At 38.3% G+C, this 282346-nt stretch overlaps 38 protein-coding genes and 1 long non-coding RNA gene across 51 annotated transcripts; 20 read left to right on the plus strand and 19 right to left on the minus strand.

Moving 5' to 3' along the window:
- Positions 1-7195: 7195 nt before the first annotated feature.
- LOC132791694 (uncharacterized) lies at positions 7196-8408 on the minus strand. The gene is made up of 3 exons (XM_060800726.1): positions 7501-8408; positions 7393-7443; positions 7196-7331 (listed from the first exon to the last, which is right to left on the minus strand). The coding sequence occupies exons 1-3, from the start codon at positions 8292-8294 to the stop codon at positions 7307-7309; spliced, it is 870 nt and encodes a 289-aa protein (XP_060656709.1). The 5' UTR covers positions 8295-8408; the 3' UTR covers positions 7196-7306.
- A 1761-nt stretch (positions 8409-10169) lies between these two features.
- LOC132791695 (uncharacterized) lies at positions 10170-11376 on the plus strand. The gene is made up of 3 exons (XR_009632928.1): positions 10170-10492; positions 10594-10760; positions 10826-11376. It is a non-coding gene; the product is annotated as an uncharacterized LOC132791695 (long non-coding RNA).
- Positions 11377-37142: 25766 nt separating this feature from the next.
- On the minus strand, positions 37143-38354 carry LOC132789823 (proteasome subunit beta type-5). The gene is made up of 2 exons (XM_060798106.1): positions 38135-38354; positions 37143-38069 (listed from the first exon to the last, which is right to left on the minus strand). Exons 1-2 carry the CDS (start codon positions 38282-38284, stop codon positions 37281-37283), a joined length of 939 nt encoding a protein of 312 aa, XP_060654089.1. The 5' UTR covers positions 38285-38354; the 3' UTR covers positions 37143-37280.
- Positions 38355-43582: 5228 nt separating this feature from the next.
- Positions 43583-44663, plus strand: LOC132793078 (uncharacterized). The gene has a single exon (XM_060802736.1). It carries the CDS (start codon positions 43685-43687, stop codon positions 44555-44557), a length of 873 nt encoding a protein of 290 aa, XP_060658719.1. The 5' UTR covers positions 43583-43684; the 3' UTR covers positions 44558-44663.
- Positions 44664-55315: 10652 nt separating this feature from the next.
- LOC132790964 (uncharacterized) lies at positions 55316-58025 on the plus strand. The gene is made up of 2 exons (XM_060799731.1): positions 55316-57620; positions 57684-58025. Exons 1-2 carry the CDS (start codon positions 55437-55439, stop codon positions 57921-57923), a joined length of 2424 nt encoding a protein of 807 aa, XP_060655714.1. The 5' UTR covers positions 55316-55436; the 3' UTR covers positions 57924-58025.
- On the minus strand, positions 57877-60095 carry LOC132790965 (probable serine/threonine-protein kinase clkA). The gene is made up of 2 exons (XM_060799732.1): positions 59671-60095; positions 57877-59601 (listed from the first exon to the last, which is right to left on the minus strand). Exons 1-2 carry the CDS (start codon positions 60000-60002, stop codon positions 57999-58001), a joined length of 1935 nt encoding a protein of 644 aa, XP_060655715.1. The 5' UTR covers positions 60003-60095; the 3' UTR covers positions 57877-57998.
- A 351-nt stretch (positions 60096-60446) lies between these two features.
- Positions 60447-61303, minus strand: LOC132791758 (uncharacterized). The gene is made up of 2 exons (XM_060800809.1): positions 60707-61303; positions 60447-60641 (listed from the first exon to the last, which is right to left on the minus strand). Exons 1-2 carry the CDS (start codon positions 61301-61303, stop codon positions 60621-60623), a joined length of 618 nt encoding a protein of 205 aa, XP_060656792.1. The 3' UTR covers positions 60447-60620.
- A 139-nt stretch (positions 61304-61442) lies between these two features.
- LOC132791756 (phosphopentomutase-like) lies at positions 61443-63817 on the minus strand. The gene is made up of 3 exons (XM_060800808.1): positions 63404-63817; positions 63248-63349; positions 61443-63198 (listed from the first exon to the last, which is right to left on the minus strand). The coding sequence occupies exons 1-3, from the start codon at positions 63730-63732 to the stop codon at positions 61593-61595; spliced, it is 2037 nt and encodes a 678-aa protein (XP_060656791.1). The 5' UTR covers positions 63733-63817; the 3' UTR covers positions 61443-61592.
- Positions 63818-64996: 1179 nt separating this feature from the next.
- Positions 64997-67278, minus strand: LOC132792050 (glucose 1,6-bisphosphate synthase-like). The gene is made up of 3 exons (XM_060801264.1): positions 66996-67278; positions 66835-66936; positions 64997-66764 (listed from the first exon to the last, which is right to left on the minus strand). The coding sequence occupies exons 1-3, from the start codon at positions 67154-67156 to the stop codon at positions 65153-65155; spliced, it is 1875 nt and encodes a 624-aa protein (XP_060657247.1). The 5' UTR covers positions 67157-67278; the 3' UTR covers positions 64997-65152.
- A 17766-nt stretch (positions 67279-85044) lies between these two features.
- On the minus strand, positions 85045-90246 carry LOC132792130 (glutamyl aminopeptidase). Its single transcript, XM_060801376.1, has 6 exons — positions 89983-90246; positions 88210-88661; positions 87998-88153; positions 86050-87454; positions 85503-85984; positions 85045-85438 (listed from the first exon to the last, which is right to left on the minus strand). Exons 2-6 carry the CDS (start codon positions 88653-88655, stop codon positions 85225-85227), a joined length of 2703 nt encoding a protein of 900 aa, XP_060657359.1. The 5' UTR covers positions 88656-88661; positions 89983-90246; the 3' UTR covers positions 85045-85224.
- On the plus strand, positions 89189-89965 carry LOC132793048 (uncharacterized). Its single transcript, XM_060802645.1, has one exon. It carries the CDS (start codon positions 89189-89191, stop codon positions 89963-89965), a length of 777 nt encoding a protein of 258 aa, XP_060658628.1.
- A 12303-nt stretch (positions 90247-102549) lies between the features above and the next one.
- Positions 102550-104540, minus strand: LOC132790051 (uncharacterized). Its single transcript, XM_060798473.1, has 2 exons — positions 104189-104540; positions 102550-104126 (listed from the first exon to the last, which is right to left on the minus strand). Exon 2 carries the CDS (start codon positions 104086-104088, stop codon positions 102682-102684), a length of 1407 nt encoding a protein of 468 aa, XP_060654456.1. The 5' UTR covers positions 104089-104126; positions 104189-104540; the 3' UTR covers positions 102550-102681.
- A 1136-nt stretch (positions 104541-105676) lies between these two features.
- Positions 105677-108988, plus strand: LOC132788962 (uncharacterized). The gene is made up of 2 exons (XM_060796663.1): positions 105677-105825; positions 106334-108988. The coding sequence occupies exon 2, from the start codon at positions 106361-106363 to the stop codon at positions 108371-108373; it is 2013 nt and encodes a 670-aa protein (XP_060652646.1). The 5' UTR covers positions 105677-105825; positions 106334-106360; the 3' UTR covers positions 108374-108988.
- A 317-nt stretch (positions 108989-109305) lies between these two features.
- On the plus strand, positions 109306-110363 carry LOC132788965 (ribose-5-phosphate isomerase). Its single transcript, XM_060796665.1, has one exon. It carries the CDS (start codon positions 109422-109424, stop codon positions 110265-110267), a length of 846 nt encoding a protein of 281 aa, XP_060652648.1. The 5' UTR covers positions 109306-109421; the 3' UTR covers positions 110268-110363.
- Positions 110290-111242, minus strand: LOC132788966 (protein TEX261). Its single transcript, XM_060796666.1, has 3 exons — positions 111063-111242; positions 110698-110999; positions 110290-110625 (listed from the first exon to the last, which is right to left on the minus strand). The coding sequence occupies exons 1-3, from the start codon at positions 111130-111132 to the stop codon at positions 110389-110391; spliced, it is 609 nt and encodes a 202-aa protein (XP_060652649.1). The 5' UTR covers positions 111133-111242; the 3' UTR covers positions 110290-110388.
- Positions 111243-111739: 497 nt separating this feature from the next.
- Positions 111740-117941, plus strand: LOC132788959 (protein mahjong). 2 transcript variants are annotated; one of them, XM_060796654.1, is made up of 11 exons: positions 111741-112372; positions 112439-112589; positions 112646-113446; positions 113510-113782; positions 113854-116007; positions 116072-116192; positions 116255-116352; positions 116421-116783; positions 117268-117340; positions 117402-117593; positions 117660-117941. In XM_060796654.1, the coding sequence occupies exons 1-11, from the start codon at positions 111936-111938 to the stop codon at positions 117662-117664; spliced, it is 4668 nt and encodes a 1555-aa protein (XP_060652637.1). In that variant the 5' UTR covers positions 111741-111935; the 3' UTR covers positions 117665-117941. The 2 variants fall into 2 exon arrangements, 1 of the variants encoding a protein (XP_060652637.1); XR_009632668.1 differs by lacking the exon at positions 117660-117941 and having other exon boundaries at positions 111740-112372; positions 116421-117340; positions 117402-117478.
- Positions 117942-118033: 92 nt separating this feature from the next.
- LOC132788963 (enolase-binding protein) lies at positions 118034-120924 on the plus strand. The gene is made up of 3 exons (XM_060796664.1): positions 118034-118730; positions 119628-119972; positions 120030-120924. Exons 1-3 carry the CDS (start codon positions 118539-118541, stop codon positions 120831-120833), a joined length of 1341 nt encoding a protein of 446 aa, XP_060652647.1. The 5' UTR covers positions 118034-118538; the 3' UTR covers positions 120834-120924.
- Positions 120925-121204: 280 nt separating this feature from the next.
- Positions 121205-147792, plus strand: LOC132788960 (nucleolar and coiled-body phosphoprotein 1). Of its 5 annotated transcripts, none has more exons than XM_060796658.1 (7): positions 121205-121416; positions 139419-140158; positions 142083-142209; positions 144546-144678; positions 145395-145471; positions 145605-145986; positions 146050-147792. In XM_060796658.1, exons 2-7 carry the CDS (start codon positions 139535-139537, stop codon positions 147578-147580), a joined length of 2874 nt encoding a protein of 957 aa, XP_060652641.1. In that variant the 5' UTR covers positions 121205-121416; positions 139419-139534; the 3' UTR covers positions 147581-147792. The 5 variants fall into 5 exon arrangements, with proteins under 5 accessions (XP_060652641.1, XP_060652640.1, XP_060652644.1 ...); XM_060796657.1 differs by lacking the exon at positions 121205-121416 and adding an exon at positions 134651-135091; XM_060796659.1 differs by lacking the exons at positions 121205-121416; positions 139419-140158; positions 142083-142209 and adding an exon at positions 143390-143818.
- Positions 121714-125276, plus strand: LOC132788961 (zinc finger protein 853). The gene is made up of 3 exons (XM_060796662.1): positions 121714-122027; positions 122434-122982; positions 123047-125276. The coding sequence occupies exons 2-3, from the start codon at positions 122473-122475 to the stop codon at positions 125120-125122; spliced, it is 2586 nt and encodes an 861-aa protein (XP_060652645.1). The 5' UTR covers positions 121714-122027; positions 122434-122472; the 3' UTR covers positions 125123-125276.
- Positions 147793-148981: 1189 nt separating the features above from the next.
- On the plus strand, positions 148982-149785 carry LOC132788968 (NADH dehydrogenase [ubiquinone] 1 beta subcomplex subunit 3). 2 transcript variants are annotated; one of them, XM_060796669.1, is made up of 3 exons: positions 148982-149074; positions 149306-149446; positions 149506-149785. In XM_060796669.1, exons 2-3 carry the CDS (start codon positions 149319-149321, stop codon positions 149699-149701), a joined length of 324 nt encoding a protein of 107 aa, XP_060652652.1. In that variant the 5' UTR covers positions 148982-149074; positions 149306-149318; the 3' UTR covers positions 149702-149785. The 2 variants fall into 2 exon arrangements, with proteins under 2 accessions (XP_060652652.1, XP_060652653.1); XM_060796670.1 differs by lacking the exon at positions 148982-149074 and adding an exon at positions 149115-149229.
- On the minus strand, positions 149759-151060 carry LOC132788967 (protein Rae1). Its single transcript, XM_060796667.1, has 2 exons — positions 150546-151060; positions 149759-150480 (listed from the first exon to the last, which is right to left on the minus strand). Exons 1-2 carry the CDS (start codon positions 150960-150962, stop codon positions 149848-149850), a joined length of 1050 nt encoding a protein of 349 aa, XP_060652650.1. The 5' UTR covers positions 150963-151060; the 3' UTR covers positions 149759-149847.
- Positions 151061-153036: 1976 nt separating this feature from the next.
- LOC132792630 (uncharacterized) lies at positions 153037-154373 on the minus strand. The gene has a single exon (XM_060802065.1). The coding sequence runs from the start codon at positions 153969-153971 to the stop codon at positions 153381-153383; it is 591 nt and encodes a 196-aa protein (XP_060658048.1). The 5' UTR covers positions 153972-154373; the 3' UTR covers positions 153037-153380.
- Positions 154374-157718: 3345 nt separating this feature from the next.
- Positions 157719-159733, minus strand: LOC132790018 (phosphatidylinositol 4,5-bisphosphate 5-phosphatase A). 3 transcript variants are annotated; one of them, XM_060798428.1, is made up of 3 exons: positions 159527-159732; positions 158426-159441; positions 157719-158353 (listed from the first exon to the last, which is right to left on the minus strand). In XM_060798428.1, the coding sequence occupies exons 2-3, from the start codon at positions 159428-159430 to the stop codon at positions 158321-158323; spliced, it is 1038 nt and encodes a 345-aa protein (XP_060654411.1). In that variant the 5' UTR covers positions 159431-159441; positions 159527-159732; the 3' UTR covers positions 157719-158320. The 3 variants fall into 3 exon arrangements, with proteins under 3 accessions (XP_060654411.1, XP_060654409.1, XP_060654408.1); XM_060798426.1 differs by having other exon boundaries at positions 157719-159461; positions 159527-159733; XM_060798425.1 differs by having other exon boundaries at positions 157719-159441.
- Positions 159734-159839: 106 nt separating this feature from the next.
- LOC132790017 (zinc finger MYND domain-containing protein 11) lies at positions 159840-162512 on the plus strand. The gene is made up of 3 exons (XM_060798424.1): positions 159840-160291; positions 160362-161449; positions 161579-162512. The coding sequence occupies exons 1-3, from the start codon at positions 160177-160179 to the stop codon at positions 162428-162430; spliced, it is 2055 nt and encodes a 684-aa protein (XP_060654407.1). The 5' UTR covers positions 159840-160176; the 3' UTR covers positions 162431-162512.
- A 1106-nt stretch (positions 162513-163618) lies between these two features.
- LOC132793441 (putative sodium-dependent multivitamin transporter) lies at positions 163619-166474 on the plus strand. The gene is made up of 2 exons (XM_060803369.1): positions 163619-164879; positions 164949-166474. Exons 1-2 carry the CDS (start codon positions 163895-163897, stop codon positions 165749-165751), a joined length of 1788 nt encoding a protein of 595 aa, XP_060659352.1. The 5' UTR covers positions 163619-163894; the 3' UTR covers positions 165752-166474.
- A 734-nt stretch (positions 166475-167208) lies between these two features.
- On the minus strand, positions 167209-174539 carry LOC132793438 (phospholipid-transporting ATPase ABCA1). The gene is made up of 12 exons (XM_060803366.1): positions 174298-174539; positions 173735-174242; positions 172492-173679; positions 172210-172437; positions 171868-172147; positions 170821-171813; positions 169908-170087; positions 169736-169850; positions 169503-169685; positions 168714-169441; positions 168301-168652; positions 167209-168035 (listed from the first exon to the last, which is right to left on the minus strand). The coding sequence occupies exons 1-12, from the start codon at positions 174534-174536 to the stop codon at positions 167855-167857; spliced, it is 5175 nt and encodes a 1724-aa protein (XP_060659349.1). The 5' UTR covers positions 174537-174539; the 3' UTR covers positions 167209-167854.
- A 143-nt stretch (positions 174540-174682) lies between these two features.
- On the minus strand, positions 174683-175731 carry LOC132793444 (small ribosomal subunit protein uS13). The gene is made up of 3 exons (XM_060803373.1): positions 175630-175731; positions 175199-175384; positions 174683-175126 (listed from the first exon to the last, which is right to left on the minus strand). The coding sequence occupies exons 1-3, from the start codon at positions 175630-175632 to the stop codon at positions 174857-174859; spliced, it is 459 nt and encodes a 152-aa protein (XP_060659356.1). The 5' UTR covers positions 175633-175731; the 3' UTR covers positions 174683-174856.
- Positions 175732-175916: 185 nt separating this feature from the next.
- Positions 175917-176741, plus strand: LOC132793443 (DNA replication inhibitor plutonium). Its single transcript, XM_060803371.1, has 3 exons — positions 175917-176052; positions 176107-176508; positions 176571-176741. Exons 1-3 carry the CDS (start codon positions 176025-176027, stop codon positions 176648-176650), a joined length of 510 nt encoding a protein of 169 aa, XP_060659354.1. The 5' UTR covers positions 175917-176024; the 3' UTR covers positions 176651-176741.
- A 93-nt stretch (positions 176742-176834) lies between these two features.
- LOC132793442 (proliferating cell nuclear antigen) lies at positions 176835-177923 on the plus strand. The gene is made up of 2 exons (XM_060803370.1): positions 176835-177050; positions 177119-177923. Exons 1-2 carry the CDS (start codon positions 176943-176945, stop codon positions 177791-177793), a joined length of 783 nt encoding a protein of 260 aa, XP_060659353.1. The 5' UTR covers positions 176835-176942; the 3' UTR covers positions 177794-177923.
- Positions 177924-177941: 18 nt separating this feature from the next.
- On the minus strand, positions 177942-181768 carry LOC132793439 (hormone-sensitive lipase). 2 transcript variants are annotated; one of them, XM_060803367.1, is made up of 4 exons: positions 181656-181768; positions 178864-181270; positions 178679-178804; positions 177943-178619 (listed from the first exon to the last, which is right to left on the minus strand). In XM_060803367.1, the coding sequence occupies exons 2-4, from the start codon at positions 181261-181263 to the stop codon at positions 178470-178472; spliced, it is 2676 nt and encodes an 891-aa protein (XP_060659350.1). In that variant the 5' UTR covers positions 181264-181270; positions 181656-181768; the 3' UTR covers positions 177943-178469. The 2 variants fall into 2 exon arrangements, with proteins under 2 accessions (XP_060659351.1, XP_060659350.1); XM_060803368.1 differs by lacking the exon at positions 181656-181768 and having other exon boundaries at positions 177942-178619; positions 178864-181361.
- A 530-nt stretch (positions 181769-182298) lies between these two features.
- LOC132791729 (arginyl-tRNA--protein transferase 1) lies at positions 182299-185077 on the plus strand. 2 transcript variants are annotated; one of them, XM_060800772.1, is made up of 8 exons: positions 182304-182514; positions 182626-183084; positions 183145-183305; positions 183845-183994; positions 184090-184271; positions 184338-184501; positions 184577-184728; positions 184792-185077. In XM_060800772.1, the coding sequence occupies exons 1-8, from the start codon at positions 182430-182432 to the stop codon at positions 184888-184890; spliced, it is 1452 nt and encodes a 483-aa protein (XP_060656755.1). In that variant the 5' UTR covers positions 182304-182429; the 3' UTR covers positions 184891-185077. The 2 variants fall into 2 exon arrangements, with proteins under 2 accessions (XP_060656756.1, XP_060656755.1); XM_060800773.1 differs by lacking the exons at positions 183845-183994; positions 184338-184501; positions 184577-184728; positions 184792-185077 and adding an exon at positions 183645-183798 and having other exon boundaries at positions 182299-182514; positions 184090-184203.
- Positions 185078-186510: 1433 nt separating this feature from the next.
- LOC132791399 (sialin) lies at positions 186511-194245 on the plus strand. The gene is made up of 7 exons (XM_060800292.1): positions 186511-186670; positions 191835-191896; positions 192464-192609; positions 192683-193225; positions 193293-193572; positions 193635-193876; positions 193947-194245. Exons 2-7 carry the CDS (start codon positions 191878-191880, stop codon positions 194103-194105), a joined length of 1389 nt encoding a protein of 462 aa, XP_060656275.1. The 5' UTR covers positions 186511-186670; positions 191835-191877; the 3' UTR covers positions 194106-194245.
- An 895-nt stretch (positions 194246-195140) lies between these two features.
- On the plus strand, positions 195141-197960 carry LOC132788973 (2-hydroxyacyl-CoA lyase 1). Its single transcript, XM_060796678.1, has 4 exons — positions 195141-195315; positions 195931-196126; positions 196186-197425; positions 197489-197960. The coding sequence occupies exons 1-4, from the start codon at positions 195265-195267 to the stop codon at positions 197706-197708; spliced, it is 1707 nt and encodes a 568-aa protein (XP_060652661.1). The 5' UTR covers positions 195141-195264; the 3' UTR covers positions 197709-197960.
- Positions 197724-201539, minus strand: LOC132788971 (EF-hand domain-containing family member C2). Of its 2 annotated transcripts, XM_060796677.1 has the most exons (6): positions 200571-201539; positions 200297-200503; positions 199950-200233; positions 199371-199890; positions 198802-199317; positions 197724-198741 (listed from the first exon to the last, which is right to left on the minus strand). In XM_060796677.1, the coding sequence occupies exons 1-6, from the start codon at positions 200619-200621 to the stop codon at positions 198091-198093; spliced, it is 2229 nt and encodes a 742-aa protein (XP_060652660.1). In that variant the 5' UTR covers positions 200622-201539; the 3' UTR covers positions 197724-198090. The 2 variants fall into 2 exon arrangements, with proteins under 2 accessions (XP_060652660.1, XP_060652659.1); XM_060796676.1 differs by having other exon boundaries at positions 199950-200503.
- A 1135-nt stretch (positions 201540-202674) lies between these two features.
- On the plus strand, positions 202675-203595 carry LOC132788976 (uncharacterized). The gene is made up of 4 exons (XM_060796682.1): positions 202675-202773; positions 202833-202959; positions 203016-203383; positions 203442-203595. Exons 1-4 carry the CDS (start codon positions 202763-202765, stop codon positions 203593-203595), a joined length of 660 nt encoding a protein of 219 aa, XP_060652665.1. The 5' UTR covers positions 202675-202762.
- Positions 203596-203797: 202 nt separating this feature from the next.
- LOC132788975 (leucine-rich repeat and death domain-containing protein 1) lies at positions 203798-206608 on the minus strand. Its single transcript, XM_060796680.1, has 5 exons — positions 205624-206608; positions 205376-205558; positions 205168-205315; positions 204766-205077; positions 203798-203954 (listed from the first exon to the last, which is right to left on the minus strand). Exons 1-5 carry the CDS (start codon positions 205952-205954, stop codon positions 203798-203800), a joined length of 1131 nt encoding a protein of 376 aa, XP_060652663.1. The 5' UTR covers positions 205955-206608.
- Positions 206609-207319: 711 nt separating this feature from the next.
- Positions 207320-210160, minus strand: LOC132788974 (F-box only protein 39). Its single transcript, XM_060796679.1, has 6 exons — positions 210031-210160; positions 209817-209971; positions 209509-209757; positions 209107-209451; positions 207791-208225; positions 207320-207720 (listed from the first exon to the last, which is right to left on the minus strand). The coding sequence occupies exons 1-6, from the start codon at positions 210116-210118 to the stop codon at positions 207442-207444; spliced, it is 1551 nt and encodes a 516-aa protein (XP_060652662.1). The 5' UTR covers positions 210119-210160; the 3' UTR covers positions 207320-207441.
- A 27567-nt stretch (positions 210161-237727) lies between these two features.
- LOC132792879 (protein crossbronx-like) lies at positions 237728-238817 on the plus strand. 2 transcript variants are annotated; one of them, XM_060802400.1, is made up of 2 exons: positions 237728-237837; positions 237893-238817. In XM_060802400.1, the coding sequence occupies exon 2, from the start codon at positions 237901-237903 to the stop codon at positions 238672-238674; it is 774 nt and encodes a 257-aa protein (XP_060658383.1). In that variant the 5' UTR covers positions 237728-237837; positions 237893-237900; the 3' UTR covers positions 238675-238817. The 2 variants fall into 2 exon arrangements, with proteins under 2 accessions (XP_060658383.1, XP_060658385.1); XM_060802402.1 differs by having other exon boundaries at positions 237736-237837; positions 237880-238817.
- Positions 238818-254356: 15539 nt separating this feature from the next.
- Positions 254357-259601, minus strand: LOC132793065 (uncharacterized). The gene is made up of 3 exons (XM_060802720.1): positions 259475-259601; positions 256099-256250; positions 254357-254416 (listed from the first exon to the last, which is right to left on the minus strand). Exons 1-3 carry the CDS (start codon positions 259599-259601, stop codon positions 254357-254359), a joined length of 339 nt encoding a protein of 112 aa, XP_060658703.1.
- Between the last annotated feature and the right edge of the window lie 22745 nt (positions 259602-282346).

The following is a 282346-nucleotide window of genomic DNA, read 5'->3' on the forward strand; positions in this document are numbered from 1 at the left end:
CTTATATAAAATAAATGTGGCGGAGTAGTTCTGAATGATTTGCCTTGCACTGCATACTGTCATATTTTATTGTGAATATCAATGGTACAAAATAATAGTGAACATATACAAATAAATCAATAGTTAGCGCAATATACTAAAATATACATTCCAAAGCAATCATTATACCCGCTACCCATAGGGTAGAAGGGTATTATAACTTTGTGCCGACAGGAAATGAATGTAGCAGGTAGAAGGAGGCATCTCCGACCATATAAAGTATATATATTCTTGATCAGCGGCAACAGCCGAGACCATCTAGCCATGCCCGTCTGTTAGTCTGTCCGTATGAACACCTAGATCTCAGAGACTATAAGAGATAGAGCTATAATTTTTTGACAGCATTTGTTATGTTTGCACGCACGTTTGTTTCAAATTTTTGCCACGCCCACTTTCGCCCCCGCAAATAAAAAAAAAATCAAAATCGAATAACAAGTGTAATAAAGCTAGAGTTGTGAATTTTGGTATACGCGATAAAAACTAGTAGTTATGATTCCTGAAAATTTGGTTGCGATCAGATAAAAATTGTCGAAGCTATTAAAGAAATACTTTTGTATGTGCAAAAACGCCTAGTTACTAGGGGTCTTAGTTGCTTTGGCTGACAATCTGGTATATTGTGCCGTCTATGGTATATTTTGAATGCGGCACTATATCGATATACCGCATATACCATTTGGTATATTTTTAGTTTTTCGCAGTGTATTCGGTATATTTTGAGAATAATACCGCAAAATATATTGCTTTTATTCAAAATGGGTAGCGGGTATCTCACAGTCGAGTACACTGTAGCTTTCTTACTTGTTCTCTTCTTGCTATAGACCTTGTTAACCAAAAATGTATCTGGAATATATTTTTCATATAGCTTTATTGTTTGTAATTGTTTTTTTCGATTTACAATCGCCAAACATTTAGAAGGAAGAATGATAAAATAAATATTGGTTTCTTAACAACTAATACAGCATAAATAAATATTTGTCAAAAGTTGAAACTTCCTTGTTATATAACATCCAAGAGTACTCAGTATTCGACTAGTTTGCAGCTTCAATTTGCGCCGTGCTTTTCTATGCATTTGTTCGGCTTTGTGTATGAGTTCCGTGGGGAGCTTTTGTACTCGAGCGTCATACCGAGAAAGTTGCATTTCACGTATTGTTGGCTTTGGCTGTATTCGCATCACTTCTTCATATTTTCTTGCTGTTGTAATACTGCTTCAGACCGACGACCAAAGCCAAAGTGGTGCGTTCCGGTCTGCCGCATAAAACACTGGCACACGGTCTACAGTCTACAGTCCGAAGTCTAAAGCCCACAATCCTCACTCCATGAGGAGGCATAAGGCATGGCCCACTGCAGGCGCCCTCGTATGCACACAAGCACAAATACAATTAGAGACTTGGTTTGTTGGTTCAACTTGTTTGCTTACATTCAACTTACTTCACTTTTGCTGCGATAGTTTCTTCCATTCCATGTGCCACATTCCTTCTCCCGTTCCATCAAAAGTTTTTGGCCAACTTTGTTCTCGTCATTGTTGTGAGCGCCTTAACTTAATTTTGTGGATTTCTATGCATTTCTCTCCGTGTTTATCTGCGTCTCTGTCTGTGTGTATGTGTGTACGAGTGTGTGCGAGAGTTTTTGGACTTTTGTGTTTGTTTAAATGTTGTATAATTCACTGATTTCGTGTGGCTTTTGTTGTATTTTTGTTGGTCGGCAAAAGAGTACAACTGTGTGTGTTTATGTTTGGTTTCCAAATCTGGGCACACGATGCGTATGAGCAATGTTCATTGGCGTGCTGACACAAAATGGTTGCTGAGAATTGTGTTATAGTGCTTTTGTCGAAATATGACGTAATGGAATAATTAAGTAGATTGCCATTTCCGGATGTTTAGTACGCTTTAGTACTTTTTATACCCGCTACCCATAGGGTAGAAGGGTATTATAACTTTGTGCCGGCAGGAAATGTATGTAACAGGTAGAAGGAGGCATCTCCGACCCTATAAAGTATATATATTCTTGATCAGCGTCAACAGCATAGACGATCTAGCCATACACTCGACTGTAGCTTTCTTACTTGTTTAATTTCTTATGAAATTTAACTAGCCATTGGATTGTCTGCTTATCTGCAAAATACTTTTGATGCATTGCTTTCTGCAAAAAACTAAAATGCAAGAATTATTAATCCACATAAAAATCTTTGAATTTGGGCTCTCAACTACAAAATAAAAAGAGTAGCAGAAAAAGGCAGACAATCGACATGCCATGCAAATTGTGGTATCCAAAATTTACTGGCGGCACTTATCAGATTCACTCATAAATCTGTTGAAAAAAAGCCGTTAAAAACCAATTTCTCTCTGCCTCTCTCTATCTGTCTCTCTGAGACACGCGTGGGTGGACGACATGTAGGCAGCGAGACATTTATTTGCATGCCCTACTGTCCGGCACAATCCACAAATTAACATGACATTTTTACAAGCCCAAACATGTGTACACATGAGCCCCCGGCCCGTGCTTGGTCCGGTCCGAGTCCGAGTCCGGCGGGTTCATGTCCGAAGTCTCAACCATTCGAAATTAATAGCCAACCTATAACAACAAGAACAACAAACTAGGCATTGCCCTGGACATGGACATGAACAGGGACATGGACAGTCATGGACATTGGCCAAAAAGTCAAACATTTGAACAGCATCTGCGGCTGGTGAATATTGAGATCGAAGCGAACAGGTTGCCGGTTTATGCATGTGCCGCCAGACCATAAATTTAATTACTCAAAGCACACACAAAATGAGCAAAACAAAAAAGCCATTAGCCCAGGTGAGGGCAACTCAATTCCAGCCGAACTCAATTCAACTCAACTCAACCCAACCAAAGACCAAAACCAAACCGATTCACATTTCTCTTGCCACCCGCAATAACCCCTTCGACATTGTTTTCCATGCCAGACATTCGATAATCTGGGCCAAGTGATGAGCACATACACACACTCAAATTTACATATAAAAAAAACTGTTCTGCTGTAAAATTTCCACTAGTCTATAGAAGGCAAAATACATACACAGGCGCATTTCCCACACGCAAATCATGACAAAACATTTGCCCAACGAGTTTTAACTTTTGTTTTTCGCTGCAAAAATTCATAGCCGGCATGATGATGCTAACGACGATGATGAAGTTATCAGCAAAAACGAGCAAACATGTTGGCACTGTTTCAAAAAGCGAAAAGATCCAAAAAACGAAAAAAGCGGTCAAAAAGAAAGACAACAAAAAAAAAAAACACACAGTGCAAATTCTAAAAATGGCTCAAAGCCTAGTAACCCATAGAGGGAGCAGTAAGAAGAAGTAAAAAGATGGAACAGTCGCAGAAGCATCCTGCTGGTGTCCTCGGAATCTGTTTGCTTCCACTTTCTTTCTCTCTCTTCGTCTGAAAGCCGTACATGTTTTGTGCAACAATTGCAACAAACGACAAGTTAAATTCATGTTGACTTTCATGTTTGCCACAGAACTCCAAAATCATCATTTTTGCTGCTTAGGCACTTATTTCATTTCTGTTGCCTGCCGTCGTCGTTTCCACTTCTGTTCCCGTTATTAAAGTTAACTCGAGTCTTACCACAATCAGAGCAGAGACAATCTCTGAAATGTGACAGGTCTCGAATGAAGAAGCTGTCAACTTAATTTGTCTGCAAATTGAGCCTCGTTGCTGTTTTATTTTCACCAGATAAGCTGCCTCTAAAGCCACATTTTGGTGATCATCTTTTGTTCGTAAACATTTTGTTAGTACATAATTTAATACTTAATGCAAATTAGTACTCCGTTTTAATGATTTTGAAATTTAATTCGAGCTCCAAAAATGTAGAATTATTTACATAACTTTAAGTTGTAGTGTGAATTTATATAATTCGTATGCATAACGGCTAAGTATACATTTTACCATACTGCGGTATATTTCAACAAATATTTATCGAATTAAATTGTTTCTAAAATTTGGGTAGAATAAGAAAAATTTTACTCGAATAAATCTAGTGGTTATTATCCGACTGCTTATATCATCACCTATGTGACAAATACAGAATAGCTATATGTTTAATAGTGTGCAAAACAACTTAACCACTAAAATATACGAAAATGTATACCATACTGAGGTATACATATATAGTATACTAATGTATAATTGCATAAAATATCACACAGGAGCACCTGATTTTCAATCAATTGTTTCTTGAATAACTTCCGATAGTAACTGAAATTTAGCTTCCGATGGTAACCAAAATTTGGGTAGACTAAGAAAAACTTTAGTCGAAAACTTACTATTAACTGAATTGATGTACTTTTAGGACTTTAAATTAACTTTAATAAATGTACTATAAGTTATTATTTGGAAAATAAAGAAAAAAACAATTTAAAAATGGTAGAAATAAGTCCGACAGTTTCTCCATTTGTTGTATCTTCCTTTTTGTTTCCATTTAATTGAACAGTCACACTTTTCAGAGGGCACTTATGCACTTTCCTTCAGGTGGCTGCGCTAGTCAACCTGTTCCCTGTAGATGACTTCTGATGCTGCTGCTGCTGCTGGTGTGTCTGGAACTACTATTGTTACAGAAATATGACATATGTTGATGCTAACATGAGGTCGCCCGCAAAAATAATAAAACGATTCTAATAAATTTTGTGCTACGAAATATTCCAATGCACTTATTCTATGGATATGCTGCTCTCATGCGGAAATTGCACATTTTGCAGAAAGCGAACTATGTAAGTGTATGCGCTTGGTGTAGGTGTAGCTGTAGCTAAGGGTGTGGGTGTGGGTGTAAGCCAGTGGACTTCAGGCGGAGTATAAAAGGAATTAGGAATGCAATTTGAGGTTATGCTGGCAGTGTTCGCCCAAGCAGATCGGTAGTTGGTCCCGGTAGTCGCCTCAGTATCTAAGCAACCGCATTTGTAATATAGTATATGTGTTTGTGTCAGTTAGAAAAGCAGACAGTTGCTCTGGCAGTTGGACAGATGCAGACGCAGCAACCTACCCAAAGCACTGGCGCACCAATATGGACTAGGACCAGGCCAGTTCCATAACTTGACCAAGCGTACTTGAACCCCCCACATGCACACACCCCAAACAATTGCCTAGATATTAACGGACAAAATTTTGAGTATTGCTTCCGTCATGAATAAAATTCTCCTAGCAAAGCACTCACACACACACACAGACAACGTAGCACAACGAAGGCGACGCAAATGATCTACATAGGGTTTTCAACTTTTGACATGGCATCCATGCAGACACTTCTGCACTACATAAGAGAAGCTCCCCTTGGGCGCCACCTCTGGATACAGTCGTAGTGCACTCACATTGTCGTGTGCGTCAGTTTCCTTGCTTGGGAAAGTTTTCAAATGTCCATTCGTGGAGCATTCAACGTCCATTCAGCTGTCTGTTTTTGTGGGTTTTTTAATTTTAATGATGCCTCAGCTGCCACCCTATCATTCTGCCGTCATCCCGCTGTCCTTCCTTCCATCCTGCCGCCCGTTGGGCCCGCCCGCCCCACAACAAAAAATGTAAAATACTTGCGGGAGCTGCTTCTGCAAATTTCTCAACCAAAACAATTTTGGGCATGTGCATTTTATGTGCGCATCGGGACTTGGTTCAAATGGAACTCTACGCAAAGTATTTTTGTGTATATGAGTATGTGTGTGTGTGTGTTAGTCCTCTATTTGTGGCACTGTCCGAGTTGCAGCTGGATGACAGTTTAAATGAGATGATTTTAGTTTTGCCATAGTTGAAATTTTTAGCAAGTTTACGAGAAACACAAGCAAGTTGTTTCGTAATTCAACAACCAGCAACTTTCTTCAACCGGATGGTAGATTTTGTTGATTTCCGAGTCGGTTCCGGAATAGAATAAATGTGAAATTTGTAGAGTCATTGATTCTGTACATTTTCCTTGTTAAACTATTCTATTTAACCAACATCATGTTAATACAGCTCAGTTGTACCATAGACGAAAATACATTTTCAAAAATCATTTAACAAATAAATTAAAACAGACTTATTTGGTGCTGCTGGTTTGCTTTAAATAAGTTGATGCAACTAACTTTTAATCAACTCCATTTTTAAGTTGTATTTATTCAATCTCCTGGAAATGTGACACTACAATTGGCGCCACTTTCATTCTAATGTGTGAAACAACTGCAATTTGTTGCACAGACATCAAAGCACTTCGCCCACGAAATGCGGCTAGAGCAAACGAGGTTGAATAAACAACTTAAAGATTTATAGATTTCAAAAAAAGAGTGTCACATAAAATATTCACACCTTCGTTGCCAGAATCTAACGACAAGCAAAGCAAAGTGACTTACTTATTGGTCTCAGTGCCAGCTCCAGTTCCTGGTCGTAGTCACAAGGAAAGGGTATGGAAAGAGTAAGCATGAATCACTTTATTAGGATCCCTATTTTTAGAGTGTGGTCACTTGGGCAGCAAGCTGATACCATTGGCTCGATAAAGTCATTGTTTATATTCCATCCAAAGAGTTGGATTGCATTTTGGCTATAAGTTGGCAGCATTTTTTATGCGTTCATCATGCGGTCAGCATAAATTTTTCATCATGACTTCGCCGTTCGCTATTTGCCTCTTGGTTGGGGGGAAGAGAGAAACTGCTTTTGCTTGCTTGGCTCATTTTTTAGCCAAATGTCTTGATATCGGTCTCGGGCTAGTTGCAACATGTTGCCAATTTTGATGTCTGAATGCCATAAATCAAAGCGTTTAAAGCCAAATCCGCATCCAAGAGAAAACCCCACGCCAAATGCATTTGTGCCTGACAGCGAAAACTGAAAACTTTTACTTCCCCCTCCCCTTTCCATCCCCTTCCTTTCTCGAAAGTTTTCAACGACATGGAGTTGTTGCTGTCGCTGTGGTATTTGCGGCTGTGGTCGACAATAGAATTATACAAAGCTTTTAGAGATACAGTATAGCACACAAAGACCCATCAGGCAAGAGAAATGTTGGTGATTGCTAAAAGAAAAAGCGCTTCAGATTAAGGATATAATTAAGTGCAACTAGTTTTAACTTGTGGGAAATTAAATATTGAAGAATAAAATAAGTACTTTCAATATTCCATATTAACATATTTTAAATGGACGAAAATATGAATCACAATAGTAAAAATAATATTTAATCATAAATTTGAATTTAGTTTTGGAAGTTTTATTCATTTTTTTTTTTGTTTACAAGTAATTCTGACGATTCAATGAAAAAAGAGCGAAACAACAAATCCTAGATTTCTGGAACTCAATTTAACGCCAATGAGGGACTTTTTTTTCCTGCAAAGAAATTATCAGAATAGGTTGTAATCAATCAATTTATATCATATTCATTCATACCATCATTGCCATTCCTTGAGAGCCTCATAGAGTCGTGCATCGATGGGGAGCTATGAACATATATAACCATAACTACTATTTCATCTGTGACTATAAGAATCACTTACTTTAAACCGTTGCGAGCCTCCCTGTAGCTGCTGGAGTTAGTGGCGTAATCGTACTGTGATTTCATGCGCTGTTGTTGCGGTTGTTGCTGCTGTTGCTGGGGTACACTACTCTGCATGTTCGGATAGTTTTGAGTATAGTTCCACATATTGCCGGGCATCATTTGGGATCCATTGGCAGCATTGCCGTAACTCATCCAATTAGCGGTGCCCGCACTTGAACCGCCTGTTAATCTACTGCCATGTTGCTGTTGCTGCTGCATTTGTGGAATTTGTGGCATTGGGGACATGGGCGACATTTGGTTATTTGTACCCATTTGAGCCATGGACGATAGTGGCTGCAGATCGGGCACAACAACATTCATACCGGCCCCATCGATGCCGCCCATCACAGGCATCATTGTGGTGCTGGTCAATGGAGTTACCGCTCCAGGTGGTATCTGCGACATGGTTGGCATTGAGAGTGGCGACATTGTCATATGGCTGCCCTGGTGACCACCACCCTGTGCCATCGATGGCATCAGGCCCATCTGTTGTGGCTGCATAATGGGTTGCCCCGGCATCGGATAAGACATAGCAGTCATTGAAGACATTGGCATCTGACTCATCTGCGGCATGCTCCCAATCGGCATCTGCATCTGGTTCAAATTCATACCAGGAGCAGTTGGCATGCTCATCATTGGCATGGAAGACGGACGTTGGGTTTGGCCAAATGTCTGAGCCATGCCACCCATTTTATTAGTGCCATCATCGGAATAATCGGATTCATAAGGCATCTGATAATAATTCATATTCATATTTTAGATCGAAAATTTAGTAAAACACTTGATTTTGGAATTTTCGAAAATTTTTGGGTTTTTTTTACGATTTTTTTTTATTATTTCGATCTGAACATGAGCACAAACTAACTAACTGAGAAGTTTCCCTTGCTCAATACATTCCTAGTACGAGTGTAAGGCCAGAGCCTGCCCTGGTAAAGAATAATGTTAGTTCTGGCAGTTAACACAATTATCGTAGATAGCCAACACTCAAATTAACTGTGGAAGCGCCTTGTGTCGTTATTTGTGTGTTCTCTCATGGGTATAACGTGATCCTAGCCAGAGTCAGAGTCATACAGGTTCCAGTTAGGAAGGTCCTTTCGCAGCCAACACAATTAATTTTACCTTCGCTTGTCATTTTATTGTTTATCTACATAAATACGAACACGAGACGGAGCGTACACTCTCTCTTTCTCTCTCTCTCTCTCTCTCTTCTCCTGCCTCAGAGCTTGGCGTGTCATTTATTCAACAGCACCGCAAAGTCAAGCCAAGTCAAGTCGAAGTGAGCTGAGCTGCGAGCTGTGCAGCTTACGGGGGAAGGGCATGTCCTGCTGTCCTGTCGGATGTCCTTGCTTGTACACTAGTGGTCCGTTGCCACACCATTTATGCCATTAAGTCATTAGCTTTGTTTAACAAATAACAAACTGTCAATGAGTTGATTAACGATGTTTTTCGCATGAACTGCAATTAGCTGTCGCTGTTGCTGCTGCTGCTTCAGTTGCTGTTCTCTTCCCCTGTTTCTGCCTCACCGTTTGCCACTGATAAATGGGTGTGATTTTCTACCAGCATTGCCAGTTGACTTGCTGCCAAAGGCTGGCTGACTGGCTAGAGTAACAGCCATCCACTTTGCCAAGTTAGCGACGCTACGCGTTATTGATGCGCAACAGACTCCATAGCCAATTGCCATTGCCATCGTCATAGCCATTGCCATCGTCATCACCATTGCTATCGCCATAGCCATCGCCATTGCCATCGTCATTCCATCGTCGTCACGCGGCAATTATTGTGTGTTGTGTGATGAGTTGTTGTGTGGCTGCCACAAGCCGCAGTCAAAGTCAGCAGCACTCATCACACAGCTCGCATGGCAGCGTCAACGCAATTACTACCCGTTGACAAGTGTAATGTCAGCCTAACGCCAACTCCTGTTGCTCTTGCTTTTGCTCCGTCTCCTGCTCCGGCCCCTGGTCCTGCTACTCCTACGACTGCTTGAGCTGCTGTCGACGTGACGCGCTTCATCACTCACTACTCTCATACACAGCCATTTCTCATGGAACTAAACGACACTCGGCTCATTTCGATATTTGCAATTTATTTTCCATAGACATGGATACAGACAGGAGTGCACAGGAGTGCACTGAGGTTGAGATCAGGCCAAACTTAGCTCGCTTTTCAGATATGAATTCTATATACATTTATATTTACCTACTTTTAATGCCTCACTTTATATATTTGTCAATTGTATTTTTGGCAGTGAATTTTGATTTGCCGCTCCTGATTGTAAAATATTTACACTGTAATTATTATGCAGAATATGCACTTGTTGGGCACAACTTTTATTTACAATGTTGACATAATAGGAAAGGGGTTCGAGTCGAGTCTGTCCGGGACAGTGGCTTGGGTTCGTTTCGGAAGCCAAAAACATACAATGCGCACATAAAATAAATTAGTTTCTGTGCGCGCTGCTAATTGCCTTAGCCCAAAGTTAATTATGGCTAAAATTTCAAATTTTGTGAAATTGGACTTGTCAAAAACATTTTGACATTTCCCACTAGGAAATTAGTTTTACAAACTTTTTCATTTTTGCGCGTACTTCGGTTTTTGTGTGTACTTTGTATTTTGAATTTGTAATTGTGCTCTTTTGTATATTTGACAATTTCGCTGTTACTTTATGCACAGTCAGTTGACGTTTTTTTTTTTACCATCCATTTTATGATTAGCTATTGTAAACAGAACATTAACCAGGAAATTGTATTCCTGTTAAGCCTCCTGTTGTGTGTGTGTATGGCGAGTGTCGAATTTCAGGCAAAAACAACATCAAATCCCATTCAAACTGATTAAAATAAATGGAACCGCACATAGTATTCGTAATTAAGAGGGATGTGAATACCTGTCGCGTGTAGAGTCAAATAATTGCATTAAAATTGCATGTGAATATAATTAAATGAGTGTAATACTTGGTAATATTGTAACTTCAATTGAATTTGTCATATTGTTAAGCATATATTGTAACACTGAATTTAATTCAAAATATGCTATTATAAAAAGTTTCCCCTCACAGTTTTACAATGCAATGGAAATATCCCATTCCATGAAAGCTTTGACTTCATCATCCCACTCGATGCACTTTTGCATTGCGCTCTTTCATTTTATAATCGACTTACACAAAGGGAAAAACTAATGAGCCCGGCAAGAGAAGTGACCCTGAACAGAACAAGGAAAATACTCGTAAGTAGAAAATGCAAATTATATCTCTGTGTATGTGTATGCATTTAGGTCGCACACCATCTTAGTTATCACATGGAACGCCGAACTCATCTCTGCAACTCATTAGTCATTACGCATGCATGCCGGAGTACAGCAAGTCTTTGATTTAACACCTAAACTGAGCCCGAACAAAGGCGTCATTAATTAGGAATGCTAAGATGATGAAAACTAATCTGCTAAAAGCTTGCGCCTTCCCCTCTTCTCTCTCCTTTCTCCAGGAGGCTCATTTGTCTGCAAGGATCAACATAGTGCTGAGCTCCTCCTCTCTGTAGAGGAAAAGGAATAACAGCAGGAGAGGGTGTGACATTGTTTGGCACCGGCTCACATGCGCTTAATGAACTCTGAAGCTGCTACCAGTTACAACAATGTGGCACAGGATAAAATGCGCCAGATTTGAAAACACAGTACAGCACAGCACAACATAGCAGAAAAAGAACAGTAGAACAGAACAGAACTGTACTGAAAGAGGGCAACAAAATAAGGCGAACTTGAGCTCGACAAGCAAAAATCTGTGCAAATCACAAAATTTTTGTTGGCCGAAAAATAAAGGCACTGCAAAGTGGGGCTCCAAATTGCTAGCGAGTGTGTGTACGTGCTTTTATATGAGGGTGTGTGTTAGTGAGTTGGTTTGTGTGTAGTGAAGAGGAAGTGGATGCTGAAATCGAATCCGGTATCCGCATATAGATTCAGAAAGAGAGTGAGAGAGTGGAAGTCATTGCAATAGTGTTGCCATAAACTAAGTTGTATCGGTATCGCTGCTCTCTTTCTTTCCTTCATTCTTTTTCTCTCTTTTTTACTTGCCTCTCTCTCGCTGACGGCCTTCCTCTGCATTCAGCTCATGATGCCGATGCATGACGCTTGGCTGAGTGCAAATTCAATTAACTTGTTACAACACAATCTCAGGATCAGCTTTAGCATCTCTGTAGATGAGAACGTCGACGACGATGGCGGCAGCGACTTTGACTGCAGCTCTGGCTGGTATTGTGATTGCTATTGGGATTGGGATTGGCATTGGGATTTGCTGCACTAAAAGCACAAGTAAAACTAAACTAAAGTGCTGCGCCATTTCCTTGGCCATAAGCAGTAGCCGGAGGCGATTTTATGCCCCATCCACGTCCATGTCCATACTCATATCCATGTCCATGTTCATGTCCGTATCCGTATCGGTGTCCTTCGTTGTTTCGTTCGCCAACTTTGTTTATTTTATTTAGAATTTTAATTCCAATGAAATAGGTTTGCGGTGCGCGGCACAACGAACACTAAACTGAACACATACACACAATCCACAGTGAATAGACTCAGATACACATACATGTATATGGTATTTATTCACATCGTATCCATTGCCATATTTGACTATTTGATTTAAGTTCTTGTAAATGCATTTTTCTTATTCAATTAATAAAAGATTTTATCGTCATGGCTTGCTGTTATTCGATTGACAACACTCAGTCAGCAAATATTTTCACTATCCATAGCAGCGACAACAAAACCGGTTGAAATTGACATTGGATTAGAGCCGGAGTCAATTGCAGATGGAGTGGGATATTGCACTGTACACTGCAAATTAAATGAATATCTTAGCAATCGCAAAATGGAATTATTAATTAAGTGTCAATTAGTTTATGGTGAACAGTTCAATGCGGATTATAAGCAAAATCCGTTTCCATCTTCAAACATTGTCTAATACGAAATTAATAAGTAAAGAGATGCCAGCTTATTGTTCACCTCGCATCATTTTAGAACATCGCACCTCAAAAATTATTAAAATAAATCCAGCTTATGCGAACTCCAAAATAAAATAAAGCACCGTCTTCACTTCACCGCGATTTTCAACCGAAAAAATTGTTAACCTTTTACCTTTACCTTTTTATGCGTTTTTTCACATAATAATCACTGGAACCCATTCATAATTCATGGCCTGTTCCAATTCCAAGAATACACGCCGCCATTACGAATTTATTAGCACCTGCGGGCTCTCAAAAAAACTCAGCAAAAAAGAATTATAAAAATGTAATAACAAGCCAACCAGCAATTGTTAGAAGCTCTCGACGAAGAGATACTACGTAACTTATTAGCCAATTAAGCATACAAGCAGACGAGGTGTATAAATATAATAGTACTCTCATCTAAAATTCATTACTTCCTAAGCATGAAATGAAAAAAATCGAAAAAATAAAAATAAAAAGGCTAGCATTTAAAAAAAGAATGACAAAAACAGAGGCACTGGGGAAGACCAATGTCAATAGGATTCAAATTAATCTTTAAAAGGGGGAACTTCTCCACATAACATTCGCCTACATTTCCTTTAGCTCTCACATTCGCAAAGAAACGGTTGGTTTGTGATTTAATTTGTCGCACTTGTATGTGGATGTGAACATTTCAATCATCTTATTAGTGATGTACTTCGCAGCCATTGCTTTACCAATAGTGTTAGTAGTAATTTTAATTATAGCTAGCCGTTTGAAATAAATAAATAGTGATGCCTATCTATTTATTAAATCCATTACATTTTTTAGAAAGTTTGTTCATTTTTTTTTCAAATTTAAATAAAATGAATTTACATATCCGTGCTTGAAGTGGGGTCAAACTAATACTTATGGCACCCATATTACTAATAGCAACCAAGAGATCCATGCTACGTGCCATCAATTCAACTGCTTAACTCGTTGCCTAAATGCGTGGCACGTTCGGCTGCAGTCTCCAACAGACTGCATTTGCAATTAGATCGACTATTGGGATTGGCAAACCAGAAACCAGAAACCGAGAACTGGAAACTAGAAACTGCGAGTTGGCATCGACTGCAGTTGGTGTGTCTCTGCATCCGAAGGATTTGCAGTGATTTTGCGACGCTAAACAGTTAACCGTCGATGACAGCTGGTGACCCAGGCGGGTCGTCACAGTAGGATGCCCACATTGAATAAAAACGAAAGAAAGGAAAGAGCGCACACCGACAGCGGGCCAACGAAGCAAGTGTCATTTCGAATACTTTGGGGCCAGACGTTTTGTAGCCAAATGCGCGTTGGCAGCAAATCCTGCGACATTTTATGATGTCTGCCCAGTCTGATACGCTGGCCTCCTGCTTGCGACATCCTTGGCAATGTCACCTTTAAGGCGTTGTCCAAATCAACGTCACGTAGCAAATACAACAAACCATAAACGATTCGCACGACTTGACGAATAGTTTCTGCTGACTGCAGTGAAGTTGCTTCCTTCCCTCCGTTTCCCCTCTCTCTCCAACTCCTCCTTCGATCCTTGGCGATCCAAACAGCGTCTGTATTTGTTATACATCTTCTTGTGTCCTCTGCTGAGCTTATGAGCAGCTACGTGCTAGCTCTGGTTACAAGTTCAAAGCAATCGATAGATACGCAAGGTCATGGGGGTTAGATTGAGTGGGTTTGTTAGCTGCTTGGATGACCACTTAACCTGGCCTCAGATTCAAAACCAAGGCTTTTTGCATATGAAATCCAAGATACATATACAATACATAAAGAGAAAGTAATACTAGGTTTGCAGAGAATATGTCAAAAATAAATATGTATTACATTACGCCTTGCAGTTCTTTAGGAACAAAAGGTCTTTTTGTTTATTGACTTCGTCGTTATTTTGTTAATCGTCCATATTTAAAGAAAAATTAAATTTGCACAAAAATTTATAATTTTTCTGTGAGTTTTATATTCACACATTAAATCAAACAAAAAAGCTTAAATATGGAATTGAATCGTCAAGATATGTAATATTAATTATTAGCACCAAATTTTTGTACATGTTATATGTATATTGTCCAATCGTAGAACGTGTTGTTGCCTTGTTTTTAGGTCCCTGCTAACAAATGTATATGTATGTATGTACATACATATGTACATATGTATGTGTTTCTGTGGAATGTGAGTCTAGGCCAGTCGATGCAATTTTAAAGCTGAATGTTATTAACTAAACTGTTAACAATCAACTAGTGGTTAACATTTTAGCCCATTTTTGCTACCAAGAGATGTTGTAATCTCTTGATATTGAGCTTCCAACAACAGGGGGATGTGTAGACAATAATGATAATCAGTTAGAAGAAGGCGGATATAATGAATTCGAAATTTTCGGGCCGGATTGGAGTTGGAGTTGGAGGAAGAGCTTTGTGAAGAATAAATTATTAACTGGGCATCAAGGTATGGAGTCACAAAACGTAATATTGGGTTCAAACTCATTTTTGATTTAATTTTGCAGGGATCTAAATTAAATTAAAAAAGCGAATTTTCTGAAAATATATAAATTAAATAAATGGTGTGCACATTTATTTAATATATTACATTAAAATATTAAAAACAATTTTTTTAGAGGTGGGCGGGAAGGAAGACGTGATCCAATTGAAAGAAAAAAATCCGAAATACTATCTTTGTTTTTTAGGTATAGGTATAAAGTTTTATTTTTCTATCTTCAAAAATAGTAAAAATGCCAACAATAATGTGTAGTGAATTTATTTCTTTTATAGTTTGAGTTGAATTGATAATAGCGATACAAAACACTTACTATCACACTCTATGCGGGTTTTTTCTCCGATGCTAAGTTGGTCACACTCAACCACCACATGTAAGCTAAATGTAATTACTATGTAAACGGTGACTGTTACAGTTAAACAAAGCTGCGAGCAACGGTCTTGTTGACGAGCTTAAGAAACAGTCGCTACACTATTTTAAAAAAATTGAATAGTAGTATATGCTGACTAATTAGTTGTTCATGTTATTTTGGCTTACTGACTTTTTTGCATCGAAAATCTGATTGTGATGCGTAGAAATGCAAAGTTTCTTCTAAGTTTGGATTCTTGTATAGTTGGATTTCTGAGCGATTGTACATCTGCAATGATTTTTTGCTACCAGCAAAGTTGTGGCAAAAGGCAAAGTTCGACATTTGTCTTTTGATTGCTGCTAATGTCATTGCAGTATTAAGACTACGTGTCCAAGTGTATGGACATTCAGCTATCGGTTCGGTGCGACTGCTCAGTTTGAACAGCTGTCTGTCTGTCTAACTGAGCATGCTTCTTATTGTTGCACTTGCAGCTTTTGCACAATCCTTGCCATTTCCTCTCACGCTCCCCCTTACAACGAAAGGCTGCAGTGTGTAGTTGTGTGCTCTGAGTGTCTGTTCGTCGGTTTGTTTCACTTCAATCAGTTGTCGGTCGACTGCTTTCGTTAAGTGCCATCTTTGCATTTCGCTCTTCTGACCACCTCTCGCTCCCCTCCCTCCCACTCTCTGACAGACTGTCAATCTGTCTATCTCGGCAGTCGGCACTCAACTCGACTTGACTCAACGTTCGATGCTCGATGTTCGGTACTCGATGCTCGGCTTAGAGCACGCATTGCACACCACTCTGCTCCTCCTGTTTGCTGCCTGCCTGCAAGCGAGGTTCAATGGACGACAACGTTCGGATTTCGTTTGGGTCTGTCAGTGGCATGATTTGGACTTTTGATTACTTGATTACGTTTGCGATGCGTTTCCTCTGCAGACTCTGCTGGGCCTCTATCTTCCAACCGTTCCCTCCTCCGACTTGTTTCTCTCTCCTCTTTCTTCTTCCGTTGGCAAATCAGTCGTCTTGTCACTCGGCGGCTTCGTCAATGATTTAAATGGAGGTCAAGCCAACTACTCTGATTGACGCAGTACATCAAAGCGCCCTTTCGATTGCTATGACCATTCCCCTTTCCCATTGAGCCACATCTGTTCATCAATCTGTTGGCCAGAATGTAATTTGCACATTGATTACATGTACGAAATGAGTTGCGCTGCAATTTAGTGCGTAAATGAAGTGTAACCGATCGGCAATTTGTTGATAGTTTTGCCGGCATTTACAGCTGTGTATAACCCATATTCAGATGGCTTAAGATAGGTCAATATACGATTTTATTTTATTGCTCATTTAAAAGATCCAGGCTTGGATGTATATTTATTTTGTAACAGTAAATAGTTAACGCGCTAACTCGTATGACAAATTGTTCATATACATATATATTTTATGTAAAATTTGAATAAAGCGCTGTAATTTGTTGAAAGACAATTACACACGAGAGAATTACACCTTTACATATACATACATACACATATAGTAACTACTTAAGAAGGTATTCCGTTGCCTTGATAGCCTCGTCTGTAAATATTCAATATAGCTTCAGGGTGTTGGTGAGCAAATAAATCAATTGCGTAATTTTCAACACTTGCCCATTACAAACTTTGAGTGTATGGCGACTCTTTGTTGATTTTGTTGTTTGGCTTCGGGGCATCACCTTTCACTATCTCCCCTTCCCTAGACACCTTTTTAGACAGAAAGGGAGAGAGAGAGTGAGAGAGAGAGAGAGACGCTTAATTGCCCGTTTCGTGTTGTTTATTCTTAGTATTTTAAAGAAAATAATTCATAAATTAATTTTAGCATGTTGGCACATACGAAAAGTGCGCAAATATATACAAGAAATATGTAAAAATTGTCGAGTTATAACGCTGAATCGTTTATGAAAAATCACCTCATAAATTTATAACAACGCGAACAGCAACAATTATTTTTATGCTCTGCTCCTGTGAACTGGGGCAAAGTAATTGCATATTGGGAGGCGCGGTAGGAGGCGACAGAAGAGGCAAAATCAGGAACTTGTTCACGTTCACATCGTTGAAGCTTTTGCTTACGTGACGGCCACTGAAAATAAACATTTATTTACTCAACAGTTTGGCAGCCTTTTTGTTAACAACTTATCAAAATTATGACAAAATTGCTTGCCAATGCAGCACAACATTCAGAGCCCTACTAAATGAAATGCGCAACTTTGACGGGTTAAGGTTAACCCTATAAGTGCGAGGCTTAACCCAACAAAATCGCGATTGTGTCAATAATGTAAAGTGGACTTATTGGGGAATATTTAATAGTTTTAGCTTAAATAATTTTAAGACAATATGATTATTATCACCAATATCTGCAGCATTATGATAGAAGATTCGATTTTTATTAGCAACCCAACTTAACTTCTCGAGTTAACCTCGCAAATGCAAAGCGTCTTTCGGCGCCGTCGCTGTTGATTGGCATTCAAGCACTTCATTACTGCAATTGCCCCATCGGAACTCGCTGCCTGTACCTTCTGCCTTCTGCCAGCAGATTGAAAGCCGCGAATTGAAATTTCACGCAAGTTAAACGCAGTGGGGGGAGCAGCAAACAGCAACAGGAGGTACGAACGACGTGTGGGGATTGTATGTAGTGCAATTTAAATGTCGACCATCGCCATCGCCATCGCCATCGCCGTTGCGCCAGGGTCCGCTTTGCGTCTGGGCGCGGACATGCTCCCGTTTGCATTGTTGACCACTGAGTGATGCAGCTCCGCTCCGACCTGTTCCCTTGGTCAATTGAGAGTCCTGTCCAGCCCCCTTGTTTGGGGCCTCGACTGCTTTGCGTTTTCGCGCCGCGCAAGCCGATAATTTATTAAAGGCGATTATTATGGCCTGGTTCGAAGCCGCCGCCTGTCTGGTTGGACTTGCGTGTTGCAGTAATTTACTGGCCTTTGTGGCGAAACAAGTTTACTCGCGAGCTCTGCAGACTGAGGGACCTGGAGACTAAGGGACCTGCTACCTTCGACTAGGGACTTGAGTGCTGGCCTCAATGCTGGCTGGCTATCCTCTAAGGGTCTGTTCGGGTGCCATGCGTGATGTTGTACTTGCGGTATTTACATATGAAATGTGTTAAATTGAGCTCTTTTTTAGTGCAAGTTTGTTTTAGCGAACAAATTGCTGACCTCCCCCACTTCTCCACTCTCGTCTCGCGCTTGCTCTTTGTACTCGTATGTATTATGCTCGAATTATAGTTTCAACATTCCAGTAAACTCAGCTTGCCCCATAATCGAGCGCCGATTTGATTGAAAAATCGCACAATCATCGCGACGAACGTTGGCCACACAATGGGAAGGGGAAGGGTGATGGGAAAAGGTGTAAGCCAAGGAAGAGCTGTGGGTTCACAAAGGCTTCTCAAGTCTGGAGGAGGCCCCTTCACTCACATCTGGCAAAATCAACTAACTAATGAAAAATTTGCATTTCCACATACTCAAGTGCTGAGGGCAAAGTTGAGTTGGGCTTTTGATTTTTATTTTTTCACTTTTTTTGTGGGCGTGGCAGCGTCGTTCAAAGTGCATTCAACTGCGAGTTTTCGCAGCACATTTGTTGCTTTGTTGTGTGGCCTTTAGCTTTGTGAGTGAGTTGGCTTTTCGTTGAAAAGCGGTATGTGGAAATTTAATCGCCATTTATTTCACTTGTTAAAATGTTTTTGTTCAAGATCTGGGACAGAGTCAGCAGACTGTAATTTCAATTGCAAATACTTAATAGTCAATTGCACATAAGTACAATTGTATATGTACAGAAAATATACATATATTTATAAATTGCAATAAATGATTGTCAGTGAGTACTTTGCGATTGATTGATAAAGAGCATAAATAATTGCAATTGTACGACTGGAAGCACAATGAAGATTGTTTCCATCAAAAATGCAAAGTGCTCGATATTTAACGATACTTTGATTCAGAATGCTTCAAAAATATTTCAGCTATGAGGGAAACATAATTATAAAATTATCTTTAACCGGTTTTGTGCTTTCTGGTTTCTTTTTGTATCCTTTTGTATCCCCTAAGACAGTGGCTGGAGTGTGTCAACTTCGCTTGTCAAATTCTGTTGATTTGGCCAATCCACCAATTTTTGAGATGCCTCCGTTCATCTTGAGCACTTGGTTTTACGGCCCACAAAATTTCACGCAGCTTGGCAGCTCGCAGTTCCCAGCGGAACTGGCCAATTTGACAGGCGGCTGTGGGACGCACAAATTGAAGACATGTGCTGAATTTTATGGCTTTTAAATAACAAGCCATAAAAGCCCATCCTTTGCAGAGAGAGTGAGAGAAATGCAGACGCATCGCAACGATGGCGCAATGGAGAAAAAGGAGTCAACAAACCGGAAATTGTCAAAGGAATCAAACTAAAAGGAAAACCGAAAGTCAAAATGAAAGCGAAAATGAAAACGAAAACGAAAACATTTCGTTGTGCGTTTTTTATTTAAAAATAGAGACAGTATCTCATACTCGTTCAGTTTTTATGCGCAGTTCTCTCTTGGACACCACTCCGTTTTTTTTTTACGCATGTTATATGGATGGATTGGCCCACATCGGCGGAGCTCAGAGTCGCAGCAGGAATAAAGTCAAGTGTCTCACTGACTGACTGACTGCATGACTGAATGGGTGGGCCATAATGAAGCTGCCTGTTCATGGCTTGTTGGCGACTTTTGCGTCACGTCGCGTCGCCTTGTTCTTTATTCGTTAAAATCACAAGTGGCCAGGGAATTTTTGGTTGCGATCCTTCGTTAACTTGGTCACAGGGTCAGTGAGACAATGTGCCAAGCAACCACCCAGCATCAACATGATGAGGAATATGTAATGTAACGAAACGGAACGCAGAATGAGTTTTTATCTTTTCAAGTTAAAGGCAAAGCACCACTTGCCAAGAGAAAGGAAGTGACAATGGAGAGCACAAATAAATGATATTTAAACTTCACAAAAAGCAGCCTCCTTTCATTAGACTTCTTAGTTCTCTCTCTTTCTGTCTATGCAATAAAACGTTGTGAGTAAAAAAAGTGACAACGAAACGAATTCCGATAGCCAAGTTAAATGCTTGCACTGATAATGAACAAGACCAGGTGGATGTGGCAAGACCTCAACCAGAAGGAGGAAGAGAACGAGGGAATGTTAAACAAGCGAAAAGCCAGTGGCAGTAAAAGCATTTAGATTTCACTTAAAAGGAAACTAAAAATGCAAACGAACCCGCTCGAATAAAATAGCAAAACCAGTCGAGAAATACGAAGGTGCAAACACAACAGAAGCAGCATCAATTTGGCGTATTTTTCATTCCCTTTTTTGTTGCCATGTTCTTGCTACTGGATGATGGTTTTGGCTTGGCTGTAACCAATGAGCCTGCAAGTGGTTGTGGTTCTGCTCAGTGCAAAAAGCGTGCCCCACAATTAGTCCAGCTGAGAAGAGAACTAAACGCAAACTCGTTCAATTGTTGATGTGCCGTGGCAAGGCGAGCTACTGAGGCAAGTACTACAATAAAAGTCTGCATTGTTGGTCAAAAAGTTGTGCTTCAATTAACACAAAAGTTGCGAAGAACTGGTCAAGTGATAGCTGGATAAAAAGTAAGCCAGACAGCCGAGTTGAACCCCATATCATTTGCATTACTAGACTTAAAGTAGTGTATACTGTAATCTCAGTGTACAGTGCGTATACTTAATACATTTTCTATGATAGAGTTGTTGTTTAAAGCTTTGCCTAAATGGTATTAACTTAACTTTTGCTCTGTTCAAGCCTTTGGTGCTGCCATTTATCATACTCCCCGTATTGTTTATCCGACGATATGACCGATAATCTTCGGCTATAAGCCCTACATAAATCAGTGATGTGGCTCTATCGGTGGATCGGAGAATAGTATTTACGTAGTTTTTCTGTTGCTTGCTTTTTCTGCCAGAGGAGATGGTATTAGAGGGCGAAACGAGGGTAGGTAAAGCATTGGCATAGTGTGACAAAATCACTTGAGCCGGCTTAACGAGGCTTGTAATTGAATTATGCGATTTTATTGTGATTATTTCGGAGCTCTTGCTCTCTCCTTCTTCTCTCTCTCTCTCTCTCACACACAGTTGATAGGGTGCCCGGATGGAGTTCTTGAAGTTGTCGTACTGAGTAATGAGATACGTAAAAGTTATTTAAACTTTTAAATCCGCGTCGCTGCCTTTTACTTTCGCATTCGCTCATTTTGACTCGGTCGCTGCGTTGAACGGCTCTCTCGCTCTCTCTCTGTCTCTGGTTTGGCCACCTCTTCGTATACTTAGGAGCAGCCACATCCTAAACGTTCCGGAATGTCGGCTAGTTAAACGTTTGAAAAGTTTGCCGGCTGAATCGCTGAAATGATTTGGAAAATTACAACAAAAAACAAGACCAACAACCAGACAGACGACTACACCAGAGACAAGGAAATACAAATGAGTCGACGTTGATGCCAACGTCCTCCCTCCACCGATTTCCTAATCCTTCATGACGAGAGCGTCGGAGAAGGAGAGGCGCCGGTATTCATTTGTGCATATTCCACATACCAGGGCAAAGAAAGGGTTGATTGGCATTTCTCGCAGAGTAAGCAAAAGACGTTTTTTGCTTTGCTGTGTTTTTTGGGCCAACACCTCCCAGAAAACGAACATCAGGCACCGGGCTTCGGGCATGGGGCACCGGGCGTTGGGGACCGGAGACAGGAGACTACCAGACATTGGCAAGTGTTTCAGTTTTTTGGACTGATAGCAGGGAGAACGAGAGGTGGTGTGAGGGCGAGTACGAGTGCTCGATGCTGTCTACCAGTCCAATGCCAGACTCTGAGCCTCGGTCTGATCTGTCTATGGCCTTGTGGGTGTTTATTTTAACATGTTTCCTCTGAGCTTCCAGTCTCTGGTCTCTAGTCCCAAGGCCTGCTTGCCGAAAATTCATTTGTATTTGGAAATCCCCTTTTGATGAACTCAACGTTTTCGTGTTTGTCTGCACTTTTTGTGTTGCTCCCTCTTTTCTCTATCAATCGGTTAACTCTTGCTTCCCGAGGTTCAATGCGATTGCTAAAAATATTGTACCTTGTTCTTCAATAGTGTCTGGAAAGCCGCCTCTGATTAGTTCAGTCTGCGTCAGAAACCTAACTTAAATCGAGAGAAATATTCTGGGACTTGGACTCATAACTTGCTTAAATGCCAAATTGTATTTAAATCTGAAATTCACTTAGCAGAGTTGAGTATACAAACATTGCCTTTTGGCATAAACCTATAATACCCTTCTATTCTTTGAGTATCGAATACAAAAATATGGCTGCACTATTAGGGATAAATTTGTTCAATTTTACCCTGAAAATTCTTGTTCAATGCGGAGAAATAAATTATCACTGTAATGTAGATTTGTTTGAGCTGCCAGCAATACCGTTTTGGCCGTGCACTGACTGTCTGTCAGATAGTCAGTCCATCCTCCCATATTTCCCTATCAATTATTGTCTTGCTTTGTGTCTCGACTGCTCTTGTAATGTCCATAATTGCAGCAAAGCTCTTGAAAAACTTTAATTGCTCTTCGGGTGGGTGAAGAGCAAAAGCGGGGGTTGGCTGGCTGGCTGGCTGCTGCCCAAAAACCGATTTGTTTGATTTATGGGCTGGCTGGCTTTTCAAGGTGTACTTTGTGCGTCCCCTCACTCCGTATAACACATAACCTTCAGAGCACTCACACCAAGAACGTAGAACCCTCACTTATAGTGGCGAAATTGAATCAATAAAGCATGCATAAAAAGTTGGCGAAAATAAATTGTTATATTTCGCCTTTCCCACCGCCCACGCCCTCCCTGCCGTTTTCAGTTGCAATTAATGTCAGACACACAGACGACAAGGACGACATCGCTGAGGAGGAATAAAAAACAATAAAAGCGAATTACATTAAAATTACACAATCAGCAAAAAGCAGCAGCAGGAGCTGAAACAGTCCAGGCAGAAATGGAAACCTTGTTACGTTGAATGGGGAAACAAAAAGCGAAATGATTACTCAGTAAATGGAGGGAAAGGATGGAGGAGCTGCGATTGCTACTACGACTGCTACTGCTACTGCCACTGCGACTGGGGCAACAGGTTCTTGAACCAATTGAAAACGTTGTTAAACGAGTTTTAATTAGACAGCGAAAGCTGCAGCTACAAATACATACAAAACTACAGCTACAGTCCAATCCCCACGGACAAATTCGATATAATGAATATAGACAACTGGGCTGGCGATTCAAGGTAATTTCAAATCATGAGCACAGCAGAAATGGCATACTAATTAGCTGTGGGTGGCGAGGACTTTAACGCGAGTGATACGCGAAAATGTGTGAATGATGTATTAGTGGTAAAGTACACTTAACCCTCCCCCCGCCCACCGCACAATTCCCAATTCTTTGCTTCCAGTTTGCAGTCAGCGAGAGAGCGCATCAAAATCAAATCGGAAATGCAGCAAAAGAAGTTCGCTTAATTACTTTCTTTGCGAATTAGCAGTGCGGAAATAACGAGGAAATTAAGATGGACATGGCAGAGGAGAACTCAAACTGGGAAAACTGGAGACAAAGAAATGAAGGCAGACAGGCAGGCATCCATAACGAAGGGACGTGCCAAAGCTTTTGGTTTGACGATTAAGTAACTATAAAGAAATTGGCACGTAATCAGCAAAAGCTGTAGATGGAATGAGTAAGCTAACGAATAGTAATAGTTGTTATCTAAAATATAAGGCAACCCCAAAACTTTTACTTAATGAAATGATTTGCTTATCTCATTTATTACATTTACCTCAGTATTTCAAATGTTTCTAAAATTATTTAAGGGTGAACATGTTCAGTATCTGCACTTGAATATAGTAGTATATAGTAAACGTTTTATCTGAATACATAATATTTAAAATATAAAGTGTATATATATATTCGATTTATTAAAAAACCTTCTTGGAAACATTTAATTTTTCTAATATGAATACAAACAGTATTTTCATGCTATGAATTTATGTCCATAACAAAGTTTAAGTTTAATTAATTTATTTATTATTAAATTTTCTTAAACTTGCTGAAACGGGCAGGCGCTTAAAATATGTATAATCATAATAATTAACAGTATTGTACAGTAAAATGTAAAATACTGTCTTAAATTGCGCAAGGAAAATATAAGTTTAACTTCTATACTCTTAATTTTAATTAATTAGCGACTGCACATAATAAAACCTATTCTTAAAACAAAGTATTCTTAATTAAATGGTTATTCAAATTTCTCGTTTTAAAATGTAAAGATTTTGCATTCTCTTATAGTATTCCTTGTCTGTTTTTAGCATTTTAAACTGAAATAGAATTTTTATTCACACTATCCCAGAATTTATTAAAAAATCAAATCAGTTGATTAACTTTAGATTTATTAAGCAACATTTTTATACTTCTACAGAAATTAAGACGCATCTGCACATAATAATGTAAAGTATTCTTAATTAGATATTGCAGTTCGCGTCGATTAATTAAAGCAAATGAAGTAATTTCTCTTCAACAAATCAGTCTGACGCTGATGAAGCCATAAGCCACGTGATACGCGGAGCAGACACCTGACTAGAGCCTATATTTCTTTTTTGCCTGGTTGTCTTGTGTGGTTGGGATCGCCTCGCCCACAGGCAAAGTCACAAGAGTTGTCCACTGTCCACTGTCCACCGAGATTGATTGAGCGTAACCTCGACGCATTTCTCATTCTCGAGTGAATTGCTGAAATTTCTTGGCCTTTTCGCTGTGTGTTAAATTGCTGGCATTGCTCCACATGGAGCGCCGCTTCTGTTACTTCTCGCTACCTTCGCGTCGAGTATGAGAATAACTCGACTCGATCCCCGTACACGCATTGTCATGTCGATGTCCCAGCAGGCAACGATTTCCTCTATGCCCCACCCGTTTTGTTAGGCCATCCATCTGAAAGCCTTTGAGTTCTGCGTGGTTTTGCCAGCTGCTGGCGGTGACTTTTGAGCATTTCAGTGGCTAGCGGCTAGTGGACAGTGAACACTGAACCTTGGACAGCGGACAGTTCGGTTCGCGTTGGCTGTCAGCTTGCTGACAGTGGAATTGATTTAATGCTTTTTTGTGCCCCATCCACAGGTGGAGTCAGAGGCTCTCTTAATTGGCCCCACTTTGGCGGTGTTTATTCATGCGTTTGTGGTTGTCCACTTTTTTGCTGCCCAGAAACATTTTAATTATTGCTCCAGGCTCAGCCACATTCACTGTCGTTGTCGTCGTCGTTTGCTATTTCAACCAAGTGCTATCAGCAATCGAATAGAAGGCAGAGCATTGAGCAAAAAAATGATAAGCGCATAATTGCCATCAATTAAGTTGCCACTGAGGGCGACTGCCACAAAAAGTGGACACAAGAAACTGGACACCTTGAGTGCTCAATCGAAGCTGTGGATGTCACTGAATCTCGACTTAATTGAGCTCAATTCAGTTGTGGAGATAGAGTTGTTTGTTGCTCTTAGCTAAAGCTGGATATTACTTATTAGTGAAAATTGTGGATAATTGGTAACTTAATTGCGGCTTTTAAATTCATCTAATGCTCAATCGCATAAATATTTATTTTTTTCTGATCCAGTGTATACTGAGTGTACACATAATGAAGCGAGTTTGAAAAATAATATCATTAATCATCGTTATTCACATTTTACTATATGTATGTGTTAAATATACTTTGAATTCATTATTTAATATTGGCAATGTGCACTGATGAGAATAACTCGAACATAAATTTAATACCAAGCAAGCAAGCTGCACTTGATTGTGCTCGACTTTGAGTTGACCGTGTTGAATAAAAATATACCAACAATATCAATATATTTATATACTATAAAGTACAAAATATACTAGATTTTAAACTGAAGCCACTAAGATCTGACCTGCTGTCGAAAAATTTACCGTGCTGTTTCGAAAATAGATAACTATGAAATAAGTTAAAGTTCACTTGAAGTTATCTCACTTTTCAACATTTAAAACCGTGAATATTATTGATTTATTTCCTATCTTGTTTACCATTTGTTTCAATTTAATAGAATAATAAATAAAATCAATATGAAATTCACTAGTGATTAGGTCTTCGTCATATACATACATATATACCATTATTTACTTTACTTGTCACTCAAATAATAATATTATTCAAATGTTGTTTGCACTTCGAATCTAATTGCATTCGGCGCTTCAAGTGCTATTAAAAAGTCAAAACTACAAACATAAAATCTGCAAGAATTGATCGAATCAAATTTGCTAAATGTGCATATTGAAACATCGAAGCACTAGATGCCAAAAATCAGAGACCAAACAGCCGTTGGGAAATTGGTTGAGAGTGCGTTGTACCATCATCGATGTGAGTGGGGTTTGTTAAATTTTGGAATGTGACGCTTTTGCTTTTGTCTGAACTTTTCATGTGCATGTGTGTTCGTTGCCAAAATGGCATTTACAACTCTGTCCTGGATTGCATTTTATTATTGTTTTTTTTTCACTTTTTTTTTTTGCCATTTTTGTTTATAAATTGGAACATTTATTTATAAACAAGACAAGGGTCTGCAGAGCAAGAGAGTGGCGCATGCATATCTGAAATACGAGGGCATTTCAATCAACACATCAAAAACTCTCTGCACTAAAGTATTTCATGTAAATTGCGCTCGCTTGTACAGATATTTTTTCCGAAGCATTTAGCGTTCGTTGTAGTTTTATTTTATATTTTGTTTGATTTTTTGAGACTCGGAAAAGCTACAACAATAGCCGCAGTACGTTACATGAAATGGGGTTTGTGGAAAAGATTTTTGTTTTAATTAAAATTGAACTTTAATCGGAAATTGACAAACGCAGTTGCACTTTAATGGCCCCGGAGATGGTGTTCTGGGTGTTTAAGTGATTTCAGGTCTTTTTTTTTTTGAAGGGATGAGTAAACTAGACTGCCATGGTCAGACCACAATTGGTTTTCCATCAAACAAATTGAAACACTCAGTGCTCGGGCACTGCTTGACTTTGGACTGGGCTCTACTATGGCTGCACTTAACTTAAAAACGTTTCATTTTACGAGTATATGGTTTTACCCGTTGCCTTGGGGAAAACTCACCTGCTCGACTCGACGTTGTGCCATAAAGTATGCAACTTCATTGATAACATTTATTTCAAATGCACTCAAAAACCACTCAATAGTATGAAATTTGTTGCAGTTTACCTGCACACAATTCACACACGCATACACGCACACACACACACACACGTATACCAATGCACAACACATACTTAGAGAAGCTCACACACACTTAAAGCCTCATCTCTGGGGTAAAACGACGCGTGCTCATATTGCATATCGCCCGACCCGGCAAATGAGCATAGAGCTGGATGCCTGATAGGATGTGTGTACGCGTGTGTATTGGGTTTATATTAAAAATAGTTCTTTATTATATTTCCCACATGCTTTGCATGTCTGCCCTCGTGTTTGTCCTTGTGTATATAACAATATATCCTGGTTTTCTGTTGCATAAATTTTATTGAAATGCGCACATTCATTTCCCGTTCAATACTCGGATGTGTGTGCATAAAAGTTTATACATAAATATTTCACTAGGGACTACAATGGACAGTCGATTTCATCGATTTCATTGCCTAATCATACGACAGCTCACACAAACACACACACACACACACACACACATACACTCCCATCCAAGGCTGTTCGAGTACAATAGACACTTTCCATTTCCGTTGCCTACTTTTAGGAGAGATCCATTTGTAACTTAACCCTCAAGCAATTAGAGCATATTTATAAGTAAGTGTATTTGCATGTACACATTTCCATTTAGAGTCACAAAGACATTTAGAATTTTAATTACATTAACCTTTTGTCATCACAACTCATTCAATTAAATGAAATCATTGTCGGCATTGTATTGTTGTATTGCCAAATAATTGTAATTTGCATCCCATTTAATATTCGTTGCGATTGCGTTGTAAATCAGAGCCACAACGTACAACACAAATTCAATTCGAATTCAATTCATTTTTATTCAATTCACACCTTTAATTTACCAGTGAACAGCAAAGGTGATAACTGAATATTGTTTTACGCATTTCAATAAATGAATTGTTACTGTTAGAGTATGTGACCTTAGAACGTTAAAAAATTGTATGCACATGCATTTCACACTATAAAATATGCTGAATTGAAGGTTAAAAAAAGATAAAAATATCCAAGGTTTGTCATGGAATTTATACATTTTTTTTTTGAAAAATATTATAGAGACTCTCCTTTTGACTATCAGTTGTGCTAATATTAGTCTGGTTTCTCAGCATATTCTTGGGGTGACCAACAAATATTAATCTGATTTTAGTAATTAAATGACCCGACGATATTGTCAAAATTATGTAAGTATATGCATGAGAATACTGGCGAAGGGAGTATGATATATCCCGAATGTGTATAAGCAAACCCATTAGGTCAACTCACACACATTCCTACACATAAGTGCATACATGCATGTAAGCATATTTGCATATGTGTAAGTGTGTAAGTACATATGAGCAATATGTCACTTATGTTTGGTCTGCCTGCTGATGTGAATTTGGTCATGTTCGACATGTAAACCTGTGTTCTAATATATAAAAAATTTACATACTCTTAGTTTGAGTGTGCGAATATCTGAGTGTGTATGTGTGTGTGTGTGTGTTGGATATGTGTTTGTGTGTTGAATAGTTAAAATATGGCCAGTTGGCTTGTTAGGGTCGATTTTTGAATAAATTAGTGACAGACAGAGGTGGACCTAGGACGGGTTGTAAACTTGTAACTAAGGCAAATGAGGAAAGGGGTATCTACAAATTAGGTTACGTCGTCAATGTTGTGGAAAATAAAATAAATAAACTAAACCAAACCAAAATGACTAAGACACTGTGTACCCAAACATCTCTCAACATATGCTTAGCATGCATGAATGACTGTGAGTAAATGTGTGTGCGTGTGTGGATATGTGTGTGTGTGCTTTAAACACAATTTGCTTGTTATAAAGGGAGCTGACCTAAATATTTTGGTACAAACATAAGCGATGACGACACATGCAAAAGTGCAATTTCATTTAGCAACAAACGAATTAATAGCATAAGGCCAAAACAATGAAAGGGACAGAAAGTGAGAGAAAGGGTGAGAGAGACAGAGAGCACAGATAACAAATTACTTGCCATGAATAATAATAAAGTGCACTAACTAGTGTCCATGGACACGCCCACCAATCCAACACAGAGTTCGTAATGAATTTCAGATGACAATGACGACAACGATGACAATGTTGACAAGCCGATGAGCATAAAAGATGCGCACAAAGCCAAACAACCAAACTACATATAAATGTACATATAGATATTTAAAAGAGAACTGAAATGTAAATACACCAAAAATCCGTTTCTCTTTGAAATCTCTGCTTTATGTGTCCCTATACTGCACTATAATCTGCGCAATTTCAATTGGGAAATGCTGAAGGGAACTGAAGGGAAGATTTAAAAAGTCGTACATTACTTTTAAAATAAATTCGAGGCAGTTGAAAATTTAGAAGTGTACAGTAAAATAATATCACCTGGAAGAAAATCAGACAAACTTCTTACAATACTTTCAGAATTTGCCTAAAAATGAGCTATTTCGATCAGAAAGTGAAATCGGGAACTTTGGCTGAGTTAAAAATTGCCTCGAACAAGCTGAAACAATGAGCAAAATTTCATTACCGGACTATGGACGATTCATTGCGCCTGTGGATGCTTTTCAAGATCGCGGAATGGGAAACTTCTCTTCAATCTTGACGACAATTGAAATGGAAAAGAAAATGAATGAAATGTGCTCACGATGATGGGACATGGGCCAGACAATTCTCTCCATTCCATTCTATACTTGCCTGGTTACTTGGCCCAACGCAGCCATTGCTGCAGTGCTGCCATGATGCCCGCCTCATCGTCATTCTCTGGTTGTCGCTGCTGTTGTCGCTGTCAACGTGACTGTCAAGTTGTCGTCCCGACATCTGACATCCCCCTCTCCCTCTCTATATTTCTCTCATTTTCTGCTGTCCCGGTTATTTGCATTAAAAATATTATTCATTGCAATCACAAGGATTTGCACAAAAGTATCCTGCAATGAGTCACCATGCGGGGGCATGTGGACTGGGCGCTTTTGTCTCAAAAGATATAAAAGGATAATGAAATAGTTGTGACACAATTTGGCATGGCCAAAAAAATGACCCGGATATGACAAACGACAAAGTGTTGAACGACGAGATGCTTAATAAACGACAGGACAAAGCAAGTCAAAAACTTGAGTTTATTAAAATTGAAAGCGACAGGAAAAAAATTGTAACAATAAAAAAATGTTAAGATGACAGTTTCTTACATACATCAATATGTTAAGCGTAAATTTACAAGAAATGTTTTTTAGAACATCGCTTTATTTTATTGAACAATTTTGTATTCTCTTATTTGAACCTAAATATTTAAACATTAGAGAAAAAAAAACTCACTCATTTTAGGATATGTTGAAACCCATAGTCTTTAATAAATAATTATAAATTAATTTCATTTTATCTCAACTCAAGAATTATAGGGCGATTAATTGAGAAATAAATAAATCTTCGTAAATACACTATATTAAAAATAGAACTGGTTTTAAATATCTTTGTTTAAAAACTAATTAATTCACGAGTAATTGTCAAATTATTAATAATCAAATAGAATCGTACACACTCGGAAGAGAAAGAATGAAAATCTGTTTTATTTAACAATGCGAAGAACAAGTAGTGGAACATTTGTATACCAAGTACATCATGTATTTTCCCATTACCTGGTATTTTTCCATTATTCGAAATAAACGAATAATGAACTGTAACTTTCTTACTTATGCTATTGTTATTGTAACATTATATTTATTGATTTGGTATAAGAAAATACAAGAACAAGACATTAACATAATTGAATGTCAGATGATATTGGTGTGCTTGTCATGCATGTTTGTCAAGCACTCAACAATTGGCAAAAGAGCCCTTACTTAAATGCATATCGTAGTATCTCATAATGGCTTTCGCAGCATTTACTGTTGCAGCAGCAAGAAACCCAGCAACAACAAAAACACGAAGCAACTAATTGCCGTGAATTTCAACAGATATGCGACTAATGTGCAGTTGCCGCCTCCAAAGTGGCAATAAATGGAGAACACACGACGACGTCAGCAACAGTAACAGCAACACCAACAACTATATGTATACGCTTTGAACTTGCCTCGCCCAACTAATGCAGGGACAACGTAAAGAGGGGCAAGTGAGGGGTGAGCGACGATGACGCTGAGAGGCCAAGAGCTGATAAATTGGAAGTGCATCTGACACTGAAGCAGTCGTGGCTACAGAAGATGTTGCTGTTGCTATTGCAGCTTGTAATGTTGCAGCAGTTGCTAATGTGGACGTTGCTGATGTTGCAGTTGTTGCTGATGCTGCTGCTGCTGCTGCTGCTGAGGCGCGTGTCTTGGCCTAGCTGCCCTGTCGCTGCATTTGCATTTGGCGTCCTCATCGTTGCTTTCTTCGTTGCGTCGCGACTCTGGCGGCTCTGTTAATGAAAATGCCAAACGAGGCATCGTCCGCAGTTTCCACACTTATTTCCCTCTCCGCACTCCCTGCTCCCTGCTGCCTCTAACCATTTTCCCTCGACAGCTGCTCCAAGTAGTCGCATTCGCAACTGAACGTGTTACTTGACAGCAGCAGCTACATGAGCAACAATAACCCAAAACATCAGCAAATCTGACCGAACTCGGCCATGCGATACCCTATTTTGAATTCTATAATTTCAAGACCATTAACATGATTGAAATGTGTAGCATCCCCTTGCCATTGCAATGGAGTACAGGGTATAACAGCAATTTGAACACACATGCAGCATCTCTGGTCCAAATGAAGATGCCGCCATCCTTCCAGCTGCACATCATCCAAGCTGCCAACTCCCAGCTCAACAGTCACGCTTGCTTGTCAAACACTCTCGACTCCAGCTGTCCCTCTCCCTCTGTCTCTCTTTCTCGCCCTCTGTCTCTATTTCTCTCTGACTCTCGTTGTGTGTGTGTGTGTGTGTGCAAAAGCGTGCTGTGTTCGCTTGGCAAAATCCATTTGCATATTTGCATCCTTATGCCTGCCAGTTAACTGCCTCTACAATGGCCCCCTCTCTACCACCCCAGCTAGCCGATGCCAACAGCCAGTTGCCACCTTCCACTTTCCCTGTTGCAAGCGGCGCGGCTTTTAACGACAAAGTGTGAAATTTCATTGAATTTGAGCTCGTTGACAAAAGTGGAATGCCAACACCAACAGCAACAACAAGAGGAACAACAACAGCAACCAAAGCAACTGCAACAACAACAACAGCAGCAATAATAGCAATGGTGCAGGTGTTGCAGTTTGGATGTTGTCGTCGGCGTCATCGTTGTTGTTGTTACCGTTGTAGTTGCTTTTGCAAATTAATTTAAATTATAGTTTTTGTTATCGTCGCATGCTTTTTAAGCGCATATTAGCCGACAGACAGCATAGAAAGAGCAAGAGAATGAGAGCGAGATAGATATAAATTGTTGGCTTGGGGAGCATTGTGGCAAGTTGAAAGTGGCATGTGGCATGGCGAACATTTTTCCGTGGAAGTAGCTAATTTTGCGCAAAATGATAGCCGCAATTAATATGCCGTCAACGTAGTTGTTCTTGTGCATTATTATTTTATGCAAATTTGTTGCACATTGAAAGTGGGGCAGAGATATGTGGCAGCGAGTATGTACATGCAACATGCTCGACAGTACTCATAAAAAGCGTCGGGGCACCTTGTGTAATTGTCGATGACGCCATTAATATAATGAACTCTTCTTTTATACTAACAGAAGAATTTAGCAAAAATTATAAAAGTTTTCTTTGTGACCTGTTTCCAGACATAAACAAAATATAAACAAGTATGAAAGTTACAGTCGAGTGTGGTCGACTGTGAGATACCCGCTACCCACTTTGAATAAAAGCAAAATATTGAGGTATTTTTTTCAAAATATACCAAAAATAAAAAAATATTAAAAATATTATATACCAATTTGTATATTTGGTATATCGATATAGTACCACATTCAAAATATACCATAGACGGCATAATGTACCAGATTGTCGGCCAAAGCAATTTAGACCCCTAGTAAGTAGGCGTTTTTATACCCGCTACCCATAGGGTAGAAGGGTATTATAACTTTGTGCCGGCAGGAAATGTATGTAACAAGTAGAACGAGGCATCTCCGACCCTATAAAGTATATATATTATTGATCAGCGTCAACAGCCGAGACGATCTAGCCATGTCCGTCTGTCCGTCTGTGTGTCTGTCCGTATGAACAACTATATCTCAGAGACTATAAGAGATAGAACTATAATTTGTTTGCACGCAGATCAAGTTTGTTTCAAATTTTTGCACACGCCCACTTCCGCCCCCGCAAATCAATAAAATCGAATAACAAGCGTAATTTTAAAGCTAGAGTTGCGAATTTTGGTATATGGGCAATTCCCAAAAAAAGGTAAACCACGACCGAAAAAAAAATCTTCACATTCATCGTATTTTTTTGTATAATGTCATAAAGAAATATCCAAATTTTCATAATACAATGGATCCGTAGCATATCTCCGTTGTTTTTATAAAAAAATTTGCCTGCAAACTGAAAAAATGTAATTTTTTTACTTTTAGCTCCTTTTGTATGCATTTTTATGTTTTATTATTTCACAAAGAAAACATATGATATGTTTGCTCTTTTTCTACCAAATCTCTTAATAGCAATCCAATAATAAGATAAAAAATGCAAAGTGAGCGAAAAATGTTCAATTAACTGTTTATTTTTATTTTGCTTCTTATCTATGTTCAAATCGTACGTTCGCGACCAAGAACATCATTTTATTGTAATTGCTCCGCAATAAGTGCAAGCAGGTGAATGAAACTTCGCGTGTTAAGTGATTTTGGTATATATATTTTAAATATAAAAAATCGTTGGGGTTACTCGAACCAATCTATTTTTATTGATTGTCAAAGTAGCGTACGTTCGCGACCTTACCTATAAGCATATGTCGATTTTAACTAGCGTCGCATGGATTTAAAAAAAAAAAATTTTTTTTTGTTTTTGTTTTTGAAAACTATGTCGTTTGCAGTTACTTATTACTTGTTAGTTATTACTTATTATTTATTACATATTTTTCTTGCTATTAATAAATTTCAGTACATATTTCATATTTAATAAAAATTTATTTATTTGCTTTTAAATGTTATTAGACACATTAAATTGAGTTAAATCCGTTTGTTTTTATGAAATATGAAGTTATTAATAAAAAAAAGTTGTGGTAAAAATAAAAATTTAATAAATAAAACAACATGGAAAAATCGTACGTTCGCGACCGGAACTTAATTAAATTAAAAATAAATAAATGGAGATATTTTCTTGGGAGTAGACTTAATAGAAAGCTACATGATTCTATTTTAAGAGTAAAGTTATTTCTTTAAAATATTCCGTCTCAATTCGCAGAGTTTTGCATTTTACTGTATTAAGCCAAAGTCGACTTCCATTTTGCGTACGTTCGCGACCGCATGTTTTTTTGACAATATAATGAAAATTAAAAATCGATAAGCCCCATAATTTACACTAACCAAAGAGCTAAACAAATGCTATCGAAGAGTAAAAAAAAAGTTTCAGGAAACGTTTGTTTTCGATTTTATTTTTTTTTAATTTATCTCGTACGAACGTACGTTCGCGACTTTGGGAAATGCCCATATACAATAATTACTATAGTAGCTATGATTGGTTGCGATCAGATAAAAATTGTCGAAGTTATTAAAGAAATAATTTAATTTTAATCTGATAAATAAATGTCATATGTTAATTTTATTAAAATTGTACTTAATTACACATAACAACAAAACAATTAGTAATATGGACTACTTCAATAATATATGTACATATATCTTGTTCTTGTGAGCAATAAAACTTATATAAAAATCAAATAAATCTAAAATGTTAACCCTTTTAGGTATATGAATCTTAGACGCTGCTAAAATGCTAAAATTCATGTTCTTCTACTCGTATTCACATTAACCAAATACTCCTCCAAAATAAACACAACGACTTGTTCGCCAACATGTTATGCTTTAATTACAAGAGATGTATGGTAAAAGCCACATGGTGAGCATGCTGGTGCCACATCAATGGTTCAAACAATAACAACAACTTTTGCAAAATCGCTGCGGAATCAACACAGAGAGACTTGAATGGGTTGGAGTCAAAGGAAGCAACAGCAGCAGGAGGAACATCCTGCTGACAATATATACGAGCAACTTTCGCTCGCTAACGAACTTTTTCTATAAATCAAAATAATAACTTCTAAACTGGAAGCGACTTTCACCAAATGTCGTCCATTTCGAATGTATGTACGTATACGTTATACGCTCATACGTTATTATACGCAATGTAACGTACGTTACATTTTGGAATTTCGGTGCATTTTGTGTCTTTTTTGGGGGTTGTCATCAGCAAATGCTGCACAGTATCCAAACAAGAGACGAGCACCAGAGACAAGAGACTATTGCCTAGCGGGAAAGACGCAACCACAGAAGATGGCTCATGGGGAGGGGGATGAGGAGGTGCAAGGATGTTACCCCGAGCAGGCGATAAATTTAATAAATTACAAACCAAATCCGCAAATTTGTTGAATTCCGAAAAATAAAAAGCAGGAAACGGCAAATGACTATGGGCCCTGCCGAGGCACCAAATAGCAGTGACGACACTTGCACGGCATTTTGGGCACATGTGAGACGCCAGATGCTGCACATGTGCTTGGGCGGATTTTTGGGGGGCCTTGGATGGCCCGAAGAGCCTGCAGTCAGAAGGCGACGTTTGCATTTTGTGGACAAAAGTTTTGCTGTAAATTGCTTTTAATCTAATGAACATCGGTGAAGCGGAGAAGCGAGTTGAGAACTGGAGGGACGACGAACGACCCCTGACGCCAAGCTCATTTTTCCTCTGTGGTTTCATTAGGAAAATTACTAAAGGCACGCTAACTGTGAGAAATTTTTCAAGCTTTACTGAGAGGTTATCTGAATATCCAAAAACAGCGGACGATTCGCTGAAACTAACTTCGGCAATGCGTAAAGCCAGAACTGAAAAAGTGAGTGTTTAGTTTATTTTATGATTTTTATTAACTTATGATTTCGAATTTGTCTTTTTGATTTATTTAAAAACCCCCGAACCTAGATCGGCTCGGCTGTCGACGCTGATCAAGACTACATATAGTGGGCTCGACTGTGAGATACCCGCTACCCATTTTGAGTAAAAACAAAATATTTTGGTAATATTCTCAAAATATACCAAAACAATATATCACAAAATACTACTATTTATCTGGTCGCACCCAAATTAGGAATCAGGAATTACAATTACTGTTGTTGGGAGTGAGCGTTGCAAACATTTTAATCAAACTTGATCTGCTTGCAAATATAACAAATACTGACGAAAAAAATTATAGCTCAATCTCTGACATCTAGGTGTTCATTCGGCAGACGAACAGACGAACATGGCTAGTTCGTCTCGGCTGTTGACGCTGATCAAAAACATATATACTTTATAGGGTCGGAGATGCATCCTTATACCTGTTACATACATTTCCTGCCGACACAGTTATAATACCCTTCTACGCTATTGATAGCGGGTATTAAAAATACGAACATTTACATACCTAAACTTTTTACTATGATAGTCGCAATTAAGAGTTTGACAATGTTAATTTGTTAATCAAATTTTAAATGACCTTAAACAATCTTTGATTATTTACTGAAATTTAAAACTATTACTTCTGATATTCTTTCTACACTTTCTCCATAGTCACCGCTGCGACTCGTGCTTGGACATTATCATGTCGTAGTTTTTGTTCAATCCATGCTTTGCTAGTGCAGGGCAAATGCGCTTGGTCATCATTACTAGTTGTCTCCTCGCAAAAGATGTCATGCAGATCGTTGCAGTCCGTGTTGCAAATGTTTTTCCAGCCCTTGTCGTTAATGTGATATAGGCGAACAATGCCTCCCGAGTACGCATCTTTACTGGTGGCATGGTAAATAGCACGCCGGGCCAGATCATAGGCTTCCTCATCTGTTAGATTCCAGCGATACCCTGTATCGAGTACACCTAGAGCATATGGAGAACCACTTCCCACTGAGAAAACACTACCATGTGAGCGCATACCCTCGGAGTCCACATATATGAGCTTACAGCCCTCGTCATCACATCCCGCCAGCATCATGCCCATGGCCAGACCCATGCCCTTGTACTCGGTGGATATATTGCACATTATTCTGGCTGCAGCATCCACAGGCATGCGGCTCTTGTAGCGCAGCTCGTGCAACCGGCACTCGCGTGCCAGCACTCGATCCCAGTAGACGCAGTCCGCAGCGCCGCCGGCCAAGGTGCCAAGCATATAATTAGTGAGCTCCACAACCTTCCTCATGCTCTGCGAGCCAATGTACTGGCCGGAAGTGGCTCGTGAATCAGCGCAAAGGATCACACCTCCTTGATACTTGAAGCCCAAAGTTGTGGTGCCATGATCGAACTCCATTCGCACGTTGCATTGCTGCAGAATCTTTGGCAGATTAACGGCAGGCTGCAGGCGATGCAGAGAATGATAAATAAAAAATATTGCTTTAAAGCCGAGTGGTAAACTAATACATTTTCAAACGGAGGAGCCATTAGACTATAAGGATTTCTAAGGTTAATGGTGGCAATTTGCAGCTGCTGTTGATCCCAGTCCTTGACTTGAGCATCGAACCCCTTCATGAAGCCAAATTTATTTAAGCCGCATATTTCCTCCAAAGCCATACTCGAATATTATGAATTTAAAGATTTAATCTTACTAAATTGAAAATATTTTATTGAAGTTAAAATCTAAGGAGACTCGTTGACTGCGTTGTCATAAATCAGACCCTTCTGTGCATCCCATTAACATTGCAAGATATGCTCCACATAATGTAGCTATGTTAGCTAGACTCTGAGCCGAAATCTTGCACTTGCACTGGCGTCATCTTAGCCTTGCTCTTATTAAAACAGGTTGAACTAAGCTCCAATTAATTGCCAGTCCACTGCAGCGAGAATAAAGGAGAAGCAGAGTTTGTTGCCCTTTAATAAACTCGCTGCGAAAATTTTTAACAAGTTGCCGTTTGCCAGCTCTTCAGCCCTGCTGCTCCGCAGTTCTCCAGTCTAAGCTGAGCTGTAATTAACGCACAAAACGAGGAGGAAGATGAGGAGAACTAAAGACAGATGAACTAGGAGAAGAAGTAACCAAACTAAACTGAGTCCCTGACTCAGAATTTCCCTGTTGTTTCGCTACTTTAATGCAACTCGCAGCTAAACTAGTTGAGATTTTGCATATCAGATTGCCGCTCCCGGCTCGGGGTCGCCTTGTGATTTAATAATCAGCCAAACTGCCAACTAACAACTGGCAACTGCCAACTAACAAGAACCAACTGTAGCAGCAATCCTCCTCATTCTCCCCCTCCTCTCCAACTCCACATCCAAATGAATGACGTTGCTGTGTTGCATGCCCATTAAGAGGGCAACAGCAAACAGCCAACTGGAGGCGCGTGCAAAATGAAATGTGGCCAATGCTGAACACGCATGCCTCTGCACTCTGGAGTTCTGGTCCAATGTTGCAGCTGCCAATTTACATAAATTTAGATCAGTGACAACTGATGTCCGAGTGCACAGCGACAATATTTTATATTCCTCGATCCCAATGGAGCTCCACCTGCAACAAACGTAAACGCTGCAATCATTTCCAATTGGCGTTTAATTAGCAACTAATCCATTTTCTTTAACATTTTTGTGAGAGTGTGTGTTTTTTCTTTTTTTTTTTTTAATTCTGTTTTTTTGTGTCTGCTGCTAGCATTGCATTCATTAGACGGGTGTTGATGCCACTGGCAGTTCAATTAAAATGTCATGTTTTCTCATGAAAACTCCTCAGAAAATCGTCAGGCTGCAACTGCAACTCCAGTGGGCGTTGAAGCTGACTCGGCACTGAGTTAAGAGTTAATTGGGCACTCATTAGAGCCTCGTTGAATTGGAGCTTAATCTGTGCGTTGTAATTTACACAGCTAACTAAAACAGACTTGCGAAATTAACTTCCATTTTCAAAATTAACAAATTTGTTGACGACAAACTTATTTATTCACTTTACTGACACACTGTACTAACTCTCCAAAATACTAAAAAAAGGAACATAAAAAAATTAAAGATGCAAATAAATCTTATATAGCTTTCTCCCCCAAAATGCCTCCACAACCTTCTAAATCGCAACAACAGCAACAGTTGAGTAACAAGAAATTTATAATCCATAAGTAAAAAGTGCGGATCAAAATGGTTTTATTTTATTTAGTTGTATTTCATTTTATTTTGTTTTACTTGTACTTTGCTTTCAGTTTATTTTATTTACACTTCTGCTTAACATTATTGTTTCAAAATCTGGCAAAATCCTTTGTTTTACTGCTTATTGCCAGCAAAAGTTTCCTTGAGCAACTTTTAAGCTTGCTTAAGGCACAGGACGAACAGGAGCAGAATGAGCTAAAGAGCCGGAGAGTAAAAGACGGAGAGCTGAGGCAGTCAGATTCAGATCTAGCGCATGTTTTGAGCAGTTTCGTCACGGCAGCTCTCTCTTTTACTTCTATACTTTCTCTCTCTCTCTCTGTCTCTATCTCTCTCTCTCTCTCTCTCTCTCTCTTTTCGCATATCCCCATTGACAGTCAGCCGCATCCAATTTGCAGTTCATCATCTGTCCCGTTCCTGTCAGAGGCAACTCACAGCAGGCAACAGACGTCGACTGTTGTACGCAAATTTTGACAGTGCGCCTAATTGAGCCGCAAACAGTTTTGACATTTGCGACCGCGCGCCGCATTTAATTTATTTTAATTGAAACGGCCACGCGAGTTAGCCGGCCTAATCCTCTAGCTGGGCAGCTCCACTGGTAGTTGAGAGTCCAAGAGCAGAGAGCAGAACAGAGCTCAAAGTTGAGGCTGCAACTGAAACTGAAACAGAAACTTTTGCAAAGTTGCTTATTGGGTCAACTTTTGGCTGACAGCTTGTGATGCTCGACCCATCAAGAAGTGGGGAGATGGGAGATGGAAAACGAAGGCGCAGTTGAATGACAGGGTGGGAGACCAGAGGCAACCAAAAGGGAATCAGAGAAGCAAAGCGAAACTATTTTTACAGCCGACTCGCTAACAAAGTATCAAATTTTTACGACGATGCATTAAATTAAAAAGTTTTCGCCTGCTTTCCTTTGCTCCAATCTCCAATCCCCCATCCATTGATACCCTAACAGATGGGTCGTAATCATTTGATATAGAACTTAGCTCATCCCAGAACTGAATCATCTTGTAATTTATCAGATAGTCGTAGAGCTAAGTCAAGACGCATTGAATCGTATTTAATAATTATCTTGATCAAAAATGCTCTTGATAGGAAGAGCATTCAGTCTCAGTCTTTAGTTGCCACACTGTTGATTCACATTTGAGTTGCTTTTCCGGCAACATCGTCGCTGGTTCGCTTTTAACGACTTTGCATTGGTTTTCATTGCCAAAAGGCCGCCCCAGCTTTTGCATGAAGGCGGAACACACAACGGTTTCAAGTCTGAGGCTGAGCGTTGGTCTGAAGTCTCGTTTTGCTTTTATGGCTGACAACATATTCGCATTCCATTCCATTCATTGCATTCGAATCTCACATCCTTGGACTTTGGCTAATTGTTGCGCTGTGGATTTTACGGCACTTTGAAAGCCGTTAATTCCCATTTTATGTACTTAATTAGTTTCCTGGCCCAATTTTATGACGCACTTTGAGCAACGTCTCGTAAATTTTGATGATCGATTTGCATCGATGCCCAAAGTTTGAAGTGCTCAGCGAGAAGATCCAAAGATGAACCCGTAGACGCTCGACCAACTTACAATTTATTGCTCACACATCGTACAATAGATCTGCTCAAGTCCAACTCCATTTTGATGACATTTTAATGTTGGTCCTAAGTCATGTTAACTCTAAGGACTTGAGCAGTAAAAATCCTATGAAGCTATTTCAGCATAAATCCTTTTCTTCAAATGTATTAGATTAGCTGTTGGGCTGTGATATCTTTACTATTCGATTTTTTTCGATTTGCGAGGACCGAAGTGGGCGCGGCAAAAATTTAAAACAAATCTCATCTGCGTGCAAGTATAAAAAGTGTTGCCAAAAAAATACAAATCTTACAGTCACTGGGATCCAATGTTTCATATGGACGTACAGACAGACAGACATACAGGCGGCTAGACGGGCATGGCTTTATCGTCTCGGTAATAATCAATAAGTGAAAGGGTCTTGGATCAACTTGCTTGTTTTAATCATTTCATAGTATATTTTGAATATGGTAATCTTGACAAATGGACAAATCCTCCAGGAAGTAATTTGACTTTGATTTGAAGTACTTGATATAGCCTTGTTTGGATATCTCAAACTACTGTAAACAGTAAATGGCTTATTCCTGTTTACACAAAAAGGAGACCTCATAAATATGCAGTAAATATCTTTAGCAGTTCCATGTTCGAGAATTGTACAATAATTGAAATCGACATTAGACAAAATTACTTAGCTCGAATGCAAATTTGGGGCCAATTGCGATGCAATTAACCCAGATGAAATAAGTTTGTAAACAAGTCTAAAGGCGTGGGTTAGTGGGCGTGTCTGGTCTATGTTTGTGTTTACGTCTGTCCCTCGTGGCTTGTATTCAGTTATCAGAATCAGAGCTTAAGTGCACACAGAGACTAGATACAAGCATACTCCTAGTGGATTTGAGGCAAGTTAATGGTCCATGAAATGCAACTACAAGCGCACGCAAAACTTAAAGGGGAGAAGGACCACGATGGCATTGGAAGCAGCAAATGTTTTGCATTTAGTAATGCCTTCGATAATTGCACAATGCCATACAGCATACGAATCATTGATCCACTGCTTGCAATACGCTTACAATGCCAACTCACAAGGATACATCTATCAATGTGTCAACAGAGTTGGTGAATCGATTAACTTCATGTTGCCACAATTAGAAGTCATTGTTGTCTACTCATATACATACTACACATAACATATATACATTTGCCTTCATTTGTGTATGTAAATGAGTACATTCATTTATAGAAAGGCACACATAATCGTGACCTGACGGAGGTTAGTTTTAAAGTAATTTAAGTATCAAAAAGAAAAAGTTGTATGTACGTACATTCGACGACTTTCATACATTTATTCCAAAACTAAAACAGTTACCACTTTTCATATATTTACACATAGATTTTTATATAGAGGGGTATTATAACTTTGTGCCGGCAGGAACTTTTTGTAACAGGTAGAAGGAGGCAACTTCGACCCTTTAAAGTATATATATACTTGATCAGCGACAACAGCGGAGACGATCTCGCCATGTCCGTCTGTCCGTCTGTGTGTCTGTTCGTCTGTCCGTCTGTCCGTATGAACACCTAGATCTCAGAGACTATAAGAGATAGAGCTATAATTTTTTACGACAGCATCTGTTATGTTTGCACGCAGATCAAGTTTATTTCAAATCTTTGCCACGCCTACTTCCACCCCCGCATATCAATAATAACAAGAGTAATATTAAAGCTAGACGAATTTTGGTATGTACAATAACAATGGTATTTGTGATTCCTGAAAATTTGGTTATTATATATAATAATAACTATAGTAGTTATGATTCCTGAAAATTTGGTTGCGAACAGATAAAAATTGTCGAACTTATTAAATAAATACTTTTGTATGGGCAAAAACGCCTACTTACTAGGGGTCTTAGTTGCTTTGGCTGACAATCTGGTATATTGAGCCGTCTATGGTATATTTTGAATGCGGTACTATATCAATATATCATATACCAGTTGGTATATTTTTAGTTTTTTGCAGTATATTTGGTATATTTTGAGAATAATACCGCAAAATATATTGCTTTTATTCAAAATGGGTAGCGGGTATCTCACAGTCGAGTACACTCGCCTGTAGCTTTCTTACTTGTTTTTTAATTGAAGTTACAGATGGCTCTAATAAATGATTTATCCATAGACTCAAGTTGCACTACCTTAATACGCTAGACTTTGATTTTAATGTCCAACATGAACAAAATTTCTCAATTGAGTTAAACTTTTCGGCAAAAAATTATTACAAATTTGAAATAAATCCTAATGAAAATATGGGACAATGTCGGCAAAACATCCGTTGAAGTTGGTTGCCTTACGAAGTCGGAATGACTTACTAAGCAAGCGCAAGAGGTATTCACTCTGCCGCCTGGGCATGCTCGGTATGAATCCCGCGCGAGGCGGCCAAAACAATGCCGTATCTGTGGCAGCATCACAAAAGCCAGCAAGATGGCATCTTCAAGTTGATGTTGAACGAGCGAAAGAAGATCCTCAGATATCGTTACCCTTACTTTTGTACGTGTACAGTCCTTGGCATTTAGTTATTAACAAATTCAGCCTATGGAAACTGAAAATATTTTGGGACTGGGAATTTTCCGAACTTCAGTTCATCGAAAACGCTAAGCACGCAGTGGTGCTCATCACCAAGCTGATAAATGAGCAGCGTGAACAGTACATTAAGCAATGCACCACTCCCATGGGATACAAACAGATCCTGCACGATATTGGAAAGTTGCATAGACCGCAGACACAAGATTGGCCAAAGAAACTTTTACGCTTCGAGAAACGACACATTCGTCGGTCTATTATATTGAAGCTGCAACAATTGCCCCATTACGATCATAAGTTCGCCTTTGTTGATGTTGTCTTTTTGGCGTGCAGACGCGCCAATGACTTTGACTTGACTTCAGATATTGAAGAGATGGGTGATTTAATTAATCGGTTCGCCAAGAAGAAGAAGCATTTTTTGGTACCTTTTCCAGTTGTGTTTGCCGAGTTCTTTGTGCGTTTTCGAAGGGATTATTCGATGCCAGCATCGAAAAGAACAGGTCAATGGCTGGTCTCTACCTATAAAATCCTTAAATTGGACATGCTTAATTATCATCCCGAGTTCAGTGCCGGAAGTCAGTCAATCTATCAGTCTCAACCTGCATGAATTCAATACAGTTCAATATATAAATAGAATCTATCTGCTTAACTCCATGTTAAGTTAAATGAAAACCACCCAGCACTGAAGTGAAAAGTCTTGAAGTGCTTCACAATCCGCTTTATAATGAGCTTTGTTTTATACAAACTACGTAGTTGAGGGCAAAGTTTTGCAAGTAAATGCTAAAGCAAAAGTCCAGGATGCACCGTGTTAGCTGTCGTGGCATTCAGATGCTGGCAACTTAGTTGTCCTGTTGATAAGTCGGCGACATAGATCATGAATTTGTAATGCCAAACCACAGCCCAGTGAGTGATGGCAGCATGAGCAACAAGTGGACAATTGTATCATTACATAGTCCTTATATTTGTTTAACTTCTTCTACATTCTTGCATTATCTTAGTATATACATTTGTGCATACGGGTATGTGTCTCAATATGCAGCTTTTCTTGGCCACCCAAAGCTATAAGTCCTTTGGCCCATCAAGTGGTAATATATCTCTTCGTATCTTGCATATCACCAGGTGCAAATTTTTTGTTTAACTGCATTCAGGGAATAGATAACTTACGGATGGTTTTGGGTGGCTGTAACGCTTATCGAGGCACGTGCCCTACTGCAGCCTGCCGATAAGTTGAATTTAGTATGCCTTGCGGAGAAGGGGCGAAGAAGCTGTGTGTCTTGGTTTTCTTATGCTGCTCTGTTCGAGCTTTTGTGCGATATGGTTACATTCGACATTTTGTGGGTGCGGTTGCTCCTGCCACAGCTCCGATTGTGCTGCTGCTGCTGCTGCTCCACTGCATTTGAATTTAAAGCATGCAATTTTATGCTTTTAATTTTACGCTTAATAAATTTTGTGGCTTGGCACACAGCAATTACCCCAGCTGGGTGGAAAAGATGCTCGCATCGCCTTTTATACACAAATAATAATGAATTTAAGCAGCGTAGCAACTTTAATGATTACCGTCCATAAACTTAGCCAAGAATTAAATGTCCATCTTGTGGATAGCACTGGTTGTTTATCTCCATGAATCTCCTAAGATGGCAATTGTTGAACAATTGCAGTGAAGTTTCCTTTTGACAAAAGGAACTGGCAAGAGCTGCAATCCACACGCTCTCATATCGTGCATCATTTGCTGTCAAGTTTTTAAAGTGAATAGTACTTGGCCAAGACAACAAACACACAAAGAAGGAGCAGTAGTAGCAGCGACAACAAGTTGGGCGTGTCGAAAAACTTGAAATTGTTTTCCAAATTGCAATGTCACGCTATTCACCCCGCCCACAATACAACACGGCTACAAACAGTGAAGGACTCGCAAAAGCTCGAAAGTTTTTTCCGGGGGTGAAATACAAAACTTGCCATAATACAAAAGATATCTATCGGTTTGACGAACTTTCTATATACTACGACATATACAATAAGTTCAGCTGAGCAGCTGCAGGATGGCATGGATATCAATTTATCAAAGTATTTCTTTGATAGGGAAATTCTTTAGCTTCCTAGCTTCCTTGATGGTCTCATCAAGGTTACTATCACTCACTATGAGTGTTGCCAACGCTGTTAAATAGTTTAATCATCCTCAATAAGGTGAATGTCATACGGGGCGAATACTTCATTTTCGATACGTGCCACAATCAAATACTTACATGTGCGAATTGTTCAAGTAAATTGAGAAATGTTGGACTAAGAGTGGGAGCGATGCGATGCGATAACTACGCTATTTGACAATTTTAAGCAATGACGTTTTTATTTTTGCACTAACATAAACTCGTTCGGACACCGACCGCTGTAAGGGGCAACAAAGCAAACCATGTCATTGACAAGGCACTTGGTGCAGAGCTCGGAGCCTGGACCTCGGGTGCATCCGCCTGCTGATGACAATGACTTTTTTAAATTGTTTCATGAAAGTGTCAGCTTTGGTCAAAAAAGTTTAGCAGCTGCTGGAAAATAAATGAGCGCTGGCAACTGCCAAGCGCCAGCTAACAAACATACTATACATACATGGGAAGCAAGGCAACCTGCAGCAAGCTGGCCAATAGTTAACATCATGATGCTCATCATCATTATCGTTACCAGGCTACAAGGAGCAGCAGAGCATGAAGTGAAGGAGGACGGGTTGCAATCGGACTTTATGACTTCATTTTACTCCTTTATTTCACCATCCCGTCTCCCAACTGTTACCACCCCGCACGCGTGCGGTCTGCACGCAGCTCGAATTGCAGGTGTGGCCACCACACCGCAGACAGCAATGTCAGCTGTGACTGCGGTGCAGTCAGGACACTGCAACTCGAACGCTTCGCCTGTCTCTCAGCCGACATCGACGTCGATATCAACAAACACACTATTAAATAGACATTCTTTGGCTTTCATAGCGCCATTGAAGTGCAAAGTGCAACTCAGGTATGGCACTGCAAAAGGCAACAGCTAATACATTGCACTCAAAGGTAATGTAACTCATACGTTCTGTTGGACTCAACTAATCATCATTAGGGTGAGCTATTCACATGTTCACTTGAAAAGCTTTTGACTGCAAATAATGTACGTTGGCATTTTAAAAAGACAATTTTAGGTATTTTTATTTTTTATCTAGAAACTCAAAATTGCATTTCATTCTTAAGCATTTGTGTCAGACTTTAATAGTGTAACATCTAAAGTGTAGAACATTTTTGAAATTGCTGTGAAAACTGGTTATGAATAAAACCTTTAACTTGCTCAATCAAATTTTAATTGCCAAAGGGTATATTTGATTCATTAAATGAAATTTTAAGTACATGTGTGATTTTTTTTTTAAATATAATGAAGCAGCTAGAAACAAGACAATGAATGCTACATAAAATATTTAAAGTTTGATCGGATTTCCTGTTAAAAATTAATAATGTTCTATGAAAGAATGTTTATACCTAAATCGAATCGCAAAAGTGATTATGTCCAAATACTCACAAACGAATAAGTAAAGATCAGAAAACTTGTTGCAATAAAAATACAATTCATATATGTCTTTAAGATTTTAAGCTTTCGACGAATATTTTCTTCGACTTAAAAGTAAAGTAAGTAGCAACAATAAAACTTTATAATTACACGCCGCATTGATGGAGTTTCACTTCTGGCCTGAATCACATGCATATGGTTATGTGTAAAGTAGTCCTTCAAGACGCACTCACTCTTGCTTCAGAATACAAGAAAACCTCCAGCAGTGATGCGTGTGCATAAAACTTTTGCAGTTCATGGGGTAAGTATGGAAAATATTTAAAAGAAAAGTTTGACTGAAGTACAAAAAATAAACACTTAAGAATGGCTGACGATAAAGACAACACCCGACTAACAACACTTGAAGTTTAAAAATACAAATTTGCATACTCCTCCATGTCTGTTTGTATAAATATTTTGGATCCCTATTCTCAACAAAAGTATTGTGCAAGAGTGATATTAATGAGATAATAGAGTACAGGGTATATTCGAATCGAGTTCTCTCGAGAGGAGACATTCATTATTTAATAACCAAAAAATTAAACGCACGGCGTTTGAATATTATGTTTAATGAGCACTCGCACGACTAAAAAAGTTATGTGTAGAAATAACTATACATGCTCATATTTATGTATGTATGTGATGATGTGCCAACGTTCATGCATTCCTTCATGAAAAATTACTTTTATTTTAATTAGGAGCTACAGCAAAGTGAAATGGGAAAAGAAGGGAGAAAGGAGAGAGAGTTGATGTGATGGAAACAGTGCAAAAATAGTGCAAAAAGACGAAAAATTAAATTAAAAGCACTTTCGTGAATTTAAGCAAATAAAGTGCGTCGGTCACGTGGGCGTCATACCGTGACACTCACTTACATACATACACACACACATGCTTACACCTGGCTGCACTTTGAGGTTATGTAGCAAAATGCATGCGGTTTTAAACACGTGACGCGCAGCGGAGTTTCATTTTTTAATTAAGCTGTTTACATTTACTCGTAATGTCCTTGCAACGTTCCCCCGCTGAGGTGAAAGGTTGTTTATTTTTCGCCGACCGAAGAAAACACTGGCAACCAACCGACCTCAACCCCCACCCGCTGACGCCATTGTGGGTCAAGTGAACAGCAGAGCGTTTCCAACTGTCGGCAGTACAATTAAAAATGTGCAAACAAGGATCTCACTTTGCTTGACACTTTTCTAAGCGGTTCACACAAAGCACATTCTAAAGAACTCAAACGAAATGCAGCTCGAATTGCAAGAGACCTTGCTGGACCCTGTTGAAGAGAAGACTCCTAGGCTGGTAATATCATCTAAGACTATGAGTGAACCTTAAAAACATAATTATAAAATCAATATTTTCAAATCAAATTATCCGCTTTAGTGTAAAAACTAAAATATTGAGCGAACAATATTGTCCATAAATATATATGGAACCTAAAAAAAAAATTTGAAAGCTACAATCGAATGTGAGATACTCGCTACCAATTTAGAATAGATTTGAACAGTACAATATTATGCTTAAATTATACCAAATAATATACCGCAAAATATAAAAACATATGGAAGGTTATATTTGGTATATCAATGAAGTGCTACATTTAAAATATACCGTAGGGATCAAAATATACCGGCTCTTTCTATTATACTCTTTGAGATCGAAGCGTATAGACACTAAAATATATATACTAGATGGGGTCAGAGAAGTCTCCGTATGTCTCTTACAAAGTTATATTACCGTTCTACCCAATGGTTAGAGGGCATAAAAAGCTTTCTTCTGCTAGATTTACTTTTTAGCCCTAAAGTTATTTTCGGTAAATTTGACTGTGAATAAAATGAACAAACATTTCGCAACAAGCTGAGTTGATCATTTCACAGCAATTGATTAATTACTGACTATTAGTTAAACCGAATTCCTAATATAATCCCCACAACCGAATGTTATACCTGCAACCTTTGCAAAAAATGAGAAGAATTAATTAAATTGAGCAGCAAAGTCAATTAATTGCAACATTTTTGGTTAATTAAAGCCATTGAAATATTTATGTATCGGCATGTAGAACGCCCTACGTTGCGCCACATAATGCAATTAATTACAATGTATTTTCATTTTTTCACTTGAGCTTTAGTCTACACCCTATAGCTCTGAAGTTAATTGGTTGGGTGTAATAATTATAAGCATAAACTATCATTGTGATTCTTCATTAGAACACTCTGATCTTTATGCGCTATGATAAGCGAGAAATGTGAAATTATATGTCACGCCAAGTATATCTAATTATAGAGTATCATGAGTCGGTCTGCTAAGTTAAAATCATTTGCAATTGGTCTCAGGTGAGATAGCATTTAAATGAGACGAGCTTTGTGGAAAAACGTGTTATTTTATTACCATTCGCTAAAATATAGATGAAAATCGTTTTTCCAATGAAACTGATTCATATAGACAGAAACCCAATAACAAGAAAAACTGGAAGTGGAAATAAGTGAGAACAACAGTGCTATGGAAAAGACGTACATATGTGGTTATGTTAGACCTCTATAACCAACGTATGACATAAACATAATAAGCAGTATGCTTTAGAATTTCATTGAAAAGCAGCAGGGAATGATAATCAATACGACTTACGACTTTTTTCTTATTATTCATAGGATGGATTGTAAATGTTCTCGACTCCTCTACTCATTTTGTATAAGAGCAAACTAGTGCGCAAAAATGCTACAATTTACCAAAATTCTAAAATTTAAATAATGTACATTTATGTAGTAGTGAAAATGTACCACAGAAAACTAAACATACCAGATTGTCAACCAAAGCAGCTAAGACGTTAATTCTTAAATAACTTCTAGAATATTTATCTGATCACATCCAATCGATTTTTTCCATTTGCGGGACGAAAGTAGGCGTGGAAAAAATTTTAAACAAACTATCAGCGTACAAAACACCAAGTGCTGTCGATAAATTACTATCTTTTATAGTCTCTAAGATCGAGGTGTTCATAAGGAATGTCGGACAGACAGATAGATGGATAGACGGGATATATCCCCTCGGCTTTTGACGCTGATCAAGAATTTATGAGAGTATATTTATGGGGTCGTAGATGCCTTCTTCTGCCTGCAGGCACAAAGTTACAATATGTATATGTAGCTGGTATTAAAATACAAATTCATAATAATATTAAACAAAATAAGTAAGAAAACTACTGACTTCTATTATATACCAAAAGCTATACCACATATAGCTAATATATCGTAGCATATATCAAAATATGCCAGATTGTCAACCAACGCAATAAATACGTGACAGCTTCAACTACTTTTTGACATATACTATTATTTCTTCAATAACTTCTTTAGTTTTTGTCTGATGTCAAATTCTCAGAAATTACAAGGACTTTAGGTTTTATTGGAGATTTTTTTTTTCAATTTCCGTGACCGAAAATGGGCGGGAGAAAATAAACTTAATCGGCGTGCAACAATAACAAGTGTGGTCAAAAATTGACAATGAAAAATTTAAATTTCTGTAGTCTTCTGCGTGGTACATAATACCATTCTACCCGTGGGTTACGGTTTTGAAACTCTGACAATTGAGCGTTCCATAGTTTTTCTTTTTTCACAAATCAAGTTTGTAGGAATAGGCGCTCATTGCACAAAGAATTAATGCAGGGCCCCAGTTTGGTATGTGTGCATTGGCATAAAAATTTGAGTAGTGCCGCATTGAACAGGGCAACCGATGTGGTTACTAACAAACACACACATCCCGTATGCAGTTCCTTAACATTGAGGTAGGCTCTTGACCGAACCAACGCAAACGCTTTTTGCGCAAATTAGTTGAAACCGCGTCTGATAGGAAAACAAAAGCTGCACAAGCTCACCAAAATGGAAATGCAAATCGTAACCAGAAAAGCATTGGGGCCTTGGCAGCTGTGGAACCTTCACCCAGGCAGACAAACGTCAGAGACATCGATGCGGATGCTAATTCGGTGGCCTTCAACAGAAGCGATGGCAGCCACATTAGCAACTCTTGTGGTCATTACCGCTTTTTGTTGTGCCCCGTTGTCCAGTACCCAGAGCCCTGAGCCGCGCATGGTCGGATCGCTTTCATGGACAACAAAAGACCGCCCGTGGTTTTTTGACCGCGCGTGCCTCGTGAAGCCTTTTGACGCATTTTGCGAACAATGAAAGCTCTTTTCAATAGTTGTTGTTGTTGTGGTTGCTGCTGATGCTGCGATGCTGCTGCTTGGCTAACAAGCGTTGCCAATAGCCCATCACGTCTTGTCACACACATTCAAGCTGAAACCATCGCACACACAACAACATTTGCTATTCTGTGCCAATATCAGATTTTAGCACTGTCGCATCTGTATGAGCACATAGCAAAAAGAAAAAAATACAGTTATCATATAGTTGCCAAAGTTTTAAACCGATTTCAGTCACTTTTTTATAACACATGACATAGAACTAATTGATGTAAATAACAATGATATACTATGGAATATCCTTCTCGGAAGGATAAAATGTTATTAAAAGCATTAGAGAATTGCCAATTTATAAAGGGAAAGTTTCATTTTTAAATAATTGATTTCCACTTTATACTATCAAAGATAATAATAGTTCACCTATTTATTCCAATTGTGTAACATCTGCGAAAAACTATAAAACTCCCTTTGCCTGTTAGGGTGTTTGAGGGGTATCCATAATGCCTTGTACCGACAACAACTATTTGGCCATAAAAGTTTACTGTCGTATGCGAACACTGCACAATTTATCGCATAAACGGAGAACAATAAAAATATGGCAGTAATACGACTATTCTACTGCACTTGCGAGTGGAAAGAGTACAACGAGAAATTGTGTGAATGTGCATACATACGTACATATGTAATATACGTGTGTATGTTTGTGTTGGAGCATAAACATAAATAAATGCATAAACTAACAAGAGCGATCAAATGCAGCATTGGCTCAAAACTAAAAGTCGCTACAAAAATGAAAATATTTTGCTGAAATAACATCTGAAATGCCAAACAAATCCTCATGTAATCTCCCCCAGAGCGACACGACCATCATAGAGTAGGAAAAGTATCGCAATAAAATATGTTAAGTAAATACGGAAAAGCAGATAGGCAGAAAGATTGGAAGAGCGAGTGAGAGCGAAAGCGACAGCGATACAGAGAAAGAGAGAGGCTAAACAATAAGCCAAAAAGTACGCTTGATTAAGTTTAACTTCCGGTTTGTTATAAATTGAGCATTTATGTGGGATTTGTTTGCGAAAACAGTTTCTACTTTGTTGGGCAAAACAAATGTTTGCCAGTCGAAGGCAGCGGCGCGCCATCGAGTTGCCAAAATGCGGCGCATGTTCATATGGGCATCTCACAGCTTCTACTCTCTAACTCTCCCTCCATCTCTTAGCCCAAACTCCGGACAGACGACTACTCAGTGTGAGCACGCTTGTGTGTCTATTTCCGGCGGAAGTGGTGAATAAAACATGAAATGAAATAAAATCACAAGGCAACAACACAGTGCTAGCTGCCTGCTAAGTATATGTGACTATGTAATGGAAGGAGGTAAGAACTCGATGGCGTCGAATAACGTAGAGGAGAGGGCTGAAGTCAGAGGCCAGGGCTGAAAACATTCAGTGGCCAAAAGCGAACTTCCGTTCGCCCTGCTGTCCGTTAGATTAGTTTTGCTCTTTGAACGCCCAGCGTAAAAATTTCGAAATTATTCCAAGAGGCCAATCGAAGCAGCCAAAAAATTAAATAATGAAATATGTTGACTACAGATTTGTTGTAAACTTTTCTATGTATCCAAAATAGAACAACTCCGCACTGTTTGCGCCTACATCTGACAACCGGACAACTGACAACTCAGCAAACTCAGCAATGATATAAGGCATTTAATATCCGTAAATAAAATATTCAATTTCCCCATGACAAAACTAGGAAATAGGCAACAAGCTGCTAGTCCTTCCAGCTTGTCGTTCGTACCTGCAGCTGCCTCTAGCTATGATAACATGAATTGATTTGGTAGACAGCATTCATATTTTGCATTGGCATTGGCCACTTAATGACATCTGTACGTTGACCACAAGCAACTTCCCTTGCACTTTATTATATGAACCATAACCTTGTCGTGCCTCAACTGAAAGAACGCAAGCACTCAAAGAAGATGAAATATTTTACAAAATGGTAAATTAATTCACTCGCAATACTGATACTGATAAAAATGTAATAACTTAGACCAGGGAAAACAGAGCGCATATACATACATATGTATAAAGAAGAGTTACTCAAGATTAACAACACTGCAAAAAGGAACTAAACATTAATCTGACCACTTATGTTATTGAAACTTGCTTTCATAGTAAACATCACATCTCTTTTCAAGTTAGCCTCAAACCTTAAAGCATTGCATTTAACAAAAGGTACTTCTGTTTAGGCTCACCTGGACTAAAATTGCACAAGAATTAATGTAATCTTTATTACCTAGAAGGCAGCTTTTCGGTAAACAGACAAGTAAAGCTCGTGGATTGTGGTCAAGCCAAGAGCTATTTATGCATTACTAAAAGCCTTCAATGCTGCATTAATAACAATAGCTTCATTAATTTTGGACAACAGCTAAGTCGCATTTAATTTGGAAAGTGCAAAAGGGACAGGAGTTAATGTCTATGCTAATCGACTGGTTAACTTACCCGCAAATTATTTTAGAGAAAATTGCCAACTCTAACTACTAAATACAGTGAATGCTAATCTGCAGAAGCACCTCAGAAATTGAATACTCAAATTTATTAGCCATTTATTTAGGCATTGTTGAACTTAATTTGGATTTTTTTTAATATGCAAAAGTTCGATTTCTTTTTTTTAAAACCGCACAACGGTGGAATGCATTACTACAAAGTATGGAACCGAATGTATGGGATATTGATTTTTCTCCTTATTTTCTTCACTTACGTTTGCTCTATTTTTAGTATTAGTTGAATCTTATTTCACATTTTTCTCGTAAATGCAGTCTTTCTATCTATCTTATAACTAATCTGGCTCACCTCTTTATATAATCAAGAATCTGTCATAAGCGCATAGAATATGTAAGTTGTTTTCTCGACGTGCATCAGTTATTTTTATTCGGCGACTATTGTTCCCCCACATTAAGTGGCAAGATTCAAATATTAGATATATATTAATAATATTTTTGGATTTTATATATAGTTTTTGCCAATATATATATTTTATACTAATTAATCTGTTAAAGGTTTCATTTCTTCTACAGATTCTATTGATCCTTACAATGAAGATACTTTACTCAAGGCTTCTCTAATCGTAGATTTCACATCAGATAGTTGGTGTTATATTTAATTTGAGATTGCATGAATCGGAGATTTCTCACCTTTCTTACGAATTTTCGTTTTTTTGATCTCCTGTAATATTGATGCATCGCCAATTCTAATTTCACTAGTTGATGTTGACAACATCGGGTTAGCTACATAATTTTGTTGTTGTTTGTTTGAACGGAATTATTTTTTTTAAGAATGACAAAGCAGAGTCATAACGACTACACTACCTAATGATGTAAAAAAGTTTGTTAACTTAAAGCTACAAACTCCAATGTTGTGATTCCTAGTTTTACAAATTAAACGAGATTTTTGTTCATTGCGTTGTCGGTACATGATGTTAAAAAAGAGTCAGTTTACAATAATTAATTAGTTCTTCAATGAAAATGTTTACAAATAAAATACAAGTCTCAAATGAGTTTTAAAATACAACTTTCGCAGATCATAGTAGTTCATCTCCAAAAAATGTTCTTTAGAAAAAGAATCAAGTTAGTTTTTCTATTCATTGAAAGCTAGAGGACGAGAAATTCTATTTCTAACTGATCGACGGCAGAATATTTAAAATTTTTGTATATTCCAAATTATGTGTATTAACTATATACAAAATGGGTCAAATTGATTCTCAAAATAAATTGGATGAGTTTCAAAAGTTACTCGACGTTCCCAAATGGTATTTGGGCTTATCGGATTATCAGGAAACTACTATCAAACAGTTCGCAGACGATTTGCGCGATGACTTCGAGCAAGGTACGAGCTTTCGTATTGAAAAAAGCTTGTGTCGAATTGGCGTGAGTCCATTGATAAGCAAGAAAAAGATTCGGACAATGGTGCAACTGAGCCGTGGAAACGATCTCGCCTTCCTTTTCTTTATACTGGAGGGCTACTACATCAGTGAACGAAAGAATGGCGAATACTCAACCAACGAAAAGTTATTGATGATGACAATGGCAAAAATAGATTTGCTCCCAACGTTACGAGAATTGGACCGTATACTGCCTCCACCGCAACTCAGTGCCTTAGATCTGAAGCGTCAGCAGATTTCTGAGGTGCATCATCAAAAGACAACCAATTCGCAAATATTGCCTTTGAAAAGCTCAAAGAAATCACAGAAGCTTCCCTACTTTCAGAAGCAACCTCGACCCAAGGAAATTGTGGTGAAATACACTAGTAAACCACCAAATCACATTGCCAGTTTTCCATTCTGGAGATTGAATCAACCACCACAATATGGCAGTCCAACTGAGCCACCGTGGTTTAGTGACTACAATTTGAATCCCGTTGGCCGCCTAGTCAAAAGTACAGTCGGGGAAGCTGTTGATAAGTACTTCAATCATCTGAACCAAATAAAACTTTTAGAACAAAAAGCCAGAGTTAGTCGCCGAGCTGCAGCGGCTTTAGAGAGGACAAAACATACCTTCACAGATGAGCCACAAATGTGCGCCTACCATCAGTCCATGGCGGGAGAAATGCAGCTGGTCAAGGACGAGCTGATCGTGTTGGCACGGAATCGTGTAATGGAACTTCTGGATGTAACTATGCCATACCGAAAATTGAGAGAACGTCGAATACTTGCGCAGCTAGAACATGATGTGGATGTCTGCATGAAACGTTATGCTCTCAAGATGGAGCACACCACTGTGCACACGCTCTCAAAGTCCGATTGTGTGCTATGTCAGGCAAAGAGTGTGACCTTGCCCGTCCCAAAGCCGCAAGATAAGGAGGGTCGAGCTCTTATTGCCGAGACTCTTCATCTAGCCAATACTGATGTGACCAACAAGTGTGTGGGAGTTAGACTCTGTGGCGGCGGTCTGCGTCGGGAATCTGTTAATTTTGAGGGTGAACTTGATCCTTGCGAAAAAACACAACAAGTCAATGTGAAGATTTTTGATCCGGCAAATCCAAGTTGCAATTCAGGCAAAAAGAACCAACAACGCATATCGTTTCTATTGGATGATCGCAAAATGAAGCAGCTAAGAAAGAATCGGAAAGATCTACCCGTTGAAGTACGCTTCCAAGGCAAGCAGACAAAGAAGACGTTCTTTATGGCGCCCACAGATCACAAGCCGTATTTGTTTAAGTACAAACGCATTTTTAAGACAAACCAGGAGAAACCCCGCGATGTCAATAGGGTTATAGCCAAGGCCTTTGTAAAAGCGCTAAATGAAGAAGATTCACCTGATCCACCATGCGAAGAGCAACCTGCAGATACATCCGAAGACGATGTCGATAAGCTGGCAACAGAAGTCAGCGGTTGTCGACTAACAAACAGTTGCTCGTCCACGGGAGACACCAGCGATCACAGCACCCATAGTCATGAAGATCGCAAGGCGGATATAGTAAATGCTGTGGTACGCTGTGCCAAAGAAATCTGGATGAAGGGCGTAAATATTAAACGCACTGAAATGGAGCGGGCTGAAGCGGAGAAAGCCATGAAGTCAACTGCAACTACCGAACTTAAATACGAAACACAAAATTTTGATCCTGACGACTCGGAACTGATGAATCGTATGCTACAGGATGGCATGAAGGAACTTCGAAAAAATCAAAGATATGTGCTTGCCTCACTGCCCCATGCCCATAAGCTGCCGGTGCTTCAAGAATGGATTAAGCGACGATATGGCAAGCAATATACCGAAGCCGAGGTACAAAAGAGCATTCAAGAGTCGGTAAAAATATTTGAAATGATTACGATGCTGCAAGGACGACCACCATCTGCCGACCTCATGGGCATGGATCAGTTGCCTCTCGAGAAGGAGAACTACAACTATGCGAAGGCAGCAAAAGCTCTGGTAATTAATACATCGCATATTAATATTCTATTATTAATATTCGATTACTTCAATTATCCGCAGGGCGATAAGGTGCGATCGGCGTACTATCAAAAGCTGAACGACATGTACATGAATCACACAAGAGCCTGCTGGTATGCCATGGGCAACTATCAGTGTCCTGGCGGACCGCCCCGTAAAGTTTTCTACGCTTATATGTCGGCTAACACCCGGGACATTATGCGCAATCGTGTGTGGAACGGAGAGTTTAGGAACATTCGACAGTTCCGTGACAACAACAAAGAGCTCCAGAAGGGAAAGTGAACCATATAAATCGTCGAGTTCTTTTCTTTAGTGTGATGTAAATTTATTTTACAAAGTTAATTAATGTGAATAAATTCAGTTTTTAATTTCAAGGTCCTTTAATCGACAAGCACGCTTTCCTGACATCCCTTGACTCTCTATGTATTCGATAATGGCCCGCTTAGTTTTGACTTTTAGGCGGCGTACATCGAACTTAATTTTCTTGATGGGATGTTGGAAATGCAGATCCTCCGATTGGTAGATCATGTGGAACACCTTATGAAGCATAACACCCTCTAGCTGCAGCAAGCTGACTTGCAAATACGAATCGAATTCAAGTGTCATCGGCTCTTCGAGATCTTTGTCGTCGTCGTTAGCATCACTTGCCACATTCTCATATTCATATTGACTGTCCTCATAAGTGTGCGGGCTTTGATTAGCTCTTTCATATTCAATCCTTTCATTCCCGTTTCGGTTGCCCGAATCAACATTGCCATAGGCGTTGTTCCCATATTCGTTGAGGTTTTCCTCAGCTCCTTCATAATCAGTTCTTTCATAGTTATTCCCGTATCGGTTGACCGTATCAACATTGTCATAAGCGTTATGCTGATATTCGTTGTTTGTTGTATTTTTATATTCGTTATTGTCCCAATATTGACTGTTATTCTCATAAGCGACAGCACCTTTATCTTTAACCCATACTTTGTGGTCCGGTCCAAAAGCATTCCTATATTGATAGTCCATCACACGATTGTCATCAGCATTGTTCTCATATTCGTAGTTCATATTTTGATCTTCGCTGTTGTCATAAGCGTTGTTCAGGTGTTCATCAGCGCCTTCAAAGTTATTGCCATATCGGTTGTCCGTTGTAACATTCTCATAAAAGTTATTAACATATTCGTTTTTCCCCCAATATTGGCTATTCCCATATGACATCCATATTCCATATGTGTAGTGGATATTTTGGTATCCGTCGTTATTCCCATATTGGCTGTACGCCTCACCATTATAAACAGCGTTACTCACATATTGATTGTTGTTATATTGATATTCGTTATTGACCCAGTTTTGACTGCTATTCTCATTAGCGCAGTTCACGTCTTCGTGTGCGCCTTTGTCTTCAATCCTTTCATTAATGTCCGTTTCAAAGTTATTCCCATATCGGTTATCCATATCAACATTGTTAAAAGCGTTATACTGATATTCGTTGTTATTTTGATATTCGTTCCTTTCCCAATATTGACTGTAATTCTTAAAAGTGACAACGCCTTCACCTTTTACCGATTCTTTGTTGTCCATTTCAAAGGCATTCCCATAGTCCTCCACACGATTCTCATCGGCATTGTTCTCATATTCGTAGTTCGTATTTTGATATTCGTTGTCCGTTCCAAACCTATTTCCATATTGGCTGATCTCATTACCATTGTCAACAGCGCTACTCAGATATCCATAGTTCTTCCAATGTTGTCTTTTGTCTTCAAGTGCGTAGTTCATGTCCTCATTTCTGTTAACTATAATGTATTGGCTAGTGTCTCCACCATTAGAGATATTTTCTTGTTCGTTGCGGTCATCTTCGCCTTTGCTTTCGCTTTCATCTTTATTTTCGTTGTCCACATCTTTATTCTCATACTCGTCACCGATAATCTCGTCGTCTCCGCTATCGACATTACTTTCCGCTCCTTCGTCGTTGGCATCGCACCTATTGAAATCGAAGTACTGCACTTTATCAATCTTAACTCCACTTCCGTGGGAACAAAAAGGCATATACTTTGCAACCAAGTCCTCAAAAATAGTCTCCAGCTTTTGAGCCATCACATAGCATAAATGATCAGGAGTGGTATACAAATAGGTATTTTCGAAGACTCTGCGCACATCAGTGACAAAGTGAAATGGGTTTAAATAATATTTTACATGGAGACGTCTTGAAATAGTCCCCAGGTCCAGAGGATACTTCACAATTTTTTTATAATCATCTAGTCCAAGAGCAGTCGGTTCCAGGGGGTCTTTAAATATCCAGTTTAGGTTCTTGTATTTCTTTGACAAAAGAGTTCGCATGATGTTCTTGCAGGTATGGAAATACGTCTCTTCCTTAGCTTCCATGTTAGAGAAATAACTTTAATTCTCAAATCCAATTCTATAATAGACTAAAGAAATTTATTTGACTTTGACATATGGAAAATTGTAAAAATAAAACATTGTTGAGGATTATCGATATACTATCGTGAAACCGATTTTGGTCGATTTTAATCGGTAACAATCAGAAAACGTTCAACAAATTTCTATGGTTCGATATACTATCGTGAAACTGATTTTGGTCGATTTTAATCGGTAACAATCAGAAAACGTTCAACAAATTTCTATGGTTCTAATCGGTTTTGGATCCATCACTTAAAAATTGCCATTCACGTCGAAACGTAAATAATTTTTAACGGTCACACGTATTATAAAAAAAAAACTAAACTATTCTTTTTTTAAATAGACGTTATATGTTTTCAATAAGTGTTGTTACTATCCAACTATATACAATTAGTACGAATAAATGTATTCAGAAGTCTTCAATTTGACACTTTATTAAAGGAATAAACACAGTTAAGTGACACTGTCACAGATTCTCTCGATTATTTTGTAGGGACCGTAAAAATATTGAATTTGCAGATTTTGTAGACAGACACAAGCCAACGATTCGTGTGGTTTTTCAATACCAGTCCCGAAATTTTCTCAGCATTGGAATAGTTCCGCCTAAATCGCATAAAAAGCTCAATAAATACATATGGTAATTGTGTGCTGGAATCATCAATATGCACTTTAAGTTCGGGTTCCATTTGAATCAATGCTTTCTTCATCCTTTCTAGATCGTCATTCGTTTCACAATCGGCCATATGTCGTAACCCCACCATAACGACATCGATGACTGCATATTTTAACCCCAAAATTTTGTGGAGATGCACATTGATTGGAACTACTTGACGTATATCCTGTTTACGAAAACGCAGCAGCTCGAGGCAGGACTCTGGTAAATTGATCGACTCATTGGCCATCTGGTAGTAAACATTTGAAGTAGAAAAGTGATTGATTTTTTTCATATCGCGCAATCGGAGTATATCGGTCAACGAAATGGCCGCCTGTTTAGACTCCTCAAGAAAGTTATGCTCCTTGAAGTTATGATCCCATGTCCATCTGAGCTTTAACATGCGCAGCTTACTCAAGTAATACTTCAATGGGTTATACTTATAGACAAGTTGCGGTGCATACGCACTATTCACCACATTCACTTTGCAATCCTCGTCTTTGGGAGGTGGCATTATGAAATGTCTCCTATGCTGACGGAGATAGCATTGATCTCGGCCAGCAGCCGCCAGTTTGAAAATTCCAGGCCAATTACGCAACAGTTTCAAAGACATGTTTCTCCGAAATTTCTATGAATTTGTATATAATTTTGAAATTTGAACGAGTATGTAGCTATCGATCGATTTCATTGAATAGTCCTGGCACCTACTCAGTTACATAAATATTCAAAAAGTTACAAAAAATATATATGTATATAGTTGAAAGACAGATAATTTTTAATTAATTTTAATTTTCTGTATATTGACTTTGGATTGACCTCTGTTTACAGCTTCTTTATCATTTGACCTGACTGAATATGTTTACAATAATTATGTTTTTTAATAACAGGTTTGCATCTAGTTTTTAAGAGTTAAGTTGCAGACCATTCTTCTCTGGCTCGTAGAATTCATCAACTGCAGCCTTAACCATGCGACGGGTAATTAATTCAAGCTCATCCCATCGTTTATCCTCCGGCTTTCCACACATCTCGGCGTAGTACTTCATTTTTGGCTCTGTTCCACTAGTGCGCAACGTGATTACGAAACCATTCTTGAAAGTAAATGTTATCATCTGAGTGCTGGAATTGACTGGGAGAGTGGCCTTTTTATCTGGCTTACTGCTGTCATATCCCGTGGTCAAATCACGAACATGTTCAATCTCGAATTCACCATCAAGAAGACTGGTTGGATACGTATTTTTCTCGTTGTTCTTGAATGTGCGAAGTCGCTTGAAGATTGTCTTAATTAAGCTCACATCGCTACAAATAACATAATTGACGACGCTTGTATGAAATCCGTATTTTTCGTAAATATCTCGCAGTTTGTCCTGCAAGGACATGCATTTCTGTGTGCGTAGATAACATGCCATGGTCGCCACATGAGCTGCAGCACTGATGCCATCCTTATCGATCACATTCGTGGTTACCATGTATCCAATAGCTTCCTCGAAAGCGAAGAGCACTTTATTTCCAGCCTTCTGTTCATCGATTACCTTGTTCCCTATCCACTTAAAGCCGGTCAATGTTTCGTGGAAATTAAATCCCTCAACGGCTGCCATCGACTTTAATATCATCGAACTAACCGTGCTGGATATCATTGTGCATTTGGCCAAGTCTGCTTTCTCTGTGCCCATCTTATAAATCTCTAGTGCCCACCAGCCTAAAAGCGCAGCTAATTCATTGCCAGTAAATAATTTATATTCTCCATCATCAATAATCTCTCCAACAGCAAGACGATCAGCATCCGGATCATTTGCTAAGATAATTTGACTGTCATTCGATGTTGCAGTTTCTATCGATAACTTCATGACTTTTTCTCCCTCTTCAGGATTTGGATGTGGCGCCGTTGGAAAGTCTGGATCTGGTTCAACTTGCTCCTCTACTGGAATAACTTCGTCTAGATTGCACGTGGGAAATGCCATCTCAACATATGCGTAGCCAACACCATGCATGGCCGTATAAGTAAAGGATAAAGGACAATCAGCATTGGCTACCAGAAGTTGACTTGGTATTTCCCTTCTCAGAGCATCGTAATATGCTGGAATAATGCTATCGTACGGATCGTATAACAATTCGTTGTCAATCAGTATATTCCTATCCCATGAACATTTGGTCGGTTGTAAATTCTTTAGTATGCACTGATAGATCGCATCATCGTGTGGAGTTATGATTTGAGTCCCGTTTGACCAATAAACCTTATAGCCATTATCCTGCTTTGGATTGTGGGAAGCAGTAACCATAACACCTGCTAGACAATTGTACCGCAGAATTGTGTATGGCACAAAAGGAGTGGCAACGAAACGCTGAAACAGATTCACACGAAATTCATTGGTTAAGAACACCACTGCTGTTAGCTCTGCAAAACGTTTACTGTTGTGACGCGAATCATAGCCAATGACTATACCCTGCTTGCACCACTTCTTCTTATTCGGGAACTGTTCTTTTAAATAGGCACATAATCCTTGAGCAGTTCTTTAGAGTAGGAAGTGAGAAACGAACTAAATATATACTATAAACTTACTGTATAACAACCAAGTCGTTCATTGCGTTGAATCCAGGACGCATCTCTGCCCGTAACCCTGCAGTGCCAAATTTGAGTCGTCCCATTAGCCAAGAACGAAGTCTAATTATAGATGGGCGGTGATTGGCAGTTTTGAATTGAAAATCATTTACTCACTTGTCCCATTCCTGTGCCTTAATAGCATCCTTAATTGTGCACCATGTTTCTGGGTTGCGATCCCATTCAAGCCAATTATTTATTTTCTCATCTAATTCGCGATCACCAGATAGGCAGTGAAGATTAGCCGTTGCCCTTGGTGCTTTGAGGATAGGAAATTGATGGCTCCAGGTTTGCTTAGATTGACAAGGTGGTAAGACAGCAATGCGGGGATGTTGACCATCTTGCGTTTGAAGAAGCGTCTTGGGGAAGGCTCTACCATTTCTCAGTAAGCTCCGCCAGTTTGACGAAAGTTTCACGGTAACGCAAAGTTTTGGAGTAGTTAACATTTCCAATTGAACAAATTATAACATTGAATTTAAGAAATGTAAAATATGACACTCGACTTGACAGACATTCTGAACTATCGAACAACTAATTTTTAACCATTTAAAAAAATGTATTATTAATGACTGTCGCAGTTTTTATCACATTTATTTATAAGATCCACCCTTTTATTTTTATTTGTCATCTGGCATTAATTTATGTATTATAATTACCAAAAAAATTATAACATAATTTATACAAATAATCCAACAAGCATTTTTTCACTCGGGTTAGCCGATTAATTCTTATGAAATTTTATTCTCAAATTGTCAGCACACAATTGTTAAACTTAAAAAGTATTGTAAATCAAATAGAAAATCTAAAAACATGGCTGATTGTAACATACATATGTATCTGTTGTAATATATGTATGTAACATATGTAACATAAGTATACTTAAGTAGTATTCAATCGTGTCCCAATTTCTTTTGATTGTGGACGCTCAATGTAAAGCAGTGTTAATACTCCTACTTAACTAATAAACTATAAAAACACAAAAACGGAGTTTGTTTTTTTTTAGACAGCGTTGCACCATTGAAAATTCTTGTTCATGATTTTATAAGCGTCAGTGCGTAAGAGAGAGAAAGCTGCAACATTGATCATGCAATTATTTTGAAAATGTGGCCGTATTTCGTCTAATATTTTGGTAAGTTATCGAATTGCTTATTATGATGCAAAATAAAAGTAATAAGTAGAATCAATAAATGAAAAATAAATAAAGTTTATACAAACATATAATTTTTGAATACCCTTAGTGTCGCATAATTTATTAAATTGTTCATTTGCCTTTTATTGCCTTTGGCAGATGCACTTGGCCTAAATAGGGTATAATCAATTGTAAATAAATTGTATCGATAGTTTAAGCTCTCATTATGTAGTTGGCTTGAGTTGACAGCACAGAGAGGTTGGCAGCATGCCGGTAACGATCAATCGAAAAGCAATGAATTGAAGAGATTCAATAAAATGTTCAATAATACGTTCTCATATGTGTATGTATTTATGTATATAGTTCATTTTAATTTTGATCCTTTATTTCTAAAGTGTCAAAAGATAAACAACCTAAATTTACAATTTACAACATCATATGTATATGCAACTTTTAAAGAAGTTGACTGATCTATGGGCTCGTAAATATGTAAATACTTCTATGCTATTTGACAAACCCAATTATTTAAATTTCACTTCTATCTAAAGGGTCTAATATAATTTAAAATAAAAAGGGATGCATTATTTTTATATGTTATTATAATAAATGTGTATTCAAATTACAACTCAAAAGAAATTAATCTATATTTCTGAACTCATTTTGAAGTTAATATAACCAAAAATGTGTTGCATGCCTATGGTTAAATAATGTTCAAAATAAAACTGCAAATTTTTAAATTAATCCACTGGTTTTCGTTGCAATCCATTCTTTTCAGGCTCATAGAACTCATTGACAGCAGCATCGGTCATGCGTTGTGTTAATTTTATGAGTTCGTCCCATCTTTTATCCTCCGGCTTTCCACACATCTCAGCATAGTACTTCATCTTAGGCTCCGTTCCACTCGTGCGCAACGTGATTACAAAACCATTCTTGAAAGTAAACGTGATCATCTGAATGTTTTCATCAACCGGTAGAGTTGCCTTCTTATCTGACGTACTGCTGTCGTAGCCTGTGGTCAAATCACGCACGTTTTCAATCTCGTATTCTCCATCCATAATGCTTGTGGGATATGTGTTCTCTTGGTCTTCATCGAAGTTACGCAGGCGCTCGAATATCTTCTTAATTAGCGATTTATCGCGACAAATAACATATGAAACGATGCTTGTGTGAAATCCGTATTTTTCGTATAAATCTCGCAGTTTCTCCTGCAAGGACATACACTTTTTACAGCGCAAGTAACAAGCCATGGTAGCCACATGAGCCGCTGCACTGATACCATCCTTGTCGAGCACATTCGTCGAAACCATGTAGCCGATAGACTCTTCAAACGCGAAAAGCACATGCTTTCCTGCATCACGTTGTTCGATCACTTTGTTGCAGATCCACTTGAAACCCGTCAATGTTTCGTAGAATGAGAACCCTTCCATTTCAGCCATACACTTTAAGAGCTTTGAACTAACCGTGCTGGCGACCATAGCACAGTTGGATACGTCGGAAGTTTCATTGCTTAGTTTGTAGCTCTCCAATGACCACCATCCGAGAAGAGCACCCATCTCATTTCCGGTAAATAGTTTGTACTGATTGTCGTCCCCAATCTCTCCAACCCCCAGACGATCGGCATCCGGATCATTCGCCAATATGATGGGAGTTTTTTTGCAAGTTGCCGTTTTTATAGACAATGCCATTGCTGTTTTACCTTCCTCTGGATTCGGACTTGGCGTTGTACTGAATTCTGGATCTGGATCAATCTGTTCACGTACAGGTATAACTGGCTTAAGACCGATCTTGGGAAACGCGAGCTTTATGTATGGATATCCGACACCGTGCATCGCTGTATAGGTAAAACTCAACTGACATTTTCCATTCGCTTCAAGAAGTGTGCAGGACATCTCTTTTTTGAGGGCATCAAAATACGCTGGAACAACGTCATTATATGGATCACACAGCAAGTCATTAGAACACAAGACCGTCTCGTCCCAGGCATCTTCTTTTGGCTTCAAATTGTCGAGTATAGCGTGATTGATGGCCTCGTCATGTGGCGCTACGATCTGGGCACCATTTGTCCAATAAATTTTATAGCCATTATCCTGCTTGGGATTGTGGGATGCCGTCACCATAACACCAGCTAAGCAATTGAGTCGTATAATTGAGTAGGGTATAAATGGTGTGGGAACATAACACTTGAAGAGATACACTCTGAAATTGTTGCTTAGAAAAGTAATGGCCGTCAATTCTGCGAAGCGCTGACTATTGTATCGTCCATCGAATCCAATGACTACGCCTCGATCGGACCACACAGACTCATCTGGATACTGCTCCTTCAAATACTCACAGAGACCTTGCGAAGACCTATATAAAATATGGAGAGTTCACATTACAGCACAATTTACATAAATACTTATTTATTTGTAATACTTACTGAATGATGACTAATTCATTCATGGAGTCGAATCCTGCTCGCATTACCGCTCTCAATCCTGCTGTACCGAATGTAATGCGTCTACACAGACGACACCGCAGACTAAGTGCAAATATATATTAGAATAGGGTTATTATTTGAGTACTATTTTGACTGCCTACACATCCCACTCTTCGTTCTTCACAGCATCCATGATTTGACATAAAGTATCTGCATTATGATCCCATTTAACCCAATTCTTTATCTGCTCGTCCAGAACCCTGTCGCCAGAGAGCGGCGTATTTCTCAGCTGGCATATCGCTTGGGGCATTGGGTGACACATTGTGGACCGCTGTTAAATTTAGAAACAACTTTCTTCGAAAAATTTTTTTATATCGAATAAAAAACTTATAATTTTGACAAAAATTTCGACACACCAACTTTGTGCTCGAATTAAAATAGTCTAAATAGAATATATTGTTGCATTTTTGAATGATAATGCTGTGATAGCAAAATTTAAGAAAATAATTTAAAATGGCAGAAATGGAGAAGAAAGAAAACTTCCATGTTTTCCTTAATTTTCTATCCATAAATTTAGGACTCGACATGTTCTCATCTAATAGTTTTCCTTAAGTTTCGTTCAGTTTAAAAAACAATTTGCTACTAGCCTAGGGGAACTCCACATATGAATGTGTTGACCTAATAACATATGCTACAAACATTTTTAGCCAAATAGCTAATTATTCAAATGGGCTGTCAACAAATTATCATAACAAACAAGCTTAAAGTCTGCACTAATTGTGCCTCATAATGAGAGCCAAGCTAATTGCTCAGCTGGAAAAAGGAAGCTAAAAATTGTGACAATATAATTCCAGATGAAATTGGAGCAGGACGCAGTTAAAAGCGAAACTTGAAGAAGTAAACATGTGTACGGTCACTAAAAGCACTTGCCGCAGATTGAATTAGTTAATATAATTTTAGCATACATAATGCAAAGTGTCCATCTGCTTATCGCGTGGGTGGAGCTAAGGAAGCGACCCAAATCGAAATAAGTAAACACAAATGTCAAAATATTGGGCAACAGGCGACAAACGTCAGAAGTCAGACGATAGACGGTGGACGGCAGACGGCAGACAACTGAAGCCAAGCCAGGCCCAAAGCGGTCCCAACTTTGGTCAACCGCTAATATCAACTGGTCAGGCAGAAGTGGATTGCGGACGAAGAGTAAAATTGGAAGGAAGCCAGAGGCAGATCAACCCAACCACTCAACTAAACCACCCACCCACTTATGTACTATATGCCAGTATATCCATTCATTCATTCAGTCATCCTTCCCAACGGTTTGCATAAATTTTCTTCCGCAAATGTTTCATTTGCATATTTTCGTTTGAGTTGTTGCTTTTTTACTTTTTCAGAACACCTCCTGGGGCGATTGAATGTGTATAGAATGTATGTGTGCGTGAAAAGCAAGTTGAGAATTTCGAAGATGTCAACGCACAAGGCAAATCTAATTCTCATATATGCATCGATTTCAATATGTCTAAAATGTTTTTATTTAATTTGTGACCATTTTGTTGCCTTGTTGCCCTCAGGATTTAGAAAGGACACGACCCCATAATGGAATCCAGCCTTTGGCAATCCACTGGATATTTCATTATTTTAAGTATCTCTGATTGCCTACTATATATCGATACGTCAACAAACCCATCATTAACTTGCTATACGAATTTCTATGTGGTTGATTGATCGAGATGCAATGAACACAAAATAATGCAAACTCAATTGCTCACTTAACAGTGATTATTAAAAGCACTTGTTAACAGTGCCGACAACACTAAGAAGCACTGTTAAAATATCCCTAGTTGTGCTGTTAACTTGACTTCCACAGCTTAACAGCGCAGAGAGCCAAATAGGAAATTTGGCTGATTTTGCTTTCTCTCTCGCTCTCTCGCGCGCTCTCACACTTTCTGGCTGTTGCTGTTAACTTACGAACCACTTTTCGCTCTCTCTCTCTGTTAAATTACTTGCTCAGTGGACAGCCCCAAATCTTTGCGGCCCTATATTCTTATTGCCAACACCTTGGGACTTCAGTCCAGAGCAAGACTCTGAGTAAGTTGGCAGCAAATTGGCGACTTAAAAATGCAAGTTAGGTCATGCCAAAGTACATGTGTAGTTGGTTTGTCTGACTCAAAGACGTTGTTGCCGATAATTAGTGACCCAGTTGGGGACACTGCAAAAGCTATTGGCCTGACCTTTGACATGCATTTAAATGCATCATTAATTAATGTGCGATGTCGCGATAAGCAAAGCGAATTAAAACACGAGTAGCGCCCTTTGATTCCGAGACACAAACTCCAACACGAAGTAAGAGAATCAGTTGCTGCCTCCGGTCTTTCATCTTGCTTGTTACACACTGTATGCTTCGTTTCTTATTGGAAATTATGCATGCAAAGGCAACTGACAATTAGAGCTGCCACAGCCCCCTTTTGAATTGCTCCAGAAGAGTGGGAATAAAAGTGCAGCAAGTGCCTCACATGTTCAAGTCCATCTCTCTGCCAACAAGCAACAAAATATGCCTTTTCGATTTTGTCTCTCTTCTGCGTTTTTTGTTATGTTTTTTTGCTTTATTCGTATCTGCATCTTTTAACATGATATTCCTTTTAATATTGCCGATTCATTGACAACAGCACTCAATCCCCCAGGCTGGGCATTGGTCAATAAACCAGTTTTGCGCACAGACTTTCAACGCACTATCGAAGACAGATGAAAGCCATATACAGGCTTAGCATATAATTATGTATATTTCGCATGTTTTCTTTCCCTCTCTCACTATATCTCTCTTTCTCTCTTATGTGCTAGCTGCTTCTCTCATTATCAGTATCCTTAACTCTCGCTCTCTTTCTGTGGCCCTCTAAAAGGTTAATTAAATTAAATCCCTTTGTCCGCATTCAGGCGTTTAAGCCCAGACAGGCAGTTGACAAAAGAAATTATACACCTTGCTGGCTGAGGAAGGCGGCAAAATACTGAAACGTTGAAAGAAATGGCACTCAGCGCCTTTGCAAAGGTAAACAAAACGTGTGACGACGTCTTTGCCAATACAAAAAAAAAAAATATATATACATATAGTATAGCTGGTATCTGGCATTCAATACTGAAGCGGCTAAATGAAAAGCAACGCCAAGCAAAAAGCATCAATTCTGCCCCCCTTGGGCAAGGATGAGTATGAGTTACGTTCGAAGCGGCACGGACAGGCTAACAGACAGCGACAGTCAGTACAGGACAGGACAGGACAGACAGTCGGGGGGACAGTCAAGGCAGGCAGGACAGACAGACAGACAGTCGGAGCAGACGGACAGTCAGACAGAGAGACAGTCACATGTCAAACATTCTTTTGACACTTTGTCATAGCATCTCGCAGTGACACTTGTCAGCAGTCGGATTTCGCATTCGCAATTCTCTCGCATTTGGCATTGGTGTCCTTCACACTCCACTTGCCCCCATTGCAAGCACTTCTCACTACCCCCTCTCAACACTTCACAGTTGATTTATAGTATGTGCGAGTGCGAGTACGAATACTCGTATATATCCACACATCCGCAATTCACATTTACTTATGAATCTTTTTTGCGAATTCAATTTTCCTAATGATATCTGTTGCTGCCTCACTCTACGAGCTTTCTGCATGGCAGGTTCCCCATTTGCTTCAGTACCGCGATAAAGTGGCCATACGGTGTTCCTTATAGTTGAAATTGAATACAAGGATGAGCTGAAAAGATTTCGGTTAAAAACTTGTTCTCTTTCTTAAATTATTATTTTATTAAATGCTACATTTTTACATAAATTTTAAATATCGATTTGTAATAAGATATCGGCTTAAAAAAAAGAGAGTAAGAAATGAATATAGAATTAGGATATCTTTATTTGGACTCTGCCGCAATACCACAAAATAGAGTCAACAAGATTCAATTTAGGACAAAAAAGCATTGCTACGAATAGTATATGCATAAAAAGAAATAAATATCAAACTCGTGAAAAACTCACTTTGCTGAGTTTACCAGTAAAAGAAAGTTTTTTTTCAAAAAGCTAACAAATTATATTATTTTCAGTGCTAAATACCATTCCATTGACTAATCACTAATTCTTTTCTTTAAATTTCATGGAATTATTATTTTTATACTCGCTAACCATAGGTAGAAGGATATTATAACCTTATGCCCCCGAGAAATGTATGTAACAGGCAGATAAAGGCATCTCTGCCCTACTAAGTTTATATATTATTGATCAGGGACAAACGCTAAGGTGATGTAGCTATGTCCGTCTGTCCGTCCGTCTGTATGAACTTCTAGATCTTACAAACTATAAGAGAGTCAAATCGTCAAAAATGAAATAGCAAGCGTAATTTTGAGGATAGATTCTGTAAAGTATATATGATTTTTGAAAAATTGGTTCGCACAGATAAAAAATTTAGAAGATATTTAAGAAATTCTTTTGTGTACATGTCGTGAAAACTTTAGCTAGCAATCTGGTATATTTTGTATTCTATGGTATATTTTAAATGTATGTAGTACTATATCAATATACCGAATATACGTTTCTGTTTATTTTATTATTTTTGCGGTTTATTGATTTGATATATTAAGAGAATAATACCGCACTGTTTTGCTTTTATTCAAAATGCGTAGCGGGTATCTCACAGTCAAGCACGCTCGACTAGTAGTTTTCTTACTTTTGCTTATTATAAGAGTCTGTTTCTTGAATAAATATTCAATGAATATTTAAATACTTTTATGTGATTTGCCAATATTTTTATTGCCTTCAATGAATTATTAGATACTTTCATTTAAAATATTGTTTTTTAGAATGATAATACAATGCGATCCAAATACACGAATTTAAGTTAGTCGGAAAATCGAAAATCATTATAGCATATCTTTTCGCATCACTTCGAAATACATGTTAATAAAAAAAGTGTTTATCAAAATTGTTATTTACTTAGTGCCTACAAAATTAACTTTTAAGAAATCAGTTGATTCAATGAACTTTATGTTGCTGTTAATTAAGCTTTTAGTTTATCAAGATCTACTCTCCATTCTACAAGCTTTGTAATTGATCTATAAATCTCGCTTGCTGCCTTTCTTATTATCGAAAGTAATACACAATATCTGTGGGAGCTTAATGTAGCTAACTGAGGAGGGTATGTGGGCTATGGGTTATGGGATATGGGGAGATATCAACAGCGCAGAGGGATAAATAAACCGCAATGAAAGTTACAACAATTTTTTTGGGCTAACACAATTAGCGCTTGAAGGCTGAGAGCAGTTTTCTAGTTAACTAGCACGCTGACGGCCATTTATCAGAGCATCTAATCTAATCCTTTTACTGGTCAAATAAATTAAAATGGAAAGCCTTTTTCGGCAGCCACCGCAGCGGCCACTAAATTACGCCAAACATAATTAACCTGTAGACTGTGGCAACAACGGCAACGCCAGCTGTGACTGAGACTGCGACAGTGGCAGAAGCAGAGGCAGAAGGAGCCTCCTTACAGACACACACAAATACAGACAGTATATATACTCCAAATTATATACTTATATATATGTAGTGGGTATCTGTTGGCCGAGCACTATATTAGGCCTTCGACCCTTGGAGCGGAAGTTGAAATGGGCGCTCAGAGTCTGTGTGGAAGAGAGTCGAGCCTCCAACATTCGAGTAGGCAATGTTAAATTACAAAATGGCGCAAATTATAGCGCAGCTGAGGCAGGAACGACATCGGTGGTTAGGAGCAAAAAAGGGGGCGGGGACGGATCAGGCAGAGTCGAGTCGAGTCGAGTCGCGTCGCGGCGTTGGCCATTTCCGTTCGAAGGCATTTTTCCAAATGAAGTTTGCAAGTAATCATGAAAAAGGTAATTTAATAAAAGCAAAATCGAGAAACATAAAACTAATTTACGGATCTGAAATTGCTTGGGAAAAGCTAAAAAGCAACAAAAAGACGAAGAATGCCGCCGAAAAAAAAAAAATATAATGCAACAACGACACAATATCGAGTTGCGGGTGCGAGTTGCGGGTTTATCGCTTGATTTTTGAGCTTTTGAAGTTCAAGGTTGAACAAGGAACCCATTACGAGGGCATTTGGATTGAAGATGACCCGTAAGATGTTCTTTACGATGTCCGAAAAATGGAAACGAAGAAGTCGTCGACAGAAAGCAGCTTCAGTCAGGCGAAAGAATGTACTCCACATACTGGTCATAAGTGAGCAACTTAAAGAGCTCAGGCGATTCAATAAAGGCTAACAAAGCAAATGGATAAGCTGCTGTCCACTCGTAAACTATTTATATATGTATGTTTTGCAGCTGGAAGACAGGCGAGTGCGACGGCGAGGGAATGCAGTTGAGAATGGGTTAAGTCCACACACGGCAGCAGCACAAAACATGTCCAGCCATTTCACACAGCAACTATAAGCTGCTCAAGAGAGAAATGGAGCAACTTGCTGACACACACACACATACACCTCTTGCTCTTGCTCTTTTCCTCGCTCTGTCCAGCCACACGTATGACAAAACAATTTGGGAAGCTTATTTATTCTATTTTTTTCTTGGTTTTGTTATATTTTTTGTGGTTGCCTCCTTTGGCTGCGTTCCAACAAAAATATTTGCAACAAAATGTTACAAGGCCAAGAACTGCAGCAAATATTGCAAATGCTAAAGGACAACATGTTAAAGTTTAAGCAAATACATATGTATGTGCGTGTCTCCTCCCTCTCAACTTCCCTCTGCCTTTCTATCTCTGTGTGCGGATTTCCCAGAGTATCCTCTTTTTTCGTGCTAGCAGCGCTTGCTTGCCAAGGCAGCCAGTGACCGACATTGGCTGCAATTTTATGCCAAGCTGATTTTCCAGCCAACTTGTGCCACATGCGAGCCGAGCCGAGTATTTAAGCAAACTTTTACGACTCTATGCAACCTTAAAATACTTGTAGTATGTGTGTGTGTGCTGTGCACATTTGGTTGCTTGAATTCTTTTCAATCAATGAATGCCACTTTAATGCCATTTTACGAGCACAAGTTGTATTTGGGTCCCATTCAAAATCTGATGTCTCAGCTGTGAGTAAACTTGGCATTAGCAAAATAACTAACTACTTGCTAAGCCTAAATTTGAATTGCACTTTTGTGACATTTCCCAAAAACTCAGTCAACACAGCTTTGTGCAGTGTGCATACTTGATAAAATTACGCATACGCCACATTGCTCATCAAGTGGATTTAAAACAATAAATTTTAAATACAAATCGTTTATTTGGCCAAGTACTTATGGCTTAGTGTGCGTGTGTATGTGTATGTGTATATTTATTTAAATATCTTATCGTCTAGCTGCTTTTATTTAGTATAGTCGAATTGCAAATAATAAAGTTGGCATGCGATGTGCATTATTGTGACACTCTTTAACCACGCGATGGCTGTTGTATTTTCAAGGCAGAGGAACATAAGTGGAATGCCAGTAGCTGAAAGAAAGTCAAAAAAGCCTCAACAACAACAATTAAAATCCATTTTAATTTCTATTATGCAAATTTTGTCAAGTGGCTTTGTCAACCATTCTAGACACACACACACACCCATAGATACCTGTAGAGGTAGCAAGTGGTCTAGTCGGGCTGAACTGGAGGTGTGCCTTGCTCTGAATGCATGCATAATAATATCATTTAGGCGAAGGCCTTCCAGCTTAAGGGAGCACAACGGCCTCACATCCTACTAACTAGCTGCAGCTGAGTGGCCTATGGAGTGCTGGGATCATGTCTCGACGCAGAGTTGCATATGTCGCGGCTGGCCATGTCAGTAGGCAGCTGGTGACTCTGTGACTCGGTGACTCTGTGTCCCCTCCTGGCTGACCCAATTTGCCTGTTCTAACAATTTAAATTTGCTTTGCTGAAAACAAAAACAAAATATTGTGTAGCCAGCGCGCTTTGCTCATATTTTGCATAGTTAATTCAATTCGGTCAGCATTATATTAATGAGAATATTGCACAAAGCGGCCCAAAAAGCAGCCAAATTTAATGCAGAGCGACAGAGGCAGAGGCAAAGCGGAGGCTTTAGCGTAAGAGGAGAGTGAGCAGCAGAGCAAAGTGGGTCAAAATGAGAAAAAATGCGGCGTATTTCTCGCGGGTGACAGGCACATAACGCAACAGCGAAGAGCACACAGAAGATACACCATGTGGCACACACACACTCACACAGACACACTCAACCTCATACACACATATGCGAAGTAGAAGGAGCATGTTAAATGGCGCCCTTGCCACGCCCACGCTTGCCACAAGCGCGGCCCAGCGGTGTCAGCGGCGGCACTTTGACATTTTTGGAGCAGTGTGCTGCAAGCGAATCGGAGCGGTGCGGTGCGGTGCGGTGCGGTGCGGAGGTCATGCTCGAGTTTAAGTTTCAGTTTGAGTTCATGCGGTGGCGCTGCGCCTGAAAGGCAAATCATGTGCCATGGCCTCAACAGCCGACAGCAACAACATCAACAATGGCATGCAAATAGAATAAATGGAGCAGCAGCGGCACAAAAAGGGAGACAACCAAGGACCTGAGAGACAGAAGCAGAGCAGAGCAGAGCCACAGAAAGAAGCCGGAGCAGCTGCGACATTGATTTCGCATTTGACATTCGCAGAGGCGCGAATCATTTTACGTATGTTGCCGGCGTTTTGCCTGGCGAAATTCTGTAATAAAATTTTATGAGCGACGCCGGCGACGCGGTGTCAATTTTTATTGTTATTCCTTCGCCTCCTGCACGAGGCGTCATAAACTTGAAATCGATTAGCCAACAGCAGGCTGGCAGGCAGGCAGGTCGACAGGAGGGAAGTGAAGCAACGACATTGCATGATACCAAACTCAAAAAGCTCAAGTGACAAAGTTTTATTTTGATTTATGACCTGGAATCATGGAAACGCATAGCATAGAATTGAATCGTATCGTGAAGCAGGCGCCAAGAAATCAAAGTCATCCTCGTGCTTTGCCAAGAAGATAAACCCAAAAAGCGAAGCAGTAGCGAAGACCAAATAAATCACATAAATTAAACGCAGTCCAATGCAATTTTACTTTTCCGAAAGTTGCTCAAAGTTCCGCACGAGGAGCCTGCAGAGCCCGCAGAGCCTGGACATCCTGCGACCAGATTGCTCAACATTTTATGATGCGGCTAAAGTTTCTGTTTCGTGTGTATACCACGCAGCCAAGCGCCTCAAATGGGTTTGCATGACTGAGGAAAATTTGCAATACTTTCAATTCTTTAAGCTATCTATATTTACTCCGTATAGGGTATCCTTGAAGTCAGCGTCTCCCGAGGCTTGTGTCCTTTACGTATCTACTCAGCTTTTTATGCATTTAATTTTATGACAATTGATCTGCCGATAACAAAAGTATTTTGAATTGAACTCTTAAATTAGCTACAAACATGAAGTTGGAGTATTCAAATAAGAAATAAAATTTTCAAAAATGTACAATAAGTTTTCATTTCCTTCTAGCTGTGAGCTGCCATTTTCATTTAACAACCCACGAGACCTCACTTTGCGGTTAATATCATGCGCTATTTGCACGTAAATCGTTTATAATTTACCCAAGTTCATAATAATCATTCAGAATGCAAAAGACAAGTGAGCTCGGTATTCGAATACCCTGCAGTGTTTGCATTAGAATAGTTCTGAAACAACAAAACAATTTGCTTTCAATAAACTCTAAACTCCTGTGTATAATTCTTAATTATTATAATTCAAAATATAAAATAGGTAATATTAGCTCATTACTATTTATTATCAGATGTGATTTGAAAGGTCTGAGTTGCAATCTAAGGATTCTCATCTAAAACTATAGAATAATACATTTTATATTTTATATTATATAAAACTTATGTCTTAACCAATTAATTTAATCAATGGTAATATATTTTATATGTATTACATAATTTATTCTTCGGCATTGCGTTTTTGGAATATGTATTTTGATTAAGACATTAACAAATGAAATCACGTAAGAAAGCTAAATTCAAGTGTGTACCCGCTACCCATTCTGAACAAAACAGTGCTGTATTATTCTTAAAATATTCTAAATATATATTTCTAAACATACTAAAATATACTAAAGGATATATTTAGTATACATATATATACCATAACATCATAGACCCGACAGTAGTAGCCGTTTCTCCATATAAAAGTTGTTCTTTAATAACTTTTACAATTTTTATCTAATCGCAACTAAATTTTCAGGACTCATATTAGGTTCATATTGCGGGGGCGGAAATAGGTGTATCAAAAATAAAAAAACAAGTGCTGTCGACTTAAAATTATAGCTCTAACTCTTATTGTCTCTGAGATCTAGGTATTTTTACGCACAACGGCCAGACATACAGACATGGCTATACCGACAATTTTAAGGCATGATTTTTAACTTGAAATATACTTAATTTTATTATAAGTATTAATGTTCTTATAATTATGCGTTTACTTACTTAAGCGTTTAAGAAATGTATTTAATACACCGTTATTTTCAGACTCTTGATGATTCTCTCTACTTGCACATTCCTTATGTGTACAGGGTATAATTATGGATAAAGTGAGCATGTGTGTTTATACATACAGAACATATATATGTGCCTATGTAAATTGACTTTTTGATAGCATTTTGTCGCTTGCTTCTCCTGGACATTTGCCGTAAGTGCGCACAATTTTCTTATTGTTGAGTCGATTTTTTTGTCGTGTGTTCCGTGTGGATGTGACCGAGTACAGACACGAGTGCGTCTTGTGCTAGTCCATAACATGCCCAAATAACATAATTTTTGGCATCAAAATCAATTTTCATCGTTCCCCAGACACTGTCACTTGTGGAGCTGTGTGTGTGTGCTTTTGTGCGTGTGCCAGAATCTGAATCAGATCCAGGGCCAGGACTTTCCCTTTCCATGTAGGAAAAAGAATGCCAATTCAATGTGCAGCCCATTCCATTCTATTTGACATGAATTGGCCGCATTGTCGTGAAAATAATGCAAATAGTAATTTCTGCGATTGCCTTGTGTCCAGGCAACGAGCAACGTGGAATCGCTCGTACAGATTTCAGACTGCGACTGGCTAATGACAATAACACCATTTCTATTTATTCCTGCGAAATTTGCACCTGATATCCGCCCAACAGCAACAGTGTAGGGGGGAGAAATTTCGGCTAGTTCCTGTTGCCGTTAAGGCATGACGACAACATCAACTTTAATATTAAAGATTAGAGCAGTAAAAATACTCGTTCACTTGATAAATTTATTTTGCGAAATCAATTCCTTAAAGGCTTACCAAATGTGTCAAAGCAGTTGGATTGAAGGAGCCGCCGGGAAAGGGCTGAAAGGAATGTGATATACATTACAAAATAATATAAATGGGAAATAAGTATAAGTATACCACTATGCCAGTGTGGGCGCTTGGTCGAGGGATTTGGTTTTTTGTGGGGGTTGGGACTCTGCAGCTGAAACGGGAGCTGGGGGAACGTGTGAAAAATGAAAGGAAATGCCGCGACGCTGAGGCGGAAATGAAAAATGCACGAAAAAGAAAAACGGAAATGCTACCAACGGCGATAAGAATGCTTAACAGCAGCAACAACAACAACAGAAACAACAAGTAGATGAAGTACGAGAAGTAAATAAACAACAATAACAACAAACAGAACAAACAGAAACAAAAATACTTCACAGGGAAAACGCATTAAAATTGCACAGTTGGACCAAATATATACAGATGCAAGGACATTCTTTACTTATTTTTCAATTTTTTGGTTTTTTGCAATATTAATGTGAAAGTTTGCCATAGTCAAGACTTTACAAAGAGATCTATATATTGAAATTGAAATAAAGTCGTCAGTTGGACTCAAGTATTTAATTGAAGACTCAACGAATGTCATGATTTGCGCTAATTGCGAAAATGTTGAGATCCACTCAAATCACGGAAAATGGATGCACAAGCCTGTAATGAATTAAAGCACCTCCTGGTATGTGCAGTGCATGAAACAGACAATAAAGAATGTGCTCCCAAGGTCCAGACAGCTGGGGCTGCGAAGCTGGGCCCAAAATCCAGAGAGAGAGACAGACCCAGACCTAGACCCAGACTGAGAATGGGTCTGAGTCGGAGACTGAGACCCATTTCCATTCATATTTCATGGGCCCCGAAATTGGTGCGTGTTTGTTTGGCTTTTTCGCACCAACTTTTTAGCTGGCGTCGTTTGACTTAAATCTGAGGGGTTGAGAGTTCTTTAGGACCGTAACAAAAGGATCGTCAGAGCAGCCCAATTGTCACGGGCTACGTTCCAGAAATGAGTCATTAAGCAATAAACAAAGCACTTGGTCGAAAAAGGGGGAAAACAACAGCTGAAAGAGAAAAAAAATACAAAAAAAAAAGAAAATAGAAGAAACGAAGGCACAAAAATTTGCACACGCGCTATCAATTTGTACCCAACAATGGAGCAAGGGTCTTAGGGATACGCTGAGACTCCTTTTGGCATGGCGCGTGCCGGCAATCAAAAATAATAAACACCCCTAATTTTGAGATATGCAAGAGGAAATTCATTGCCCTTTGTCCGCTCGAGTTCGAGTGGGATTGGGAAGCTGGGATGGGAAGTGTGTTGTCCTCCACATTGTCTCATTAAAATCAACACCAATATCAACACGAATGCGTTGATGATATTTCAGACATCTCAGCATCATTAATATTTGGCGCTTAGGCAAATGCAGCCGCATTTTCCCAAACGATCCCATACCATCTGGCCTAACTCCTCTCCTACCCCGCTCGCATCCATTTAGTAGGCCACCCGCTGCGCTGAATGCTTGCCATGTGCTCCCAAGCACACACAAGCACAATGCCAGGATGACGCATTGTTTCATCCTGTGCGGGGCGAAACAGAGATTTGGATCTTTGCGCCATTGTTTGCAGCACCGAAATAATGCCGTTTCATGCATATGCATTTACGAATACATAGAATGCTGTGTGATGCTACCACAGAGTGGGTGTGGCAATGCCGCCAGACAATCAAACTCGATGTCACAGTGTGCCAACGAATAAAATTGCTCTGTTTAATATGCATATGCATCTCGTATTCGTTTATGCGTACTATAGAAAAGATACCCACTAATTTGAAAATACACTAAAGACTCGCAAATTAGAACCAACATCCAACCAAAACTGAAAACAAAAAAAAAAAAAAGACGCTTCATAAAAAGTCACATGCTTTGGGGCTGCATATTAAGTGCCCGCAAAAAGCGTTGCATGGTTTCAGGCGCATGCAATAAATCTTTGAAATATTTTGGAAATTCATCTGCGACAAAAACTATTGCATAAAGCAGAGCGCTGCTATTAAAGCTTTCGACAAAAACCAGCCTAAACGAAATGAATTTTTAAATGCAACCAAAGATAAGAGATTCATTGGTTTCTGCTGCCAAGAAATCGTTTCCAATTTCGAAGTAAACAAATAAAACTTTTGTCAAATAAAACATCATTGTTACCTGAGTGCCCCAATTTTTTTTTTGTATTGTTATTATTTGGTAACACTCGCACTTTCAACAGCGCAGCAGCAGAAGCAGGAGCGGCAGAATAAAAGCACTTATCTCGCTCTCTTCTTATTTAACTAGCTATTTGCGGAAACTGAAAAGCAGGCAAGTCTAGAAAGAGGCAGCTGATGTCCTTTGCTCTCCACTCTCCACTCTCGACTCATTTCGCTTGTGTTTTGTCGAAATGCTTTTTGCTTTTTGCTTCTTGCAATGGTCTCGAGTTAACTTGGCCGCGTCCGTTCAAGCATTGCTCTATTGGTTTTCCCCTTCGATGCGTGCTAAAAGTGTTTTTCTTAACGGAGTGTGGGAGTTCGGAGCAGAGCTTGCACGGACGGAACCTGTAGAAACCTGTGTAAACAGCAGCAACAGCAGCAGTAGAAGAAGCATCAGCAATAGCAACAGCACCAACCGAAACAATAATATAAGCAACATCAACACCAAGAACAACAACAATGACAAGCACTTAAAAACTGGCGCTTTGAACTTGATGTAGTTGCTGTTATTGTAGTTGTTGTGACTGCTTGTCCGTTGTGTGTGTGAGTATGTGTTTTTGTTGCCAATATTATTGCTACGCTAGCAGGCACTTTCCCTGAGTTGCTGGACTTTGTACGGTTGCAGGGGGATTTGTTTTGGCTTTGAGTGTAGCTTCAAGGTCACACTCAAAGAGCTTGCATTCCGTCAAATGCCTTTGAAGTGGTCAAGTGTTCAGCTGACCTAGTCAATGGGAAATTGAGTTTGCATTTCAATAAAACATAAACTGCGAGCAAATGGTTAACATGGCTCTAACTATATTATGGTTGATCGACCATCATTATGATAATTACACTCACATTGTATTCCATCGAAATCGATAATTTGTGACTTAATACCCTCATTAGACCGAATTGAATGAATCAGATGTGCTATGAAAAATCGATAGTTGTACATCTTGGTGCACGTTACGTATACGCAGTGTAACATATACTAGTATGCATACAAATTATGCACTATGAACTGTCCGTGCACAAAGAGATTACAATTTCTTTTGGTGCTACTGTTTTGGCCATCTGCTGCCTGACGTTTGTTTGCCTGGTTAAATTTAAGGACTACTAGGCAAATTGCTGCAACTACAAGTATAAGATATTTGCAATTTAATTAAATGAAATTAAACAATCTTGGCAGCATTTGTGCAAACATGTGTGGCAATTGTGCTTGTAATCTAAATTTGTAAGTTTCACATCTATAGTAAGCACAAGGAGCTCGTCCTGAATCCCCCCTAGAACGACTTCTTCTCTTCCCCCTTAACCAGGTCTGGGCAGATGCAAGTTTTTAGATTCGTTTCTGTGGCAATTGCTGGGAACTTTCTGTGAATGTCTTTGCCTGGCGGCGCCAGCACAAAGGGCCAAGAAGGAGTCAGGCAATAGTTTCACGTCTTGCAAAATTCAAACAAAACTGGAAGGAAGCAATAAATGCAATGCAAAGTTTTCCCTCTAATGACATTGATAAAGGGACGCACAAAAAGAAACAAATGAAAAGAGAGCCAGCCAGAAATCAAAATAAATGAAACTATGAATCGATTTATATACATTCATTTATTTATTCTTTGCAGCATTTATTACTACATTTTGATTTTCTCACTTTGATTTATATTTTTTTTTCGTTTATTTATTTATGCAATAAGCAGGATCAAAGTAATGGTAAATATTTGCATTAAATATTCGCATTGCTGCATTACTTGAAAACTTTTTTAATGAATTTATTTTCTTGCAGTACTTTCACGTCCCCTGCCTTCGTCTATTCAATTTACAGCATAAGACAAAGAAAAGCATAAACATGCAACAAAATGTGAGCCAAAGCAAGCAAAGAACCAGCAAAATTTACAGCTAAAGTTGAATCCAGGTGTGGCAATAATTGAAATAAACGCGATTTTGGCGAACCCTGCACAGCAGCTCTTTGCAACTCAGTTATTAGGTCAGAACCCAATTGAATTACAATGAACTGCCACAAATAATGGGCCAATGGCAGCCCTTGGTCCCATACCAATACGATAGATTGTCAACCAAGCATTTCATATGCAATTAGAACTAATTAGGCAATGACTGCATTTCTGCCATATAAGACCCGATAGATATAGAGAATAGCTCACAAAGCACGCATCTAGAAATTCAATTTTAATGACTTATTACGTAATTTGATCCTTATCGTTGCAGACGCTCTACACATAATTAATTAACATTTCACATTTGCTGTGGGATCTTCAAACAGAGATGAAGCAATGCAGACTACGAAAAGGTCTTTAACCAAGGAAATCAAATCGATTATCAGAATAATTTGAGAACTGTACAAGCAGAGCGGAATCTGTCGCTTAAAATAATAATGCATGTGTTAACATAATTTTACACGTATTATTCCAGAAATGACTTATTCATCAGTGCGTATAATTTCATCGTAAATCATTTTCAATTTTTAACAACAACAGGTTAAATATACGTATTTCCATATTTATACTGCCACTCGTTACGCATAAGAGTATGGTTACTTAAAGACCATGTATGTAACAAGTCAGAAAAACAAATTTTATTATTATTAGAGCAGTTCCAACAATATTAACAACATTAACATACAAATTATAATAATTCTAGAATCCATTTTTATCAGAATTCACATATGTTATGTTACATGAAATATTTGTTTATCGTAATTTACTTAGAATACATTTAATACATTTATATATGATAGGAATTCAGTTAGCGAGTGTTTCAAAGTCGAGCTTTTAACCTTCCGAAACCCTAAATGTTTTTGATGTTGTTTTAATTGAAACCCCTTCTCCGCACCATAGCTTAAATTTCAATTTCTGTGCATGGGCATTATTTTATTTGAGTATCTGTCGGTAGCTTTCTGTATTCACACTGATAATTTGACACACAAATAATATTAAAGTGTCGCATTCACATGTTATCGTTCAATTAATTCATAATAAATAAATAAGTAAAAGTACCGCTGCACTGAAAATATGAAACATTCATAATTATGTATGTCAATGTGTGTTAAAATCATTAACTCATTCAGACCCGGGCACAAAGTGTGAGAGAGAAAAAACAAACAAGCTACGGATGCATTTCTGACATCACATTTAATTAATTTAATATGCATTTTTTAACGGCATTAATATCGTTAATTTTATGATTGGGCCAATTTTCATTCTCACATTGCAATTTTGCATGACAGGTACAAGAAGAAATGCAAATCGTAAACACATCGAAAATCAAATACTCTTGCAGGCTGAGAATCAATTGGAAGTTGAATTTTTAAATTACTATGAATAAATAGTATACAGTTGCTTATTATATTTATATTGCATTCAATGAGGCTCAATAAAATACTTTGAATAATGTAAATATAATTTAGTCACATATAAAACTTAAAGAATACAACCCAAGCTCAGTCCTCTATAAATTACTTATATTTATTTTCAAAGAATAATGAATCGGAAATATTAGCATATACATTTTGCAAAGCTGTCAATGAACTTTTTTAAATAATAAATATAAAAATAAACCGACGTAAAATAATTTATGTTCCATATTTGAGGGAGTTAAAAAAATTTAGTTTAATGAAAACTGAATAATATTTTAGACTTCTGAAATTTAATAACAGTACTTGTCAAATTCAAAAGAAATCCTACGACAACATTCGTTTTATTTTACGAACTAGGTGCTTGATTAAATGTAATTTGAAATTTATATTTACTATACCGTATTCAATCATATATAACACGAATTTAAGTAATCTACTTAGGCTAAATAGCATAAGAACATATCAACACATTGTTGGCAAATGGCTTGAATAGTTGATTAATTGTACAAATTGGCAGGATATAAATGAGTGATTTGTGAGCGAACTACAAGTACATACAATAATGGAAATATCAGTCGGTTTTGTTTTATTCTGTGTCTGTCATTCTCAAGGAGATGACAGGCCACATCACTGGGGCAATGTCATGCCCAGAGCAGCGCACACACACATATACACACACACTCACACACAGAAGCGAACTGCAAACAAAAGCAAATGGCAGACAAGTTTGTAAATGAATGTGTTTATCTCTTCGCCTGAGCTGTGTGTCTATGTGTGTTAGTCTATGGCGCATCCCGTGTCAAGCAATTCACAAGTCAAAGGCACGACAAGTTTCTGACAGCCAAACAGCAGGATCCAAGACGGATTCCCACCATCTAAGGAGCTAGTTCCTGAAACTGCTTTATTCCTTTCAATTTCAATTCCAAGATTTCATCACGATTCGGTTAATTAATACCATAGATGTTGTATATGATACGTGAGGGCTCCAGGCACGATTCGCATAGATTAGTTCCTCATTTCTGAGAATTGAATCAGACTCATTTGCAGATGAGCAATTAATCAGTTTTGCCAGTGTTATAAATGTAAGTTAAGTTTATTTATTTTAAATTTATCGGAATGTTGTCTACGCTAACCTTCAACACCATTAAACCCCGGATATCTCTAGCAATTTTCAGAAGTTCCCAAAATTTTATTAAGCTCATTATTTCCATCAATTTGTAGATAGATGAGTTCCTTATATCTGAAAGTAGACTCAATCGTAGTTGAGTAATTAATTAGTTTTCCCAGTATTGTAAATGTTGTATAATTTATGTAAGCTATGGGTTTTTATTTTAAATATATTTTACTAAATATCTAGTAAATTTATCTGAAATTTGTTTTGGCCAAGCTTCATTACCATGAACATCAACTGCAATTTCCACAGCTTTCTCAAATAACTTTAATCTCATCAATTCCATTCATTTGTTGCATAGATTACTTCCTCATTTCTGATTTTATATACTATATGTTATGAACTTTTATTTTAAATATATTTTATTAAAACTCGTGTAAATTCATCGGATCGTTGTTTTCTCCAAACTTCATTAACATTTATGAGATTATGTGCAGTTTTCACAGTTTCCTCAAATTTCTTGTATGTCATAAGTTGCATCAATTTGTTGTCGCCAGGCGCAATTAATCCTTTCTCAATTATCAGCATGAGTAAACTTTTGATATTTTTAGCACTAAATTTATCACTGTAATGCAAATAATACGATCAGATTTTATATCACTATGTTCAATAAATATTTGAGTACTTACTTGAGAATTCCAGCATGTTGGAAGATGTGATTTGTAGTCTCTAGAGCAACATGTTTGCGGCTTAAAGCCGATGACACGACCTGTATATAATAGGGAGTTGTAGTTTTGTCTGCCTCCTTCAACAGATAATCTAGCAACGGTTCCAACAGCGTGAAGTTACGAGTACAACCGAGACCTCTTGCCCACATATCCAGAATTGGTTCGATAGTCGAGTTTTGGAAACGTTGCCGCATTATCTGAAACTGCTGCTCATCGCCATACTCAATGCTCGCACTGTACACAATATCGCGATAATTAGCAGGCACTTCCTCAATAGTTAGCTTGAGCGCTTCGCTAATGCAGTTCTCCACACCATAACGACAGGCTTGAGCATAAGCCAAGCGACATAAAGCAACCTCTTGCATCGAAGTAGTCGCTTTGTTAATGGAGCTTAGAGTGGGGCAGCGCTCGTATAGCGGAGCTATCAACTTCTGCATAAATACCTGAATAAATAAATGTATTGTAACTAGAGTCAATATCCTTTATACTTCTCATTTCGTCAACTTACTTTAAATATCGGAGTCTGCGATTCATGCAATAAATCTCCGTGTTTGCCGAGCACATCAAGTATTCTTTTCCAAGGCACATATTGATCTTCATGTGGCAGATACTCCAGTATACTAAATGCCAGCTCATAGCTTTGCAAATTACTCCAGGCCAATGCCATAAGATCGTCCATTAGCTGCGCTCGATTAAGCACATGAATATCGTTAAAACTCTCCGTTGAGTTCAATGTTTGAATGATCATACGCCAATTCTTCAGATCATAGTTCACACGATAGATGGTATTTACTTGGGGATTCAGCATGATCCATTCATCCGCTGCTGGCTTTTTCAGCAGCGTTATATTTCGATCAGAGTTAGGGCAATCTAGCCAAAACTGAGGTTGTGTTTCTTCAAAGTTGGCCTGATGTTGAGCTACAAAGGTAAGGGGAATCGACCAACATTGCTCTGGGTAATCTTGCACTTCATCAGGTAGCCAAAAACGAGTCTGATTTACGCTGACTCTGCCAGTTGTGTAGTCTCGAGTCACGCTAACAAGTGGATAGCCCGCTTGCTTGGTCCAGGTGTCCATAACACTGGCGATACGTAGATCCTCGAATGAACCATTAGCATCCACAGCTTCCTGCATTGACTGCCAGAGATCAGACTGAGACACATTTGAATAGGCATGATTTTGAACATAGCTGCGTATACCCGAAAAGAAGACATCTTCTCCCAGTAGCTTGTGTAGCATGCGCACTATCAGCGATCCCTTCCTATATACATATTCGGAAAACTGATTTAAAATGCTGTCCGGATTGTCAACATCGCGTGATATAGCTATTGAAGAGTTGATGGCATCTTGACGAAAAAACGTCGCCAAATCGTTGGCAATATACCGCTCTCCAGAGCCCCAATCTGGCAAGAGAGCATCAAGCGATGCGTAGCCAAAATACGTAGAAGGTCCTTCCTTCAGCCAAAGATCATTCCACCAGCTCATGGTTATCAAATTACCAAACCACTGATGGGCATATTCGTGTCCAACTGTGGAGGCCTTGCTCTCCTTATTCTCCAGTGTCTCTTCGTCATCGTTGTGCGTAAATCTACTCTGCTTGAAGGTGACGAGTCCCCAATTCTCCATTGCAGAGAATTTATGTGTTGGCACTGCCAACTGATCCACTTTTCGCAATGGAAAACTAAACTTGAACAAGTTCTCTAAAAAAACTATCACTTTTGGAGCGAAATTGGCAAGAAAGTGACCGTCTTTAACTACTTCTGGTTGAAGCCAGCTCGTAAAAGTTACATTATTATCAGTGTCACTCGTTTGCTTATCAGAGCTGGTTAAGTTGTGTACTGCGTAGGCCACCAGGTAAGTTGATGTTCGGAAAAGTGGTTCATGCTGGCACCAAATATAATCATCAAGCGTTTCACTGCAATACAAAATACATTAAAGATTAGTGTTGGTTCGTTCAAGAAAGATCGAATTTAAATTATCTATTTAGTAAAGTGAACAAACTGAAGCCTTCTTATTTATTGAGTTGCTCAATTTTATTTTTTACTTGGTTCTTCTTTAGTTGTAGACTTGTTTACTTTCGATCCTTAGTTAGTTCTTGTTCACTTTCTCCTTTTTTATTTAGTCGTTTTAAATTTCGTTTTCTGTTATGTTTCCTATTTTCAGAGTTAAAGCTGGATTAAATATACAAAAATATATAAAGATGATTTAAAATTTACGACTCAAGATCGTCAAGGAGCGAACGATAATTGAAATCGAATGATAAACGAAATATTATTAATTATTAATATATTTTATTAATATATTTCGAACAATATCGGGAACTAAAGCGAACGAACGAAACGAACGATTAGGTTTACTGAATATGAACGAACGAACTTATTCAAAAAACTTTACGTTGTTTCCGCTGTTTGACTATTGCTAATTGTACAATATATATAAAAAATATAAAATCACTTACTGCTTTTCACATTTGATAATGGGTGTATTGCTTTGCCCTATATAGCTCTTATGGTAGCCCAAGGTAATATTAAATGTCGCTTTTAAATGAGGCTCATCGAAGCAGGGAAAGGCTAATCTTGCCAATGTTGGGGAAAATTGTGTAACAGCCAAATAACTGTAAGAAAAATAAAATTAGTAATTACTTAATTTTTAAATGTATCAAATACTCACTTGGTTTCATTGGTCTTTGTGTTGTTGAACGAGCTCCAGTAATACCCACTTTGATTGTTATTCAAGAATCCCTCGAATGGAATCATTAACTCATAGTGCTCATCATCCTGAAGCAACTCGCAAAGTTGCAAAATGAAAAACTCCTTATCCTCATCGAATTCAGACTTAACAATGCAGTTGTTTCCATACCTCGAGGTTACTATTATTTGAGTTTCATCAATGGTTAAATTTTTGGAATGCAACGTGATATTGTTAATGTGAGCGTTGACTTTGAACTTAATCTTTACTTGTCCTTCAAAACGCAAGTGATCAGGTCCATTAATATGAGTTAGAATACGAAGTTCATAGTGTTCTGGCCTGAATACATCGGGCAATCGAAATGAATCGTTTATAGACAGCGCACCTACTGTCATTAGAAGCAATATAAATATTCGGGCAGTCGGCATGCTGAACTGGAAATAGTATAAAGAAATTGTTAGAAAATGTTAATAGTAGTGTAAGTTGCTGAAAGGTATCCTTTGCTTTTTCTTTGCTTTGCTCTCTATTAGAAATTTGTTACGAAATCTTGAGTTATGATTCCAATTTTATTTTGTAAATTGATTCCCAAATTATAATTCTATAATTATTTCCACAATTTGCAATTGTAATGCTTTCACGCAGATCCAGTTTGTTTTTTTTTGTGGTATACTTTGAACTTCATCTATATAACACATTATCGATTAACATAGTATATTATTTGGTATATTTTCAAGATTAATACCACACTGTTTTGCTTTATTACTAGTCTTATATAGATTTAAGATTTAGTTGCACAATTTAGTTAGCACACTTTTCACTTCTTATCATTATGGTTCAAAAGTCATTTCTTTTATTCTATACACCTTTGTATTTGTTACACTGTTTACAAAAAAACACTAATAAGTAAATCACTAGTGCTTTCAGAAATATTTCGGCCACTATTAGTTAATATTATGAAAAGATGTTTGTTAAGTTTATGTGCTCACAACTTTCTACAATCTCAACTCCACGAAAATTCAATAATCTACTTCGTTATCCAAACACTGCCTGGCTTCAACAGCGAAAGATAAGTTATCACAATCCTCGTCGGCGCGGAGTACGCTTGGCTCTGGTTCAGTGGATCAATGAATTGCGTTCTCGATACTGCATGTGGAAGCTGAAACGTTTGCTTGCACCCAACTTTGATGAACTTGACTTTCTGTTTGGGGCACGTCAGGCGGCCACAATAATAATCAAGGCAGTGCATGAATCAGACTGGAATCGCATTCGAAGTTGTTGTACGGATCAAGGGAGCTGTGCCATATACAGTCTTTGCCAGAGTCAGCGGAGTATACACTATTCGAAACTGTTACGCTTTGAAAGCCAACATCTCTGCCAGGTATCGCCCACATCGGTTAGGAAACAATGTGAGGATGGACGCACTTTCGTCTACGTGAACTTGGTCTTTGTCGGACTACGCAACATGCGCGACTTTGCGACTCAAAGTGAGCAGGACGAAATGCTTCAGCTTATGCGGCAACTTCTGGAGCAGTCTCAAATTCCAGATCACAATTTGATCATCCAGCAGAGAATTGTGTTAAGTCAATTCGCATTGACTCTGCGGAGGGAGTTGAAACAATCTCAGCCTAATCCTCAGGAATGGCTTGTGGACTTTTATAAGGTTTTCGGATTCAAGTTGGTCAACTATAGTCCCGTCACGTTGGAGTATCGAGTCATTGAGATTGTAAAACCAGTTTAGCTTCATTCCAAACGCACCTTGATAAACTCTTGTCAAGCTCGCTGTTTGTTTTTTTTTACAATTCTTCAATTGTTCAATATCACTGTCAATTACGTGCTGCTTCTTGTGATCGTGGTATTCATTCAAATTACCGATATTAATAAGTTACTTTTCGATATTCTTAGCGACACGTCTGTTTACCACTCGAGACCGATACTGACTGACCAGCGACATAAAGAAATCGTCGCTATATACTCGTTTTTTTAGTCAATTGTCTTCCCTAAGCGACATTTTCATAAAATGTTCTGTACTCTGCTACCTGAGAAATATAAATATCTCAGATGAAGTAAATTTTGCCGATACTCGTATATATGTTATTATTTGTGTTTTACCTAACCCGTTGCATCAAACAGATGTTGTTTATTGTCCCAGCCAGAAGCTGACAGATGCTTCTTAATTTAAAAAATTTAGAAGAAGTAAGAAATGAAATGAAATGTCCAGTGACGCCGACAAAAATCTACCTGCTTAATAGCTTTAGTAAACAATCTGGTATATTTTGCTCTCTATGTATTTAATTGTAGTAGTATATCATTATGTGAAACGCTATTCTGAGGGTATTTCATAGTCTAGCACACTCGATTGTAGCTTTCTTACTTACTAAAATAAAAATTGAATCATAACCATTAATGAATACTGCAAACATTTGCTAACAAAAGTTTAATACCCCGTTTGGAGCACTTTCATTTTTAAAATTTTGTTATGATCGAGTAATAAACGTGAAATTTGTTGAAAATAGAATATAGTAAACTAAATTAATCAGCTGTGAACGTTAGCGTAAACTGATTAACCTTAAGATTATAGTTCAATTTAAATGTTTGTTTTGTATTAAGAACAGCTTTATTTGACCAAAGCAAAACTGTTAATTTGCATAATACGAACATATTTTTGGATTCTTCAAAAATGTTATCAGTGTCTTACATTCGAGCATTTTTGACTGTGGGTTTCTTAATTGGTTTAAATATCATTATTGCAACAATATGCATAGCAACCTAAAGATGCGTTGAATTACATTAAATGAGTTCTACGCAGTCCATTGTCATTAATCCTACTTAGTGGCTGACATGCTCATTCCTGTGCCCTTCAATTAGACCATTTTAAAAAGTTTTGGCACGCTCTTTACAGTCTCATTTGGCCAACAAGGTCAGAGTTAACAGTTACATTTCCCCTTCTGCCTCTACACTTGGGTCTGACTGTTTTGCACGCACTTTATTTTTTTGCCATTCTGCACTTTGCACTTTTGCCAGAGGGCTCTGGTAGAAAAATAAACTATTCTCGCACTTCTCGCACGGAATCACGCCGTGTCGCTTTCGAAAGGCATATAAAAAATGGAGGGCTTAATTAAAAAGCAAAAATGTGCTGCGATTTTCCGCTTTTTTAACGCCAACTGCAACAACACATCGTGCCCCAGCACTGCAGTATGCTATTCAAAGGCAATGTAACTCGACTAAACACATACCCTGTGCAATAAGTTTAACATTTGAAAACGCATTAAATTTTAGTTATTTATTTACAGCATTGTACTTAAATTTCACTCAACAAGTATGAGATGAATTTCTCAAGTCTTTAACGCAGTTAAGCAAGTCATTCTTTACGACGCTTGTACACCCATTTCCGTATTTGATTGTAGGATATAAGGTAGAGAAAAGAATTGGACAACATTTACAAAACGAAAACACTACTTAGTGGCGACATTTTATTTGCTGTTGTTCCTTTGCACAGACGGCATCCATTTCAAATGTGCCTCGGCATGGCGGGACTCATGTGTCTTCTTAGACTTTCAACACGTCTCCACGGCAGATGGTGTTCTCTCTCTTTCTTTATCTCCTCTTTTATTAAGAAACTCATTTTTGTTAATTATAGCTGTTACTGCTGTAACACAAAAAAAAAATGCGAAACTCTCAAGAGCTCATTAAAACTGAAAAGTCACAGTGCACCAGCAAAAATAGTCGTAACGTTGTTTCGTTTCGAATCAAGGATGGTGTGAAATTGGGCTAACAATATTGCAATTGATTAATTGAGAAACGTTGAGCAGCCGTTACAATTTCAACCATTTTCGAAACGTAACGTTAAATAGAATTTAAATTGAACGCTATGAGCAGCGAAAGCGAAATACACTCGCTCCGATGAGATGGGACTTATTCACAGCACTCACTTCATGGGTAATTGTTATTCATCAGTGTGCACACTAATGTATATGTAAGCGTATGTGGCAAGTGCAACAGCAGATGTGAGTGTATGTGAATGTATTCATGGATGTGCGTTAAAACTATACAGGCCAAATGGCGGAGATCCATCACAATTTACAGCGCAAGCGGACCAAAGTTGGCAATAAAATTTAATTTATATCCTGACAGTATTGCTCCAGTTTTTTGTTGTTGCTGTTGTTGTTGTTCCTGCTTGTTGTTGGTTTAGCTCCGGCAAGGCAAACGCGTCCAAGTGTTTGCAAAACATTTAATTCCATTTTCGATTACTGTGAAATGTGCTCGGGACGAGACGGGGGACAGCAGACATGAACGACCAGCTGAAAGTCTGGATAGGACTCACCACATGGGCCACACGCCGGAATATTAATGCTATGGGATTGTGCTTGGGCCTCGCAGAGGCAAAGCAGGGCAAAAATGCAATTGCAAATTCCCGACAAATGTGAAATTTGAATTGGCAAAACTACCTGCCAGGCAGACATACAGACTGACAGACAGACAGCCAAGCTAACGGACAGACATTGAAACTGGCATCTGTAGAGGCTCGACTAGTGTCATTTGTAAGCGTTGTCCAACGTCCACTCAAAGAGCATTTGTTTGGGTTAGAGAAGAGCATAGAGCTTGTAACTCGCAGCTCCAGCTACTGCTCCAACTTGCTGCCTCGCACCTCGCAGCTTACACTGGGCCCTGCACATCTCGCTCACCTTGCCAGTGCAGTGTGAATCAGGGCAATTGAAGTGCTTTAAAGTGCTCTATGGCTGGCACATAAATAAATGTTTGCACATTTACTTTACCTTCCCCGGATCGGTGTTGGCTCTGAATTGGGTTGAGGGGTGTTTTGTTGCCTCAGGCTTCGATTCGTTGCGCTTCCTGTTCCCAGCACGTTCATAACTCAACTCTGTCTATGGGGCTGCTGCTCCTGCTGCTGATGTTGTTGGCAGTTGGGTGGAGTGCTGCTCGTCCATCGCTTTATTTACTTGTAATTTGAAGCTCTATTCTCTATACTACAATCTCGATACAAATGTTACACAGCTCAAAAGGCAACTAGCCAACTAGACAAGATGGCCAACCAGCTCTGCAATTCAATGCCCCGGAGAAGCATTGCCATAACTTGGTACATATATTGTAATGGCTATTCGATTGACCGAATCTGCCAAAAGCATACTTATACTTACATAGATCACATGGTTTCGCTGAGTAACTAACTCCTACACCAAAATGTCCAGTCAATCCAAATACTGCAGAATTTGAGCGGTTGCAGAAATACGAGAGCATGGCTCTCTGGTATCAGTTGAGTGCTTGGTGGCCTCCGATTAGTGTTCCCGAATGCCAAAGTCGATTGGAGTGATGCCCCATGTTCCCTAAGCGCACATTATGATCGAAGCACCCACAAATTTAATGAAGATGTGAAAAATTACACTAAAAGTTTTATGTGCTGCTTAAACTAAGTCTCAACATCTTTCTCTATAAAGAAAAAACTCTTCAGTCCAGCATTTATTTATTAATCGCACCTTTACTTTGCAATTTTTTAATATTCCCTGATCAGAGTATTCATTGCTGTTTCATGCATATGGTACTTGAAAAAATGATATCTCCTTCAAATTATAAAAATAAATGTCATTTGGTAAATATATTTTTTTGCATTTCTAATGATTTTAATGATTATTTGAACCATTTTTCCCTCCTTTTATACTTAAATAGAAATATACCTTGTGGCAAAGTTTTTAACTCCATCTGAAATCATTGATCACTTTCGATACTGCGAAATATATGTACGCAAGAGAGTAAGTGTATTGCAGATAATTGGATTCTTGGGTACAATGCACTTTTAAATTAACACCGTTTTCAACACAACTTTATATAGCCGCTACCCATAGGGTAGAAGGGTATTATAACTTTGTGCCGACAGGAAATGTATGTAACAGGTAAAAGGAGGCATCTCCGACCCTATAAAGTATATATATTCTTGATCAGCGTCAACAGCCGAGACGATCTAGCCATGTCCGTCTTTCCGTCTGTCCGTCTGTGTGTTTGTCCGTCTGTCCGTCTGTCCGTATGAACACCTAGATTTCAGAATAATACCGCAAAATATATTGCTTTTATTCAAAATGGGTAGCGGGTATCACACAGTCGAGTACACCCGACTGTAGCTTTCTTTCTTGTTATTATTGAATTTATTACACTCTAAAATTATTATTAGTATAACCAGTGATTCGATCAGTTCTTCCTATACTGCACTACATACATACATGGATACATACATATATTAAACTTGATTTTGGACCAAATGCAAAACAAAGTCCAAAATGCAAAGTATAAAAAACCAGTAAGAAAAAAAGTCCAGTCACAATTAAATGATCCCCAGATTGCTTTACTCAATTTTAGCTAAAAGTATTATACGCGTTAATTTTAAAACAATAAGCCAGCAACCATATGCTATAAATAATATATATATATATATATTTATTTGTAATTGATTAAACGCTTTATTAGAATGCGTGCTTTAATAAACAATACAAGGTAAATTTCATCCTTTATACTTAAACTTATTAACAACGCAAAAAATTACTGTAAGAAACAGAATACAACATTTTAATGTAAAACAATATCTTATCTTGCTTATATCCAAATAAATGTATTATCTATAATTTGTTATATGATTTCTTTTGCATAAATAAGCTGTGATCCACTGTAATCAAATCACGTATTGCGTGATCGCAATTGATGCAGTTCCAAAACGTAAGCAGCTCTGTAAAGTTTTCGTACTTGTTCGTCTTGTGCTCCAAGAGAAGGCACAATGTTGAAGGGGAGAAACGTGTAAGGTTGCATTTGCAGTTGACAATGCTTCAGTTCTCGCCCCCTTTCTTTCTCTCTCTCTCTCTCTCTCTCTCTCTCACTCTCTTTCTCTCTCTGTCGCTCTTTTCGGGCAGTTAGCAAAATGTCACGTAGCAAATGTGACAGCGTGGTCAACATAATGAATGGTTACCACCCCGGAAAGGAGCAGCGAAAAGTGCAGCATGACACAGGTGCATGTGTAGCTTCATCGTGCATGTGTGCGAGTCTGAATATGTACGTGTATGTGGTGTTTGTGTTTGTGTGTGTATGAGCTTTTGTGCGACTATAACACATGCACTTTGGGAGTTCATGTCTCCGACATTGATTGCCTTGGCGGCGATTGCAATAACCTTAGCCGTTGTGAGGCCAAGCGCGCCCAAATGTCACGACATTACCGACTGCTAAAAGGCAACGGGTGGCTAGGGGGAGTGGCAGGAGTAACGGCAGCGGCAGTGGCAATGGTAACGGTAACGGTATCGGTTCTGGCAACGGCCCCAAAAATGTGTCCATGCACGTGACACTTGGTTGCAATTTGCAATTTGATTTTGTTCCTCGAGCGGCCGACAACAAAGTTCCAGTTGTGTTGGCTGCATAAGTTCATAGATCCAATTGATTTCAGCGTCTATGTTCAGCTTCTTTGTGTAGGTGTCAGGTGTGTGTCTGTCTATGTTAAGTTGTGTGTGTTCGCCGGGTGTGTGAGTGTGTGTATATGTGTATGTTGTTCAGTACTTTTGCTGTCGCTGCTCTGTCACTGCATTGGCGTCTTTACATTGTTACACTTGACCAATTCGAATTGCAATTACACACCTGAGTGTGTGTGTGCCCCTCCTCCTCGTTTAGCTACGCCCTTCGCTGCTGCTAACACATGACTTTTGTGTGCGGCAATTGGCGAACAACGATTTGTGTTGGCTTTTCGTTGTTTGCCAATTTCAACTGCACTCACTATCATACCTCAGTTTTTCCTTCATACACCATCGTCTTGTGGATTATTTGCCCACAAACTCACATACATATAGCTCGTGTACTTGTGACTTTGCCCTAATAGACTGCTTAATGAAAAGACTAGGTTATTTCTTCGTATAGTATATCTGCAGTGTGTAGTAGCTGTCACTGGGCATGATTGCCACACGAGTGTTTGCACTTAAAAGTCCGCAAAATACGCAAACATTTGATTAAATGAAACTCATGTAACCGGTCATAGGCCAACGAGTTTTCCCGAATCCGAGCATCCCACTTGTGGATACTACATTTTTCCCCATCCCTTAAGAGAACGCTGCTAAGTGGCAATTCTACTCCGCATAAATCGACTTCCTTTCGGATGTGCCACATAAGTGAATGTCCGTGTATTAAATTAGTGGCGATTTATTATTATTTTGGAAGAAATTTGTATTCGGACTAAAATCAGTTTAATATTCTATATCTGATGAATGCAATTCTTGCTTATTAGCTGTATAATGTAATGAGTGATTAAAATCTTTAAGATTCAACATTGGTGGCGCTTTGAACCGCTTTATAAGACAACATATAATATTTACATTGTAAGGGTAGCCCAACCCAGTATACAAAGTTCTACCCTTTATTCCTAATCACATACTAAATAAATATGTTTCGAATATTTTTCTTGTTAATGTTTGTTTGATTTTCTCTTTATTGAGTGACTGTTAAGTGTAACATAAAAGGTATGCCACTTAATGATTTCTTATACCCGCTACCCGTAGGGTAGAAGAGTATTATATCTATGTGCCTGCAGGAAATGTATTTAACAGGCAGAAGGAAGTAGCTCTAACCCTATAAGTATGCACATACATATATTCTTGATGAACGTCAAAAGCCAAGACGATATTGCCATGTCCGTCTGTCCGTTCGTATGATTATTATTGATTCCGGTAAATTTGACTGCGATCAGATCAAAATTGTTGAAGATTTTAAATACTTTTGTATGACAAATAACGCCTACTGCAAACGGGGCTTAGGTGCTTTGGCTTACAATCTCGTATATGTTGATCTCTATGGTATATTTCGATTGTACATGGATATTCAAAATATAGAATTCGGTATATTTTTGTATTTTCTCGGTATATTTAATTAGTTATACTCGTGTTGAAAATGAGAAGCGTGTGTCTCACAGTCGAGCACACTCTAACTTTTTTACTTGTTTACAGTGTGACTAGCCTAAATATTTCGATGTCGACATATGTAGTTAGTTCAGAGTTTTCAGTTTAATTGTAAGCTTTTATGTTTTTACAAAATATTGTTATTTCATTGATTTATTGTTGTTTTTGTTGTGTTGCCTATGCACATTGGCACTGAATTTTTCTTTTATATAGTATTAAGAATACTCCAAAATGCCAGCAGACTTGTAAGTAGAGCCCACTGTTTACAATTCCATCAATTAGTTATCCTTGCTCAGGCTGACATTGTTTGCTAAACGCGACTACTCGAAGGTCGCAAGTGGCGGCTCCTTGGTCCATTGTCTGCTAAAGCCCATGTCCTTGGAAATGAAGACTGGAATGGCGATGATAGTTCGAGTGCGTCGGGCCTGTATGCGAGAGCTGCTGGAAAAGGAGTTTGCACAGCAACAGATGGAGTTTAAAAGAATGAGGAAAAGATAAATTTTGGTTATCTGACTGCAACATTACTAGGGAATAATTTTGCAGTGCAATCGTAAAGTTGTTCCCTAGTAATGACGATTGTCTAATCGACTAATGTGTTCAGGAATAAATGAAATTGTAATCTTAAGTATAGAAGTCCTTAAAGAAGCCCAGAAATTTATTTAATGCGGTCAACTGCCCGGATGCGGTATAATAAATTGATTTAGTCAGCTCTGTAGCGGCCATTAATCTAGTTTGTATGGCCCAAAAGATGCCACGCCCATAACAGAATTTGCTGTTTATTGTTTAATGAATGAATGTGAAATTTCAATAGGGCGTTTCTTGTGCCGAAAATCCTTTGAGCACCAGCCTCGTTTTTTGTTGCATGCAGTTTGCGAATTTTGCTTTGTTTCGTTGTGATCAACTAACACACACAAACACAACCGACACACCCACACACCCACACAGACAATGGCGAATAACAAATACAAACTGATTATCATGGCTCGGCTCAACTTGTTTTTGTGCCATTGTTTTTGTGCTGCGTTGCGGTCCAATAAAAACGACACTTGTATTATTAATTGAAAGCCAAAGATATACTTTGGTTGGGATTGTAGGCGCAGCATCCTTTCCCCACAGCTCTGTTCGTTTATTTTTTATTTGACTGGATTCACTTCATCATTTGTCAATGTCTGGCACTCTGAGGCGTCTAACGAAGTGTGACTGCCACCCGCAGCAGCGTCATTTGCATGTTCAATAGGTAGAGATAAGATAAGGCTTAGAATGGACTGCAGTTTCGCAGGCTGAATGCACTCAGTTGCACTTCCGTTAACTTTCGAGCGCCTCCATTTTGGGTCCTTTGGGCAATCGTCGTCGTCGCTCCCTTCGCTGTGCAGTCAGCGATGTGCTAATCAAATTATAAATTGTTCCCCATCGGGGAAGTCGTTTAAAGCAGAGCCCGCCCAACAGGACTCGGCATTGTCATCATCAGCCTAGCGATGGAGATGTCATCGTAATTCTCATTCGATGGCCCACAAAAAAGAGCAAGAGTTGTGGCTGCAATTTCTTTTTTCCCTCCTGCCACCTCACCCACGCCTAATGTCATAATGGAAAACGCCATCAGATGGCGGATGACATCGCATCTAGGTCGCGGGTCCATTCGCAATTGCTGCACTTTTCCAGTTTGAGTGTGCTAGTGTATGTGTGTGTACAATGTTTGTGCGTGTAATTGAGCGAGGGTCGGAACTGGAGCTGGTCTATTGAGAGCCACGCAGGTGTTGGAGCATGTGACCCACGAGGGGCACATTAAACAATGCATTCTTTTAATTAACAATTTGCATTTGCTGTTTTTTGCGCCTTCCACATTTGAGTATGTGCAATGCTTTTGTTTCATTTAATTGCTATTTACATAGCCCATCACTGTTACAGCCTTGCAAATACCCAGTTCTAACATGTCCTTTCCAATACAACATCATTGTTGAATAAATGTTGCCTTGCGTGAGTATTTGTTCGCCGGTAGACAATTAGAAAATGTGTCGAAACGTGGAAAAAATAGACCACTTTCAGCAAAAGATGTAGTAAAAGCAATATACATACATACATATGAATGTATCTCATACAAGCAAAATATTAAATGCCAGGGTGTTCAACTATCATATGATACTTAGTACAAAATCATACTGAATAATAAAGTGAAGTGAAACAAAAACCTATATGTAAATTTATTATAATAAACATTAACATATATTCAAAAAATCGAAGTAAAACAAAAACTAACAGAAATCTTTATTTGCATTTACCAAAACTAAAAGAAACCTTTATTTAAATTTACTATATATATATTAAACGGGGATTAAAGTTATTTTTATTTTAACGTTTTACAATACCTATGTACATAAGCATACATACTGTAAAATGTGTTAGCTGAAAAGTTTAATTTTGTCTGCCACCGGTTCTTGATACCAGTAACAATTTTGTTGCCGCAATCTGTACTTGAAACAAATTGAGCTCGGAGAAGTGAATACCACGAATGTTCGTTGAGTACTAATTTTATTGTGGAATATGCAGGGTTTATATATACAATATCTTAAGAACTAATGTTTGTTTAGGTCAAAATCTTATCTGTTTATAGTTTACAATGGGTAGCCTGATAATCAATAGTTATCTCATAGTTTAATAGTCTGAACAGTTGTAAAATAGGATGACCTTATCTTATATCGCTTAAGTTTATGACGCATGCAGGTCAAATCATCCGTGCTGACAGATGGTGTGAAGTCGTAAATGCGCAGCGGTGCCTGTTTGTATAGGACTATCTGTTATCTATCTGCAGCGCACGATTTTCTGCTTGTCTCGAAATCGTACACATACATTTAAACAAATCTTTACGAAAACTCCCAACCTTGTCGAAGATAATAAATTTGGACTGCAAATGTAAGTATTATATTATATGTTTGAAATTTAGCTTACATTTAATGAGCACTTCTCTAACAATGAAAGTAACAGCATTCGAATATACAATCCACTGTGCTCGACTGTGCGATAAGTTCTACCAGTTCTCAATAAAACCAAAACCGTGCGGTGTTATCTTTTAGATACATCAAATTGATATACCGATATAATACTGAAATATGTATAGGGAATATTGGAACACATTGTAGCTCTATATGTTATAGTCACTGAGATCTAAGTGTTCATAAGAACAGACGGATACGGTTATATCGTCTAGAAAAAGACAAGTTCGGTGAGGCATCCTTTTACCTTTTACACACATTTCCTGCAGACGGGTATTATACCCGTCTAATCATTGCCAAATCATTATATTGTTTGGCAAATAGAAAAGTTTATGCGGTAGATAAGTACTAGTAAGATTGATTCTGGGTAAACCAAAAAAATATTGATGATGAACAACAAAATTTAAAATAACATATTTCAAAAATAATATGTGCATTCAATGTGCCTATAACTTGTATGTAAGCGCACATAGTTTATGAATCTTACAACTTTTTCAATATTGTAAATATGGAGTATAGTACATTTGCAAATCAAAGTGCATTCATAAACATTTTGAATTTACATTCGATTGCCATAAATTATTACACTTGCTGCAGCACACATATCTTTTAATATACATACATATGTATATGTACATACATACATATTGTACTGGCATGTGTTATGCCTATCAAGTAAAACAATTAAAATATTGAATGAAACGTACAAACAAAACAATATATGAACATATGTACATATGTATGTGTTCGTAGTACGAACTTTGTACATACACATGTACATATGTATCGTGCAATATGAGACATGTATGTATTTATGTATGTATGTAGTTTCATGCTGTGCATACAGTTGTAATTCATTTATTTAAAAGAAAAATCCATTAACACAAATCTTTTGGAATTTTCTTACATCCTACGAATGTTTTTTGTTAGTTTTTCTATTTTTCTATCTGTCTCTCTCTCTTTCTCTGTCGCTCTACCTATTTTTCTATGTTCGTCTGTTTTGACTTGGCATACTGTCAGTGTTCTATTTAGAAGGAAAAAACTGCAATCACCTTTGTGATTGTGCTTTGCTTTTCAGCTTTATCGCAATTCCATTCAACAATTTTCGCTTTGTGCACTAAAAGTATTAAATTTCTTCAAATACTATTCTGAAATAATCCAAGCACTTCCGTCTGAGCGGAATACATATTTCCAACAACTGCAATCAGAAGCGGTCGGCCTTTCAGTGGGATTCCCCTTTTTATTTCTTTTGGTCAGCTATGTGGTGCAATCACTCCCTTGCAACCCATCTAAACCAGCGAGGAATGCTTTTAATGGCTTCGCAACCATTTCTTATCATTATCAAGGCAAGCGTTTAACTTTAAGCGACTTTTGTATTGTGGTTCCTGGCGCTTTCGTTATTGTTGCTGCTTTTGCTACGGACACTGTTGCTACTGTTGTTGCTTTCAGTTGTGTACGCTTCATTGTCCCGTTTGCATCCAGAACAGCAACCATTCTTGATTTTCATTTTGGTGCATTTCCGTCAAAAGCCATTCACGTTTAACAACAATATCTACACTGAAAAGTTAAGGTTCCAATCGGAGATGACGCAGTCTACAAACCTACATACATAGTATGTATGTATGTATTACATACATATGCATATTACATATGCATTTAGATATTGCATTTGTGAACACATATGTATGTACATATGTATCTATGTATATAGTATTTACACAGATACATTATTGTTCATTTGTATTATACATACATACATACATATCATTGTATTCAAATAAATATACTATATTCATTTGTATGTATGTATGTAAAAAAAGCTAAGTAATTGCGCATTATTTAATTATAATCTTATCTCTACAAGACCACAAGTTTGAGATTAAAGATGTAGCGTACAACGCACAGCAGAATCAAATATCACATGCAACGCGAACATTTGATTTAATAGTAACTACAGTAAGGCAAACAAAAAAAAATATTCTTTTTCTTTTAATACCAGAACCGGTAATACATATGTATGTACATTTGAAATTCATTCATTATGTTTGTTCCGATATTTGCAACAATATTTTCATAAGTCGTTCGAATAAAGCGCTCATCTCTAACAAGTCGTAATAATAATAATAATAATGTAATTCTTTTAATGTACATACATATGTATATGCACATGTGCTGCAGTGTTGGCAACTTCTTGCAATAAGTTGTAGCAATAAAATAGAAAATAGCTGTAAGATATTAGATCAATTATGTAATAAAACTCTTTTTCTAAACTATTAAAAGCATTTTTTATTCAACCGTTAAACTTACATTAATTTTCCGAAAAATATTAAAAATAAATGAAATTAATTGTTTGTTCAAATAACATTAAAATTAAAAATTAAGTAACTAATAGAATTGGAATTTACGTATTGTATACTGGAAGCGTTAGATTAATCTGAAAGCATTTCATGAAATTAATTGTTTGTTCACATAACATTAAAATTAAAAATTAAGTAACTAATAGAATTGGAATTTACGTATTGTATACTAAAAGCGTTAGATTAATCTGAAAGCATTTCCGTTATGTGTGCGCGCGCTGTAGCACCACGAACAACACAAAAAGCAATATAACGTTCAACCATCATTGCAAAGAAATTGTAGTTTCTGGACACGCGCAAGGAGCGCAATACTGTCATGAAGTACTTGTGAATTTCGCTGCCCAGTTGCGTATCCCAATCGGAATGTGGACGACGATTCTCCATTGTGTTGAGAATCAAGCCAAAACTGTGAACTAAAACAAACAGATCTGCTTCACATCCTGATCTCGCCAACTGTTCCCAATCGACCGACTTTGCCATTTCAAAAGCTTGCATGATCACATCAATCTCAAACGCGTGAATTTGTGTTCCGGAGACCTTTGAGAATGTAGTTAGCAGTATTGTCATGGCAATGCGATGATTGATCTCGTCGCCATTTTTGATGAGCAGCACAAGCGAGCTGTGCATATCAATGACACGCTCCATGCGTGCTTTTCCTGTGCCCCATACTAGACGATCATACAGATTTTTACCAATGATAACGGCGTCTTGAGGTCTAAGCTCAAATGCCAGTTCACATACGGCCTCCAAGAGTTGACAACGATAGCCCATGCAATGCGTATCCAGCTGCTCGTAGTGCTGCATCATAATTCCTAGATGATATAGGTCAATCAGCTCATCCTGCTGCACTGTCTCCAAAGCATACAAGCTGCTAATGAGACTAAGTAGCAGCTGGCTGGTAGACTGTGGCTGCAGCGCATTGGAAAAAATGTCGGCGATCTTAGAATTGAGTAGAAACTGCTTGAGCTGCTCGTGCGTGTAGCCGACTTTAGCTGCCTCTACTGGTGTCACAGCCATTGCGGCATTCAACGTCATCAGCTCCTTTGTTGTGCGCTTCATTGCCTTCAAATCAAAAAAATGGCTATTATCAATGTTATAACTAGTTGCAGCTGTGGTTAGCTTATCAATACAAGTGGGATCCTTGCGGAATTTGTTAGCTGCAGCTGTTTTATGGCTACTCTTGCTTGTCATGCGTGGCTTGAGCACCTCCTTCGATGTGGATGCAGTCAACTCATTGCGGGATCTAGTTTTACTCTGTGGCTGTTGATCCCTGCCGTCCTTGAGTTTGGCAGCATTTGACGGCTGCTTATTCTCGTGTTGTTCGCTCGTATCTTTGCCCTTTGCGGTCGCCTCTTTAGTTGACTCCTTTGCAAATCTTGGTCGTTTCCTCAGCAAGTGCTGCGGTTGCTCGGTTTCCGACTTTCGTTTGCGAGTTAGTCGCCTTTCGGAGGTGGAAGTTTCCAGTTGATTGTTACGCTTTAATCCCTCTACCATTGGTATTATTTTCAATACATTTGGCGGTAGCATTTTATCAGATACCGCAATTAATGAGGTTTTTTGTTGAGCACGCGTCTGGCGTGGCGATGCCATAGCGGTGATTGGCTGAATTACCAGCCAAATTTATCAATCTAAAAACAAAACAGCTGATTGTAACTAATGCTGTTGGCTAATGTAAAATTTCAGTACTCACACATAAATGATTTCTAAACGTTATGTATGTACATACATAGGTCTGTTCGAATAATAAATTTGACAGTTATAAATTACAAATTCTAAAGCATCTGACAAAGACAAAATCCAGATCACCAAATTTCACTTAAATTTAACTGGGCCACTCTTCAAACAAGAAAATCAAAGAGAGACCAAAATAAAGTGTGACCAGACTACATGTCGATAAAAGCTTGCTAACTTATACTCTATTAAATAGAGTCTATTTACACCAAGTTCATCTGCTTCAACGATGCAGTTCTATGATGCAAGTGTTTCACAGAAGAAGAAAAAAATCAAAGGCAACAGAAAAAATCAACCAAAAATTAGCAATTTAATTAATTATGGGCGTTCAAAAAGTATATGATTAATTCCTTGACGGAATTTGTCCCGTGCGAGACTCTTTACATTGCAAAAAAAAATAAATAAACTGAAACAATTTTTAAAATAAGAAAAGGTTATTTTTATAGCTCTGGATAAGGACTTTAATTAGAGCTAAGAGTGGATTTTTAATTTTCTTTCTGTTTTGTTTTCTGTTCTGATAATTGCAAAAATTAACAAAATTTATATGTATATTTTATCGTAAACAGAACAAGTTCCTAAAATCAATCATAGCTCTAAATATAGTGCTTATCTATGTAAGGCTTTAAGGATAACATTCACTTATTTTTAAAATTGTTTCAGTTTATGTTATTTTCACTGCAGTGCACTGTAAAGATTCTCGCACGGGGCAAATTCAGTCATGGAATTACCCATATGTTCTTCAAATCACTCTACTCATTTGAAAGGATAACTTAATAATAAGCAACTCGCTCTATAACTATCATATTTCTATACAAAGTGGTCAAATTGATCGGCTTAGCGATTTTCTTTAAACATTTTGTTATGCCTCTGTCTATTTCCTTTCATTTTATTCAACTTTGTTTTTTTTTTAAGAATTGCACAGCAATTTTAAATTGGCAAGTGGAATAATCAGCTGATTTACATATATTTAACCTTTTTAGAATCAGTGCCGTATGATCAATGATATGGCTCCGTTAACTGCACTGATGCGGCAGAAGGTTCTACTTAACGGAAATTTCTATGATGCAGCCCAGTCTAAACAGCGTATTACATTTTCTTGTAATTTTATCTTCTTGGTTGTCGAAATGCACGGCAACTAGTTTCAGACGCAATTTCAAGTCTATGAAGTAACGTGATATATTAAAATATTTATAATATTTTATAAATATTAACAATACGTACAACATGAGCCTGCCAATTTACTTTATAAAGCCGCAGATTATGCGTGAAAATAGCTAAAGGGACAACACTGCTATTGCAGTATGCGCATACACATATACATACATATATATATGCATACATGTATGCAGAAATAATTGGAATTCCCCGACATTTCTGTACATATGTATGTATGTATGGTGTTCTCGGCGTCGGCATGCTCGCATTAGTTCGAAAAAGGCAAGCGAAGTTATCGGACGTCAGTGCGAAACTCTGAATTCATCAGAGCATTAACAAAAATATATTTACATTTTATGTATGTATTTTATACATACATATGTACATAGATCGACATTTGCAATAATCATAGCATTTTAATAACCCAAGGATCACATTTCCGTAAGTACTCAAAATGTTGTACATACTGTGACTAAATTTCATTTGTATATGTCTACAAATGCATACATATACTTATTTATATAGATGTATGTATGTATACATATGTATATATGCTGTGTACGTACATACATACATAAATCTATACATGTTCATATGTGTGAATAAGTATGTACATATGTATGTATGTATACAGTTACGTTTATGTATGTATAATATACATATGTGTATGTATGTACATACATACATACGCAAATGGCTGTTTCTTGTGGTTGTACATGTTCATATATGTATGTATATAAGTATATAAACATCGGGGGTGCAGACAAATGCGATAGATCTCACAATTTTTTTGGGTTCCTTGGTTTAACTCTTATAGAGCTGAGGTCAGCAAAAACACAACGCTAAACAGAAATTTATGAAAATATGTGCATACTCTTTAAAGAGTGCGTTTTGTATAACAATTTTTAGTAATTACCGATTACTTATATACTTCACTTATGTCTTTCAGATAAAAGAAATCCCTAGCACATCAGCAATGCGTTTCAAACTAATCATGTCGGTGAAGTTTCTCATGCTACTATTCGCCATGATGTCGCTTAAGCCAAGTTCAGGTATTTCCATTATCGAAGACGTCGTGGACATAATAAAATTAATCCAGGAGGTTAGCGAAGGTGTGCAAATCGTATGGAATTTGATTGACAATGCACCTGTAGACACCAGCAAGCTACCCATTGTACTGGACAAGCACGGTGAAGTTATGCGACGTATGGATGAGCTCAATGATCACATTCAGCATTCAGAGAAACTTCAAGCTGAATATTTTGCGATGACTATTGAAACTTTGAAGCATGAGTTTCATACCGAGTCTTTGCTGACACACAAATTAAGCGAAATCGAGGATATGACGAAAGTAATCGCAAAGCACTACCGATATATGACTGAGGTTCAGAACTTTACGGACAAGCTGGATGCATTCACACTAAACAACTTTGCCGAGTGGTGCGTGAAGCCAGGTTCCAACTCGTTGGGCTATTTGACAGATGCTTTACACAGTAATATTTTCGGCGAACCTGAGGATAAAAGCGAGAGTTCACTCTTCGCCCAGATGATGGCGAACTATGAAAAGGATGAGAGCCAGATATGTACTGCAGAGCGATCACCACAACAATATGCTTACGATCTGTTCACAAAGCTGATGCTGACAGAGCTAAAGGCCTACCTGATGATGGAGTTCTCGTGGATGACATTGCGTGAGTCTGGCAAGGGTAATTTCACCTTGGAGATGTCCCTAATGCGTCGAAACTACCAGGAACGCATTACACACTCCAAGCAAGTTCTGCTCGATGTAATGACCCGTATTGGTCGCGTCTACTGGCGCTGCGATCCCATGAACTGGCAGTCAAAGTTGGGAGTAAGTTACGATCAAGTTACGCGTCTTCTGCAAGGTTATGTGGAGAACGAAGTCAATCTGAACAATGACTCTAGTTGTTTTCAAACTTGTGAAGATTACACCGATGTGCGCTCTCAGGGTTGCATCGCTAACGAACTGTGCACCAAACAACCCAGGTGTGAGGGACGTCTGCATAGTTGCCAATTCATCGGAGCTGATATGACAGTATGCCAGTCAAACGCAACCAGTAATATTACAAGTTCACGGCGTTACGATTACATTCAGTTTAATAATGGTCGGCGACTCGGCCAGGATGGCATTGAAGTTGAGACTGTTTGTGCAACTGGTGGCGATCTTGCGGAGTCCTGGTCCAAGTGGATCTTCTGGCGTTGCAACTACTGTTTCTGTTTGTGCGATGAGGAAAGCTTACTATCCGATCGTTACTTCAATTTGCGCGATACACTCTCGGATTATCAACGAAATATGGTTGTTACTGGGGCACGTTTTGTTAAAGCTCAGCGTGTATTCCATCTGCAGTTGCAGCAAGGCGAACTGTTGCCGGGTGGCCTGGTCAATCAATCATCTCTGGCATGGATTCCACTAGAACTGTATGATGTGAGTAATGTGGACATACGCAATGGTTACGACTATCATAAGCTCAACTACAACAGTCGCGCAATGGATCTGGACGAGATTGCTGTTGATAATGATACTCTTGTGGTAACTGGAGCACGCTTTCATGTCTTGAATAACCATCTCAATTTAGAGGTGCGTTTTAGCACTTTTAATTTTACCACAGGTCATCTAATTCGTCCTGATGTCGATAGTATTTGGCTGGGCAATGATTGGAGAAAGGAACACCAAGACAAGCCTCGCCAGAAATTGATGCTGTACGATCCTCAGGTGTCCACGAAATCGGCGCTTCATTCGCTGCCGTTGTCGAAGGACAATCAGTATATGGAATTCGTTAGTTCCAGCGTGGATAAGGATGCAGCTCAGAGCACAGTGCCTTTCATCGATCTGCAGGATGTGGTGCCTAATCCCGCTGTATCACTCTCTGGTTTGGGCATCTATCACAAAGGACGAAGGGGCTTTGGTGGCTTCTTTGCTCCAAAAGTAGTTACATATAATTTTTGGGAGAAACTACTTGCCCCATAAGATATAGGACATATCCCACAACAAATACCATATGACACACATCGCATTTTAAATCACATATAATTTGAAATACATTTTTCAACAACTCTTTATTAATACTTTATGTCTTGCACTTACTATTAAAAACGTAACTTCAAATAGTATTAACTTTTGGAATGTTTGCCTTTTTTTTTTTGCCTGATTGCGTTTTACTGAAGGAAGCCTAAATTTTCCATCCCACCGTGCGATGCACCCAAATTGAATGTATTCACATAAAATAATAAACAATGCAAAACAAACCCATTCACATGATGTAAACATCGCTAAGCTAAACAAGGGAATTGTTTTTGACTTTCAAAAATTTTTTTGCAATATCTTGAACGATTTTGAGCAATTTATATACAAATAATTGTCATAAGTTGTTTCGCTTAAGTTGAATCTTTTTAAAAAGCTGACAATATTGTTGTAGCTACGCCATTAATAAATAATAATTATGTAAAAACTAACTTACCCACTTAAGCCACGATTCTTTATTTTACGTAAACGTACTTTGTTATTAACAGAACGTTTTAAGCTAGCCCGCCAACAATTAAATCAAATGGCAACGCCATTTTCGATAGCTTAAAAATTACTAATGCGAAATGATTAAAAACTGAAGAAACTTCAATTTTTGCGAGCAATAGTCGTTTTTTAATTTTCGAATAGAAATTTTAAACGTTAATGAATTTCTTATATTTTTCTTATGTTTACTAAAAAACCGATATTAAAAAAAAATTTTTTAACTTATCGATGTATCGATTTTGTCATCGATGATTGTCAACCTATAACATAATTGCACTTGCTGAAAAACAAAATTCAAACAGTTTTAAAATTAAACTTCATTTGAAACTAATAAGAAAACATAGGCAAGTCTGGTTTCATTGTACACCGTTAAGTTTGATACACATTTAAAAATAATGATCGCAATTCCAGTTCTTTTTTAACTCCTGTCATTAGTGCTTAATTTTGAAGCGGTTTTGCCGGGTGACATTGAAGTTTAGAGAACGAGAGTGAGAACGTGAGAGAACACATGCTGAAGCCATTGTTACTGTACCGAGGTTTCCTTACACCGCAGTTACCACATTTGATCTCATTTGGAATTAATTCTGCACAAGCTTCGACACTTTTTCGGCGAAATTACTGCAAGATGGACGATAAAATTGCACTAGACGCCGCCAAGAGTGCGGCTGCCCAAGCCGCTGTTGATCAATGGGTCACAGAGGACACCAAAGTAGTTGGTGTGGGCAGCGGATCAACAATAGTGTTTGCTGTAGAACGACTCGCGGAGCGCGTGTGGAAGGAGGGTGCCCTGGCGGACATGATCTGTGTGCCTTCCTCATACCAGGCACGCAAACTAATTCTGGATCACAATCTGACGTTGGGCGATTTGGATCGCAATCCCAAAATCGACGTGTACATTGATGGAGCCGACGAGGTCGACAGCCACATGGTGCTCATCAAGGGCGGCGGTGGTTGCCTGATGCAGGAAAAGATTGTGGCTTCATGCGCCAAGACAGTTATCATTATCGCAGACTACACAAAGAAGTCGCTGCGCCTGGGCGAGCAATGGTGCAAGGGCATTCCCATTGAAATTGCGCCAATGGCACATGTACCAGTCAAACTGAAGATTGAGGCACTTTTTGGAGGTGAAGCAAGTCTTCGCATCGCCCTGAAGAAAGCTGGACCCATTGTTACCGACAATGGTAACTTTCTGCTAGACTGGAAGTTTTTGGCCAAGCGCGAATACAACTGGGATGAGGTGAATCGTGCAATCAGCATGATACCTGGTGTCCTTGAGACGGGTTTATTTGTTGACATGGCATCGAAGTGTTACTTTGGAATGGCCGACGGCAGCGTCAAGACACAGAACAAGTAGAGGGAGCATTTTAAATGTTCATAATAACACTATAATTACTTTTATTACAAAATAAATAACTATACGATTGTTGTCCTTTCAAGATTGCTTAAACTACCAGTTTTCTTTTTGTTTGTTCACATCAAAATGTTTTCTTGCTGCGTCCGGGCAACAAAGTCTCTTTCATATAGTTGAACAACGATAACAGTCCCATCTTCTTGTTGCGCGAGAAGTAATTGCTGACAACATCGGGATTATTGCTGCCCAGCCTTCTTTCATTGCTACCAATTGTGGTGGGCAACACGTTGTCGTTGGCACTCACTGAAACGAACAATGCAAAGGGAACCATCCACATGCAGATAGTAAAGTAAGCGAGCACCTAAAATAAGAAACCATTAATTGAAAAGGTGAATGTCTGTGCTCCGGCTAGTTCGACTAGTACTAAGCTTACCTGTGTGAAGGGCACGTAAACGGTAGTGAAATACTGAAAAGCCAGCACATGATTGATCACCAACATGGCCAAAGAGCCAATAAATGGCACCGACAGCAAACGAATGAATGGAAAATCAGTCATTATAGAGAAATGAAATCCCTGTGCTGTCAGACCGCACAGCAGCATGGTCCAGGGGAAGTCCTCAAAGAATATGAACATGATGTAGACCATAATTGTGAAACTTATCATAAACAAAATAAATCGTCGTGCTGGCGTTGTGTATTCCTCCGCCAATTCAGCCAAGTAGTAAAGTCCGGCCACTGTTGATAAAATATAACTTGTATAGGCGGAGCACTTGAATTAGTTTGAAACTACTCGCTTACCTAATGACAGCGTTACGAAGGTGATTTGTATGCCTAAGGAGATCCAACTGAGTATAAACAGGAAACCCATTTTAATTTAAATTACAATTATTAACAAGTTCTGTATTTGGATAATGAGGAGCCAAAACAAAATAATGACGCGTCCATCGATAACAGTCACACGATTAGCGGCTTTTGCTAACAGTGTTGCCACACTGTTCACTTTTTACATGATGCAAATTTATGCAGCAGAAAAGGTTCACTACTAAAATTTATTTTCTTTATAAGTAAAATAGCAATATATATATATATATATATATATATATATAAATATTTTTATATTTTGTTTAAAATACTTTACTAACACAAAATTCAAAAATTTGTTTACACACATAGTTTCAAACATATGCATAATTAAAACATTTTGTTATGAATTTGGAGACGAATTCATTTCATTCAAGCCTGATTAGTCAACGAAATCAAAACATGATCTTGAACTTTACTTGCTTGATGTCTGGAATGTATAGAAATATCTTTATTTTGTTAAAAAAGATGTTGGAAACGTTCACCTGTTGTTCAGAAAAACATGTAAACAAAAACATATTCAAAAGTTGCGCAAAATAACATTAATATACCAATATATGTACATCTCAGTATATTTCAGAATATTTTACAATGAAATTTACGGTCACGCTTAGCAACACAATTTCGTTTGCCAAAAAGAGAAGCGCGTGGTTGGCTTTTTTAGCGGCACGCAATTTGATGCAAGTGAATCCTATTAAAAAAGTTATAGATATAAGCAAATCTTTAGTGTTTTGCGTAGTGGAAATTGCGAAATTGGTGTACATCGCATCGGGCTAGTGTACAACGCTCGCCTCGTGCGCTGCTTTCATAATGTCTGATGCAAATTCGAATGCGAATGGCAATGGAAATGAAAATGCTCGAGCACAGGATGAAGAATTGCCAAACGACATTGCTTTGGATAATGCCATCTTTGCCGCAGCCTATCAGAGCGATGATGAACCAGCTGATGAGGAGCTGGAGGCTGACGCACAAAGCGAGGACAATTCGAATGAAGTAAACGCGGAGGGTGAAGATGATGCAGAGGATGCCGAAGTAGAAGTTGATGGAGAGGGCGAAGAAGGCGATAATGATGGAGATGGCGACGCAGCTGTTGAAGATGATGATGCCGATGCTGATAATGCCAATGCAGAGGATGACCCTGCGGCAGATCGGCGTTCGGCAACCAAAAGAGAACTTACCCAAATCATAGATAAATGGGAGCAGGAGCAAACACAGAGTGGCTACGATCCAGTGCCCACCCTCAGAAGGTAATTTTAATTGTTTGATTTGATACAATTTATTAATTGAATTTGTCACTTTACTTTACACTTCAGTCTGGCGGAGATCTTTGAGCGTGAAAAGGATGTATACATGCGAAAAGATCCCGATCCACTGGACTTAAGACATCCCTATAGAACCGATCCAAGTTGCCAATATGGGTTGATGCTTAAACTGCTCTTTCGCAAGGATCAGTTCATGGGCAAAGTAAGTGAGCTTCCTAAGCTTCTTCGAATACTATATACCAACATTTATATTTTTAGCTGCTTAATGACTATCTGAGGGAAAACTACTTTAGTCGGCAAAACGTAAGTCGCAGCTCCCTTGAGCTAAACATCATTGCTTGTCGGCTAATACTCGTCGTTATGCCTGGCCTGGAGACAACAGCAGTATTTCAGACTGCCGAGGAGGACGGCATCATCAGTCGTCTTTATAACTGGGCAGAAGATAGCATTGAACCACTTCAAAGCTATGCCACAGGTCTGTTAGCCGCTGCCATGGAGGTTAGTGATATTGCGATTAGTTGTCGCGACCAGAATATGCGATTGGTGCCCAAGATGATCAATCGCCTGCACATGCTACTTGCCTGTAGTTGCATGAGCAAAAATGCCACAGGAGAAGCTAGCACTGCGCATAACAACTCTGCGGACAGCAGTTTCTCGTCGGGTATGCTCAGCTGGATGGCTTGTGGCGCTGCCTCAGCGCCGCAGTCGCCGCAACATAATGGCGCTAGTGGTAGTGCATCAAATATGTCGATATTGTTTGAGAACAGCCGGGACGCGTTTCCATTGTCACGCTATTATAAGCGCATGTATATACCGCTCCATCCGCCCACTGCAGACACCAGCCAGATGCTCATCATGCGCTTCCTAACCAGCCTAGGCGAGTACCAGGAATTCCTGGGTATGGCGTTTGGCAACAATGTTATGGTGCTTATTTTTAGCCACCTGGAAGAGCTGGACAGACGAGACACTTGCCTTGCCTATGAGGTGCTCAAGTATCTTGCCTCCTTGCTCTGTCACAAGAAGTTTGCTTTAGAATTTATTTCCCATGGTGGTCTGGAGGTGAGTTTTATTTAAATTGTGCTAAATTTGTCTATATTTTTTAATGCACACTTATTTTTACAGCTACTTTTGAATGTGCCACGACCAAGTTTGGCCACAACGGGTGTATCCATTGCAATATACTATTTGGCGTACTGTGAGGATGCCATGGAACGCATTTGCAGCATGCCACGTCCATTAATTTCGAATCTGGTGCGTTATGCTCTATGGATACTGGGAAGGTGTCATGATTCGTCCAAATGTCATGCCACCATGTTCTTCAGCTTGAGCTTTCAGTTTAAGGTCATCCTCGATGAGTTTGATGCCCAGGATGGCTTACGAAAACTCTACAATGTTGTGAGTAGCAGCTTGATTGCCAGATAGAAAATTTGTTCACATTTATTAATTGTATTTGCATATACTAATAGATTTCCGTACTGAAAATTCTGGATCCCAGTCATAATGATAGTGAAAATGCCTCAGATATCAACGAGGATGTTGAATGTGCTTCCCGTCAGATGGTTCGACACGTTTGTGTTGCTCTCAAGCGCTATATGGAAGCGCATTTCTTTTACAAGTACAACAACTTCATATGCCAACACTACGCTACCTCGTCCTCATCGTCGACGCACTACTTCAGCCAACATCCGACAGTGGCAGCTAAACTCACATTTGATCAGTTGCATGAGCAGATAAGAACGCTCCAAGAGCATACATCAGTGCGGGCACATTGGGAACCAGTGGATCAGCTACTAAAACTAGGTGGAATAACGATGTTGTTGCGCATCATTGCCTTCAGCTACGAATGGGTGAACAGTGGTCGCTCGGAGACCGTCCGTTCAGCTCTCGATGTGCTTAGCGTATGCTGTGTGATACCGCGCGTCTATCTGGTGCTTTGCGAACGCCTGCAGATGCTAGACAAGACGACAACGTCTGGCTTCTGTTCGGTACTGGGAGCTGCTGCCGGCGAGATCACAGCCGATGCTGAAGTCTTAAAATCTGCGCTGGCCGTCCTCTGTCATTGTGTCTGCTCACCAATAATTCGCAAGGACAGTGGGAGCAGTCTAATGAAATTTGGCAACTCGTCGCGCAAGAACAAAGCTAATCAAAAGTATGCCGAGGAACTGATTGAAAAGGTCTGGGAGTCTGTGTGCTCCAACAATGGTATTGTGGTGTTGCTATCACTCATGCAAACCAAAGGACCCATTACAGATGCCGACTGCATACGCGGCATGGCCTGTCGAGCATTGGCCGGTTTGGCGCGCTCCGATCGTGTGCGTCAAATTGTTGGCAAACTACCGTTGTTTGCCAGTGGACAGCTGCAAGCTCTTATGCGAGATCCCATATTGCAAGAGAAGCGAGCGGAGCATGTGCTCTTCCAAAAGTATGCACTGGAGCTGCTCGAACGCATTTCTGGCAAGACAAAACCACTGAACAACCCTCTGGATCCATCGCTGACTAACATGCACAAGGCTAACGTAATTGCTCAGACGCGCATTCAGTACAACGAACAGCAATTGTATCAGCTAATCTTCGAGCACCTGGAGAGCAAAGGACTTGGTCAAACGGCTCAGATGCTGCAGCGTGAGGTCGGATTGCCATTGCAGACGACAACAACACGCAACTTTCATCAGTCGCCATTCGACTATAAAGGTTTCTCCGGCATTAGTTCAATATCACGTAGTCGACTGCGCAACCGTATGCAAGATGTGAATGCGGCTATCATGTCTAGTGGGGAGCCAAGTCGCAGTCAAGCAGACGATACATCGCTCCACTGTAGCAGCAGTGGCAATGCATCCACGAGCGGATCGGCTACTGCACCAGGCATACCTAACTTCAATCATCTCAGCGCACAGACGCCCATAAAGCTGAGAAAGACGGAGCGTGCCACATCCTCCGTCAGTCGTTCACTACAGAAGCAAATTAGTCTGGGGAATGCAGAGTCCAGTTCCGTAGGATTGACAGATGACCTGGCTATCTCGCCAGCGCTGTATCCCAAGCGGGTCACTCTTAACAGCATCGTGACTGAGTATCTGACGAATCAGCATTCACTGTGCAACAATCCGGTGACAACATGCCCACAATTCGATCTGTACGAGCCGCACAAGTGTCCCGATCCACGTCCCAGCCGTCTACTTAGCTCCAACTACAATCTGACTTCCAGACACTTTCGTACTCAGGCAGGATTTAATACCGCACGATTCGATCGTCGTCATGTTCATACACACTTTGCACCATGGCGTACAATACGCTCTGCTGACTATGATGATCTGGAGTTCACTTGCTGTGACGTTGTGGGCAATTATCTTATTGTTGGCACACATCAGGGCGAAAGCAAAGTGTTCAACATGAACGACGGCGTGGAACAGTTCTCCTCCATATGTCACACATATGGCGTGGATGCAATACAGGCGAATCGAGGCGGCGATCTGGTACTGACCACCAGTCTGTGGCGTATTCGTACTACAATTCTGTGGTCCATTACCGACAATGAATTCCGCTCCAAGTTGCGGCTGCCCGATGTCGGATACTGCGAGTTTAGTCAGACAACTCAGGATCGTTTGCTGGGCACACACAATGATGTAAGTTGCATGCAATTGTTAGACATATTAGCTAGCCTATTAATTTTCAATTCATTTCTAACAGTGTGCGGTACTATATGATATTAATACGGGTTCAAAAGTCTCAACCTTTACACCGACCATACCAAATCAGTACACAAAGAATCGCGCGACGCTGTGCCGTACAGATGAGTTGCTGTTATCAGGTAAGCTGACAGTTTATAGCATTTGGATTTCGCAGAGTTGAATATTTCATTGATCAATTTAGATGGCGTGCTTTGGGACGTTCGCTCCGGCAAAGAAATTCATAAGTTTGATAAGTTCAATCAGTGTATATCGGGTGTATTTCATCCTAACTGCCTGGAGGTGAGTGCCACCAAATTATAGTTAACATCTCGGTTAATCTTAATTGCATTTTTTCTTTAATTATTTAGATCATTGCCAACACAGAAGTTTGGGATCTACGCACGTTTCATTTGCTGCAAACGGTGCCGGTGTTGGACCAAAGGAACTGCACATTCTCGCCTATGCATGTGATATATGGGGCCAGTTTAGGTGCCGATAGAGACCACGATATGGAGACGACCACCTATGATACCAGCTTTAATGTACTCGATGCATACGACTATTCGAGCATCGCAACCATTGATGTGAAGCGCAACATTAACGATCTAAGCGTTAGTGCAAATGGTAGCCTAATTGCCGTTGTAGAGGACCACACCGGTTACGATTCAAAGCAGGAGACCTATGTGAAGATCTATGCCGTTGGTGTTAAAAAGAGCGAGCGCTCGGAAGAGGTGCGTGCGGTTAAGGACCTGGCCGTCGATGAGGGCGTCGTTCGAAGCGGCGGCGGCGCGTCCGAGGAACCGTCACCGCCCGTCAATGCACCAAGCGGTGACTCTCCGCTAATTCGCATCGTCGAAGCGGCGGCTCGCGCCCATACGCCAGCGTTGAATTTTGCTTTGCTCGATGCAGATGCCGAAGCCGATGTTGATGCTATTGCAGATGGCATTGGTGTTGGTCTAGGTGTTGGTGTGGGTGTCGGTCCAGGTGTAGGCGGTGTTGACGACGGCAATGAGGCACGCGCCCGTCGCCCGAGCCGCCTAAGGCCTGCGTCACATGCGAATGCAAATCTGGCTCGCCAGCATGCTCCCAACAGCTCAATTGTTGGTGTGCGACGGCGAGCACGTACACTGGGCGGTGCAGGCGCGCCAATCGATCTCAGAACGCTCATGCGGCAGGTGGATGATATTGAATTTAATATTATGTCTATGCTTGCAGGAAGATGATGAGGAGGTGCCCGAATCCAATGAGGAGGGCTCTGATACGGGATCGGATACGGGCTCTGAAAATGGTAAGTCACAGTGAGACAATCAAGCAATTGAATTTAATTAAAAACAATCTCCTTTTTGTAGCATTTGCAATCGGTCCGAATTTCATGGGTTTCCCGTTACGTAGCCATCGCAATCGGAATGTCATTAGTGAATCCTCCAGTGGTGAAGATAATGATAGCGACCTGGACGATGGTGATGATGACGATGACGATGATATTGAAATTTTGTCCAACATCGATGAATTGGATTTTGATGGCGAACCCAGTAGTGATGGTAATACTGGCAATGATAACCGTTTATCCTCTGTACGCATTAGACTTTTATATTCTCCTTCTTTAGATTGAGCCCTACTCCGCTCCAGTCCAAACAACTAACCCACAATATCCTTCGCTGCATTGGCTCCTACAACTCCTCGCAACTCTCTGTGCCAGCACATCGATCGGTTTATCAATTACATTTTCAAAGCGTTAGGAACTTGGAGTTCTTTTGTTTCTGTGTAAAGCATGTGCTCTAATGACATCTAGTTTTCGTAAGCTGTTATCTTAAATTATACTTTATGTTGAAGTTTGTACAATAAAAATGAAAATGTAACACAACAAAGCAAAGCAAAAAACAAAATAATTTTACCTGTTAAGAATCAATTGTAAAAATTGTTCAACAATTTGAAAATGTACAAAGTTTATTAAAATTATATACTTTTCTATTAATAAAAATAAAAGCATATTGCAAGAAAGCAAACGCGCCATTCATACTCTACTCTCACTAAAGCTTAGAAGTTCGATACTATTCGTCATTATTCAAACTGTATACTTAGAAGCAGGCTAACAAAATTATTACCAATGGAATCCAAAGTGTTTGTGCCGTTTTAATGTTTAGTTATCTTATCTCTGGCTGCGAGTTGGGAAATGACGTACAGGCATGGCCGCATAGTGTTAATCAGTTCAGTTGTTTGGTCATTTGCATTGGTTGCGTTCACCTTAGTTCCATGCTTCTTCAATCGAATCTCTCAAGTTTATCCTTCAGAAATAGATAAATATGGTTATGCGGCTTGAATTGGCGTTTTATCGGGTTTTGCGGTCAAGTTGAATGTGTTTTTGACTGAACGACGACGCGTACCAAAATTGCCGTCTATTTAGAATTGCGATTTTCAGTTACAATTCGTCATCGATAGTGCGCGTATCGTCAACGGAAAACTTCTCTTGGTGCTTCACATAGAAAATGTATATTGCAACGCTTGTCATTTTGGGATCACTTTTTCCGTCATGCCTCCCGGCATTTGTGGAGCGTTCCGACTTCTGCATAGAAACCGATCCCACGTTACTCATTGATATAGGTCGTCGAGTGGTTATTCCCAGTGAAAAGGATTTAAAATGCGCTATCACAGCCACAACACTTACAGCTAAAGAGAAGGTGAGCTTATACTAAAAACATTTTATTTCAAATCGTTAAAGCACACTTTTATAGACTTGCTAGGTAAAGCGTTTTTCTTTATACCTACATACATACATACATATATGTAACATATTTGTGAATAATTAACCGAGTGACAAATTAGAATGCGACAAATGCGAAAATGCATATTCAAAGTTCAAGCTCATTGCAATATTAATCAACAACCCATTACAAAATATGTACAATGTGATTGGTCTGCAAATGATAGCTTGAAGCATTCCTCAAACGTGTTTTCCCCAATGAATTGGTTTTAATTGATTTTTAAAATCTTTTGTTAATATTCTGTCGCCTAATATGGTATTAAATCGGTCAGTAGTTGGAGGTTAAAGTGATGTCGTTTGGGCAATCAATGGCAACAAGTTGCTTAGCACTAAATCCTTAAATGACAGTCGCAAGGCTCTTGAGTTATAGGCACATATGACAAAGATAATAGTCTGTAAATCAAGTGGCACGCCTGCAATATACTCAATTGAATTAGGGTTAGATAAAGAAAGCTTCGCAATGAGGAAAGTGTCTTCGGTTAGCGATAATGTGGACAAGCCAGATAATGAAATTATTTATGCATGTGCCGATTTTAAGTATTTCCCGCTGATTAATTAACTTTTCTGAAAATATGGTTTCTCGTTCTCTTCTAAATTTACTTCCTCTATGTATATACAATTCATTATCCTGACTAACGGACGAATGGGAAGAAATTCCTCAACTTGTCTTCGATAAGTTAAGACTTAAACCACGCAAAGTATTGCAACCAATGCTTATGGTAGACACGAACTAACATAGTTGAAAACATTCTAGCAAAACAATATTTTAAAATACATCATGGATGAAATATTTAATAGACCTATATAATTCCAGGCTAGCCTCGTTGAGACCTTATGTAAGGATCATGGTACCACCACGATGAAACATAGTTTTCATCACTACTTCAAGCTGCGCAATGGAGAGCTAAGTGGACGCGGCGTTCAGCAGGATATTTGTGAGGAGAACGCCAACGCTATGTTAGCCTGGGTACCTTACAGCACAATGATGCAACATTATGCCGCGGAGCTGAACCCAAAGGAGCGGCTCAGTTACATTGCGAAGGCCACAAACTTAGACCGTGAGAAGACCGAATTGTGTCATTTCAGTCATACCGATCTGGTCAACGGAGTCGCTGACAAGTTGTTCACTTGCGTGGTCATGATTTTCGAGGATAACTTTGTAAGTTTCAATGTAAATGCCACATGAGGACAACCGTTTTAATCTGCTATCTCTTAGTATGACGTGGACGATAACATCAATGTGCTGGTGGAGCTGCAACCATTGGTCTACCAACTGCGTAATATCACCTACTTGCCTTGGCGTAACGTAACCAACAGTTATAAAATGCTACTGGGTAACGGCGTGCTCAAGAATCCCAGCACACAACGCAAGCCCATTTATGGCAGCGTTAACTATGCGTTTGTAGAGAAGATTCGACTGAACACCAGCAGCATTTACAACGAGGGTTATCATTTAGACAAGCTGCCGCTGCTGCTGGAACATCGTGGCGCTGTCTTAGATCTTGATGAGGCTGGCGAGGGCGGCATGGATGTGCAGAAACAAGCATACTTTGGACGCACCATGGATCCTCATAGTGATGTGCGGGTCCAGGTCATTGGACAATGGGTTGATCAGCATCGTGAGTTCGGTGCCGATGTCTATGAGTACTATGGTCATGGATTAGCTCGCTTCAAATTGCCAATCACTGGTGCTAGGCTCACGTTCGTGCGCATCGATAACACTGAGCCGGTGTTTGAGGCTGCCGAGTCGAGTAATCTGGCGAAGGCATCGCTGTTCCGGGACATGGATTCTGCACCAGTTAGGCTTAGTGTGAACGGTTCAATGGAGCAAATCACGGAATGGGAGGCGGACGAGGAAGAGGAATCCTCGTTCTATCCATGGTTTGTGATTAGTTGTTTACTTATTGGCATTGTCCTCATCGCCGTTGTTTATGGCGTTGTTCGTGTTTACCACAAAAGGAACAAGCAAAAACAAAAGTATGAATTGGCGAATACAAACAATACACCAGCGAGCGCCTAGAATTTAAGTCATATTTTCATTATGTCTTTCGTTGATTTTTGAAAAAGACAAGTTTATGAAATAAATTGTTTATATGTTTTTTACGATTTAACCTAAATAACAAATACTTATTGTATTTTACATATCGATGATCAATTTAGATTGCTAGTATCGAGTTTTAATTAATGCATCGATATCCTATTTTTGTTGTCATAAATGCACAGTTGATATCTGCCAAAATTAAATAATTACAATCTAATGGCCACAATTTACTTTTAAGAATGGAACTGTGACGTCATAATTTTACATTAAACAAGTCAGTCTATTTGGACACAACCTTGTACATTTTATTGGCCTTGCCATGACAGTCCTTAATTATCCCACAGCGGAGCAGCTGTTACGTGGGTGTTTAGGATTCCAATTGCTGTTTGCCTAAGCTCTAAATCGTTGTGAAATATTTCAATGTGTTAACCAAATTTTTAAACCACCAAATCCTAAAAGAAATAAATCGCAAATAGTTCAAGATTCAATCAATTTTTTAAAGGTGTTGTCTTGTGTTTTTTAGCAGAACTCATTGGCGCGAAACACTTGGAAGCACTATAAGGTAAGAAGTACCCGATTTTGAGTGAACCGTTATCCAAATATAACAAGCTGGATAATAAAATTCTTTCGCTAAACTTATTTTCAATGTGTCTACCGAAAATATTGAGTGTTGTTATTGTCTTCCCTTCGAAATTTGGCTTCTTTTATTGTGAACAAGTTGGCAGCACTAACCCACGGTTCGCCACATACGCATATCTCACTCACACAAGCAGAAGTCAGGGCGAAACAAAAAAAGAGAGCTATATATGTGTGAAGCGCGTGTGTGGGTAATCGTCGTTTCAGCTGCCTCGCGCATTCTGCAGTCGACAGAAGAAGACAGAAGCAGAAACAGCACCACTGCGGTTGCACGAAATTTCATTCATCGAATTTTTATTAATTTGGCACTGGCCGAAGTCTAGTTATTTCATTTACTTGCCAGAATAACCAACTGGTGCCCCATTTGTTTTTGTTTCGCATCGTTTCAAAACAAAATCGCGCTCAGTGCTTAAAATGTGAAATTTCTGAGTTTTTCTATCGCAAATTATGTGACGCGGCCATATTTAAAAATAATTTAATGTTGAATACAGTGTAAAGACGAAGTGAGGCCACACAAATTATATAAATACTGTTGGGGTAAGTGTTAAAATGAAGTGTTATTGGAAACCTTGAATCAAAGTGCAATGTGTATGGGAAATTAATCGCAGCAGACGAATCGAATTGACAAAATTTGAAGTCCAAAATAAATTTGTATCGTTTGCTTCCAAAGTAGTTAAAATATGATTTTTCGCTCGCACCAATACCAGGATGCTAAATTGTGTATAACTAGTTGTCGTCGCTGTCGTGTCGTGTGTATAATATGGTCGTCTCACTTGCTCCGCCAGCAATGGGTTACCAGAGCAACGCCCGGCAGTGCTGCCAGAAAATTTGAAGCGCGAGTTTGAAATGCGCTCTTATCAGTAAATTCTCATACTATTGTGCTTTATTCAAGGCAAAGTTAATGTGGAGCAACAAGTATTACTAATACTTATGTTTTCTTTAGAGGTCAATTGCAATTACAATAAACTGCGAAGCTCCAGTTATGATGGACAGAAAGAAAGTATTGGAATTGGATAAAATTTGCCGTGTTTGCATTTCGGAACGCAAGGAAATGCGTCCCTTATTTAGCGAGAAGGTGCCAGAAATGCTCATGGACTGCACCAGCGTTCGAGTCGATCCTATTGAGGGTTGGCCCGATAAAATATGTGTGCAGTGCGTCCATGCTGTCAGTCGGAATCATGCATTTAAAACGTTGGTGGAGCGGAGCGATAAGGAGTTGCGGGAATATATTAAGACTTTGACGGTGCGTCTCGTGCTAGACGAGTCGCTGACCCCGCAGGAGCGAAAGCAACAGAAGCTGCTCCAGAAGCAGCTGAAGCAGCAGCAATTGCTCGAGGAACAGCAACAAAAATTGGAACAACAAATTCTTCAGCAACAGCAGCAGCTTCAGCAGCAGCAACAACAGCAGCAACAGCAACAACAACATCAGCAACAACATCAACAACAATCACCTATATTCCTGGTCCAGCAACCCCAACAACAACCGCAAAAGGTACGCATGCCTCCATTTGAAGTGAACTTATAACACATATAAATATAAATTATAACATTTGCAGCTTCCGATACAGCAACAAAAGACCAAACTAAAGCCACTAATGCGCAAGGGATCCCGTCAGGCGAAGAAACAATTAGAGGCGACACAACTGCTACAAGAACCAGCGCCGCCGCCACCTCCTCCTCCGCTGATTGCCCAGCCACAACAGCAGATTCAACAAATTCAGTTGCCCACATTGCAACCTGCTCCCGCACAGCTTCTGCCGACGACGACAGCACAGCAAATCCTCTTGCCTAATGGCCAGTTGATAACGACGCAAATTGTAGCGCCACAGCTGGCACAAATTATAAGCCCGCAAACCACGACAACAAATGCTGCCGCATCTGTATCAGCTCAGGCGCAATTTCTTCCACAACTATTGCAGGCGCCCAATGGGCAGACGTTACAGATTGTGCAGCAGCCAAACGGCACACAGACGCTTCAGCTGGTGCAGTTGGTGCCACAGCGCACCATGGCGCCGGTTAATACAACGAATAGTGGGACGGAGCTATGTACGACAAGCAGTGGTGCATCATTAGCGGATGCGGATGTCCAGTTACTGGAAGACGGCGAAATGGATGATGAGGAGCTGGATGAGGTGTACGAACAGCTGGACAGTAAGGGTCATACATTTGAGACGATTGTGCTGGAGGATGATCAGCAGGAATTTATTAAGGAACATGCGCAGCATCATCAGGTGTTAATAGACGAGGATCTCACCCAAAGCGAAACACAGGAGCAGGAACATGAAGAGTTTTTTGACGAGCAGTTACTGCAACATGATGAGGGCATTAAACACGAGGATGACGATGATGACAACTTCATTATTGAAGAAATACAATTAGATGAAGAGGATATGCTCGACGATGGCGATGGTGAAGTAGATGGTGACGATATGACGCCTGTCGATGAGTGCGAATACCTGACCGATGAACAGGATCATACTGTGCTCGGTGGAGATGTGGATGATGAGCTGCACTATGCAATAATGGAACCACACGATGCCGATGTTAGCGCCAGCGACATAGAGCAGGCCTTCATCGACGTCGATGCTCAGCAACAGCAATTGCAGGAACAACAACAGCAACAGGCCGTAGAGCTGCATAGCATATCGCTGGAGAACGCTGTGGTAGAGTTCAGTCAGGACACACTTGTGGAGCCCACATTGCATGTGGGCAGCACGCCCAGTCCGACGCCTAGCGCGGCAAAGCGTGCACGCCGTGGCAACCAGCAACAGGCACAAGCTCAAGCGAATATGGTCGAGCAACCTTGTAATCATCAGCATAGTCCGCCCACCATAAGCAGTAAGCTGGCAGCTGCCAATTCGCGCCAATTGGTGCAGACAGCATCTGTGATTGCAGCAGCGGGCGCTGATGATAACTATGAGATTGATGCGAATCTCGTTACTGAATTCATCAGACAACACACCTCACCGCTGGGCTCGGGACGATACATTTGCCACTTGTGCAGCACCGAGTTTCGTCAGTTTAAGGGCCTGCAAAACCACATGCATTCGCACACCAACTGGATACGTGCGAATTGTAAAAAGCAGCCGCAGTGCGAGATCTGCCTGAAGAGCTTCAAGGGACCAGGCATGCTGCGCATGCACATGAAGACGCACGATGCCGAAACAAATACACCGCAGTGCAATATATGCGATCGCACGTTCAAGTCCAAAGCAATCCTGTATAGACATCGACAGACGCATCAACAACGCGCCTATTGCTGTGGCGTTGCTAATTGCCGTAAGAACTTTTCGAATGCAGCCAATCTGCGCTGGCACGTGGAGCGAAAGCATCCGGAATGCGTTGAGCCGTTATACAAATGTGGTGAATGCTCCACGCTCTACGACAACATTGACACCCTGCAACAGCATGTGGAGACCACCGATCATGGCAGTCAAAGCAGTGATCAAATAATCGCCACCAGCTCAAGCGGCGCCTTTAGCGGAGCCGTTAGCATTGTCAGCAATGGCACCGATATGTCAAACATTATTGCCGCTGCACCAAATGCTCTTGGCAATGCTGGTGCCTCTGGTGACACGCATGCTGTTGTCGTTGGCTCATCGGGAGAAATGTATTTTGTGACGCAGGCGTAGCCAACGCCAACGTTTGCCACGCTTGGCAATACCGAGTGCCTGCTCGGCATGTAGATTCTGATCCTCGCCAGGCTCGCAACACCTGCAAACAGATATATATGTATATATTTTTGTACTAGCCATTAAACATAGAAGTAGTTTATTTTTAATAGTACACATCCATTGCAATCCTAGTTATCTGTCATCGTAGTTTGTTTGTAGTAGTTCCAACGCTCTCGTACTCTCGAATTTTGTGCACAGCGAACATTTGTATCATAATAATCATAATAATAAACTAATTGCCGAATAGACATAAGGATCTTAGATTTACGATTAGACAACAACTTAAGCCAGCAGCCGCGATGCTTTAACTATAAAAATATATAATAACTAATTGATTTATATATATACATATGTGGCTATGGACCATGTGAAAGCTATTCATTGTGGCTAATATACCCAGTGGCGTCGTTTGTCGCCGGTTTTTGGATATCGGACTGGAATTTTCAGACTCCTTTTTTTAGGCTTGGTTTTCATTGTTGGGCATTGATAAATACTAAAAAAAAATTAAACATTGTTTTAATTGCAAATAAAATTAAATAATTATATTATAAGCACTGTTTGTTTACTGCAATTGATTCTTACCTGTGAAATTCCCGGTTGTGTCACTTTTCTGGATTTTCACTTCTTGCTGTTGCATATTGCTATTGCAACACAGTCGGCTAATTGTTCTAAAAATGCGGGCAGCAAAAAACCGACAACAACCATTAATCATAGAAAGCAAAACAGCCAATCAAGTCAAGGTCTCTGCGCCCATCGATGCTCACTAACGGCACGTGTCGAACCGGCCGAATTGCCAAGCACCAAGCACAACATATGTTGGCGATTACAATGAATCAATTGTTTTCCCATTTTTCGCTGGCGATTGTCTAGTAATGTAATTGACACTAAGCCCACAATACCGATTTACAAAGCTGTCTTTAGTTTTTTAGTCAAATTATAAAATAAAGTCTAAGGCTTTTCATTCATCACAAAGATATTGCGATTGTTAAATATTGTCCTTTTGCATCCTTATACATTTTTAATATTGTAACGTGGGTATTATTAGTGAAATTTATATTAGATAAATTAAATACCATTGAATGCATGTCATACATTTGGGAAACAACTAAGACGCCAAATTGTGTGATTAAAAGGATATCTCACAGATACCTTTACAGCGATTTTCTTTTGCTTATTTTTGTATACTATTATAAGAACAATTGCGCAGCGTTGAATTATCTTGTCTTTTTTTTCAATATGGGTGCAATCTATGTGTAATTTCAGATTCAATTATTCCATGTTCTTTGTGAATGTATTTGGGAACTCTTAATCTAGTAATTCATTTGTGGTTACAAAGTTTACATAATCGACTGTAAGGGGATCCCTTGAAATGAGGCGTAGCTGCTGCATGACTATGATTTAAGTAGGGAAAAGAAAAGACGCAGTTTAAACACGAACCGAAACATCTGTGGGGCTGTTGAAGTTGTTGTTGTTGTTTGTTTGTTTACGTAGCCCAACTGAGTGGAGCATTTGGGGATAATAATGCGTCACCGTCGCCAAATGCGCAGCGTGAAATTTGACCGCATTTACTTTGTCGCAACGCAGTTGAATAATTGCTTTAATTTGTTCGAAATATAAAGTATCGTTTACTAGTTCTATTTGCGCAGACATGTCTTAAAATATATCGCTTCTTCATTTGTTATGGTTTAAAAATACTTATCAGATCATAATCTGAAGTGCACACTTTTCTATTTACTAGATTACTTGTGTCAATATTATTGTCTAATTTGATAATTATTATTAATTAGCAAAAGATTTCAGAGTATCCATTAAATTACTATGTGAATTTCTGACATCGAAAGTCTCATCAATTTTTGATTATTAATGACGACGGCTTATGATCCGAAGTGTTGCCTATCTAACTAGATAGGCCACCGAATTTGATTAGATAAGCAGCTCACCCGATTCCATTTCATATTTGCAAAACAAAGCAAATAATAAAACAATTGTCGCTGTGAATGGCTGATGATGTGCGTGACTGTTGACTCCTTACGAATTTTATGGAAATCCCAGGTATTGAAATAATTATGAGGTTGTGCATATATTATTTAAATGCTTGTATGTTAAGTGGTGGTGCAAAATCGATAATGCAAAAGTGGGAAAATCCTCTCTAAGAATGTGGTTCGACTTTCACTTAACATTCCCTTAAATACAATTATAAAGGAAGATGCTTTTGCATATACCAAACACACAAGAATATAATATATAGGGGGTTGTATGTATTCGACCCATAAATTTCAATTTGTTTGCTCATAAATATCTCAAATAACCACAAACCGCAAACTACATAAACAAGCAAAGTTTGCGACTGTTAAGCGTTGAACAACTATCAGATACTTTTTTTTAAAAACCCTCTTTGTTCTTTATAATACAAAATAGTTTATGCACATGCCTAGCAATCCATACTCGACTGTTACAGGGTAGAAGGCGCTTTTGGCCAATGTTTATAGAGCCATTTCCTTGAATTTCTACAAAATGAAATGTGGGGCGTCCTTGAACTTTAAGGCGCAGTCCGAAGGCACCATGAGACCCATGAGACTTTTGCCTGGGCACAAATTGTGCGAGTGCTGTAAAATAAATATTTGAAATTCTAAATGCTTATAAATAAGCTAGCTAATATTATAATTGCGCGCCAGCTTGTACCGCACTTGCCAAATTATATCAAATTTAATTGATTTAACATGCCAGAAAATATAGAAATTTTATATACTTAGCAGAAATATTTCTGTGTGATTTTATGAGTTTTGCTTTGGAAAATTCCTTCGTTATTATTATAATAATGAAATGCTAAACATGTTTATTAAGCGTATAAGCATTCTTAATTTCAGCGTACATATTGTAGCTAGAAAGTTTTCATTTCGATTCGTGCCACAAACATGAATAATAAATATTGTATATTATTATTTACATATTAATTATTCATGTCATTGGAATGGCGTCGTCATTGCCCAATTAATCGCAAGTTGTTTTCATGAGTGAATTATTTGCAAAACTGGGTGATTTGTTGTCAGCGGAATTTTTCCATAAAGGATTGAATTGCCCGGCTTTGATATATTGCCAAATACATCAACAATTTTATTCTTATAGGTATTGGGCTTCCACAACTAATTCTCAATAAACTGTCTAATGCTCTTATTGCATCAATCACTTATTTATGTTTTGCGTGCAGTGTCTGCTAAAGAAAAAACAAAACAAAAGCAAAAAAAAAACAAACAAATAACAATTTCTGCTATCAGCTGACTAAGCAGCTTTCTGTTTATGTCATTAAACCGATGAGGGGGCATGCTTTTTTTTGCTGTTGCTGCCGTGCCCGGAAGAAACTGAAAGCGAAATGTGGGGAATACGACGAGTGTGAGAATGAAAATGTGTTTACAGTTCAGTTAAGTTCAGTTGAGTTCAGTTCTGTTCAGTTGAGTTAGGAATGGATGATTGCAGTGTGATCGATTCTAGGTGAATAGTGATTACGTATACGCACTGTTCGCATCGTTTGATGTAGGTTCTGGTTCGACGGCATTTCAAATGACTAAGGTCCCGCCCCCTTTCTGAAAGCAGCGTCTGTGTATACTATAGTAGAGCAGCCATTGACGCAATTGAAAAGAAAAATAAATATGTTTATTCATTGCGATTTTACCGTCGCCACAAACTGCACGGCGACGTTAACAACAATTTGCTGTGAGCGCTTTGTATTAGTCTTCTACTTTTGTACATATAGTATATCGCATTTGGCAGACACGTATATAGATTTTCCTTTTCGACTTAAGCGACATCACGATTTTGCAATTAACACTATGATTCACACATTGTTTTTTGGTTTATACTTTGACTGTCAATTCGTGAGCCATGTGAGTTTGCGAAAGGGCATTTAGATTAGGTATTCTTAAATATGTTTATATATTAGTAAACAACTGAATAAATATGTTTCTTAGCTTAGTTGCATATCAATAAAACTCACTAGACTGTGTAGAGCATCGAGCAGTCGACTTGAACTTTTGGCAGCCTTGCAGTCGCTTCTTGTATTTATTTATTTTTCTTATCGTTGGCATTAAATTAAACTTGATCTACATAAGTTTGAGTATATATGTATGTCTGTAAGTAGGTAAGTACTATACAGCGTGCTAATATTTATATAATTCATACAATTATAGACTGGCTGCAGTGTGTGGCATTATTTTTAGTTTCGTCGTTAACGAAATTGTATTTGCGTCGCAAATATCGCTTCCGTTTCTCTAAAAAATAGAATCAAATACATTTTGTGAATTTATAATATGTGTTCATATAATTATATGAGTGCATGTGACCCATGCATAATGTGGGCCACACGACACGCTGTCGTTGGCATCTGCTATTGACATTGACTCACTCACCCGATCACGAATTTCTTTCATTTTATTTAATGTTATAGCTGCACGGTGAGTGCGAGAGAGCGAGTGAGATGGCAAGCAAGCCTTCTGTAAGTATGTATTGCCTACTTATTCGGGCCATAGCTGTCCCTTCAGACCCCCTGAAAGAGAGAAGAACGACGAATGAGACAACAAAACATTTATCATACTCGTATTTATGCCCAAAAGTGTGCTTGCTGGTTGCCCTTGCCATCCCCACATGGATCCGATTTTGGCACACTTCCAAGTATTTGCCAAACCGCCCACAGCTTTATGTGGCAGCTTAGTTGGCAACAGCTGCTAATAAAGTTCGTTTGGCATGGTCAGTGCTCTGTGCTCTGTGCTCTTTTATAGATTCGCCAAATCAAAATTCTCAACAAAAATCCCCTGGGTTTTTCTTGATTTTCTGCTGCTTTTCATCGCTCTCTCCCATTAAACATATTGTTTCAAACATTGCCGGCGCTTGTCGTTTACCCAGCTCGCGCCTTGTTATACCTTGGGATAACAAACCCAACCCAATGCCAAGGCGGCATCCACATGGCGGCGTGAGTGTTCACGAACTCAGCTCGTGGCCAATTTATGCCGGCAAGGAGTGACGTTTTCTCGCCATCAAATGTCGTACAGGTTTCTCTGCTGTAGTGTAGTATCCCAAGCGAAATTACTTGAATTTCTCGTAAATCTCTCTGTTGGCAAATATTTTCATTTGTATTTTTGGCCACCTTTCTATCTATAGAGCCTTCAATGTCATGGCCACTTGTAGTATTTCGACAAGAAATCGAAATGTTTGCTAGCATCATCTAGGGGTTCCTAAGTGTACTAAGTGTATTAACTGATATACTGCCACCCGATGTCAACGCCTTATTACTTAATATATGGTATAGATGTGCTGCATATTTGAATTTAAAGAAAAGTATTTTAATATCATTTCAAATATTTGTAAAACCGTTGCCAACAATTTCGCAAGTTTCTTTTCACGTCAAGCCAAAGGAAAACTATTGTTTGATCAAAATTCATGTTGTAATTATTCTTTCGATACAAAGAAATACAATCTGCATTTCTTTCATCTCTGCGCTCCAATTTATTTTGTAATAATATATCTAGCCACAAGTAATTTGATAGTTCAATTTATCAGCTAGCCCGCAAGATCTCCCACAATAAATCAGTGACTTGACGATTGAAACACAATAAGTAACCTAAATGAAAGCAGCTGATGTTATTCGCTCAATTTACTTGCATTGTGAGTCACATTATTGGCCAAACAAATAGGTAAAACTTGATTGTTATTGCAAATTTCAATTGCCAGCCGCCGCAGTTCGGCGACTGTTTTCAATTAAGCGGGCGACATGCGCGTGTTTTCAATAAATGTCTGCTGCCCCTTCCCTGAAATCCAGCAACAACGTCGAGTAGTCATACTTATTTACTTTCAGACAGATAGGCAGGCAGTCACAGAGTGGAAATTGAAATTCTAGTATTACTAATTCAAATACAAATGCAGAAGCAAAATTAAAATCATTAGCGAAAGGCAAACAAAACAATTGCTGCTCTGCACGCATATGGTTTATGGGTCGCTTGGGGTGGGTAAATGTCAATGTTGACGGAGAAGAGAAGAGCAGAGCAGAAAAGTGCAGAGAAGAGAAGAGCAGAGCAGCGCAGCACTTCAATTTGTCAGCAGAACAAACTGATAATAATGGGAGTGGGAGAGGGACCGCACGTGGAAATGGGCGTGAGGGAGAGATAGTGGGAGTGAGACAACCAGATTTGCAGCATAACCTTGCCTGGAATGCAGTTCTCCTTGACAAACCTGCCAAGAACACGTCCTTGTCTGATGGCATTGAATTGCAAAAGTGTGCCTTATTCCAGTAGCCACATGTCCATCACATGCTACCTGTCTCTTGGCCAAGGTCCGTTAATCAGATCACACCCCAAACATTATTCAATATTAGAGGGGAGATATTGTTTGCATCACGTTTGTCGTCTTAGACTATATTCATAATCTTTGCATTGCACAAATAAAGTCGTTTGAAAGATTGACACGATTCCGCCGACAAGCACACCCCATCCCACACATTCCCACCGCATCCATTTAGCCCAGTTTTGAGTGACAGCTTCCCTTAACTCTTTCGCTGTCTGTCAGCTGAATTGGCCTGGCCCGCTGCTGCGGCGATGATGACTAATAAACGTCGGATGTGATAGCCAAACAAGCGCAAATATGAATACGAGTTCTCAAGACGAAAGTTGACGACGAGAAGTTACCCTGTTTTGGGAAAAAACATATACTTCCAAGTGAAACGCAACTGATAATTAAGAGAAAAATAAATTCCTTTAATAATAATTAGTTCAATTATGAATTAGCATACCCCACTTCAGCACAATATTGATGGGTATTCAACAAATATATATGGAGCTTTAATAGAGATTATATATGCCCCATAAGTGTATATAATATTGGACTGACAAACACAACACAATATTTGCAAAAAAAAATAAACATAAATATTGTGTTTAAGCAGGCAAATAAGTAATGACACTTGTAAGCTAATTAAGAAACGTTGCAAACACATGCGTTATAAATTTAATTGTCATACTTGAGTCACGTGAATGTGTTTTACGTACTTTCAAATACTTGACAAATGAATATTGGTGTGTTAATTAAAATAATAAGAAACTGTAGTTTAGACTTTAAATACTAAGAATGAGGAACGATGTTTTATACATTAGCTGACATTAATTAATAATTAACAATATTTGTCTGCTATACAAATCTATAGATAAACAACTAAAATGTTAAATTTTTCAATTTCGTTATGCATATATAAATTGAAATCCTGCACGTTGGGGAAAGTTCTCTAATCGTTGGCCTGGCGCCTCTTTATTATATATTTATATTATATTATTATCATGCTTAGCTTTAAGCTTTTGCATGTCAACGAAAGTGTGTCCTCAATCCTCTTCCTCTTTGGTTTTGTGGCACTTTTATTTGCCTCCACTAGACACACTACTGTGTGCTCAATTTGCAGCTTTGGTGATGGTGGAAATGTCCTTTAGTGGTAGCAGCAACGATAGCAACCTCGTTTCAAAGGCAATGCCAATGTCAAGGATGCAAATTCAGGCAACAATAGAACAGAACAATTCCAGCGGCGCCAGCTTGACTGCTGGGTCCAGGGTCAAAGAGCAGCAGCAGCAAGCGTCTCTTAGCGCTGCTAAATGAATAAATTAAAATGCAGTTGGGACGCAGACACAATGGCCACAAAATAACAATGTAATAGCCTTGAGCCTCCAAAGCTTAAATGCTAAATGTGAAGTGGAAGGCAACCGCACTTCCCATCTAAATATACATATGTATGTATGTTATGTATGTTAAAGAGTCTGCTAACTTATCAGAATGGGGATGCGAGGCAAGGGTCGAAGTTTTTCCGAATCATGCGTCATATCTGTTGGGTTCCGCCATCTCTCGGGTTATCAGCTGCCCACGCGCCACTGTCTCGATGTGATAGGCTTGTTGTCAGTTTTATTTTCGTCAGTCTTGATGTAAAAATATCAGATTGTTGCGTCACTTATTTAGCATTTCTCACAGCCCCTGACATTCACTGACATCTCATTCGATGTCCATCAACTTTATTTCCGGAACGTGCCAACTTATATAGTATATATCTTGCCAGGATACTTAGGCTCTGTTTGCTCGTCACTTGCGCACGCGATTCGGTTATTATTTGTGGCGATATCACCGCCTGGGCTCAAAGCACTTTCCGTGCAATTGCATTTTTATCTTTTTGTAGTGTGAAGTTTTCGATAGACAACTTTTTGACATTTTTGGAATAAAGTTCTATAAAAAGACGCGACACCTTTAATGAGTTTGTGTACATTTCAGCTGTAACTTTGTTGTGTTGCAAATTAAAAGTCGTACAACAAATGTTCCATATATATATACATATGTATATATGTAAGTGAGTCATCGTTGATAACTTTTATAAATTCTCAAGTTAATTCCCTGATGCCTTCTTATAAAAGAATTGTTTTGTGGAGTGTAACCAACTTAAATTCGTTGAGTGTTTTTCAATCAGTTGCTGATATGCCTTTTGGACAAGCGATCTTTACGCGAATTGCCAGCCAGCATGGAGAAAAATAGGCGACAAAGTTTGAAATTATACATGGCGTTGAGGTTGATAAGATCTGAACGATAAGAGGTGGCTCGCTAGTCAACAACAGCTGTTTTTGTACAGACCACAATTTAATTAGTTTTGGGCCCAGTCCATTCACAAAGTCGACACGGAACCGTTGTAGGCGTGGAGAGGGCAAATGAGGTGGTAGATAGCCCCGTTAGCTTCCGCTGGTAAATATTTGTTATTGAATTTTTGTTGGACAAACAATTGGAGAGGAAAAAACAATTTGTGAAGAAGAATTTATATGTAAATAATAAATATTTATTACTCGTAAGCTTCTGAGAACGATGTGGAATTCGCATTAAGAAGCTAATAATAAATTAATGCGCTCTTTGTTGTGTGCCTATTGGTGCAGTTACAAAAATAAACACTCAAATTGTTGACATTAGAGATTAGATTTCAAGATTTGCAATAAAATTATTATTTATTGTAGTTCGATTAGAGTTCATAAATTCGCATGAATTAAACTGCATTAAAAATACCATGGCGCGTGGTTAAACCAATTCGTATTTAAGAGATGCAGAGACCGATCTAGCTTGCCCTAGTTCAAACGCGACTTCACCAATTGCAATCCAGTCTCCAGGCTGCGATTTAATGCAACTGCACCTGCTCTTAAGTGTCAGCACATGCTCTGTCAAAGAGTATTGCAAAAATCAAAATTAGTATCTGAGAATTGAGAGCGCAGCTGTTAGAAAAGTATCTGAGAGCGCAGGCACTGCCATAGGCTATGCTGCTTGCACACATAGCAAAGCATTATGCGAGCGAACAAGTGTTGCCGTAGTATAGAGTTGTCTCGCTTGCACCCCCAGCAACGGCATGGGTCGATGGCACTAGTCAATTCGACGCGGACAGCGAGCTGGCTGGCGAGCAAATTCTGTCAGCTAAAGCATCTGAAAAATATACTGCATTCAGTTCAGTCTCTCAACTCGCTCGAATCGGACGTATACAACGCTTGGAATTTGAATAATAGTGATAAAGTGCAAGTCGCGCAAAAAAGCCTAAATCGCGCGTGTGAGAAAACCAAATTTGATTGAGAAGCTAAAATTGTATACGTACTGCATATCTATATGTATGTATGTGCATATATAAATACAAAAGCAGAAGCCAAAGTGTAACTGTGCTGGTCTCCCGCCCAGTCTGTGTGGCCAGAGCGAGTGTATATGTGTTTATGCGTTCGCGTGTGTGTGTGCGTGTAATTTGTACAACACAGAAATTTTCACATACAAAATTCGATGTTGAAAATTAAATTGAGAAATTAGCGAGCTCATCAATTGAATGAAATCTAATTCATAATAAAATCAAAATAAATAATTACAAAGCAACAACGACGAAAAAAGTGTATCAAGAAGGTAAATTTAAAATGTTGTCCAACAAGAAGTAAAAACGTTTAGAAAATTTTTTTCTGTTGCGTGCCCTTTGTAAATGCTATTGTATGTGTGTGTGCGTGCATGCGAACGTATTAGTGAACTTTATTTAATTTTTTTATGTGTGCTGTAAAAATAGCCAAGCAAAGAAAGAGCAGGCGGCGATGAAAAAATGGGCAGCAACGGCCACGCAAGAGCAGCCAAAGAGTGACACCCAGAGAGTGAGTGTGAGAGACGAATCGAACGAGTGAGCGACGCACAGACAGACAGAGAGACCGAGAGAGAGAGAGCGTAGCAACGGCATCGACTTAAATCGTCAGTTCAAGTGGTGTTTTTTTTTCCTATTTGTTTCTTTTTATTGTCGCCGCCACACTGCTGTTGCTGCTTTGCCAGTTGTCTTGATCTTTTGTTTTGTTGTTGTTTCTACGAGTAGGTGTATTTTATCTGTGTTTCAACTGTTGTTTTTGTCGTCATCGTGTCATCGTCATCGACTACGACAACGACTTCTTTTTTTTATTATTATTATTTTTGTGGTCTTCTGGCCAGTTCCACGTAAATATGCCGTCCCACAGCTGCTTTTTGTTTTGATATGAGAAATTTATAATCAAGTAAGCGTGTGTGTCCGGCTGTCTGTCATAGTATGTGTGAGCGTGTGTGCGTGAATAAATTATTAACACACTTAAAATCGAAAACTTGTTTTCGATGATTTTGCCAATGCAGATGCCGAAAATCATGTAAATTTCGCGAACTTTAACAAATTCCCCTTAAAAACATTATTATTATGTGATCATCATAACAGTACAATGCCTATTTTACAATCACACATTCGCTTCACATTTGTGTTAGAGCTTCAATGTGCATGACTAATAACCGTTTTAATTGTATGATTTCGGTATTTATTCCAATTTCTTGTGAGTGCTTCATTTACTCACTCTTTTATCGCGTCTCGCCTCATATGGCTTTCTTCATGCCGTATAAAAATACAAATATACACATACATATATATTTTTATTTGTGTTTGTACGTTGTTGTAGGCCTAGACTGAAAGTTGTTGCCATTAATTATTTATAGCGTGCATTTAAAAGTATATAAGCGGGCTATTATTGTCATTTGTTTTACTGTTCATTTGCAATTTATTTAATGATAAGATACAAGCAATCCATCAAAGAAACAGGAAAACAAATTCTGTTTATCTGTTGTTTTTCTCGAAAATGCTTGTTTTCAATAACATATTTATTTATTTTCCTGTCACTTATTTTAAAATTGAATATTTCGCGCATCGGTATGCAATAAAAATATCAACAAAACCTTTGACTTGTCGTTCTCTCTTTATTCTATCTCCCTCTCTCCCTCTCTCTCTCTCTCTTTTGTTCAGTGTTTCGTTATTGTTATGAACCCCTCAGTTATTTTCCTCCATCTCAGCTTTTAATCTCACTTATCACTTTTTGATAACAGCAGATTTAGCCAGGCCTTTTTGCGATTTATACAGTATATTTTAACTTGAACTAATTTCAAAATTTTCCTATATACACAACATGTTAAGATGTATTTCATTTTATTATAAAATAATTGAGAAATATTTAGCAACGTTTTTGATAACTCGAATTATCGGGGCAGACTTTTGTCATTGTACTTGAGTGTTGACATTGTATTGAATGAATTTAACAAACATTTACTTAACAATTTGCACTACGGATTATTGTTGTTGTTGTTTCGATGGGCTGTCAAATTCTAGAAGACGCACTCCAAGTGCGAACTTTTTTGCCCTATATCATGTCATACCCTGGATTAATAGACAAAAGGGGTATACCATATATTTCGATGATGACCTTATTCAAAACGTTAATATATTCAATTTATATGAAACTTGATTTAGCTGCATTTATAATTCGATTAAATCAGCGTTTCTATTATCAGGTATTACTTAGTCAAGTAGACTTTCTTCAGAAAATAAATTCAAAGAAACAGACATACGATGTCTATGTATATATATATATATAACATATCTCGATATATGTATGCATGTGAATCGTTTGTGTTGCTTTGTTGCCTCCGCTTCTGTTTTGACTGACAGTTGCTCTTTTGCGTCTTGTTCTGCTTTTGTGCTTTCTTGTTATTGATAAAACACTTTGTTTTGATTTTGAATTTCGATTCCGAGTTGAGTTTTTAATTGGGTGCTAAATAAATTACAATTCCAAAACATATTCATAGGCTCTGTTTTCGTTCGCCATTTGCCAGCTGTTCGAAGGGCAGTTTTGCTTGGTGTTTCAGACTTTTTCCTTCATATCTGCTTCAGTTTGACCTACATTTGGGCCACAAACACACATAAAAAACAAAAACGTTGAGATACTCGTAAAAGCGGCTGTTTTTGGCTTTGTTTACTTTCATTTCAATTGAGAATCCAAACGGTTTGCGGCCCAGTTAAAGTGAGTCGAGAATTTAGTTTAGATGCTGCTGATAAGGCTGCTCATTATCTTGCAGGTCGGATGCTATGGCCTGATGATGGGCTGACTCAGCTGGATTTGATTATGTGTTATCTGCGTCGCAGATTGACGCTTTCACTGTCTGTAGTTCAGTGTTTCCAATAATCATCATTCGGCGTTTCATGAAACAACTGTGATCAAATAGTTAAGCACGCCCAGGCATCGTCCGTCCGGCTTCCATCATAAACAGCGCAGCCTTGAGTCTGTTCCGTGTTTCATCAATTGTTGTGTCGCATTTACTTGACAGTTTCAATTGACGCGTACGGTTCGCTATAAATATCGCAAGTGTTTCTTTTGAGCTGCAAGTGTTTTTATATTTTGTATAAAAATAAATTGTTTAAATGCGAGTATAAGACATAGCATTTGCGGATTTGGACATCAACGATAAGCGATGTTGTTGTGCGTTGTTGTTGAGTTCACAAAACTTTTGGATCAGTCAGACCAGATACGCGAGCAATGCCCGAACGTTGACTGCTTCAAGTTAATGACACCTTGATTACGTACACTTATCGAGAAGATCGCCATATGACGGCTACTTAGTCATAAGCAGTAACAATAATAGCAACAGCAACAGTTGGAAAGTGATTCCCAGAATTCAATACGTTTCCCACATCCACACTACAATATGGCTAATTACGAAAGCAGTTATTTAGCCAAGTATCTGTTGTACTTACTGATAGCGCAGATTAAAAGGCGCGCCGTCTGGCGATGTAGCTGACGTCTATTGTAAATAGCTAGAAATAGCACGTAACAAGTACCTGCTAGATAAAGATACGAACACAACGAAAAGATACTCATACGGATACGGATACTGATGCAGATGCAGCTACAGATACACAGATATTTGTAGATAGAGCTACTGCTTTATTATTTACAGCCTCGTCTGGCAAATATGCATTGGAATTCACTCGGATAACTTTTTATGACGTCTGCCTTTTACTGTTGTGTTGTTTATTTTCGTTGTTTTTTCTGCTTTGCTTATTTGCATTGCGTTAGGAGGCGTGTAATTGGGGCGTGCCAGCGGCAGAGGTTTTGGGGCCAGACAAATGCGCAATTCGCGAATCGTGCGATTTTCACAAGTCAACGGCAATTTGTCAAACGATAACTTAATTAACATTTGAGCAATTGATAACTGCCTAACCTGCGGCACAAGTGCAACTATCAATATCAATGACCGCACTCTCAATTCCCAGACACGTGGCCCACGGCTGACTGATCACGAACCCGAGAGCAATCACAATACTCACAATGGAATTCAATTAAGAATACGCTTCATTAAACGCCTCTAACATTTATTGTACTCGTTCCATGGTTCAGAGATCGTTTTGATTGTGCTGCAGATTGTCTGTTGCCCGAGTGGATTGGCTCGTAGTAAGTGCGATCGAAGCTTTAACTTGCATCAATACCTTTTACTCACTCGTCACTCGTATATTAGACAAAGCAGCTGTCAGCTGTGCACACAAAGCATTCGTATTGAGTTCAACATTTGTTTAGTTAGCTGTAGTTGGAGTTACATGCATATATATAATTCAATATGTTCCCAGTCATAATCTGACTTCACTAACAATCAGAAGCGGAACCGTGTTTTCACGAGGAAATGACATTGAACCTCGCTTTGACTTACGAACGGAATGCACAAGTGCATCGAATGAGATCTCTGAGCTCTGAGATCACTGAATCGCGTGCAATGTCAATTCGAGGTGCGTGCATTGAGAAAACTCGCAACCGGTTTACCAGACGGGGCCGGTGCTTGATCGATCTATTAACACTCGGGGATTTTCACATGCTTAACCCAATTGTAATGCAATTCTCGTTTCGTCTCGTTTCAGATACAACAGCAACGGATTTCCCATTTTTCTGAAACGGGAAAACAAATCAAAACACAACAACAAAAACAACAACAAAGCCAACAAACAAATCGTTAAACTGTTTCGTGCGGCAGGGAATGGTATATTTCTTGGGGGATTGGGGCATGGGAGATTCTGACTTGTCGTCATATCAGCAGCATGTTCCAAATATACAGCAGCACCAACGCATCCATGGACGTGATTTACATCAACAGCAACAGCAGCAACAACAGCAGCAGCAGCAACAACAACAGCAGCAGCAGCAACAGCAATTGGTTACACAAATCTCAAGCAGATTAAATCTGCAATTCGCCAGCGGTTCAAGCTTCCTCCAGCAAGCGTCACCCATCCCATCGCCCCAGCATCATGTCGTCAGCCCGAGGAGCAGTAGCAGCATCACTAGCAGCAGCAGCAGCAGTTTGGTAACCGCCAATCTTCAGCAACTATCGGTTAGCAACAGCGGCAACAACAACAGCAGTTGCTCAACGCCCACCAAGTCACATCATCAACAGCAACAGCAACAGCAGGTTGATTCTCATCCTCCAGCTGGTGCTGCACTTAAGGCGCATTCATCTTGGCTGCGACAATGCTCCGAATCGAATGGCTCACAATCAGTTGCCGATAGTTGCGGGAAAGCGAAGCCGTCGCAGCAACCTACACAGCTTAGCAAGGATCTCCAGGACAACGAAGATGAGGTTGCACTTCATCCACTTTCCAACCAGGTGAGTCCCCGTAAAGAAACTGATTTACATATTTCAAGCTAGCAGAAAGTTCAACTCGGACAAATATAACAAATTAGAAAGCTATAGTCGAGTCTGTACAATCGTCTGAGAGATACCCGCTGCCCATTTTGAATGAAAACAAAACAGTGCGGTATTATTGTTAAAAAAAATACTGTACTATTATACCAGAAAATACTAAAATGTACGAAAAACTATATTTCGTATATCGATATTCTGCTTAATTCACTCAAAGCTACGAAGACCTAACAGTTAATTCATTTTCATTAACCTCATCTCACCAAATTTTCAAGAATGGGTAGCAAGAATAAAAAACTACATAATAAAACATATTTATTAAAGGAGATGTACTGTTTATTATGCTATTCGGATTATATTTCTAAAAAAAATACGCAGATTAGAGGTCCCATTACTGTATCTAATACCTCATTTACTCTCTTTACAACGGACACGGTATTTGATTAAATGGGCTCAAGACGTCAACCCTTTGAGTTAGAAATTTCGTTTAGCAGTTCCTTGTGCAGATCGCCAAAGTAAACTGCGAGTCCCTCGAATGAATGTTTCATAATAAACGTTCTAATCACAGCCCAAGTGGATTTGATAAAATTCACATTGGCATAGACCATCAGTTCGGTATGGTTTTTTAAATGACCAACGAGGCAATAGTGCAATATCACATTAAATACGTCTGCATAGGGAATTCCCTCCTGCGTGCAAACTATGTCTATCGAATAGAGCTCACCAGGAGTGCTGCATTGCCGCATTTTCTGCTGCTCGGTAACTTTGGATACTTTTGGACCAACAGTGACATTTAACGCAACCGTCATGCTCACGATCCTTGCCTTCTCGCCATTTTTGCTGTTGGACCACTGACCCAATTGTAGTTCTGTTGTTTGACGCTTGGCTTGAAAATTCGCAAAGAAATCGGAATTTGAAAAAAGTAATTGAAAAAGTCGATCAACATGAATGTGCAGCTTGGTCTGTAGCATTAAACTTCCTTCGTGTAACGAGTCGCATATTCGAGAAGGACCAAAAAGGGAATTTCTGACCGACATCACTTCTTCGAAAGAGTCGGTTGTGCAAAGCTTTGATGACTTGTATGACTTCTTTTTCCCACGAACATACTGTGACTTTGCCCTGAGCCTTTCCATATCACTTGCTGTTAGAGAGACAATTTCGGGTGACGTCTTCGCCTCCCTTTCAGTCTTCCTTTTGGTACGCCGTTTTGAAGTTCTCAGATCGTCGACTACAGTAGCCGCAATTGATGGTTTCACTGCCGCTTGCCGGGATGTGGTTGCTGTTTGTCTTGATGTTGTTGCTCTCTTCTTTCCAAATCCATGTTTTAATTTACTGCGAATGGAGTTCATTGCAATGAGAAACCCATTTAAATCAATTCCATTTTCTCCGGCTTGTTAATAAATATTATCAATCTGATTCCATATATGTGTATGTGTTCATTATTTTGCACTGAAATTTAAACTGTGTGTGCTTGCTTAGAATCCAGTCAAATTTATTCGAAACAACAAATTTGAGCTATGAATATTCCATATTTGTTTACATAAGTTCATCAAGCGGGGAAATCTAAACTGCTTTTATGAAAGAGCTCAAAGTTCTTGGAGCTTCCAACTTTGAGAGTGTTTACTTAGACCTGTCAGGCGCCTGGTTGGATAGGTTGATATCCAATACAGCTGCTCGTAATTAGGCTCCCTCATTAGGTTTAATATAGTGGTGACAAGCCAAAGCTCGTAAAGATTAACGTCTGTAATCAGCAAACAAAAGTGGCGTGACGTAGATTTGATAAGATATTGTAGGTGTCGGTTATGGTTAAGGGTATGGCCACACGACCGGACAAACACTTGTCTTGACTTGACTTGGCTTTGACTAAGCTTTTTTATTTTGTTTACAGGTCGGAGGACACACACGCCTGTTGCTGCTCAACCAGTCGACGGTGATAAAACCGCTGAATTTGCGCGAATTGGACTTTTATCAGAACATTCCGCAGGACATACAGAAGTTTGTGCCCAAGTACAAAGGTAAGATACCGACTATATTCCTTTGTTAATCACTCAACAAGATTCTCGATTCTATCGAAGCGCTTCATAAGATATTTCGTTTCAAATTAACCGCTTGTTCTATCATATCTCTCAAATAAAACTCGAGAAAATAAACCAATAAAAAAATTAAAACCAAAAAAACAAAAAAGAAAAAATGTTATGAGAATATCTTTCAGAACGCGCTTTGCATTTCCATTTGTCTTGAGTTGTGACATCGCTGATGCTGTATTTATTCAACTTTTATTTTGTACTAACTTTTCACATTTGTCCAAACTACCAAATGAAATAAAAAAAAAGAAAAACAATGAAAAACGAAACAAAAAATAAATCAAAATTTATGAGCTCCTTTGTATCGTCCTTAGTTAATGCAATATCGAAAAATAAAATGCATTTCAATATCTCATTTTTATTTTAAGTATTATATTTATATATGTGATATCGTATACTGTAAGTTTTAAAATTGAAATTGAATGAAAACAAATAAAAACAGAGCATAAAAAAGAAGAGAACAAAAAAAATAAATAAGAAAAGAAAAGAAAAGAAAAGAAATGAAATTAAACAAAACTGAAATAAGACTGAACCATATCGTAATCTTTAGGTAAATAATAGCTTTAAATATTTGTAATACGAAAAGCAAAATAAAAATATTTTAGCTGCCATGCCCAATTATTGTCTGACTCGACGCCTGGAAGTAGTCCAAGCGCCTGGCCAAAAGATCAACCCGCACACACAGAATCATTTTATCATAAGAACTTTTAGTTAGTAGCGAAGTGACAACAATGGGTAAGTCGCAAAAAACATAACAAATCCAAAACAAAAACAAAAAAAACTCTTCTCCAGCCAAAAAGACTTATTCTTAATCCAAAGCATTCCTTTGACAATGATTCACCGTTGGAGATTGTAAAATTTTTGATCGCCAGAACCGGCGAATGTAAAAGTTATACAATCTTTTTGGTTAGTTAATGAAAAAGAACTGTGAAACAAAGCACGTCCCTAGACAGCAGGCAATACTATACTCGTATGTCTATGGTCTGGATCTGGGGGCGTGCCCGTTGCCACTACATATCTACGCTCTATGCTCGTATTATCCAAAGGTTCGAAGTGCCGACTGACAGACCCGCTCGTGATCTGCCGCTGAACCAATTCGGAGAGCAGCCCCCAAACCGAAACGAAACGAAACGAAATGCAACGCAACCAACCCAACGAAATGAGAGTTGAGAATGAGAAAGCGTAAAAATCAATGCAATTTTTTTATCCCAATCTCTTGACAAACAAATAACAAAAACAAAAACAAATGAAAATGAAAATCAAGAAACAAACCAAAAATCGTGTTTATTTTATGTGTTTGTTCAGAACGCACATCGTGCTGCCCCCTTCTTCAATACGTTGTTGTTGTCTAGTCATGTGTCATCGTCGTCGTCTCCCTAGGCCTTGCCGATCTAATCGTATCGGATCGGATCTGATCCGCTCTGCTCTTCTCAGCTCTGCTCTGCTCTGTCTGTCTTTGGAACTGAAAGTCTCCGAGACTCTCACAGTACGAAAGCCGATTAGAAATGCAAGCAAGCCAAAATGGCAATGGCCTCAACGGGTTTGTATGAATAAACACATACTATACTACTATACTATACTATATATTTATATACATATTTAACTATATACTATATACATACTACTATTTTATACTTTGATCAATCTCAATACTTTACATTATACATTAATTACAAAACTACGAATACAATTACGTTACTTAATTTTCCTAATAGATCTAAGCTATTCTGTTCCTTATAAGTATAGTATTTATGGTTTTAAGATAGCTTTAGGCGACATCAAAGACGAAATTATTATTCAGATATTTAATGTAATCTTGCACTTATTTCCCAATTTTACACGATGCTCTCAATTACTAGCTTAGGTATAATAATCATAAGTCGATCTCTATGTATTCCATACTCTTTCCCTACGCTCATTGCTCTTCCGAATTCCGTGTCCAATGCATGGCTATTTCTAGGGTGTCCGATTATCATCTGGGGTACTTTATTCATAGAACTGTTTGTCTGTGTTGCGAATTCATTCATTCACATATTGTGTCTGTTAATCATAAGCTTATTAATGTCTTAACCATTTGTGTTTAAGTCGGAGAACCGAACCCATCGATCTCGAGGTCCACAGCATAAGCATTGAATGTGAACCACAAGATTGTCGTGTCGTATAAACGATACTAAACTACATAAATACATCAAATTATAATAATAATGAAAAGCACTGAGTTCGAGAACCGTATGACTTATCGCCCGCCGGTCCCATTCTATTTTCAGGCGTTATGCAAGCGACCTCCATGGGCGGCATTAAGCTGGACAAACGCTACTCCCCCAGTTTCCGGGACGAGGCTGCCGCGGTGCCCGTGCGCAAGATGAGCGCCTCGAAGCGCAAGCGTGATGATGTTCTCAGGTATGTAACATCATTCCGAAGATCAGAGTTTTCTACATGCACATTATTTGTTGTCAAATTATAAAGATATATGCACCACATACATACCTTTGATAACGCATGCGTAGGTGTGTGTGTGTGTAAATACTTAATATAATATGTACATATCTTAAATACTACTATTATATACCACATAATATGACTGGAGTATTCTGCGAAGCAAATGGAAATGAATTTTATTTTTGTTTTAGATTGTGCAATGCATACAAAAAACAAACACGCACTCGCTCCTCTCTCAAAGATAACGGGTATTTGGGTATGCAAATTACAATATAATATAGTATGAGTATTTTTTGACAATTCCAATTGCAATTCCCATTGGAAGAGTGCAACATGATTTGTTCCATTGAAAACTGGTTGTGACCGTTGCAATTGAGACCAGCAATCAATAGTATTGAATACTTCTTAGTCAATTCGTTTAAATGCCTACTCATCGCCAGGTGTTTGCCAAACGCAACTGCTTCTTTCGTTTCAATGGAACAAAACATGTTGTGCAATCAAATGAAACAAAACGAAAACAAGAAACCAACCACAAAAAAAAAAAAACAAAACAGAGAATTCCAGCTTATTTTGTTTTAGGTCACACTCATTTGTGCCATCTAAATGGGGTTCGCAGCCTTGTAAATGTCCGCTTGATTCCATATTAATACCACACATCTCGCCTGGATTATTTGCAGAATGAAGGTGCATAAGAACGGAAATGCGGCCGATGTTATCAAGAGCATTTCGCAACTTGACAACTCCAATAAGCAATGTTAGTATCTGTGCCCTGGCTCTCGGTATCCTGGACAGCAAAAACACACTATATGACTACTTTGCCTAGCTAAGCTTACTTTACAATCTGCGAATAGTTGACTAATATTTCACATTTGGTTTCACTTTCACAGACTTCCTGATGCTCGAGAATATCACGTCTCAGTTTCGCAATCCCTGCATTCTGGACCTGAAGATGGGCACCCGGCAGCATGGCGACGATGCCTCCGCCGAGAAACGTTCGAAGCAAATGGCCAAGTGTGCTGCGAGCACGTCCGGCTCTCTGGGCGTTCGACTATGCGGCATGCAGACCTATCAAGCAGACCTGGAACAGTATGCCAAGCGAGACAAGTATTGGGGACGGGAGCTCAACGAGTGTGGATTCAAAACCGCCCTGCATGACTTTTTCTACAATGGCTATCGTCTGCGCATTCGTGTTATACGCAAAATCTTACAACGATTGTTGCAGCTCCGTCGCGTCATTGAGAAACAATCCAGTTACAGATTCTACTCGTGGTAAGCACATAATAAAGAATACTTTTTTCAAGTTTTTATTAAACATTTGCTTCATTTATATAGCTCCTTACTCATCGTATATGAGGGCCATGAAGAGAATCCAATGGCTCATCCACCGTCTATGGACTTGGATGATTGGCTGGAAGCCCCGAAATCAGCCACAGTGCAGCCAACAGCAGTGTTTGACTATCATCCAGAGAACAGCATAGATGAAGATGATATCGAGGACGATGACGCGGGACACGAGGCGGGTGATGAACTGGAGCCTCACGACACCGATGAGGATTTGCAACTGGTGGCCGCCGTTGACAGTGGCAATGCTTCGGCAACTAACAGCAGCACCGGTGCCGATGGCTGCAACTACGATGCCGATGCATCCAATGACTCAAACTCACGCTTGAATTTAGCAACTCGTCGTCATCTGCATAAACGTGGCTTTGCGGAGGCGGCGGCACGTGGTGTCAAGCAGACAGCCACTAGCTCCACCACCACAACTGACGAGGAGGAAGACGAAGAGGAGGAAGACGAGGAGACAAATAAGTCTCAGCATTCGCATTTGTCCGTCATGCCACCACCGCGTAGCTGCGGTGTGCTGCCAAACAAGCAAACAACTGTTGGCGGTGGCAAGAATAGTGGCAACAACGCAACACCTGCATTCATTCCAATTTCCGAAGAGACAGTATTCCTGGATCCAGAGCCAGCGCTGCCCAGCGTGACAACCTCATCGCCACATTCCGGTGACTCGTGGATGAACTACAGCAGCAACAGCAGTGACGACTTCTCCGGTCTCTCCGAGCAGATCAAAGCTTGCGCCAGTGGCCGCCAGACCTGCAACAATAGCTCCGATGACGGCAGCTCAGACTACGAGAGCAGCATTATTGGCCCAACAGAAGCCATGTTCAAGCGTTTCAAGTCACAGCAATCCTTTGATGCAGCATCCGGTAGCGTAGATGCCACCTCTCCGCCCCACACAGCCGGCAATTCGAGTGTCTCAAACAGTGCCACCATCAAGTCAATTGTGTCACCTGCCTCATCCAGCGCCTCATCGTTGGTGTCCGTAAAGGGAGCTGTGAAGCGACTGCGTTGCAAAGATGACGACGAACACTACGCAGCCCACGATGACTCTAGAGAGGCTAAGAAATCAACGATAACATCCACACCCGTTTCAGCCGTTTCTTCGCCCTCAAAAACACGAGCATCAGCCGCAGTGCAACGCAGTTGTGAAAACATTTCTAATTCGATGCTCACTGGCATCCTGCTCGATTCTCTAGAACGACGTGCCAGTGCCGAGAGTGACAACAACAACACATCTGAGCCCAAAACGTCAGCGGCAAGTGCAGCTGCTCGCAATACTGCTTTACTGCACGGCTCCAAGTCGTTGGACATGTCTGCACCGCCCACAGACGATTCGGCCTGTTTTGTAGATGTGCGTCTCATAGATTTTGCGCACACTGCTTTTGTGCCACGCAACGGCAGCATGCTACCCACTCCAGCCGCCGCACCCGTGCATCATGGACCAGATGGCGGCTTTCTCACCGGTCTGGACAGCCTCAATCGTCTGCTCAATGAGATATTGGCCGAAGAATCCGTCTAGACAAGGAGCAAACATCCTACCTAACGCATACAAATTTAGCCCACTCACAGATTACATGAATGGGGCGCTGAAAAACCAGAGAGAGTTAGTTGAAAGTACAATTTGATTTGAAAATACCTAAATTGTTGCAGCAACATGTGTTAAATTATGAAACTAATCTTTAGAAATTCGAAATGTGATTCAGCAAAACAAAAAAAAAAAAAAAATAAAAATATTTAACCATTATCCAGATTAACAATCACATAAAAACAAAACAAGTACATTAAAAAAATATATTATGTACGTATAACGAAAACATTTCAAAACATCTAACGATAAGTGCAAGGTAGAATATACAGAGCTGACAATGATTCAATTGATTTAAAAGCATTTTAATGTGATTTTTTTATCAAAGGCAAAAAACAAAAACAATGTAATATTTGTTTAAACAAGTTTCTTCCATATGTAGTTTCAAGTTTAAATATTTCTTAATTGATATAATATAATGCTTATTGATAAATTGTTCATGCTTCTGCATTTCCAAGCACTGATTATCGGTGAACGGACATTGAGAAAAAAAAGTAATCAATAAGGAAATCCATTTTGTTGACTAAACAAAATGATGATACTGATGATGTGCGTGAGAAATATGTATGAAAAGCAACTATATGAATGTATTGTATTTTAAATAATTAATGGGCATGCAAGTCATGCGTTTTTATACCTAGCTATTACAAATTACATTACACAATGCAAATGACAAAGCATAAGAACAGTATTTTGTTATATCCTTTTCTTTGCTTTAACTTGTTTCCTTTCTAATTCTAATCACACAAAATTTAAAACTGAAGTGAGAAGAGCAAGAAAACGCTATTAAGATAAATCCTAATAACGTATATGTATGTATATTACTATTACTTATTGTATAACTAGAAAATTAAATGAAAAAACAACAAATGAAAATAAGAAAAAAGAAAAAAAAACAAAGAATAAAGTATATTTTCTCTTAAGCACGTTTAATAATTACAAATGTTCTACGGATTGCAAAACCAACAAATGTAAACTATCAATAAATATGTGAAAAATAAAATAAATTTCGTTTTTTTTGCGGAATAAGTTTGGGAATAATTTTAATTTTTTAACAGCCAGTATTTTATTACCAGTGAACAAGTTTCAAATATTACGATTTCATTTAAAATAATGGATAGCGTTACCAGATTTAATATACATACACAATAGCCATTACAGTTAAAAATATTTCAAAGAACATTATTCAAATAATTTTGAAAGTTATAAACGTTTTTTTTTAATTAAATCATTAGTAGTATGCAGTCATTAAGTAAAGCAAAATAAATTATCGACAATTTGCTGACAAGCTGGCAACGCCTGACACTGAATATATCGGGCAAAATTGTGACGTTTTTTTTAGTGAATTTCTGTGTAAGCCTAATGCATCACTTAATGTTTAGTTAACAGCCCGTTTACATTTCTGTTAAATTGACAACAAAGTGTCAGGTATTTAAACAATTTTATGAAATCTTTCCTATTTTATTATTATTTTGTAGCAATGTACACAACAATCTGAAATTCGGGTCCATTGTTTAGTATTTGCAATTGAATACCATTCGTCTCGGCAGTGCATTGTACCTACAAAACATAAACTAACTTATGTAATGTTGGGGCTAGGTTAACATTGGATATATAAACATTTCGCAGTGCTAAACGTGAGAAAATAATTCATTTCAGAACTTCGTAAATAATGGGTGGTCATCACGGAGAACCCTACAAGGTACCGCATCCTTCCATCTACAAGGTGGAGAACGTGCCCCAGCTGTTGGAGGTGAAAGAGTCACTTGCCCGCCAGGGACTCAGCGATCCATGGCTGAGGTAAGTGTGGATGATCCGATGATCTAAAATTCCCAAACTCACACAATTATTTATCACAGAAATGAAGCATGGCGCTATGAGAAGAAGGCGTTCGGCACACACGCTTCCCGGCTAAAGACATTCATGTTCCGCGGTCTCGGCGTCGGCTTCTGTGCATTTCTGGTCACCATTGGTGCTGAGTACGCTTTAGGCATTGGCAAAGGACAAGGAGGACATGGCCATGGTGATGGACACGATGATGGCAAACACCATTAGTGTGAGAGAGTTTGCAACTTGAGTGCTTGTTTAGTTAAATAAAAATGCAAATGTGAATGCGCTTTAATATTTAATGATACGATACGAATTACGAATTGATATTACTCGCAACACATGTTCAGACTTAAACTAAAACACAATTCTGATCAGTTGACCCGTGGCTTCAGTTCGTCGTAGCACGATCGCAGGAAGATCTGTGGCTTCTTTGCCGGATTGAAATACTCATGGCCCTTGGACCAATCGTAGCCCACAGCATACGCGAATATTTGGCCATTTGCATTGAATCCACACTTTGTGATCGATTGATCCATAGCCTCGCTGGACTTGAGCTTTGTGCGCGCATCCTTATCCCAGAAACTGAATGTGCCATCCGATCCGACTGTCACCAGAGTGCCGTGCACTGGATGGAATGCAATGTCGTTGACGGCATAAATATCTTGGAAGCCCGATGTGCCCGTCGAGCGATGGCATTTGAACGTAAAATTATCCTTGGGATTGACAGGATTCACATACTGTATGGCCACACGTCCCTCTATGCTGCCCAGTGCATACCCTGTTGGCGTTTTCTTCTTATCCTTAAATATGGAAATTGTGCGATGCTGATATTTAAGTGGACTCTCCTGTCGCTTGTACTCTGTAGGGCTGTTCTCTAGCGAATATATAATTAAACCACGTCCAGCGGTGCCTACTACGGCCATTGGGTAGTCGACATCGGCACAGTAGCATCGCTCGGGAAGATTAATGGCCATCATTGGATTTGGTGACCGCGTATCCCAAAACTAATTAAGAAAAAAAAGGCGGCAATTACAAAATATTTTGAAATAGCTTAGATGAGTCACATTACCTTTAGTGTTTTGTCCCAGGAACCAGTCATGAGACACGTGTAGTTTGGTCCCTTAACCATGTGGCAAGTCTTCACCGGCCCATCATGAGCGGCAACTTGCATTACTTGATCGGCGGCAAGATCCCATAGTTTTACTTGTTTGTCGCAGGAGGCCATAAACACCTTAGTGCCATCGTCCGACCAACATACATCAAGCACGGGGCCGCCCATAGTTTTCATCGATTTTGGCACTGTTTGTCCATTTTGCTCGACCTCCCAACAACGCACGCTGTTGTCCCAGGCGCCGGCAATGAGGAAATTCTTCTGTACTTGTAGAGTGCTTGGGCTGAACTCTAGCGCTGATACGGAGTCATCTGGAGGCGAGGCCACCTCGAAGTCGTTCATACGATTCGTAGTGGATTGAGCAGCCCCGAACATTATTTTGTTTTTTTAAGTGTCGCAAAATGTTTGTATTTCTTCAATAGCGTTGTGTCCAGCGTGACCACAAAATTCAATTCAGAATACGCCACTTTTCTTATCACGCTTTACCACTTATCCAAACAAAATCCTTCAAAATATACCGCAAAATACGTATTTGCTGAACTGAACTAGTAGTCGTTCCGAAAAAATGCGGCAAAGCTGTTTGACCATGACTTGGTTTACCACTGCAGTGTAAATATAAAACTTATAAGTACTTTTTTCACAATACTATTTTATTTGTCATTGGCATCGAACAAATTGCAAAATACAAGCACGGTCACCCTGCTACTTAATAAACTGTTGATTTGATTTGAGCATCGATCTGCTGTTCTGTATGCAAATTAATTAGAGTTGCCGTATTTTATATCACTCATTTGCAGAAATAATTTGCAAAATATTGTCGAAAAGTTTCAGACCATATTTTTAAATACTTTTACGAAAATAGTGAATGGGCTGTTAGAAAAAGTCAACAAAATTTGTAAAATTTTAAAACTTGGCAAAATTTTGAGACTGTAAAACATAATCAAACGATGAATTTGTATGGGCAATCAAAAAAAATAAAACCTTCATATTTTTCAAAATTTTGAAATTTTGAGATATGGGCAGATTTGAAAAAACTTGAGGCTACCGTTGTAGAGCGATTTTGAATATTCGTGCCGAAAAATGTCAACATTTTTAAAAATTCAAAAATTCGAAAGTAAAAATTTTTTCCAAAAAACTAAAAGATGGGCAACGATTTTAAAACGATTTCCGTAAAAAAAAATTTTGAAAACAAATTTTTTTGAATTTTTGAAGAAAAATGTTTTTATAATTTTGAAACTAAGGGTGGGCGAAAAAAAACTTCAAAACGATTTTAAGCAATGGGCACCAATTTTTTTGTTGTTTATCTCAATTCACTGTACCCAGCTTCTCTGAGCTCAACCTTTGTATGGGCAAAGCCAATTGGTCCTAATATGGCTAAAAGTGACCTAGGCCAGAAATACATATAGCAATTCTCATAGGAATTGAAGTATAGTGAAAATATACAATTCGTCTTAATTAACTTTTATATCCTCGAATATTGTTGTCAGATATACTATATAATTAATTCATTTGAATACTATCCAAATTATACTAACACCGAATATTTTTCCGTTTTTTTGTAACGTCCGCAATTAATGTTATTTTGCTCAAAACTGTAAATAAATGGTTAATTTGCTGCGTCAGAAATGTGATAGCTATGTATGTAATAAAAAACTTATCGGATTAGGAAGCTCTTCCCGTACGCTGTCCTCATAAATTATTTAAAGACATTTGCGAAAAGATATAGAAAATTAGTCTTATCAGTCAATTGATTTTAACGCTGAAACGTTAAACATTATATCATCATTTGTTGTTGGTTTACTTGTTTTATGTGCTTGCACTTGAAAATAAAACCCCCGAATATTATTATGCGACACTCGAACGGTTTTTGACACTTCAACAAAAAGTACAAGGGCGCATTTAGTAAAAGCGAACCCAATCAGCAAGCGCCAAGTCTACACAATCTTCAAAAAGGGTACTTTTTTTTAATTACAACAAAACGGGGTCAAGTCTGAAGTGAGTATGAGTAATACTTCTCTTCTAGGAAACTTAAAAGAATACACAATACTGTCGGGTCATTTGTGCATACTGGTACCAGTCGTTGGTACATAGTCTATTTGGGAAATTACTTTAGATACCCCCAACTCATAGGTCATAAGGGTATAACAATCTGAAAATCAAAAAAAACATACTTGTAAGACAACGATCGCAGAAATAAAAGCAAATATGTAATAAATTCTCTTTTTTGACTTCATTCACTTTTTTGATGGTATTACCTCCCAAAACTATCACTTTGATAGCCAAGCCTATAATAATACTCCTCCGTTATTTGAGCACAGAGTATCTTAGATTCGTATACAAAGTTAAAGGTAACGGTGGTTTTCTTTTATATTTTGTAAACCACAATGGGGATTTTCTAAGCTTAAGGTCGCACGAACGAGAATGAGAAATCAATATACGTATGTTTAAAAGTAGTACATATTTGTATTTAATAATGGATTGCATAGGTCATTCATGGAATGATTTGCTTTCAATGTACAATTTACATTTGTTTACTGTGGATTTTTGTTGCTATATAAATACTATAAATACTCATTTATTATATTAACTACTTATACGATGATAATTTTGTGAACATTTGCTCACTCATTAAGTGGCATATAATACTTTGCAGTGCCTGATGACATTGTAGAATGTTGAGCAGTCAAAAAGTATATAGCTAATGCTAAAGACTATATATCAATAGGAACCATGCGTAATCCAAGGGGCAAGTTATTAAGCTAAGACTTTGGGTTTGAGATACACGGCGAGCGTTTATATGCTCACATTAATTGCATTCTTGATCACAATACTGCCCGACACTCCATTTACAATACTGACGTTGTTATCAATTTCAACGCCCATCTTATGACAGTTGTTAGACTGGGCTGTATCAGCTTGAGGAGCTTTCTGTCCCCGGGCTCGCTTGCTGGACTTGTTGCTGTTCAATTCCAGGGACTTAACAACCTTGAGCAGTCCATTGCAGCCGATGTAGTCTACGTTCTGTTGCTGAGAATCGCTGCCCAAATAGATACGTCCATCATTGCCAGTGTACTTGATGTGTCCACTGTTATGCTGTATCTTCAGTCTGGTTGTGTTACCAATGATCTGCAGGTTGCCCGAATTGTTAACGATGCGCACCCGATTGCCATTGCCAATAATGCGTAAATCCCGGCAATTATTCTCGATACGATACTCCTTGCAGTTGCCCACTAAATCCCTACTAGCGTAGAGCGTGCTGCTGGCTTCCGTTGTTGCTCGCTTGGGATGACTTGTTTTGGTTTTGTTCTCCGCTTTGCATGTCGGACATTCATCGTCATCATACGAATCACTAGCCGAATCCGCCTCAATAACTCTCACGCCCATTGTGCGTATGTTTATGTTTGTATTTTGTTGGTGTGTAAGCGTGAGTGTGAATTACTGTTTCTTTCCAATGCTAATCGCAGACGAAAAAAATCACCGATCGCCAAACTCGTATTCCGCTTTGATCACTTCTTCGTATGTGTTGTTTTTTTTTTAGTTGATATACTACAGATGTTACTGGTTGTTGCTTCATATAATTGTGTGCTGCTGGTTTAGTATGTGTGTGTATCCATTTGTTTGTTGTTGCTACGCCGTTTGCCAAATTTCAAACCAATGACGTCTTTCTCCACTGTGTAGGGGACTCCCGACTGCGCGGTACTTTTTTCCGTTTGTTTTAATTGCTTTGTGTATTGAGCAATACGTTGTTCTCTGACCGACCGCTGTCAGCGCTATGAACAACATCGGCTACAAATGTTCGGCTTTTATATCAGCCGAGAGCTACGACCGATGCGTAGGGGCTTTTTACTTTATGCTTGGAGGCGGAACGCGATAGCCCAATAGAGACAGAAGACGACAATCCTAATTCTCTCCCGCTCCAGTCGACTCGTAACTTATGTTTATCTATGGGGAGACCACTGATAAGCTGGCCATACTCGATTGTATTTTGGCAATGAATAATGTCATCAGCTGTTCGTTCATTGAATGAGTGTACTAGGCAGATGAGTATTTCGCTTGAATACAGTCACAATTCGATGTAAATATGAATATCCAAATGGTTTATTTTTATACCCGCTACCCATAGGGTAGAAGGGTATTATAACTTTGTGCCGGCAGGAAATGTATGTAACAGGTAGAAGGAGGCATCTCCGACCCTATAAAGTATATATATTCTTGATCAGCGTCAACAGCCGAGACGATTTAGCCATGTCCGTCTGTCCGTCTGTGTGTCTGTCCGTATGAAACACTGGATCTCAGAGACTTTAAGAGATAGAGCTATAATTTTTTTTCGACAGCATTTGTTATGTTTGCACGCAGATCAAGTTTGTTTCAAATTTTTGCCACGCCCACTTCCGCCCCCGCAAATCAAAAAAATCGAATAACAAGCGTAATTTTAAAGCTAGAGTTCCGAATTTTGGTATATACAATAATAACTATAGTAGTTATGATTCCTGAAAATTTGGTTGCAATCAGATAAAAATTGTCGAAGTTATTAAAGAAATACTTTTGTATGGGCAAAAGCGCCTACTTACTAGGGGTCTGAGTTGCTTTGGCTGACAATCTGGTATATTGTGCCGTCTATGGTATATTACTACTATGGTACTATGTCGATATACCAAATATACCATTCGGTATATTTTTAGTATTTTTGCAGTATTTTCGGTATATTTTGAGAAAATACCGCAAAATATATTTCTTTTATTCCAAATGGGTAGCGGGTATCTCACAGTCGAGTACACTCGACTGTAGCTTTCTTACTTGTTTTTTAAAGACATTTTATTAATGTTATCAATGTTGGGGAATTTCAGAGGGTAATTTTTTTTTAAGTTTTGTTATCAATGCTAAGTACCTGTTGATATTGACTTGTAGATTTCACATATCGGTCATAAATTTTAACATTGCGATTCAACTTCTTGTAGTTGACATTTTAATGTCCATATGTATGCATATGTTGAACATCTGCATATGTTTAATTATTATATGTTTAATTATTATATATTATATTATATTATACATACATATTAAAAAATATTAGGAAGTATACACATTTTCAGTGTATCTGGGAAGAGTTCAGTATTTAGAGTTAACATTCCAGAAAAGGTAAGAGTACTATCATTCCAAGCGTGATATTTTCAGAAGCAGTTCACAATCATTTCCTACTCGAACAAACCAGTTTGTTTATAAACAAAAATATTTACACATCTGATATACACTCAGCACACACATTTGTACTCACACTGTTCCGTTCAATTTGCATTTTCATTTCAGATTTTATACCCGGTAATCCTCAGAAGACCAGAGATACTCGGCGTTTACTCACAAGCTTTATGATAAACCCTTGCATTAAAAATAAAAATAAAACAAGATGTCAAAATTGACATTATAAAAATGTGTATAATATGATATGAATATCTGTATAATTTACTCCGAAGCTAAAGACAAGATTTCAAAAATATTTTAGATGTGTATTTGCATCAGGTATCCGACAGTCGATCCCTTCTAACTTTAGTTTCCTTAGTAGTTCTGTTTTGATAAATTCGCTCGCTAAATCGTCTACTCTTTAGCATTATTCTCTATTACGTGAATATTTAGTTAACAAATTTTGTGTTTAACGGGACCCTCGAAAATTAAAGTTTTAATGTAAACACTGAGCGTATTTACTCGTTTTGGGTAAAGCACCGATTTGAACGTTCAATGCAATCGTTAGATTTCTGTTTTGTAAACATTGTCGAGGGCTTGCGAGTTTTATGATTTGCACAATTATACAATCCAATTGCATTGATTCCTCAAAACGGTGAGAGACAGACGCATTAACGAGCCCTCCGCGATACAGTTGCTTGTGTTAATATTTCATTATCTTTAGAGCAATATTATTACAAAATGATTTATTTACTTGTTCATCAATTTACCGTCGGGGACTTTTTCTGAAGTTGTTATCTGCCGATGCCGGTAAAAAAAACTAAACTCAAAAATTAAATTGTTATAATAATTACTATGCAACTAATTGCAAAAATGTACTAAGCGAATATAAGCCATAACCATGTTCTGTATTTACTGTGGATCATAAAATGAAATCGTACTCCTCTCCATCTATCTGTTAGCCAATGCTTGATAGAGGCTAACTAACTAACTATCTAATATAATAATAATCAGCGATATGAAAGAAGAAAAACCCCCTACAGCTGGTGTGAGCACCTGTAAAGCACTAAAATTTCAATCACAAGTGGCTACTAGCAGCTAACTATCTGTTGCCCGAATGACACCAGCTCTTACTATATGAAAGTAAAAAAATCACCAAAAATCAACCTGTTTTTATCAGACTGTTATGAGAAATTGCCTTTGTCTGCTGTTATATTCAGTCGTGAAATAACCTTATATTTTGGACGACACATCGTTAAAAGCTACTCAAAAGAACACCTGTTGATATAGATAACCGATAAGGAGCGCGTATAGATACGACAAATAAAAGACCTAAATTTGTTGAATGTAAAATTGAAATAGCAAAATCAGCTGTTCATTAGAATCAAATTAGAATATTTTTTGCAATGGAACTGAAATTAATATAAACAAAATAACTAAAAACGATTGTGCTTATAATAAAATATTAAGTACGTTAAGTTTTTAATGGTCTGGAGAACAAACCGCAAAAATGTATGAAACCAAATTATTAGATATACACTGAGTTTCGTTTTCTTTTATATTTTAATCGTCACCATAAAGGTTATGCGAACGGAAATAAAATTATATTGCAGAAAAATTTAGATCTGGTTCGGTTTCTAGATCAAATGATCAACTTCTTTTATTACTAATAACTACTATCAATAATTATTGACTTGATTTCGCTATTGCCTTACCCAAATAAAATTGTTCTGTAGTATGTATATTTAGTTGTTTTCGGGATATTCGCGATCTATATATTTTATATCACGCGCCCATCACTAATTATAAGCTAGGGGATCTTATTTCAGGCGTAACTGATAGCGATGTACAATAATCCCAGTTGTATTAATTTTAATTTCGAATAAATGGAATTTCTCTAATGTCAGTGTGCTTTACAATTAATTCCGGAAGAGACCCATTGAAAACAATTAGTTAAAATGCATAAAAAATAGACATTCGCTTTATTAAATCAACAATATCACTTTAACAATTATTTCTATTACAAGAGACGTCTTTGTTTGGCTTTTAAAAAGTGCAATAATTACCTAATCATTATTGAATAAAATTTTTAAGTAATCTCTATTTAACAACTACTATACACAAAAAATCTACTTAGTCAAATTGCATTAAAACATATGTAGATATTGCTTTAGTATAAAGACTTGAAAAATTAACATATTTTGTGATACAAGTTTTGCACGTTAAATCTATGATATAATGACCTAATAAAGAGTGCGTCTTCAATTTCATAAGAGTATTTTAGTGAGAAAAGAATCTTACCAATTTACTAATCGAGTATATAGTGTAAAATTGTATATTATGTAGTTATTTAATTGAACTGTTTCGATATTTTCTTTGTACATAGTATATATGTACATTGAGTGGGTAACTAGTTGACGATATATTGAGATTCCTTAGTTGATTTTGATAAGGTCACAGGATCATGAAAATATTTCTTTTGCGACAGACGAATACGTATTGCACGATATATGTATCTTGATATGAATTTCTTGAAATGCGCATGATTGCAATTATCACTGGAAGCCTTCTAGTTCGGCATTATATAACTAAAAGAAGCGAAAAAAGCAAATAAAAAAACCATGAAAAACCATTAGAGCCACAAAACCATGCACACTAACACTGGGAATTGTGCTCGCCCCGCCATGTGTCATCTCGTGCAGCTCCTCATCGGTGAACGTGCCATTGTTGGCTTCGATTTTGTAATTAAAAGTGGCTGATACGGGCTTGTGGTCGGAGAGCGTGTAGTCCATGTTCGATTGATAAGACAACTGATTGGCACTCAGCGTAATAGACGGATAACTATTGACTTGCACGCGATGAAGAATTCGGTCACACCAAGCTGGGCGTCGTTTCAGGTCATATTCATTAGTGCCCTCTTTAAACTTAAAAGTGGGCGCAAAATTAGGTACCATCTCCTCCAACAAACTGAACGCATTGCCCGTTTGTCGAAGCAGCGTCAATTGATCCAGCTTCAGCAACTCATCATATTCCCGCAATTCCACGGTGTTCCGTATATCCCAACCGGATGTTTCGCCAGATAAACGGAAGTTGAGATCTCCCATCCAGAAGACAAAGTCATGATCAAAAATATGTCGATAGCCAGCCAAGTGGTATTTGTGATTGTCGACTATCTGGTGATAATCCTCGATGCGCTCCTTCAGCTTGTCATCATGAGCTGCCAAATGGGAGCAGACGAACACGGTGCCAGTGCCATAAAGACTCAATCGTATGCTAACTGCTCCCTTGTTGCCCCATAGTCCACCGAGGCCAGTACGTGTCTCTTCCGATTCAATGTCTTTCATATGCGGAAGATGTTTGTGCTGAGCAAACATCGTAATCAGTATGCCCTGCAGTTGTTCCGATTTTACTTTAACGTAATCATGTGGAGTTAGGGCATCCGCCAGTTTCAACACCCATGGATCATCCTTGAAAACGTTAAGCACCTGACTGGTGCTCACTTCTTGCATGCCAATCACATAGATGTCTGGTAATTTGTTGTCTGGACAGTTGGTTGTTCCATTTAGAGACAATAAAGATGTAAGTTCCAGGTTTTTGGGTGAATGCGTGCCAACATTCCAAGTCAGCAAAAAAATGCACAGATCGGCAATGACAGATGTTGTCATTTTCGTTTGTACTAATTATAAATGAATAACACTGGTTTAACAACTGGATGCGTCAGATTTGCTAATGAACTTGAGTTTAATTCACATAATACTTACTTGCGATTCTCCGTGGGAATTGTCACTGCATCCAGTTAAACGAAAAGGTTGAAATGTGTAGGTAAAATGCTTGCACTACATACAATTGCCTAATTAGATTAATGAACGACTTTCTGTATTTATATATTTTTAGATCCGCTTATGGAGAGCGCATCGGGTTCAACAATAACGAGATTGCCGATGCCAATGTGTTGCGTAGCTGCTGTTGTTAATCTCACTCACACAACACTCATACTCACAAATCTTTTTGTATTTTTTGACAGTGTGGCCAGACTTTTAAATTAGTCACATTCTCAATTAAAAAGTTTTATTATACTCACATTTGCAAAAAGTAAGTCTACATCTTGTTAATAAAAAGATATGAATAATGTATACCAAAATTGAACCAACCAACACATTTTAAATTACCATCAAATTTATTTACAAAACGGCCTTTTAACGGCTGTTTGAAGTGTTACCATTCGAACATGGCAGCCGTATATTGTCTGATCAGCTGATTCGTGGCTTTCTGGCAACCTTATGCAATTTTGCTTGTCAAACTATTTCACAGAAACATTGCTAAACAAGTTTAGTAAATAATACATTTTAGTCTGTTAGCTTAAGTCCAAACAAAGAAAACAAAAAAGCTCTCGCTTGACAGGTGCTCAAAAATGGTTATCGGCCTGACACCCGGTTCGGTTCTATGTTGGATGAATAAACTGACAAATGGCACAAGCACATCACACAAAATCCTGGAGCGCTGTTTACTTTCAATTATGTCCGAAGGTAACCAATAACTTTTAATGCTAAATTCCCAGGTTACAATTGAATATTAATCATTTTTTTGTTTATACAGACGAGGCAATTGAAACTTTAGATGTTGCTATTAAAGAGGGCGTTTTAGTGTCTACACCAAATGCCAAATCTGCTCCAGCGAGTGTCAAACGAAGCTTACTCAGTTTTACGCAAAAGCTAAGCAAACAAAGAGCCAAGAAAGATCCATATTGTTTTGAATGTCATTTGCCCACCTCTGGACTCGTACAGAAATGTATCATGTGTGTTCGATCCTTTCACGTTGAGTGCCAACGTAAGAATCCCCTACGCCCCAATTACTCGGTGCCTTCCGATCGGTATCAGCAATATCGATTTCCTCTCAATGAATCCGATATGGAAGAGTCCAGCGACCAGGAGGCATCTCGAAGCGTAAGTGATACATTGGAAGCACAAAGATTGCAGGAACATGCCTCGTATGAACTCGATTGTAATAGCAACATTAATATTATATCACAAAATCCCTTGAAACACGAATCCGACAGCTCGGATGATGTGTGCTTCGTTAGTGAGCAGCTGCCGCGTAAAACAAAAAATTACAGCACATATGTGAAAAGTGAAGAAACCCCGCACAATGAGGGCAACAATGAGCTACTGTTGTGCACTCCGTGTCGCCTACTAAAACTGGCCGAATTCCTAAATCCGCCGCACATGTCCAACGAGGAACTCAACTACCTTTTGAATTATTTATGGCAGATGCATCACACTTGGGTAGAGAATGATGTGCGCAAATATATGGTGAATAACTGGAGCGATCGTGATGCGACCCTTGTTAAGAACGTACTCTTCGTTAACGATTTACTCAGCATCTCGGATATTAGCCGAAACATCGAAACAAAGAAATTCAAGCACTTATTCGAAATTCTTGTCGATTTACTCGACTTGCAGCATAATATTGGCATCTTTTTTGGCACCAAGTGTGAGGAGTACAATTCCACCAAGTGGCTTCTACGTGATATTACCCATGATCTGCGTGAAATAAGTCGTTGCTCCGACTGCTTTCGCCATTCTATTGAATCAAATCGATCTGACTTTTGGTTTGCCAAACCCTGCACTCAGCGTCACGAGTTGGTTTACGCTAAGCAGAGTGGTTATCCCCACTGGCCTGCTAAGGTGAGCTTACTCTTACTTTTACTTTTTGAAAAGCGATGGTTTGAAATCCAGTCCTTGTTTTAAATGTATTGATTTAATAGTATCAATTGAAGCACTTAATTGGAAATGTTTTATTTTTTTTGTATACAGGTTATTCGCGTGATGAACAAGAAAAACAACACTTACGATGTACGTTTTTTTGGTGGCTCCCATTCGCGCGCACTAGTTCCGGCCCGTGATATCCTACCAATAGACACAGATACTTCGAAACTTAAGATAAAGTCATCTCGACAATATAACAATGCAATGCGTGAACTGATATGCCATAAAATGTTATTGCACCATCCCATTTATTCGTTTAGTTTTCATGCCGATCCTCGCGAAGCTGAAAATATTATTAACTCGGCACTTCCTCATTACATGGAGCCATCTTCCCGTTCCGCGAAACGTGCTCGATTAGCTACACCTAAATTCAACACACGAAGATCGACAGCAGAAACTACTCCAAGTTTGCCCCAAAGAGTTCTGCCGAGGCGTCGTTGCAGAAAAGCCCAAGGACCAGAAAATCTTCAGGATTCAACATTCCAAATTGCAAGCAGTGTGATCCCTTCACTGGCACCGGAGGTGCAGGTTTCACTGGCACCGGAGGTGCAGGTTTCACTGGCACCGAAGGTGCAGGTTTCACTGGCACCGAAGGTGCAGGTTTCACTGGCACCGAAGGTGCAGGTTTCACTGGCACCGGAGGTGCAAGTTTCACTCGAAGATTACAATGAATTAATGCGGGAAGTATTACATTTAAATGCGCAACTATCACAGAAAAAGGCTGAAGTGGATATTAAGAGAGAAGAATTAAACGCGGTGAAGCGCAAGCGATGGTGTCAACTTTGCCTAGAGGAAGCTCAATTCGACTGTTGCTTCATGGCCTCTTACTGCAGTGTTATGTGTCAGCGTCGCGACAAACGTCGTCATCAAACTAATTGTAATCTCCAAGAGAAAACCTAGTTTTAAATAATTTCTGCTATATTCGTATTATTGTTACTGACAAACTGTGTATAAATAAGAAACATTAAAATTATCATATTGTGTAGAAATATACACAATTATTAAAAAGTATTCATATGTTATATGGAATATTCAATTTAGTGAAGCATATAGAAGCAAAATATTGCGGTATTATTTTCAAATTATACCGAAAAATACTAAAAATATACCAAATGCTATATTTGGTATATCAATATAGTTGACATTCAAAATGTACCATACTCGGCATAATATACCAGATTGTCAGCCTAAAGTATTTCTTTAATAACTTCTACAATTTTTATCTGATTTTCAAGAATCATAATTAATATTGTTATTATTGTATACACCAAAATTTGCAGCTCTAGCTTTAAAATTACGTTTGGTATTCGATTTTATTGATTTGCGGAGGCGGAATGGGGCGTGGCAAAAATTTGAAACAAACTTGATCTGCGTGAAAACATAACAAATGCTGTCGAATAAAAATTATAGCTCTATCTCTAATAGTCTCTGAGATCCAGTGTTTAATACGGACAGACAGACAGACAGACATACATGGCTAGATCGTCTCTGCTGTTGATGCTGATCAAGAATATATATACTTTATAGGGTAGGTTATATATGCCTCCTTCAACCTGTTACATATGTATGTACATCCAGCCGGCACAAAGTTACAATACCCTTCTACCCTATGGGTAGCGGGTATAAAAAAAACATTGGAGAGTGCGTGTATATTTTGTTTTAAGTGTTTAGAAAACACTACAAAATATTTACATGTAATAGTGGATTAAATCAACACCAAGTATTTAGAAGAAAATGGTAATGGTGTAAGATTTCCTATTTTTGAGATATGTATGTACATACATTTTATCAAAACTTTAACAAACATTTAAAATAGACTGTTTTGTTTTTTGTAAACCCTAAAAGCATTTAAAAAAGAAAATAAAAATTACGTGAAACGGAATTCTTGATAAATCAAGATACGTTTGTATATTTGGATTTAGTATGCATAATTATTTAGTAATCATTTCGTAATGACCGCAAGCTATTTTTACAAGTATTTTTGGCTGTGAAAATTATTTTATTAACACATATTGTGAGCTGCGTATCATTTCTATAAGAACATGGACACCTAGCGATACGACCATGTGGCAACGCCATTTGTTATTCTCATCAGTTGTTATTTAACCGCTAAGCTTTACGGTTGTGTTTTCGGCGGTTCGCGATCTTTGGAATGTTGTAATCGCGTGTTTATTTCGTTTGGTGATTGTATATAAATACGTTTGTACATGCGTGTGTAGCTGAAGTTTGCGCATAATTGTAAAAAGCATTGACATCTAAAAAGGTCATAAAGCTACAATAACAAAACGTGCATTTACTTTCATTCGTGGAAAAATCAATTATCTGTTACTGCTGCAATCATAAGAATCAAATCAAGAAACAAAAATGCCTCTTGTTGGTTCTCTTGGTGTGTGGGACGTTCTGGTGCTGGCGAGCATTTTAATCATTTCGGCTCTGATTGGTCTCTACTATCGCTACACGGGCGGCAAGCAAAAGACAACGCAGGAGTATCTGATGGCTAACCAAAGCATGACCACATTTCCGGTATCCTTTAGCCTGATGGCCAGCTTCATGTCCGCCATCACACTGATGGGCGTCTCAAATGAGTCATATCAGTTTGGCACACTCTTCGGCGTCATCAATATATCCTATATGCTCAGCACTCCAATTGCAGCCTACATATTTCTACCGGTATTCTATAATATGCGCACAACTAGTGTCTATGAGTACCTTGAACGGCGATTCGGTCATGCAACGCGTCTGGCTGCCTCGCTAGCTTTTACGCTGCAAATGATTTTATACATGGGTATTGCTCTTTATGCTCCCGCATTGGCACTGGAGGCTGTCACGGGTATACCTAAGGGAACCGCTATACTGGTCCTCGGATTAGTGTGTTCGTTTTATTCGACGGTGGGTGGCCTCAAGGCGGTGTTGATCACAGATGTCTTTCAGTCGTTTCTGATGTACGCTGCTATATTTGCGGTAATTGCTGTGTCTGCAATTAAGGCTGGAGGATTGGCTCCCATTTGGGAGGTTGCTCAAGAGCGTGGACGTCTGGAGTTCTTCGAGTTTTCGACGGATCCAACAGTTCGTCACACTTGGTGGACACTGATAATTGGCGGCATGGTCACCTACTTGTCGCTATATGGAGTCAATCAAACACAAGTGCAACGACTACTAAGCGTTCACAACTTGAAGAGTTCCCAGTCGGCGCTGTGGTGGAATCTGCCGATTCTGGGATTACTAAGCTTCAGCACCATCTTCAGCGGCTTGGCAATATTTTATTACTATCGCGACTGCGATCCTGTGCTCGAAGGACGCATCAAAACTCGGGATCAGTTAATGCCACTTTTTGCTGTCGATACAATAAGTAAGAATTGCACAATTGAAATATTGAAATATGGTTCTATACGGAACTAACATACTATTAATTTTCAAGGTCAATATCCTGGATTGTGTGGCCTCTTTGTTTCGGGTATTTTTTCGGCCAGCTTATCAACGATATCCTCGGCGGTTACTTCGCTCTCGGCTGTCACGCTGGAGGATTACTTGAAGCCACTGTACAGACTCATCTTTAAGCGACCGCTGATTGAGTCAAAGTCCACATTGCCCACAAAAATCATTGCGGCTATCTTTGGATTGATGTGCATTGCGTTGGCCTTTGGCGCTGGGTCCATGGGTGGCGTTTTGCAAGCGTCACTAACAATTTTTGGAGTTGTCGGCGGTCCATTACTTGCCATCTTTACGCTGGGCGTTTGCACTGTGCGCACCAATCAACGTGGCGTTTTACTGGGTTTTCTCCTAGGTCTCGGCTTCTCTTTCTGGATTGGTTTTGGCGGTCCTAAGCCGATGCCAGAGCCGTTGCCTTTTAGTACCACAGGCTGTGTTCAGAATAATGTGACCAAGATAGTCGAGGTGGCCCAAGCGGCGCTGCACGCCACCAGCGTTGATGAACCGCACTACTTTTGGTTGTATCGATTGTCATATCTGTGGTACTGTGTGTTGGGATTCTTGGTGACAACATTGATTGGATACTTTGGCAGCATTATATTGGCGTATTTCAACTACGCGGACAACTCGCAAATCTATGTGGATAAACAACAAAAGCATCTTGATTACGATCTGTTTGCGCCGATACTGGCAAATCGCTGGCGACGCCAGCATCAAAAGCAATTTGATCCAACAGATGTGTATCACGAGGAGTCGCTGACGAAGTTATCACCGTCAGCTGCTCCCTTATAATAAGTAAAATTCATTCATTTGAATTGAAATTAAGTATCAAGAGTAGGGGTTAATGAGACGGCACGTGCTGTTACCGGGCGTCTGTCACAGTCTGGCGAGCATGAGGTTGTCGTCTAAGTAAGCAGTACCTAATAAGTGGATAACAACGTGACCTATTTGTATACCTGCGAGTAACTTATCAACGACTAAAGGCGACCATAAAAGTCTTCCATTTTGCAAATGCATAGAAACAATAATAAATAGCATATTTAACTGTTATATAAACGAATAGATGATGCATGTGCTGATGTGCCTCCTAGCTTATATGCTATGGCTATATACCTCCATACACATAGATGTAACGTTCCTTATTGAATATTAGCACAATCTTCATTTAACTCAGGAGTGTAGACAATAATAACGTTAAGGATTGACAGCCGCAATCTTCATCGTTTTCTTGTTAAAAGAATCTAACACTTAAGTTCATGTAGAATTCATTTTAAATTAATGATGGTGGCATTTTAAAACATTATACAAGCATTATATACAAGAATAAGAATTGATCAGCCTGTCATTATAAATTATATACATTATATTTACAATTCACAATAATTAGTTAAGAGAACCAAACTATATTAATAATATATATTTGATGTGCATGTACTTACATATGTGTATACAAACTATTACTAAGTAACATTTTTGGCAACATTTGCTGAATATTAAATTGTTGTTGCTGCTTCACTGTTGAATGCTGTTTTCACTAGTAGAAATTGAAATGTTCATGGCCATTAAACATACTTACATACGGAATATACTACATGTGAATACTCGAACCACAAATGATAAGCTAATTTTACGCAATCGCGTGCTAGACTACTAATTCGTGAATCGAAGAGAATGAATCAATTCAGCCGAATTTCATAATTTTTTTTCGTACATACAAATGTACAATGCATATCTCCTAAGCTTCTAGCGACATATCGGGGGCAAAATTCCGTCACACGATGACCAAACAAATTGATATAAATTGCAGGAGCAAAGGTCAATTTTGGAATTGACTTGCTTATAAGCAACTACAAATATTTACTATATACATAGGCATGCCAGTCAATTGATCTTCCTATTACTAACACTCGATTTTCAACCTATTGCATATACTTCTAAGCTTCTTGTTGATATGTGGAAAGTTTTCTATTCTTACTTCACCGGTTCTTGAGTATGTTGAACTCGCTGTTGACTTGCTTATTTTTAGGGCGAAAGAAGAAATCGCAAACACGACAATAATCGACAGAAGAACAAGATGGATAAGCTTACACAAGTAGTCTGACAATCTCAAGCTAATTTATGAGCTGCGTGTTTTTTCACGCCTCTTTTGGGTATTTTATTGTGGTTTGTACTACCATATTTTATAATATATGTACATATATTTTATGAAGTAAAAGTAAAAAATTAAACAAATGTATTTTATTTCATTCTGCAGACTTTTATTAACAATTTCTATTTAAGTACAAATAGGCAATATATGAACAAAAAATAAATTTTTAAATTTTGTGAATGAGAAAACCCTTCTGATGCTTGAAGTAGATCATTTGAAGAAAGTGTAGTTCAGTTAGTATACTACATATTTTGACTGTCGTACAAAAATAAAGCTAGGTACAATCTCAGATTACTGAACCCATTTTTTAAATCTGAGAGACCAGTTTGCTTAGAAACAGACTGGTTTGCCACACTCTAATGGGCTACACATTTACAAAACACTCTGTGAAATTAACAATTCAATTTCTGAGGCAGCTTTCAATTAATTTTTATTTATTTGCTAACATGGGTCAATTAATTGAACCAAATGTTTGTTTGAATAATTGATGGAATACATTGAAGTCCCTACAGAACTAGCATTCCAATTTGAAGTACGATACATTTCGAAATGGAGTGTTCTATCTTAATTCAAGTTGCCCGACTTCTTTAATTTGGCACCGAGATGTATTTTCAAACACATCCAGAATTTATTCACTTTTCGTCAGACACATTTACGCCTACAAGAGTGGAAGTTAATCGGTGTACAGATAACTTTTACTCACGTAGGTGTAAATCGGACAAGAATTTTTCACACTTTACGATTTGTCAATTGCGTGCAAAGTTGAGGAATATATCCTCGAGTGTTGTCTCACTTATTGAGTAATGTTTTATCTGTAAATCGGTTCGATTATCTTCCACGAATTGAAAAATTTCGGACCACAGCAAATCATTTTCTGGATCCTCTGGTATTATGACAGTTACCAAGCCTCGAATGATGAATCTTTCTCTGTAGATAAAATATATGTATTGAAAGCTACAGTCGTCTATGGTCAACTGTGAAAATTCCGGTACCCATTTATACTTTTAATTTTAAATATAATTGAAATGCTGTATAATTTGTTTCGAGAATAACTTACGAGTAATCTGGATGTGTGTACAATTGTTTAACCATTGATTTAATTATTATTATGGTGGAATATACATGTACATAAGTCGAGCAATACCTAATGAGTACCGGGTATAAAATTGAATATACATTTTCAGATACATACGTGACATAACTGTTGGGAAAATTAATCCTAAACCTTCTTTCCACAGTCTTTATTATTTTACTATATTCATTTCTGTCATCCGTTGCGATATAAATATTGAGAAGACTACTTCCCGCATGTTTTATTGGTTTTTCCGTTGCGGATATTGCCGAAGTTTTTTTCCTCTTCACTATTATTGTTCCCCTTTCTGTTTGCTTTTCTATAAAAATATCTTCTTCTGATGCTGGCGTATTTCTTTTAGCTGATGGTTTTTGCTTTATTCTGGGTTTTTTCTTCATTTTCACTTGCACACCTTTATCCAATGACGATTCTTGTTCTCCGTCATCTGCTTTTGCTGTGATTACGCTCCCATCTGAATTGGTAAGCAAGAATTAAAATATAATATATTTTATTTTTTTGCCGATAGTTATTACTTCTGTTAGATGAGGACGCGGATGCCATGGGGCTTAAACTTGTTCTTGAGAAATTTATGTATAATTCGTCGAAATCATTATTAATTTCATCCATTTCATCTTTTGTTGCAACCTGAATTTTAATTGAAATACCCCTATTGAAGCGGGTCTTTAAATAGGGCGCGTTACCGATACAACAGAGATTGCCATGGGCCATAATGGCAAGGTAAGTGCAAAGGACTTCACACTCGGCAATGCTGTCCGAGGTGATGAACAGGGATTTCCCGTTGGACCGCAACTGGCTGAGCACTGAAGAGATCTCATGCTTGGTATTCACATCCACACCCGTAAAAGGACAATCCAGGCAGATCAATGTTGGCGATAGTGATGCAATTGCAATGGCCAGCTTCCTTTGGTTGCCATTGCTATAATACATGGTCTGTTGATCGAGATACTTGGTCAACAGAAAACCATCAGCCAGATTCACAATAAAGTCAGGTATTAATTTCCTCTGCATGCCCCTTATGAGGCAGGCGAACGTCAACATTTCTCGACCCGTCATATACGGGAATATCGAATTACTTTGCGGACAGAAGCCGATGTGGCTAAAGCATTTGTGCCTCTGATTCTTCATGCTCAATCCCTTAATGTAGATATTGCCCTGAGATAGATTCCGACTGCCAATGACCATATCAAATATGCATGTTTTGCCGGCACCACTGAGTCCCATCAAGCCAAAGCATTCATAACTAAGGAAAAATATTAATAAGTATAAAGTTCCTTAAGTTCTATTTGTATTTGTCGAATTACGGCATGATTCTGAATGATATACATTCGACTGGCAGCAAGTGACTAATTTTCTTTTTAATCCTATCGCAGACTAGACTGCATTCCTTAAGCAGATCGTCATCATTGATAATATATTGGACCTCTTGACTCATGATCTTCACATCTTCATCGGCAAAATTACTTTCACAATTCGCACGATTGTATCTGCGTGAAGAGAACTTGATCATAAATTTTCGGTTGGAAATATAACATACTTGATGAAGTATTTCAAAGCACGCAGTTTGCTATACAACAAGACCAAGATAAAATAGAATATCCCACTAGCTAGCATGTACATAAGTTCTGTCCAGACATTCATCGGTTCATGTTCTGAAAACATCCATACTATGAATTTTCTTAAATAAACCAACCAACTTTATAAGTTACCTATCAAGCTACAATTCTCCGTACAAACAGATCCCAGCTCCATCGCTTCGCATGCAGTCAGTCCATGACCATTGCTTATTGCAGCTATCGAGGCCGAGTACATGGCATAGAACGGCAAAAGGAGCAATATATAATGCATAATCGTTAAATGCTTGCCAACAGTGATAATTGCAACAATGACTGCAATTGTTTTATATAAAAGTAAATTAGATTTAGATCTGAAATAGTACTATATAATTACAATTCAGTTTTACAGAATTGCTTCGTATTGTAAACCTTTTTTTTAATATTATGTTCCAATACGAAACAAACTTTAATATAATTAAGGAACTTAACTTTTCATAGCACCGGGGGATATTCACTTTTTTAATTGTGTATGTGCTCTTTTGACTATATACTATATTGAGTCGTTAAAAAATTGTTGTATGAAAAATTATGCTTGCGAAATAATAAATCATATAACTACATATGTAGTGCATAATATTTTCCCAGAAATTATAGTTCTCCTAATTTTAATTCAATTGAACATTCTTAGCCTAGTGTTAATAACACTTTTAGATACTGCATAGCGACTATCGGTATAAAAACGTCTATTTGAATACCATATTATCTAACAAAGGGTTCGAATTCACTTCATGAGCGTTCATTTTTTCGTTCAGTTCTCAGTTGGGTTTGGGTGTCAATCTTTATATAGGTAATAAAATAGATTTATGTATGGATTAGGTACATTTACTGCTTCATTAATACAGATAGAGTAACGAAAACAATAACAGAACAAATCGGATAAAAATCAAAATTAACTATAGAATAATACCCTCATTATTATTTTACTCTTTAAATAAACTTCTCTACTTGCAAACACTATTAAAATTAGTGTTATCTACATCGAAATGAGCACATTTATAAGTATTACCGATTAAAACGTTGAATAAAATATTAACGGTCATGGCAACGTGCGGTTCTCGAAATGCGAAGGATAAAAGATATGTGAATGAAAGTGCTGCAAAATCAAAGGCCATTAGAATAATCCACAACCAACACAGACTCTCATGGGATTTCATATATAATGAGAATATCACCGCAACTGATAATAGTTGCAATATTAAATAATCATATATCAAATGTGATAGCCAATAGGTATAGACAGTAATGCCGGCAATATGCTGTTGTTGTTTCATTTGTAGGGCTCTTTCCTGAATGGGCTGTCTTATAAATAGGGCCAAGGATATGCAGAGAAAGAACATAAGTAGGGATGTATTTTTCTTATCGTTCATATCGATATTAATGAGAAATACTTCATCAGTATCGTTCCGGGGCTTATTAATGATCTCAATATCAGTATTTGCCATAGAGTTGCCAATAGCCTTATACAGTATGCTGACGGTAATGGGAATGCCATGTAATAGACGCCGATTAAACCAGGCCGTAATGGAACCCTCACGAAATGTGGCTGCTGCCACATAAACACGCTTGTAGGTCTCAGCTGCGACATCCAAATTGTCCACCAAATAGTTTTGTACACCACCGTGAATGATGTGTAGCGTGGCGCCTGCTGCCATGACCTCATCATCATATTGCTCGCAGATTCTCCTGGTATTATCTTCAAGTTCCTCGCCATATCCCAATCCAATGCTGCGCCCCTCAACGTGCTTTACTACAGTCGGATCAACGTAAGAGTCAAAGTTTGTGAACGACGGTATTTCCTTTGGCTGCTCATCTGCTTCCATAATATCCACCGATATATTCGCAGCAGCCACAAAAATGGGCAGCAAAATGATGCATGTGAGCGTGATGAGATGCTGACGTGAATATAGCAGCTTTTTCAAGAGCATCGCCCGCCATTTGTTTTCCAATCGCTTTCTTTTATTAGACTCTTGTATATCGTTGGCACCGTGTACCCATTTGGCTGTAATTGAAATCGGTTTCAACGTCTACGGTTCACCATTACTTACCCACTTACCATCCGAAACAACAGAACGCCATCGTCCGTTTTTATTGGCGTTAATCTTTAAGATGGTTTCCTCCATAGTTGGGGCACTGACTGTAAAAGTGGACAACTTTAAATCGCCCAGTTTTCTCTCCAAGGCGCGAAAAAGTTTCGGGAATCTGTGAACCCTCGCAATGGGCAGACGATACGTAATTTCATACTCGTCAAATTTCTCGACTCGAGCCTCTGGAATAAAGCGCTGGAGCAGCTTGGTAACCTTGTTCACATCACAATCTGTCAGCTGCGCGCATACCTTTACCATGAATATCATAGCGTTCATACACATATGTATTGGAATAGTTGGAACAAACTCACCACACGATAACCAGGTCCCAAGTTGTCAATTAGGAAATCTGATGTGCCATAACCGATGATTTCACCATCGGAAATGATGCCAATGCGATCGCCTAGCACAGCGGCAGGGGTAAAACTATGTGTATTCAATATAATGCAACGTCCATCCTTTTCCCGCCGCAACAGATCGAAAACGTCACGACAAGCTGCTGGATCAAGAAATGCACTTGGCTCATCACAAAGCACCACCTGATGATACGACTTTGCCTATAATTGTGATCTGCGATGTGATGCTAAGCTCACCTTGGTGCCAGCACAGAGGGCACAGCACAATGAGAGTTTGCGTCTCATGGCCGCAGACAGATGTTTTACCTTCATCTTTGCCTTATCTTTGAGATTCATTTTGAGTAGATAGGCCTCCGCCTCCTGTTCAGCATGATAGTGGGACATGCCCTTTAGTTGGCTGTAAAAGGTGATGTGCCAGAATGAGCTGAGCTCCTCAAAGAAAATATTTTTTTGCGGACACAGCGAGATACTTTTGCGAGCTAGTCGCGGTGCCTCGACCATATCCTCGCCATTGATCAGCACTCGTCCTGAGGTGGGTGCATAGAGGCCAACCAACATCATGAAGATTGTTGTCTTGCCGGCACCAGTGTCGCCAAGGAGCACTGTTATCTCATTCTCGTAGAACTTAAGCGTGAAATTACGCACAACCTTCTCGTCGCCAAACGATTTGCTGAGCCTCTGACTATTGATGATTACCTCATTTTCTGAAGTTGCATTCTCAAACGCTAGAACATTTTCATTCCGGTTACCTGCATCGATCGCCGCCTCTTCATCAGACTCCGTAAAGTTGATTGTTGGAGGTGAGGAGCACCAGAATTTGCGAGTGAAGGGAAAATTAAATTGTTTGCCTGGACGCAATCCCGCTGGCTTTATTTGGTCCACATACAAACATATCAGTATAAAGAGAATGGAGAGGAGAATCATTGGCACCAATATATGACCGGAGCTCAAACGATCGTCGGGATGACTGCAAAGAAATAGGTTCGACCATTGAATACCCCAGCTTTTCATCTCATAGGCGAATATTTGGATCAATATCATTGGCATGGCGCTATTCAAATGGAAGGCGACGATCAGCGAGTTGATAGTACCAGTATCTCTGCCATTTACAACGAAGAAGGGCATAAAGCTAATGACGTGCACAATGCACATGGCAATCATGGCCAAAAACGAATTATTAAAGAACGAACTGACCATGAAAGTCAGGGAGATTAGGGCAAATATGTAAACCATAAATATGAAAAGCACTACGATAGAACTGCTGTAGGGACATAAAAATACCATAATCATAATCACAACGAACACAGTTGGTATCATCAACATAATGTAGCTGACAATAAACCACGACAGCCAATTTAAGCCAATTGGTAATCCCATGATGTACATCATGTCCCTCATAAAATCTTGTTTCTCCGACACAATCATCTGCAAGGCACACGACCTATAACAATGCCAAATATAATTCGCAACATCAACTCACCTGGCAGATGATCAGCGAGGGAAACATATATATAAGAACGAAGGATATTACGAATTTCCGAAATTTCCTTGGCAAGTCAGGAAAGACGGTCCGTCCAGCATCAGGAAAGGGCTGAATATGAATTTGCGGCATGAGAACGCTTTTATTTACCGATCTTATTATAGCCTCCGATAGCTTCAATTGTATCCACAGAAAACCCTCGGTGTGATAGGCATCCTTATCCGGGTTTTCCATTATACGCTTAAATAATCGATGTGGCCATCGTCCCCTTTGATTTGTTCGTAAATGAAGCGGATAGCGTATGGCAACTTTGACTTTCGACGGCAACTCCATTATATCCCTAAGATGATCTTCGAATTCAATGCCCACATAGGCATCTTCCACGGTCAAAGCTTTATCCATTTCGGACGCGTACAGATACGACTTCAATTTTGGTGACCCAAAACTAGCTGCCGTATCTTTAACGATTTGCTCAACCACATGATTGAGAGGTGAATACATAATTGAACTAAAAGGTAATTTAGTGAAACAAGGACGAGAGCAATCACTGCATACATACATACGTAACGTTTGGTTGATTCAATTCCAAATGTGGATATCTCGTTTCAGGCACTTTTTCGTCGCTTTTCGCATTCACAATATGCTCAACTTGAGAGAGAAGGAAAATGACTACTGGTGTCAATATGATGAATATGGTATTAATGGGATTGGCGCAATGCAATGATTTATTCTTGCGGATCAATAACCACAGCTTCGTGCTGCTACTCAGCTGGGTTGAATGTAGAAAATACGACGATGACATTACAATTTAGATGCTTAATGTTTTCGATATACCAATAAATCAAGGTTCCTCAGATCAAACTTTACACTCAACTAATAATGCTTTTAAACTGTTGCACTGTTCACTTGCAAACTGAGTACAGATTTTACAGGAAGGCCACCAAGAAATAATAAATAATTCCGCCACTTCATTGCAACACTTGATCACATGAACATTTTTTGTTTCCAGATTTTGGGATTTTATGTATTTGTTTATGTTTTGGATTGATGTTATAGTAGAATTATAAGCAATAACAGCTTCAGCCGACTGGAGACAAAAACCAAGACGGTGCAGCAATTAGCTTACTTCTTCTTGGACACACCAACGGTACGACCACGGCGACCAGTTGTCTTGGTGTGCTGACCACGGACACGGAGGCCCCAGTAGTGACGCAGACCGCGGTGAGAGCGAATCTTCTTCAAGCGCTCCAAATCGTCACGGAGCTTGGAGTCCAAGTTGGAGGATGTCAGTTGCGAGTATTTGCCATCAATGATATCCTTCTGTCTGTTAAGGAACCAGTTGGGCACTTTGTACTGCAGAGGGTTCGAGATGATGGTGACAACCTTGTCGACCTGTTACAAATCAAAATGTAAACAATGGCATAAAGACGTACCGATAAAGTCGTAAAACTATAAAACACTTACCTCCTCCTCGGTGCATTCACCAGCGCGCTTGGTAAGATCCACATCGGCCTTCTTCAGCACAATGTTGGAGTAGCGACGACCAACACCCTTAATGGCGGTCATGGCAATGCCAACCTTGCGCTTGCCATCGATGTTCGTATTCATGATACGAAGAATGTGCTGGAACTTCTCTGGGATGACGAGCGACTGCAAGAATAAACATTATGATTATATTAAAAAACATATTGCATGGAAACAGCACATAAACAACAAAAGTCAAAATTGCATTTCCGCTCAAAATTGGCAATATATTTGCGACAAATATGTAATAAATAATCGCGGCATTTTGCATTTCCCGCGTACACATGGTACATCATTGGCTTATTTAGGAACGATTTGCCGGTTTTGTAGTTCGATGAATTAGATATTTGATGATTTATATATGGACGCACCATTTTGCCCTGTTTAAGCGACAAATATTCAGCCGAAAAAGAAAGCGGATGTGCTTCTTCTTCTAAGTTTTGACAGTGACATTTCGAAAACCAGTATTGCTAACGCTCAAAATAATTGGCAGCCCTGAGTAGCAATCTATCCAGGGCTGAATTTATGCGGCAGCCCTGAATAAAAGTGCTACCCATGTATGTAAACAATAGAAAAGTCTATGAGTTTATTGTTGTGAATAGTTTCAAAAGTAAAACAATTTTTATAAATATATATTGCTTGTACACCCCAGCTTATATAAATATATATCTTTTTCATCACCACTACGGCCAACAAACTTAAGTGCGAATCAACAATGCAGCCCTGAGTAGATGCCGTTATATCGTAGCTTATTCAGAATTTAATAATGAGTGCTTCTAGACATACTATAACTGGTAATTGCTGCACATAAATTTTTTTTATATAATTATATTTTATACCACTTTCAGCTCTTTGCTGTGTTGCTCAGGATGATGTTGTGTCGTTGCGAATTTTATGTTCACAAGCCCGCAGTTATCAGCAGAATATAGATGACCTGGACATGTACGGGAACACCGCATTATTAAAAGCTTGCTATATGGGAAGATATGAGTGCGCTCGCGTTTTATTGGATTTTGGGGCTGATATTCATGCTGTCAACTATTTTGGACAAAATGCATTAACTTTGGCAACATTTGCTGGACATTTGCCCTTGGTATCGGAATTATTGCGCCACCGCACCTATAAGGACTTCAATTTGTCGTCGCTAATTCCGGCTATTTGTGTTGCAACAATGCAACAACATGCATCTTTAGAGGATTATTTTAGACGTCTGGAGCCGAAAGGTATCCAAGACCTTCATACTGTTCATGGTGAGCTTAATAATTTTAAATTACTCTATTATAATATGATTATTCATTGAACTCTTTTCTAGGTCATGGAGTAAATGAATTGCGACAAATGGTAAATATGAAATTTAAAAAAAGACAACCACAGCTATTTCAGAGAATATGATTAATAATAATATACAAATTTATTTAATGAATTATCTTTGAGAATCTTTACGATAAATAAAATGCAACAATTCAGCCAGGGCTGCAAACACACATAATCAGTACTTAATTCAGTGGTTAGGCAACGCCATTTATTTGCGCCAAATTGACAGCTGTTATTCGCGCCAAAACGCCGAGTTTTGCCGCGACGAAGGTATTTATCATCGAAGAGTCGAACAAGAAACACGCTGCTCGCAAGCGGTTGTACTTTATTTCTCGAATTGCAACAAGAATAAAAAATATAAACAGCAAAAATGTTTGAGGCACGTCTCGGTCAAGCAACCATACTTAAGAAAATTTTGGACGCTATCAAGGATTTGCTCAATGAAGGCACCTTTGATTGCAGTGATTCAGGTATTCAGGTAAATTGAATAGAGCTCTATTCTGACGCCACGTTCCAGAAATAACTCAATCTACTTAAATCTTACAGCTCCAGGCCATGGACAACTCTCATGTGTCACTGGTTTCCCTAACTTTAAGATCTGATGGCTTCGATAAGTTTCGCTGCGATCGCAATCTATCTATGGGCATGAATCTTGGCAGCATGGCAAAGATATTGAAATGTGCCAACAACGAGGATAACGTGACAATGAAGGCGCAGGATAATGCGGACACAGTTACCATTATGTTCGAGTCAGCGAATCAGGAAAAAGTCTCGGACTATGAGATGAAACTGATGAATCTCGACCAGGAGCACTTGGGCATTCCCGAAACGGATTATTCGTGTGTGGTGCGAATGCCAGCGATGGAATTTGCGCGCATTTGCCGTGACTTGGCCCAGTTCAGTGAGTCGGTCGTCATATGCTGCACCAAAGAAGGTGTGAAATTCTCTGCCAGCGGCGATGTTGGTACCGCTAACATTAAATTGGCCCAAACTGGCTCCGTTGACAAGGAAGAAGAGGCCGTTATTATTGATATGCAGGAGCCTGTCACGCTCACATTCGCCTGTCGTTACCTGAATGCTTTCACCAAAGCGACACCGCTGTCCACTCAAGTGCAGCTGTCCATGTGCGCTGATGTGCCTTTGGTGGTTGAATATGCCATTAAGGATCTGGGTCACATACGCTACTACCTGGCACCCAAGATCGAAGATAACGAAACATAAGACAACCTGTCATATATACCTGTAACGTATTCATATATTAACATTATACCACATAACAATTTCTTCATCCATTCTAATTATTAAGATACAATAAAGCATTTCCTTGGTCAAAAATAAATATTATACAAAAGTCAAATACGATGTATTTATTTTGTAATGGCAAAAACCATTTAATAGGATTGTAAACACAAATTTTAATTAGGCAGGCTTAAGAGATTCGCATATAAGCAAAGTAAGGTTAAATTGTTTGGAAACTGGATGCTAAAGTGTGAGATTTAAGTACGCGTTCTTAACAGGCACAGAATCAAAAGTATTACATATATGCTCAATTTTTAATGTTATTACATTTTACGGATCTTAGTCTATAAATAATATTATAGAGCGTGCTTACACGCTCTTAATACTTGAACAGTTGGCTTGATTAATATTTTAGTAGAATTTATATTCTATTTATGTGTATAGTATAGATATACGAGTATATTTTTGCATTTAGCTGCCATTACAAAACATATAAAGCTTAGCTGTGTTATTCGATTATAAAAGTGTATAAAAAAGCAAGAAGTGTGCCCATTTAACAACATGTTATTCTTGCATGTAACAAACAGTGTATAAACATTATTATATAGATATATTTGTATATGTATATACTATATATAAGAGTAAGTATAAATTGTTCTTAAGGCGCTGTCGATGTAGCAGAGCACGGACTCGGACTGGAAGTATCACCGTTGCCAAGGCTGTCGTCATTATTGTCCGTCGTGGCCTGAAGTAATGCTTGCAATGATTTGATGCAGTGCTTGGAGCCATCCATTGCTTCGTTAGACAGCTGGAAGCGACAGTATGTAACAAAATTTCAGAATCTCTTGTATTGTGACTGTTACATACCATTGTGAAATTGAGGAAACCATGCGGTAGTCCTTCGAGTATCTCCAAGCTCACTTGTCGTCCGAGTCTCTTCAGCTTCTTCGCAAGCATAACGCAGTCGTCTAGGCAAGGGTCCATGTTCAGCGTCTTTCAAGTGCAAAAAGTAAGTAAACTTTATCATCATTTTATACTCGATGTCTACTTACAAGTATTTTGGTCTCTGGCAATTGTGATAGCCATTCGTCACTAGCCCAATAGGGTGATAAAAAGGGATCTTTGGGCACATCAAATGCAAACTCTTCACTTGGACTACGAGCGATCAGGGCATCCATATTACGCACATCATGTTGATCAGGTGCAGCCGAGGTGCCTGAGCCGTGTATTTCAAAGGATTGCGTGCATCGATTAATAATATTGTTCACAGCCTCCTGTAGGCGACCAGGTAACGTGTCCATAGCCACCATCTCCCGTCCAGTTTCAACCAGTATGTTCTCTTCTGAGTTACATTTGGCGTGACCATTTGATAGTGCGGATTGCTGATTTACAGATGTGTTCTCCTCTGTGGCCTCCATGGTGGCGGTGTCAATTAGATATTTATCTAGAAAATTGTCAATATACGCAGCCGATGCATCGTCCTTGGGTATTTCGGCTGAAATTTCGATTGGATAATGCTCGATGGGCTGCGAATCATCCTCAAACGAAACACATGAACTGTTGTCGCTTCCCTCCGTCTGTGGCAAATCAGTGCGCTCCACTGTTTGACTGTGATACGAGGCGCTGGCGAAGGTATCACTGCTCTCATCCTCATCAGACGGATTGATGGGCCCCAGAGGCGTCAATGGACTTTTCGCTGTTGAGGTGCGTCGACTCGAATTGAGGCTGGTTAGTGGTTTTTCCGCATCGACTTGAGCATTGCGTATTTCCTCCAACTCTTCGACATGCTTGGCATTTTCCTGCAGCATTTCGTTTGAGGGAGCTGCATAGGCACGCAGGCAACGCATCATGAAACCAAATGGTAGTAGTGGATCCATCAAGCATAGCAAACGCGCGGGACTAGGCACAAAGCTTACCAGCGTCGGACAATAGGCCAAAAACAAACCATCGGGTATACGGATGCCTTGCTCAATGCACTTAAGTGCAAGACCAATGGATAGATTAGCGCCAGCCGAGTCTCCAGCACAGATCACACGTTCCGCCGTTGTACCCAAATGCTCGGCATTATTGAGCAGCCAACAGTAGGCATAGTAGACTTCCTGGAGTGCACGCGGAAACGGAGCCTCTGGCGCCAGGCTATAATCCACAGAAAGAATGGGTACATCGAGTTCCACAGCCCAATCGCGTAAATACAGTTCGTGTGACTTTGACGATTGTGCCACAAAACCGCCGCCATGGCAGTGAAACAGTATGGAATTGCTTGGTGGCAATGGACGTCGCCAACCACGATAGCGACCCTCGCCTAGCATTCCAGTGCGTCGTTTTGCGCTCAGCAGACGCACTGAGACTGGCAGACCAGGTCCCAGATGAGCACTGGGCACCGGCACGTCCACGAATTGCAGATCCTCGACATCACTATTTTCCGTTGCAGCTTGTTGGCGATGCGACTGCACTCGCAATGGCTCGGCAGGCAGCTCAATGATACGATTCACCTTGATGGAGCTGCCTACAATGCTGGGCAGCTTGTGCATTAGCTCTGACTCTGCCAGAAACCAAAACGATTTGCAAAAATCTATTTTGGCATTTTGCGAAATATTCACAATGCGTCTGGCTCTGAGTTCGGGATTCATTAGATATTTGCCGCTTGACCAGAGACTGCGTGTTGTCTTCAGCAAGGTGCTGCTGCTATTATCTGACTGCGAGTAATACGTCTCCGAATAGCTGGCCATGCCGATGCCCAGAAAGCGCAGCACCCCACGTATGGAATCGCCGTACTGGAAGCCCAGACAACGTCCATAGAAGCAATACTGATTGATGGTGTCGCCCAGCTCAAACAGCTGCTCGGCCGTATGACGCCCGCTGGCAAACAGATCACCCGTTGTGGTGGACCATTGGCGCAGGATCAACAGATACTGGAGACAGGTGCAGAGCGAGCATAGGAGCTGAGAACAGGCCTCCACTTCCTTCATGTAGAATTTCTTGCGGAAAAATAGTGTGGCTCGTGTGGCATGTAATTGCTGGCAAATGCTGCGACCATGTGCGATGCATGCATTGGTGACATAGATGAAACTGCGATAACCATTGCCCGGCGTGCTCGCATCCAAATCGTATTCGTGAGCGAAGGCATCGATTTGCATGACCAGCCGATTGGCCAGCACTATGAAATCCTGCCAGGCTATGTGTGCGGCATGCAAGCGTTGTCCGTACTCGCTTTGATCCTTGGCAAAGTAGGCGGCTAGTTCTCGGCAATCGCAGTAGAGTTTTTGGTAGGCGGGTTGCAAGTCGGCGGGAATTGGCGTTGGTATTGGAGAGGGTGTGGATGGCGATGCCACTTTCTTGTCGTTGACCTCATCGTGCGTCTGAGCCAGCATTAGATTTCCCTCGAAATGGGCGTCCTTTGTCCTTTGTGGGCGTCCGTCATGCGTCGCCGTTGGTGCCGCTGCTGCAATCATTGCAGTGCTAAAGCGTGCGAAAATACCATTAATAATAGCACACAAAACATATTCAATTTTGATAACAATCTCATAAAAAACAAATCATTTTTTATTCAACCTTAAAACCTTTTTCAGCTCACTGATGATGTCGGTGCTCAATCTAATGGAAAGGTCACCTTACTTACATCCATAATGACTAGAACTATTTGGAATTCAGATACAAGTCAATGTTGGCTAATTCCAATTGGAATTTGGCCCCTACGCATTGCGGATTAACGGAAATTTGTTGTGAACATTCGTCACATCTGTCTACACCCGCTTTCACTTTTATAACTACGCACTATGTGTGCCACTTGAAGTTTGGACACGATGCAGTTCAAAATATTTGAATGGGACCACTTTAAACTTACGGATTTTACATTCGTTGTGCGTCACTTTATTTCATAACTTTTTTAATGCATTTTAAAGAAACAATAGCCCGTATTAAACTTGAGGCCAACAACATTTAGAGGATTGGAGAAACATCGATGTTACTACTGATACATCGATAGTGTGTTAAATATCGATTTCTTATGGCAAATTCAAAGATTATTGCAGCTAAATATTAAAAATATATTTAATATTTCTTTCCAGTATTTCTTATTATTCTTTATTTAAGCAAAAAATTATGAAGTATCGCTGCTAAATAAATAAGTGGTTTAAAATTAATGTCCATATTTTTGAACTAGCCTCAACTAATTTGTAGGACAGTTTCAGTAGCAATCCCAGTGTGACCTGTTCTTTCACTGCATGAAATACTCAAATTGTACTTGAAAACTCGTGAGCAATAACTACCGTTATAAATTTTCACTTAAGGTTTTTAAAATATATGTATGAAGTTATTGCAAAATCTAAACGAAAAAAATCAAGTGAACGCGCAAAAAATTTAAATTATTTAACAACACCTACAACTTTAAAAGCTAATTAGAAATGGTTTACACATCACTAATGCAGTGTAACCATTTAGTCATTGCGGGAGTGGTATATTTAATATATTTTTGGAATTAAAGTAGTATGTTGTGAAATGCAATTGTGGTCACGCTGCTCTCAACCGAAATATCGGATCGGGTTGCAGAATTTGCAATTTCAATACTCAAATTAATATAATGTTTGATTTGCACTGAATACAATTGGTGTGCCCAATCATGAGTGCTAGCATTGTGCAGTACTTCGGACCACAGACAAGCAAATGTGGCTACTGCACGGGAATAGAGTGCAGCAAGTCTCACGGTAAGAATACAATAAAAATCAAAACAAGATTAGGTGCAATGTACCTAAAACTTGATTTTTTCACACACATGAATATTTATCTCTATGTATGGATGCGTATATGTCATAAAGGAATGCATGCCTATCGTTTGTCCTGTGATGACTACCAAGAGCTGATCGACAGGGGTTGGCGGCGTTGCGGCAATTACTGTTATAAGCCGCGAAACGACGTCACCTGCTGTCCATGCTACACGATCAAATGTGATGCACTGGAGTTCAAGCTAACTAAGTCCAATAAAAAAATCTTGAGGCGCATGAATAAATTCTTACGTAATGGCAAACGTGAGTTGAGTGAGCACCCCGAGCAGCAATCGAAAACCGATGATGGAGATGGCGATGGGGATGACTTAATTATACCAAGCGAGCCACATCCTCAGCTGCCTGATAAGAAACCGTCAGTCATCGATGTAGCACATGTGGAGACTTTGGCGCAGGCACGTTCAACGCAACAAAAGACTGCAGTTTCCCACGAAGTTGGAAATGATGGCAAGATAGCAGGAGATGGTGACCAATCAACGGCCTCAAAAAAATGTAATATCCTGAGGTCTTGCATTTTCTGTTAAATCATTTGACTGTTTATAAACAATTTAGTTTCCAGCTCAAATCCACCATGTGCTAAGAAAAAAAAGCAAATGCGCTTGGAGCGCAGGCAGGCCAAGTCATGTCCGCCCAAGGAGCCTAAGGTGACGCAGGAGAAAAGTCTAAGAGATTTTTTGACATCAACGAGTGACAGTGACAAACATCAGTTAAAGGTGAGTATATGATGATAACATTTGTTGAAAGTGCAGCTAAATAACAATATTGGAGTACAGATAAGCATAAGGAATTTCAAGTAAAACATTTCATTATAAATATTTTGTATAAAATCTTCAGGCTTAATGCCGCAAATCTTCAGATTTCATTCCATGTCGCACTTTATGCAAATGTCATTATAAATTAAATTGCAAACGATTGCAGAATGCAGCTAGGTTGCTGTTTTATTTCATGGATTTATGTATCTCAAGCCTGTTCGTTTTATTTATACATCTATGTGCCCTTGGTCCTATTTGTCCCTCTATGTACACACGTCGTATTTGTGCTATTTGTTGCAGATCGTTTTGGTCGCTGCCTCAGATATACAGCGCAGTTGTACTGATGCAGTGCATGCATTGTATCGCAAATATCAAATAGTCATTCACAATGATAACCCCGCACGTCTAACACTATCTAGTATGCAGAGGTTTTTTGGTTAAATCACCCCTAAAGGTAATTATAAATGACATATTTTTTTCTTTTATTAATTATCCTGCAGCTGAGTTTGGTACACGTCGATGGAGAGGAGTTTAAGCGTACGCTGCCGCAAAGCTATGAGCTCTATAAGAAGTATCAGATTGTCATACACAATGATCCGCCAAGGGATCAGAAAGCTTACAAGGACCATCTGCAACAGACGCCCATGAAGGTCAAATACAACTACAAATTTCTTCCTATTAAATATATATAAATTAATTGTCATACAAAAGAAATCGATTAACTAACAATTGTTAATAATTGCAGCACCAAAAGTCGGAAGACACTCCAGACATGGGATATGGATCGTTTCATCAGCAATATTGGTTGGACGATAAGCTGATAGCTGTGGGAGTCATCGATATATTACCTGGTTCGGTCAGTTCAGTGTACTTTTTCTACGATCCCGACTATAGTTTTCTGTCTTTGGGCACCTATGGATCTTTGAGGTTAGTTTACACTGATGATTTACTCAATTGCAACTTAATCCATTTTTTAACAAATTTTTATATTAGAGAAATTGATTTGGTGCAGACGATTGCCGAGCGAATGCCCTCTTTAAAGTATTACTATATGGGCTTTTATATTCACTCATGCACCAAAATGCGGTACAAAGGGAAATTATCGGCCTCTTATTTACTCTGCCCAGAGACTTATATTTGGGTGCCTTTAACCGATGGTAAATTACAATTACAACAAATTACATCATGATTGTGAAAGATTGATAATAATTTTATTCCTTTTTTTATTCTAGATATACGAAATAAACTTGATACGAGGAAATATCAACGTTTGAATCCGGTTGCAGCTGATAAAGATGCGAATGAATTTGTGAATCAGCATGTAAACGATGTACAACTTTTGCTCGATGCTAGGACTTGTATAACTTATCAGCGATTTGTTCAGGTATAGAAATGATGTTATGTAACTTAATGTTTGTAAATTAATTAACTTATTATTTTGACAAAGATGATTGGTGACTACACTGGTCGCGACGCAATCATGGAATATGGCGAACTGGTTGGAAAGGTGTGTGCGCACCGAATGATCTATGTGAGCATGTCATGAGCAATGAAATTCATTGATGCAAACTTAATTCGTTTATAATTCTATTAAGCTTTAAGCCTTAGCAAAGTAGTTCAAAATTGTGTCATTCAAATGTAATTTCTTTATTTTCCGTTGAGCCTAGTAAATATGTATGCACGATCAGGTTTTTAAAATCAACCTAAACAAAATAAATATTATAAAATGTTGAGCTAAATTGTATCGTTATTTTCATCAATGAGTTCCCCAAACACTTGTACTTAAAACATTTGTGATAAATATGAAATCACGAGCCGTAGGAAAATTAACAACTGTTATCACTAATAATCGCTGCTTATCTACAAACAGGCAGCTAAATGCATCAATAAAACTAATTATCTGTCACTCCCGGAGAAGCTGCTGCTGTTGTTACGAGCATTTGATGTACTTCTGTTGCTATTTATACTAACTCAGCATGATTACATGTTTTATGACTTGAAAGAATACTTTTAGTTATGGTGTCTAGCAACTTGACTACATTGGCTTTTGACTGACCCTGAGATACCCTGCTAACAGGTTTGTAGAAGTATTTGGACTTGAAAATTTTCAAATTCCACATTATATATTTATAATTTGATTCTAGCTTCCTTATTATTACAATGTGTGCCTAACATTTTGAACGTTGTTAATTATTGCTTAATTGCATTAAGTTTATCTGGTCAGTAGAATACAGTTGATAAGATCTGTATTCTAGTTGGCGAAAAAATGAAAATAGAATGTCTAATCTACAATATAAATCAATTCATATGTAGATGGTGTCACACTAACATAATATGAGATTCTAACGCTTCTATGATATTTTTTTGACATTTTGTCAAGTGCGTTAATTAACTGAAATATTTCGCTTTTCAATGGTGTACTGACTTTTTGCACCATCGAAACTGATAATTAGAGTTTTATACCTGATGTTCATAAGCTTAATATAGAGTTTCCAAAACAGTGTTAATTAATAAAACCGGGTTAAGGGGGATTCTTTCAAGTCGACATTTATGAAAATTAATATTTTGATCAGTCGCATAAGATAAAAGAGTTTTGCATTTCCAAATCGAGTTAGGGTTAGGGTTAGGGTTATACAACTGAAATGAAACTTTCTCGCATGATTTTACAAATAGCAGTTAGTTTTCAATACATTTGTGTGGGCTAGAGAGTATCTCGTAGTTGAGACGTGATATATTCCAGCAGTTTATATGACTATGCTAAATAATGCATAATTACAAACATAAGTTTTAATTCAATAATTAAGAAACGTGCAAAAAAGAAAATATAATATTTTTATGTGGGTTTAATGTTGCCTGCGTAATTGTTGTTGTTGCTATTATTTATTTGATTATTGGCATACTATTTAGCACGAAATTGTGAATTGTTGTTCACATTTAAAAAAATTTCGCAGCGTGCAATAAATCGCACGCGATTTTTTGTTTGGACGCGCTATCAGGGCTGAGAGAGTATAAAGCTGGGCAGAGCGACGCAGAGCGTCAATCTCGAAACCGCCAACAGTCAACAACAATTTAAACAATTTTTAACCGTTTTTGTTTTTGTTACGCTGCGTTTTCGCTGCTCGAGGTTTTTGTCTGAGGCAGTACATAAGGTAAGTTAAGTATATATGCCATTGGCAGTTGGTGATTTGGCTTCATTCGTTTCGCGGCATTCTCAGCTGTAGCTACAGTTCCCGATCCAGCTCCCGCTCCCGGCAACCCTTTGCGCATCCATCACAGCCGTACAGCCTGAACGGGCGGTTCGGTTGCTTACTAACGTGTACCTTAATGTGAGTGTGTGTGTGTGTGTATCTGTGTGTTGTCGCAGGACTTTAAGCAATAAACCGATAAGAAACCGAAAGAGTTGAATGTTAAGAATGAAAAAGTGATATATTGCGGAGTGCGGTAAACTGTTACGAAACTGATAATTACATATAGTATATTAAAGTGGAATGAGAGTTTTGATCGCTTAGTATCCTGAAGTTGAAGTGTAATAATAAATCAAAACGATTCCCGTGAAAACTTTCACGTGTTGTGCACGCGTGTTTTGTTTCTAATTTCTTTTTTTGACAACTGGGTTAAAATATGAATTTTAGTTATAAATTGGCAGATGATATGGCAACTGGTTTCGATGTTGGGCGAATCTATTATAATGAACTTCAAAAAATGCACGAAAATCATTGTGAAAAATTCCATTCAAACAATCTGCAATAATATATGATCGAGGGATTCGCGAGATTATTTTGAGTGGACGATTCCAGTTGTTTTCCACTGCAATTTGGAAATCGTTTTTTTTGTACAATTGTATGTACATATATTTATTTTTTTAATTTTTGACCTGCAATTTTTCGCGTTGAGTTTTGCATTAATTGTGGTGCTAAGTATATGAATAATTATTTGCACTAATTATTATCAGCATTCTAAAGTATTTTTAAAATTCATATTGTGTACTCATTATAAGTGGGTAAATAACTTTTGCGTAAATTATATTTGGAAGGGAAAAGTGTCTTACTGACAACTGTTGCTTACATTTGTGTGTGTTTGTGTGTGAAGGGTATATACAAGTTGAGCACAATTGATCTGATTTGTTATGGAAATTGTAGGGGTTCTTCCTACTCAATGTGATTGATATTCAAAACTCAAGTATAACGTGCAAAAATGCAATTGCTTTGAAAATTAGTGCAAAATAGGAATTCGATGCGGTCACTGAGAACCTAAAAACAATAGCCGACATTAAAAAAACAAACAAAGTGAAACAATAAAACAAATAAATAACTGCTATTAACTGGTAGAGCGTATTACATATTTCAATTTTATGTGAGATACGGTTCATTGCCATTGAATTAGTTTGCAGAATTCAGCGACTAAAGCAAAGGCAAAGTATAAATAAAAACAAGGGAGTAGCTATCTTGGCACGTCGACAACTCAATACCCTTACATACTGCAGACTTCTTCAATGTAATCCTCAAGAGGTGTTGTTTTTATACAAAACATTAAACTTGACCGATGCTATGACAGTTGTATTGAACATTTGATCGACATTGTTTATTAAAATACTACAATAAATTGTTAAATTCATACAATATTTTTAAATATTTATGTGGATGTCCTTTGAGGTATTACTATATTTAGTCTATGCTTACAACTTTTAATAAGATTCATATTTCTAAATTTTAAATAAAACCATATAACCCTATTTTAGAGTATAACAAAACGGGGCGAAACGAGCAAACAAAACATTCGAGTAGCCATGCGAACTGACTAAAACCGAACTGTTTAAACGTTTTTCAAAAGTCAAACCAGAAAATACAGAAAAAAGACAAAAAATAAATCGTATAGAGATAGATGCAAACTGCCAAACCATGTCAATTGTGAGCTGAAGCTGAAGTCTTATGTAAATGCTAAAAGCACGCGTGCTATGGGTATATAATCTGTATATACGTACATACATACATACATTCGTCTACTTTCTTATGTATGTATGTATATCACCAGCATTAATCGCTAACGGTGAATATTGCTCTGTGGTGCTCTTTGGACACATCCCATATCCATATCATACACAAAAATCGTGACATTGTTACCTCCTAGTCTTTTTATCTGGATATTACGAGTATTATGCTCAGATGGCAAATCAAATCATTAATCATTAATGGGTCTATAAACACGAGTCCAATTTTTAATTTTACTACCAAGTAATTGACGATTAAGCTAACTATAATGAGAATCATTTACCATTTACCAGCTGCTTTTTATCAGATGACCATGTATGATGGCAAATATACTCGTAATCATATATTTTACAATTACGATTTTTTCTTTGTCCTCTTTTTATAATGTCATAAATTTTTGAGTTGATTTTATAAAGGCAGCACAAGCAATGACGTTGATAAAGAGCCACGCTCCCGATTAGAGACATACTATACTACAAATTAATTAGCAGCATTCTCGACCTAATTACACTTACTTACTACCTTTTGGTTCCCGTTCGCACTCCCCCCTCTTTATTTTGGTACATGGTAATTCCGTACATTTCATTTTTAGCGAATTACCCATAGATATGGCTGTAACTGTGGGTTCTACCCACTGATAATTGTCCCATCCTCTCTCTCTTTCTTTCTGGTAGTTTGTCAAGATTCTAATGTAGCTAATGGATCTAGATAAACTGTGAAAATAACTGGGTTTAAACACTATGCAACAGCATTTTTGTTACAGTCGATTATCACAAATAAATGATTTAATTTCTCACAAATGCTTTATTTGATGGAATTCTTTTCTGTAATCTTCTACAATGTATTTTAATTAAAATTTCCACGCATGCTAGAATATCTTGAGAACTAGCCTATCAATTCATGATAAGAACAAGTAAATTAATTATAAAATCTCGACAATAAACTATGTTTGCAAATCTGCGAACGTAAATATTGAAAATTGAGTTTCCTTGTTTAATTCTTAACAAGATTACTTTAAAAATTGAGCAAATATTTTAATATTTTGTTGTAAAGTGTTTTATTTAAAGGCTTTTAGGATATCTCTTAAGATTCATCAACATGTAGAACTTAAGTGCATCACTTAAGTTATCTGATACAAATAGAATATGCAGAATATTTTGAAGATATGCGATATTTTAGGCAAAGGTTATTTACAGCATTAGTTTAAGTTTGTGTCATGAAATTAATTTAAATAAATGTTCAGTGCACGTTTCCTTGACCATGGGCAATCTTAAATAGTATATCTTTAATGTGATATCTTTAGTGAAATATCTTTAATGCGAAATCTATTTTTGGTGTCACACTCGTACCTTAATAACAGATCTTTTGCATATGCAAATCACGTTCACGTATCGAGCGTTTTTATGTGGATATACTTATACATGTATAGATGGAATATATCTACATATACATAGGTATACTTAACTACCGGTCGAGTTAATACACCTAACAACTTACATACATAGATCCACACGCAATTCATTTATTGAGCTATTGTTATTGTAGTTGTTGTTTCTCTAGCTGTTTAGCAGTGCAATAATTTGATAACGGTATATAATGGATGTATAGATTTTACAACTGTATGTTTGGCTATAACTTTCGGTTTTTGGTTTTTGTATTTTTATGAATATTGCTGTTTTTTATTTCATTTACTTTGGATTTCTTCCGTTCATTGAGAACTTTGGCAAAACCAAAACGATTGCTTATCACTTTTTTATGGAGCCTACTTAGTGCTATACTATCTATATAGATTGGTATTATTGTTCTTTGATATTGGAGCAATATAAAATGATTAACTAATGCAATTTAAATGATTTAGAGGCAATTTCCAGACGACTGATTAAAGGTATTTAATTTCCCGTTACTCTTATCAGAGCGCCATGTGAATTGATCTCATAAATTATCCATAGCTATGACTGAGATTTGCTCAAAACCTAGATCACTTGCAGTTACGTATTACACCTGAAAACTTTAGCTGCAACTTCTATTATTATTATTAGTGTTTTGCACTACCCATGTCTGCTTAACTACCTTAAGTTAAGCCTGTCAGGAAAGTACATGTATTTGCAATAAACGCGAGGCTATCGCCGATTGACGAACTGCATGTGCAATACTAGCATTTTGAATGGCTTTCGAACAGCTGTCCAAATTGCATATTGAATCCAATATTTGAGACAGACGTGCCAAGGGCGACACTTTAAAAAATATATGTGTACATATGTATATGTTATATATATTTAGCAGCTACAATTGCCCCGTTCCCCTACCGATATTAAACTGTTTATACAAATGACTTTGATCTGGATACTGCATACTATATGAAAGTATTTTGCAAATTTGCGTAGCGTGTTGCACAACAATTACCTTATCGAAAAGACTGACAAGAGCAATGACAGACAATGATAGCTATTGCCGGTAGTAATAGTATGCGAGTAAATCAAAAATTGAATCAAAACACTTAAAAATACATGACTAGCTTGATGATATTCCCATTTGTCATGTTCATAACTCAATTTAGCTTAAACACCTCACACGTGTGTTGCCAAAAACCCATCTGAGACGTGCTTGTTAAACTTGCATGAGTAGAGATCATAAATTTAACACACATATCGCTTAATATTACGAAATGCTGATGATAAATGCTTTTATAACGGCACGTGTAAATATTGCTTTTAAGTAAAAAGGAATTGGTTGATTAACATGCTTCGTCAGATTGTTCAGATTATTGCTTAATTAGAAGGAATAGTGCTTACTAAGAAGAACATTACTTCAAGGATTTGAGTAACCGTTAATTAAGTTTTATTCAGAATTGTGTGAGCTCACATAGTACATATATGTTTAGCTTCCAATGTTAATTCAATTATATTTTTCCATGATTTTAAATGGTTTTCCGAAATTTGGCATCACATCTTTGTCATGGTGATGGTTATTCATGACTCATAAATAACAATTTTCGCTTTCATTATAGCGACAGAAATAATAATTGAAAATTCGCTGCCATATGATTTAAACGATAATTAAGCCTCTAAACAGGTCAAATTTATCACCAGCACGTGAAACATTAGCAAACCAAATGTGAATACCCCATATTAGTTAGAGTAAGTATAGTATTTTTATGTGCGAGTCTATTTAAAGGTGTAAGATTCTAAAATTCACTTGCACGTGGAACTTTTATAAATTAGTCTAAATTAATTAAGAGAGAGATAAAACAAATATGGAATTTGGTAATAAATTGTTCATTGACAGTTTGGTAATACAGATGCCTCAGTCGCAAACTGGTAAATCTGACTCAGAGATCAGTTGACATAATAACGCCATCTAAAAAGACCTCCGCATTCTCGTTTAACGACACTGAATTAAACACTTATTAAGACTTTATTATAATTTATAAATCAAGTGCAGCTTCCCCTGGAATATGCGTAATGTTGAAGCCTTTTAACTGTTTCCTGTTATCGTCTTTCAGTTAATACCGACGTGAGGCTCAATCACAATAACAATCTGATAAAATGGCTGTTATTCCCTGCTGTAAGTACACGATATTGTATTTATAAATATTTAAACAATTAAGTTAATTAGTCGAAGATACTCTGTAATCAGGTTCTGATTCCAAGAAATCATTCATTTTTTTTTAAACATTTATTTTTATACTATATAAGAGTACCCTCCATTTGGATAACGGATCAATAACATCATGAATTTTGACAGTTTACAAAGCTTAGTGTGTTCTCAAAGTCTACTAAACTTTAATAATATTTTGCGCATGTTTTTAACAAGTTGAACACGTAATTAAAACTCAAGACGTGCCTCTCAAATACGCCTCTTTCTATTGAAACCTCGAAATGTCTCATAAATAAGTTTCACGTGAGTTGCCACCGAAAATCCCCAAAAAATGAGATTGGCAAATATTGGAATTAACGTATGTGGCATTCATTAGACACCTGACGGGCCCCAAAACAAAATAGAGATGAAGATGACAGATGACAGATTAAAGATCGACCGCTGTCCAACTATAAATAGAAAATAATATGAATAATCAATGATCAAACAGCAATACTAATAATAATAACAATCAATATTTATTGTCATCCACAGTTTATGTGCCGAAGCGCGTGAATGTGGCCGTAATGCTCTTCATGATTTGCCTGATCAATTATATGATGCGGGTAAATCTGTCGATCAATATTATCGCAATGGTTCAGGAGCGATACGAGAACGGAACCATCATTGAAAAGCCAGATGTTTGTATTAGAATTTCTTATTAAGTTAATGTGATAATTGAAAACAGCAATTGTTTTCTATTTGCTTTTCCAGTACGGCACGCGCTACGAATGGTCACAACAGGATCAGGCCTTGCTGCTTGGTGGTTATTTTTATGGCTACATGATTACCTCACTGCCAGGCGGAACTCTGGCTGAGATGCTTGGCGGTCGCAATGTTGCTGGCTACAGCTGCTTGGCTGGAGGTGTGTTGACTGCGCTGACGCCTCTTGCAGCTTCGTGGGATAAATACGCGGTATTTGCGATTCGATTTCTGATTGGTCTCTTCACTGGCGTCGTATATCCGTGCTGTCACAACTTGGTATCGAAGTGGTCGCCACCGGACGAAAAGGGCAAGTTTGTGGCCTCACTGATGGGTGGCACTTTTGGCACTGTCATTACTTGGCCCATCTGTGGCGTGATCATTGAGAATCTTGGCTGGGTGTGGGCCTTCTATATAGTGGCCATGATAGTGTTTGTCGTGGTGGGTCTATGGTTCTATCTAGTAGCTGATACACCGGCACAACATACCACCATTGGCATCAAGGAGCGTGAGTTCATTGAAAGCAGTCTCGGAGCAACAGTGGGTAACAAGCCGGTAAGTAATACATTGGAGTTGCATTATTAACATTTCACTTCATTGAGTATTTTGATTCCTTACCCAGAAATGGCCCCCATACAGGCAGTTGGTGGTCTCCATGCCCTTCTGGGCGCTCACCATGTTGCATTATGGCAGCATGTGGGGTCTGTTCTTCCTTCTGACTGCCACACCCAAATTCTTAAGCGAAGTGCTTGGCTTTGAACTCTCATCTGCTGGATTTTTGTCCAGTTTGCCGCATATTGCGCGTCTTTTGGCCGCTTTTGGCTTCGGTTCCATTGCCGATTGGATTCGTCGCAAGGGATGGTGGACAATCACATTTACCCGAAAAATTTTCTGCGTACCATGTAAGTAAAGTGCTGAATATAATGCGAACTTTATGATATGCAATATTGTCTTTCTTGAATAGCTCACATTATGCCAGGAATAATGCTCATCATTTTGGCTTTCTTTGGTCGAGATCCGTATGTGTGCGTGGCAATAATGACCATATCGTTGGGATTCAATGGCGCAGCCACCTCCTCAAATTTGGCCAACTCACAGGATCTGGCTCCAAACTTTGCTGGCACTATGTATGGTATTATTAATTGCCTTGGCACTACGCCAGGCTTCTTCTCCCCCCTGATTGTGGCCGCTTTTACCTCAGAATCGGTGAGTCTGATTAACCTTTATATCTTAAGAAGTTTTAATTAATACAAGTCTATTTTATTTTAATTATTAGAATACCATCGATGATTGGTTCTGGATATTCATTATTGGTGCTGCCGCATACATTTTGCCCGCCATATTTTTCTGGATCTTTGGTTCAGGAAAGATACAGAAATGGAATGAAGTGAAAACCACCGAACCGAGCGAGGATGTTGTCAACACGAAGTTGTAGTTTGTGTCTTGGCAATTTGCTGTGATGTTATAGAAATAATGCCATATAATTATGACCTATTTTCATTTGTATATATGTAGTGTGTGTAATTGCACTTGCAGGTGCGAGTCCTATTAAAGTTAAAGCTGTCTATTTATTATTGTAAATTTGCTGTTTTCATAAGATCTTTGCTCCCGTTTCGCTTCAAAGCTTAGCCTGTGCAGCGTATTAGAATGTTTTGTTTATATAGCCGAAAAAAAAACAAAGTGAGCCGACAATAACCTTAGATTTTTGGAGGGGTAACACTTGAACTGGTTTCGGTGTTTGCAGACGTTAATTTTTGCGCATTGAAGCAAAAACCCCAAATTGACACAACAATTAGTTAAATGTTAATCAAAATGCAGAACTGCAAGTCTCATTTTTTCTTTGTTGACAAATGGGTTTAATGAATTAACATGAAGGCCTTGGGCCTATGAAGAAACCAAGTCGTCCAAGAGAGCTTTCTAAAAACACAAATCGAAAAACAGCGCAAAAGTTGTTTCTCAATCATTTACACAAATAATTTGCGAAACCTTACTTAATTACACATGTAAATATGGACAATATTATCGTGATGCCGGTAAACGTACTCTGTAAGAGTAGAAATTTTGGTAATTACGTTACTCATTCTCTGTTTATGTGTGATGAAGGAATTTCAAGGAATTTGTTTTGGATAAATCATCACCTTACGATACGATACGCAAGCGAAATTTTGCTTATTTCTATGAATGCTGTTGTGTTAGCATGCCCAATTGCCATCAATCAATATTTATGTGAACTATAAATTAACACTTTTATAAAGTTTTAATCTTGGTGCGTAGTCTGCGATAAGGGCTCGATGTGATTTATTTTAACGAATTTATAAGTAAGTTATCGATATACTGTTTCCATCGGATTTTGATCTTTGCTGTTCAGCTATCGATGAATTGTGAGTGTAACCCGAATTTAAAATACAATAGACTGGTCACTCTGCATATTGGTAACATGTCCATTTTGAGTATAACATAATGTTAAATTAACATTTACGCAAACTTAACACTTCTGTTTTGTTGTCGATTTTTTAGTAAAAAGTTATAAAATAAACGCTTAAACGCGTCAACGCACACATTGCTTTAACAATTAGCACAATAACAACGTTAAAATGACCGAAGTAGAAGCTGTGCAAATTATTGCGGAGTCGTTGAAGCAACAGGTAAGCTAATTTCGGGGTCGTCTGTCTCGAACTTATGCGGCTTTTACCTCTCTGTGTCTTTTATGATATGCACTTTTTGCATACCAACAATGTGCAGTGCGTTCAACTGTAGATTTAACTGTGTCCGTGCACCATTTCTGGCTTATCTATCTGCCAACTGTTTGTTGTACAAAGTTCAAAAGCACTCAAAAGTGACCAAGTATTGTTGTTATTGCCTGATTTAGTATGTACATACATATGTATGTGATTATCGTTTTGCTCTTATAAATGCTAGTTGTTGTTGTTGCCAACCGGTGGCATTTAATAGCGATATAGATACGCAAAGATCTTGATAGAACTAATATAGCTTCAATGTTCCAAAGTTGTTCGTACACTCTGACCAAAGGAATTAGGCAGTAAATCACACGAGTTTAGCAGCTGATTAAAATCAATAAGCAAATCCCCAGAGGCCCCAATTGTAATTGGCTAATTGAACTTTAAACTGTTTTCTGGTTTCAGCTAAGCAAAACCCTATTATCAAAATACAGGCATATGAAATAGTTTCGACTCGACTAATTAGTCAAACACAATTGCAATTGCACCACTAATAATACAAACTTAACCTTGACGTTGCAGGGTGTGGAATATGTGTTCGGCATCATCGGCATTCCGGTTATCGAACTGTCCATGGCCTTCCAGGCCGCTGGACTAAAGTACATTGGCATGCGCAACGAGCAGGCTGCCTGCTATGCTGCCCAGGCTATTGGCTACTTGACGGGGAAGCCTGGTGTCTGTCTTGTGGTTTCTGGACCCGGATTGCTCCACGTGACTGGTGTGTAATTGATATTCAAGTGCACTGCATAGTGTATTTAATTCAATTCTATTCTTAAGGTGGCATGGCTAATGCCCAGGTCAACTGCTGGCCGTTGATTGTCATTGGAGGTGCCACGAATCAGGATCATGAGGGCATTGGCGGATTCCAAGAGTGTCCACAGGTCGAGTTGTCTCGCCCGTACTGCAAATACGCAGCACGTCCACCAACTGCTGCGCTTATACCACTGCACGTTGAGAAGGCAGTGCGTTATGCCACCTATGGTCGTCCCGGTGTGGCCTACTTGGATTTCCCCGGTAACATACTGCAGTCGAAGGCAGTCGAGTCAAGAATCTACAAAGCATTGGCACATCCGGCCCCACCATTGGTGTATCCACCACATGACGAAGTCATTCGTGCAGCTCAACTGCTGCGTCAAGCCAAGCGTCCGCTGGTGATCATTGGCAAGGGCTCCGCATATGCTCATGCCGAGAATACGCTGCGTCATTTCATTGAGAACACAAATCTGCCATTCCTGCCTACACCTATGGGCAAGGGAGTGGTCTCTGATACTGCTGCTCAATGTGTTTCATCTGCGCGTACTTTGGCGCTGCAAAAGGCCGATGTGGTGTTGCTCTTGGGCGCACGTCTCAACTGGATTCTGCACTTTGGTCGCGCTCCACGATACGATAAGGATGTGAAGTTCATTCAGGTGGATATCTGTCCCGAGGAGCTGCACAACTCAGTGGTCGCATCTGTGGCCATTCAGGCGGATATACGGCCATTTGCAGAGCAGCTATTTGAGCAAATGAATGCTGTGAATTTCCGCTTTGGCTACGAACAGGACTGGTGGAAGCAGTTGGCAGCTAAATGCAAACATAATCGCGATACAGTCCAGCAGATGTCTTTAAACACAGCGTCGCCGCTTAACTACTATGCGGTCTTTCATCACTTGCGTGAACTGCTGCCACGTGATACGATTATTGTGAGTGAGGGCGCCAATACAATGGATATTGGTCGTTCAATGCTGCTGAATGAGCAGCCACGTCATCGCCTTGATGCTGGCACCTTTGGCACCATGGGTGTTGGTCCTGGTTTTGCTGTTGCCGCAGCACTTTTTTGCCGCGACTTTGCGCCCGGCAAGCGTGTGCTTTGTGTGGAAGGAGACAGTGCCTTTGGCTTCTCAGGCATGGAGATCGAGACTATGGTACGCTACAAGTTGCCCGTGACCATTGTCATTGTGAATAACAATGGCATCTATGGTGGCTTCGATAAAGACACCTTTGAAGCCATACGCAGCGAGGGAGACCTAACGCAAATGTAAGCCATTTCATCTTATCAGCTTAACTGGCTGAACTAATCTTATCATCACTTTGCTTATAGCACACCACCATCGGCGTTGGGCGTTCAGGTGCGTTACGAGGAGATGATGAAAATGTTTGGCATGCAAGGTTATTTCTGCACCGAGATTGAGCAGCTACAAGCGGCAGTGAAGGCAGCCAATCAGTTGACGGATAAGCCGACTATTATCAACGTGGCGATTAGTCCTTCGTCAGATCGCAAGCCGCAATCGTTCAATTGGCTCACAGAATCAAAACTATAAGGCACAATCAAACACACACACACGTTTTTTATAAGCTGCAACGTTTACAATTAGTTTATAAGCACACAGTTCCGCGCATTCCTTAAGAATTTAAAATGCATTTGCCACGATATTGTCTTTGTATATACACAACACAACATGCAATTTTTTATAAAGCCAACGATTGTAGAATTTCCGATGATGATTGTTAACTTTAAGCTCTTGCAAAAGAAAACAGTTCTAGATACTATATAGATAAATAGGTGAAAAGTTTATGTTTATTGTTTTGTAATTTGTCAGATTATTTCGAACTCTGAAGGAGACCCGAGAAATTGTTAAATGTTCTACAACAAACTCAAGGAAAGGGATTATTGTAGTTTATTGAACAAAGCTCGAATAGTGTTTAAAAGTTATTGCGCACTAGTTCCTCTTCTAAGCCCAAACAATGTAGAAACCAATTGAAGTCTACCAGGCGTCCCTTGTGTAGGAAAGGCAGTTTGGGGCAAAGTTCAAAGGCGATGTTAAGTGGCGCTATGTCAGGCACTTGATCGGCACTCATATTAAAGAAGCCGAGCACATCGCGCACCTCAACCTCGCCCTGAGCATTGTGTTGCAACACTTGCAGAATGTCCTCCACCAGCTCGAGACTGAAGGGCAGGCGACAGCCACGCAGCGTTGATCTCACTTGTGCCTCCGAGATGTAGGGTTTGCAAGTAGGATTTATGTGGCTCAAGTGCTCTGTGAGTTCTTCCACATTGTTCCACAGAGCGCGTTTTAACTCCAGTTGGGCTGCGGCACGGACATGATTTCTATCGCAACTTGGTGGTGGCATTTGCTCCGCGGAGAAGAAACGGCATACAGTAACAATTTCGTGATTTAATAGCGACTCCTTGGACAGATACGACAGTAACGTTGACTTTAATGTGTCATAGCTAACTGTAGTTTTGTCGCCTAGATCAACCTCCGGTTTGCAGCGTAGTACAAATTGTTTATATTGTGGACGCACTGCATCCCGTATCTTATTCATGATTGCACGAATGTCAGCCACAGGGAACTAGAGAAGAACAAGCACGTATGACTTTATAACACGATATACAGAAAATATAGCACTCACTTCATTGGGATGCTGTTCCATGTGAAGCAATGTAAATTCATCGGCCGAAATGATATGGAAGATGTGATCTTTCAGATTGACCGTGGAACCAATATAGAAATCGCTGGCTCGAAAGTATTCTGGTCGCGTTGAACTGAACTTTTCCTGGCCGGGCAGAGGGACACGAGCTCGCTTGAGAAATTCGCCACCCACAAAGCCGGAATTTCGTCGCGCCACCTCGTATATCTGAACAGTGTCATCAGCTAGGTAATAACTGATTACAAAGCTACGCTCACAATTCTCTCGTATTACAGACATTAACTTGGCACCAAAACGCAGAATGCAGCCATCGTACTTAAAAAGCTTCTTGAAGTCGGCTTGCGGTGCCTTAGGCTCCACAGTAATGCAATTACCCTCGGAATCCTCGTGACTTCCCCAGCCGTTATAGGGCGGCAAGCGACGCACCTGACCGGTGTAACATGGACGCTCATCGCTACGTTCCGGCAGAGACTGAGGCGTAAAGTCCTGAATGCCATACTGAAAGGAAGCATAATGAAGGAATGATTTCGTTAAAGTGGCCACCAACTCACCTTCTCTCTGTAGTAGTGTTGAGTAAATTGATCACAACTGGTTAGGATGACATCGCGTCCGAAAACATTTAGCACTGCGCCGATTTGCAAATCTTGATCCGTATAGTGTTGCACCTCCTTCTGTCCTGTATTCAGCGGATCCGCCACGTAGCGAACATCACGCATGCTGGATCCCAGAACGTTGAGCAGCGTCACGGAAGTTTGCTGCCCTGGCAAAGCCAGACCCGTGAACTCCTTGGGTAATTTTCCGCGCTTCAGAAAGGTGCTGGGTCCTTCGCGTCCTGAATTCCTTGGAAACTTCTCCTTAATGTCGATGGTATCGTCAGCCAAGTAATAGCATATGTCCAGCTTACGTACATCACCAAATTCGGAGCGATCGTTCCAATAGCCCTGGAATTTAAGGACTCTTCGATCAAACTCCAGAAATTGGGCAAATGAATGTCGCTTTGGCAAAACACTAGAGTCCGCTTTGGGAGCTTGTTTTAAAGCGGATCGTTTGCGCATTTCGGTGGTTGGGTCGCTGTAAATGAATTAATTGATAAGTTGTATGTTTGGCTGGTGAAATAAAGACATTGTTACTTGGGCTCCAGCAGGGAGACGGGCACTGGAATGCCGGCTCGATTGAGGAATTGCCGAGTAAAGATGTCGCAGCCACTAATGTGATACACGCGATCAAAGATCTGTACATTGGTGTCCACATTGAGATCAAAGATGGAAATGAATTCACGATCGCTAGGCGGTGCCTTCGGAATGCGCTGGCGGTGTACAAGGCAGCCCTGCGGTATACCAGAGTTCTCCACCTTGGGCTCCGTGATTTGCATGGTGCCATCCTCGAGATAGAAATAAATTTTTACCTTGCGCACCTGATAGGGAGCATGGTAAATCTCGGTTAGCGGCTCCTTGAAATAGGCATTGAAGCAAAGCACCTGCTTATCATATGCCAGCCATGGTGGTAATTTAATGCTAATCTTAGGCGCCCACAGTGCACTTATCTCGGTGGCCACAGGAGGACATTTTGGGTCCACTAATGGTCCATTTGGCTCCACTAACTCAGGTTCGCGACGATCCGAGAGCATGTGAATGCCCTGATAGTGCATTAATGTCTGCCGCCTCGGATGACGTCTTTTGCTATACTAAGAGACATAGTGGAAAAGGTGTTAATTTAATCGTTATCGTTTCGTTTCTTCTCTGATTACTCACGTCGTAGAACTGCGCACCTGGGAGCAGTGGCATTCCCGGTAGCCTCAACATTCTAATTGCTTCTAATTCCTAATTGCTACTTTTGATCTTACCCACAATTTTGCACTTCTAAATTTAGATTAACGAACATGCGAAATTTGTTTTGATTATATGGTTGTCTTTTTTTTAAAGGAATTAGGTAAAATTTGTTTTAACTTCTGCAATTTTTTAACTGTTTCGACATTTTTGCTATTCGATAAATGGAACAAACAGCACTATGGCAATGCCACGGCTCCAAGGGCTCGCCATGGCAGCAACAGCAACTGGTAGCAGTCACTTTGAGATGGGATGGGAATGTTATTGGTGCTTGATGGTTGCCAAGGAGGGAAGGAGGTGCTTCAAAAGTGGATTCCCCCATTTGTTTATTGATATGCAGTTCAGTGCAAGATATCATGGGCTACGACATTTGCCAAAACAATACGAAAGACAAATTCATATCGATAATTAATCAAAAATCTTGATTTCGAGACAAAAATCATTTATATTTTTTTTATAAAAACAGAATATATTGTATAGTATGTGTTTATGTATGTGTGAGGAATTAAACGTCCACCAATATTTTAAGATAATTTCACAATGCGTCTAAATTTATTTATTTTTGCTTCTGATAAGCGGTGAACTCTAATTTTTGTAGAATCTTTCTCCACCACCTACGGATTTTTAATTTGATAAGTACTCATTTATATTGTATGTACATTTCTAGATAGAATTAATAAGAGCAAAAAGATTAATAAATTAGTTCTTCATAATTAGCAGCAATAATTGGTATTAACTATCCAATTCGTTTAGTTAATCATCAATTAATCAAAAGCCCTAAAGGCCAATCTTATTATCAAAACACCGAAACTTGATAAAAGCAAATGCTAATATTGCGTCAGAAAATGTATCTTATTTTCTCATTGAAAACTTGTAAATTTTTCGATCTAGTGTGTCCTCATTTTGAACAGCTTCTTTTTACACATTTCTTTTAATTTTCAATTTGAACGTTTCAGAGAGCTCATCAACACAAATCCACTAGCAAAACTCCAGACTGAGCTAAATATCAACACCCAATAGTGATGGCCATGAAATACACTGAAAAAAATGGAATGAATACCCTGTATCTCATACGATAAGGATTTAAAATCAGGATAAACCCTAATTTTCTTAGCCTAAGTATGAAAATGCGTTACTTTGATTTTTAATGCCTAAATCCTTAAATTTATGATTATAGTTTGGTGAGGTAGTTAAATTTTTTTTTGTTTTGACAAGATTAAGATATGTCATCAAAATCGAAGCTAAAGTCAATATAAAAAACTAGATTTTATTGAGGATCTTCTCTTACTATAACCTTTGATATGTCTTTTAAGGTTTCGTTGATCTTATTAATTTAAATTAGATTTAATAATAAGCGGGTACAAAATTAGTTAAATATAATTATGAAGATACTCTAGATAACACTAATAAAGTCTCTTCAACGGTCATTCATTTTTTTATACCCGTTACCCGTAGGGTGTTTTTCCCACAGGTTAAGTTTGTTTTACTATGTCAAAATATAAGTTTCGGTATTTATCGGTATTTTTGATATATTCATTTGGTACTTTAAGAATAATACCGCAAGGTTTGTTTTTATTAGAAATGTATAGCGGGTATTTCAAGGCCAAGCACTTCCGACTTTAGCTTTCTTTATCATATTAAATTACTTTTTTTCATTTTTAATTTATACACTTTTTAATTTGAATTGCAATAATTTTTATTGCACTGTTTCATAATTCATAAATCTATTTTTAAAGGTATTAAATTAATACTAAAACAAATTAATAATTATAAAGCCCAATGGAAATTTTATTAATTAATACGTGTAGAACCGCCTTAAGTCTAATTATATTATATTTGAAACTAAGCCTAACCACCACTCAAATACTGACACCTAAGCGCCGTCGATATAGAAAGACGGAGAGGAATAGTGTTGATGCAGACACCACGGAAATGTGCTAATTGGGCGGACATGGAAAAGTAGGAAACCCGCAAAGCACGTGCATTTTTCTGGCACCTCTCTCTCTCTATCTAGCTTGTCATTAAGCGATGAACCATGAAGCGCCCGAGTTCAATTCTAAAGGCAACGATCATCATAAACGATCCGCCGCTCGAGCCGACAACACACAAGCGGAAAAATGAAGCTCATGTAAGTAAGAAATAAAAATGATATATAAATTTAATATGTTTTTTTTTTTAAATCTTCAGTGGCTTAATTACATTATTGCTGCTGGCGCTGGACGCTGTGCAGGCTCAGAGAGCCAACTTAACATCCTGGCGTCATCATCGTCGCCAAAAACGTTTTCTGATCTATCAAGACGGTGGTGTGATAAAGGTAATAACCAAAAAATTAAACTTCATTGAAAAAGCTATCTAATTGTTTTTTTCTAGATGGTAACAGGTACCGCATTTCCTGTTGAATTTCAAGAAAAGAATGCATGGCGTCAGCTGGTCTGGCTAATGAATTATCACTATCAATTTAGTGAACCAACTTCGCCGATTTACTGGTGGAAACTCTGGAACTCTGGGCGGGACCTCAAGGGTCCCCTGAAACTAACCAAAGAGCAACTACAACAGCAACACCGCGTAGAGGAGAACAAAGTGGATGAGCCACAGCTGATGCTTTACGCCTTTGCGGAGGAATACATGAATCGGATTGGCCAGCATGGCAAAGAATGTCTCCAACGTTTGATCTGTGAGAATGGTCAGGTGCACGAGCACAGTGGACTTTATGCCCAGTTGTTGCACAGGCTGCTAACGTGAGTAACCTACTTCAACAATAATGTGGCGCTGCCCCCTGACACCTTCCATCTATAGACCCCATAGATCTTTGGATGCGCGCTACGTGGACGCTTATCACATGGGCAGACATGGCATCAATTGTCGCCGCGCTTATCCCAAGGCATCGCATTGTGTCCTAGATGATTATGTGCATGTTCATGAGCATGGCCTAACGCAGAGTTACTCTTAAGCTGGACTTAAAGTGTTGTTCTAGTGCATCCCCTGGAATGAATAGGTGCCGGTTGCCAGTAGTTAGTTGGGACACTTTAATGACCTCTTCACAACAAAATACGCTTAGGTGATTAAATAACATTTATGAAACTAACACTTAATTAAACGTTGCAAATTTTATATACAAACATCCACAAGTATCGTAAAATGTCGCGAAATCTCTAATCATTATCATCATCATCATCATGTTCGTCATCGTCATCGGAAACTTTCCAGTTCAGTTGATAATATTTCTTTGAGTTGCTTGAAAGCCATTGGAGTGCGCAGTTCTGTGTGCAGAAGTTACAGGTGAACAACTGTTTCGAGGCACTGCCACGTCTGTAAAATCAAAGAAATTAAGTTAATCTGAAGGAAGGTGTGTTTTGAGATATTGATTCGTTGATTCTACTAATATTATTTACGAAGGAGAGTTGAGATGAAAGTAATATATTTTCCAAGATAAATAGTAGATTTAGGCGAATTTTCGAAATTCTAGTAACTACTTATTGGTCGCCTAAAAAGCCAACCGAAAATTGTAAATGTTCGCTGGTAAAATAAAGTAACAATAGGCGGAAAAAAATAACTAAACATCACTTTAGCTTGGCTGGTGATATGTTTGATAATATAATTTGAGTTGAATGAATGGCATAATAAATACGATTAGTTAAAGACATTAAGATAAAATAATGATATAAATATATTTCGAAGAAAACTAAGATTCTGTGATGATCGATCGTCATTAGATTCGAATTATGTTGGACGATAAAAATGTGATGAAACAATAAAAAGCCATGAGAACAAATGTTGCGAGTTTTTTCTGAGCATTAAGTGCGAAAAATGTGCGTCCTAGCAAATATTATTATTAGAATCAGTGTATCCGTTAAGAATACCCAAAACTTGTTTGAAGGACTGATATTCGGCCGCTAGCAAAAAAAAAATAAGTGAAACACAATAATTCTATGCTTTAAAAAATGTTTTTGTAGTGTTAAGTGAGGAATACCAAATATTTTTGGATTAAAAGTTTAAAATGGCATAAATGGGCTGAGATGTCATTAGGCATGGATTCATAAATGAGAAGAGTAACTTAATACCTTAGAAATCATCGTTGAATATGCTACGGAAAAGAAAAACCAAAATTCATTGTACTCACCGCTTGACAACCATGAAGTAGTAGGTTGTATAGAGGCATCGGGAGCAGTTTGTAGTCGTGCATCGGGCAATAGGCCCATTGTTGATGTGCGCACTCATGTACGGCTCGGGCAGCAGACGATGGAGCGCATCATTCTCATAGACGGGAGTTTGGCGATTCAGCTTCTCCACCGCATGCAAACAATCATCGTAGAGAGTGACTTGGTTCTCTGGCGAGGGGACGGGAAAGATTTTGCGTGTACCCACCGGCAGAAGCAAGCGAGAACGGTTTTCTAGCTCACGCACCCAGAAGAGCCCTTTCTTCGGGATGGAACTGTGTAACAATAGTAAGAGAAAGTTTAGCAAGCTGTAAATATGTATTTTGTTTATGCTCTCCTCTATCTCTTTCTATCTCTTTACTTACAGCGGTGTTAATTTCTGCCTGTTGTCGTAGAAATTCTGATAGAAACGCTCGTAGATCATGGGTATATAATTGACGGAGGTATTGTGAAAGATGCGCACATGATTCATGAACTTTGAGAGCGCCGCCGGTAGATAAATAAGAGCACAGCCTGCAAAATAGAGAACAAAACAAATGGCCAAAGAGTTTTCTCTTTTATGTGTCTACTCACGATCGGCGGCAAGTGACTGCAGCATGGGCAGATTGGCAATGCGCTCAGGCAGATGCAATAGCGCCTCGTTGTCGCTCACGTTGAGCTCGTTGAGACGCACGCATTCGCTTAGCTGCAGGGGCAGCCGGCGGAACTGATTGTTGGCAATGTTCAAATGCTCTAAATTGCGCAAGCTGCTCAGCTCTAAGGAAGAGTTCACGAATGGGGTCAATGCCAAATGGAATGGGGATATTACCGAACCTAAATACCTTTAGGCAGTTCAGTTAACTGATTGCCACTGACATTCAGTTGTTGTAGTTGCAGTAATAGTCCCAATGTGTTGGGCAGTTCCTTGAGAACATTGTTGGAAACATCGAGGAACTCCAGATTCTCCAGCATATAAATGTCGACGGGCAGTTCACTTAGATTGTTACCCGCCAAATGGATGAACTTTAGCGTAGTAATATTGAGCAGCCATTTGGGTATGACGGAAATGTAGTTCTCTTTGAGATAAACCTCCTCAAGGTCCTCGTAGAGAAATAAGTCCATGGGCACATCCTTAAAGTTCAAATAGCTCCAATGCAGTATGGTTTTATTCATTTTGAACGAACGCGTTTGTTACACAATATTTTCAATTTAATTGATACAAACGTATTTTGATAGCTGTTCGCGTTTTATTGTTTGTTTGTTTATATGCTTATATTTAGCCAGTTGAATTTCATTTTCTTTTTACGCGGTCATGATCAAATTTTGGCATGCGGCGCCTTCACTGTCACCCAATAAACTGGCCCCCCCAAACAACATCTGCAGGTATTAGCAACAGTTTGCTCTGTAGAGCAGGCTAAAATTGTCTCAAAAACTGATTTCGAAATGCTCGCAAACACGCAAAATTCTCTGATCATTATTACTCTTAAGTATATTTAAAATTTATTTTATTTATAAATTATTTTTTTTTCTACTTTTTTTGTTTGCATTTTCTTTTGTATGTCACACGGCCGTATACGTAATGTGCCGCCTGAAAGTATGCAATTGCGGCAAAAGCGGCAAAATTTAAAAAGCTCTTTTACTCTTGGCACTGACATTGAATTTTGTTGGTTTTCACTGCAGGCAGTTGCATTGATTTGCCTGTTGTTTTTATTGTTGTTGCACTTCCCAGTTCAAGGTCAGCGAATAAACACAAGCTTTCATCGTAGCTTTTTTGTGCTGACTGTTTAGCGCGGGTTCGAGCATTGAATTGAACTAAAAAGATTGCAGACCATATTGAAAAAAGTTCAGTTAGGTCTAAAAGCTTTCGTAGAAAGTAACTGTGCTAAATATAAGTGTACTAAATATGTTACTAAAACTTTGCTGTGTAAATGGAACTAAAGATGCGGACTTTATCCAACAAAACTGTTGATTGTCTTGTGATGTTTATTATTATCTATTAATAATTTCGTATAGAAACACAATAGACGCTCACTATTTCGTTGTGGAAAAACGTAAAACGCAATTTTTGATTTTGACGTAAATAAATTATATTTTGTATAAGACTGTTTTTTTTTTTTTTGTGACAGTTGTCACTTAGGTACTCCGTTGTGAGGTTTATTAATAGTGATGGTGGTGATGATGACCATGATCATGGTAATAGTATTCATCGTATGGTGAATAGTGGTGATGGTGGTGGGGATAATACGGTGATCCATAGTAAGACGATCCATAAAACGGCACCTCGACAGCTATGGGTAGAGGAAGTTCCACGCCGATAAATTGTGGCACTGGAACAGCGTCCAGTTGCCCTACGAGTAGGATTAATACGGAGACTGCATAAATAGCTGGAAACACTTTCATAGTTCGACGGTTGCGTATCAACTGAACAGAGCGTAGAGTTTAACATCTGCTTTATATGCTAAACTAGTTGTGAAATTTCACCACAAATTAGCAGTTAATTTTGTTGAATGTTTTTCCCCGCAGCAAAATTAGTAAGTTCAATAAATATTTGCTTTATTTGGCATAGCAAATCGTCAATAACTAATAAAGCTCTTCACCCTTTATCACAAGTCTTTCTTTCAACAAACATATATATGTACATGCCTTAAGTGGGCGTTACCTCACGCGCCCGCCTTAACATTCACTGTGAGTAGCTTAAAGTCGTGATCGCTGAGCAGATTCCATTTGTAGCCCAGGATCTGTGATATTTCTCGTTCTACAGCCTCATAGGAGCGAGAGTTCCGCTTCAGCCACAAATAGAAGTCATTGCTCCATTCTGGATGCCTTGGCCAATCGCACCTCAAGATGACAGCGAAGCGTCTAACGTGCAACGTTGCCAAATTCTTGGCAGTGCGTGCTATCAGCAACAGCGTCGATGTGGAGACCTTTTCACGTATAATCTACGTTGGAATGAAGTAACGTTAATAGGCAATACAATTCTTGGTTTTGTTTGGATGGCCACCAGCTTACCAGTGTGTCCAGGTTGAAGCACTGACGACACATCAGCAACAGCAGGCTGTCGATGCGATTGTGAAATGGCTTTGGGCTGCTGAAGCGCGGCAACAGTTCATGCCCATAGACCGCCAGAGTGTTCTTATAGTGATCCACCATGCGGATTACCAGCTCGGTGCGGATGCGCGCCCGAGGTGCCCAATAAGTGATGCTGTGGACAGGTGCCTCGGGTTGCATCACAACCTCGCCATCCGTTAGATTCTCCAGTCGCAGATGAACTCGCAGACGTGGATTGGTGAGCTTTAGGCTGCGCCAGGCCTTCACTCCGCAGGCGCTGATGGTCAGGTGATTGGGTGTATAGCAGTTTTGCAGCAAATGCAAATGACGCAGCTTCGTGTCCGCCAGCAGTGAGAGCACATCATCGTCTATGTTTTGTGGTGAGATGGTGAGCACCTGAACAATACAATAATAGTTAAAGTTTGATTGTCTATTGCGGGAGAGCAGGGAAGAGGAGTTGCCAATTTTTACACGGGATAAAAGCTGGTAGCAAAAAAAATGCTAAAAATTGTACAGAAATGAAAATGCGTTATAAGATTACTTCTTTTAAGATTTACGTATGGATTATTTAAGAACTTGAACGAGTACAAGTAATATAGTACCATAATGGCAGAGTCAACATAATTAGGTCAAACCTCAAGCTCATATCGTTTGAATGTATGGGTAATTCTCTGGCGAAATTTGTCACGTGCGACACTATTTACAGTAAAAAACCAAATTAACTAAAAGAATTTTAAAAATAAGTAAAGGTTATTTTTATAGGATTAGCACTCTAAAGCCCGGAACCTTTTCTGTTTTTCGATAAAATATATAAATTCGATAATTTTTTGGTTTTCGTACAAACTTGTTGAATTTGCAATTATCTTAAGATGGAAAAACAATTCCAAAATCATTCTTGGCTTAAATTAAAGTTTTTATCAAGTGCTCTAAGATTCATCCTTACTATGTATGTATGTGTTTTTTTTTCACTTTAGATGGTGTCGCTCACGACATTTTCGTCATATTGCTGGCAATTACGAAAATTTATATAGGAAATTCCAAAATCGTTTTTTATAAAGATTAAATCAGTATTTAAAACCCCATCGATGAGATCAGAAGAAAATCTGTGATTCTGATGTCGATGTCAGCTTGCTTTGGATTTTGTTTTTTTACATAAATTCGGCAAATACTTTTAGCATAAATTAGCTGTAGTTTCCGCTTTCCCCAGTTTACAAACTTCTCACATAATCGCTTAACCAAAAAGTGGAATTGACAACATTGCAGTGCTATGAACTCACCCGTAAATTGAGAAACAATCCTACATGCATGATGGGACAGTGCACCGTGGTCACATTCACCAAATTGAGGACACGCATTTTGGTGCAACAACTGCAAACAACTTCATCCAACAGGTGATTCGCCTCGAAACGTTCCAAAACAAAATCGACCAATTTCAAAGTATGCAGATCGGTCAGACGCAGCAGAAGTTCCTTTAGACCCTTCAGCAGCTGTCCGCCAGTGCCAAAGAGTTTTATGCCTTCGGGATCATTCGGCTGTGACATATTGCAAGGAAAATGATACACAAGCGAGCGTATGCAGCGACCCATGCCGATTAATTCGGATTGAGGATTGTGTTCGAGACCCTGAAAAAATAATATTAATATAATATTCATTTATACACATAGTGCATATGATTCTACCTTATCAATGCTCCACGACAGCAACGTCATAAACTGATAGATATTATTGAAGCTATGCCAGGGGCGAAACTCGATGCCTCTGAGGTGTTTACCGATGCGAGCCAAACAGTTCTGGGTACGCATATGATCTAAACAGTATTGCCAACCCGAGTAATAGTTGTACTTCGGTCGCGTCAACGTCCGATCATCGACCACAAAGTTGTGCCACACCGTCGGCAAGTAGAACGTTCTGTACCAGTGTCGGCAAACCTAAAAGATCCGACAACATTTAACATGATTCTGCAAGGAGAGAGCGAAAATCCACTTACCAAGCTTGCATAGTAGCGCTCTTTGGGTGTGAGATAGGTGAATATTTCCTCCAACGCGATGTTGGGCAGTTCGGACCATCGGGAATAGACGCGCTGCGATTCATCCAGTTGATCATTTTCGTCATCATTATCTTCATCAATATCTATATAGCAGGCTGACAGAAAAGGTAAAATTGTATTTCAATTTCGTTTAGCTTTTTTAACTTTGCTTTACCTTTCTCATTTTCATCGATCTTCCAGCCTGCCTTGTGCATGACCTCGAGCTGGGCGCTTCCCTTGCGCCCAGCATTAATTGTGGACATATTTGTATTTAATTAGTTTTTTCCTCTGATTTTGGGTACGAAATTATTTACAACATGAGAGAAAGAACACAAACACACATTACTACTACTATATTCCACTCTAATTTTGAAATTTTTGGCACAGCTCGCTGTTGAAATTTGTTTTTGTTTTTTTTTCTTCGGTTTTTTTGTTCTTATATGAGATTTATTTTTATATAGTTGCGACGGTCGAATCGTTCTCGCGTGGCGCGTTGCGTTCCGTCGCGTTTGGGAGACGACTGACAGTCTTCACACAAATTCCTTCAAGACTACACACTAAAATGCTATTTTCGAAAATGGGAACGAAATAAACGAAAAGTTTCGTCAAGTTTCGAAATTGTTAGAAAGCCGCGCGCGCACATTCGTTGAAAATTTGACGGTATTTATTTTGCTTACGATATTTTATTATATTTGATTTTGATACTCTTTCGTCTTTGTCTTCGTTTTCGTTTTCGTTTCTTTTTTTCTTCTGTGTACAGCGAATGAAACTGATGTGTTCGATGTTATTGTTATAATTAGATGCCGGCATTATGTGGCATAGGGCTCAATGTGGCAGCAAACTGGGGCAACTTGTTGATGTTGCCGCTGACTGTTTCATTGAGGTGTTTATTATAAATAAACTTTTTTGTTGTGTCTGCCCGGCGAAACGCGATCTAAAACTAATCGCTACACCAGCTGACTCTCTTAGTATTACCCATAACGCATTCGAAGTTTCTTTTCATTGTGCTGATTAGGTTTACCAGATGACGTCGTGATATGAGGGTAAATATATACTATAAATGTTTGCAGTTCCAAAATAAGACTCATATAAATAAAGTGACTAAGAAAAGGGCTGCAAATTGTGAGAAATCCATTTGTGTAATTGAAATCAAACATTATTTACTGATTTTCTTTTGTTTCTCAATTTTGAAGTGATAGTTAAAATGTTCTTATTTGTAGATAGAAATGGAATTTGAGAAAAATGTTGGCAAAAACGCATTTCACAATCCTGTCGGCTTCCTTTGACATTTGACACCACTTTGCAGCGCCTTTTGCAGGGAAGTGTAATGTCCTTATCGCTTTGCCATTCTGCTTCTCAGCCATTGTTGTTGCCGTTGACGATGCCACCAACTGCTGTCCATTTGCCATTCTCCATTGTCCATGGTCCAGTGTCTGGATGCCATCACCATTGAGGAGCTGCACTACGCTGGACGCCACTACACAGAGGCCATTGTCATTTCCGGCAACGCAGCAGGTACACTTAGCGGAAACAGCTGTTTTGTATTTGTAGCTTGGCGTCAGAGTCTGAAAGGAGCAGGAAAATGTAAAGGCATTTTGCAATTTTCTTTTGGCGTCAAGAATTTTGTGTAAAGTGACCAAAAGCGACTTGGTACTTGTTGTGCTGTTGCCTTTGTTGTTGGCTACGTTTTCTCCATCTGTTGCAGTGTAAAAATATCCGTTGCCTACTTTTAGGATCAGCGCATATTTCGCGCCAAAGCACTTAAAAATATACTGAATATTTTATAAGTTGTGCCCAACGAGCTGGATGTAAACAATGTGAAATGTGCAATGTGCAGTGGCCCCGTAATTAAAACAAATTTAAAAGCAGTTAACACATACACCAACACCAAACACACATACATACAACAAACACACGTGATACACAGCTCAGAAGTGAGCTGGCAGCACTTCCGCATTTGGTTTGAACACATCAAATATGACAGCAAAACGTTTTCGTTTTCGCTGCCACAAAATTTGACTATGCAAATTTGAATGTCAACAAAAAACTTGCAGTTTAACCCAAAAACCTTATTTTGCGGCGTCGTTTGCCATTTGCCGCTTCTGGCAACAATTTCGTAGCATTTACCAAATGCTTTCGACTCCTCTCGAGTTTGGCAGCACGAAGCGCATTGCGCAAAATTTATGCAATCTGTCGGTGTTTAGTTTATGCGTACGTATGTGTGCGCACACTTATTAGAGATGTGTGCGTGAAGCGCTAAATGGGATGTCAAATTGTAAAATACTCTGATTTTTGAGGGAAAATATTAAGTTATAAGTATTTTCCTTAATTGCAGTCAAATTTTTATGATCTATTTATTTCTTACACGTTTTCATTAAAATGTAATAATAAGATTTGTTTTAAACAAATGGTTTTTTGTTAGCCTGATGTCCTGTATTCGTTTAGCATTTTATTCTTAGCTTCAATAGGTAGATAATATTCTTATTATTGCAGTTTTATCGTTAGCGAATCATCGTCATCTTAAATACTTACATAGTATTTACCATTAGTTTACCGCTCTGGTTAAGTGTGTCCAGTTTAGCGTCAGGGGAAATTCCCCCACGGAGTATAGATGGCTAGTATTGCTTGTCTGCTGTATGTAAAAATTTTGTATCTTTACTCGTTTTAAACATGTTATTTCTGCCCATTTATAGATACACAGTATGCTTGCTGTAAATATTATATTCTTAATTGTAAAAAGTAGATTGCGTGCGATATTTCGTCAAACTTTCATCTCTGACATGCATATGCATGAACGGAATCATATATGTGTACATACATACATATATACGTAAATAGTTGAGAGCCCGCGTATGTGTATGTGTGTCTATGTGTAACGGCAGCTTAAAACTGTAAAACAGGAAGTTGCTCGTTGGCTTGGTTAGCCAAGCCCGGCCAAGCACTCGACGCTGTCTTCCTGACTGCCAATTGCATTGTTGTTGCTCTTGTTGTAGCTGAAGTTATCGTCCCTGTTGCTGTTGTTTTTGTTGTTGCTTATGTTGTTGTTGTCCATGTTGTTCTTAATTTTGCTGTTGGCCTTGCTCAGGTGCATCGCGTTGGCAGCTGTTTTGGGCCATTGTTTAGCCGTCGGATGTTGCCAAGTTCTGGCATTTAATGTACAATTTTGCAGCATTTTAATTACATGCTCTTCCATGTCTCTCTCTCTCTCTCTCTCACTCACTCGCTTCTATTACATTATTCCAAGTGCTGTTAACTTTGCCATGTGGTTATGCAAATTGGCGGCTTATGGCAATGGCTAAAATGTCGCATGACTTTGATTTTTGTTCATATGCAAACTGCATTTGCGTTAAACATTTTAAATGCAAATCATTTGCCAGTTGCTTTTAGCAAGTCATTTAATTTTCGTTGTTTTACTTTCATAGCATAACTTGTAGCGTCTTAGCCTGTTGGCTAAATTTCTGTCTAGCCTGCAGAAGGGTTTGGAAGTAGAGAGAATACGTGAGTTTTCGCTTGAGTACTTATGATATATGCAACTATTTACTTATTCATTCGTAACTTAGAATTAAGTTCTAAGGTTCAAGGCGCAGCTTGAGCAACTGGGGCCTTCAGGCTGATTGGCAATTAAAACTAATAATTATCTCATAATTAAATAATGTAAAGTACAGGACAATCTCAATTTATCTGACTATCTGGAGTGTTCTCCCAAGAGAGTTAAAAATGTATAATAAACCAAAACGAGCCTAGCACCAAAAGTGTCCGCCTGAAGGATAAATGTGATTTAGTTATATTCCCATCAGTACTCTAAATATGTTTGTCATATTACAATGGCTCTCAAATTACGAAAATTTTGCCCATATTTTGTTAAACAAAAAATTATATTAATATTGATATAATAAACTTTGAATTGATTTGTATATAAATTATAGAGGCAGAGTGAGCGAGCTGAATAGCTTTATAGAGTTACTTATAGGAAGGTTTAAATGTACTTAATGTAAATAAATTACATATAGTATGTCTGATTTTTAATTGGAAGACTGAAAATTTTCCCGATCCAAGATTAACTTTAATGTTGTTAAATATTTATTAATTTGTTAATTTTATATAAGGGACAACAAATAGCTCATCGCTATTAATTGTAGAAGGGATCTCGACACACTTGAGATTAAACTTTTCATTTACTCTACAGAATTTTCGTCTCCTATCTCAAGCCTCATTTCCAACATGTGCATGGTTTTCCGAAAACTTTCTGACAGTTGCAACTGCCGGCTATGAATTTGGATGCGCAGCTGTTACTTATGCAAAGTTCTTCTGTTGAGTGGATAACTTAAAGCCCCGAAGTTTTATATAAACTCCTCTCACATACATATAAGACTAAATCTCAATCACTGCGCTCACCCACCAAACACCCAAATCTCAAACTCCTGCTGCAAAAGCAACAACAACAACAACTCAATTGCAATTGTTCTGGCGTTGTCACTTTAGTGCCCAACCCTTGTTGGAGGTTTGGGGTCCGATGCCACCCTTCGTAATTTGCCTTGACAATAGTCATGCATTTTAATTGAGCAGCAGCTGCGGTTCATCTAGACCGCCCCCCTCCACTGCCATCCAGCAAAAACACTCTCGGCCACACCCCTTGGCCACCCACTAAATGCAGCAAATTGTGGCCATTAAAAAAATGGCATTTAAAATAGAAACTTTTTACATTTTTTTTTTGCTTTTTTGCTTTTTTTTGTAATATTTTCCGCTTTTTGTGGGGAATGACAGCAATTATTTGTAAAATATTTATATTACAATTGAATTGAAAAAGTTTCTGTATGTGGCAGTTGCCCTGCAATAATAAAAACACGAGGAACAACTTTTTTGGGGAGTCTCTAATAAAATGAATGGAAATTAAAGCACTGCGAATATTTGTTGGTGTGTGCAAAACAATTAAGCTAAAATTGTTATTGCAATTTGAAAACAATTGTCAAATTATGCAAATGCCGCCTGATTGCCAAAGTACTTTTCAACACCACCCCCTCGATGCCTCGCAAAGTGTCTCGCCCCCCTTTGTTGAAGCTAACAAGGTAAACAACTCCACACTCCTTGACAACCTGCGAATGCTGCTCAAAGATTTATGGCCACTGCTTGAGGCGCAATTCTTCTGGTTTCTACTCTTCTTTCTTTGTCCGCTGCTAGTGTGGGTTCTATGGAGAAGATGCCGCACACAAAAGTTGAAAGTGGCACGTTGTCAGCTGCAATGCGATTGCAATTTGCATAAAAATTCATTGGTTATGCGGCAAGTTGACAACACGCAAGAGCCAACAGGCTGTCATACTTAGCTGACTGGAGTGGAAACTTGAATATTCTTTCTGGCCTAAGTCTATGTTTAGGATGAGTCGAATAAGTTTATTATTATTATTATTATTATGAAATTACCAGCAATTATAAAGTGCGGGTAATTTTGTTTGTGTAAAGCAATAGCTACAAAGGCCTTCTTCTTAAAATCTATTTTATAATATGAGATAACTTAAATAGGTATTTACATATATACAAATGTGTGCACTTATTCTAGTTATTTATGTACAGTAAGGATAAACTTGTATGTTGATGTAAAGGTTTATGGATTTAAGGAATTGGATAGTTGTGGTTATGTTCATAGAATCTAATATTTCTTCTAAAGTTTTTTGAAGGTATTTATGTCTGTGTTCAATGTAGGTAGGGCATTCAAGGAATATGTGAGATATGGTGAGGTTAAGGTTACATTGTTGGCATATGTGTGGAGGTGTTTTATCAAGTAGGTGGCTGTGTGTCAGTTTAGTGTGTCCTATTCGGAGTCTCATAAATTTGATGGTCTCTAATCGAGAAATAGTTGGTTTTAAAAGTTCGATATTGCTCTGTTTTTTGTGTTAATAAGTTTGTAGTGTATAGATGTGTTGTTCCATATAAGGTAATTTTGGTCTTTCTTGTGATTGTTGATGTATTTAAGGGTATCCGATACGTTATAGTTTTTTACTGATATTAATGGTAGTGCGGTTGCTTGCTTAGCAGCTAGGTCTGCAAGCTCGTTGCATAAGTTTATTACTATTGTTTGGCTAGAATATGAACTTTTATTCACTCAATAAATGTTTGCAATCGATAATACAATATTTCGCATTTTTCACAGTGATTATTATTAATTAAATATTCTTGTATTAATAACAGTTTAAGAATGAAGTCAAGTCAAAGTATAAGAATTCTAGATCTAAGAGATTTATCAGTCCTTATTGTTGTATACGATATATTCACAATGCTGTTATACCACATATATATATATATATATATATATTTCAAGCATATTTTAGTATTTTCAGTATAATAATTTTGTATATTTTAAGGTTGTATTTTAGGTCTCTAAGATATGGCAGTTCTTGTTGCTTTGGTTGGCAAATTGGTATATTTTGTTGTATATGATATACTCCGAATAAAGTATCACACCGTTATACCACATATGTGACATATTTTAGTAGTGGTATTTTCAGTATATTAATTTAATATATTTTAAGGATAAAACGACTTTTTTATAAAATTAGTTTCACTTAAATATAACAAAGCTCGCATGTCTCGTTATTCTTAATACTTGACCGTGGGGAATTTATATTAAGTAAGTATAGACAAAGCCATGAAATAGTTAGGCATGCGATATATTCAATACGCATTATGACGATGTAGAAAACTACAAATAATTACAAATTTTATACTGTTAAAGTAAAACCACAGAAAAGCAATAAATTGAAAAACTGCTTACAGGCAAAAGTTAAGGATATTTGACTATTCTTAGCATTCGATTTGAATTATGCAAAAAGAAACAACATTCAAAGTGGAATTTGTTTTTAAATTGTGGCAAGGTGCTGTGGTTAGTGAGCCTGAAAAAGTCAACTTTCAATAAAAGATGGCAGTGACCACAATCACATTGTGTGCCACATCCGCCAGTTTTTACTTCTCTCCCGCTCTCTCTCGCTCTCTCTCTCTTTCTCACTCTATCATATGCGTTCGCAGTGTCACTGCTGCTGTTACATTTCCGTTACATTAACAAAGCGCCATTGAGCGGCACGAACAACACCAAACAAAAGCAGAAAGAACCAAGGGCAACAAGCAGCAACAAAAATGGCGCACACGCTGCGCTTTACAAGTGAAAACTAGTTTGGGTTTTTGGGACCCAAAACAAGGGCAACAACAAGAACTACAAACAAGCCGAACAACGACAACAAGAACGGTCATTATGCTACAGAGTGGGGGCAAAAGGGCAACCAGATGGCACAATTCGCTTTCCTCGTCTCCTCCCCCGCTGCTGGGTGCGTGTGTATTTTTCGGTCAGTTTTGTAATTGAATCACGTTTTGTATTAAATAAACTTTTCAAATTATCGAAAAATTGACTTGCACTACAAACACCGCCGCCTAGTTTCATTTACTGTCTGTGTGCGTGCCCCGTTCACGGTACTCTCTCTCTCTCTCTCTCTCACTCTCTCTCCCTCTCGCTCTATCACATATGGTCTCCAGCTTTCGCACTTTGCGTGTGTTGCGTGTGGTTTGTCCATTAACATAAAAAACGCAGCTTTCGCTAGTGTGTGCTTTTGTTGTATGTGTGTTTTTTTTATTATTTTATTTTCTTTTCAGTTTTTTATGCAAAACACTTGACAGCCTCATTAGTATTGAAGCGGTTAAAAGTTATATAAGCACCGCTCCCCCTCACTCACAACTTCGCCACGTGAGGATATTCGCTTTAACGCGCGCGCACAAAAGTATGCAACACGTTTTCGACTTGTCGCCATTTTTTGTGCGAGGATAGAAAGAGAGGGGGGGAGAGAGAGTGCTGCTCATGCGATTTGATTTTCCATTTGAATACTTTTTGTTTGCTGCATAATTAAAGTAAAACGAGTTAACAAACAAACAAATGAATTTATTTTTGCGATCACGTACAACCCTCGACGAGGAACTTGCTCATTTATCGGGCACAGCCTGATGTTGCATACACATCTATATATACACACAAGAACAACAATTGCAGCAACAACACAATGCATTGGCTGCATTCTTTTCATAACATATTTTGCATGCAATGCTGCGTGTCTGGCAAGCTTGGCGCCGTCGTTTTGCACCCAGATGAATGCATTCGAAACTGGGTGACCAGTGGCCATTCTCACACACACACACACACACACACACACACACACAGACACACGCGCGCTGTTCACAATCAATTCACATACACAAACTCACACATGCAGCCGAAAGCAGACAACTTGTTTTCGCGCCATTTGCACGCGTCATGAATTTTTCATAAACATTTAAAGGGATTTCATTACAATATACAATATACCTACATATAAAAGAAGTACACACATATTTGTATACAAATGCATGAATGCATGTGTGTTCGTGTGTCTGTGCATGTGGAAACATCCAGCATCGCTCGAACTCCGCATATTTGACTGAAGTCTTTATAGTTTTGCATAAACATTAATTTGACTGAAACACAAAACTGTTGTTAAATATTGACAAAAATATTAAAAACGAATTCAAATTGCTTAGCAATTATTTAAATTAAAATAAATTGAAATAGTCATCTATAATTCATTACTATCTTTTATAAGGTAAAAAGCAAGGAAACCACTTATAGAGTATTTGTATGACGATCATTGATACTCACTTCGCACTCGTTTTGCATATGTACAGGCTCCGAAGGGCATGTAAATTAAAAATTAAATTTTGTTCACAACATGCATTTTGGCATCTGTTGTACGTTTGCTTACAACAGAAAATTGCGGGAGGGCGTTGTGGGTTGTGGTTATTGAGGTGGAGTGAAACCCATACAAGTTAAACTGACAGAACCTTCAATAAGCTCATTTTTAAGCCATTAAGTAATTAAGGTTGAACAATTTGCCAGTTGTAAATGTGTATGTAATTGCAATTGTAGGTCGATGCCATCGATTCGACTTTATTTCAAGTAATATTTATGTAACTTTTGAATAAATTCTATTTAAAAATCGATGCTTGACGTTCATTTAACAAAAGTTAAATGACATTTTTTTGTATTTAGCACATGACGTTATAGTTAATTGTGTATCCAAAAGAATTATGTTTATACCCACTATCCGCTTGGGTTGAAGGGTATTATATTATAGTTTTGTGCGTTCAGGAAATGTATGTAAGAGGCATCTCCAACCCTATAAAGTATACATATGACATATGTAAATTCTTGATCAGAGACTATAATAAATAGAGCTATAATTTTTTTTTATAAATTTTGTTTACAGCATCTGTTATGTTTGCACGATGTTTGAAATTTTTACAACACCCACTTCCGCCCTACAAATCGATCAAAATTGAATAACAAGCGTCACAAAGCTAGAGTCACGATTTTTGGTACATACAATAATACCGATCAGATAAAAGTTGTCGAAGTTATCGAAGAAATATTTTTGTAAGAGTAAAAACGCCTACTTTCTTTAGGTCTTAGTTGCATTGGCTGACAATCTGCTATATTCATATTCTATGGTATATATTGAATGTAGTAATGTTTTAATATGTAAAATAGCATTCGGTATATAATATTTTCAGTATTTTATATTATATTTGAATTAATTTTGAATATTTTAAAATTAATACCGCACTGTTGTTCTTTTACTTTTAATGGGTGTATCACAGTCGAGCACATCCGACTGTAGCTTTCTAACTTGCGTTTTTATGTCAGTACTAGAATATACCTCTTAAATTTCGTTTCTGCGTGAGGTATTCGTAATTTATTGTTTTCCTTGCTACACCTCAAGGTGAATATGTTGAACTTCACCTCAAGCTCAGGCCATAAAACTTCAATTAGATTTTGATGAGTGTCGCTCAGTTCAGCTCAGCTGGCAAATCTTTTTATCAGCCACAAAACAGGCCAACAAGTTTGGTAAAAACGCCTTTACAGCAAATCAGCTTTTAGTGGTTAATTACTCCCACGTGGCATGACAAACATTTAATGGCCATTGCGGCCCAGTCAAACAGGCTTCTTTCAGACTAAAATGCAAATAGAGATATGGGGATGAATGTGCTGGAGTCGCATTCTCATTGCCATGGCTATTTGCTATGGATTGTCACTTGAGCACTGAAACTGAAGCTAAAACTGACGCCAATTTGCAGTTACGACTACGCGCACCGTTTCATTAAAAATAATACCTAACATTCTCAAAGACAAACTACCCAGAATCCAACCTGTCCCATAACCGTGATGCCACCCACCGGCAGCGAATTAAATGAAATTAGTGCGAGTTGAAACAGTGTGCATAAAGTGTGTTGTGGGGGGCAAGAGAGAGAGAGAGAGAGAGAGAGAGAAAGGTAGCATTAAACGGGCTTAGCAAATACGCACATCAAATTACTAGCATCACTCCCGCTTGCCACTCCTCCACAACTCGATTCAACCCGACTCGACTCGACTCGACATTATTCATATTTTATAACCCTAACGGCTGCTGACTGCAACACAAAACGACCCCAGCACACAAAAATGAGGAAAGTCGAGTTGGCAAGTACAACAATTATGGTTTCACTTTATTTGCTGTGTATGTGTGCACATGGATCCCCGTGTATACGAGTGTTTGTGTATGTGCGTGTGTGTGTATCTCTGTGCATGTTGCGATGTTTGTGCTAACGTTTAGCCTTAGCCTGACTGGGGCACGAAAGCCGCTCTTCTGCTGACATTATAATTCCTGTAGTGTGTGGATATACCCTTACCAAACGGCATACAAATGAGTCCACAAAAAGGGTTAGACCAGATTTCTATTGGTTTTTTTGATGTTCATAATAGATAGGGTTACAGGTAAAAATTGTATTCTTAACGTATGATGGTATATTATTTAGAATGAGAAGAGAAAATAGAGCTGTTCTTTCAGGGATGAACATATTGCATATTAGAAAATACGTTATTTTTGTCACAGGATGGCAGATACGAAATAAATAAGGATAGGCTCATTTTAAAAACTAAAAAACTATAGAAACAGAACATAACATCCCAAATTGACTATTTAAATCTATTAAAGAAAACTAAATTATAATTAATTAATACATTTGAAGAATCAATAATCATTAGTTATATGATCAATAGAAAAAGTTAAAATAATAATATGCATTAATTAGTTACAACTGTTCATAAGTAAATAAAAATATGACCAATAAAGAAATACAAATAGGACCGCAATAATCCTAATAATAATATGTACTAATTATGTACATCTATACTCTGAATATTATTTTTAGTGTAGATTTCTATAGCTTTAATATAATATTTTTGTAACAATTTTTCATTTAAGTGTTATGTGGCGTAAGTAACATCAAATAATTGAAAATACATTTTTTTTAAATACACCTAATTATCAATCTAACAGACCAATATTAATGGTAAATGTATTTTATGTGGCGTAAGTAACATCATATAATTGATAATATTATTTTAAACACAATTAGTTATAAATGTATCAGACAAATATTAATGGTAAATAGATTAAAATCAGATTTTGTTTGCAAGTGTAGGTATTCATCAGTAGTGTCTGCTGACTATAAAATATGATTTATACATCGTTTACATACAACCATGAAAGAGTGAGATCGAGAGAGACAGAGTGAGTGAAAGATTCACCCGCTATGAGCGACCTTTGCTCAGCTGTAGCTGGCACGCACTTCTTGCATATTTATGCAGTTTTAATTGTGTGTTTGTTTGTGCGCGTTTGTGTGCTAATTATTGTCAGTTAGCTGGCGCATATGGGTTTTAATTAGCGTCCCATCAAAGTGGAGTAGCGGGGATAGCAAATAATGGCAACGTTTGTATTTTTCATGATTTTGCATTTGGCTTGTAATGACTTATAATTAATTGGCATTCAATGCAAATACTCCATATTTGTTAGATGACTAACTAATTCACTTAAGTGTTCAATAATTTAAAAATGAATGTCATAGATGGGGGTGCTTCAAAATGAAAGTGAATATAGTTACCTTTTGCGTAATTAATATGAGTGGAAACAACTCAACAACAAGATTAAAACAAAATTTGAATTTAACGTATTATAAGTTAAATTAAATTAAAGATGAATGTTTTATTTTTTCACTTTCAGTTTTAATTTTGAAGTGCATAAAAATGCGGAGAAGTTAAACAAGGTCCGAATCATAGGGAGAATATGGTTTGATCATTTACGACTGCAGGTAACTTATTGAAATCATTGAAATTAAAAGCGGATGCATATACACTGTAGCAGCACAGTGGTCGAAATGTAATTGTAATATCCATTCTGCACGTATTTACATTTCTGAAAGCACTTTATGAACCAACAATACTTTGGTTTCCCAATTTACAGACTCTGTTGGTATCATAATCAAAAACGCATATTCAAATGCAATATACAAAATGTAACTGTAAATGTTTTGAAAGATAGCCAAAATACCCACAAAAACTCAGGCTGAGAGGGAGAGGGATCGAAATACAGAGTCAGACAGGGCCAAATGGAGCGGAGTGCATTGGAAGTGCTGCAGCCGTAGAAAGGAAGAGGAAGCGCCGAACGTTTATTTCATCGTCTAAATGGAGTTTTGCATTGCAAGGCGAGAGAGGTGTTGGAGAGGCGAAGCATTCTCGATGCCATTTGTTAAGTGCAAGTTCAATAGCATTAAGAGTGCAACACAAATAACCATAAATTCGGTAAAAGCTGCAAATTTTGCATATTTTTGCTGGCTGTCGTTTGCTCTCGCTCGATTGTGGAAATGAAGAGGGTGGCGTTTCTCTCACTGTGATTGCAAAATTTCAGCATAGGCAAACAGATCCTTTTCATATCTCGTATATATATGTACATATGTATATATTCATATACATACATACATGCAAAATACATATAAATTTGATTTTTTTGTTGGCAAAAAATGCTGGTTTTTAAATAGATTACGTATACGCTCTGGTGCTCAGCAGTTGGATGTGATTTATTGAGGCGCCTCACTGTCCACAACGGCGACTATCGCCAAAGTCCGGCCAAGCAAAGAATTTGCCACTTCTTTAAGTTATTTTAATATTTACGCTCGTGTAACATATGGTCGAATGTCGAAGAGGCGAGTTGGATGCCGGGGGGCGTTACAATAAATTGCCAGGCCAACCACAATGATTTACTGCAGTAAACAGCAGCCACCACAGAGGAGCAACAACAGCAACACTACTCCATATTACGTATACACACCTTTGTGTATGCGTGCGTGTGCTTGTTGTATTCCGACATGTATTGCTATAATTCTATTTTCTACTCAAAACCACATTTATATTTATTACTTTAGCATAAATCTTGTCGCATTTTCGCATTTGTGTCGAATTTGTCGAGTTTACTAGACAGGAGGAAAACTCATCCACTTTCGCCGCCCCCTCGCATAACAGCACAACGGCAGCAATGGCAGTAGCAGCCTCCCCCAAAAAACTAGTCGCTGGCACGTCTACAGCTTTAGGTAAACAATAAACTGACCCCAAACTCGATAGCAACCTTACCTGATGTTGTTCCTTACGTACTCTCATATGTGGGGTGCGAAATATATGGTGTGTTGGTTTTTTTTTGTATCACACATGAAATGAAGTGAACATAATTTGCCATCGCACATCGAGTTGCATAAATTTTGTGCGCTGCTCTAATAAAAGTATCGTAGTTGTCAAATGCAAAGAAAGCCATTTGGCCACCCAGGTACAGGTCAAATAGCTAGGTCAAAAGCAATTCGTTGCAAAATAGTTAATGTTAAAGCCACACTTTAAGTGACCAAGTACTATATAAAAGAATAAGTCTAATACGTTTAAGTATGGGATAACAGCTGTTGAATAGTTCATTTAAATTAACTATTCACTGTAGTATATTATTATATATTACATTTTTAAAGGCGCTACCTATATAATAGAAGGGTATTATAGCTAATGTTGGAAACAGGCATATGGAGGGATTAATTATATATGTCCATATGTATGTATATTCTTAATCAGCGTAAAATGCCGAGATGAGGTAGCCATGCTTGTTCTTCCGCTTATCTGTCCTTGGTTGACAATCTAATATATTTTGTACTCATCGGAATATTTCAGTATTTTTTGGTATATTAAATTGGTATGTTGGTATCTCACAGTCGAGCACACTCGAACTTTCTTACTTGTCATTTATTTTCTTTCGCTATATTTAGTTTTTGCAAATTCTATTAGCCTGTACTTTGTGTTGCTAGTGTCGATAACAGACAAGTGGCGCTTTGTTATCGATTTCCCAATTTCTTCCATTTCCTGTCGATACTCTCTATTTTAGGTGTCATGTAGCAAGTAATGATAACTAGACTTATGTGTTCAGTAGTGCGTATCCATAACATTAAATTAAGTATAGAGTTGTGTATAAAGTTTAACGGTCAATAAATGAAACAACTCCACACTAACAACTTGAGCTTTAGTGTAAATCAATTATAATATACCTTGCAAAGAAGAGAGAAACTGGACTCAATAAGCAAATAACCATTTCTAAATTGCTATTGAATTTAAGAAGTATTTGAGCTCAATTATGTGACACTAAAACTAGCCAATTCTTGCTGGCAAACAAGTGGAGCAATGTGCAAACCTGTTTAACTGTATTGAGGTCTAACTGCAACAATTATTTAACTTTGTTTAGGACAAACTGAGCGGGGGGTAAATGTCAAAATGTTAGTCCAAAGTTGTAGGTTAAATGTCACAATAAGCAAAAACTGTGCAAAAATGCAGAATTATGTCTGATGGGTGCCTGTCAAATATGCAAATTTCAGCTTGCAACACTGAACAGCTTTCAAGGTTCAACACAAAATACAATGGGCATGTGACACTGTGTGTGTGTGTGTGTGTGTGTGTGTTTGGGTCTAATTGTTTGTTGCTGCTTGTGTTGTGTTGGATATTTGTGACATTGACATGGCATAGAATGTACAACAATTAGTGACCGTTAGCCAAACATTTGTATATACGAGTACAGTAAATATTAGTTAAATTACGAGCACAGCAAAAGTATCTGACGCAAGTCTCGTAAGTTTGAAATCAATTATGTTTTGTTCAACTGAGTCTAAAAAATGCCGACTCTTAGTTTGGATTATGTTACGAATGTCGTATGTTATATATGCGTATAAAGACTGTGCTTAACGAAGCTGTCAGTGTGTGTTTTGCTGTATGTATATAACATAGTATATTCAGCATACATTAGAGAGAAGGGTGCTGACATGAATTCATATACGGTTCGTTGGCCATGCTCAAAAATAACAAACTTATTGTTTTGATTTTGTCAATGACAGTATTCCAGAGTCTTTCTTGTGCATCCATGCAAAAGTAAAGCACAACACACAGGCAAATAGAGCAATCTGGCTACTGGCAACTGGCAACTGCACAAATGTGGCTAAAATTTGCCAGAAAAAACAACAACAACATCAACATAGCTGGCTGTGTTTGGTATCCTACAATACAAAGAAGTTAACTGTGTGACCACAAAAGAATCATTTCCCACATGTTGTCTAAATTTATTTGAAATCCTTTAAAAAAAATATTGAATTAACTCATATAAAGTGAACTTATTTCGTAGTCAACCAATACAATGTTGTACATGGTTTCTAGTAATTTCAAGTTTCGTATTGAGAACTCCCAGACAAACGAGTGTCAGTGTAATATGTATTTACACCTAACGCATCTGCTTAAATGATGCGATTCAATGATGCAATTGTTTCCACTAAAGTTGCATCATTCAAACAGCTGTTTAGGGGTGGAAAAACAAACAAACTTTGAAAGGAAGAAGAATAGTAAGGGTAATAGAAACAAAGCCACCGAAAATGAGTCATTTTATATATAATGACTGTACTTACTTATGCTTCGCATCATATTAAGCAACTCATCTTGAAATGACTAGATTCTTGGAAAAAGGTTAATTTGATTTATTTGCTTTCTTCCATTAGCTTGCATGATTTCCATCGATACCATTGAAAAGATACCAAAATTTTGGCTAATATACGGTCACCCTTCCAAAATAATTCTTGCATCATTGAAATATCATTATCAGACATTTCTCTTTCTCTCTCTCTCTCTCTCTTTCTCTCTCTCTCTTACACACAACACTTTATGAAATGATAAGGCGGAAGGTTCCACCTTTCTGAAATATGCAATGATACGGGCAGTCCAAACACGGCACAATGAACGATCGAAAGCCAATGAATAAAATAAATTCGTTAAAATACTTATGACGTAAAAGTATCGGTATCTTGAACTTGTGGTGGAATCATATGCTACTCGTACGAATATTCCATTTCCATACAACAAACAATTTAAGACTACATAAAACATCACTCAGCGCTCGACGCTCCAGCGCACATACATACGTAAACTAATTTGATCAAACTCAATTTATATGTGGCACCGTACAGAATCATTCCACCAACTTTTGCAGTTGAATCCCAAAACTGACTGGCTACTGGATGCTGGATGGATTCTGATGGAAATGGTAACGGTGACAGCGATGGAGACTGCGTCTGTTTGTCTCTCTGTCTGACTGACTGACTGACTTGCCAGACCTGGAAGTGACATGGTACCTTTTGGCATTTGAAAGCTGTTTGGAAATGCGACAGCTGCTGTCGCATATTCCGTCACTTTGTTATTAACTGCAATGCCATTTTGATACACTTCTCAAGGGTCACATGACTGTGTGTGGCATTGACCTTGACACTTCTATTAATAACAATGAAAGTGAGCTCTAAGCTGTGATACTTTTATTTTATAGTTTAAGCAATCAGTGAAAAATTAAAAAAATATGCATTTCTACTGAATAGCAAATACTACCTAACTTTATTTTACAAATATTGATGTTAATATTCTAACGAATAATTAAAATATTTTAATATTCAATAATTGTATTGTAACTCTCAATTTATGATTCAGCAAGAGAATATTCGTTTCGGCGATTCTTTTTTGTTATCTTTCTTATTTTTACTGTTGCTTGTCTTACAGCGCAAATATACTCGTAATTCAGTTTCAGTTGGGGGAAAAATCTGTCACAGTCTTCACAACAGATGCGTATCCTGCAAGTGCGAGAATTCTGGCTGTCTTTCTGTCTGTCTGTCAGTCTCTGTCTTTCGCTGTCTAATTTGAAGTTGAAGCTAGCTGATGGCACTGCACCTTTGGAGCGTCCGCAAACAAACTAATCTAATACCAATTTGCATTTGATTGCGATTTTGATTTGATTTTCAAAAAACCCTTGACGCAATGGAAAGGGGCGAAAAGCGTTACGCGTCAAAAGTTTTAACAACGCTGTAAAAAAAAGAGAAGAGAAGGCACACACACATACAAAAAAAAACAAAAAGAAAATACTCGCATTTGAATGGTGGCTGCTTGATATAACTTTCTGTGGTCTTTTGGCGTTAGTCTCTGTTTTATTGTGCCAGTGGCAGGGCAACCGAAAGACTTCAACTTTCAGTTCGACAACACACTTGCAACTGCTGGCCACAAAGTGCGGTTTTCGCCAGTAACAGTGCCAATGCCAGATAAACTAAATCAACTTGTGAATGCCGCTGCAGCAGCAGCAACAGTAGCAGCTGCAGCTGAAGTTGTATTGACCCCACATCCGCTTGCATACTCACATAATGGCACACTTTCCGTTTCCGTTAGACGGACAAAATGGCGCTGCCAACTTGTAGTGGTCGCCACTCGGATCAATAGAGCCCCTGTCAGCCTCCTCCTCTGTCATGCCATTTATCCCTTCTCACAAAAATACAATAATTTTAATTGCAAAAACAACAAACAATAGCAAACAAATTGCCATATAGATAGAGAGTTAGGGACGCAGGGCAGCCTTGTTGCCCACAATTTCCGTTAGCATTTGGATTTCGGATTTGGCCATTGGATTGTTTTAATTGCAACTGTGCACCAACATTTACTACCCACTGCATTGAACATCTGCAGCTTATGCTCTTTGCGGCTTGAGTTGCAGTTTTACTAGTTTCAACTGTTCAAACAATCAGTAAACTATTCGAAGTGTAAATTTTCATACAAAAAAAAAGAAAAATAATGTAAAGATATTATTCCATATTAAAATATAAAGTAATTAATCAAATTAGATAAGCTCATGAAATTTTGAGTATTTAAGTTTATTTGTATTTATTAGTAATTGTGTATTATTTAATAAAAGTAAAGAATTTAATTACTGTTTAATTTATATTAATTAACAATTATATTTACGAATTTAATACTAAAAAATACCAATTAAAATAAATACTATATTTTGGAGTGTACAGCTATGAATTTATTACACTTACTTTGAAATCATAAAAACTAATATTTTTAAAAACAACCTTAGCTGAGTTCCTAAATATTTTATTTGTACTTGCACCTAGTATGTTGACAATATTTGAAAAAACGACCCAGAACAATTTTTTCTTAACGGTAATTCTATAGGAAAACAAAGTCCGTAACTTTATGAGCCTGGACATCAACACAAACATTTACAGCATGACTTTTTTTTACTTTTCTTCTTTCTTCTCTTCTCTTCTTTTTCTGCCTAGTTGGGACGCAGGTTGGATGGGGCAAATTTGCGGCTTTGCTTTCTTGTGTCAATTATTTTGAGATTTTTCTTTTGAACGTTGTCTTTTTTTCTTATTGTTGTTGTTGCTGTTGTTGTGCTGATTTTAATTGAATCTCATATACAAAGTAGAAGCTGTGGCAGCAATGAGCTGCAGCGAGTAGGGCAAACATACGCGGACTTAAACGAACTGTGGTCGCATGTATTGTGCTACCAGGCAGTGGCAGCATTAACTTGGCCCGTTGCATTGTTGGCTGTGGCAGCAACAGCAACAGCAACAGCAACAGCAACGGCAGTCAGTAGTCGGGCAGTCAGAGTGGTGTGGAGCCGCTGAAGCTGAGTTGCTATCAGGCACTTTTATCGCTAGCCACATCTGCACCAAATAAAATAATTGAACGTTTTACGATAAGCATCGTCAATACAGTGCCGAGTGGATCGACTAAAGATGCTGCTGGCCAAACTGAGCTGTGGCCTAAACGAGGAGACTCTCAGCAATATAGTAGCATAGCACTACATAGTAGCAGGAGCAGGGGAAACAGCAGCTTCATAGCTTGCCTCTGCTCGCTGCAAGATGCTCGATGCTCGTGTACAGCAAATGTCATGTTTACAGACCGCACTCAGTCGATTTGTGTCAAAGTTGAGTTTAGTATCTATAAAATTATATAATACACTTCCTGATTTTAACTTTTTTGTTGTTTTTTTTTTTTTTTTTTTTTTGTTATTCTGCTACTACAATATCTAGTTCACAATGGTACTGGCAACAAGCTTTTAGCCGACAGTTTCGTCCAGGCATTTGTCTTAACATGCCGCGGCATTGTTTAGTGGCCCTAAGGTTTGAGGTCTTGGCCAGACCATTGTGCTGCCGTTTGCCAAGCTTAAAAGGCTAGCAAATGCAGGATGCAAAAAATTAAGCAAAGGTGCCGCATTTAGATTTGAGCTGATGCGCTACGCAATATTTTAAAAGATTACTTTATTCATGTCGCGGAGAAGACAAGCTTCAAAATATAATTTAAATGAATGTAAGTAATTTAATTCAAATTAGTAAATTAATAAAAATAAATTAATTTTAGTTTTGTCTTATTTATTAGAATTTTGTGTTATAACAAGTTAACATTAATGTCAAATATATATTTAATGTATATAATTTTATCTATATAAATTTAAACTTTAAAATTTGTAACTTTAAAAATATTTGCCAATGTTATCCTAAAAATATTAAATAAATATTAATATGAATATTAAGAACTTAAAAAATATTCAGCTAAATTATGAATTAATACAAATAACTTTTTTTTCAATTATTTTAAGTTTGTAATTTGAAATATATTAGTTGGTCATGTTATCTTAAAAATGTCAAATAAATATAAAAACAAATACTTAAAAGACAATCTTTAAAAAACATCTAAAATATATATTAATACAAATAATTTTGTTTTTACTAAATTTTAAAAAATATTTGAGTTAAACATTTTTTCTTAAAATAACAATTTTATATAAATATTTAGTTAATGTTGGAAAGCATATAACATAAATAAATTTCTAATACATATTTTAAATTATAAACGATGCCTCAATTTTAAGTAATTTAAAAAATATTTGTAGATGACATTGAGTTTTAATCAAAATTACAATTTCTTAAGCACGATTTTAAATATGATTTTATCTCATTTCAATTATATATTTATCTACATTAATCAATTATTAATTTATTAATTTTGTCACAAAATTGCATTACACTTTTAAATAGCATATTTGTAGGGTATTGTTATAGGGCGATAAACTTAGACCGCTACTGCACTCTGTTCAGTTTTGGCGAGCCTAAAAAGCCAGAGCGAAGTCGTAAGCCGTAAGCGATATGCCGATAATATGATTTTCAGTTAATAAATAACTACCTAAAGAGGCGATAGCTTCATGGAGAGCTGATGGGTTGGCTTGGTATGGCATCGAATGGGATGTGATGGGATGGGATGGGATGGGTCACTTACAGTACTGTACTCAATTGGTTTATGCTTTGATTAACTGTTGTCAAGAGCTGGGCCGCATGCCGTGGCCATGGCACGAGCTGTTGCTTAAACAGATGCTGCCTCTGATGCTTAAGCTGCTGCTGCTCCTCTTGATGATGGCTTTGTTCGATTGCCGCTGCTGCAAATTACTTATGCATTATTATAACTTTGATGTTGGTTGCCAAACAGCATCAAGAAGCCATCAACAAGACACTGAGTCGTATCGACTAGCGAATACCATCAGCAAATTGACGTTCTGAAATTGTTACTTAATCAACCAAATTGATTGAGAAATGAAGTGGGAATTGTGCTACCCTTTGCCCGCGTAGCAAAGGGTATCAAAAAGCAGGGCGCACGTTCATTTATCTTGATGCGTCGCAATTGTTGCTGTTGCTGTTGCTTTTGGAATCTTCGGTGGCTGCTGCGATTTTTCAACTGCGGCGCGTTCTGCTGTCTTCATTGTGGCGTTATCTCAGTCTCTGCGTATTTTTTCTTTATTTTGCTTGCTTTTTTTTTATTGTTTTCATTTTTTGTTTCTGCATCTTCTTTTTTGGACTGCATACGTCAGTGTCTGATAAGCGAACGCTGCAAGTTGCTACCATTTTTGCATGGTCTGCTAAAATATTTCTCATGTAAAGGGCCCGACGCTGATTTAGCGCTGCTTCGGCGTGTACTATAACCAGGCGGGCAGGTTCCGTTGTATGAGGTGAAGAAGTGAAAAAAAGGGGAAAAGAAATCCCAGCAGGGTAGATTTACACAGCTGATAACATTACGTATACGCCAAGCTGTCTTCGTATTTACCTTTCAGGCGGCTTGTGAATTATTTTTTGACAACTCTCTGGTCATCGATTAAGCAGCTTAAGGCTTATCGGCTATCCGGCTGTCTGCCAAAAATAAATAAGGGGAGCAATAAGTTGCAGTCTCGGGTGATTGACCTTCTTCAAACTTAAGAAGCTTTAAAGAAATTCGGATTTATTATACACTTAAGAGATTCGAATAGTATTTTGTCTTATTTTATTGTCTGTACGTCACATAATAGAATAGCACAAGTGTAGCGCAATAACATAACAATTACAGAAAACATTAGCATTTAAGTTGTTTTTGCGTGAAGCCAAACTGACAACATTGAAACTTGCATTCCAAGCTTCGTTCTCAATTGTCAAGTCAACTGCAGAGTAGTAGCTCGTATCTATCTAGTTCTATCAGTTCACAAACAGATCACTATCAATTAGTAGAAGCTGCTGGCTTATTTCTTCAATTCAAATGCCAAGTCTTCTTCTCATATGCTCCCCCAGCGAGCCAGTTCAAAGCTAATCTAAACTAAACGGCAACTAAACTATTTATTAATGCTAAAGGCTAACCGGCTGCCTGGCGGGTCTTTAGTCTTTGGCATTCGTCTATCACGGCTGCTGTTGTTGGGGATTTGCTGACTGTTTTTATTTTTATTTTTTCGTATTTAATTGAAATGAATTCATTAAGCCTTTGATTTGCCTTGCAAATCAACGGAAATGCAGCTCTGACTTTACCTTTGACGTCTCAGCTCAGCTTGAGTTAACTCGTCTTGGCATGGCCACGGAGTTGGCTCCGGCTAATGGAGCTCACATCAAAGCGCGGTCAGGTCTCTCGCTCTCTCGCTCTCCTGTCTTTAGGTTGCAGCTTGGGCTTTACAATAATTTAAGGTGAATTAAATATACGAAAATTAACTGCTGCAACTGTTGCTGTGTTTGCTCCAATTCCAATTCGGTACTCGAATCTTGCAACTGTTGCACGTTTTGCATGTCAAGAAAATTGCTTCATTTGTGTCCGCGCGATTGTCAACCACGAACATGATAAACCGCGACCGAAAGCAGACATAATGAGTGACTTATAGGAATATCCATTGTCAGGGCAAATGTACGAATTCGAGTTCGAGTATTTCAAGCGGTTGAAAAATCAACTGACACAAAAGACAACACAAGCCGAAGAATTTCTCCATAGTTTTAATTATTTCCACAGCAAGGCTTGGCTTCATAATTGATATATCCCATTATCTGACTCATTAATACCCTATACTTAATAACGAACATAATGAACATAAAAGAGATGTTAATAGAGATAACTATTTTTAGTAACTTATCGAACCCTTTTAAGCCAAGTGTTATAGGTACTTGGGCACATAAAGTTTTCAATTTTCTTGCAACAACAAAGCGGGTCAACTTATGGCTACGTGACTGCCCCCAAAAATGGTAGAACCAAAAAAAACCGAAAAAAGAAAAACACACTTTGAGACAAGTTTTGTTCTAGCGGCAAATTAAAATTGTTGAAAGTGCTTCCCACCCATTATTTGGCTCCTGCTTCCAGCTAGCTCTTAAAACATCATGAGCTAATGGCACGTGCTTATCGAGCATATCAGCAGCAGCTCAAGCATCTTGTCACCATTCAGTGAATTTTCTCTCAATTTGAAAGGGTTCTCTTCTCACAAGTGCACACCGATAAGAAAAATAGAAAGTCAAATAAAATGAGAGAAAATGATAATAATAATAGCAATTGAATTTTATTGATATTGCCTGGCAAGTTAGTGTGAATTGAAATTTATGAGTGTTAAATGCGTTTTGTTTGCTATTTGGTTTTGTTTTTGGTTTTTGTGGTGTTCGTCGTCGTGGCCTTTGGGCTAAATGCTTGGCCAATAAATTCAAATTCTATGGCCGCATAGCAATTATGCAATTGTTTGTGCTGCAAATAAAATGAAGCCAAGTGTATCCGATGGATGCAAATACTTTTGGCATGCAGGAAGCACAAGGCAATGCCAGCAAAAACTGAACCAAACCAAAAGCAAGGCACCAGCGTGTTGTTCTGCCAGTCTAAAAACTCCAAATCGATATGCAAATACGAACGAATGAGGCGTACACACAAATCGCAAAAAACGAGCTGAGTTAAGCTCGGTTTTGAGCTGCCACGCCTCCCTTGAGCTCCCCACCACGGCCCCGGCCCCGGCCCCGGCCACCGCTTGTGTGTCGCTTAGCACCCAAAGTCGTTTTGACCAAATTCGTCGCTGGATCTGTTTTACCTGAAGACGGCTAACTGTGTGGCTATTACAACTGCTCTCTGTGTGCAGCTCGCTGATGGCTGCTGCCTGCTGCCTGCTTTTTGTTGCAAGCTAAACCGATCCAAAACTGAACTGAGCTCAGTTGTTTTGCTTTGGTGGTCCACTCCTTGGCATGGCTTATTCCTATTGCTATCAATTGTGCATGCAATTTATTTTTAAAGAAATAATTGCTCTGCCTCTGCTTTTCCAACGATTATGCAAATATTAGTATATGCTGTTGTTGTCGTTGTTGTTGTTGTTGTTGTTGTTCTACTCCATTCCTTACCAAATACTTTGGATAATAATACGACAACGACAACGACTGCGACTATGAGTGTGACTGTGACTGTGAGTGCGAGTTCGAGTACTCGAAATGAACGGCAAGTGAAAGAGTTCGCATCTAATTTAAATGTGCCACACACAAAGCCAATGACAATGCTTTACACAAAATCCACATAAATCAAAGCAAGCTAAATTATACACATCATAATAATTCCGCCCTTTTTCTTATTTTTCGAGTTTCCAACTTTTTGACTCGTTTTGATGCTGCCGCATTTTTAGTCAATGCCTGAAAGTATGTGCTAAAAAATTTCATAACAATCTCGTAAATTCATAAATAAATTCATGAATAAAAATTCAAATTCTTGATTAATTCTATTAGAGGTTCATTGATATGCATTTTAAATTGTGATGTTATGCTTCTATTTTTCATGGGATCTTGACTAAATAAACAAGTAAGAAAACTACAGTCTACTACTATTGCACTACATTCTATGGCGGGAAATGTATATAACAGATAGAAGTAGGCATATCCGACGCTATAAAGTATATATATTCTTCACCAGCTTCAACAGCTGAGATGATCTAGCCATGTCCGTCTGTCCGTATGAATCACTGGATTTCGGAGACTTTAAGAGATAGAGCTATAATTTGTTTATGTTATTAAAAATCGAATAACAAGCGTAATTTTAAAACTAGAGCTTTAAAATTGTGGAAGTTATTAAAGAAATACTTTTGTATGTGCAAAAACGCCTCCTTACTAGGGGTCTTAGTTGCTTTGGCTGACAATCTGGTATATTGTGCCGTCTATGATATATTTTGATATACCAAATACACAATTTGGAATTTTTAATTGTTTGGTTTATATTATTTTTGGAAAAATACTGAAATATTTTGCTTTTGTTCAATATGGTTATCGGGTATCTCACAGTCGAGCATACTCGGCTGTAACTTTCTTACTTGTTTAAAAATAATTTTGGGTAGTAGTTTTAGAGTGAAGATATTATTGTACTAAATAAATTCGTTTATTTTAAGAGTCCGATTATTGCTAGTTTTTTAAGCAAGAGCTTTATATACTATATTTTTAGTAAATTCTTAAGCCTTTTGCCAATTGGAAATTGCATTTTACGTTTAAATGGTTTTAGAGCCATTTTCGAGAACTGATCAAAACACTTTGGTATAAGTCAATTCTTTTACACATTGAACAAGTCTCACACACACACATGTCCTATCTTTAACTTGCAACATTCTGAGGGCAGATAAAGTATCCGCATGCCTTTTTTGCGCCTTTTTGGTTAATGAAAGTGGCAGTAAATGAAATTGGCAGCACGTTATTATTCTTTTGGTTCTTTGCTGTATATGTATTTTTTGGCTTTTGGACAGACATGTGGGCCTCGCAAAAGTTTATCTTATATAACAACAACAAGCACTTAAGTGTTATATGCCACCGTATTACAACTGGTCCGAGCCGCGCTCAGAACGACCCAAAATGCAGCGTAGCATAAATGAAGAAAGCTGATAAGAAAAAGTAACAAAAAAAAGGCAAGTTAAAAAGGCGGCACGAAAAAGTGCTGCCCGCATAAAAGTCGTTGCTCAAAGGAAGAAGACAGTCAAACAGCAATAACAACAGCAACAGCAACAGCAACAACAAAAACAAAAACAAAAATAATAAAATAAAATAAAGCTGAAATTGAATGTTGCGATTCGTGTTGCGTGGCGGGCCCAGGTGACAAGCAATTCCCCACAGGTGCAGGCCAAGTTAACGGTGTATAGTAGTATGTGGCAAGGCATCGAAACTCGTATTAGCAATTGCCCTTAGCGCTATAAAACAAGCCAAACATTTTGACATGGGTTAGTTTTTGCAAGGCCCACAAAAACCAAAACCAAAATGTGGGTAGGTGAAAATGAGGCGAGTCGAAATCCCATCGGATTGTTGCCGCTTGACCCTTTCTGCGCCTGGGTGTTGCACCCATGTCAATGCACTGACAACTGGCGTTAACCAAGCCAGAAAGAAAGTCAGCTACAGTCACAAATCATAACGTATCATATCATATCAGAGTATAAATTTTAATGAGTTGCATTTCAGCAACAGACAGTGCAGCGGCAACAGCAACAGCAACTCCTTGGTGATACAAAATTGTATTTCCGTTCGTTATTCATTTATTTTTTTGTGGGGGATTTCTTATCTTTGAGTCGTTGGGGAACTTATCAAAGAAGCTTCACTGTCTGTCAGAGTGTTTATGATATGTTTGGTCAAATAATGAAAGTGCCAAAAGATATGAAAGAAAAAAAAAAAACTGCCTTTAGCTGTAGCTACGTGACTGCCAATTAGCAGCTGCGGCCATTGGCATGCAAATATTTATGATGCTCGTATATAGTATTTATAAAGTTGAAGAGCGACTTACAGTGAGTCCCTCTTTTGACTTCCGTCACATAATAAATTCATAACAAATCGTACATACGAACATATAGTCTGTACATATGTACTAACATACTAAGTATCTGCGTGTGTGTGTGTGTGACATGCGACATTATAATGCCACATTATGTTGCGAGTGCGTGAAAGAACCGTACATCAGACCATTGAAGTCATAAATCAAAAATCCACAAACACATGCGACGTTGTCTATGCGATGCTGATGCTGCGTGGCGTGTGTGCAGCTTGTTTGTATCATGCTGCAAGTATTCGCAAAATTATTACACTTGACATGATTGAATATACCGCTGAGTACGAGTCCACATACAAACATACTACATATACATACATATATACGAGGTACCAGTCCGCGACCGGTGTCCAGTCGTTATGCCCTCCAAGTGTCCGCTCAGCTCACCACGCAGTTGTCGCTGCAGCTCAAGCTGAAGCTGGACATAGTTTTTTGCTTGTCCCAGTGGGCAATTCCCGTTTCTCTGCTTCACAAGTTGACATGCCGCATAAATGTAAGTGCTTGCAATGTTATTTAGTGTTCAGTGCTCACTACATTGTACATAATTACACCCGGCATCCACAGTGTGTAAGGATGGGATAATAAACTTGAAAATTATCAAGAATCCATCTCCTCTTAAGTACAAATCACGCTGTTAGCAAATTTTTTTCTTATAAATATTTTATTATTATTATTTTAACTATAGTAGAAAAATGTCAAATGTTTTAAATTTATAGATTCTATATTATTATTGTTTTTTATTGACAAATAAAATAAAACAAATATGTATTTTACTCATTCATTAAATCAAAAATTTTATTTATGTATTATTATTTATTTCAGTAAATTTCAATTTGCAATCCCTAATTAAAATACTTTATTTAATAAGAGTTTTTACAATTTAACTTTATCAATATGAATATTACTGTTGTGAAGCAATCTTTATTCCTTAAAATCATTTCAATTTGGCGAGCTTAATTTTAAGAATTATTGTTATTGACATGAAAGCTGATGAAGCTCTAAATGCCTTTAATTAAATAGGTTTAAGATGGGAGCTCTTAACAAACGATATCGTCATGAAGTATAAAATGTTAAAATGCTGATAAAGAATATGAATGCTGATAAGAATATCATCAAAGTCAATAGACTTACAAAAAATACATATACATATACATGTGTATATTGAAAGATTCGTCTTTCATAATGTATGCTTATGTAGAATTGGAACTGCATTAACACATGTATATTAAAAGTTCGCCATATGAATCCTCTAGCAGATTGCGAAATTGGTCAATCGATTCGGTTTTTAAATATATTTGACTAGTGCGAAAGAACAATTACTAATACAACTACTTAAACAAAATGTTATTAAAAGAAGTAACAAAGGTGGCGATACTTTTTGAGTTTCACGACAATGAGACATATCTTTTGGACCCTATGTAATTATGACACCGTGAACATTTGATCAACTATTTCGTTATCGATTTCATTGATTTCAGTTTGAATATGAGGCTTTGTGAATGCTTTCAAGATGTAAGTTTGTAAGTTAGTTATTTATAGTTTATTAAAAGACTCACAACACAATTCAACACGACACACAACATACACTCCATAAAATTTCCACCCAACATTTCAAAATTTTGCAATATTTGAGTAAGTTGAAGTACGAATGATCCATTGCAAGTTGCCAATTAGATTTCATTGCTAGCCGCAGACATGTGTCTGGAGACCACATCAACCAACAGCAAGACGCTGGCTCTGATCACCCAAGGTTATAAGGTGATAGCCGAGTATCAACTGATCGAGCAGATGCAGTTGAAGGGCATTTATGCTATACCCAGCTATTCCAGTGCCGTGCTTTGGTTCGGTGTGATCTTTATACACAGCGGTTTATATGCGGATGGCATCTTTCGTTTCTCCATATTGCTGCCGGATCTCTTCCCGGATGCAGTCAGTCTGCCCACAGTCATTTTTGAGAAGGGCGTCTTTCATCCGCATATCTGTACGATCTCACATAGTCTTGATTTGACGCCTCTCTTTCAATATTGGAACAAGAAGGAGCATCACATTTGGCATATTCTTAAGTACATTCAACTTATATTTGCCGATCCGGAAGGCAGTGTCTGCATGGGACTATCATCGAATGGAGAACCCATTCTTCTAAGCGACGTCAACAATATGGAGGCAATGCGTCTACTATCCCACAGCCGAGTAGACTATTCTCTCCGTGTAAAAGCCTGCATCGCTTCGAGCTTGGAGCATATGTTCGATACTCCACCCATTAAGGATCCCCACTATATCATCTTCAAGCGCTATCAACCCGAAATGCATCGGGCAGTGATGGCACGCCTCAAGAGCAATAGTTGGTATTCCTTAGCAGCTCCGTCGTCACAGCCTTCCGAGTGTGTGGCACGTATCGAGTCGGAGCAGCAGTTGCGCCGGGAGGAGGCAGCTCAACGGGCAGGTCTTCTTGGCAATAGTCAAAATTAAGAAATTAATTAGTCTTCTAAAAAAATGGGCAAGTCACCTAAATTTCATGTGTAGTGTAAATTGTAAATATTTTATCCATTGACACTAACGGACTGTGGAATTACACTGACAAAACCATAAAATAAATATGTATGTAAAATCTATCGATACCAAGTACTTATTATGTTCGATGCTGCCAACTTGTATCATCTTAAAGATTTTAACAATGTGGCAACTTTAGATCAACGTTGTAACGGTGTTGTCATTACCGAAATATGATAAACGAGTAAGAAAGCTACAGTCAAGTGTGCTCGACTGTGAGATACCCGCTACCCATTTTGAATAAAAGCAATCTGTTGGCGCATTTGATTTAGTGTAATTAAGAGCATGAAGTTATCAAATGAAGTTATTAGAATTAGGGCGAAGCGAGAGCGCAATAAAGCTTTCGTTTTGCTCTCTGAGCGAATTCGCATCGCCTCGCCACTCTAGTTAAGTTAGGCTTAATGTAACTTAAAATAGAATCACAAAGTAGTTGAAATCAAGAACTCATCAGCGCGTCGTCACTCTTGCCGTATTCTTCTCGTTTCGTTTTCGTATTGTACCAACAACAGTTAGGTCCATTACTTTGTTCGCGAATAAAGCGGAAATATAATATTGCAAAAGCTTTTGTGATATTTCACAATCTATTGCGGTATTATTCTCAAAATATACCGAAAATACTACAAAAATACTAAAAATATTCCAAAATGTATTTTCGGTATATCGATGTAGCACAACATTCAAAATATACCAAAGACGACACGATATACCAGATTGTCAGCCAAAGCAACTAAGACCCCTAGTAAGTAGGCGTTTTTGCTAATACAAAAGTATTTCCACAATTTTTGTCTGATCACAACCAAAATTTTCAGGAATCATAACTACTATAAATGTTGTCGAAAAAAATGATAGCTGTATCTCTTATAGTCTCTGAGATCTAGGTGTTCATATGGACAGACGGACAGACGGTCATTGCTAGATCGTCTCGACTGTTGACGCTGATCAAGAATATATATACATTATGGGGTCGGAGATGCCTCCTTCTACCTGTTACATACTTTTTCTGCCGGTACAAAGTAGCGGGTATAAAAACTTATAAATAAAATCACAGAATATTATAGGCCGATTTTATAATGAAGTAATTCTACTTGAACAAAATGTTGTCGTTATGTTCATTTGCGAGTTTATTTTTGCCTACATACGAATATGTAATTATTACAGGTCTATTTAAAGTGTGCAATTAGCTAATCAACGACCTCTGAGCGCAATGTAATTATTATGTCTCATATGAATTAATTTCGCAATATATTCTAGGCTTTGTAAGCAAATATATGAATATTCAAATATGTATAGTCATACCTACATACATACATACATATACATATATACATACATGCATTGTTCAATTTATGGTTTGAACATAATGTAATTAGTTACATTGTCGAAACACACGTTTTTTTTATAAGTTTGCCTGCATGCAATTTTAAATGGGACTACCCGAAAATGTGTAGAACAGTGAATTAACGCATTTGTAAATGCATCAATAGATTTACAATTGGATATTATGAAGCAATTAAGTTCGAATTAGGGTTAGTTATTATTTATTTCACCTCGCTGTTTTTCATAATAGTGTGTCTCCCGCTGAGTTCTGTATGATAAAAATGAATGTTAGCATCACAATAATTATGGGGAATGAAATGCACTGCAATCGTCAATTTCCACATTACAGAACACTGCTCTTAGTGCAACTTGCAACTTGAAACTTGCATGCTGCCGAAGTGGCATTCCGAAATATTAAAAGCTTTGCCATTTTGCATGCACTGAATGCACTGGGCGAAGCTGTCGTCGCTTGGCGCACAATATGTATACAAAAGTGACAATTTGATTTATCACTGCACTTTGTCGAGCAACGAGTCGGCAGACTCTTGGTTATTTTGCCAGCATATGGCTATGGAATATGAAATCTGGAATCAGGGTTCTGAGACCACACAGCTTCCTCGTTAGCCGGTTACTTTTATTCAACTCCGAAATTCGTTCGTTCATGAAATTACAAATGTGAGTGCAATGTGCCATATTTTAGGCCATTTGTGACTGGGCTTTTAGTTTCCTTGGACTGAACATCGAAGTGGGCGACAATGCATCCATTTTGAACTAATTGTATCATACCTTATGGGAAGCTGTTTCTTGAATTGAATTCGAAAAGAATTGATTGGGTATATAACTTTAGAATTTCGATTGGTTTATGGTTGAGTGCGTTTTAATATTATGAATCACAGCGTGATTGGAAACTAAGTAAGATAGCTACATTCAGTGTGCTCGACTGTGAGATACTCACTACCTATTTTAATTAATAATAAAACAATGAAAAAGCGGTAATGCATTTAAAATAAAGTAATTAAATATACAAAAAAAAAGACAAAAATATAATGACGATATACTTTTATATTCAATAAATTCTCTATAATTAGAGCTTAATTTCTGGTTTTGTTGTAAGTAGAAATCCCTATATATCACTATCACAATACGGATTGGTTAGTTGATATTCTCGTTTATTTCTATATATATGTATGTATATCTATATCTATTTTAAATTAATTCAAATGTTTTTTAACGTTCATCGCACACATAAAGCGCTTTATTGTTGATATTAGGAAATAATATATATCTTGGATTAAAAGGCTAGATCGACATGAAATTCTAAGACCTTGATATATTTCTAAAACTTTGTTAGGCCATTCACATCCAAGAACATCCACAAGCCACAACTGACCGTGAAATTGGCATTGTCTTAATTTTATATGCGTTGTGTTGAAATTAAGACATATAGTAGAAAGGGCGTTAACGAAATATTTTAACAGCAACAATAACATCGAAAACAGCATTAACAATTAAGTCGTAATAAATTGTAGCACTGCGTGGGCTGAACTTGCACTCAGATGGATCGACGCGTCTGCTGCAAGCGAGTTTATGTGGTTTCGGCTTCAATTAAAATGCCATAAAATTGCTTCAAGCTGCGCCGCCGAAACACGTGACAAAGTACGAGTATAAAGGCCATTGTTACGAGTATTGTGTATTTGTTGTTGATGTTGTTTTTGTTTTTGTTTTTGTGTTTTTATTGATTTGGGGCCTGGCTCATCAGAGTCCCTGGTGAAATCGGCATATCCCCCCTGCAGCTGCAGTTATCAACGGACATCAAAACAATTGCCACCATGGATGCGACGTTGAGGCCAAAAAAGGTGTGGGAGATGGAAGAGCCTAGCTAGCAATGTAGCTTCGTTCGGTTGGTTCGTTTGTTTCGGTCTGTCTGACAAGTTGGCGGCTATGGCAAGCCAAACCACGTTCAATTGCAGCACCACCAACAGGTAAAATGATTGCGAAGAGCGGGAAGTTGGAGAGAAGCAACAGCAACAGCAACAGCATCAACTTTAGCTTCAGTTTCGGCGTTTCGATTTCCTTGGAAAACCGCTAGAGACTTGCGAACGACCTGAACTGAACTGCTTAGCATTTGTCTCAAAAGCGAGCGGGAGATCGAGAAGGAGAAGGAGAAGGAGACGCGACTCCGATGAGGATGACGATGTCGGGGACACAGATTGGTATTTATATGCAAGTTCATGGCATGGCCGAAGCGCGCACACACATCATCATCGATTATAATCGAAATGGGATTGTAAATCAAATCGCATTGAATGGTAGTGACTTTAAAATGGGCTTCATTATCGCCGATGTCGATGCGATGCCGATGCTGGTGCCGCACGAGAGAGACAGAGAGCGAGAGAGAGAGAGAGAGAATCCTGGCCGTAGCTGCAGCGACGTCGGCAGTCAACAGTCGCAGTTGCCATTGTCGGTGGCGAGTGCTGCTGTTGCTGCTGCTGCTGCTGCCGACGCCGTCGAAGTGACATTCAATGCCATAATTTATGAGTTTATCTTTTTCGCGCCGCCAAATCGTACGCTAAATGCTGTCTGGCCAGACCAGATCCAAAGCAGGACAGGACAGGACAGAATGGCCCTGGCCTGGCCATGGGACGGACAGACGAGACACAACCAGACCAGACCAGACCAGACTCGACCCGGCCAAACGAAGCCATATGCCTGCCGCCGTTTATTCGTTGGCTAGTGCTTTTCTACTTTTTGGATGTTGCATTCGATTTTTCGCATATGCAAACAAAACAAACGGCAAACAAACCAACACAACGTGCGCATATTTTATGGCGCTGCGAATCCCATTTGTATTGGTATTGGTAATGGTATTGGTAATGGTATTGATATTGCTATTGCAATATCTATTCCTACATATTGCTATTGCTATTCCTATTCCTATTCACATTCGCATTCGTATTCCTAGAGTTTCAGCTTGTGACTATTCGATTTCTGACTTTGTTCGCCGTTGTCGTCGTGGTCGATCGTTTAATGTCGGGCAATTAAAATTGGAGCTTTGTAGTGTTTGGGTATGTGTAGCCTTTTATGAGTTATGGGGTTCTCGCTGACAAGCCCGACCCTTCCCCTACGCCGGGGGGCTGCAAGTGTCTCAGCTGCAGTCAATTGTTGTCATTTACTTGCAATGTGTGTGAATTACAATGTGCTAAAAATATCAACAGTCAGTGGCCCTTGGAATGATTCACATATGCAAACTTTGATTAACTTTTGCAATTCGATATTTTTAGGTTTATTATATAAACCCGAAAAATCTATTCTTTACACCATAATCAACTTAACTATGGTTGATGAAAACAATTGCATCACATTTCTAGGCTTCCAAATTCGAAAAAAGTCTTAATGTAAATGAAAGAAACAAGTAAACAATTTCTAAGTAAAAAATTGAATTTGTTTAACAAAAATATAGAATATATATAAATAATTATATATGGGCAATTCCTGAAAATGGTAAACCACGACCGAAAAAAAAAATCTTCACATTCATCGTATTTTCTTGTATAAAAGAAATATCCAAATTTTCATAATACAATAGATCCGTAGCATATCTCCGTTGTTTTTATAAAAAAAATTTGCCTGCAAACTAAAAAAATGCAATTTTTTCTCATTTAGCTACTTTTATATGCATTTTTTTGTTTAATTATTTCACAAGGAAAACATAAGATATGTTTGCTTTTTTTCTACCAAATCTCTTAATAGCAATCCAATAATAAGATAAAAAATGCAAAGTGAGCGAAAAAATGTTCAATTAACTGTTTATTTTTATTTTGCTTCTTAGCTATGTTCAAATCGTACGTTCGCGACCGAAAACATCATTTTATTGTAATTGCTTCGCATTAAGTGCAAGCAGGTGAATGAAACTTCGCGTGTTAATTTATTTTGGTATATATATTTTAAATATAAAAAAAAATCGTTGGGGTTAATCTAACCAATCTTTTTTTTTATTGATTGTTAAAGTAGCGTACGTTCGAGACCTTACCTACATATAAGCAAATGTCGATTTTGACTTGCATCGCATGGATTTTTGAAAAAATAAAAATTTTTTTTTTTGCTTTTATTGTATTAGACACATTAAATTGAGTTAAGTCCGTTTGTTTTTAAGAAATATGAAGTTATTAATCAAAAAAGTTGTGGTAAAAAAAAAAATTTAATAAATAATATAACATGGAAAAATTGTACGTTCGCGACCGGAACTTAATTAAAATAAAAAGAAATAAATGAAGATATTTTCTTGAGAATAGACTTAATTGAAAGCTATATGAATCTATCTTAAAATTAAAGTTATTTCTTTAAAATATTCCGTCTCAATTCGCAGAGTTTTGCATTTTACTGTATTAAGCCAAAGTCGACTTCCATTTTGCGTACGTTCGTGACCGCATGTTTTTTGACAATATTATGAAAATTAAAAATCGATAAGCCCCATAATTTACACTAACAAAAGAGCTAAATAAATGCTATTGCAAAGTAAAAAAAAAAGTTTCAGGAAACGTTTGTTTTCGATTATATTTTTTAATTTATCTCGTACGAATGTACGTTCGCGACCCGGGGAAATGCCCATCTATATATACAAATTATAATTTTTAAAATAACTATGCTTAAATTTTGTTATATAAATAAATAGCTATATTAAATACGTGCAAGGTTCTTATTCAAATAGCTATCTCTAGTTAATCATATAAAATATTTGGTAGTTGTCGTAAGTGTTTCGAAAGCACTTAAATGCATTATGTAAAATAAGTTAATTTTAAGTTAGATTAGATTAATAGAATATTATTTAAGTAAAAATAAGTGAAATTATTATTATTTTTACATTTACATTTATCTGAAACCTATTCCTATTACCTATTCAAACAAAAAGAATGCTTTTATAGGCTGTTGAATGTGGTTTGAAACCATTTTAATATCGCTTTATGCAATAAAAAAGTAAAAAAAAATAATTGAATAATATGAAAATATAGTATATATGCATATATATGAAATAAGTAAGAAAACTAGAGTACTGAACATACCAGATTGTCAGTCAAACCGTATATCATCTCTGTTGTTGACGCTGATCAATAATATATATACTTTATAGGCCTCCTTTTGCCTGTTACATACTGCAATCACAAAGTTATAATACTAAATGTATTATTAATACAAAGTTATAAAGCTAAATGTTGAAAATAGCATCATAGTAAATCTGAGCTAAAACTGTTAAAAACAAGTAAGAAAGCTACAGTCGAGTGTACTCGACTGTGAGATACCCGCTACCCATTTTGAATAAAAGCATTATATTTTGCGGTATATTTCTCAAAATGAACCGAATATACTATAAAAATACTAAAAAAAATATACCGAATGGTATATGTGGTATATCGATATAGTACCGCATTCAAAATATACCATAGACGGCACAATATACCAGGTTGTCGGCCAAAGCAAATTAGACCCCAGTAAAATTCGTAACTCTAGCTTTAAAAATTACGCTTGTTATTCGATTTTTTTGATTTGCGGGGGCGAAAGGGGGCGTGGCAAAAATTTGAAACAAACTTGATCTGTGTGCAAACATAACAAATGTTGTCGAAAAAAAATTATAGCTCTATCTCTTATAGTCTCTGAGATCTAGGTGTTCATACGGACGGACGGACAGACACACAGACACACAGACACACAGACGGACATGGCTAGATCGTCTCGGCTGTTGACGCTGATCAAGAATATATATACTTTGTAGGGTTGGAGATGCCTCCTTCTACCTGTTACATACATTTCCTGCCGGCACAAAGTTATAATACCCTTCTACCCTATGGGTAGCGGGTATAAAAATTGTATAAAAGATGTATAATTGGTAGAATTCTTTATTGTGTTAAATATGTGAAATGAAGTACTTACTGTTATCCACAGTCTTAACCTCAATACACTATACTCACGCAAAATAAGTTACTTGTAAGGGAATCGGGAATTGAGTATATTTTGGCTGAGATTGCTTTCAGTATTAAATCATTGCCTAATACTTCATCCAATAACAACATTCTTCCATTTTGATTCTAATTTGATTTCCTATCATGTAACATAAATAAATTCCAAAAAGTTGTTTCACCATCGCAATGTGCCACTTGTTATACTTTAACAAATCACGAAATTTAATTCAATTATCCAAACACTCTTTATTGTTTTGAGCTCACACTCAAGATGCATGGCAATTCTTTTGCGGTTTGCTCTGTTTTAAAGTGTTTTGCGTCGGGACTGGGTGCTTGCAACATTCCGCACGTATGCCAAAACAAAGATGCCGACCAGTTTCTGGAGTTTTAGTTTGTGTGCTCGTATCATCAACTCAACTGCTGCAAGTTGCTCACTTCTTTTCAATTTCAATGCACTTGGCCATGTAATCACAGCGCCTAATTCTAAACCGTTTTTCATGGCCGAAATGCGAACCGGTTGGCCAACTTTAACTAATACATCATTATGCTGGCATGTTGCTGTTGCAAGTAGTTGTTGCGAGTTGAGCGTTGCGCGTTGCGCGTTGCGCGTTGCCTGTTGCCCGATGCTCGTAATAATCAATTACGCGTCAGGCACGATCTTGACGCGATCCTCGCATGCCATGCCACTCCGATTCGCATCATGAGCTACGACGATTCTTTTCCATTCCATCCAATCTCAGCTCTAGCCACATATTTTGCTTTCTGTTCAGTTCGGTTCAGTTGAGTTCGGTTTCCAGAACTCATGCGCCAATAATAAATTACAAAACAAAACTCAAAGAACAGGTTCAATTACATTTAACAAGAGCTGCAAACAGCTGATTTGTAGTTGCATCCACAAGTTGCAGACGCGACGGTGACTGCAGAGGGGCCATTGAAATGGAGCCCAATGGCAAATTAAATAGATTTACGCTGGTAAAGTGTTGCTGATTGGGATAATCAACGCGTTTGCCGAGCAGTTGTTGCTGTTGTTGCTGCTGTCAAGGCATTATTACCGCCGCTTGTTGCTGTAGATGTTGTTGCTGTTGCTGCTGCTGTTGTTGCTGTTGTTCTACAACTAGCTCACATTGTGGCTGGTCCAGGCTGTTGAGTTGTGGCCGTTGTTAATCCCAAATTCGCATTGAAATTTGCATGGTCGTTGACGTCCGGCGGCAGCAATAGCTACAGCCATAGCAGCAACAATGCCAACAACAGCAACATTTACAACAACAACTACAACACAGGTTGACACACTTACTCTGTATGAGTGCCAGCTATTTGTTGCTCTGGCTGTTGCTGTTGCCGTTGTTGTTGCCTTTGTATTTCCGGTGGTGTTGAGCTACGCGTCCGGTTTTAATAAAATTTCTGACGCTGCTCAAGTGTTGCTGTAGCTGTTGCCGTTGCTCTTGCTGCTGCTGTTGCTGCAACGGCGACATGTTGCAGTGCTTCCTACGCTTCATGCCTTGGTCATTGTTGGTAATAGTAGTTGTAGTAGCTGGTTGCCATGTTAGCGTGTTGATATCACCCGCAGCGTAAATCTTGTGGATTAATCCAATTTAACACTTTATGCTGCACTGCGCTTTGACCATGTTGCAGGCGGCAACAGCACCAGCAGCAGCGATAGAAGCTGCAGCTAGCCGGCAATATGGACGTAATGCTTGGCTCTACACTGAAAAACTTTTAATTGATAATCAATTGAATTTTAGTTTGCTAAAAGTGTTATAAAATATTGAGGATACATGTTTTAATAATTCAGTTCTAACTATTTTCAAACTTTCACGTAATTTCGTTCTGCGCTTAAAATTGACTTTTGAATGTTGATTTCTTTGTTCCGATAGCACAAATTTCTACAAATTAATATAAATTCCAATAAAACTGTTTTCCCCGACTTACTCAATGCGTAGTGCAAATAATAACAGATAACAGACTGCAATTTATACACAATATAGTTTACGAAATTTGGGATTCACAATACCGCTATCAAAAGGACTGATTTTTATTTGAAAATAAAAAAACCCAGGATTTAAATAACATAGAAGTCAATTTCATATATTATAAAATAGTTCAATCATTTTATATGTTGCCAATAATTTTCTTAAATTCACATTAAAGCTAAGAAGCTCAATTGTATTATTAATATTATTATTGTGATCATTTTTATTGCACAATAATAAATATTATTAAAGCCACAATAAGGAAAGGTTTTTCAAAAACTACTCTTACTATCTTAATGTATATATGTATAACATATGTAAATGTTTTAAAATAAATTTATCAAGTACTCACCACAAGGTGCTCGATACCAAATAAACACAACCCAAAACTAAAAATAAATTTAAAAAAATTTTGTGCAATTAAAATTATTATTAAAAAACAGCATTACGTAACATATAAATTTAAGTTTAATTGCATTAAGAAGCATCTTAATGATATAGAAATAATTTCTTTTTATAAGCAAACAAAACGATGGTCAAATAAATGATGGTGTTTTTGTTTAATTCATTTTTATGTATTATTATTTATTATGCACATACAGTTATCATATTTGAAATCTGTTTTTTAGGTTTGATTTCTACAGCGAAGTACTTATTTCGCTTTAAATACAGCATCACATTAAGTATACGCCGCATGCTCCCAGAGCACTCATCCGATATCCATTTTACAATTTCACTCAGTGTCAGTCGCTTTTTGGCTCTAAGCACACTTTTTCCTCAGTGCATTGGGGGCGACCTTTTCAGTCACAGTCACTTTGCGACTCTGTTAGTTGGCTACCTTTGGCCAGTGCAAATCCCGGAAAGCGCCGTGGCCACCGCGCTTCACCGTCCCTGCTCATCCACCAACGTTTTAAGCCAGCCCACTTAGCTACCATTCAGTGCCAGCCAAGTTTCCCGCTAAACTTTTTTTTTTGTTTTTTTTCTGCTGTTTTCTTTTTGGTGTGTTTGGAGTGCGCACAAAATTTAATACGCTTGTGGTCACATGTGTTGCGCGCTTTTTTTACATATTTTTAAAAATAGCAAAGACAGCAACAGACCGTTTTATGTCACTCCCCTTCAGTTGGTTGGTGGTCTATCTGCTTCTCTCTTCAACTCCAACTCCAACTCTCTCTCTGTCTTTGTTGCGCTTTTCTGCTATGTAGTTGGGTTCCGGCACAAGCGCGAATTTAATTAAAATATGCAAATCGCTTTGTGGCATTTTGATCAAGTGTTGAGTTCGCTTTGCAGTCAGTCGCAAGTTCACCGAGGTCTCTCGCTCTCTTTCTCTAGGTTAAGCCACAGAGCACTGTGCTCGCTTGTTTCTGGCTTTACTTTTTATTCAAATACCCTGTGTGATGAGTCGAGTATTCGAAATGGAATCCAAAGAGGGCACATAAAATGTACATACGTTATCAATTCTCTACATTGCAATATTAATGCAGGGTATTTCGGTTTCGTTGCCAAATTAAGTCAATTCAGTTTTGTCTCTTTCGAAACTTGAAGTTTTGGGCGATAAAAGCGAGCGATAAAAACGTAACCAGTTGAGTTTTTCTTTTCGTTCTACTTATTGAGCGTGGGGTTCCAGTGTTCGAGAAACAAAACAAAAATACACAAAAAAAGGGAAACAAAATAACAAAAAGAAGAAGAAACACAAATCTCAGACAGAACGAAAGCCAAAAACTCATTCATACCCTTCATGAGGTGTGATTTTTATTTGGCTTGGGAACAACGGCGTGCAAATTAAATTTATTGCACATTTTATTTCCTTTGATGTTCGTTTGTTAACAAAATTGTTGGGGATTAACGTAACGGGCGCGGATTAGCCATGGCATTAACCAACAGCCAACAGCCAAGAGCCAACATCGTGATATGGCGTAACTCTTGCACTTCATCACTTCCCTCGACATGGACTAGAGTTGTACTACTTGGTTCTTCTCCTCTCCCTCCTCACCTCTTGGGTGTAGTTCAGTTCAATGTTTCATTTGCATTTTTATGGCAAATCTGTCTGTCTCTCTGTCTACGAGTGCAACAAAGTCTACCCCAAATGCGATTAAGTCATTCGGTTGTCTTCCCATTTCTATTCTTTTTAGCTTTGTCTTTCTTCTCTTCTCTTTTTGTTTTGTTTTTTTTTCTTTTGTGGGTGCTCGTGGGACTCATTGACATTGCTTTTGCTTTGTGCACTTTTAATTCGGTCTAATTAAGCAGGCAATAAGAAATGTAAGCGAAAAATAAAACTAAAAATTTGCCAAAAGGGAAAAGCATTTAAATTAAGCGTTAAAAATGATATAATTAGATTCGACTGCAACAAGGGAGTTTGTCAAAGTTGCTTAGTGTTCATGTACACTAATTATAAATTTAGATGTTGACTCTCCACTGAAATGGTATTTAATTGGTGAACTCACTTAGCTGCATATTAACTTCGCTGAATGGATAAGAAATTACTAAAAACAGGAAAGAAAAAACAACATTAATTTTTTTTTATATCTGATTTTTATTTAAAAATGAGTAAGCTTCAGTTCAGTGTGCTCGACTGTGAGAAACTCGCTACGCATTTTATATAAAAGCAAATCAGTGCGGTATTTTTTGTTGTTAAAGTAAAAAAAAATACTAAAATATACCGAATGTTATATTTGATATATCGTTGAAGTACTCCATTCGAAATGTAAACATTAAAAAAAAGTAAACATTAAACATTATTATACTCAAATATAAAGATCAACTGAAATGAATCACCTAAAATTAGTGTTTTGTACTCTTAAGTAGTAAACTTTATTTGTGGAAATTTCTTAAGGTGTAATATACGTGGCTCCTCTTTTATCAGCTACCAGAGCTATCCTATGAGCCATATGCAATGTGTGCAATGTAATCCCCATTTTTTTTTGCTGCTACTTGGCAACATTCTCACATAGTTGAGAGTCTTGAGTCCTGTTCGACTCATATTATCCTGGCTCAGTGATGCCTTTTTAGCTAGCACATACATTTTGCTTTCAGTCTTGTGAGCCGTTGCAATCCACTTCATCATACTCAAAGGACGCCAACACCTGTGTGCAAGAGTGTGTGCCACAGTTTTGTTGCAAAACTGTCTTGGCCAACGACTAGTACTTACCTTGTGACAATGTGAGCCAAACTCAAACTCAAGATGCCGAGAGGAGCCGACAAGGAAAAATTGTGCCAAAGTGCCAACCAGCAGCTGTTGCCTGCCTAACAGAAAGTACCAAATGGCTGCAAATTTTCTCCTTTTAGAGCGTCAGGTAATGTTTGAATTTTCATTTTCTTATTTCTATTTTTTCTCTTTTTGTGTGTTTTCTTTTTTCTCTGTGTCTTTTTTCTATCTGTTTTTATATTTGCACTAGGTAAATGCTACCAGGATATTTTGCATTGGTAATTTGGCGTCATTCTCAGATAGTTGCCACTACGTGTGCTTCTATTCTTACGGTATTCTTTTTGCTTTGGGGCAGCAGCAGGACACATGTAGTATACGGAAGGGAACCGGGGGAGTGGAGGCAATAGTTGACCCAGTTTGTGTGCTGTGTGCGCTGAGTCGATATTGAGCAACAAAGCTGCGGTACAAACAACACACACAAAACTTGCCATACAAACAGAAATATCCTTGCAACTTAAGCCAGGCCCTGTCCGCAACACGTTTACACAGGACACAGCACACACACGCACATACTCGCACACACTTGCACACACACAGACATAGCTAGCTTGGTGCCGACAGCATGCGCTCCCGCATATATCCTTGAGAGCATCAAACTCGACTCGACTTAGTATCGACATCAACATCCTCGCTGCTGCAAAGCCAGCCTTCAAGCTACTGTCAGCTGCCGATGGTTGACTGCCCCAACTTCCCAACTACGATTTCCACCTGCCTCCACATTCCTCTTTCTCTCCTCTACTCGCTTTGATCCAAACCCTTTTCCATTTTCTGACAAATGCGTCGAATGTTGCTAAAGCTTCTAATCAATTTTTGCATTGATAAATTTCTGTGCAACACAACTTTTCAATGCTGACTGAAATTTTTGTTTTATTGTCGTTGCAATACCCTGTGACAATAAAATGACTGAGAACGGGGAATTATACTATTATCTCTATAAAATAATATAATTTTAATTTCGATTTTATTATTAGTCGCAAGTATTTTCTTTATTGTTGATGCTGTTTACTGATAGCTTTGTCTCTACTACGACTACAAATTTATATTTTTTTTGCTCGATGCTCTATTTAAAAATTCCAGCTGAGCCAGCAAAACCAAATTTGCCTTGTCTTTCTTAGTTGTCAGTTGTCATGTAGAAAAACGTTTAACATGCCTACTTTTATTTACCTGCCCGCTGCAGTCCAGCTCAGTTCAACTCAGTTGAGTTGAGTTCGATTGAGTTTGGCTTGATTCGAAATTCGAATCACCCGTGCCTCATGCCTCGCCTGGGGTTGCTCGGACAAAACGCACTTTGTAAAATCGAAAATCCTTTTAATTGAACGCAACTCAGTTTCAGTGGAACTTTACTTTCATTTCGGCCTCGTTGTCCGTCGTTGTGCAGACGAGTAGTCGATGTCGTTGTCATAGTCGCCACTCGGAAAACGAGTATTGAGTGGGCTGAGCGAACGCATGTTTAAATATTTGTACACATTTTTACTTCAATTTAAATTCCCTGTTTGTGATATTTACGAGTGTGTTTCGAAATGGGAATGGGTAACTAAGCTAGCTGAGTGGATGACGTAAGTGATGTGGTGCACCTCAAAACCTTACAATTGCCTGTTTAGCTAAGGGCCCATTTTTGGCCAGCCTGATTGAGTGAGTGAGTGTCACGAATCCCCGTGGTTTGGTTTGGGTTGGGCTGATTTGGCAATGGCTCGAAATGTCTCCCTAGATGTATTGTTTAACAGAGTTTAAGAAAATTTAATTTGTGTTTCGCCTACAAGGATTTTACAACTAAGGAATATGTGAAGTATTCTGATTCAATAGTAAATACAATTCAAATATGTGATTGCTTTTTTATTTGTAACACAATTAATTTTGTCTTGTGTTTTTCTCTGACAAAACAAAATTGCTTCAAATTGAAAGGTATGCTGTACAAATATTTAAAGTAATCTGTACATTTATATTATAGCTGAGCTTGAATCGAAAAATACTTGTACAAATATTATAAATTGCCAACATCAACAATTTATAATGAATAATTCAGCATTGTGGCCTGGCTGAATGTTGATTGCATGTGGCTGCATTCAAAATGCCAGCAAAACGAAAAAAAAAGAAAACCCAAACGAACCGAACCGAATTGAGCCCACAGAAACTGAACTGTAGGCAAGGTCGGGTTAAAAATCAATTTAAGTTTTAGATGCAAACAAAAACGCAAAAACCACAACTAAATACATATAGTACACAACGATACCAAATGGCAAAAGACAAGCAAAGAGAAGCATATCACAGCATAGCCAAAGTATTTGTTAAAAGATATAAAAAAAGGAGGAATTCTGATTTAATTTTCCGGCAAATGATAACAGACTAACCCAGTTTAGGAATCGAACGCGCAACGGGCGGCCTGAAATCAATTAAACCATAAAGTAAATAGGCATAGATATCATACAAAAGCACACATACTATAGCACTGGGAGTATATTGGCCAGATTTGCTGATAAACCACAACAGAGTAATTAATTAAGGTTAAATTTATCAAATCACATCAAGATTTATGAACTGCGGCTGCGGCTTCGACTGAACTGAACTGAACTGAATGGAGAGCAACTGGAATAGTTTTTGTTAATTATAGTAAAATGTTGTCAAGAGAAAGACAGACAGACAGACAGACAGACAGACGGAGAGAAAAAGAGAGCAGCTGGAGAATAAAATTGAAGTAAAATCGATTTGCTGTTACATAAACATGCATCAATGTCGTCGCCGTCTCTGACAGCCATGGAATGCTTTTAGCTTCATCTCAGACTCAATGTTGAATGTTCGCTGCTCTGCTCTGCTCTGTGTTGAATGTTCAATGCTCATTTCTACTAAGATAAGAACGCTGTAGATTTTTGCCTCAGATTTTCCGACAAGCAACTACAAGCGCCAATTAGAACTCCAAGTCGACAAAAGGCAAACGAGAGCTGGGCACAAAAATATTTCACTCATTTTCGATGCTTCAACTGGTTTTCATGCTTGCCTTGCCTAATACCCTTTTCAGTTTTCAGTTCTCAGTTCTCAGTTCTCGGTGCTCTGTTCTCTGATTACATTCAGCGACATTCACAATCAGACTTGAGCCTAAGACTTGGATTCCTATTTCGACCAAAAACTCAGAGCGAGAGAGAGAGAGGGGGCCAGAGGAAATACTACAGTCGACGGCCAACCGCGAACGAGGCTGTTTTGTTGGGTCTAAAAACGATGTTGTACTACAAGATCATAGATAATAATATTAAATTGGTTAAACGCCGTCTTGGATTACCCAAACAAGCTGTCTCCGATTCAACAATATTTAACGACCACCCTGAGCTGCATTTTTCTTTCTATTTTTGTGCTTTTTTGAAAATCTTATCTTACATATTGATATTATATTTTTTATTTGTTGCCCTGTAATTAATATGAAAAGTTCAAGTTGAGTCTGAGCGCTTACAATTTCCAGCGATTAAATAATTGATTTCGTTAGCCTGTTTTGACATTATTGAATTACCTGGCGACATTTGATTAATTTGCATAATACAACAAACTCGTGATCTAAATTATTTCGTTCTCCTCTAGTTCTATTCTCAGTTCACAGATCTCTTAGCGCCTTTTATGGCCAATTGTTAAATGTTTTCTTTTCGTCTGCGGCCTGATTCACTTCGTTGGCCGTGATTGAAGTAAAAGGGCCTAATGAGCCACTATAATTCAATGCCAGGCCAAATCTGAATGCCACCGTCGCCGCCGCCGCCTAACTCCAAGAAAATTGTGAAAATTTGTTTGCGCCACAAAAAATTTCACCAGGAATTGTTTAACAATGGCAACAGTCGGAGGTTGCAAAATTTCTTTTGTATTTGCTTGGTGGAAAGATCATGAACTCAAGCTTTGTGTCTGCTGATAATTTTGGTAGCACAAATCAATAAACCAATAGGAATATTTTAATGTGGCCAAGAGAAAATATTACAATACTTGTAACACAAAACGTTTTCTGCTTTTATTTTTATTTTTTTTTTTTGTTGTTGAGCTTGTAGTTCATATTATAACGGTTCGCCAAAGGTTCGAGTTTTCCATGCCACACGGTTGACTTTGCTGTTGTGTGTGTGTGTTGACGGCGCGCTTTGCTTTGGGCGTTAAAGATTTGGGGCAAAAGACAGTGTGCAAAATTAAGGCTGGAATTTCATAATTTGTAATATTGATTTGTGAAACCATTAATTAGTAATCTCAATAATATTATTTATTCAGTTTTAGCAACAACTATTTAGTGTCGTCTCCATAAAATATATTGTATATTTCTTTGTAAATAATATTTGTATTATCTAAATAACGATAGGTTTTTAAGTCATGTGAATTCTAGTTGTCAGCGCAATTATCAATAAAAAATATCATATGTTTATTGCCAACTGACAAATATAATTCAAATGACTTAAAAACCTCTTTATTTTTTAGATAATAATACTCAATATACTCTAAGGTCTTAGAGTGTTAAAAGAAATATATTAACAAAGTATATAATATATTTTAAAATATAAATAATTTATTTTTAAAATATAAATTATATTCCTAAGCTAACTACTTAATGCTTCAAAATTTGTCTAAATAGTGCGCATGATTTTCCTAAAGTGCATTTTTGCCCAATTCAACTTTAACTTCAAAGGTAGTCATGGCATATGAAACAACAACACAAGCATCAAAAGCAATAACAACAACGTATATAGATATTTTGTTGTTGTTGTTGTGTTTGTAACTAGTTGTGTTACCTTTTGTGCTTTGTTTCAGAGGCAAAAGCAGAGCGCAGAGTCAGCTAAAACGCTCTGAAGCTGCCAAGCCAACAAGTCAGGCCAACCAACCAGCCAACCCACCAACCAGCCAGGCCAATACCTAATTTCATGTCATTAGTTTGTGTGATAACTGTTACCATTGAAAACGAGCCAAACGGTGCAGTGCAGTCCTCCTCTTGGTAGTCGTCGTTGTCGTCGATTTTGTTGCTGTCGTTGTTGTTGTCTACATCGTTGCTGCCACTGGGAGCGAGGAGAAGCTGCAAACAAGCCGCCTCCACCAAGAGAAGAGCTATTGAAATCATTTAAACCATTTAGACCATTTAAGCTATTTACAATTTGCCATCATCACGACATTTTCGGCTGCCGCTGGCGGCGTTGGCTTTAACGGCGCTGCCAGCGGGCCAAAATGCAACACAAAAGCTGCTGCTGTTGCTGCATTGCCTGCATTTGGCCAAAATCAGAGCAATTCAATTGAAAACATTTGTAAAATATCTCGCTGTGTGTCTCTGACTCTTGACTGTGTCCTATATGAGCCACGACAACGACGACGAGGACAACAATGTTAAGAAGTCAGCGTGGTAAACGAACTGGAGGCAAACTGGCAAAACAAAGATAGAAATAGTGGGAGTGAGAGGGCAGAGAGATAGAGAGAGAGGGAGAGAGAGTCATATGTCAAAAGGTCATTGCTGATATTTTTGCTGTGGTTTTCAGCTTGCGCTGTCGTCGTTTGTACAATTTGTTAGGAGAAACGTTTGAAATTACTTAAATGTCAGCTTCCAGGCACTGACATTTCTTTTCAACCAACTCCCCAGCTAATTGAGTCACATTTGCATTTGTGCAACGTTTTTGTCATATTAATTAAAATAATGACTACCTTACCCCCCACACTTTCAGTCAACAAAGACGCCAACTGGAGAGACAGACAGACAGACAGACAGATAGACGGACGGATAGACAGACCGCCATGAATCATGCAACTTTGTCGTTGTCGTTCACTTTGCTTTGTTTTTAATTTTGATTGCATTTTGATGCATTCAACAGGCGGATGGCAATTTGCATGCGATCCGATCCAGAATCGATGAGCCTTCCACTAACTCCAAGTGCTTAAATCTGACTTTCTGTGTCTCTGAGTCAGCGCCTGCAGTTTGGATGCACGCTTTTGGCTTTCGGGCATTGATTGAAAGATCGATTGCTGAGACAAAAAGCCAAATGAATTTCTACCATTCGCAGTCATCGTCATCGTCGTCGTCGTCGGCGTCGACGTTGCTGTTGTTGTTATTGTTGTCGTCTTTGTCGCAGTTGATGCAAGTTGCCAGTTGCAAGCAGTTGCACATTGATATCAGAGTCACAGTCGCATCATTGTCTTGCCAGTTGCCCAAAAGGAGCAGCGTACGTAGCTTGTCAAGATTCCCAATATGCAAATGCGAGCAATGCCATGGCCAATGGATCCATTGCATCCTTTTCCTTACCACTCGTGCTCTCCTGCTCCACTTCTTGCTCCCTCTCTCTCTCTCTCTCTTTCTCTCTTACTCTCACTCTACAAGTTTCTTTGTTACGATTGTCTGTCGGTCTGGACAGTCTGCCTTTCTTTCTTTCTTGCGCCGTCTATCATTTGCTTTTGATTAAATTGGCTCAAAATGTTGTTAGGCATTCGTGCCAGGGCTGCAGACTAAGTATTGCAATTGTCAAACTATTTGTATTAATATTTACTGTATTTGAAAAGGGCCCAAAATATCAAAAGGAATTTAAAAATGCATATATTTACAGTAGAAATTGTTATATGTTTTGAGTTAAATAGAGAACAGTCAAACCAATTGGTTCACAATTTTCTGTGATGAAATAGAAATAAAATAAGAATAAATGAAGGAGAAGTCAAAAATTCATTTATAATTATTTGGATTGAAAAGCAACGAAAAGAGCAATTATTTATTTTTCATTCGACTTCGGAACTTGCAGCCCTGGTATGCTATCATTTCCTTTTAAATTTGGCTCGAATCCGAATGCAAATTATGATGAGCTTTGCTAAATTGCTGAATAATTAGTGGGATCCAATGTTTTGTTGCTCGGCTCGGCTCTACTCGACTTGGTTGTTGTGGGCTTAAATGGAGGTCAACTAACTGTTCAGTAATGTTGCAAGCATTTAGTAAACTTTCAGCCAAACAGTTTGACTTCTGCAAAATGTTGTCAAGTCAGCACAAAGTGGGTGGGAAAAGTTCAACATTTTCTCGCTACGGAAATCTCATACGTTTTTCGGCAAAAAAATTTAAATGCAAATCTAATTAGTAAATTATTTGAAGCGTGAAATTGAAAAATAATTTTTATTTTTCCAACTTTCGTTTTTTTCCATTTGTGTTTTTTTTTTGTTTTTGTGCGTTTATGCAGATTTACGCAAATGCGCCGAGTAGTAATTGGCTCGATACAGTTGCAGATACAGACGCAGATACTGATTCAGTTACAGATTCAGATATGAAATTGCAGTTTACGAATGAGTTGAAACGATATAGAAAAAGCGAAGTTTGTAAAGAAAAGCGCTAAAAACGACGCCGTTGGCCATTGGCCACTGCTGGCAAACTGTTTCCGTTATTTTTAACACAAACTAACGCATTAAATTTATATAAAAACGCAAGCTATTGTTTTTACGCTCCAAGAGCAATGTGCAATTTATTCTTTCGTTTTTTGGTTCAGTTGAGTTTTTACTTTTATATGAAATGGGTATCATGAACTTGAATTGCATTTTAATTGAGGTGAAACTTTTTCAATTTCATTATTAATGAGCAATCAAATTTTGTATTCTTGCAAATTTATAAATTGTTTTTTCAGAAATTGTTGAATTTTTAGTTAAACTTATTTATAATTCTGTCAGTCAAATTTCAATGTGTTGAATGAATATTAAACAATTAGGTTTTTATTCAAAATATTTTGTATACAACTCATAACTTATTTACTGCTTTAATATGTTGGGTGTAATTTCTCAGATAGAAGGAACTTAGAGAATTCATTTACTTAATTTATTTTTTTACGAGTTTTCCTGGAGTACATATCTTGTCAGTTTTTTTTTCTTTCTATGAGTGTTTGTAACAAGCTTTTAAGTGATTGTTGCTGCATCTTTATGAAGTTTCGAAAGGTGACGAAAAGTCAGTTTAATTAAAGCAATTTTCAAATTGAATTGCATTTATGAATAACAATTGGCCACATTGGCGGCAATCGCAATTTCAACTAGAGGTGCAACAACAACAAGAACATTAGCAGTTGAAATTTCCAACTGCAACGGCGCCCACGTGAATGTAATTGATGCAGACGGTAGCGTGCACAGTAGGCAGCAAATTGGTCCATTTTCCAAATGCGGTGGCTTCCTTGTGACCAGCTTTTCATGTGGGTTTTGCAACAGCTACAACAACAGCAACAGACTAAATGGTGTTCTTGTACTCGCATTTCACTGCCAGGCAATAAACACAACAACAGCAACAGCAACAGCAGCAACTGCTACTACAACTGCGAGTACTATAACATCACAATCATCATCATCGTCATCATCATCGTCAGCTGCGTTGTCGTCATCAGCATCATTGCCGTCGTTGCCGTTGCCGTTGTCGTTGTCGTTGTCGCCATCGTATATCATGCGCAATTGTAGCTCGCACATTCGCCGGAGCAACAATTGCGGAGGAGATGACAACATAAACAATCCTAAATGTAATCCAACAGTATCATCAAGTCGAGCGAGGCAGCATTGCGCAGACACTGCAGCCCAAAAATATGATTGCATACAAATCAGGCAACAACGTCGTTGGCGGCGGCGACAATAACCGAGCACAGTGGTCAGAGGAGCAGCAATCGTGAAATTTGAGTATGAATTTTTAAAATGTTGATACAAATATTTGAAAATGGTCAATATTCTATACTAACGTTATTAGTAGTAAAATATAAAATTCGCATAAAATGTTAAACATTTTTTTGTTTTTGTTTGGTATTGATAGAAAAGCTAATGATTGAATAAAACGAATTATTTTAACGATACTAAGAAATTCAATATAATCATATTTCATTTCATATGCTAGTAAGACTGTAAGATTGATGGATTTATATCTTGAAGAATGTTATATACTATACAGTTGTCAAGAATAATAAGAATAATGTTTACCATATGTACGATTTACAATTTCTAACTTAAAAATAACTCAATTTCTTTTCTATTGCTTTTCGTTTATTAATCACAAAATTTAATGGTTCTTGTAATTAGTATTTCAAGCATTTTTCTTATATTTAATTATAATGTTATATTTGAATATTATACTTAGACGCTTTTTTATTAGTAAACCTTGTTTAACTGAAGAATTTTCGAAAGTGGTGCTATTTTATTTCTTGTGATCTATAGTTGTTTTGTTGATTTCATCTAATTAACTTTTTTAAAATTATTTGTAAAGAAAGTCTTTAATGGTCAGTGATATTTAGTATAGTTCTATTGATTTCTAGATAATATTTGTAATTAATTAATTATTTTAATTATTTTAAGAAATTTTTAAAAATGCATTTCCTCAATAGTGTTCCAAATACAGATTGCACCACTGTGCGCCGGCTACTTGGAAGGCAGGCGTGCATTATGCGAAATTCAAATGCCTGACGGCATATTTCACAGCTGTCGCCCCGGCGAGCAAAACTTTTTGCAGCCGCCGGCGTCATCGTTGTTGTTGTTGTTGTTGTCGTCATCGCCCAATATCCAGCGTCCAACCTCCAACTGGCAGTATCCATCGCTCCATTCACCATTCTCTGCATACTCTGCCACTCGATTGGTGCAGCGGTGTTGACACTCCCTTTTGGCGCTCTTGCTGCAATGGAGCATATGCAACGCGCTGCATTAACGGCTGCAATTGCAACGGCGAAATTTTCGCTGAAAAATGCGTGCAAATTGTAAGGGTATTGCTTTTATCCAGGATGTTGCTGCTGGACTGTTGTTGCCGTCTGATATTGCTGCCGTTGCTGCTGCTGCTGCTGCTGTTACCGCTGTTGCAGTTCAAGCCATTGACTGCAGCGCATAGGGGTGTTCACTATATTTACACCTTTTTTGTTAGTCCTCCTTATAGTGGAAAGTGGAACTGCAGCAACTTAATTAGGAATTAAGATTAATCATAAGGAGTGATTGAATATCAGTTTAAATTATGATCGTACATCCGGCTATTTCAATTTGAATAAAACAATTTTATGTAAGTAGTTGTACACCCTTACAGTTCAGTTTTTAGGTTAATAGGCATAATTTATCAAACATTTCTAAAATATATATTTCATTTAGTGTTGTAATTTTATTAAAAATTAAAATTATATTAAAATATTTGGATTAGTAAATATTATTTATACATTATTTAATTTGTTAATATCTTTTGTATATTTTATTTAGCTGCATTTGCAGTTGCTTTGTACCATCTGTACTAAATAGAATCTTTGGTATACTTTAAAATTTTATATTAATGTGTAATTTGACATATTTTATTATACTGCACTTATTTGCTCATATTGTATTGTCATTATAAAAATTCTTTTGTTGTTGATAATTCCATTTTAATAAAATAAAATAAACGTTAAAAAAATATTTTTACAGTTGCAATGAATACCCCTCACTTTAATTCCATATTCGTGGATTGTGTGCCACATACAAATTGTACGCCAATTTCATAAGCATTGCCTCACGCATTTGCCAGTTTTAGTGGCTCCTGTTGTTGCCGTCGTCGTCGTCATCGTCGTCGCCATCGCCGGCGTTGCTGCTGTTGAATTTTGATTTAGTTACGCATGAATTTGGAATCCTACAATGCACCATGTTTATATGGTTTTCGAGAGTACATGAGTGCGATGCCACAAGTACGCTGTACGTATGTATTTACTTCAATTCGTAGCTGCTGTGTGGATGATTGAAAGCCTGCCCTGGATGGATGCATTAATTGAAAACTGGCTGTTGATGGTAGCGAAGCGTTTACGAGTGCTCCGAGTAGTATGTGATGGATGTGGAGGCTGGAGTCAGTTGTGGGCACCCGCTCATTATGTTGTGCATCCTCTGGCATACTGACATGATATGCATATGATACAAGTATTTGTCGCCTCAATTCACGACTGTCTTGCTGCCACTTCCACACACACATACAGAGCGTCAACACTTCATTTCAATTGTCAAGGCAGCCAGCCCACACACATCACACTCACACACACACTCACACTCAGACAATCTCTATATAGACTGCCGGATATACGCTTGCCAATGTCATATTTAATTATACTAACTCAATTTTCTGTAACCGTGTGGCGGTGGCGTAAAGTTTAAGTGCAATTGCCCTGTACTCGAAACTGGAGAAAATTTCTCTCCGCTTCTCGACTGGTTCTGGATTTGGCTCAGTCTCCAGCTGCGGATTCGGGTTTGGCGTTGGCTTCGGCTTTGGGTGGCCCCTTGAACGCCCATTTCAAAAGCCAAACGGCGAATTGCCGACACGGCATTGCTTAAAAATAAATAAAACAGCAAAATGTACACAACAACGTTAATGAACTGAGAGACCGAAGTGATAACTACACTTCAAAAATAATACAGACTTTAATATGAAGATTCTTCTCTTAACAAACTTATTAAATTATTATCATATGAAAGAAATTAAATTATATAATAACAGGTTTCTTTGCTTTGTAATCAATTTTTTACATTGTATTAATTTAAACTTATTAAGAGTATTTATTATATTCATATTTTGGAAATATTAAATTATTTTAAGTCAATATTAAAATTAAGTATTTTCCATAAATGTATTTAATTAAAAATATTACACGTACTTGTAAATATATAAAGATTATTTGTATGTATGCATATATTTAGATACGTTGTTTTCCGATTCTCACAGCTCTTACTTCCTCCTCAAGCGATGCTACCCGAGGAGGGCGTTGAAAAAACTGTCCGTGTGTAAAATAAATGAGGAAAAGGCATTAAAGAAAGTCATTAATATGCAGCATCAGACTGTCAGGCGGTAACGGACACTGAGACAGACAGACACACAGACAGCTGGATCTGTAACTGAGTCGACTGACTTGGTTGACTTTGGCTGGTCGACTAACTGACTGGATGACTGACTGGACAGATAGAGCAAGTCAATGGGATGCGGCAGAGTATCAATTACTTGAGAAAAATTACTTGTTCAACTGCATGGAAATATCCTTATCCTCAACTCCGACAGCAGTCACATAAATATGCAGTGAGTAAAGGAACATAGCGTACTCTCGAAAAACGATTTTAACTCGGATGGCGCCATTTTTTGTTGACTTTCAGAACATAGCAGAGAATGTGAGTTATATAGTTATATAGCACTCTATTCAAACGAGATTCAGAGCAGTCTGTGTGCTGCGAGGAGAGCATTGGTAACCTACGATTTGTTAATTATAAATGCTTTTCAATTGCTTCAGCATTGGTTTTACCTAGTGTAAAGCTCGGGTAACAGAAGCTGTTACCAACATAACTTTTACAGTGCCACATGAGCCCTTCAGTGAGTGCTAGGGTATCATTTATCGTTTTATCGATATCGTACGATATGTGGACACACTCTAACAAGAAGCGAAGAAGGGAAAGCACGCGGAAAGCAAGATCGATATTGAAAAGTGTACCTTAATTATAATTTCATCATATCTCTTTATTCTAATAAATACCCATACAAAATACAAGCCTACACAAAGCCATTCCCTTTACAGTTCAGAAGTGGGATCTGATAAGTTGTATGGATTTGAAAGCGTGAAATTAAGGATGATGAAATAGGAAAAGACATTGTGCAGAAACAAAATTGAGACAGAGAAAACCAGCAAGAATAGTCGGCGTTGAAAGTTTGCAGTGAGATGTGTTCTCAAGGTCTGTGTGACAAAGAAAACTGCAAATAACGGATTAGTTCCTTTTTCTTCGTGGCAGACGGATTCAAAGTCGTGGTTACACCAAGAGACGGTGGAGTCTTAGAGAACATAGCAGCAGTGTGCGTGTGTGTATTTGCGGAATACAAGACATTGTGAAATACATAGCAGCAGTGTGCGTGTGTGTATTTGCGAAATACAAGACATTGTGAAATACATAGCAGCAGTGTGCGTGTGTGTATTTGCGAAATACAAGACATTGTGAAATACATAGCAGCAGTGTGCGTGTGTGAGTGTGTGCAGAATTATCAAAAAACAATAAGAGAACTAAACAGAAAAGACAAAATATGCACAAAATAACTGATCTTAAGGTGGATCAGTTGAAATTCCTTCTTCGCGGTGTGGATTTGCCAACATCAGGAACGCGTGCTGAATTAATCCAGAGACTGATCGAGCATGAGGGTTCGACAGAGATTGAGATGCCGCAAGCAGCTAGTCTTGCCAGTCAACAAGAAGATGCAATTGCGTCACAGGCAACAGCTATTTCGAAACTAGAAGGCGAAATGAGACAGCTAATGGAGATGATGTCCCAGTTTATGAGCGTTCAAAGACAGAATACATCGACAGTTCCTAGCCAGCAACCGCTAGCAATGAATAGTGAAATTCAATCACCAGATTCAAACAATGTATGCAGTCAAGGTCAGCAAGTAATTAACACAGCGAGGCAAGCGTCAGTGAAAGAAATAGCGAATACCTTGCCAGAGTTCGACCCCAGTGACAAAAACGCCATCACTGCCAAACAATTCATTGATCGGGTCAACAAAGTAGTTGATGCCTACAATTGGGATCAGAAATTTTTGCTGCTCGCCATCTACACTCGCCTCAAGGGTCCTGCCAAGATGTGGCTCGACTCATCACCAGTGGTGCATACCCGATGGAGTAACTTTGCCGAAGCTTTAAACGACGAGTTTGGTATCGAACCAGACGAAGCAGAGATCCACTTCACTATGGCCAATGCAACGAGAAAGTCGAACGAAACTGTTAAAGAATATTGTTTTCGTATGTCAGCCCTTGGTGTTCGGTATAAGCTTAGTGAAGCAGCGGTCATCAGGTACGTCAGAGCCGGTCTACAGCATCGAGAGTTGCAAAATAGCATTGCAGCGATTCAGTTTTATAGTATGAAGCAGCTACGGGATGCAACTGAAAACTTCTTCATGAACCGAAGCCGTTTAAGCGAGAATAAGAGGAGTATGCCACCAAAAGATTACAGCGACAATCAAAAAGGCGAGGTCAATGCTAAGTCAGCAAAGCAGAAGGAAGCTTTGAAATGCTATAATTGCGGAGAGTCGGGACACTTTGCCAATTCTTGTCCAAAGCCACCAACAAAAACAAGATGTTCCAAGTGCAATAAGTTTCATGAACGGAATGAGAATTGTCAGTCAGCAACTGTAATGCGCGTGGGCACCTTGCAACCAAACATGCCCTTCCTAAAGAATATTGTTGTCAGCTCGCACTGTTATGTCGCGTTCATTGATTCCGGAAGTGAGGCTAGTATTGTGCGCAGGTCAGTAGCCAAAGAAATTAAAGCCGTTCACAGCAAGTGTGCTATGCAAATCAGAGGCATTTGTGGAGGTACATGTATGTTAACCGAAGCTATACAGTTGAAAATAGTCATCGACGGAAAAAGTGTTTCCGCCAAAGTTTACATTGTCGAAGATGAGATACTCCCAGAAGATTTTCTGTTGGGCCAAGACGTCATCGTAAGCGCTAAACTGTCATTCGATTTTGAGAAGATCCAGTCTAGAGTCAACCGAGCAGTACCGATGTCAGCAGAGCGTCCATGCGATAATTTTCCAGACTTACTTCTTGGTAATTTCGAGAAACAAGAAGTGAAGGACAAAATGCGTGCGTTGTTGGAAAAGCTTCGCGCACAAAACGAAACTTTGATTGCTGATCTGCAGGCAATTGGCAGTCATGATGATAAAGAAATAGTTGAGCTGCAGCAATTAATTGAACAGAGGACACAGCAGATTGAACAGCTGCAATTGGCGCAAAATACGTTACGTGCTGATGCACGGATCACTGAACTTGAACTGAAGGAAGCATATCAAAAGATTGCAGAAATGGAGGAAGAATTGACCCAATACCAATGTAAAGCGGGGGCGCAGCGCTTGGAGGAACTGCAAAAGCTGCAGCAAGAAGAGTTGACTTGCAACTGGGTGGCATTGACCAAGTACGAGGAGGTTAAGACGCAACTTATCGAGTTGCAGCGTTCCGTTGAGTTTTATCAAGAAAGTGAAAAGGAACTTAAGCAAACGCTTGTTGAAAATGAGCTGACTGCACGCTTGCTCAAAAAAGAAGTCGACGAGAGCACTTTACAAGCCTCCAAAGCTATCGTGGAACGTACAAAAGCATACACCGACAAATTACAGCTAGAGAAACGTTTAGAAGAAATGAAGGTGCAGCTGGCATTGCTGCAGGACGAGCAAAGACTGCAGCAACAGCAGCAGCAGGAATATCCCCATTGTAGTCGTATCAATAGCATCGATGCCTCCCAATCGGGCTACACATCTGAGGATGTGCCATTGCAATTGGCCAATAATAAAGCCAACGCCAACGTATATAAAGTAGATGATCTTATTCTGGTCGAGAATGAGCCGTTTGGCACGGGTACCTCCCGCAAATTGGAGCCTCGCTATAAAGGCCCTTTTATTATCACCAAGGTGCTGCCTAACGACACATATCTAGTCAAAGATTTGCCACATGTTAAACGAAAGCAGAAACATTACAAATCTGACTACTCTTCCGGCAAAATGAAGCATTGGTGTCAGCTGCCGCCGGATGAATCAGACGAAGAAGACAATGGCAAGATCACAGCAAACGACTCTTGCGAGGACGCTGCGATTTGTCAGGAGAGGCCGAATGTAAAGCTCGGGTAACAGAAGCTGTTACCAACATAACTTTTACAGTGCCACATGAGCCCTTCAGTGAGTGCTAGGGTATCATTTATCGTTTTATCGATATCGTACGATATGTGGACACACTCTAACAAGAAGCGAAGAAGGGAAAGCACGCGGAAAGCAAGATCGATATTGAAAAGTGTACCTTAATTATAATTTCATCATATCTCTTTATTCTAATAAATACCCATACAAAATACAAGCCTACACAAAGCCATTCCCTTTTACACTAGCTTACATAAAATATAAGTTTTTATAAGTATATTGAAGTAGCTTTGTTAATCTCACAGTTTCAGGTTATTTGTTTTTAACTTTAATTTAATATATAATTGGTTAAACTACATTCTTAAGTAAGTAAAACAAATAAATTTGAAACTTATAGTTTCTTTATTGGGGAATCATTAGCTATCCAACGTACTGGGTATTCTGAAATTCTAAGCCTTTCAATTGCCTATCCACCAACATAAAATCTATATTGCCTTTGTTTTTTGTCTTTGTCACACTGGTGACGTTAACTCAGCGTCGAACTCTTTGCTCCTCTTCTGGTGCCTGTCTCGTAAAGTGACTCCTTCCCAAGCGGTGTCCATGGTGGTTGTGCCTCAATGGAAATGTCATCCTGCTGTGTTCCAGTTACTTGGCCATGCCGATTTTGCACTGGCATTTGCAGTGTTCACTGCACTGCGATGCGATATATCTTTGTATCTTTTAGCTGCCCCGCTGCTCGTTCAATATTGAAACGGTTTATGGTTTGTAGTAACGCGCCAGGCGTAGCCCATTCTCTGCCTAGGTTAAACTTGATTTGATTTTTGTATCGCCTTCGACTCTTTTTTTGCATTTCTGAGGCAAGTCTTGACTCCCTTGTGCACTTGTACGATGCGTGGCGCAGTCGTATCTATAACTGCAAATCTTGAACGTGCCCCACACACACACACACACACACACACACACACACGTACACGCACTCCGTACTCACATGCTCTACAAAGATTAAGCCAAAATCGTACATCAGGCGCGGCTCGCATTGCGCATATGGCCAAACTGTGATTTGTATGGCCAAAGCGTGCAACAAACCGGCTCAAGCTGCAAGCCGTACATTACAGCTGCAACACCCCTCCTCCCCTTTACCTCTTTACCCTTGAAGTGCCCTCCAGAGACAGCGAGCGGTTCACTAGCATATTGGGTGGCATGGCAAACATTAATAATGTCAAAATTGAGACACTCGAAATGAATTCTGTGTCATTTGTAATTAAAGAGCAACGCTTGCGGTCATAAATTTCTAACATGTTGCAGCTTCACAGTTCCAACAAAAATGGCTTAAAGGCATAACAGACTTTCTTTCTTTCTTTCTTTAAATAAAAAAATATAGCTATTTATACATATTCTGTTTTTTTTTTTTTTTCGGGCATCGTCAATTGAATTGTCCGCTCAGCAAACAGATGACTTACAAAAAAATGTTTGCTTGTAGATTGAGGCTTGTTTTCTTCTTGTTTGCGTTTTATTTTCCTTTTTTTTCGTAGTCCACATTTGTCAAAAGGCGAATTTTCCACACTTGACGGCACACTTCGCTTAAGTTTTTTCGTATTATTTCTTCTCAGTTTCTTTTCTTTCTTTGGTGTGTGGGTCAAACGTGTCAAAGGTGCGCCTTTAACTTGGGGGCCCCGTGTCTGACTAATCGAGCATTCAATTTTTTAATGAAAGCGTATTAATACTTGACGCTAAGTAAAGCCAACAGATTCGAGTGTTGTTTGGGCATCTGTTTCACTCACTTGCTTTTCTGTTTGATTAGTTCTATTGGGTTCTCCACTATTTATACGTAAACTTTGACAAGCGATACATTATACTTGTTCCAAATATTCTTTAGCTTTTGTTGTTGTTACTAACAAAGGCAGATAGTGAAAGTGCAACAGATTTTCTATCGATCAAAATACACAAAAACAAAATGCATATTAAAAACTTAAGATATATTTGAAAATTTAATATTCCCCAAGTTTTTTATATAGTTAACAATTTCCTGATTGGTAATACAGGGTATGATATAAAATTAAATTTGTGCATTCTAATGACTCTACATTTAATAATTGACTGAATATATATCAAAATTTAAATTATAACATATAATACTTGAAGTTGACACAATTAATCTAAGATTTTGGAATTTTAAATGGTGACCAATATTGCTTCAAGGTCGAATTTTAATTTCTTTGGTTGAGAATGTGGTATATCTTGCATTCTATGGTATATATATGCATATCTGTTAACAATTAAATAATACAAATTCACTATAATTTATTCCTGAAATTTTTATTCCATATAAAAATTGTCGAAATTTTTAAAGAAATTCTTTTGTATGAACAAAGCCTACTTGCCACGGGTCTTACTTGCATTGTCTGATAATTTGGTATAATTTGTACTCAGTATTATGCATATCACTATACATAAAATAGCCTTTGATATATCTTTAGTATTGTTGTGGTATATTTTAAAATTAATACCGCACTATTTTGCTCTTATACAAAATGGGTAGCGAGTATATTACAGTCAAGCACTCTCGACTGCAGCTTTCTTACTTGTTTGATCATTATTGGGAGCGTAATTATCTGTATATATATATATATATATATATATATATATATATATTTCCACTATATATATATATATTCTCTTTCTTATTATAATATTTTATTTGTTCAGATAATTTAAGTTTTAATATGAAACGTGATAATATATTACAAATGTGTATAAATAATATGAGTAAGTGTAAAAACCTTGTTAGACTATAACGGAAAGCGCACTTTATGAGAGTGTATTAAGTAATTAGTTTACATATGCATGTGATGAGTGTTTTAAGTTCTAAGGAAACAGAGGAATGATGTTTGCTTTATGAGCGATTAATTTAATTGCTCTGCCAAACGAATTATTCGGTAAGTAGCTAAGTGTTTGCATATATATCGGATGATCTGTGTATGCATTCGCTTTGGGCCACAATACGAGCTCTGTTAAAATAATGCTGGACAGCAAATAGAAACCAAATGCGAGTAAATATCATGAAGTTGCCCACAAGTGGGCAGCCAGCATTTCAAAAGCTAATATTGCTCTGGGCCAGGCTTTAATGCGAACGATTTGCGGCCTGATTAGGCCAAAATGATGCATCACACACAAAAATACAAACAGACACTCTCGCATACATTCAGTTGTGCCACAATCAGGGGCAAGCAATGTGATACTCACACTGTGGGAAGAGGGTTCAAAGGGGGTCCTGAGAGAGAGGCTCAGGCAGACACACGCAGCGCGACTTAAATATGCGCACCGTGGGCTTGGTGTAAGCACAGATGTTAGATAAGCAAGAGATGGCCACAACAACATCGAAGGAAGAAGGAAGAAGGAAAATGGAAACCATTTCATAGTTAGTTTTGCCAATTTCAAGGGAACTACAGCAAAGTCTCTGCATAAGGGCTGCGTAAGAAAATGTGGCAGCATTGCACTCTACTTATGTTGAGCAAATACGATGCACAAATCGTAATTGTTGTACTTGTTCTTGCTCTTGCTCTTGTTGCTCCTGCTCTTCTTCACAGCATCTATGAATAATCCAAAATTTGCAAATACAACGAGCATGTTGCATTGCTGGAATTTCCGAGGCATCAACTGCAAAACAGCCGCGGCATCAGCAGCAGCGGCAGCAACAGCAACAGCTTTTGAATGTTTGCAAATCTCTGCCACTTTATCTCAGTGGTTTCTCATTTTTCTTCTATCCAAACTAAGTTCTTCTCCATCCATTCTCCGTCGTCCGCTCCCTCCTCGTGTTGTATTTGCAACACTGCCGTATTTGCGGTACGGCTCAGCAGTCGGAGCATCCTCACAGTTGAGTGAGTAGTTTGGTTAGCTCGACTAGCAGCAGCCGCTTTTGTTCATCCAGATCTCACTGATAACCATTTAAATGAGGCTCCAGAGCCCCGGACTCGTACTCATACTCATACTCATACTCATACCCATACTGCGACTGAGACTTATTCTCGGACTTAGACTTCTACTTGGAGTCAAGTCAAACTTAGACTCGTGACTATGACCACTCTGTTGCAATGTTGCAATCTTGTTTCATGTACAAATATGTGTGCGTATTATACAAATATTGCACTAGTTTTGTTATGGATTTGTGTAACTGGGATGTAACCTTGGCAGCATATAAAATTTAGCTGCCGTATGCGCCACATGCAGCATAGTGGAACAAATATTGTGAAAAATTGTGTAGAAAGTCAAACAAATTATAATTTTTGAAATTAGAAAATTGCTGTTCTTAATTTATTAATATTATAATAGTTTAATTATATTTTATTGTGTTCTTAAATATTACGTATCTAGATTAAAAGTTGATTGCAATTTTGATTTTAAGAGCTTTTCGATCTTAATCAAATTTTGAAACAAGAATTTTAGGTTGATATCATATAATCTTGATCCAAAAATGAATTTTTGATTTTAAATATAAATAAGAAGCCATTCAAATTATATTTTTGGTAATGTAAAAAATTTTTGATTTGTACTATTATTTATTTACTTTGTTTTGTTCTAATTTTTCATTATTTTTTTTACAAATGTTGAGGATAACATAATATTAACCGAGTAAGTTTAATAACATACTGGAATTCAGTTATAATCTTAGTTAAAATAAGTAAAATGTATTCGTAAATATTTAATTTTATTTAATAGTTATTAATATATATTATCAATTTATATTTGTATATATGTTTAGATACACAAATATTTTTTGTAGCACATTTTTATCACACTGTTCTGTCATATTTCATGGAAACAGCAACCATATAGAGCCAGCGAGACCAAAAGACGGACATTCATTGCCCACTTCTGAGTAAAGAAATCGAAACCGGGCAAAAATAAAATATAAAGAAAAATCAGTGCATGGCAATGGTAAACAACTGCGAGATGCCTCGGGCCATATAAGATGCAGAATGAGGACGAGGACGAGGGCGAGGGCGAGGACGCACTAGAGGAGGAGGCACTGCACTACATTGCACTGGCCACTACAATAAGCCAATTCCTTGGTATTTAGTGCAGCAGGGAGCAAGCAAGAGGCAACAACAACTACGACTTCTTCAGCAACAAATGTACTTAGGACTGATATTATGATTATTATTATAGTCAAGTAGTGTGTGCTGCAGTGGAGGGGAATGGAAGGCAGCTGAATCTGAAGAGGAGTTTGAGGACGACCAAGAGAAAAAAAATGCAACAAAATAAGACAAAGACAATAAATCTGCAGCAGCTTCTTTTCAGCGGCAAATGAAAATGTTTGAAAGCGAATGCAGCAGTAGAAGGTGCAAGAGGAGGAGTTGCAAGGAACTGAAGCTGTAGCTGGAGCAGAAGCTAAAGCTGAAGCTGAAGCTGGAGCTGGTGCAGGGAGAATCGCTTGAGGTGCACAGATGCATTCCAGCTGATAAGAAATATCTCATATTTTTGCTCGCCCTGCTGCTGCTGCTGCTTTTGCTTTGGCTGCCGTTGCCGTTGCTGTTGCTGTTTCTCTGTTGGCTGTCTCGAGCTTAAGTGCAGCAAGTGAGCCCTTAAAAGTAGTGCAGTTTGGAACAGCAACAGCTACAGGTAGATTCTTGGACTCTGGCGACTGGCGAGTCGTGGAGTTTTCCTCTTTTTTGTTGCAAGCGCGTTATCGCTGCACAGCCGCATAAATAATGTGGCTTAAAGAGCAGGTTGACGCCTACAAAAAAGAAAAAGCACAACAAGGTAGCAACAAAAAGTGGACTAAAGTCGGTTAAGCTCCCTGCACCTCGGGTATATTCCTAAGTAGTTGTTACTTTTTGGCATTTGTTGAAGTTTGCGAGCTGGTGATTAAGTTGGCCAATGTATTGGCAGCCTTCGTCCATAACTTGCCTTTGGATGCGGCACCCAAAAATAATTGCACCTCAAAATGTTAGGTTCAATATTTATAACTCTCGCACTTGCTTTTGCCTGTCTGTGATTTCAATTAAAATGGCCAGAAAACGCCCAATCCCCAGTTCTTTCTCTCCAAGGCCTTGGCATACCTGATATTATGTTCTACTATATAGATATACTACTTAACTTTCATGTGCATTTAACTGTATAAAGTCACATTAAACACAAGTTGCTTGTGACATTAGCAACTGCTAAATACTCTTGATAGAAGTGGTGAAATTGAAATGTTAGCTAAATAAAAATAGTTTCAATCATGATCTGAAAAATGGTTCAATATATTACAAACGAGATTTAAAAGATGGGGTTATAATCATTAAATATAATAAAATTAGAGGTAATTATTTTTTAATTTAAAAGTTTGTTTTATATGCTTACAGAATAATTAAAATATAAGTAATTATTTCAAAACTTAAAGGACAGTTTATTAAGCACACTTAATAATATAAATTGAAGTAATTATTACTAAAGTTGGATTATCGATTATTCATAGATTTAATGTATTCAATAAAATTCTCCACGCTCTATAATCGATTAATTTATCAGCTAATTTATCAAAGCCATATACTTTAATTGATGCATTTACGACTACTTTGCTTACTTCAGCAACTACTCTTCGCCATTTTGGTGACTACAGGGTATACGAAGCGAGTGTGCAACAGGAAAAACTATGCGGTTACGTTGTTTTTATGACAATTTCTTCATTTTAACGGTGCAGGCCCGGTCCCGATGGCGATGGCGATGGCGTTGCCGATGCCGAGCCTGTGATCCAAGTTGGCGCTTCCGTTGGCATTTTGCGCTGTGTGGCAAACCCAAACTGTAACTCAGTCCTAGCAATTATACCAGAAACAACACAGCAACAAATATTTTACGAGGCAGCATTTCGAACTCCATTAGCTGCAGAGTTATGAAAGTTTTATTGCACTCAGCATTTGTTTTTTTTCTTCTTACTTTTCTTCTTCTTCTTCTTCTGTTTTTTTCGCCTCCTTGTCTCCAGTTTCCTGCCACCTGCCTCCTCTCCCCCCCCCGCATCCGCATGTATCTCCCAGCGCCAATCTCATTGGCAGAAGTCATTGGCATTGCGTCGGTTCTTGCTCTTGTGTTTTACTAGAGTTAACTACATTGGATATCTGGCAGTATGTGAATATAGTCTCGACATGGACAGCGACATGTGTATTGGGTAGCTTGCCTAATGACTTGTCGTTAAGCCTTAGCATCAAGTGAATATCTGCGTATTTGTACATATATGTTTGTATGTATGTATGTATATGTGTGCGTCAAGTTTTGCTATATAATTTTTACTTCGTCTCTTTTAATGGTATTTTATGCATTTCTTCTAAACAGCTAACCGCTTTGAAGCTTATACAATCACTTATTGATTTTAACACTTGGCTTTAAGTAATGGATTTTGTAATGAATATTCTATAGCCATAGTTTAAATTAAGCTAAAATTTATCTTTGAAGATTATTAAATTACTCAGTTTTTATTTAACAGGTAAGAAAGTGTGGGCTCGACTCGTTTTCAATAAATGCAAATATACCAAATCAATAACCGAATAATACTGAAAAATATAGACGACTACATAGGTACATCGTTGATCTATTATATACAAAGTATACCATGGAGTATTAAATATACCAGAATGTCAACTAAAATTCACATTCACCAGCCATTCAACACATAATGAATTGGCTACCGACTATGTTAACTTAGAACAAAGAATAAAGTGACAAAAAGTATTTAAATTGTTCTATAGTAAATTGACTTCATAATATAAATATGACCTCATAAAATAAAGTCTTTATCTTGCGGAACTTTTGATGCCTTTTCGTTTTCCTTTTTTCTCAATATTTAATTTTAAATTGGTATAGTAAAATTGGGAATAATTAAGCTCTATATAGAAAACAATCTTATAAAAAATTTAGGTGCAGTTATATTAGATATTATCTATTTATGTGTAAGAAAATATGAATTTGTTGTTAAAGATTTTAGCTGTAATCAAAAATGAAAAGAAAGATCTATTATGTTTAATTGACAATTGTCCACATAGTATGTATAAACAGATTTAAGTTTACATCTCTCACACCTTTTGTAATTTTCCCGCTCTTCATTTCCCTCTCCTCGATTAATCTTAATATTCAGTCTAAAATTGTATAGTGCGATTGCATTTGCCTTACTGGGAGGGCGCATTCCACACACAGTTGATTTACAATCTGATGTACACGATCAATTACAATACTAAAGCTGAAGCTTGACTACGACTGCGGCACTGCCCTTGTTGCATGACGCGCATGCGTCAGAGGGCGTGGCGTCGGCTCCAAGAAGAGACTCATATTTTTGCACACGACGACGACGACGACGACGACAAACAACAACGATGCAATGCGACGCGACGGTGACGATGATTATGATGATAGTCGTTGTTGATAATCATGTTGTTCTAGTGGCTGAAGTTGCTGTCGTTGATGTTGTTGTTGTTATTGTTGTTGAACTGCGTTGCACCGATCGCTATCAAGAAACGCCGCCAACGTCAGCGACGTCGCCTTGCAGCTAAGTGATTATTGTAATGATAATGAGACAACTCGACTAACCTATGCCGCCTGCTCCGCTCCTTCTCCTTCTCCCTCCTCTCCCCTGCCTCCTTTATCTCCCCTCTTCCGACAACTTCAACTACGCTTTGATCTCCGCTAGCCTCTTTAGTGCACCGCGACGATGCGCTTGCCAAGTGTGCTTGCAACATGTGTCGCGTGCATAATTACCAGCATATCGGACGCAATGCAAAAGGCAAAAGGTGTTGGCCAGGTTATCTGTCGGTGATTTTCTTGCTGGCCCCAATTTTGTACTCTCCTCTTCCATTCATTCTGTCCTCCCCCTGCCACATACCGTTATGGTTCACGCTGATTTGGACAACCTGCAATGTTGTTGCTTTTAATTAAGCCATAAAACGGCAGTCGCCGCAGACAAACAAATAACATCACCTCTCCACTTTGCCAACAAGTTCCCTTTATTATCAACAGCTCGTAACTAAGTATGTTATGTTCCCTGCGAGACGCGGCAGAGAGGAGGAGGGGAAGGAACAGCGATGTTTATGACTACTTTGTGACTTTTAATTGCCTGCACATAACCAGCAAGTTGAACTAAAACCTGCAACAACAACAACCACACAGACAATAGAAGTAACATCGACATCGACAACGACAACGATGTCTGCAACAAGTCCCTTTTTGCACATCCCCCACTGACAATGCTCCAAATTTTCGCATGTTCTTTCTTTTTTTTTCTTCAGTCTTTGAACTTTTGGTGTGGATTTTTATCTTTTTATGTTTCTTGTATTTAACTTTTTTCTTCCTTATTCAAGTGTTAGGCATAAGTTTTATATCAACTTTTTTGCTATGAACCTGTTGCACTAAGAGTAAAAAAGGATTTCAACAACGAGCTGAAACTTTTGTAATTTGTTATCCTAAATTGCTTATCGAAAGCATAAACATTCTATTATCATTTTTTAATATTACACTTTGATTTGATTAATTCATTTTAATTTAAAAGTTTTTTATTATCATAATATAAAAATTATAAAAATTTAAGAAAAATATTGCAACAAAATAATAAAATATACCCAAAGAAGTATCTAGCTTATAAATATACTAGTACCTTTAAAATATACCATACATGGTGCGTTCCAAAGTAAACAGGACTTTTTGATTCTAGCGCCCTCTGGTGGCGCCATATTTATGTCAACTGGTGCGTTAGAATCTGCTATCCTTTATCGACTTCCAGTAAAAATTTCATGACATTTCATCTATTGGAAGTGAAGTTATTGCCTTTTAAGTGTCAGTATGTTTTTGTCATCGGTGCGAGAATGAGCTTCGAACAAAAAACCCAACACTAAATTTTGTTTTAAAACTTTTACCGAAACGTTTCAATTGATGAAAAAAGTTTATGGCGATGGTTGCCTATCCCGTAGCAGAGTGCACGAGTGGTTTCAACGTTTTCAAAGTGATCGTGAGGACATAAATGACGATGAACATGTGGGCCAACCAAAATCCGTGATCACAGAAAATTCCATCGAAACTGTGCGTGAATTCATAAAAAATCAGACGAAATCATCATTGAAATTAATGGAAATAGAATTGAACATCTCCAAAACATGGATTTATCGAATTTTGACCGAACATTTGGGTGTGTGCACGGTTTGTTCCGCAGAAATTGACTGACGTCCAAAAATTGCTCAGAATTAAACATTCGAAGGACCGACTATTTGACCAAAAATCACATTTTAACCATCAACCACTCCCCGTATTCACCTGATATTGCACCGTGCGACTTCTACCTTTTCGGACAAATGCATTTGCCGATGAAAGGAAAGCGTTATGCAGACGTCGAGGCCATTCAAAAGGCTTGCACCGACATACTGGAGGCCATACCGGACAACGAGCTAAAACACTCGTTCGACATGCTTTTGGACCGTGCAAAAAGCTGTATTAAAGCAGAAGGAAACTATTTTGAATAACATAAATAGATTTTGCCGAAAAAGCTATTTGTTCTGTCCTTTTTTTAAAAGTCCTGTTTACTTTGGAACGCACCTTGTATACTTGTACATATGATAAATATAAACACTTGTCACTTTACTATCTTGGAAAATTTATTAAAAGTTTGGCCTATTTGAATAGTTTGAAAAATTAACTAAGTATTTAGCTGAGATAATTTTTAAATTACTATCCTTATCTTATCTTTACGGAATATCCGTTTGAAGTCTGTTTATTTGTACATATTTTAATTTAGTTTTTAAGATAATAATATTTGGATACTGACGAAAATTTTAGATGAGATTAAAAGACTAGTTTCCAAGTTGGCCAAGCGTTTTTTTTTCACAAGTTTGCAAATTGGATTCTAAACTATGCGAATACTAAGTTTATTTATCATTTTAACCAAATACGGCTCAATTCGTTCGCTTTAACAAACAACCAATCATTTCGACATTAATCGCAAGTTATTGTTATGAGACTCTTTTGGTTAAAAACAAGAAATCGCATTGGAATTGTGACACACCCATATACAATAATCAAAAGATATTTGATTTGGCTACTGAAAGCCACGAACATAATTTTTAATAAATTCTTGGCTGCTAAAGCTTTGACTTTAGCCGACTTTTTGGCAAACAAAAATAACAACTAGTTAGAAAGGTATGAAGATTTAAGGGCATCCCAAACTATAAAAAAATGACAACTAAGTAAAACTGAACGCTAAACACTTGTCTCTCAGCAGCAAAAATGAGAAAACTTTAAAAAGTTGTACCTTTTTCATGTCGCTTGTTGCAATCGTTGTTGTTATTGTTATTGTTGGATGCAGTTTGTTGTTGTCTGTAGCTTTCCTTTTGTGATATTTTTGTGAGCAGCTTAAAGGCAAATTTTAATTAAACTATTCTTGGATAGCATTTGGGTGTAGGGGAAGGAAACGGAAAGAGAGAGAGAGAGAGAGAGTGACACTAGAAGTGGCAGTGGCAAGCTCGGTTGCACGAATCAAGCCACGCCGTGGCAACAGGAGTAGTCAGCCTTTTGTGCTATCTGCTTGCCAGACATAAACACAGACACTTTTCGAGTGCGTACTTTCTAATTTTCACTTGCAACACGCAGCTTAGCAAACAAACAAGACAATACAAAAGAATAAAAAAATAAAAACAACAGTGGATGCCTTTCTTGACTGACTTTTGCCAGTTTGTGAGTCCGTCGTTTGCCAGCAGTCTGCTCATCTGTCTGGTTTGCTGTTTGTCTGTCTGTCTGTCTCCTTGTTTCCTTCCTTCAATTGTGGGTGTCTCTGCAGTGTGGAACTGAGCTGTTTATACTTCATCGTGAGTCTCGAATGGGATATTGTTGCTGATGCTGCTCATTTGATTTGACTTTAAGAATGTGATGAAATTGTTTCACAGCACTTGTTTTCAACATATATAGAATATGGGTATATATTGTGTCTGGTTTCGTACAAGTTTTCGATTATAAATGAACAAAAAGCTTCCCCGCTTTACATTTATTGGTTGGCATTATTTTGAAAGTGATGATGCAAATTATTGTACTTAATGTGTGGAAATATAGTCAGAGATGTATGGCAATTTAATGAAATTAATATTATGTTCTACTATTGATTTTTACATATAATAATCAAATTTCGTAGAGAAATGAATTTAATTTGTGAAACTCATGTTCTATTTATATAATTCAAATTTTTATATAAAGTCAAATCCATTAGAAAACCGCACTATGTGGCACCTCTCGCTATTAGAAATCAACCACAATAATCAGCATTAATAAGAAAAATTTCTTTTTTATATACACGAGTATAATAGATACACATGTTACATATACTGTGTATAATAAAAAAAATGGAAGATATTTTGTTAACTTGTAAAACCACAAACTCATTACAGACGGTGTTAAAAATTTTGACCACAATAAAAAGCGAAACGATTTAAAGCTATAAATCAATAAACATGAGAATAAAAGCCAAAAATAATAATTATAGTTCTTACATGTGCTGCTTATGACACTAACAAATGGCAAATTGTAATAAAAACAGAAACAACATTTTCAATTTTCCCCCCAGAATGTGGCACAAGTCTCCAAAGAGTTGTTATCCACCAAAGCAATAGGGTCCAACGTTTTATGGCCGCCCAAATGCAATGTATTTTTTCTTTCCTAAAGAACTACAGCAAAATGATGATGTTTTCTGTTGCTTTTACGAGAGATAAGAAACATTTTATAGATTTGTTGTTGTTGTTGCTGTGTTGCACAACCACTGAGTTCAAAATGTCAAGCTTTAGAGGCGCTGATGGTGTAATTACAGAATCACTGAGGAAAGTGTTGCAGCAGACACAATAATGACTACAACAAATAGCAAGTAAGACTGCTCGACAGCCAGATATTCTATAAAAAGTTATATTTCTATTCCTTAAAGATTTAATATTAAAATTCTTTATTTTAATCTTTTTTTCTCAGTTTGTGTAATCTAATAGAAATAGTACTCGTAGATTTAAATTAATCTACTGTTTACTGTTTGTTACATTTTGAGTTACTCACTGCTTACATAATTTTCATGATTTGTAGGGTATTGAAATACAAAATTTACAATATGTACGAAATCGAAATCGAGGCAAAGTGCTGATAACGATTTCCGTTCACTTCCCCTTCTCTTGGCCTCCTTAATGACTTCATCTCGACAAAACGTTTTGTTCAGCACTTAGCGGCATTTGCATTGCCCGTTTTTCTTAAATTTTGGTATTTCATTTCTGTCTTTCTGTGTTTTTTGTTGGTTATGCGATAAGCGTTGACACCATTAAAAATTAAAAAATATATATATATTTGTTTTTTTTTTTTGTTTTGGTCTTGGTTGCATCGCTGCTGCTCCAATTATAATTTTCATCGGCCGTGGCGCATCACTCATTTGCATTTTTGTTCAAACTTGGGAAGGGGGTAAATATCTCAGACCGGACACTCGCTTTGTTTTACAGCCTGCTATCAGCACACAAGTGACAAAACCAAAATTTATGATTTGAAAGTGTGCCGTAGCAAAAGCTGAAGTCCAAGTCAAAGACGAAGTCTCACTCCAAGTCCAAGTCATTCCCTTGAGTGTCAACGCAATAAACACTTGGAGCTCTGTATGGCGTGATAGAGTGAGAGAGACTGGAATATGTTGCATGTGTCATCGGCAGCAACAACTGCGGCAGCAACAACTTCGATGTCTTCTTTGTCGTGCCTTGGCCACTTAGATAAGTCTGAGCTAACCTGATCGGTTCACTCCAGTCGGGACTAGCAGTAGCTTTTGAGAACTGTTTCTAGATGGATCCATCTAAAAATGCATACTACTTACTTACTCTCATAATCGTCTTACAATGTCCATTTCATCCATATAAATTTAAATTGTGCTCGTTAATGTGCGGTCTGGAATGTCTCAATGAGACAATAAGCTAGGGTTGGGAAAGAATTCTATTTGAGAATAAGATTTGTCTAGATGTGTTGAACCTATTTAACGACTTCTACTATACAGTTGTAAATTTAACTTATTTTAGTGAAATAAATATCCAAGTTTTTCTATTCAATAATTTGGAAGTATAAATATTTAAAATTAGATTAAATTAATCGAAATACATTTGCTAAAGTTTGCACTGTCTAAAATCCAAATTTATAGAAATCCTTCTATGACGAAACTTAACTTAAATACACAAAACTCAATTATGAATTTCTTTATAAATGTATTAGTTCTTAATCCGCAATAATAAGTTATAAAAGATAATAAATGTATATATATAGTATACTCAACATCTGCTCAACCGTTGAATTTGTCATATTAAACAACAGAGAAAATGCAATAACGATGATCTTCTAGATTGAAAAGTCGTCGCAAGTATTCATGCATCCCTAAGTCCTTGTTGTTCTGGAGTCACACACAGGCCGCACACAAAGTGCTGTTTAAGTAGCCTGCCTCACAGCAGTTGACAACTGCAAAATGTTGATGATGACTTAATCTTAGCAGGCGGCACTGCAGCAGCATCAAGTAGCAATAGCATCGGCATCGGCATCGGCATCGGCTTCGCAGACGTAGACATAGAAGTAGAAGAAGCAGCTGCTGTGTGAGTCGCAAGTTGTCAGTGGTTGGAGATGCCTACGCTCGAGGAGTCTAGTACTCAGGATGGGGGTCTGGGTCATTACTAGTCGTTTGCTTCTCCTATTTTGTATGGTGGCTGCTTAACTCGCTCTCTGTCTACCGTCTACCGTCTTCCATTCCCTTCCTTTCTGTCTCGCTAGCAAGTCAACAGTTAATCTGCAATTTTATTATAATTTGATTTTTTTAATGCTCAGTGAGTGCAAGTTTCTTGGCTCGTTATTCGACTTGCGTTCCGTCTCCGTCTCCATCTCCATCTCCATCTCCAACTCCATCTCCATTTTCATCTCTGTTTCAGTCTCCATCTGCAACTTTATCTCGGTTTCAACTGCCTCGGCTAGCCTGAGAGTTATGCTTTCTTTTACCCATAGCCAAGTTTTACGATCTCTACTCAATTTTTTTCGTTCCATCTTTTTGTTTTTTTTGCGTAGTTTTTACAATGTTGCCTTGCCACTAAATAATGCACATTTTAATATTCGGCGGCAAGGCAAACTAATTTTTTTGCAGTTTGTTGTCGTCGTCATCGTTGTTATTGTTGTTGTAGTTTCATACGGTATGCCACAAATGGCATATAAAATGTTTCCGCCTCGATGGGGCTCATGTTTTAATAAAAACATAAACAATGTTAACACAGCGTATAGAATGATGAAAAAATGCTAAAACTATCTACCACGAACCTCGTACCTTGCAACTTGCAACTGGAAACTTGCAGCCGGCAACTCGTGCAGCGAATTTATGCAAAAATAGTTTTGCCATTTTTCCCACAACAATCAATCAAAAATCAAGTGACATTCTAAACGACACATAACAATAACAACAACAATACCAATACACACGCATAGCCACAACAATAAGCCAGGCCAGAGACAGAGACAAAAGGCCGCTGGCTGCTGCTCGGGATTGGTTGTGTGCCTCGCTGGTCACTCGTTTTAGGTCGCTCATATGTAAGTTGCTGCCACGGGC

Source organism: Drosophila nasuta, chromosome 3 (assembly GCF_023558535.2).
Source record: "Drosophila nasuta strain 15112-1781.00 chromosome 3, ASM2355853v1, whole genome shotgun sequence".
Taxonomy (NCBI): domain Eukaryota; kingdom Metazoa; phylum Arthropoda; class Insecta; order Diptera; family Drosophilidae; genus Drosophila; species Drosophila nasuta.

Coding starts and splice junctions, on each gene's coding strand:
- LOC132791694 (XM_060800726.1), bottom strand. CDS start 8,294: ATGAATATGAATTATTATCAGATGCCTTATGAATCCGATTATTCCGAT. Junction 7,444..7,500: donor GAGGCTCGCAACGGTTTAAA/GTAAGTGATTCT, acceptor ATATGTTCATAG/CTCCCCATCGATGCACGACT. Junction 7,332..7,392: donor TCAAGGAATGGCAATGATGG/TATGAATGAATA, acceptor TTCTTTGCAGGA/AAAAAAAGTCCCTCATTGGC.
- LOC132789823 (XM_060798106.1), bottom strand. CDS start 38,284: ATGGCTTTGGAGGAAATATGCGGCTTAAATAAATTTGGCTTCATGAAG. Junction 38,070..38,134: donor TGGCTCCTCCGTTTGAAAAT/GTATTAGTTTAC, acceptor CATCGCCTGCAG/CCTGCCGTTAATCTGCCAAA.
- LOC132793078 (XM_060802736.1), top strand. CDS start 43,685: ATGTCGGCAAAACATCCGTTGAAGTTGGTTGCCTTACGAAGTCGGAAT.
- LOC132790964 (XM_060799731.1), top strand. CDS start 55,437: ATGGGTCAAATTGATTCTCAAAATAAATTGGATGAGTTTCAAAAGTTA. Junction 57,621..57,683: donor CGAAGGCAGCAAAAGCTCTG/GTAATTAATACA, acceptor AATTATCCGCAG/GGCGATAAGGTGCGATCGGC.
- LOC132790965 (XM_060799732.1), bottom strand. CDS start 60,002: ATGGAAGCTAAGGAAGAGACGTATTTCCATACCTGCAAGAACATCATG. Junction 59,602..59,670: donor TTTGAGGACTTGGTTGCAAA/GTATATGCCTTT, acceptor CGATTTCAATAG/GTGCGATGCCAACGACGAAG.
- LOC132791758 (XM_060800809.1), bottom strand. CDS start 61,303: ATGTCTTTGAAACTGTTGCGTAATTGGCCTGGAATTTTCAAACTGGCG. Junction 60,642..60,706: donor AAATGGAACCCGAACTTAAA/GTGCATATTGAT, acceptor TATGCGATTTAG/GCGGAACTATTCCAATGCTG.
- LOC132791756 (XM_060800808.1), bottom strand. CDS start 63,732: ATGTTAACTACTCCAAAACTTTGCGTTACCGTGAAACTTTCGTCAAAC. Junction 63,350..63,403: donor AAGGCACAGGAATGGGACAA/GTGAGTAAATGA, acceptor ATCTATAATTAG/ACTTCGTTCTTGGCTAATGG. Junction 63,199..63,247: donor AACGACTTGGTTGTTATACA/GTAAGTTTATAG, acceptor CCTACTCTAAAG/AACTGCTCAAGGATTATGTG.
- LOC132792050 (XM_060801264.1), bottom strand. CDS start 67,156: ATGTGTCACCCAATGCCCCAAGCGATATGCCAGCTGAGAAATACGCCG. Junction 66,937..66,995: donor AAGAACGAAGAGTGGGATGT/GTAGGCAGTCAA, acceptor ATTTGCACTTAG/TCTGCGGTGTCGTCTGTGTA. Junction 66,765..66,834: donor AATGAATTAGTCATCATTCA/GTAAGTATTACA, acceptor TATTTTATATAG/GTCTTCGCAAGGTCTCTGTG.
- LOC132792130 (XM_060801376.1), bottom strand. CDS start 88,655: ATGCCGACTGCCCGAATATTTATATTGCTTCTAATGACAGTAGGTGCG. Junction 88,154..88,209: donor ACAAAGACCAATGAAACCAA/GTGAGTATTTGA, acceptor TTTTTCTTACAG/TTATTTGGCTGTTACACAAT. Junction 85,439..85,502: donor CAACATGCTGGAATTCTCAA/GTAAGTACTCAA, acceptor TTTGCATTACAG/TGATAAATTTAGTGCTAAAA.
- LOC132793048 (XM_060802645.1), top strand. CDS start 89,189: ATGTTTGTTAAGTTTATGTGCTCACAACTTTCTACAATCTCAACTCCA.
- LOC132790051 (XM_060798473.1), bottom strand. CDS start 104,088: ATGGCATCGCCACGCCAGACGCGTGCTCAACAAAAAACCTCATTAATT.
- LOC132788962 (XM_060796663.1), top strand. CDS start 106,361: ATGCGTTTCAAACTAATCATGTCGGTGAAGTTTCTCATGCTACTATTC.
- LOC132788965 (XM_060796665.1), top strand. CDS start 109,422: ATGCTGAAGCCATTGTTACTGTACCGAGGTTTCCTTACACCGCAGTTA.
- LOC132788966 (XM_060796666.1), bottom strand. CDS start 111,132: ATGGGTTTCCTGTTTATACTCAGTTGGATCTCCTTAGGCATACAAATC. Junction 111,000..111,062: donor CTTCGTAACGCTGTCATTAG/GTAAGCGAGTAG, acceptor TTTTATCAACAG/TGGCCGGACTTTACTACTTG. Junction 110,626..110,697: donor TTTACGTGCCCTTCACACAG/GTAAGCTTAGTA, acceptor TTCTTATTTTAG/GTGCTCGCTTACTTTACTAT.
- LOC132788959 (XM_060796654.1), top strand. CDS start 111,936: ATGTCTGATGCAAATTCGAATGCGAATGGCAATGGAAATGAAAATGCT. Junction 113,783..113,853: donor TACGAAAACTCTACAATGTT/GTGAGTAGCAGC, acceptor ATATACTAATAG/ATTTCCGTACTGAAAATTCT. Junction 116,353..116,420: donor TTCATCCTAACTGCCTGGAG/GTGAGTGCCACC, acceptor TTAATTATTTAG/ATCATTGCCAACACAGAAGT.
- LOC132788963 (XM_060796664.1), top strand. CDS start 118,539: ATGTATATTGCAACGCTTGTCATTTTGGGATCACTTTTTCCGTCATGC. Junction 118,731..119,627: donor CACTTACAGCTAAAGAGAAG/GTGAGCTTATAC, acceptor ATATAATTCCAG/GCTAGCCTCGTTGAGACCTT. Junction 119,973..120,029: donor TGATTTTCGAGGATAACTTT/GTAAGTTTCAAT, acceptor GCTATCTCTTAG/TATGACGTGGACGATAACAT.
- LOC132788961 (XM_060796662.1), top strand. CDS start 122,473: ATGATGGACAGAAAGAAAGTATTGGAATTGGATAAAATTTGCCGTGTT. Junction 122,983..123,046: donor CCCAACAACAACCGCAAAAG/GTACGCATGCCT, acceptor TAACATTTGCAG/CTTCCGATACAGCAACAAAA.
- LOC132788960 (XM_060796658.1), top strand. CDS start 139,535: ATGGTATATTTCTTGGGGGATTGGGGCATGGGAGATTCTGACTTGTCG. Junction 142,210..144,545: donor GTTTGTGCCCAAGTACAAAG/GTAAGATACCGA, acceptor TTCTATTTTCAG/GCGTTATGCAAGCGACCTCC. Junction 145,472..145,604: donor TGACAACTCCAATAAGCAAT/GTTAGTATCTGT, acceptor TCACTTTCACAG/ACTTCCTGATGCTCGAGAAT.
- LOC132788968 (XM_060796669.1), top strand. CDS start 149,319: ATGGGTGGTCATCACGGAGAACCCTACAAGGTACCGCATCCTTCCATC. Junction 149,447..149,505: donor CTCAGCGATCCATGGCTGAG/GTAAGTGTGGAT, acceptor TATTTATCACAG/AAATGAAGCATGGCGCTATG.
- LOC132788967 (XM_060796667.1), bottom strand. CDS start 150,962: ATGTTCGGGGCTGCTCAATCCACTACGAATCGTATGAACGACTTCGAG. Junction 150,481..150,545: donor CCTGGGACAAAACACTAAAG/GTAATGTGACTC, acceptor TTTCTTAATTAG/TTTTGGGATACGCGGTCACC.
- LOC132792630 (XM_060802065.1), bottom strand. CDS start 153,971: ATGGGCGTGAGAGTTATTGAGGCGGATTCGGCTAGTGATTCGTATGAT.
- LOC132790018 (XM_060798426.1), bottom strand. CDS start 159,430: ATGACAACATCTGTCATTGCCGATCTGTGCATTTTTTTGCTGACTTGG.
- LOC132790017 (XM_060798424.1), top strand. CDS start 160,177: ATGGTTATCGGCCTGACACCCGGTTCGGTTCTATGTTGGATGAATAAA. Junction 160,292..160,361: donor ACTTTCAATTATGTCCGAAG/GTAACCAATAAC, acceptor TTGTTTATACAG/ACGAGGCAATTGAAACTTTA. Junction 161,450..161,578: donor ATCCCCACTGGCCTGCTAAG/GTGAGCTTACTC, acceptor TTTTGTATACAG/GTTATTCGCGTGATGAACAA.
- LOC132793441 (XM_060803369.1), top strand. CDS start 163,895: ATGCCTCTTGTTGGTTCTCTTGGTGTGTGGGACGTTCTGGTGCTGGCG. Junction 164,880..164,948: donor TTTTGCTGTCGATACAATAA/GTAAGAATTGCA, acceptor TTAATTTTCAAG/GTCAATATCCTGGATTGTGT.
- LOC132793438 (XM_060803366.1), bottom strand. CDS start 174,536: ATGTCATCGTCGTATTTTCTACATTCAACCCAGCTGAGTAGCAGCACG. Junction 173,680..173,734: donor CCTCGCTGATCATCTGCCAG/GTGAGTTGATGT, acceptor TGTGCCTTGCAG/ATGATTGTGTCGGAGAAACA. Junction 171,814..171,867: donor GCGTTCTGTTGTTTCGGATG/GTAAGTGGGTAA, acceptor TTTCAATTACAG/CCAAATGGGTACACGGTGCC.
- LOC132793444 (XM_060803373.1), bottom strand. Junction 175,127..175,198: donor GTGAATGCACCGAGGAGGAG/GTAAGTGTTTTA, acceptor GATTTGTAACAG/GTCGACAAGGTTGTCACCAT.
- LOC132793443 (XM_060803371.1), top strand. CDS start 176,025: ATGAGTGCTTCTAGACATACTATAACTG. Junction 176,053..176,106: donor TTCTAGACATACTATAACTG/GTAATTGCTGCA, acceptor TACCACTTTCAG/CTCTTTGCTGTGTTGCTCAG. Junction 176,509..176,570: donor AGACCTTCATACTGTTCATG/GTGAGCTTAATA, acceptor ACTCTTTTCTAG/GTCATGGAGTAAATGAATTG.
- LOC132793442 (XM_060803370.1), top strand. CDS start 176,943: ATGTTTGAGGCACGTCTCGGTCAAGCAACCATACTTAAGAAAATTTTG. Junction 177,051..177,118: donor GCAGTGATTCAGGTATTCAG/GTAAATTGAATA, acceptor TAAATCTTACAG/CTCCAGGCCATGGACAACTC.
- LOC132793439 (XM_060803368.1), bottom strand. CDS start 181,263: ATGATTGCAGCAGCGGCACCAACGGCGACGCATGACGGACGCCCACAA. Junction 178,805..178,863: donor TGCCAGAGACCAAAATACTT/GTAAGTAGACAT, acceptor TGCACTTGAAAG/ACGCTGAACATGGACCCTTG. Junction 178,620..178,678: donor GTTTCCTCAATTTCACAATG/GTATGTAACAGT, acceptor TGTCGCTTCCAG/CTGTCTAACGAAGCAATGGA.
- LOC132791729 (XM_060800772.1), top strand. CDS start 182,430: ATGAGTGCTAGCATTGTGCAGTACTTCGGACCACAGACAAGCAAATGT. Junction 183,085..183,144: donor ATCAACGGCCTCAAAAAAAT/GTAATATCCTGA, acceptor TAAACAATTTAG/TTTCCAGCTCAAATCCACCA. Junction 183,995..184,089: donor TGCAACAGACGCCCATGAAG/GTCAAATACAAC, acceptor TAATAATTGCAG/CACCAAAAGTCGGAAGACAC.
- LOC132791399 (XM_060800292.1), top strand. Junction 193,226..193,292: donor CAACAGTGGGTAACAAGCCG/GTAAGTAATACA, acceptor TTCCTTACCCAG/AAATGGCCCCCATACAGGCA. Junction 193,877..193,946: donor CCGCTTTTACCTCAGAATCG/GTGAGTCTGATT, acceptor TTTAATTATTAG/AATACCATCGATGATTGGTT.
- LOC132788973 (XM_060796678.1), top strand. CDS start 195,265: ATGACCGAAGTAGAAGCTGTGCAAATTATTGCGGAGTCGTTGAAGCAA. Junction 195,316..195,930: donor CGGAGTCGTTGAAGCAACAG/GTAAGCTAATTT, acceptor TTGACGTTGCAG/GGTGTGGAATATGTGTTCGG. Junction 197,426..197,488: donor GAGGGAGACCTAACGCAAAT/GTAAGCCATTTC, acceptor CTTTGCTTATAG/CACACCACCATCGGCGTTGG.
- LOC132788971 (XM_060796676.1), bottom strand. CDS start 200,621: ATGTTGAGGCTACCGGGAATGCCACTGCTCCCAGGTGCGCAGTTCTAC. Junction 200,504..200,570: donor CAGGTGCGCAGTTCTACGAC/GTGAGTAATCAG, acceptor TATGTCTCTTAG/TATAGCAAAAGACGTCATCC. Junction 199,318..199,370: donor AACACTACTACAGAGAGAAG/GTGAGTTGGTGG, acceptor GCTTCCTTTCAG/TATGGCATTCAGGACTTTAC.
- LOC132788976 (XM_060796682.1), top strand. Junction 202,960..203,015: donor AAGACGGTGGTGTGATAAAG/GTAATAACCAAA, acceptor GTTTTTTTCTAG/ATGGTAACAGGTACCGCATT. Junction 203,384..203,441: donor TTGTTGCACAGGCTGCTAAC/GTGAGTAACCTA, acceptor TTCCATCTATAG/ACCCCATAGATCTTTGGATG.
- LOC132788975 (XM_060796680.1), bottom strand. CDS start 205,954: ATGAATAAAACCATACTGCATTGGAGCTATTTGAACTTTAAGGATGTG. Junction 205,559..205,623: donor GTTAACTGAACTGCCTAAAG/GTATTTAGGTTC, acceptor ACTCTTCCTTAG/AGCTGAGCAGCTTGCGCAAT. Junction 205,316..205,375: donor GCAGTCACTTGCCGCCGATC/GTGAGTAGACAC, acceptor TCTATTTTGCAG/GCTGTGCTCTTATTTATCTA.
- LOC132788974 (XM_060796679.1), bottom strand. CDS start 210,118: ATGTCCACAATTAATGCTGGGCGCAAGGGAAGCGCCCAGCTCGAGGTC. Junction 209,972..210,030: donor GATCGATGAAAATGAGAAAG/GTAAAGCAAAGT, acceptor CTTTTCTGTCAG/CCTGCTATATAGATATTGAT. Junction 209,758..209,816: donor AGCGCTACTATGCAAGCTTG/GTAAGTGGATTT, acceptor CGGATCTTTTAG/GTTTGCCGACACTGGTACAG.
- LOC132792879 (XM_060802400.1), top strand. CDS start 237,901: ATGTGTCTGGAGACCACATCAACCAACAGCAAGACGCTGGCTCTGATC.
- LOC132793065 (XM_060802720.1), bottom strand. CDS start 259,601: ATGTGCGAGCTACAATTGCGCATGATATACGATGGCGACAACGACAAC. Junction 256,251..259,474: donor TGATGACGATGATGATGATT/GTGATGTTATAG, acceptor TGATTTCAATAG/CTCTTCTCTTGGTGGAGGCG. Junction 254,417..256,098: donor CGTTTGGCTCGTTTTCAATG/GTAACAGTTATC, acceptor ATGATCTTGTAG/TACAACATCGTTTTTAGACC.